The sequence below is a fragment of the Paroedura picta genome, chromosome 16 (assembly GCF_049243985.1).
Source record: "Paroedura picta isolate Pp20150507F chromosome 16, Ppicta_v3.0, whole genome shotgun sequence".
NCBI classification, from domain to species: Eukaryota; Metazoa; Chordata; class Lepidosauria; order Squamata; family Gekkonidae; genus Paroedura; species Paroedura picta.
In genome coordinates this window covers 8,240,324-8,492,500 of record NC_135384.1, presented here as the reverse complement: position 1 = coordinate 8,492,500, position 252,177 = coordinate 8,240,324, and the positions used below count along the sequence as shown (strand labels likewise).

Sequence of the window (252,177 nt, the reverse complement as noted above, 5' to 3'; positions counted from 1 at the left end):
AGCTCAGTGGGAATGCTTCTTCCATCTGTGTCCATCTGTGGACACTCTAGGACGTTGGTTTCCCATACCCTGCAGAGCGGCCATTTTGTCCTGAGCCCTAATAGTAGCCTGGAGAACAAATGTCCTTCAAGGAGATCGCGAGGAAGGCAACCTTAGGAAGAACGATTCCAGTTTCCCTACAACACACTTGCCTGATAAGTTTCGACTTCCTGGAGTACAGCCTCTGGATCCCTAAAACGACGTGCTTCCTTTTCCCATAGGCTTGAAATATTGCCTGGTGAGATGCTGACATTCAAAAGGATTGGAAATTAAAAAAAAAACCAAATAGATCAGAGCTATCATGAGATATCAAGTATTATGTCCCCAAATTTTCAAGTCACGTCTTCTTATTCCTAGAAGGATGTCAATGTCCACAATGATTGTACAATTGAACACACTATATAAGGTATTTCGTCCTATACTCTGGATCAGGGGTAGTCAAACTGCGGCCCTCCAAATGTCCACGGACTACAATTCCCATGAGCCCCTGCCAGCAAACGCTCTGTTGTGCATTGTAGTCCATGGACATCTGGAGGGCCGCAGTTTGACTACCCCTGCTCTGGATTATTCATTTCTATTCTTCAGGAAAAAATGGCACGGAATGCAGCCTCTGCAATCTGAGTCTACAGAGAATGAAGAAATCAGTTCATTTAGACACAAGAAAAAGCAACAGCAAAAATTCCAGGATTCTGTAAACATTTAGGGATGGATTTAAGGAGGCTGGTTTCTCCTCCCCTTTGCCCCATGATTTCTCCTTTAAATGCCTCTCACCTGTTCTTTACAAATCTGGTTATCTTTGAAGCTAGATTTCACCCTCAGTATCATGTTCTTATTTTAGTTAATGGACAAAGCTGTAGTCTGCACACCTGGGGGAGACCTGCTGGTGTGTCAACATTCTCCGTTCTCTTTCTGAAAGTACAGTGGTTTGGTGAAATTCGATATACTGATAGATCACTCACTGCCTGTGTACATCCACAAGGCAAACTAGATTATTCCAGTGGGTTTGAAAATAATATTTATCTCCTAAACTGTAATTTTAGAAGTTAGCACATTTTGCACCTAATCGATTCCTTGTGATGTCCTTCTCCTCTGCAACAATATTTGAAAGGGAAAAGAAATATGTGGACTTTGTGCCAGTTATGCCTTCTCCAGAAAAGTTATCCCCATGCATTTGAGTGGCTGTACAGAGCATTTGTTATATTTAAACTCTTTTAGTACCAATTACCTGTTATCAGTTCTTATGTTTCATCCTCTATTATTTCTTTATTCTTTTCTAAACACAAGACTTTGCCAGTATATCTGGCAACAGAGGTTCATTATAAAGACATTACGGATATTCATTGAATACCTCTGGGCAACAGAGGTTCGGTGTTTCTTTCTTGAGAGTATTCTGCAGAGCACACTGCACATCAAGGGTTCTGTAATGCTAATATTCGCTTTTACCTGTTAACTCGTACTCCGTACTGGCTCTCATCTATGGCCAGGGCTTTGGTCATGGCAATCACAGCGGCCTGCAGGAAAAATGCACAACAAGCAGGGTTGTCAACTGACCAGACATGGCTTGGCCTTGGGGGTTTCTGATGAGGATTTATGGCAGGCTGATTTCTTCCTTAGGAACTCAGTGGCTGAGAATACCAGCTATCCGGTGAATTCTGGCTGATGTTTTCTCTCTGGATAAAAGGGAGATCTTGAGATAACTCACTTGTTCTCTGAATGGCAGCTCCTTTATGGATCAACCACAGAAAAAAGGAGGGTTTTGCAGTTTGCCTGCCTGGGGTGTGCGCATTTATTGCAAACTGGAAACCCCTTATAGACTTTTTGCATGAAAAGTCCATAAATTAACCGATGATTTGTGGTTCTGATTATTAAGGGTGGAAAACTGATAATCGAAAGAAAGGAGCTTTTCACTTCTGCAATTCGCAAGCCATTAATGTTACTTATATTCGTTGTTGATAAAGTTAAAAGTCTTTTCCTTATATTTCTGTCTTTTTCTTCATATCCTTTCTTGTTTTGTTTTGTTTTTGCTTAGTATCCTTTTCTACTTCTGTATTTTATTTCTAAGAGCTCTCTTACTAAATTATTTAGAAATGGCTTGGCCTTTGACTGTCGTCCGATGTGCATTCAGAAAAGGGGTTTTTATGATGTGGACCTAAATTATGCCTGTAATCCAAGTGGCTACTAAGCTTGTATGCAGGGACCAACCATTTTTCATAGCAACGTGGGAAGTGACACGATCTTGTAAGTAACATTCACATGATAACTCTACTTAAGGGACAGGGCATTCCATTTTCTCTGTGGGCAACTCTACTTGGGATTGTCTGGGAAAACTGACACATGCACGATGTTTTCAGCTTTGAAGCTTAAGTGAGATCTTTTCCCGTCTGGTAATGAGAAGAAAACATGGGCATTCCGTGATAACTTTACCGGTTATAAACTGGTTTCAGCCTCATGCATGAGAATTGCCAGTAGGCCTGAAAAAATACCAACCTGGACTCCTGCTGTGCCTGGAGTAGCCGTTTGATTTACAAGAGGAGGTAAGGGTTTTCAAAGCACAGCGAGGGAAGACACTGCCACTGGCTACCTCTATGCTGTGCAATCTTTCATCTGCCAACCAAGCTAGTCTAAATGCTCAAGAGCAGAAGCATTAAAAGAAACCCGGGCAACCGATTCTGTCCGTGGTCTGGATTACCTTGCTCGAGACACCCGGCACCACGTCCTTGACCCCGATAACAGCACCAAGCCTGCCCAAGTTGATGATGTTTCCTTTAGTTTCCCGTAAGTAGGGCAGTGCATACTGTAGACCAAACAGAATGGAGAAATGATGGACATTGTCCGCAAAGAGAATAAGTACAAAGCTGCCGTATGCAGTTACAGGTCATGACATTGATGCACCTAGCTTAAAATTGCCAGTTGGCAGACCCCTTCCTCAGTTTGGCCAGCAGAAATTTCTGCAACTGGGGATGGCAAGGATGAATCCTGAAGGTGCAAAGCAGGTTCTCAGCTGTGGAGCCCTGGACCTTCCTCTCATGTTCATTTGGGCAACAGATGACAGAAGGTCAAGTCCCGAACCTCTAAATTGTAGAGCATTCCAGTTTTTTCCCACCTGGCTCTCAGCTCTGCAGGGTTCCAGCTGACCCCATGATAAGGAAATCTACTTATACAATAGAAGCATTTACCTTGCATAATAACAAACAGCTCATGACATTTAAGTCCAGGTGGTTGCGGAAGTATTGGGAAGTCACGTCATCCAACGCGATTAAATGACCTGTTTGTGGAAGGATAGAAAACGAAAAGGGGGTTTCACAGAGGCAAGATCCTCAAAGAGCAAGGGAGCCACAACCGCCCACCCCTACAATACATTGATGGATTTCATCATTGGTTTTCTTTAAAGTAATACTCATTTGAGTAAAGGAAGAAGACTTGGGGTTTTATACCCCACTTTTCACGACCTGGAGGTGTCTCAAAGCGGTTTACAATTGCCTTGCCTTCCTCTTCACACAACAGACACCCTGTGAGGGAAGTGGGGCTGAAGGAGTTCTGAGAGAACTTGAATGACCCAAGATCACTCAGCTAGCTACAGGTGAAGGAGGAGGGGATTAAACCCGGTTTAAAGTCTGCTGTGCTTTTAAAGTATAGCTTTAATGATTTTAAAGCATAATATAAAAATGAAAGGGAAAAAAAACAGAAAAAATAAAGGAAAATACATAACTAAAGATAAGTACTAACAAAAATGAAGTGATAGAGTAAGGGTATGAGAATTAAGGGGCTTTATAAAAGGGGTTTAATATTTTTGTTGGTATACAAATAGTGGAACAGATGAATCCGTATCTGTCACAGATATAACCAGAAGCCTCTTATTTCTTTCTTCTCCTTTTTATCTTTATACTTATGAATGGATCTGCCATTCTTTACCAGTATGCCACACTGGGCTTTGTAGAATTATACCCCACTGAGGCCCCCCTTTCCCCAAGCCCCCCTCCCCAGTCACCACTCCAAAATTTCCAAGAATTTTCTAGCCCAGAGATGGAAACCCTATACCGTTTTCCAACCACTGATCTCCAGGGAGTTACAGTTCCTGAATTCATCATTGTAACTGATTGGCATTGATGGACCCCCCTCCTCCATGAATCTTTGTAAGCCTCCAGTTAAACTAGCGGCCATCACCACATCCTTGGATAGCAGAGTCCACTAATTGATGCATCTTTAAATGAAGACGTCCTCCCATTAGAATCAGGGCAAGAGACATACAGCCTCAGGGAAGCCAGTCCCAAGCATGTCATCGACATATGATGAATGATTAGGCTACTGTGATTTCTTTTGTTTCTTATTATAGCCATCTGCAAAGTGATCGTTCCTTAACCCTTTTTTGGGCAAGTCCATTCTGGCTTTTGAATAAACAAAGAACACCCATCCAGCCACATACATGCCAAGGATTCTTTTGAGACCCTCAGAATTTGAAAAAATCACTTACCACCTTCAGCAGTGTTCACCAGACAGTCCAGGCACCCATAACACTGTAGCGTGAACTGAATCAACCTCTGCAGGAAAAGGGATGAAGAGAGAAGGCAAGGATAGCATTCTGAATCAAGTACTCTGCAATTCCAGAGCTGCAAGTAACAACCTAGGTTGCATCTGTTCCAGGTGCTCAGAGCACATGTCAGAGATGGGGAAGGATGAATAGCAAAGGAGCCTGGGTAATAGAGGAGAGGAGCCATATTTGAGGCCCAGCGTAGACCCCAAAGAATCTTGAAGGATCCGCATTCCCTTGCCACGGGCCAGCCAAGGCCCTGAGTTGCGCTATGCCTCAGACCACCATGGCCGGCACCGACGTTGTCCATTAGCCCCATGGCTGGTTGAACACTGGCCTGGACTGAATTCCTCATGCACAATTGGTCCTGGAGAGCCCCAGCCTAGCCTGAGTTTATGAAATCTCAGAAGCTAAGCAATGTAGGTACAGAGGCAGACAAACGCAACCACCACTGAATACTTCTTTCCTTGAAAACCCATTTGGGTTACCATGAGTCAGCCCTGAACTGATGGCACTAAAAACATTAGAAGCTAACAGCAAAAAGAAACAAAGAACAAGAGGGATGATAACCACTATGCTCCCTGAGTGCAAAATACTCTCGGTATGCTACTATACAAAGACGGAAGAACATTTTGTGGAGATACTGGAGAAGGACCACTTTTCTCCCAGGTTTTGCTTACCTTAATGTCTGACTCACTGCGCACATCACAGACCTGGAAGGAAGCATCCCCAGGACACCCGGAAGCCTGCAGGTCACTCTGAATCGCTTCCCCCTTTTCCTCTGCAAGGGGGCAGAACAGAACAGTCGTCAGCTGAACAAACCTTCTAGCCCAACCTTTTCTGTGCAGCCTTTGCCTGATTTCTCCACCCTCCTTTCCAACTGCGCCTAACCTCTAAGTACACACAAGCCTGTTTGCTACATGCTTCGGAGACTGCCGTTCTTTTCTCTTGGTGGTTTTCTTCATTGGAAGGCAAGCTAAATAGGTTGCAGAATAAACAGATATATTCAGTTTTAAATGTGGAAAACAATTTTTTGGGGACATAGTTCTTAATTTTTTTAAAAAAATTCACTATTGAGATGCTAAAGAGCCTCTTGTGGCGCAGAGTGGTAAGGCAGCAGACAAGCAGTCTGAAAGCTCTGCCATGAGGCTGGGAGTTCAATCCCAGCAGCCGGCTCAAGGCTGACTCAGCCTTCCATCCTTCTGAGGTCGTTAAAATGAGTACCCAGCTTGCTGGGGGGTAAACGGTAATGACTGGGGAAGGCACTGGCAAACCACCCCGTATTGAGTTTCCCATGAAAACGCTAGAGGGCATCACCCCAAGGGTCAGACATGACCCGGTACTTGCACAGGGGGTACCTTTAACTTTACCTTTTTATTGTGATGCTGTGCTATAATTCTATGAAGTTTTAAGCTTTCACGAGAACGTTCTCTGTTGAGGTGGTGTAGACATTTAAAAAACAAACAAGGGGATCCCATCATGGTGGGACGAGGAGCACGTGCTCTAGACTCACCATCAGAGGACGGTGCACCGAAGACCACGTGGGCTCCCTGGCGAACTGGAGGGCAGGAGAGAAAGGAAGGCACAAAAAGCTCATAGGCTTGGCACACGCAGAGATGACTATCACAAGGTTTACTGATTGGTTTAGTTCAGTTCAAACTTTATTACAGTCGTTCAGACCAAATTGTATGACGTTAATACATAAAAGACCAAAAGAATATGTCCATTTGATATAATGCAATTTAAAACAGATCATAAAATAGAACTTAAAATTATGCTACTTTAAAGCATCGGATTTTTATGGCGGCGGCACGAAACTTAGCCAGCTGAGTTGTCACCTGGGGGGACTCATCACTTAGCAGCCTCTTTGCTCGATTTACATCATGATGTTCTGGCAACTTTTTAAGGAGAGGTTCAATTAAGTTGCTACGAATAAGCAGGGCAGTGGAGCAATATATGTTGTATGAATTTCGCCACTCCCACAAAAACATTGTCTCAGTGTAAGGGGAAAACTGATGGGTTTAAAGGGCTCACCAAGCCATTCCTGCCCCTACCCCCCATGTTGCTCTCCAAGCCACCCTGAGCCAACTTGTTGAGAGGGGCGGGGTATAAGTTTAACAATAAAATAAATAATAATAAAAACTTTCCGAAAACAACCCACAAATACTTGGGGAGGAAATAACTCTTTTTAGTCTCAGTAGGCAGATCTCTTAATCAAGAATAGGCCATCAGACTGTCTGTGATGATGAAGATGAAGAAGAGTTGGTTCTTATATGGCTTACATTCACCTTCCCTTTCCTCTCCCCACAACAGACATCCTGTGAGGGAGGTGAGGCTGAGAGAGCCCTGATATTACTGAAGAAGAAGAGTTGGTTTTTATATTCCGTTTTTTCTACCCAGAGGAGTCTCAAAGCGGATTACATTCACCTTCCCTTCCCTCTCCCCACAACAGACACCCTGTGAGGGAGGTGAGGCTGAGAGAGCCCTGAGATTACTGCTCAGAACAGCTTTATCAGCACTGTTGCTAACCCAAGGTCACCCAGCTGGCTGCATGTGGGGGAGCGCGAAATCAAACCCGGCTTGCCAGATTAGAAGTCCACATTCCTAACCACTAGACCAAGATGGCTATCTCTCCCCAAGCTCTCCATGAAGATAGTTTCAGGTGTGCGCTGTGTTGGTTTGCAGAAGAAGAGCCAGTTTTGAGCCTAGTGGCACCTTCCAAATGACTACAGACACCCAGTGAGGCTTGACCCCAGACCCTGTTGGCAGAAATTGCCCCCTCCTCCATAGCCACTTCTCTCCTTACCGAATTCTCTCACAATGGCCAGCCCAATCCCTGACGTGCCCCAGGTCACGATCACCACCTTGCCCGGGTAACGCAGTAAAGCCGCCATGCCGGCTGTTGGCCTCCGTTTCCCCGAATGACTAAATTCCACATCCAGCTTGGGAATATAAACAGCAGCAGAAATGCTGAATTTGGAAATAGTAACAGCCGGGTGGAGCAACAGAACTGCTGAATGTGCATGTTGGGAGAAGGGTGAGGAACTAGTTTGCTGATTGCCGCCTTGCAAGGTTGTGGAGCATGAGGGCTGGTCACTGAATGCAGGGGGTCAAGAATAGCTTGCACACCCAGTCAAATTGGGGGTCTCTTGCAGCTTTGAGTGGACTGTCCAGGCGTGAGCTATTCCTGCCTTCCTGCGTTCCAGCAGCATTCTGGTTCTAATCTCCAGTGGAGTGCAGCAAGGGAAGAGATGGTGAATGGAATAAGGGGAAGGCTGCAGGGCTAGGTGCCTGGGCCACAGCACCGGGGGGTAGCAAACCTTTTCATTATATTTAAACAGTATTATTGCGTTATTACACAATAACAGTATTTAAAAAATAATACCTGTGGCTTCACAGCTAAGCTCTGGGCCTCACTGACCTGAAGGTGTGCTGTGGAGTTGTGGGAGACTCCAACTGACACAGCTTGAGCACCCTTCAGCCTCAGGAGAAAGCTGGTCTCCATACGGTCTGTCCAGGCATGAGCTATTCCTGCCCTCTGCATTCTGACTCTTCCCCTTCCACAAGGGCCTGCCCTAGGATAGGCTCCATTGATGCCCATGGCAAACAAGGGAAATATCTGTGTTCCCTTGCTGTGGGGCAATGGAGGGCCTAATGCAGGCCATGGATGGGATAAGGCCGAGCTGGTGCTGATGTCGTGTGGAAGTGGGGCTTATCTCCACTGTCATAGGAGTGCTGGTCTGGCTTTTTTCGCCCATGCGGAAACGGTTTTGGTAAGACTGCAAATTTTGTTGTTTGGAATTTGTCATAAGTTGTTTTCTCGTTCCAAAATTAACATCGATGTAATTTAGATAACGTGACTAGATAAGCAGGACTATTTTGTGAACTCAAGAGGTCTGTTGAAGTGCTGCCCTTTTTTCCCCACTGATGATATTAAGGGCAGAACGGAGGTATCTTGCATATCAAAGCAGCTTGAAGAGGCCTCTGCTTTCTGCTCCGGGGCTCAAGGAGGCACATTGACAGCTCTCCACCCAGCAAGATGGCAAAGGAGCAAAGTGCACCATGTGTCAAAACACCTTCAGCTGCTCCTCCCCACAACATTCAGACTCTGCAACATAGTGGTGCTCTGCATTTTCCCCCTCCGGGTAGGGTGTTGATCTCCAGCTATTACAACTGATCTCCAGGTGACAGTAGAAAATGCCCACCAAGGAAGGCAGACTCTATGGCATTATACCCCATGTAAGTCCATCCCCTCCTCTCCCCAAATCCTATCATCCTCACCCCCCCCAAAAAAAAAACTTCAGGTATTTCCCAGAATTGTCAACTGTAGAGCTGCTCCATAAAACTGGACCATTTCAGATTTTATTTCTGCCTTTGATGAAGTAAGATCTGACAGAACGATGAGATAGAATTTGTTATTTTTTCAGGCGCCATGGTAATCGTGGCTCACTTAGCAGCTGCAAATGACCTGAAAAGCCCTTCTTCCTTTCACTGAACCATTTCTTTGTGTCTGTGAGTGGCGATTAACAATTTCTACCCCACCATGGAGAACATTGTTTTCGAATACAAGGAATGCAGCACACTTTTAAGCTAGGAAATTCTATGTCGTATCCTGAAAAAAAAAGAATCCATATTTTTAAACATCCAGCCTCATTCATTCCCACTAGGAAGTGGAAAGTGTTGTGAAGTCCCAGCTGACCTAGTTCTTGTGAACAGCTTTTCAAATCCAGATGTTAAATCTTGCCTGGGTGGGGACAGCCAGGAAGGGAACAAGTGCCAGTTTGATCTGCAGAGGCCCTTTTTGGCAGCCGCAGACTCCCTGAAGTGTTCCTAAGGTGATCATTCAGAGTACCTAAGTTGTTTCCCAAAAGTTCACACTGTGGGCCATTTCACACGGCTTCAAAATAGCACAATGGTTGCTAATTGGAAACGCTACTAATTTGCCATAACCCACGTCGTAGACAATCTGCAACAATCCTGAAACCGACCCGCCAAAAGCGCTTCGTTGTGGCGCTTTCAGGGGAATCCAGAAAAGTGGATTCACCCTCCGGATAGCGATACACTCCTGCAACCAATCTGCAACAATAGCGATAAAGACCTGTGCGTTACCATTGTTGTGGGTTCTTCAAAGTCCCTCCTCCTGAGCCTGTCCTCCAAACTTCCGGCGAAGCGATCGCCATTTTTTTTTCCCCGAGCGAGTGGAGATCAACGCACCGGCGAGCCTCGGTTTAGCCAGTGAGGCTTCCCAGGCTGCAGTCCCTCCTCAGAGCAGTTTAGTCACTAAGCACAAGAAGCCCGCAGAAGCCCGTTTGCTGATGTATTTTCCCTTTATTTTTCACACTGTTTCGGCTGAAAATCGCGCCCGTGGGGGGGGGGGGAGGGGGGATTTTTTTTTTCCACTCGGAGGCAGCATGGCCACAATCAAATGACAGCTCAAACAGAGGCTTCCCCGGCTTCAGTCCCTCCCCTTCAGTCACTAAGTGACCTTCAGTTTCACACATTCCATTCAGCCGAAAATCGGGCCGTGAGAGGGGGGGATTTTTTTTTTCTCACTCGGAGCCAGCGTGTTAACGATCAAACAATCAAACGGAGCCAGCGTGTTAACGATCAAACAATCAAACTACAGCTCAAACACCCCAGGCAGCTGGATGGGTCTCTCCATTGCAACGAATCTACTCAGATTCGTTACAATGGGTGTGTTTTTTTTTAAAAACCTTTCTTAAAGGGAAAGGGGCTGTTTGGGAGCATGCTAACGGCTGCCCATTGGCTGCTTGACGGCCAGGGGCGGGACGAGCTTGGCAATAGCGCTTCCTTTCTAGCGATTTCTGCCGAGACCGGAAGCCTGTGGGAAACGCTAAAAAACGCAACTGATTCCACTACAAAGCCAGGTATGCAAAACAACGAATTCCACTATTTTAAATGGCGATTTTTCATTCAGTGACCAATTTGCAACAAAGATCCCCGTGCGAAATGGCCCTGTATATATTTTGATGGCAGCATCTGAAAAAGCTGGCTCAACACTTTGAATGGCTTGGTGCTATCTCAGGTCAAAGGAATATGCACCGATACCAATCTAGTTAGAAGCCCTCCCTTTGGTGAATGTTCAGCCTTGCTTTTCCTTCACTAGGAAGCAAGCACAATTTGCCCATAAAGCGTTTGAAAGGCAACAAATCCAGGCAGACAGCTGGGAGGAACAGTGCAAGGAAGCCTTAAAGTGGCGGGGGGGGGACACAATCCCAGCTCAACAAGGTAGGGTGCATCCAGAGGCAAAGTCATTTTCAGGTACTCAACCCAAACAGTATCAACATATTAATGGCAACTCTTTTCTTTGAAGCATGTCTTTACTGAATGAGAATATTTGGAATTAGAACAGGTACAGTTTTTGCTCAAGGGGGAATCAGGCAGAAAAGCATAGACAGGAAGCATTGAATGAAGGGTGAATGATGACTTTGAATCCGTGACAGTTGTACTCTTAGCTCTTATCCATAGCTCTCTCTTTGCTGTTTTACTCGTTGCTGGGGGGGTACACCAGATTCCCAACTGAAAGTGCAGAACAGTCGGGACCCATCTGGCTCTTTATTCCAAAGCCAAGTTCGGCTCCGCCAGTGATCAGAAGGTTAAGACCGGTGCAGAAGGTTGCATCAGCAGCAAGGAACAGAATAGCCAATGCCACCTCGTCTGGGGTCCCCATGCGTCCCATTGGCTATAAATGTGCAAAAGAAAACAGATAAATGTAGAATTCTATACCCAGCACATATAAAAACATTTCATTAGGTCTTATAATCTGAATCTGGATGGGGCAGGGTTCACTAGCAATAGAATGCAGGTGGCCTCAGTTTAGAACTCTAATTTTCACTTTTTTCAGTAACTCCTACTTATTATTACCACCTGAGATGTGGTAGAACTAGGGCTCCTAATGCTGGCTTGGGAATTCTATGGTTGGGAAGGACAGAATTTCGGGAGGGCAGAGAGCTCAGTGGGAGTGCTCCTTCCTTCTGTGTCCATCTGTGGACCCGCTAGGACTTTGGTTTCCCGTACCCTGCAAAGCTGCCATTTTGTCCTGATCCCTGATCTCTGTAGCCTGGAGAATAGATTTCCTTCCAGGAGAACCTTGAAGAAGGCAACCTTAGGAAGAACGGTTCCCCTGCAGCAACACCATCCCTGTTTCCCTACAACACACTTGCCTGATAAGTTTCGACTTCCTGGAGTACGGCCTCTGGGTTCCTAAAACGAAGTGCTTCCTTTTCCCATAGACTCGTGATGTGACCTGGTGAGATGCTGACATTCAAAAAGATTGGGGATTTAATAAAAGCAAGATCAAGAAATATGTCCCCAAGTTCTGAAGACCCCTCTTCATATTCCTAGAAAGATAGCAACTTCCACAATTATCTTACCCTTTAACACACTATAGAAAGTGTTTCACCCTATACTCCCAATGGTTAATTTCTACACCCCAGAAAAAACATGGCATGGAATGCAGGCTCTGCGATCTCAGCCCAAAGGGAATTAAGAAATCATATCATTTGGACACAAGATAAAGTCAGAGCAAAAACTCCAGGATTCTGTAAACTTTTAGGGGTGGGTTTAAGGAGGCCGGTTTCTCCTCTCCTCTGCCCCATGTTTTGTCATTTAACTGACTCTTACCTGCTCTTTACATTACACTGACTTACACCTTCTCTTTACATTTACAGGAGCAAATCTGGTTATCTTTGAAGCTAGATTTCACCCTCAGTATCCTGGTCTTATTTCAGTTAATGAACAAAGGCGTACTTTTCTGCATACGTGGGGGAGACCTGCAGGTATGTATTATGCTGTGTATGCATTATGCTGTGGAGGACCTGTGTTTCTTTCTTGAGAATATTCTGCAGAGGATACTAGACATCAAGTGTTCTGTAACGAGAATGATAATTTTTACCTGTTGACTCGTACTCCACATTTGCTCTCGTCTATGGCCAGGGCTTTGGTCATGGCAATCACAGCGCCCTGGAAGAGAAAGGCACAAGAATCAGTGTTTCCAGCTGAACAGAAATGGCTTTGCCTCATGGTTTTATGATGAGAATTGGTAAGGGGTTTGGAGACCAAGACGTATGAAGAAGGGTTGGAAGGTTGGGGGAGCTTGGTCTGTTTAGCCTGGAGAGGAGACGACTGAGAGGGGATCTGATAACCATCTTCAAGTATTTAAAAGGCTGCCACGTAGAGGATGGAGCAGAGTTGTTCTCTCTTGCCCCGGAGAGACAGACCATAACCAGTGAGATGAAAAAAGAAATTCTGTCTAAACATCCAGAAAAAGTTCCTGACACTTAGAGCGGTTTCTCAGTGGAACAGGCTTCCTTGGGAGATGGTGGGTTCTCCATCTTTGGAGATTTTTAGACAGATGCTGGATAGCCATCTTGATGGAGAGGCTGATTCTATGAAGGTTCAAGTGGGTGGCAGGTTACAGGAGATGAGCTATAGGGTTGTGAGTGTCCTGCATAGTGCAGGGGGTTGGACTAGATGACCCACTAGATCCCTTCCAACTCTATGATTCTATGATTGTATGGTGGGCTGATTTCTGAGAGCAGAGAAAGCACAGTGGCTGTGAATACCAGCTTGTATGAAGGAACAAATCATTTTTAATAGCAACGTGGGAAGTGACACGATCTTGTAAATAACATTCACATGAAGGCTGTACTTAAGGGCCAGGCACTTCATTCTCTCTAGGCATTGGGCAACTCTACTTGGGATTCTCAGGGAAAACTGACAGATGTTTGCAACTTTGAGATTTCTTCCAATCTGATAATGAGAAGAAAACAAATGGACATTCCATGAAAACTTTACTGGCTATGGACTGGTTTCCGCCTCATGCATGAGAAATGCCAGGAGGCCTGAAAAAAAATGCCAACCTGGCTTCCTGCTTTGCCTGTGGTAGCCATTTGATTGACAAGAGACCACAAGTGGGGATTTTTAAAGCAAAGACAGGGAAGACACTATCTCTGGCTATCTCCATGCTGTGCAATCTTTCCTCTGCCAACCAAGCTAGTCTAAACGCACAAGAGCAGAAGCATTACAAAGAAAAAGCCACAGATTCTGTCCTCAGTCAGGATTACCTTGCTTGTGACACTGGGGAGTGCATCCTTGATCCCAATAACAGCAGCAAGCCTGCCCAAGTTGACGATGTTTCCTTTCGTCTCCCGTAAGTAGGGCAGCGCATACTGTACACAAAAATTACAAGGGAAAATGATGTGCGTGATCTCAAGGGAGAAACGGTACAAAGCCGCCATGGGCAATTATAGACCATTACATTCCGGCGGCTAACTTAGAATTGTTCATTGGCAGAGCCCCTCCTCAGCATTGTCATTGTGGGTTCTTGCAACTGGGGAATGCAAGAATGAATCCTGAAGGTACAAAGCAGGTTCTCAGCTGTGGGACCCTGGACTTCCCTCGTTCTGTGCATTGGGCAGCAGATGGCTGAAGGTCCCAGGTTAGGGATTGCACCTCTAAATTGTAGAGCATTTCAGCATTTTTTTCTGTTTAACTTTCAACTTTAGAGGATGTCAGCTGCCCCCCTGAACAGGCAATCTGCTTGTTCAATAGAAACACTCACCTTACATACTAAGAAACAGCTCACAACATTGCGATCGACGTTGTTGCTGAATTCTTGGGCAGTCACGTCTTCTAACGGTTCTACATGAGCTATTTGCAGAAGGATATAAAACGAAAAGGGGGTTTCACAGAGGCAGGAGCTTCAAAGAGCAAGAGAGCCACACCTGCCCAATCCTACAATATTCTGATGGATTTCATCGTTGCTTTTCTTTAAAGTAACACTCATTTGAGTAGAAGAAGAAGACTTGGGGTTTTATACCCTGCTTTTCACCACCTGAAGGAGTCTCAAAGCGGTTTACAATTGCCTTCCCTTCCTCTTCCCACAACAACACCCTGTGAGGGAAATGGGGCTGAAGGAGTTCTGAGAGAACTTGAATGGCCCAAGGTCACCCAAGTAGCTACAGGTGAAGCAGGAGGGGGGGATTAAGCCTGGTTCTCCAGATTAGAGTCTGCTGTGCTTTTTAAAAATAATTTTAAAGATTTTGAAGCATAGCATAAAAACAAAAGAAAAAGAGACAGAAAAAAATAAAGGAAAATACATAACTGAAGATAGATACAAACAAAAATTAAGTGACAGAGTAACGGTATGAGAATTAAGGGGTTTTATAAAGGGTTTTAATCATTTTGTTGGTATACACATAGTGGAGCAGATGAATCAGTATCCGTCATAGATATAAGTGGAAGCTTCTTATTTCTTTCTTCTCCATTTTTATCTTTATATGACTAGATCTGCCATTCTTAGCCAGTATACCGCACTGGGCTTTTTGGCATTATACCCCACTGAAACCCCCCTTTCCTGAAGCCCCACCTCCCCAGTTACCACTCCTAAATGTCTAAGAATTTTCCAGCCCAGAGATGGCAACCCTATACCGTTTTCCAACCACTGCTCTCCAGGGAGTTAGAGTTCCCGAATTCACCATCGTAACTGATTGGCATTGATGGACCCCTCCTCCATGAATCTATGTAAGCCTCCAGTTAAACTAGCAGCCATCACTACATCCTCAGATAGCACAGTTCACCAACTGATGCATCTTTAAATGAAGACATACTTGCTTTAGAATTAGTTAAGAGAAGCCAGACCCAAGTATGTCATCGTCATATGCTGAGTAATTAGGCTACTGAAATTTCTTTAGTTTCTTATTAAACAGCCATCTGTTCTGGCTTTTGAATAAACAAAGGACACCCTCACTTACGTGCCATGGATACTTCCCAGACACTCAAAAGTTTGAACAATCACTCACCATGTTCAGCAAGGTTCACCACACAGTCCAGGCATCCGTAACGCTGTAGCGTGACCTGAATCAACCTCTGCAGGAAAACGGATGAAGAATTATCTAAGGCAAGGCAAGGATAACAACCGAACTGAGAGGTCTGCAGTTTCTGAGCTGCAAGTGACCAGAGCTATCCTGGCTCACCTGTTCCAGGTGCTCAGAGCAAGGGCAGGAAATGGGGAAGGATGAAGAGCAGAGGAGCCTGGTTAATAGAGGAAAAGGACCATACTTGAAGTGGAGGACAAGCCCCAGCCAAAGTGGACTATCGGGGGGATGCCTTCTTTCTAAAGGGACTTCTCCTTGTCCACTGGTAGAATGCTATTCTGAAATTTTCCTCCTACAACAGTCTTTTTCTCTCCCTTTCCTTGAACCTAACTCAGCCAGATCTTGCAAGAAAGAAAGAAAGAAAGAAAGAAAGAAAGAAAGAAAGAAAGAAAGAAAGAAAGAAAGAAAGAAAGAAAGAAAAAGAAAAAGAGGAGGGGATGGTAATAATTAGGTAACAATTATCCTCCCAGGGCATGAAATACGCTCAATATGCCACCCTGCAGAGAGGAAAAAACATTTTGTGGAGATGCTGAAGAAGAACTCCGAGAGAAACACCACTTTGCACCACATTCTTCCTTACCTGAATGTCTGACTCCCTGCAAACATCACAGACCTGGAAGAAAGCATCCCCGGCCCACCCACAGGACTGCAGGTCCCTCTGAATCGCTTGTCCCTTTTCCGCTGCGAGAGACAAAACAGAACAGTTGTCAGATGAACAAACCTTCTAACACAGCCTTTTATTTATTTATTTATTGGTGCATCCTCTGTCCTATCCCTGCACCTTCCTTTCCAACTGTGACAGCCTCTAAGTACACACAAGCCTGTTTGCTAAATGCATCAGAGACTGTGGCTCTTCTCTCTGGTTAGTTTTCTCCATGGGGAGAAAGGGAGGCTGAAGGGACTGCAAACTAAACAAAGAAAATCTGTTTTAAATGGGGGAAAAGAACTCCTTGGGGAGGGGATCCCATCTAGTGTCGCCTACTGGCACAGGGAAGAGAAACTCTTGATGGCTGACGGGTAGACAGATCGTGGGCAGCAAAAAGAAGGGCTAATGACCCCCCTTTCCATCATCTCCCTTTTTCTCTGGGGATATTTTCCAACTCGCTACTCAAGGATGAATGTAGCTGAAGTTTCTTACCTTTCTCTTCCCTCTGGAAGGGCTTGAGCAGAAGATGGGAAATGCCCCTTGGGCCCCAATCCACTCATTCCCATTTAATGCCGTCTTCAACTCTTCTACCCTAAACATCATCTTTTCTTTATGCATGCTGACCTGAGATTCTGCCAACAGGGAAGCAAAAGGCTGAACTCTGAGAGCATCTCTCTCCTGAGGGCCAGGAGTTTTGCACTGGCGACAGAATCTTGCTGGGGACAGAATCTGTGCAGAGTTCTGGTTCTGCCCTTCAGTGCTGTCAACCGAGTGAAGCCAGAGTCACTGAAGGGTCTTCTCCTCCCATACCCCCCCCCCCCGCCAAATTGAGATTTTCTTTGGGAGATCTGTTCCCTGGGCCTGCAGAAGTCATGTGGATTGCAGAAAGGAATTTCCAGTGGGAACTGAGCTATGGGCCTCCCCTTGGTTGTTCTTCTAAAACAGTTTTCATAATCTCCTTCTGAGGTCTGTTTCATGGTAATCATTTTCGGCTGCTGAATGTTTTGTTTTTGTAATGCTGGGCTTTTTCATGGCTGGCCTTCTCGTCCTTTTTAAAAATTCACTGCTGTGCTCTAACATTATGCCGTTTTAAGCTTCCACAAGAAGGTTCTCTGTGGAGGGGGCCATATTCATTTTGAAAACCAACCAGGGCTCCCCGACATGGTTGGGTGAGAAGTTCTCTCGACTCACCATTGGAGGCTTTTGCACAGAAGACCACGTTGGCTCCCTGGCGAACTGGAAGGCAAGGAGAGAAACGAAGGCGAGACAAATCTCAGAAGCTTGGCAGACTCAGAGACAGACATCACAAGGTTTAGTGAATGGTTTTAAAAGCTCACTTCATGCTACCTCCCATTTTGGTCTCCAACCATTCCAAAAACAACCCACAGACACTTTGGGGGAAAATAATTGTTTTCAGTCTCAGGAAGGGCAGCCTTCTAGGGCCAGGTCTCTTCCTCAAGAACAAGCCAGATATTCTGGGATGATGAGAACGAAAAGCAGCTCTCCATCAAGATAGTTTCATGCTGGTCTGCAGAAGACGAGCAAGTTTTGAGCCTATGGGCACCTTCCAGGCCAAGAAGGTTTCGAGGGGACCAATAGCTCAGATCTCTCTGACACCTCTGTGAGTCTCAAAAGTGAAGACCCTGGAAATCTTGTTGGTCTTTTCCATCCTTCTGGGCTCAAATCTTGCTCCTCAAATGGCTGCAGACATCCTGCAAGGCTCGATCCCAGGCGCTGTTGGCAGGAACTGCCCCCTCCTCCATACCCGCTTCCCTCCCTTCTTACCGAATTCTCTCACTGTGGCCACACCAATGTCCGAGGTGCCTCTGGTCACGATCACCACCTTGCCTGGGTAACGCAGTAAAGCTGCCATGATAGCTGTAGGCCTTTGTTTCTCCGAATGACTAAAATCCACACCGAGCTTGGGAATATAAATGGCAACAGAAATGCTGAATATGGGGATATTCATCGCTGGGTAGAGCAAGGCAGCTGCTGAATTTGCATGATGGGAGGAGGGTACGGACTTAGTTTGCTGACTGTCACTGTGGCACAACAAAAATTGAGCCCAATAGCACTTTGAAGACCGACAAAGATTTACTCAAGGCGTGACAAAATGGAACCAGAATTATGACAGTACTGATATATAGAAAAGATTAATTAGTGGCAAATTAGTAAACTGTGTCACAGGATCCCAATTATGCCGTTTGATCATCCTTTGCCAAAACAGCGAATCAGTCCTTTTGAGTTCAGTTGTAGTTCTCACAAACATTGGGGAAATAAAACTGTCCATGTTAGTAATTACTTGGAGATACTTTAGCACTTGTGAAAAGAAATAATTAAAAGAGACTAGCTGTTGGCCTCGTCCGTCTCCACCCAAGCGTGGAAGCCTCCCTGAAAATGAAGAGCTGTGCTGGTAAGTTATCTTATCCTGAGACCAGAGAGTTAGATTCAAAATGACATTACATATTACTTACATCACATTACAGTCACATTGTCCCAACTAAAATAAAATAAAATTTAAAAAGAGGGGCTTGTAAGGAATGTGGATATAAGAGTTGGATGAGGTTAGCATACGTAGTGTGATAAGAAACCAATATCCTTGTTGAGTCCTGGGGATTCCGTTGTTTTGAGTGTTGTAATAACTTGCATTTCTGCAATCTCCCTTTTCTAGTCTGTTCTTGAAGTTCCTTTGAAACAAAACAACTACTTTGAGGTCCCTTATTGAATGTCCTGGAAGGTTGAAGTGTTCCCCTACAGGTTTCTCGGTCCTGTGATTTTTGATGTCAGACTTCTGTCCATTAATCCTTTGGCGGTTTGACCTGTTTGTAGAGAACAGAGGGGCATTGTTGGAATTTAAGGACATATACAATGTTAGAAGACGAGCAAGTGAATAAGCCTTTGATGGTGTCGGTGATGTTGTTAGGTCCAGTGATTGTTGTTAGGTCCAGCACTTAATGCCTCATGTTTTAAGTTGAAGTGAACTTGACCCATTCCCTGCACAGGCCCCCTGTTCTCAACTGGAAGGAGAGGTCTGTCTGAATCCAACTTAGTGTAGAAATCTCTCCCACTTTAGAATCATAGAATCATAGAGTTGGAAGGGACCTCATGGACCATCTAGCCCATCCCCCTGCACTATGTAGGACACTCACAACCCTATCGCTCATCCACTGTCACCTGCCACCCCCTTGAACCTTCACAGAATCAGCCTCTCCGTCAGATGGCTCTCCAGCCTCTGTTTTTAAATTTCCAAAGATGGAGAACCCACCACCTCCCGAGGAAGCCTGTTCCACTGAGATTGATGTTTGATGGTTTATTTTTTTACCACCGTTCCTTTCCTTTATGAATTCGCCATATTGATACTGGGATTTTTCTGTTTAACAACATACATTCAAATAATTTCCCTGGCTTATTGTGGGAACACAGATGAGATTACTCTGAACTCAGTTTACTTTCACATGCTTTTAAGTCAGTCTTCGTTGAATGAAGGTCGGTAATATCCCCTGTGAATGGCTGCCGTGGCTCATTTCTAGCCGTGGCAAGGCTGCTACATCTGGTTGTTTCTTTCCTGATAAAAGTATTGTCAGTTTAGCTGGACCCAAAAGGAATGTTTCATTGTTATATTGCAAAGTAAAACTCTTCCCTCTGTTTCCTTCCTCTGCCTAGATCTTCTCCCCAAATATTCTTTGAACGTCTTTATCCAAGAGGCGCAGAGTTCACAAATGCAGGCACTTGAATATGCATCATGTCATATCAGCGCTGCCGCTAAAAAAGACTTCTGGCCATTTGCGACCTGCATCCTTCTTCACCGCAAGAGCATCAAAAAGAAGCACCTTTATTAAGGCACGTTGACAGGCAGGCTTTTGGTCTGAAGGCAGTTCTGCAGATGCTCCACTTTGTGAGCCTGTCCATTTTGTTGTTTGGAATTTGTCGTAAGTTGTTTTCTCGTTCCAAAATTAACATCGATGTCATTTAGATAATTTGACTAGATAAGCACGACTACTCTGTGAACTCGAGAGGTCCTTTGAACAACTCTGCACCCAGCAGGTTGGCAAAGGAGGAAAGAGCATGATGTGCCAAAACACCTTTAGCTGCTCCTCCCTATAACATTCAGACTCTGCAGCACAGTTGTGTTCCACATCCTTCCTCCACATTTGCTTAGGGATTCCAACCCTCCGGGTGGGATGTTGATCTTCAGCTATTACAGCTGTTCTCCAGGTGACAGTAGAAAACAGCCACCATTGAAGGCAGACTCTATGGCATTATACCCCATGGGAGTCCATCCCCTCCTCTCCCTAAATCCCACCATCCTCACACATACACCCTCCAAACTTCAGGTATTGCCCAGAGTTGGCAATTGTAGACTGATTATGCACGAGGCAAGTAATCCGGAGTGGTGGGAGCAGGGCAGCCCTGATTGTGCACGATGCTGCTGCCATCCCAGCGCCATGCATAATTGGCCTGCAGGGACACCGCATGCCCCTGTCAGCTCCATGGAGCCGCAGAGCCAGCCGGGGAATCACCGCACACCCACCTTGGTAGGAGAGCAGCATGCCACTCCCTGCCATTGTTTGGTGGGGGCCCAATGTTCCCTGCTCACCCACCCCGCAGTCGCCTCTAGGCAGCATGCCGGGCTTTCCAGCCCCAGCATTTTGCATAGGCGCGCACCCTACACCAGGGCAGCCCACATACTCCTGGGGATTCCCTCCCCGTACATATGCGGGAAGCACCGGGCCATGCTGCCTCGATGCAATGCCTAGCAGCAGTCTGGTCATGGAGCTGCTCCATAAATCTGGACTGTGAACAGATTTTCTCTTTTTTTGCCTTTTAAATTTTACTTCTGTAAACCTTCGGCAAGATTTGGTGGGATCCCTTCACTGATGCCTTTGAGGGTGTGAGCTGTGACAGATAGATGATGGGATAGAATCTGTGAATTTTCCAGGCGCCCCTGCACTCGTGGCTACAGATGACCTGAGAAGCCCTCCTCTCTTTCAATGAGCTGCCTAGAGATCGTTAACCGATTGTACAATACCATTTCTATGTGTCTGTGAGTGGCAATGGAGAATGTCTACCCAGCCATGGGGAACATTGTTTTTGAACGCAGGGAATACTTTTAAACTTGGAAATTCGATGCCTCATCCTGAAGAAAATTCATATACAAAATTTATATTGAAAAATTCATATTAAAAAATCATGTAAACATTCAGCTTAAGTCATTCCCACTAGGAAGCGGAAAGTCCAGCCAAGTCCCAGTTGACTAGAGGAAGCCTATAGGGTTCTCAAGCTTCCTAGTGCCGCGACCCTTTAATCCAGTTCCTCATGTGGTGGTGACCCCCAACCCTAAAATTATGCAAGGGTTCTTTCACAGAAATTAAACTAAAACTGACCCATGGCATGAAGATCCATTGTTCATGATTGTATATAAATTGGTTTTCTTATGGGGTTTCTCAGTTCAGCTCTGCTTCTTGTCCCACCATGCTGATTTCGCTCTTTTCCGCCACTCCAGACAGATGAACACTCTATCTCGTTCTACCCCGCAAGGCTGTTGTGTAGATGGCGCTCCTCCCTGGCCAAGCTGCTCGCCCTGCTGCAACCCTTGTGAAAGGGTCGTTTGACCCCCAAAGTGGTCCCGACCCCCAGGTTGAAAACCACTGCCCTAGGGTTTTCAGGGCAAGCATCTGCCCTAGGTTTTGCCTTTAAAATTATGGTACCTTGCACACCAGGTGCTGCCTTCACACTGCCCACATAGTGCCCAGCCTATGATGTGATGGGGAGGGAGAGAAGGCTTCCGGGTGCTTGTGCAGTTGTATGCTATGGGGTGGGGGGGAAGAGAGCAGCAGAAGGGACAGGGGTCTGCGGACCAATGAGGACAGGACGGGCAGGATGCACTTAGATAGGAAAACCTACAAAGAGAATTATGCTCTTTGCAATGGAAAAGGCAGGGGCAAGGGGGATCTGCCACCTTTGTCATGCCCTCCGCTGGCCGGAGTGGGTTTGGTTTCATGTTTGCTGCTTGTGGGGCATGTGGGGAGGGGAAGACACAGCAGGGAGGCTTCTTCAGTGTGGAAGGGAGTAATGGCGTGAGTCACTATCACGCTACTGCTGATGGGAGGCATCCCGCCGCTTTGACCTCGGTGCGGAAATGCCCATAGATAGATAGATAAAGGTATTTGCTTTCTGACACGGGCCCATTTGTGACGCAACGGGTTGCCACCTTTTTTTTGGCCGCAAGAAAGATTCAAGCTGCCCTTGTGGCAAATACTGTGAGCAGACGGTATGGGTTAAGTGTAATTTTTATTCTTGTCTAGTGATAACTGTGACAGAACCGTATTGTTGTTGTTGTTTTTTGATCTTGTGATGGCCTATGGTCTAGTGCAGGGGTAGTCAAACTGCGGCCCTCCAGATGTTCATGGACTACAATTCCCATGAGCCCCTGCCAGCATTTGCTGGCAGGGGCTCATGGGAATTGTAGTCCATGGACATCTGGAGGGCTGCAGTTTGAGTACCCCTGGCCTAGTGCAATAAAGTTTGACTTAAGATAGATAAATAAATAAATGCTGCTTTCCATCTTATCCCCTCTCCCAAAATTGAGGGATACCTTTAAAACAGGCTTTCATCCACCACCACCACCCCCATCCCATCTCTCTGCTTGGCAGATGCTCTTGCTCCTCACCCCCCAAATCCCCTCCCTTTTTCTGAAAAGAGATTTTTCACATTCCAAACATTCTTCTCTGTGTTTTCCACATCTCCCCCGTGATGGTGCCTTCTCTATCCCCCTGTTCAATCATCAAAGGACGATCCAGTTCTTGTGAACAGGGTTTTTTTTTTTAATTGAGTTTTTAAATTGTGCCATAAACGTGAGGGCGGGCAGGAAGGAACACGTGCGGTTTTGATCTGCAGATGCCCTTTTTGGCAAACTCAGACTTCCTGGCGTGTTCCTAAGGGAGTTGTTCAGAGTGCCTAGGTTCTTTCATGAACGTTCAGATTGTGTATGTTTTGGTGGCGGCGTCTGAAAAAGCCAGGTAATTTTTTCCAGCTAGGGCTCAACACTTGGAATAGCTTGGTGGTATCTCAGGGTAAGGAGATGCACACCACCACCACCACCCTGTTTTTGGAGAATGCACAACCTTGCTTTTCCTTAGAAGAAGAAGAAGAAGAGTTGGTTCTTATATGTTGCTTTTCTGTATCCATGTTTCAAAGCGGCTTACATTCTCCTTCCCTTTCCTCTCCCCACAACAGACACCCTGTGAGGTGGGTGAGGCTGAGAGAGCCCTGATATCACCGATCGGTCAGAACAGCTTTCTCAGTGCCATGGGGAGCCCAAAGTCACCCAGCTGGCTGCATGTGGGGGAATGCAGATTCGAACCTAGCATGCCAGATTAGAAGTCCGCACTCCTAACCACTACACCAAACTGGCTCTTAACCAGCAAGCCCAATTTGCCCATAAAACATTTGAAAGGGGGTGAAGCAAATGAAGCCAGGCAGTGAGCTGGGAGGAACAAGGAAAGGAAGCCGTAAGGCAGGGAAGAGGGTGCCAAGCCCAGCTCAGCTGAGTAGGTTGGGTACCGATGCAGACTCATTTTCATGTATTAAAGCCAAACAGCAACAATGTATTTATGGCAACTTTTTCCTTTGAACCGTGTCTTTATTGGATGAAGGGATTTAGAATTAGAACAGGCACAGTTTGGGGTCAAAGTAAGGTGACCAGATTGCCCCACTTTTGGAGGGACATCTGGAGGCACCTGACAAATTGTACTTATGTCGAAATTAAATATATATATATTACAATACTATTTTTGCGTTCTATGCATTCTATGAAATTTGTTGTTGCTCCATAGAGACCAAATTTTTAAATCAAGAACTCCCCCGGTCAATGGTGTCCCGATTATCCAGTGTTAAAATCTGGTCACCTCATCAAGGTGAAAACATAGGAAGCATTTAATGAAGTCTGAAGACATGACTTTGATTCAGCTGCAGTTGTGGTCTTAGTTCTTATCTCCAACCCTTCTTTGTGGTTTTATTGGTCGCCGGGAGGGCACAGCAGGTTCCTGGTTGACCTTGGGGAACAGTCAGGACCTATCCTGCTCTTTATTCCAAAGCCAAGTTCGGCTCCACCAGTGAGCAAAAGATTAAGACCGGTGCAGAAGGTCGCATCAGCAGCAAGAAACAGGACACCCAGCGCCACCTCTTCTGGAGTCACAAAGCGTCCCATCAGCTATAAATGTGCAAGAGAAGAGAGATGCTCAGCTCACAAAACAGAAGATCACGAGGTCTCTGGAGCTGAATCTGGATGGGGCAGGATTGACTAGCAGTAGAACTCAAGTTTCCTGAGTGCAGAATTCTAAGGGCCATTCCGCACTAGTTCAAAATTGCACAAGGGTTGCAAATTGTAATCGCTATTAATATGCAGTTACGCACAACGTCGCACACAATCTGCCACACTCCTGAAACAGTCCCGCAAAAAGCGATTCGTTGAAGCGCTTCTACAGAAATCGGGAAAAGTGGATTCACCCTCCGAAAAGCGCTACTCTCTTGCAAGCAATCTGCAACAGTAGCGAAAAAGACCTGTGCGTTAACATTGTTGCGGTTCCAACAAAGTCCCTCCCCCTGGCTCACCAGATTAGAATTTTTGTTCCCCCACCCCTTCCAGTGTATACGGAATAATAAGCCCTTCTTAATGGGATGTAGTAGAAGTGGGGCCACTAATGTTGGCTTGGGAGATTCAAGGCTCTTCCTGGGAAGGGCAGAGTTTGGGGAGGGGACAGAGCTCTGTGGGAATGCTTTTCCCATCACACAGAAGACCAAGAGCATCCTCCATCCATGGTCGCTCAAGGATGTTGGTTTCCCTGACCCCGCAAAGCTGCCATTTTCTCCTGAGCACTGGCCTCTTTAGCCTGGACAGCCGCTGTAATTCCAGGAGAACTTCAGGCCCTACCTTGAGGATGGCAACTTTAGGAAGAACTATTCCTCTGCAGCAACACCACCCCTGTTTCCCCACAACCCACTTGCCTGGAGAGCTTCGCCTTCCTGGAGTACAGCCTCTGGATTCTTAAAACGTTTTGCTTCATATTCCCACACGCTCGAGATATTACCTGGTGAGATGCTAAAATTCAAAACAGTTGGGAATTAAAACAACAACAACAACAACAAAAACATCAGAGGCATCATGAACCATCAAGAAATCTGTCCTCAAGTGAATGATTTCTGAAGACGAGTCTTTCTTGCGATCCCTAGAAAGATCGCAACTTCCACGATGGCCTTATAATTTAACACACTATGTAAGTGTGTTTCACCGTGTACTCTCAGTCCACAAAGAAGGAACAAATAACAATAGCAAAACATCCTGGAAGCTTCTGGGGGTGGACTTCAGGAGGCTGATTTCTCCTCCCCCTGCCCCATTTTTCCTCTTTAACTGAGTCTCTCCTGTTCTCAGCCTCCCCTCCCTCACAGGGTGTCTGTTGTGGGGAGAGGAAAGGGAAGGCGACTGTAAGACACTTGGAGACTCCTTCGGGTAGAGAAAAACAGCATATAAGAACCAACTCTTCTTCTTCTTCAGTAATCTCAGGGCTCTCTCAACCTCACCCACCCCACAGGGTGTCTGTTGTGGGGAGAGGAAAGGGTAGGCAATTGTGAGCCACTTTGAGACTCCTTCAGGTAGAGAAAAGCGGCATATAAGAACCAACTCTTCTTCTTATACCTTCTCCAGAAAAGTTACCTCAGCCCATTTTTCTGGTTGTTCCAGTCTTTCAGTACCAGTTACCTGTTCTCAGGTCTTATATTTACCCCTCTTTTTTTTCTTGATTTGTTCTAGCAAAACATTTTGCCCCTAACTCCTCCTGGTGTTGGGCTATGGGGGGACCTGTCTTTCTTTCCTGAGAGTCTTCTGCCAAGGACACTGCACTGAGGGATCTGTAATGCTAATAATCGCTTTTACCTGTTGACCCGTACTCCGTACTTGCTCTCGTCTATGGCCAGGGCTTTGGTCATGGCAATCACAGCACCCTGCAAGAGAATTGCACAACAAGCAATATTGCCAGCTGACCAGAAATGGCTTGGTCTCCTGTTCTTCCTTTCACTACACTCAGATGTGAATAAAGCAAAGGCTTTTTTATGATACCGGCTTGAATAACGTCTCCATTCCATGTGGGTATTAAGCTTCTCTTAAAGGGAGAGGGTATTTTTTCTTAAGTCTGGTTGGCAACCCTTTTGAGGACAGGATGGAGGGTGGGTGGGCCAGAACGTAATAAGGCATTTGCCCCTCTGTAGCTCATGGCCGTGGTAAGATCAAGCTGTGAAAGTTTCTACATTTAGTCTTTTGTATTTCATGAGGATTATATTGATCCTCATTTATGTTTCTCTTAGATAGAAAGCCTTTAGTTCTCCAGATGAAGTTTAAACGAAAACAAGGTGTCTACCGGAAATTGTTTAAGAACTAAAACTTGAGGCTTCATTCCCTAAACGGTAACATGTTAGGTTTATTTTGAAATAGAAGCTATTTGATTGTACGAGTAAAATTTCTCATTTACATTGTTTTGCCTCATAAGGACTCATTTTTTTGTTTCTCTATAGCAGGGGTGGGCAAACTGTGGTCCTCCAGATGTCCATGGACTACAGTTCCCATGATCCCCTGCCACAGTTTGACCACCCCTGTTCTATAGCATGACAGCACCTCGTAAATAGCATTTCCATGGAGCCTCTACACAAGGATGGGGGCATTTCATTTTCTCTAGGCGGTTGGCAAATCTGCTTGGGATTGCCAGGGAAGGGTGAATGATATAGGATGTTTCCAGCTTTTCTCAAATGAAAAGAAAGCAGAGAGAAGTTCCACGCATTCTTTACTGGTTATGGACTGGTATGTATGAGAATTACCTGCTGGCCTGAATCATACCAACTTGGCTTCCTCCTGTGACGTTAGGAGCAACCTGATCGATGAGATCCTACAGTGGAGTTTTTCAAAGCATGGACCATGGAGATACTATCGCTGACTACCTCCAGGCTGGGCATACCTTCATCTGCTAACCAAGCTCCTGTAAGATGCTCAAGAGCAGAAGAATTTTGAAAAAGGCACCTGGTTCTGTCCTGGGTCAGGATTACCTTGCTCGTGGAAGATGACAGGGCATCCTTGATCCCAATAACACCATAAAGCCTGGCCAGGTTGATGATGTTTCCTTTCGTTTCCCGTAAGTAGGGCAGCGCAAACTGTACACAAAAAAAAATATAAGAAGAAGCGATGCGCCTGATCTCAAAAGAGCATAGACAAACATCGGCTGTGGAAAATATTGCGACATTTTCATATAATTGCATCAAATTAGATGTGGCTCTTGCAGAAAAGAATGATCAGAGGTCAGTGATAATAACAGGGCCCCCGCCGAGAATGGCAAGGCGCATCGATATTTGTGCCATAATGGAATTAAATGGCACTTGCTTTAAACTGTTTAAATGGTTTTGATGTTCCATATATTGTTGTACGCCACCTCAAACTGGCTCCTTGGGATGGCTTGTCGTACAAATTCAGGCATGCATAAATAAATAAATAAATAAATAAATAAATAAATAAATAAATAAATAAATAAATAAATAAATAAATAAATAAATAAATAAATAAATAAATAAAACGAAGAAGAGTTGCTTTTTATAACCTGCTTTTCATTACCAAAAGGAGTTTTCAGAGTGGCTTACAATCGCCTTCCCTTCCTCTCCCCACAAGAAACACCCTTGGAGGCTGTAAGGGCTCGGTGAGAACATCGCTATCAGGACTGTGACTAGCCCCAGGTCACCCAGCTGGCTGCATGGGGAGGGGCGTGGAATCAAACCTGGATCGCCAGATTAGAAGCTGCTGCTCCTAACCGCTACGCCAAGTTGGGTCTCAAATGCTACATAACAGCTTCCCTTTTGAACTGTGCAGAATAACTTCTGGATGAGCATCGAGATTTAAGCCCATTTCTTGTTTGTTCTTCTTCAGAGTTTCTTCTTATATCTTCCTAAAGCAAACCACACCAACTGCAACTTGGAAGCGCCACCCAGCTGAATGGAATGTAAGTGTTTTATAACATCACAAACTCTGCTATTAAAACTTACCTTATGTAAACAGCTCTAAGCTTGTAAAACGAGCATGCCAGTCTTAGATTTTTCTGACCTGTTGCGCCCCCTTCTGTTTAGATATGAACTGGCACAAGCTCTCTAACTTTGCTGATATCATGAGCCATTATATGTTTAAAAAACCATTCCTCTGTTAATTCCATGCTACTTGTATGTGTATCTAACACACTCTGAAAGTTACAATTCACCATATGACCTTAACTGAAATAGCAATTAGTGCATTTTATGTATTTCATTTATACAAAACATTATTATAGGGTCATTAATAGTGATTGGATGGCTTAGTAAAAACCTTAGTGGGGGGAGAAATTGTTATATCAGAAAAACAGTTTTTACAAATGAAACCTTCAATTTAATGTTCTCATGAATTGTATAAAACCAGGGGGGAAATGCTTTCAATTAACCACCATTTGCAAAAACAATAAAAATGCGATCACTATATTTGTAAAGTAATAAGTCCTCAAAGAAAGGCTTTCACACCTGATAACAAATTATTGTCTCTTCCAGAAAAGTCATAAACAAATTGGCAACACTAGTAGTTAAAGGACTACCCATAGCTACTCCTTCAGCTTGATAATAACACTGAACATAATTTTTCTATAGAATGATGTCTACTAATTTCATTAGAAAAAAGTCGGAGGTTTCATCATTGAATCAGAATTAAGAACTTTTTCTAATACAGTCAGCCCCTGCACTCCTAAATCAGATACGATTCCAGTTTTTTTTTTCCAGTTGACTTTCACCTCTGGAGGGCGTCAGCTGCCCACAAGAACAGGGAACATTAAACATTAGGAAGACTCACCTTGGAGGCTAACAAAACGCTCACAACGTTGATATCCATGAGGTTGCTCAAGTCTTGGGCCGTCACACCATCCGTTGCTTCTATATAAGCTGTTTGCAAGACATAAGAGAACTTTCGAAAATGGCTAAACTTACCAGCATAGTAAACAGAACAATGACTTTTTTTTTTTTACGGATTATCTTGCTAAATAAATACTAGATTTGAATTGTAGATGGATTTCAGGGGGGAGGGGATTGGGGGTACAGGGGGAAACAGATATTAAATCATGCAAGTATTCTTATTCTTTTTCTATCCTGTTCCTTTCTGTTTATTCTTATATTCAATCACGTGGATCCAAGAGCAGCCTTACCAACTGATAGTCCGGCAGACTCTGTGAAAAACCAAATTGCTCTAGAAGATCCACTGGTCTTCAGAGAGTTAGGGCTCCAAAATTACCATGGTAGCTCATGGGCACTTATGGACCTGTCCTCCATGAATCTATGAAAGCCTCCAATTAATTAGGGGCCATCACTACATCCTCGGATGGCAGAGTCCACCACCAGTTGGTGTATCTTTAAATGAAGACGTACTTCCTTTAGGCTTGGTTAGTTCAAGAGACGTAGCGCCTCAGGGAAGCCAGTCCCAAGAGCACCATCTACAAATGCTGAGTGATTAAAGGTAAAGGTAAAGGTATCCCCTGGGCAAGCACCGGGTCATGTCTGACCCTTGGGGTGACGCCCTCCAGCGTTTTCATGGCAGACTCAATACGGGGTGGTTTGCCAGTGCCTTCCCCAGTCATTACCGTTTACCCCCCAGCAAGCTGGGTACTCATTTGACCGACCTCGGAAGGATGGAAGGCTGAGTCAACCTTGAGCCGGCTGCTGGGATCAAACCCCCAGCCCTATGGTCAGAGCTTCAGACAGCATGTCGGCTGCTTTACCACTCTGTGCCACAGGAGTGATTAGGCTCCTGTAAGTTCTTTAGCTGCTTTGTAAACCTCAAGGTTCCTTTATTGGACAAGTCCATTCTAGCTTTTGAATAAACAAACACCCCCAGACACACGTATCCCAAGGATTCTGCCCAGACTCCCAAAATCTGGAAATCACTCACTATTTTCAGCAGTGTTCACCAGACAGTCCAGGCATCCATAACGCTGCACAGTGGCCTGAATCAACCTCTGCAGGAAAAGGGATGAACAGAGATATAAGACAACGCAAGGATAGCAGCAGGATTGACAGCCCTACAGGTCCAGAGCTACAAGCGGCAACCTGTAGAATGACCCTGGCCTGCACCTGTTCCAGGTGTTCAGAGCAAGCACAGGAAACAGGGAAGGGTGAGTAGCAAAGGAGCCTGGGAAATAGAGGAAAGGTGACATATTTGAGGGGGGGCATGCCACATCCTGCTTTGGGTAAGAGCAAGCTCCAGGCAGAGGAGACTATAGAGGGGTTACCTTCTTTCTAAAGAGACTAGATGGACTAGATGGCCTGTATGGCCCCTTCCAACTCTATGATTCTATGAGACCTCTTGTCGCTTGGCAGAATACAAATCTGAGATTTGACTCCTGGAAGAGTCTCAGACTGTCTGTCTCTCTCGGGCTATTGGGCTTCAAAATTTAGAACGGAAGCCCTGCCAAGTTCCTGTTTTTTAATTTTAATTTTGCTATGTTAAAAGAACCATCCGCCCTGGGCGCTAAAATGCTCTTGGCACGCCGCTGGACAGAGATGAAAGGAAATTTTGCGGAGCTGCTGAAGAACTCCCAAAAGAAGCACCACATTTCATCAATGTTGAGCCTACCTTAATGTCTGACTCCTTGCGAACATCACAGACCTGGAAGACAGCATCCCCAGCGCACCCAGAAGCCTGCAGGTCGCTCTGAATCGCTTGACCCTTGTCCGCTGCAAGGGGGTAGGACAAAACAGTGGTCAGCCAAACAAACCTTGTAGCTCTGCCTTTTTTTGTCTGTGTCCTTTTCCTGATCCATCCGCCTTCCTTTCCTACTGCACCCAGTCTCTAAGAAAGAGGCATCCCCAAAGAGCTCAAAATGGCGGGCAAAGGAAAAACCCAGATTGTACACATTTCCCCATTGGTTTTTGAATAATTCGGCAGCCCCAAATTAGATTCTGCCTTGACAGTTGACATCTCTGTAACCGGGAATGTCCAAAACGCATGGTAAGTCGGAAGGCAATTAGGGACTGGGCCAGGAAAGGTGGCTTTTAATGCGGAGGTGGACAGAAAAGTCGGCCCTTTAAAAATGCAAATCCGAATGACATTGCCAGTGCAGAAATGGTCCAAAACAGCTGAGGGCAAACAGAGCATCTGGCCAAAGAGAAGGCTCTTCTCTGTTTGCAATTCTGTAATGAGGGTAGGTAGGTAGCTGAAATTAACACCTAGCTAGCTTTATCTGGGGCAAGAAAGTCTGGCGGTTTATTTAGGTCCCCTTGCTGGCCAATCTCTTTAACACGTTCTATGCTGTGCCATCAATTCACGAAGCTGAATTTTGTAAGCTGTCTCAAGAAGGTTCTCTGTTGAGGGGGTGTAGACATTTCCAAAACAATCAAGGGGACCCTGTCATGGTGGGACGAGGTAAAGTGCTGTGGACTCACCCTCGGATTCCGGTGCACAGAAGACCACATGGGCCCCGTGGAGAACTGGAGGGCAAGGAGAGAACAGAAAGTGAAACAAAACTTCACACTCAGACATGGACTTCACAAGGTTCATTTTCTTCCTGCCTTTCCCCACAATTTGGCCTCCAGAACCAACCCACAGATACTTTGAGGGAATGTCTCAGGAGGGGCAGCCATCTGCAGGCAGATCTCTTCGCCAAGAACTGACTGTCAGATTGTCTGTAATGATGAGAACAGGAATTCCCCCTCTTCCCTTGAGCTCCCCATGAAGATAGTTTTGGGTGGGTTGCTCTGCTGGTCCGCTGGAGAATAGCAAGATTTGGGCCTAGTAGCAACTTACAAGAAAACAAGCTTTCTAGGGTATAAGTATTTGCGATTTAGAGCTCCCTTTGTCAAATACGTGAGTCTGTTTCCCATGCAAAGAGACAATTCTGGAAGATAGATAAGGTTCCTGTTACTTTTGACAACATCGTGAAAACCCTTCTGGCACATCAAAAGGAAATGAAAATTCTCCAGTCCACAAGGAATTGTGCCAGAAGAGACGGTTTCATGAGTCCTTTTTGTGTCTGCAGGACAGACAAAAATGCCTCTGAGGATCTAAAGGGCACCTTTCCCTCTTTCCTAATTTCCCTCTGTTGGAATTGCAGTCAGCTGTTTGGTGACGTGAACCCTGAAAGGATGTTGGTAAGTGGTCAAGCGGTTAAACTCCGCCTATGTGCTCACAAGTGACACCAAATGGTCACTAGTGGGATTGCAGGAACCCCGCCATGTGAAGTAGAAATTTCCTAGAACACGTGCCTGGGAGATCCCTTTCTTTAAACTGTCCATCTACCACTTCCTCTTCTTCAGGAAGAGACAGATCTCTGCTAGCTAGGGGGAAAGACCCTCCACCCCTGATTAGAGAGGTAGGGAAAAGGAATGCCAGCCTCCAGGGGGCACCTGGGGATCCCCTGGAATTACAGCTCCTCTCCAGACTACAGATTTTCCTTTGGAGAAAATGGCTGCTTTGAAGGATGAACTCTGTGGCTTTGTACCCCGTTGAGAGCTCTGTCCTTCCCAGGCTCCATCCCCAAACTGGGAGATGGCAACTCTCCCTGCTACCTGACTGGCAGCCCTACAGAGATCAAAACTTCCTGCATCTTCCTGAACCCCAACCCCTGTTGGCAGAAACTGCCCCCTCCTCCACGCCCACTTCTCTCCCTTCTTACCGAATTCTCTCACAATGGCCTGACCGATGCCTGAGGTGCCGTAAGTCACGATCACCACCTTGCCCGGATAACGCAGTAAATTCGCCATTTTGGCTGCTTGCCTCCGTTTCTCTGAATGACTGAAGTCCACAGGAAGCTTGAGCATTTAAGGTGCAGCAAAACTGCTGAATTTGGAAATATAAGTTGCTGGGTGCAGCAATGCATTTGCTGAATTGGCCTGTTGGGAGGAGGGTACGTGGCTCTTTTGCTGACTGACACCTTGGCAGGTGGTGGATCATGAGGGCTGGTCACCAATGGACTGGGAGAAGAAGTCTGGAAGGGGGGAAGGAGGCTTTCTTAGGCTTGCCAGCCTCCAGGTGAGATCTTGGGATCCCCTGGAATTATAGCTCATCTCCAGACCACAGAGGTCGGTTCCCCTGGAGAAATGGGATACCTGGGAGTGTGGACATTGTGACATCATACCCAACTGTGGTCCCTTTCTTCCACAAATCTTTAAGCTCCGTCCTCAAATCTTTAAGAGTTTTCCAACCTGGATTTGGAAACCCAGCAACCCTCTGACCCTGCCAGGGGGAAGGGGGCACTTGGTAACCCTGGGCTTTTTTTTACAGCTTTTTCCTTGAAAGGTCTGAAGGGAAGGTGCTGTAGGGCTGGGGCAGGCCCCCCCTGCCCCCCCTGCAGTTAAATTAAGATAAGAGTAGTTATCTCTGGCCTCCAACTACCACCACATCTGACAAGGCTTGGTCAGGAAGGAGCATATGACTCCACTTTTCACCCATCATTTGCCATTTGGGGAGGGGTGGGTGGGTCAGCATGACTATATATGGTCATATCACCCAATATTTTTTTAATTTAAAAAATATATTAAAAATTATTTATCCCACCCAATCGGCAAAACCCTTCTGGGGCTGTCGCAAACACCCAGGGGACCGGGAAACCCTGGTTGAGAACCCCTGCTTTATGTGTCTCTTCTTCATAAATAAATTTTATTCTTAGAATATCTTAGGAGGGGTGGGAATCTCATTTGGGCCTGTTTTGATTCCACAGCCTCAAAGATCCCAAACACAAGTCAGGTGAAGGCACACACCTGTGTATCCCTTATCATGTCATGACGATGTTGCCGCTACACAGCCCTCCTGACCACAAGGGCTTAATTAAATAACTTTAGCTGACGGGAAGTTTTACGGTCTGGGGAAAGTGGATTTTTGCCAACGCTCGGCTTGGTTAGGCTGCAAAATTTTCATTTTCTGGCATTTTTCATAAGTAGCTTTGTAGCTCCAAAATAAACATGGCTGTAATTTAAACGAGGTGGCTATATACACTTGACTAATTCGGTAACCCAAGGAGTCCTTTGAAGTGGCGTTCATTTTGTCCCACTGATGATCTTAGGGGCAGATCGGAGGTATCTTGCAAGATTAAAGCAGCTGGAGGAGGCCTCTGCCTATGGCCCCCGGAGATCAAGGTGCTTTGATAGCTTTGCACCCAACAGGATGGTAAAAGAGAAAAGCGCCTGATGTTGCAAGACACCTTCAGCTGCTCCTCCGCATCACGTTCAGACTCTGCAGCATGGTTGTGTTCTACGTTCTTCCTTCGCATCTCCTTAGGGGTGCCAACCCCTCCAGGTGGTAGATGGTGCTCTTCTGCTATGAGCTCAAGATGATAGAGATCAGCTCACCCAGAGAACATGGCTACCTTAGAAGCTGGACTCTATGACATTATACCCCATGATTGGCCCTCCTCTCCTCTCCTCTCCTCTCCTCTCCTCTCCTCTCCTCTCCTCTCCTCTCCTCTCCTCTCCTCTCCTCTCCTCTCCTCTCCTCTCCTCTCCTCTCCTCTCCTCTCCTCTCCTCTCTCCCCTCCCCTCCCCTCCCCTCTCGTCTCCTCAAAGACTGCCCTCTTTAGCCTCTACCCCGCCCTCAAATCTCCTGGTAGTTATTTATGTTATTTGGCTTTTAGGTCGCCCCTCTCCAGGGGCGATCTAGGGGTGGCTTACAACAATGTCATAAAAACAGGTCTCAGAACCCAAACACGTATGAAATCCAAAATCTAAAAATCTGGCTGTTAAATGTTTAATACCGATCTTTATTTTTATGTTTAATATCCATCTTTATTTAAACAGGCATAGACCTGAACATTAAAAACACAAACGAAAAAACGGGTAAGATAAGGGTTTTAAGAAATCCATAAAACCGGAGGGGAAAACAATCCAACATCCAGAGAGCCAGAATAAAATAGGAGAGGTCCCAATTGAAAAGGTTCAAATTTCATGGAAAAATCACCCAAAGACGATGGATTTTACAGGCGGCAGCTCCCAATTTTGCAGTTGACACGGACACCTGAGGGTTCTTGCCATCCAATAACATTTTTGCCAACACAGAGACAGAACGACCAGGGAAGATATCCATTGGACACAGATATCATTGTAAAAAAGACAGCCTAATAGGACACGTTCGACAGTTTCTAGTCGCCTATTGCTGTATCGACAGAATCTCTCTGAGAAAGAGAGCCTTCAAGAATGGCTGAAGGCAATACCAAACATCTAGCAAATGTAAAAGGTCTTCTGAGACTTTAAATCTCTAGAGTAGAGAGTTATGATCACATAGAGAGACACCCAGAATTTGCCTCAGGCATTGCATTTGAAAGGTCTCAATTTTGTTTACATCAGGTTTTAGTAAAGCCCATGTTTCTGATCCATATAGGAGGATGGGAAACCTGACTACTAATTACCTGATTCAGCTCTGTAGTAACAAATGGGGCTGCCTACAGGCGCCTTCCCTTATCCCTCCCTTCCCTCTTAGCTCCACATCTGATCCTTGACTGCGGTCAAGTCACCCTGATCCTTCCACAAAGGGGAACCTCATAGGGATCTAATTCCTACAAGAGGCCAACACAAATGGACGATAACAACAGAGGGACTTTTCTGCCCTAAGGAGGAGTTTCTCGAAGACATTAAACTTTTGAGTAGAGATGGCTGAGTCTCTGGACTGACAGAATCTCACATAAGAGATTTCTGATGACTCCAGGTGTTATCATTGCAGATGGACACCAGATGGAGTGACATTTCTGTAGACCGAGTGTAGCGAGCCACAGGTATTGCTCTTTGTTGTGGGTCATCCTTGATCTTCTGCTGTGACTTGGCTCCTTGAAGTCACAGGGGAGTCCTGCATCCAATAAGAGTGCCTGGGCCTAACACTTGTAATAGCTTTGCCATATGGGCAATAAGTACCATGGTCCATCTCCCAATTGGTAAGGGTAACTCATTCTGACAGAATGCTTCCCAAAATTGAAGGATACTCTCAAAGCAGACATTTGCCCACCCCTCTTTCACTTTTTTAATTAATTAATTAATTAATTGATTGATTTGATTTCTATACCGCCCTTCCATATGGCTCAGGGCGGTTTTCACTTTCCAAATATTCTTGTCTGCTTTCACCACATCTTTGCTGCCATGCCATCTTTCCCATCCCTCTGCTACAATTTCATGGAAAAAGGGTGATTTTGTTGGTGTGGGCAGGTTTTTAAATTAACGTTTTGCATTCTCTTTGTGGGATTTAAGGTGATCGGGGACCTGAGCTGGCTAAGTCTGCCAAGGTGGGGACAGGCAGGAGCGAATGAGGGTGGTTTTGATGGGCAGATGCCCTTTTTGGCAACCTCAAGCTTCTTGAAGTGTTCCTAAGGGAGTCCTTCAGAGTGACTTAAGTTCTTTTGTGAAAGTTCAGACTGTGTATATTTATTTATTTATTTATTTATTTATTTATTTATTTGATTTATAGACCGCTGCTCCCAAGAAACTGGCTCAGGTCGGATCACAAAGTATATTTTGCTGGCGGCATTTGAAAAAGGTGGAAGATTCTTTTCAGCCATGGTCCAAAACTTTGAATTGCATGGTGGTATGTGTTTATATAGGAGCCTCTTGTGGCGCAGAGTGGTAAGGCAGCTGACATGCAGTCTGAAGCTGTGCCCATGAGGCTGGAAGTTTGATCCCAGCAGCTGGCTCAAGGTTGACTCAGCCTTCCATCCTTCCGAGGTCGGTAAAATGAGTACCCAGCTTGCTGGGGGGTAAATGGTAATGACTGGGGAAGGCACTGGCAAACCACCCCGTACTGAGTCTGCCATGAAAAGAGGGCATCACCCCAAGGGTCAGACATGACTCAGTGCTTGCAGAGGGGGATACCTTTACCTTTACCTCATCTGTTTATTTATTGCATGGCATGTGTAGTGTAGCCAGGAGATCACAGGACTGTCCGCAGACAGGCAAGGGACTTTCAGAGGTAGGTTGCCATTTCCCTCCTCCGCATCGTGACCTCTAATGTTCCTTGGAAGAACTCCATCCCAATCCACGGAGGTCTCTCACCCAAATACTAGCTCGGGTCAGCCCTCCTCAGGCTCCAAGATCTGACAAGGTCATGGCTGCTTGTTGGTATACCAGGGTTTGGAGATATACACCACCACGATAAAGCTGGTTAGAAGCCCTGCTTTTGGAGAATGTCCAACCTTGCTTGTACTTGATTGGCACGCAAGCACAATTTGCCCATCGAACATTGGAAAGGGGGAGAAACAAACAAATCCAGGCAGAGACCTGGGAGGGGTAGGTAGAGGAAGCTGTAAGGCAGGGGAAGAAGGTGCCGAACACAGCTCAGGTAGGTAGGGCGAGTCCTGACGCAAACTCAATTTCATGTGTTAAAACCAAACATGTCTACGACAACTCTTTTCTTTGAAGCGTGTCTTTATTGAATGAAGATATTTGGAATTAGACCAGAGGGGCCAAGCAGAAAACATAGACAGGAAGCGTAGAAGGAAAGCTGACTAATGAGTTTGAATCCATGACAGTTGTACTCTTCGTTCTTTTCCCCAACTCCTCTTTGTGGTTCCATTATTTGGTGGGGGAGGACACCAGATTACCAATTGAAAGTGGGGAGCAGTCGGGACCTATCTGGCTCTTTATCCCAAAGCCAAGTTCAGCTCCCCCAGTGAGCAGAAGGTCCAGTCCGGTGCAGAAGGTCGCATCAGCAGCAAGGAACAGGATGCCCAATGCCACCTCTTCGGGGGTCCCCAAGCGTCCCATTGGCTATAAATGTGCAAAAGAAGAGACACAAATGTAGAATTCCATACAAGATAATGAGGTCTCGGGAAGCGAATCTGGGCGGGGCAGGATTGACTGGCAGTAGAACTTCGAGTTTCCTGAGTGCAGAATTCGTTTTCACTTTTTTCCTGCCAGTGTATACACAGCCCTACTTATTATTACCAACTGAGATGTGGTACAAGAAGGGCCACTAAGGCTGCCTTGGGAAGTCTGAAGGCTATACCTGGGAATGGCAGAATTTGGGGAGGGGACAGGGCTCAGTGGGCTGTGTCTTCCATCGGAGGCACAGAAGACCAAAAGCATCTATGGACACTCTAAGCAGGGGTAGTCAAATTGCGGCCCTCCAGATGTCCATGGACTACAATTCCCAGGAGCCCCCTGCCAGCAAATGCTGGCAGGGGGCTCCTGGGAATTGTAGTCCATGGACATCTGGAGGGCCGCAGTTTGACTACCCCTGCTCTAGAACTTCAGTTTCCTATACCCTGCAGAACTGCTGCTTTCTCCTGAGTCCTGGGCTCGGTAGCCTGGACAGCAGCGGTCACTCCTGGAGAACTTCAGGCCCCGCCTTGAATATGGCAACCTCAGGAAGAGCTATTCCTCTGCAGCAACACCGCCCCTGTTTCCCCATAACACACACTTACCTGGAAAGTTGCAACTTGCTGTATTACGGCCTCTGGATTCTTAAACTGCCTTGCGACCTTATCCCAAACGCTGGTGATATGACCTGGGGCGATGCTAAAATTTGAAACGGTTGGGAATTAAATAAGAAAAGAAAAGGTCAGAGGCATCATGTAACATGAAGAAAGACATCCCCAAGCCAGTGAGTTTTGAAGACCCATCTTATTACTCCTAGAAAGGTAGCAACGTCCACAAAGACTTTCCTATTGATCATACTGGATAGAATCTTTCATCCTGTACTCCTGATTATTCATTTCTACACCCCAGAAAAATATGGCATGGGATGCATCCTCTGCCATCTCAGTCCCCAGGGAATGGACAAATCATTTGTTTTAGATACATACAAAAAAAGCAACAGCAAAAACATCCGTAAACTTCTGGGGGTGGGTTGAAGGAGGCTGAGATCTCTTCCTGACTGCCTTGTTTTTCTCTCCTTTCTGCTATCTACATTCCAGGTTGTCTGGAGCAGATTTAGTTCTTGTTGAAGCTGGATTCCATCCCTACCCTCTGAGTATCTTGTTCTTAGTTTAATTAATTGACGATGGTGTACTTTTCTGCACACCTGGGTAAGACCCCCTAGTATATAGACCGGGGTAGTCAAACTGCGGCCCTCCAGATGTCCATGGACTACAATTCCCAGGAGCCCCTGCCAGCGAATGCTGGCAGGGGCTCCTGGGAATTGTAGTCCATGGACATCTGGAGGGCCGCAGTTTGACTACCCCTGATATAGACCTTCGCCATCTGGAAGTGCAGTGGTTTGGGTACTTGACATCAGGTATACATAAATATAGATATAGATATATTGTTATATTGTTATATTTCGTTCATTATGTTTATTCGGTCACTTGACCCATGCAATATTGTTATATTTAAAGACACTGCCTATGTACATCCTTAAATCAAAGCAGAGGTTTCCAGGGGAATTGAAAATAATGGGATTCTTTCCCTAAACTGTAGTTTCAGAAGTTACCATGTTTGGATCCCTAATACATTCCTTGTGATTGTCTTCTCATCAGCAGCTCATCAGAAAAGAGAAATAGCGAGGATTCTGTCATGAGAATCATCTCTTTTACCTGTTGACTCGCACTCCGTACTTGCTCTCGTCTATGGCCAGGGACTTGGTCAGTGCCGAGACAGCGCCCTGGAAGAGAAAGGCCCAACGAACATGGCTATCAACTGAGTTGGCCACCTGTTATGCCTTTGACTACACTCCGATGCGAATAAAGAGGTTTTTAATGATCAGGGCTTCAATAATTCGTACAATCTGAGTGGCTACTAAGCTCCTCTTAAAGGGAGGCAACATTGTTCTTAAGTCCCGTAGGCCAGGGGTAGTCAACCTGTGGTCCTCCAGATGTTCATGGACTACAATTGCCATGAGCCCCTGCCAGCATGCTGGCAGGGGCTCATAGGAATTGTAGTCCATGAACATCTGGAGGACCACAGGTTGACTACCCCTGCTGTGGGCAACTGTATTGAGGGCAGGATGGAGGTTGGTGGGCCAAACCTTCTCATCCTTCTACAATGACTTTTAGCAATTGGGTAATCAAGACCCCCCTCCACACACACAAAGCCTGTTCCTTCTGGGTAAAAGAAATAGGGGGTTATTTACATACATCATGGGGGCAATTTGTCCCTAGATGTCCAAGCCTCTTCCCCAGTTGCAGACTCAATAAAGCAAACTATTGTAGAAAAGTCCAAACAACGTGACTCATAATTTTGTTGTAGACATTCTCGTAGAAATAATGTTGTTTATGATAAACTGTATCCTTGGGGGACTGAGCTTTCGCCGGTGGAACTTTCGTTCCTTAATGCTTGTTGGACAAAAAAAAGTTTGAACTTTTTGTACTTCTAAAATGCTTAAGAGCAGAAGCATGGCGGGGCGGGGCAACTGATTCTGTCCGGGCTCGGGATTACCTTGCTCACGGTTGATGACACGGCGTCCTTCAACCCAATAAGACCATAAAGTCTGCCCAGGTTGATGATGTTTCCTTTCGTTTCCCGTAAGTAGGGCAGCGCATGCTGTACACAAAACAGAACGGAGAAATGAGGTGCCTGATCTCCATAGAGGACATGTACAAAGCTGCCTTTGGCAAGGACAGACCGTTACATTCATCCAAATATCTTAGAATTGGCCACTGGCAGAGAGCCTCCCCAGTACAGCTAGCAGAAATCCTTAAACTGGAGATGGAAAGGTTGAGTCCTTACGGTCCTCAGCTGGGGAGCCCTAGACCTTCCTCCTCACGTTGACTTGGACACCAGATGGCTGAAGGACCCAGGTCAAGCTCTGCACCTCTAAATCTTATACCATTCCAAGTTTTTCCTGCTTGACTTTCAACTCTGGAGGGTGCCAGCTGCCCTCAGGAGCAGGGAATCTGCTTCTGCGTTAGAAACACTCACCTTGCAGGCTAACAAAACGCTCACGACGTTGAGGTCCAATAAGTTGCTGAAGTCTTCGGGAGTTACGCTATCCAGTGCTTCAAAATAAGCTGTTTGCAAGAGGATATAAAAAGGAAAGAGGGTTTCATGGAGGCAAGACCCACACTGAGCGAGTCTGATGGATTCCATCCCCTCCCCTTTTAAATAATACTCATGTGAGTAAAACCACAAGTCAGACATAATAATCAGATCGTCTGGATGTCAAAGTAGCCCTGCTGGATGGCCCAGCTGACCATGTAACTCTGTGGAAGAGGATATCCCCCAGAAGGCCAAACCCTCTGGATATCTCCCAGAAGGCCAAACCCTGTGACTGTGGCTGGGTTGCCAACCAGGCTACAGAAATCCGTCCCCCTGGAGAACATGGCAGCTGTGAAAAAGGAGTTGGGTTTTATACCCTGCTTTTCTCTATCCAAAGGAGTCTCAAAGTGGCTTACAATTGTCTTCCCTCCCTCTCCCTACCACAGGCCCCCAGTGAGGTAAGTGGGGCTGAGAGAACTCTGAGAGAACCGTGACTGGCCCAAGGTCATCCAGCTGGCTGCATGTGGAGGACGAATGGGGGATCAAACCCTATTCTCCAGATTAGAGTTCACCATTCTTAACAGGGCAACTAGCTCTGAGTTTTGAAAAACCTGGAGATGTTTTGGGTAGAGCCTGTAGTGGGTAGAAGGGAGGAGAGGGGAGGGGCTTCAGTGGGGCTAAAAAGCTACACAGTCCACCTTCTGAGCAGGCATTTTCTCCAGGGGAACAGATCTCTGTTGTGTGGAGATGAGCTGTAATTCCAGGAGCTCCCCTTGGAGGCTGGCATCCCTAGCTCTTAACCACTATTCCACACTTTGCTTTATTATATTATACCCCACTATGTTCCTCCTTTCCTCCCTCCCCAACGTCCACCCCTAATTTCCCCAGCCCTGAGATAGAAACCCTATACAGTCTTTCAAGAGTTACGGGCTTTGCATATGGAGGTTTCATTTGTAGCTCTTTGGCATTGATGGACCTCTTCTCCATGAAGCCATGTGATCCTTCAGCTAACATAGTGGCCACCACTACATCTTCAAACAGTGAAGTCCACCAGATGGTTCATCTTTCATTGAAGAGGAACTTCCTTTAGAAGCAGTTAGGGTGAAAGATGTGGAGCCCCAGGGAAGCCAGTCCCAAGAATATCATCTACATATGCTGTGTTATTAGGCTAGTGTAATTTCTTTAGTTGCTTTGTCAACAGCTGCCTGCAAAGCTATAGTTCCTCGAAGACTATTGGGCAAGTCCGTCCATCCATCCATCCATCCATCCATCCATCCATCCATTCATTCATTCATATACCGCCCTCCCGGAAGTCTCAGGACGGTTTACAGGAAACAGGAAAAAGATACAGATAACATACGGTAACAACAGGTGATAACAGTAATAAAATTATAACAACAATAAACTTAACATGATCACAGCAGTTAAATTAGAGAGTGATGGAGCTGCAAAAGAGCCTCAGCTCAACTCTTACTGGGACCCAGTGGGTTAGGCTAAGCAAGGGATTTTTGTGTAAACAAGGGATGCTCTCATGCCCAGACACATGTATCTCAGGCATTTTTTCCAGATCCCCAAAGACTGAAAATCACTCACTGTTTTCACCAAGGTTCACCAGGCAGTCCAGGCATCCATAACGCTGTATAGTGGCCTGAATCAACCTCTGCAGGAAAAGGGATGAAGAGAGATCTAAGGCAAGGCAAGCATAACAACAGAATCTAGAGTCCTGCAGGTCAAGGGCTAGAACTACCCTGGGCTGCACCTGTTCCAGGTGTTCAAAGCAAGCGCAAGAGACAGGGAAGGATGAGTAGCAACAGAGCCCAGACTGGGTCAGCTTTGCCATCAGTTTCTGAGGCCTGCCCATTGTTGGGATCCAGCACGTCACTGGACAGAGAGGATGGCATCTTGCGGAGATGCTGAAGAAGACTCCCTAGAGAAGGACCACTTCTCTCCCACTTTTTTGCTTACCTTGATGTCTGACTCCTTGCGAACGTCACACACCTGGAAGAAAGCCTCCCCGGCCAGCCCACAGGACTGCAGGTCGCTCTGAATTGCTTGTCCCTCATTCGCTGCAAGGGGGCAGAGCAGAACAGTGGTCAGCAGGACAAACCTTCTCGCCCAGCATTTTTGTGCCGCCTTTTCTTTATCCCCTCTACCTTCCTCCCCAACTGTGCCCGGTCTCTAACTACACACAAGCCTGTTTGCTAAACGCATTGAAGGCTGTTGCGCTTCTCCCTTGGTGGCTTTCTTCATGTGAAGGTAAGCTAAAAGGGCTGCAAACTGAAACAAATATATTCTGTTTCAAATAAATGGGGACATAAGATCCTTGGGGAGGGGGTCCTGCCTAGTGTCGCCTTCTGGAGCAGTGGAAGAGAAGCTCTTGATGACTGATGGGTAGACAGATCATGTGCAGCAGAATAATGAACCCCTTTTCCCTGATCTTCGTCTTTCTCTGGGGATATTTTCCCACGCTCTCCTCAGGGATGAATACAACTTTAGTTCTCACCTGTCTTCTCCCTCTGGAAGGACTTGAGCAGAAGATGGAAAATGCCACTTGGATTCTCATCCCTACCCACTTTCATCTCTGCTACCCTCAACCTCGTCTTTTCTTTGCATGTGCTGACCTGAGATGCCGCCAACAGGGAAGTAAAGGGCTGGATCCTGAGACCAAATCTTTCCTGGGCAGAAGTCCTGCACCGGTCACTCATCTTTTCTTTGGGACAGTCAACATGGACTTCTGGTTCTGACTTTCCGTGGTGTCAGTGGTATGGAGCCAGGGTCACTGAAGGGCCTCCTTCTCCCGTAATGCCCTCCCCCCCAGTTATGATCTCACCACCTACGGAGGTGAACTTGGTGCCAATTACAGAAAGGGACTTTGCAGTGGAACCTGAGCTATGGATCTCTTCCTCGCCCCCATGCGTCTCACCTGGCCAAAAGTTTGTTTTCTTAACCTCAACTTTGAATTAAGGAATTGTTATTCTAATAGGGCTTAATTTCCATAATGCTTTGGCTGGGCTGCTGAGTGGCTGGCCTCTGCATCTTTTTAAAAAATTCACAATTTCTACGCTGCGCTTTAATTTTATGACTTTGTAAGCTGCCTCAAGAAGGTCCTGTTAAGTTGCCATTGGCGTTTTTTAATCAACGGAGGGGACCCTGTCATGGTGGATTGAGGAGAAGTGCAGTAGATTTACCTTCAGATGCTGGTGCACCGAAGACCACGTTGGCTCCCTGGTGAACTGGAGGGCAAGGAGAGAAAAGAAGGCAAGAGAAAACTCAGAGATGGACATCACAAGATCCTTCATGCCCTTCCCCACATTTTGGTCTCCTAGAACAACCCAGAAAAACTTGGAGGAGGGCGAATAATTCTTTTTAGTCTTAGGAGGGGCAGCCTTCTATGGGTAGATCTTCTCACCAGGAATAGACCTTCAGATATTCTGTGATGATGAGAGCAGAAGGCATCTCTCCATGAAGGTAGTTTCAGGTGGGTAGTGCAGAAGAAGACCAAGATTTGAACCCAGTGGCACTTTGCAGGTCAACAAGATTTCAAGGGCATAAGGATTCGAGAATCAAAGCTCCCTTTGTCCAATATGTGAGTCTCGAAAGCTTAGACCCTGGAAATCTTGTGGGCTTCTTAGGTGCTTCTAGGCTCCACAAAACCCTATTTCTTGTGCATGGGGTCCATTCAGTTTCCTCATGACTTCTTTCAACACTGCAGGGCAACAAGTTGCTCCAAGTCTAAGAATGGAGACTAGAAACAGACCCTGAAACTCTGCCTTGAAGGCATGCTTGAAGGCCTCTGTCCTTCCCGGAATCCATTCCCAAATCTCCAGGTGGTTCACAACCTGAAATTGTCAGCCTTCCCCCGTACCCAATTGGTGATCAGTCTTCGAGAGGATCAACCCCAACCCCTGTTGGCAGAAATTGCCCACTCCCCCATACCCACTCCTCCCCATCCTTACCAAATTCTCTCACAGCAGCCAGACCGATGCCTGAGGTGCCGTAAGTCACAATCACCACCTTGCCTGGGTAACGCAGTAAATTCGCCATTTCAGCTGCTTGCCTTCGTTTCTCCGAATGACTGAAATCCACAGGGAACTGTGGTATATAAAGTGCAACAAAACTGCTGAATCTGGAAATGTAAGCTACTGGGTGGAGCAACAGAACTGCTGAATTAGTTTCTTGGGAGGAGGAGATGGGGCTAATTTGTTGACTGTCACCTTGAAAGGTTGTGGAGCACGAGGGCTGGTCCTGGTGGAACTTGGAGAAGTCTAGTGTGTGTGTGTGGGGAGGGGGAGGGGGAGGGGTAGGGTTACCTCCAGACCTGATCTGGAGATCCACTGGAATTACAGCTCATTTCCAGAAGTGTATTCCCCTGTAGAAAATGGATGCCTGAGAGGGTGGACATTGTGGCATTGTATCCCACTGAGGCCACTTTTCTGCGCTCCCCCACCTGCAACCAGCTGGGTGACCTTGGGCTCACCACAGCACTGATAAAGCTGTTCTGACCGAGCAGTGATATCAGGGCTCTCTCACCCTCACCCACCTCACAGGGTGTCTGTTGTGGGGAGAGGGAAGGGAAGGCGATTGTAAGCCGCTTTGAGACTCCTTCGGGTAGAGAAAAGCGGCATATAAAAACCAACTCTTCTTCTTCTTCTTCTTCTTCTTCTTCTTCTTCTTCTTCATGAGGCTCCATCCTCAAATCTCTGTTTCCCAACCTGTATCTGGTGACCCAACAACACTCCTGCCAGTGGCTCATCTTTTTTGACGTATAATTGGGGCAAAAAACGCTCGCAGGGTATGGAGAGCCAAGGCTGTAAGGCGCTTACAAAATAAGCAAGACGATAGAATACGTTGAGATCGGATACATTGAATTTATTAATACTATACTTTGTGGAGGACTCATTACTGCCACTGATGAAAGATACTGAATTGAAAATGGAAAAAAAATCATCTAAACACCGTTTTGGCTGAGTTCTCAGATAATTATTTCTAATATTTCTAATATTATTTGATTAAGCCATTGGATAGATTCTTTTTTTCTATGGTTGACTTCTAGGGCTGATACTACTATGTTTTCCCCCCTGAGAAAGTATTAAAGTATTAAAGGATATCTGTTCCACATGATACATTTCTGGTAAGGCCTTGGAGGAGGAGCATGTCTCATGGCTTAAGTGCCACTCAGTGCTTAACACCCACTCAGGGCAGCTGAGTGCCTCCTCCTCCAACCGGCTTGCCTGTCTGTCCAGCGACCAGCCAATCACCTTCCATCCCCCACTCCTGACCACCCCTCCTCCTTCCACTTCCCTCCGAGGCTTGGAGGCTGCAGATCCCTGCTGTGTGAGAGCTGCCCCTGCTGGTGAGTTCCCTAACAGCTGCCTGCAGCCTTTCCTGGTCCTGGGGAGAGGGGGGGCATCCACAGAGTTCTTCCACCCCACCCCAATCTAACACCCCTTATATTCCTGAATGCAATGGGCTTGGCCTCTAGTTTTGTTATATTGCAGGGTAAAACTCTTCCCTGTTTCCTTTCTCTCTTTTTCTTCTTCATAAATACAGTTCATTCTTTGCAGGTCTTTTTTTTTGGGGGGGGGGAATCTTATTTCCGTTTCCTTATCCGCGCTTGTGTCCCTATGAGGGACAAGACAGGTGAAGGCACACACCTGCAAATCCCTTATAGCGCAATAACAGCACAGCCACTAATAAGGCCCTCCTGGCCAATTGTGACCCGCTCCCTCCTTCTAGACAGCAAAAACTTCAAAAGAAGTGTTTAATTAAACAGCCTCAGTTAGCAGGATGGCTTGCGGTGTTGGTGGCTTTGTAGACGCTCTGCTTTGTGAGGCTGTAAGGTTTTCTTGCCTAGAATGCCTCTTAAATGGTTTTCTCGCTCCAAAATTAGCATTGATGTAATTCAAGCAACATGTCTAGATAAGCATGACTGTGAACTCAGGAGGTCCTTTGAAGCGCTGCTCATTTTGTCCCACGGTTGATGTTAAGGGCAGATTGGACATATCTTGCGAGATTAAAGGCGCTTGAAGAAGCCTCTGCCTTCTGCCCGGGGGCCCAAGGAGGTGTTTTGACAGCTTTGCACCCAGCAGGACTGCAAACGGGGAAAGAAGAAGAGGAAGAAGAAGAGTTGGTTCTTATGTGCTGCTTTTCTCTTCCCGAAGGGGTCTCAAAGTGGCTCACAGTCACCTTCCCTTTCCTCTCCCCACAACAGACACCCTGTGAGGGATGTGAGGCTGAGAGAGCCCTGATATTACTGAAGAAGAAGAGTTGGCTCTTATATGCCGCTTTTCTCTACCTGAAGGAGTCTCAAAGCGGCTTACAGCCGCCTTCCCTTTCCTCTCCCCACAACAGACACCCTGTGAGGGAGGTGAGGCTGGGAGAGCCCTGATATTCCTGCTCCGTCAGAACAGCTTTACCAGGGCTGTGGTGAGCCCAAAGTCACCCAGCTGGCTGCATGTGGGGGAGCGGGGAATCAAACCTACATCTGCTCCACAAAGATGGACCTGTTCAGATTTTTGTTGTTGCTGTTGTAGTTGTTCCTTTTTTATTTTTGTCTCTCTAAACCTTGGGAAAGATTTTACAGTATCACTTCATGGAGAATATTGATCTTGAGGGGCCAGCGATATAATACAACATAGGGCAACATTGACCATTTCCACACGAGCGATAGCATTCGGATTTGCCTTTTAAAAGGACTGACTTTTCCGTCTGTTTCTGCCATAAAATTGGCCTTTCCAGGCACAACTGAATTGCCCTCGGACTAACCACACATTTTGGAAATTCACTGCAAGCTAAACAGACCAAGGGCCCTCAGAAGCTCTGGAAGGCAAGAGAAACATTAGTCCTAGAGTGGCTACAGAAGGTGAATGTCTGACGAATTCCATTCCTGCTATGGAAGAGGCATCTCTGCTGGGCTCCATCCCCTCCCCAAAATTTGCTCTCCCCAGGGACTGCTTCTTCTTCTCCCAATCTGGAATTCGCAGCCTGACTCCTTCCACTTCTAAGATGGTAACAATAAGAAGGGTGGTGCATACACAAATGGGAAGTTAGAATTCTGCACCCAGGAAGCCTGAATTCTACTGCTAGCCAATCCTACCCCACCCAGATTAAACCTCTGAGACTTCACGATCTTATCTCACACGCAATGAGTCTAGAATTCTGCATTTATCTCTCTTGTTTTGCACATTTATTAGCTTCTGGAACTTGAAGGCCTTGGCTGAACTACACCTTGCTGGAGATCAGTGGTTCTCAACCTTCCTGATGCCGCGACCCTTTAATCCAGTTCCTTATGTTGTGGTGACCCCCAATCATAAAACTATGCAAGGGTTCTTTCACAGAAATTAAACCGAAACTGACCAATGGCATGAAGATCCATTGTTCCTGATGGTATATAAATTGGGTTTTTTTCAGGGTTTCTCAGATCAGTTCTGCCTCTTGTCCCACCATGCCGATCTTGCTCTTTTCCTCTGCTCCAGACAGATGAATGCTCTATCTCGATCTACCCCACAAGGCTGTTGTGTGGATGCCCCCCCCCCCCCCCCGCCAAGCTGCTTGCCCTGCTGCAACCCATGAAAGGGTCGTTTGAGCCTTAAAGGGATCCTGACCCCCAGGTTGAGAACCACTGCTCTAGATGGTACTTTTCTGCATTGGTTTCAATCTTGTGCTCAGGGGAAAAGCTAAAAGGTTTGGGAAGAAGAACTAACTGGTTATAGTAGGATTTCCCAATCAGGGTTTTGTGAAACTTCTGGGGTGATGGCCCTGGAAGGGTTTCCCAAATGGATGGGAGGTAATTCATTTTAATATATTTTTTAGATTAGTTAAACATTTACTGGGTGTTAGGACCATATGGCTTTTGAACTCTGGTGCTGGAGAAGACTCTTGCGAGTCCCTTGGACTGCAAGGCGAACAAACCGGTCAGTCCTAGAGGAGATCAACCCTGACTGCTCTTTAGAAGGCCAGATCCTGAAGATGAAATTCAAATACTTTGGCCACCTCATGAGAAGGAAGGACTCCCTGGAGAAGAGCCTAATGCTGGGAGTGATCGAGGGCAAAAGAAGAAGGGGACGACAGAGAATGAGGTGGCTGGATGGAGTCAATGAAGCAGTCCTAGAGGAGATCAGCCCTGCCTGCTCCTTAGAAGGCCAGGTCCTGAAGATGAAACTCAAATACTTTGGCCACCTCATGAGAAGGAAGGACTCCCTGGAGAAGAGCCTAATGCTGGGAGTGATCGAGGGCAAAAGAAGAAGGGGACGACAGAGAATGAGGTGGCTGGATGGAGTCAATGAAGCAGTCGGTGCAAACTTAAATGGACTCCGGGGAATGGTAGAGAACAGGAAGGCCTGGAGGATCATTGTCCATGGGGTCGCGATGGGTCGGACACGACTTCGCACATAACAACAACAAGGACCATATGTGGTCATGCTGATGTCCCCCCCTCCCAAAATGGCCAAGGATGTGCTTGGAAGGGTAGGGGGCCCTAGATGGGCATGTCCACAGCTCTGTTTCCCAACCATATTCTGCATGATCACACCACTTCTGGGGTTTCTCGATCCACATCATATATCAAGATTTGTGCATACGATTCTTTTCGATGCCATTAAAAGTTTGGGCTGCCCATTTCCACACATGAAGCCTCTATTAAAGGGACAAGACATTCTTCCCTGGGCTTGTTGGCTATCCTGCTTACCAGGTTTCTAGGGGCAAGTAGACCTTTAGCAGGTCTACCTGTCCCAGTCACTGCATTTCCATGGTGAGCGACTGGGAAGCCAAAGGGAATGAAAGACAGCCAACCCCATCTTGGATTCGGCCTCACCTGACCCAGACCATGGGTGGAATTCCCCTTCTCTAATTAGCCTTACGCAAAGCGAGATCAAGAAATCGTTGAACTTCATGAAACATTTCATGTTGACATTTTCTGTTTAATTCTTCTTGACTCACGCCCGTACCTGTTCTTATCCCAACTCTCATCATCCAATAAGGAGGCATTTCCACGAAAAGCAGGAACGCTAATGTGTTGTTGTTGTTTGTCTTTAATATGCCAAAATGAGTTTGCAGCCGGACTCACCCGAACTAGTCGAGCTGGGTTGGGTGCCCTCTTCCCCTGCCTTGCAGTTTCTGCACCCTTCCCTCCCACCAAGGTCTCTGTCTGGGTGACTTTGCTTCTCCCCCTTAGCTTCCTTTCCGTTTGTTGATGGGCAAACTGGGCTTGCTCTCACGGTGAAAGAAAAGCATTTCTGCACATAGAATCATAAAGTTGGAAGGGACCACCTACGTCATCTAGTCCAACCTGCTGCATTGCAGGACACTCACAACCCTATTGCTCATTTACTGCGACTTGCCACCCCCTTGAACCTTCACAGGATCAGCCTCTCCGTCAGGTGGCTATCCAGCCTCTGCTTAAAAATCCCCAAAGATAGAAAACCCACCACCTCCCGAGGAAGCTTGTTCCACTGAGAAACCGCTCTAACTGTCAGGAACTTCTTCCGGATGTTTAGATGGAATTTCTTTTGAATTAATTTCATCCCATTCATTCTGGCCTGTCCCTCTGGGGCAAGAGAGAACAACTCTGCTCCATCCTCTACATGGCAGCCTTTTAAATACTTGAAGATGGTTATCAGATCCCCTTTCAGTTGTCTCCTCTCCAGGCTAAACAGATCAAACTCCCCCAACCTTTCCTCATACGTCTTGGTCTCCAAACCCCTCACCATCTTTGTTGCCGTCATGTGGGGGAGCGTGGAATCGAACTCGGCTTGCCATATTAGAAGTCCGCACTCCTAACCACGACACCAAGCCTGTGACTTCAGTGGGGTTCCTTGCCATAAACTCCACCCTCCAAAGCATACAATTTATCCAGGGGAACATATCTTTGTGGTCTGGATAGGAGCTCTAATTCCCACCTACAGACTGGCATTCCTTGTGCCTTGCCTCCAAGATGGGCACCACAGCCATAATCTGAAAGCCATATTCCCCCATCTGAAGTGGAACATTGTCTACGTTATCAACCACTCTGGATTCGAGGTAGATTTGACATTCGCTAAGGCATCCCTGGCTGATAAGCCGATCCTCTACAAAAGCTGCCTAGAATAGACCCAGATTGCTCAAAGGAGCCAGAGAAAGAGGCCTGTTTAATCTTTGCATAAAGTTTTATTTCCAAACTATTTCCGGTTTTATACAGCAGGGAAGGTGGGTTTTGTGGATTCAGTCTGTCGTATCAAAATGGCTGCCATTCTCCCCCAGCATGGTTGCTCCTTCCCTTGTTATGGACACACAAAGCTGGTAGACAGAGTTGTTTCTTCAGTGACAGAGCTGTGTCCTACGCCAGGCAAGGCCGTCTGTCTCCTGCGTCGGTGGGGTTGTCTTCGAGAACGTTTTGGAGAAACCGAGTCGAGGCCCGTGAAGCCTGAACCAAAGTGATGATGTTCAACAACAGAGTGGCACAAATAGATCTCCGATTGCCAAAGCAAATTGTAAAAGGGAGGTCGGGGAAGGGGCCAACAAACTGGGAGAGCTGGATAAGAATGTTCTTGTCAAATGGGAGAGACCGAGGGGAAGACCGTCCTGAAGTTACAGGTTGGGTGGAGGTCCACCTTGATGAAAGATCGTGGTGTCTCCCATGCCTGGTAAGTAGGAGTAAGTCAGAAGTCAAAGGTGAGTGAGAAGGAAAACAAAACGGGGCAATGTCCAGTTTTATGAGGCAGCAGGAAACAATCTGGAGCAAAGCCATGGGGGATCGGTGGTCGGGAACTGGGCCGAGCCTCTACTCGCAAGCAAGCTTCCCATCGAAGCTGGACAGACAGATGGCAAAGGCCTGAAGAGCACAGAGCGGGTAGCGGAAGTCCATGGTGAACACATCGGTTGCCACGCGGCCAAACTGCAGGACAATGTACTGGGCTGTGGGTTGGAGAAAAAAACAGACAAATGCGATGAAGGGTGTGGTTGGATTGCAAACTTTGACCCTCTACCTACTTCTTTAGCCAATTTTTTTTTTTTTTTGCATAACTCAAGACAGCAAATACCTGACATCGCTAGTGCAATCTGTGCCAAACCCTTGATCTATCTAGGGCAGCCTCTCTCCACCTTTGTTACCCCTGAAACCCCCCTGAAACTTTCTTCAGGCTTTGAAGTGGCACAATCAGGCAGAAGATGGTTGGGAAGCAGAACTGTGGACATGTCCACTTGAGGCCCCTCCCCTTCCCACCCCCTCCAGGCCAGTTTGGGAGGCGGGTTTTTTGACCATATACGGTCATAGCACCCGATAAACATTTAACACATTTAAAAAACATATTAAAAATTAACTAACTCTCACTCAGGAAACCCTTCCGGGGCTGTCAAGAAACCTCAGGGTTTCACAAGACCCTGGCTGAGAAAGCCTGATTTAGGACAACTGCTTATGCAGAGAGCTTTTGTCTTCTTGCATGGGAGCAAACCTGACAAGATGGACATCTCCGGGGTCTTTTAAAGGTAAATTTCTGATGTGCTCAGCCCTGATTCAAGTCAGCGCCAGGGGATGGGAAAAGAGCTTTAAACATCTCCCTCCATGTGCTGGCATCAATCAGAAATGCCCCTCATTGAGCATGCAAAAGGAAAAACATGGGCAACTGTCTTTCTCCTGATTTTTTGGGCCCTTCCTCCTGGGCCCCTTTATCAGCATGCTGCCTATTTACTTGGAAGTAAGTCCTACTGAAAGCAATAGAGTTTACTTCCAAATAAAGCTGGGCTCACTCCGCACATGTTGGATAATGTATTTATTTTGTCACATTTGTGTTGCGCCCTCCCCTGGGGCTCAGGGCGGTTTACATGGAACACAAGGAATTATATATTGAATTCAATTTTGCCAATGAACTAGAATGCCCTTTCTGTGCGCTTTTGCAGCTGGACTGTCTTGTGCAAAACCGGAACAGCTGCTTCTAAAGCCCATCGGAAGTGCGTTGTCCAGCGTGTGCGAAAGGAGCCCTGGCTAGGACCAGCCATAAGCCTCCCCCTGGAAACGGCATCCTCATGACCTGCCCACCACTCACGGTCATCATCGGAGATGATCTGGAAGTTCTTGACGGAGGCCTGGGTGACGCGTCCGTGGAAGTTGAGGACATACGACTGGGTCTCCTCGTTCCAGGCGGGCATCTTGTTGTGGAGCTTGATCAGGTTATGCATGTTCCGGTTCTGGTACCGGATCAGTAGGGTCTCGTGTTCCTGTGGGCACAAACGGGCACGTCGAGGGTCTTACGTTGGGCAACTTTGCCCCCAAAAGCACGCCAAGGGCGGAGACCCACTTACATTTTTCGGACGGATACAAATCCTTTCGTTGTCCGTGGTCATGCCAGGGAGGATCACTGTCATTTTCCGTGGGCCCCTGAAGCCCAAGACGTTTGTCTCCTAGGAGATGGGCAAGAAATGTGTTAAACTCTGCATCTCATCCAAGGTGCTCTTGATAGACTCAAAGGAGTAGCCGTGTTGGTCTGAAGTGGCACAATGAAATCAGACTGCAGTGGCACCTTTAAGACCAATCAAGATTTATTCAAGGCGTGAGCTTTCGTCAGACTAAGAACTGACCATCATAACAGTAGGAATATATAAGCAAAAGTGAATTTTGTTACATTAGTAAACTGTGTCACAGCATCCAAACTACTGTTACGATGGTCAATTCTTAGTCTGACAAAGAGTGCTTGCCCTTGAAAGCTCACACCTTGAATAAATCTTGGTTGATCTTAAAGGTGCTACTGGACTCTGATTTTAAGGTGCTCTTGAGTTGCTCCCGATACCTGATCATCGATTTACCCCCCACTCTGCAAAAGAGCTTTCTGTCCCCGGTGGTGGCCATGTGGGTAACTTCCCAGACTTTAAAAAAAAAAAAAAATCAGATGTACCAATATGGTGCGGTGGTTAGAGTGTCCAACTAAGACTGGCGAGACCTGGATTCGAATCCCCACTCAGCCACAGAGCTCGCTGGTAGACCTCGAGCCCAGCGCGTTCCTTCCCTCCCTCCCAGCCTCACATCCAGCACAAGATTGCAGCGAGGCTGAAATGGCAGAGAGGAGAAGCCTGGATGCTGTTCTGAGCTCTGAGAGGGCAGGTGAGGTGGAACGGTGATGCAGAGGCAGAAGGCACTGTTTTGATCCAAAAACTTTGTTTCTGAGGGCCAACCCCAGGCCACAGAGGCCTTCCCCTGATGTTGCCTCCTGGCATAGGCTACTGAAGTGGTGACATTTCACGTTGGCACCAGTGGCTTCTCCCTGCTAATGCAGGCCTGGGTGGCATCACACACACGAGACAAAGCCCATGCACAGTGCCCCCACCAGCATCCTTCGAGGGAAACTCACGTAGCAAATGCCAACCAGCTCTTGCCGCAGCTCGGCTGATTCTGGGACAAAAGGCTTCTTGTCTGGGTTGATTCCGTTGTCAAACACCGTGAACTTGGTCCCCAGCACGTTAGATCTAGAAACAGGGGGAGGGGGGAAGTCATGCTTGCCTAGTTCAACGTTCAGATAGTTTTACTGTGTTTGTCTCCAAAGAAAGCAAACAAAGGACCCCAAGAGGCTTACGATGAGGCTGCAGGCACCTTTGGAATTCTGACATGTTAGGGTGGGCGTGGCCACAAAATGGCGGCCGCGGGAGGTGGTGCCAGCCACAAAATGATGGCTGCAATTTATCTCCAGTCGCACGGTGAAGATGCCCACGGGTGCCATGTTGGACCCCTGCCCTACAGAATTACTGTAACAGCCTTTTTGTCCATGTTAAAAAACAAAATGCTACTTAAACTTGAAACTAAAAACAAACAAAGGAGTGTCTCATGCTGTTGAGGAGAAAGCGGGTTTCCTAAATCTTCAGGGGGGGAAACAGCTGTAAACGCATTTGAGGTTTGAGAATCATTTCCTGCAGCATGTGAACATTCGGTTTTGGCGAGGGAGAGCGGCAGAGTTCGGTGCAACTCCAAAGACTGCTTCCAGCATTCACTGGTCCAAGAAAGACTGGCAGCTTCTAATCTGGAGCGCCGGATTTGATTCCCCGCTCCCCCACATGCAGCCAGCCGGGTGACCTTGGGCTCATCACAGCCCTGATAGTGCGGTTCTCACAGAGCTCTCTCAGTCTCACCCACCTCACGGGGTGTCAGTTGTGAGGAGAGGAAAGGGAAGACGATTGTAAGCTGCTTTGAGACTCCTTCTGGCAGAGAAAAGCGGCATATAAGAACCAACTCTTCTTCTAATACTGTTATAATATCGTTACTCAAGTTGGTTCCCACTGTTATGGTGGTTGTTATAATGATCGCAATGTATATCGCTATCCTTATGGGAGGGTGGTATAGAAATACAATCAATCAATGGCTTAATTTGGGCGGTGGGGGTGTGTTTCCCCCTTCCCTTTCTATGAGATCCAAGATGGCCCCTAGGCGGCAGCAGAGGCTGGCTAAGGCACTAGGTGACCTACGCTGGGAGAGCTGCTTGCAAGAGGAAAGGGGCCGAGAGATCCCACTGCCCCTGGGACATCAAGGAGAAAACAGACACACCTGACTTTTCCAATGTAATTGTCCCCGCCCCGCGACAGATCAATGGGGTCCAGAGAAATGAGGTAGTTGGAAGTCTTGCTTTTCTTCCTCTTCCGTCCGGACATGAGGAAACGCTGAAGGAGAAAGCCCAGACCTCAGTGAGACGAATGCCTGATCAGAATCCCTTCCTGACTACCAGCATCTCCCAACGGAGGCTTACATTACCTGCCGGTTTTCGTAAATCCCTCTCATTCTTACAGGTATCCCACCCCAGAGCCAGCTAGCCCATCCGGACTAATCACAGGAGAATCCGGGCTTCCTTAAATCATACCATTAGCCACAGAATCCCAGCAGTGGACTGCCAAATAATGTCTGAAGACAGTAGCTGGCTTTCTTGAGTCAGGTGGGCGGCCATGTTGGCCTGAAGCAACAGAACAAAGTTGGAATCTGGTGGCACCTTTAAGACGGGCAACATTTTATTCAAGGTGTAAGCTTTCTGTGCGCGGCACACTTCTGCAGGAAGGCTCATGCCCAGAATTAAAATTTGTTGGTATTTAAGGTGCCGCTAGGCCCCAAATTTGTACCAGTTGACAGCCAGCACGGTGTCATGGTTAAGAGCGGCGGCTTCTAATCTGGCGAGCCGGGTTTGATTCCCCGCTCCCCTTCCACAGGCAGCCTGCTAGGTGACCTTGGGTGAGTCACAGTCCTGATACACAGTCCAGTTCTCGCAGAGCAGTAACATGAGGGCTCTCTCAGCCTCACCTCCCTCATAGGGACACAAGCGCGGATAAGGAAACGGAAATAGCCGATCCCGGCTGCAGAACCCGGTTCGCTGGGAATTAGCAACCAGCCACAACAGAATCCTTTTCCGCCAGCCGATACCTTCTTTCCATTTTCCATCTCGAGATGCAGGTAGTAGAAGGGGAAGATGCCCTTGTCCATCCCCTTCCGGTTCCGGGTGATGCGGCACTGGATCATGCTCCCCTGAGGACAAGGCTTCATAACAAATGCTTCGATGTCGTCCACCTTGAGCGACAGCGGGATGCTCGATTCCCCGCTCGGAGTCTGTCGGGGCGAGAATAAAAGGCGGGTGGGCCGTGATGGAATGAGGTGTGGAGCCTCGCTTGAGAAAGGTCACACTCCCTGCGGTGACTGGTGTAGCTGCAGCATCCAGAAAACCAAATACAGACAAAAGGGGCGGTTTGTAGGGTCTACGCAAAAAGAGGAAAAAAACCCTATCCCTATAGGCTTTTTTTCCTCTTTTTGCGCATCCAGAAAACCAGCAAGAAACTTGGAAAGCAACATACACTCTTGTGGGTTTCTTTTATGTTCTTGTAAACAATTTTCACAGTTCCGGAGCTAAAATTAAATTCAGGCAGCTAGGCAGAAAGGTGTGAGCAGGTGTGTGTGTGTGGGGGGGGCAGTGGCAAGAAGAAGAGTGGTCCCTGGACACTCTCAGCCCACCAAAACTTGGAACTAGCCCTGGACTGATGTGTCTCTTGTATGGACATAAGGGCACCGCTTATGAGCGTGCAGATGTCTGAAGAAAACAAAGGAAAGTAAAGCAAAACAGCCCACCTGAGGGCACCTGGGGAGGGAAGCAAGAGGCCACCTGTACATCTTTACGGAACCTAAGTCAGGAGAGGCAGCAGTGCTTGCCTCATGACCCAAAAATATCCCCCCCAAGGACACCCACAGGCAGCCACCCACGGATGTATGATTTCCAGCCTCTCACGTTAGACACGCCGATCTCCTCGCGAGTGTACATGATCCTGCTCAGCATGTCGTCCTGATCCTCCTGGAATTCGGCATCCTCCGCTTCGTCTTCGTCATCCTCACTCACACTCCTCGTCCCGTTGGTGAGGGACCCTGGGAAGAGGGGGGTGGGTGACTAAGGGCCAGGTGGACATGGCAAAGCATCTACACCCTCTTCTGCCCAGCGGCTTGCAAGATCCTTATCCCCTCCCATTCCCAAAGAGCATTAAGATCAAGCAGCCAAAATCTGCTTCAGGTCCCTAACCCAAAGTGTTAAATAAAGCCAACCTCGCCCAGGGCCTTATTGGCCCTGGCCCCAGCTTGGTGGAAGGCTGTGCTTAGAGAGATCAGGGCCTTCCGGGATCTTAAAAAGTTCCGGAGGACCTTCAAAACGGAGCTGTTCCGCCAGGAAACAATGCCAGGCCTCCCTGGCTGAAAAACCCTCCACAGACAGGACCCCCCCCCCTTGGCAAACTCTGCTCAACCCTTATAGGGTAAGAAGAAGAAGAAGAAGAGTTGGTTCTTATATGCCGCTTTTCCCTACCCGAAGGAGGCTCAAAGCGGCTTACAGTCGCCTTCCCATTCCTCTCCCCACAACAGACACCCTGTGGGGTGGGTGAGGCTGAGAGAGCACTGATATCACTGCCCGGTCAGAACAGTTTTATCAGTGCCGTGGCGAGCCCAAGGTCACCCAGCTGGTTGCATGTGGGGGAGCGCAGAATCGAACCTGGCATGCCAGATTACAAGTCCGCACTCCTAACCACTACACCAAACTGGCTCTCTAAAGACAGGAGGAGGCAATGCATAGACGTAAAATGTTTTATAGTTCATAACTGTTTTTAATTTGGTTGTTGTCTGCTCTGTTGTCTGCTCTGACTTATGCAGGAGACGACAATACACAAATGACCTATTTATTATTTATCCTGCCAGCCAATCAAGCTGTGAACTCAGGCTTCTCGACCCCCTTGTCCGGCTTTATTTTTACATTGATGAGAAATTAATAACTAAATTTATCCAGCTGCCTGGTCAAGAGCCAGCTTGGCATCATGGTTAAGAGCGGCAGCTTCTAATCGGGAGAGTCGGGTTTGATTCCTGAGCGCAGCCGGCTGGAGAAAAGACCGGCTGAGGGCCCTTTTTGAACTGGAAGACTAATGTACCTCTTTGTACAAGCATCCTGTCACGGGGTCTCTTCATGGGCGAGGGCGGTACAGTCAGCTCCTGCGATGACTCTTCCTCGCTTCCGGAGTTGCTTTGGAGAGAACAGGTGTTATACAGCTCGCTACGAGCTTCCTCGGAGTCTGCGGATTCCGGGTCTTCTTTCTGGGGGCTGTCCTTGGAATCTAAACGAGATGAGGCACAGAATCAGTCACTTCTTGGTTATTGTGATGGCCATGGCCTGGCCTGCTCGAACGCTCTCCTGGGGGAGATCAGGGCCCTGAGGGGCCTTCAGATCATCTATGTCTGGGACCAGTGCGAAAGTTTACTGGGAGCTCCCAAAAATATTTAACTAATTAAAAAAATATACACATATAAATTAATTAACTCCCATCCATTTGGGGAAACCCTTTCAGGGCCATCAAACCCTGGTTGAGAAAGCCTAGGCTAATAATAAGAAGAGAGAGCCTTGAGATTACTGAAGAAGAAGAGTTGGTTCTTATATGCCGCTTTTCTCTACCCGAAGGAGTCCCAAAGCATCTTACATTCGCCTTCCCTTTCCTCTCCCCACAACAGACACCCTGTGAGGCGGGTGAGGCTGAGAGAGCCCTGATATCACTGAAGAAGAAGAGTCTGTTCTTATATGTCACTTTTCTCTACCTGAAGGAGTCTCAAAGCGGCTTCCATTCGCCTTCCCTTTCCTCTCCCCACAACAGACACCCTGTGAGGTGGGTGAGGCTGAGAGAGCCCTGAGATTCCTGCTTGGTCAGAACAGCTTTATCAATGCTGTGGCAAGCCCAAGGTCACCCAGTGAGCTGGCAGAGCAGTTACAGCCCGATACTAGCAACTACACCATACTGGCTCTAGTACAGTTGTACACAGCCCATAAAACCCCCTGTGGCTGTTATCCACACCCCGAAATCTCACCCTTGACATCCATGATGACAGACAGTATATCCTGGCTTGGGGATAAGACCTCTTCCACAGAGTTGGAAGACAGCTCACTCCTCTGGGCACCAGATCGCCCTGCAGACGGTAAAAGACGGAACGATGCTTGTTGCCGGGGCAACGGATGCCTGGCAGCTCAGGGTTAAAGTTCAAGGCGGCACAGAACCCACCCATCCACATCCCCGTCCCCAAAAGGCAAATTCCATACCTGGGATAAATTAGGCAAACCAACCCCATTGGATTATTTTGCTTGATCTCTGTTCTTTCTGCCTGATTTGGAGGAGACGGGAACCTCTCTGGTTTCTTTTGGGGGCATCAGGCTTTGGCCAGACATTTTACAACTCATCTGCCCATAAGGACTAGAATCTTGGTTTTTTTCCCCCTCCCTCCCACAACAGGCGATGGGATTGCAGGAGCCCAGAACGCACATGGCCTTGCCAAGAGGAGATCATGTAGCCTTTCGCTGCCACTTATGCACAGAGCCAGTTAGATCATAGCAGCAACGCCAGGGCCAGAGTGCATGGGACTGAGGCTTCTGTGTAATGAGTAATTTGTCCTGGGAGGAGCCCTCTCAGCACTTGAGATCTCAAACCAGAATTGGCCCTTTAAAAGTCAATTCTTTTAAGGTCCAAATTAAATGAGATGCAATGGATTTGGGGGGAAAAGCTGCAAGGGTGCCCCAAGTCAGAATAGGCTAATGTGTTAGTGCCTGTATTCGCCCTATGGAGCAGATTGCTTTTGGGTGTACTTATCAGGAAAATGTTGCGGGGGGGGGGTTAATTGCCCACACCCCTAGCCCCAATCTGAGGTAACCCTCCCCCCTCAGCTCCTTTTAAGCTTCAAAAGCCACATGGGATAGCCGTTAATGGCTTCCTTGCTATCTCCATTAGCAATTATTTCAAAATAATAAAGAATTGGTACTTTGCAAGGCCCACTTTACAGGGGAGGCAGTTTCTGGAGCACTATATCCAACTTTTGTCGCTTTGGGATCCAAAGGAGAAATTCATCCATCCAATGGGTTGGAATTAATTCAAAAGAATTTTTGGTTAAACATCCGGAAGAAGTTCCTGAAAGTTATGAGCAGTTCCTCAGTGGAACAGGCTTCCTCAGGAGGTGGTGGGTTCTCCTTCTTTGGAAGCTTTTCAGCAGATGGTCATCTCTCAGAAATGCTGATTTTTAAACTTAGGGTGGGCAGGAAGGGATGTGTCAGTGTTTGACTCTCGTGGTCTTTCCTTGCATACCCAAGGAATTGCTTATCACCACTGGCAGGTGAATTTCCTCCAGGCCAGGCTGGATTCTGTAAATTTTTGGAGGGCAGGGGATCATTTAGGCATGGAATTGGGGTCATCATGGGTGGGCAAGTAGTTGTGAGTTCCTGCATTGAGCAGGGTGTTGGATTAGATTACCCTGGAGATCCTTTCCAACTCTATGATTCTAAAAGAAAGAAAACCTGGCTGACTGGGGTGGGTCACCTGACAGGAGCCTCAAGATGGAGAAACCCAGAGATGCCGTCTGCCTAGCAACCATGGCCGTCCCCAGACTCACCTTCTCGCTGCTTGGCCTGCCAGCCCTTCTTGGGCTCCAACTCCTTCTTGCCGATAGGCTGGGTTTCTTCCAAGATGGCCTCTTCGAGCTCCACCTCATCCAAGAGATCTGTTCAAGCCGGACAAAAAAAGACAGACAAGTACTGAAGGGCTGCAGGACTGAGGAGAGGGTGCCGGTGGTAGGGATCATGACCAGTCATTAAATTTCCAGAGAAAGAAACACCAGGGCTCAAAGCACCTCATCCCCTGATGGGAAAATCCTGCTCCTGGTGTGAATTTGAGCTGCAATGACTCAGTGGGGAGGAGAATGTATTCCGTTCATGCTCAAAGATACGCTGTTGCTAGTTCCCTTTTCATAATGGCTAGTCTTACGAGCTCCGAGTGGGGAAATCCTGGAAGTTTGGGGTGTGAATCCTGGGGAAGGAGCTAACCCGGGTTTAACACCACAGAGCTCACCCTCCAAAAGTAACCATTTTCTCCAGGGAAATTGATCTCTCTTGCCTGGAGATTCCAGGAGGGTAGCCACCGGCCAGGCCCCTCAGCAGCAGAATGAAACACTTACAAAAAATTACTAACCACTGTAAGATCTCATCATAAATCACCCATTTAAAAATAATCGACAGTTTAGGGGTTAGAATCTGAGTAGATTATATGTACGGCATTAACCCAGCTCGTGTTTTCCTTCCTGAAAGGAGAAACAGCCACAGAAACTCCACAGCTCTTGGGTCAACCCTGGCCAGTGACCGTTTTGAGAGCCTGAACAAATTCTGAGTCCAGGGGCACCTTTAAGACCAGCAAGGTTTTATTTCAAGGTATGAGCTTTCGTGGGCACGCACACTTGCTCAGAGACGATGTCAGTGTGAGAGTCTGCTACTACTTCTTTTAGGATTGTCAGGGTCAAAACTACATGCTATGTCTGTTGGCAGAGTTTCAATATGCAAAGCATCCTGGTGCTCGGCTCCTTGTTGCACATTGACGCTCCGCCAGCATGATTCAATAGGAGGCAGGTCTGTGTGTTCCTGTCACTCTGAACGTAGCCAAGGGAGCTACATGTGATACCTGAGGAGCAAGCGGAAGACCACTGGGTTGGATTTCCATGAGCAAGAGATTGTGGAAGACTCTGTAGAGCAGGGGTAGTCAACCTGTGGTCCTCTAGATGTCCATGGACTACAATTCCCTTGAGCCCCTGCCAGCATTTGCTGGCAGGGGCTCATGGGAATTGTAGTCCATGGACATCTGGAGGACCACAGGTTGACTACCCCTGCTGTAGAGTATGTGTGTGTGTGAGAGAGACAGAGAGGGAAGGAGAGAGGGAGGGAGAGAAGGTCTTGCCGGTTTAGGACTTTCTGTTACCTGCGCTTTCTCCTTGGCCATTGTGGATCCGATCCACTTTGCCAGAGCTGCCCTGTAGGTGAGGATCCGGGACAGGTTCCACAAGGAAAGGGTTGTTTGTGCCTTCGGAAGGAGGGGTGGAAAGATAGTTAGACGTGCTGTGGGTATGATCTACCCAACCTCTCCTGTTTAAGCTGAAGTGAGGGGGGGGAGGGAGGGTGCCCTAGTCCGATACACAAGGGCCTTGAGCGATCTGAGTTCAAATCCCAGCTTACCCCCCACCCCCACCCCCCTTCAGCTCATGCAAGCCTACTGTAGGGGAGAAGTTATAGTGCAATCTCATGGAGTGAGACGTGGCCGTCCCTCGCCATGGTAGCAATTCTTTGCCACGACGGTGCTACGTCCTTTTACGGAATGCCGTTGTGCCCATGGCACTGCCCATGCGAAGGGAGGGAAGAGATATTACCAAATCAGACGGTGTCCGCCTAAGCTGGCAACGCCATGAGATTTTCCCGGGGATTTGGGGGCGGAGGCCGAGAAAGACGGGGTTCGAAAGGACTTCAGGAGAGTCTAATGCCGTAGGGCAGGGGTGGCCAAACTGTGGGTGCCCAGATGTCCGTGGACTACAATTCCCATGAGCCCCTGCCAGCATGCGTGGGCATCTGGGATCCGGAGAGTGGGCAAGCCGTTTTACCATTGCACAAGCTGTGCTCACTGCACGACTCCATCAGGGGGACGCGTTCCTCCGGCTTGCGCCCCCCGCGCCGCCCCTTCGCCTTGGCGTCCATGTTGGCCTGCACCATAAGGGGTTCCTGGCGCTTGCGCCTCTGCTTCTTCTCGATGATACGGAGCTGAAGGGCACACGGAGGGGAGGTCAGGAGCGAGAAGGCAAGGGATGCACGGAGCTGATCTTTCCCTCCCTCCCTCCGACAGGGAAATGGTGGTCCAGGTTACACAAGGATGGGGAAGGATCCGTACTTTGGGGCAGAGCTGAGAGTGGGCAGGATTCCAGGCAGGGCTGGAGCTCAATGGAGCATGATGTTACGGCACCCGCTCTCCAAAGCAGCCCTTTTCTCCAGGGGAACTGATCTCTGCCACCTGGAGATGAGCTATCGTGCCAGGGGGTCTCCAGATCCAGCCCGGGGACTGGCATCCCTATCCCCAACTGGTTTTGAAACTGAAGGTTGGTGTGCAGATGTAGACAAGGGCAAACCCCGTCTGGACAATTCTTGTCCTGATAACTCTACAGCAGGGGTGGCCAAAGGGTGGATCTCCAGGTGTCCATGGACTACAATTCCCATGAGCCCCCGCCAGCATGTTGCTCATGGGAATTGTAGTCCATGGGTATCTGGAGAGCTGCCGTTTGGCCACCCTTGCTCTACCGGGTTCTCCAAAGGCACTTTTTACTTGACAGCACTTTCCACCATCAGAGAGGTCTTTAAGGCAGGGGAGGGTTGTGTTGGAATTTCCCCCCCTCAGTCTGCATTTTCTTCCCATTCTTTTCCTCACTCAGAACAAAGGCTCTTGGACAGGTTTTACAAAATCCTAAACAGGAGAGAAGCTGGGTCCCCGTGCCACATTTAGGAAACCATGAGGTGGACATCACAGGGGCGAGTCACGTCCCTCAAAGCTTCTCTTTCTCGAAAATACAGCCCGGAACGCCTTTCCTCCCACAGTACCTGGAATTCCAATTTCTGCTGCCGGAAGGATGCCGCTTCCTCGTTGCCATTTCTAGAATGAGAGGTGACAACGTAAGGCGATGAATTGTGGAGAAACCGGAGGCGGCCAAACAGATTCCAGTACATTTTGAGACTCGGGGTCAGCTCCCCTGCTCTGGGGCAGCCGTATGCACAAGCAGCTGGCCCCCCACGCTCTCTCCTTCCTGGGAGTTCCGAATGCCATAGCGCCAAAGCGACTATGTGACCTCACAAAAGCCCCCAAGAGGCAGCCACTGCTTGGGCAGGAAGGGGCCTAGACTGGCTTCCCTAAACCAGAGGTCCTCAACCGTTTGGAAACTGCGGGCACTGTAGGAATTCGGGCCCGGCGTGGTGAGCGCCGCTCCAAAATGGCTGCCAAGGGAGGCGGAGACAACCACAAAATGGCCACCTCAGCGGGCTTTCAGTCACTCAGTGAACATTCCTCTCTTTCGCAACCAGGGCTTGGACAATCTTACCAGCATCTCCCTTCATCCTAGTTTAGCTGGATAATTTAGAACCCTGACTGGTCTCCAGCCTGTTTAGAACGGTGTTGCTTATAATAAAGAATTCATATTAGTCAGCTGCGATAAAAAGGCCGTGTCTGAACTTTAGAAGAAAGAGCTGTTTTTTATGCCCCATTTTTCACTACCCAAAGAAACCTTAAAGCACCTTACAATCACTTTCCTTTCCTTCCCCTCACAACAGGCACCCTGTGAGGCAAGTGGGGCTGAGAGAGCTCTGTGGGAATAGCCCTATCAGGGCTGTGAGTAGCCCAAGGTCACCCAGCTGGTTGCATGCGGAGGAGGAGTGGGGAATCAAACCCGGCTCATCAGATAGGAGGCTGCTGCTCTTAACTACCATACCAATTTCTTCAAGGAATAGCCCAAGGCAATTTCACTCTGCCCTCTAACTACTGCAGCCCGTTGGTCTTCCCTTACCTGGCAGGTGCAGAGGAGGGCTTTTCCCTCGACGTCGCTGTGGGGCTGCAAAGAAACGGCACAGGTGGGTCGCCCCGTCAAAACACAAAGGCTCTCAAAATGCCCTGCAAGCCCTAAAGTTCTGCTGGCCAAGCAGCCAGGAGAAGCAATTCTGTTCTTGCAGCCAAACGCTCTATGCTCTCAAGATCCACCATCCTACTAGTACAAACAGCAGACCTATCAATAATCTTTTTTTTTGGGGGGGGGGGGGGAGGTATGTGGCATTGTATCCCATTGTGGTCCTTGTCCTCCTCAGACTCCTTCCCCAAATCGCTAGGATTTTCCCACCCCTTCTCCCTCCATCCTCCACTAGTGTGGCAACCATACAGCTCCCCCCTCCAAAAAAAAGCATCCAATGATGAGCCTGGTAGGTGGGAAGGGGACGGGCCCAGATGCTTCCCAACCATATTCTGCACGATCACGTCACTTTTGGGATTCCTCGCAACCTGAAGAATATCCCAGGGTTTTCTCAACGGTACAAAAATTGAGAAAGGCTGATCTAGAGCTTGGCTGGAGAGGGAGGACTGCAGTATAACACAAGGCCACAGAGTCTGCCCTCCCAAGCTGCCCCTTTCTCTGGGCCCTGTAGTCTAGCAGTCCCTTCTAATTCTGGAAGATCTCCAGTCCCCACCTGGAGGCTGGCAACCTTACATCTGAGTGGTCTTCACTTAGGTGTGTCCTCCTTCTAAGCACACAGTGGTAAGAACCTCTCCGTGCTGCCGGCAACCAATTTGCACTTGTTCCTCCTGGGGGGCTCCAGCACGGAGGTCTACTGAGACAGCCTTGCAAGTACGTTATTCAGCACCGCTGACCTCAAGGCATGGATTAAAAGCACAAAGGCCTCTGCTCCTCGGAGACATTTCTTCTTCTTCCAGGAGGGACGGGACAGAATTAGCTCGGCAGGGATTAAGAGAGCTCTCTCTCTCTCTCCTGCACACAAAAAACTCCTGCACAAACGCGCATGCACAGGCGCACACCACGGCGGCCCCCAAACTTACACATCAGGTCCCGGAGACGGTGATACCGGAACAGAATCCGACTGCATCTGGCAAGCAGAAAGGAGAAGGAAAAGAAGGCCTCATGGGATTCTGCATGAATTTTATTTTGACACTTCTGGAAGGAACGGCGCTGTCAGATCAAGCTCCCCACCTGGAGGAAAAAAGTCTCCCCGGCCCCCTTTCCCTTGCCACAAATCGATCAAGCCGGCTCCCCTTTGTGGAGACTTCAGACGTCCCTCTTTCCAGAATCATTTTAAAAACACATACTTTGGTCCGAAACGCTGATCTATCCTTGCTTTTCCATTAAGACTCAGAGGCAGGGCAGCTAACCATCGATACAAGAAAAACGAGATTCTGATTTCTGTTTTCCACCTTCCTTTACTCACCCTCTTCCCCGGGAGCACAGGAGTTCGAGGTCCTCCACAAACAGCAAGTCTAGCTTGGAACCCGGATCCGGCTTTCCCTCCCCAGTTTGGCCGGTGCCTTCGCGTTGCTGCCGGGGAGGCGATTCAGGGTTCCTCTTCCCCCACCTCCCAGAGAGCATCAGTGACTCTCTTGCGTTAATCAGCTTTGCCCGTCTTAAGACTCTGCTCTGAAAGCGGTGTTATGTCCAGAGGCCTGGGTGGGGGGCTGAGAGCAGCTATTCCCGGGGTTATTCCCGGCGCCCAGAGCGTATTTACAATTGCAGGCGACCAAGAGGGAAAGTGCACCTTTGCGAACGCACACAGAGATATCGGTAGGCTTGCAAATGGGAAGGCGCATGAATCCAGGGGTGCAAGACGCATGTTGCTGTTTGTGTACGTGGAGGAGTCTGGCATGCCAGCCTCCAGGCGGGACTTGGGGACCTGTGGAATTACGGCTCATCTTCAAACTACGGAGATCAGTTCCCTTGGAGGGTGGGGTCTAGGGCTTTGTACATAACTGGGGTCCCTGTCCTTCCCAGGCTCCATCCCCAATTCTCCAGGAGTTTCCCCAAACTGAATCTGGCAAACCTTACCCACCCATCCCCTGCTGGTGGCCAGGGGGGAGCCGTAGCAGCCGTGAACACAGGAATACAGACATTAAAGGACTCAACAGGTTGTTTGTTTAAGGGCCTGTGCATGGATTTCTCTTAAGTTCATGTTGTGTCAAGGAATTCCTTTTCTCGGATCCATATCTTAACAACCAGCCCATGTTATTAGGTGATGCTGGTTTGTAGATGAGAAAACTGGAGGAACAAATTGCCCCCTAACCCCTTTTTCCCCAACCCTGCTTGTAACTTGATAAATCTTGGCCCACACTAAGTCCCCTCCCTCCCTGTAAATAAAAAAGTGAACTAAAAACCCACAGGCTGCATTTGCCTTTCTCTGTTGGGTGGCCAAACTCCAGGCGACAGCCCAAAATCACAAAACGGGATACACAGGGTGTAACAGTTTTCCAAAAGAACAAAACCCACCGTGCAAAGGAAACACAATAAGAAACGGGGACAATCGGAAGGAAAGCTGTTACCCAGGGCTTTGGAAGCACAAACAATGCCTAGAGACACTGCAAAGATATTAACCAGCTGGAGGAACGGCAGTGCAAATTCCAAATCCCATTGAGGAACCAGTGAATCCTGCGTTTTGCTTGTGGTGTGAATGCTTCCTCTGGGGACCCCGACCCAAACGTCGCTGCACAAGTGCCTGGAGGCCTCAAGATAATTGTCACATCCTAATGAGTTTCTTCATAGTTTAATTGCAGAGTGACAACTCCTAAACATATAAAGGACTGCTCTTGTGTGTAAACTCCAGGGGACGGCTGACAGTCTCCTGGGATTACAACCGATCTCCCAGCGGCGTCAGAGATCAGTTCCTCTGGAGGCAATGTGAACCAGGTGAACTAGATGTCATTACACCCCACTGAAGTCTCTCCCCTCTCCTCAGGCTCCACCCCCAAAATCTCCAGGTCTCCCTCAACCTATTTCTCTCGTTCGCTTTCCTCTTTGGGGGACCATGCACACTCTCTGTCCTCTCTAGGGATCTACTCTTTTGCTGCTGAGAGAGTTAGATTCAGGCAGCTGGGTCATGTTTTGATAGGACAACACAGTACCTTAGACAGCATTGCTTTCGGCAAAGAGCAAATTCTTGCCAGGAGCGGAGGTTGGCAGATCCACAGGAGAAGGAAAGGCCGGAATGCCTTTGTTTCCCTTCAGAAACGAAACTCTGCAGAAAGGAACTCCCTGCAGATGCTCGACAATCCTAAATTCTTCGGTGCTCCAAAGAGAAGCTGCCTTTTTTGAATGGACAATAGCAAACCATGGCAGTGCCGAACCACAAAGTGTCAAAGTGTTCCATTCCGGAATGTACGAACAATGGGGCAGACAAGGGCCCTTCTATCTCGTGGGCACCAAGTTCTGAAACCACAATGGTGGTTCGAGAGGGTTGAGAAATGAGACCCAGGGGCTTCTACATTAAGTGGGCAGCAGGGAAACATTTCAGATCTGGGTTAAGTTTCTTTCTTTCCTTCTTTCCTTCCTTTCCCATCCCATCTTCCAAAAACTCAGGGCAGTTTAGGAAATTTATAAAATACACATAAAATCCATCTCATCGGTAACAAACGTTAAGGATTCAACTCAACTGAGCATCTAAGGTTTCAAACATTAACATTCGAATTTAAATATTAAATGTTGAAATATTAAAATTGCCCATGAAGCTCTCTCCCTCTCTCTCATGAGCGCAGGAGGAGGTTCGTATAGAAGTAAAAGTCTCAGCCTGGTAGAATTGGACAGAGAAACCAGCAGTTTATGATGTTACTTCTGGCCTCAACCGTGGGCCTGTCGAAACGGCTCTGTCTCACAAGCCCTGTGGAACTGCCAAAGATCCCGCAGGGCTCTGTGCTCATTCTGCAGAGCGTTCCGCCAGACCAGGGCGGAAAAAGCACAGGCTCTGATTGAGGCCAGTTTAATCTCCTTGGGGTTGGGGACCATAAGCAGATTTTTCTCACTCGTTCGTAGTGTTCTATGGAGGATGTCGTGAGAGAGGTGGTCCCAGGTCATTTACCCCACCTGTCCCACTGTCGCTAACAACGCAGTCACATCCCTGCCTTTTATGTGACAAAGGTTTCTAACTGGATGGAGTTGCAAACATAAGCTGCTGTGGCATGGTTGTTTTGAGGCCGCGCTGTCATGTGAGAGATCCCAGGTGCAAATCTCTCCTCCGGTACAAACCCAAGCACACTGTTTTTTTTCTTTCTAACCCTGCCCCACAATATACTGGGATAATAATAGGGGTTTACCTTTTAGGGCTGTAGTAGCAAGTTAATGCAAGTGAAGCTGCCAAGGACAACAGAGGAGGGGAAAGCAACCTGTAAATATTTGAAAGGTGTGCCCTGAACACTGAGAATACTTATCATACACTAAGTATTATTATACGTTAAAATAAATGTTTAATGTTATTTAAACACATTAATTTCCACACTTCCCTCTCCCAGAAACAAGCAGAGTCATAACTGTGTACCTTACGGATGATGCAGCTCAATGGTACTTTTCTTTGAGGTGCTCTAGAGGTTAAATTCCCACATCTTGGTTAAGCAGGTATTTCTTGTATCCATTTACCCTCTGTTGCACTGTTCGCTAGACTTTGTTTCCGCAGACAAAGTTCTTGCTGTGCTAGGGAAATCCGAGCGTTGAAGACTGCGCCTATCCAAATTATTGCCTTTCTACATACAATCTATATATTAACTTTGCATCCCAGCGTCAAGAAGCCAATTACTGAATTTCTAAAAACAAAAGCCACATTGCATCTTTTATGCATTAAAGCAATTGTGTGCTAACCCACATAATAAAGACCAACCCCAACGATTCATAGAGCTGTGTTTTTATCCCCTGCTTTTTACTACCTAGTGGAGTCCCAAAGCAGCTTACAAACCCCTTTCCCTTCCTCTCCCCACTACAGCCAGCCTAAGAGGTAAAGATCTGAGAGAGCTCTGAGAGAACTGCTCTGCGAGAACCACTCTAAGAAAACTGACTGGCTCAAGAGCACCCAGCTGACTTCAAGTGGAGAAGCGGGGAATCAAACCCGGTTCTCCAGATTAGAAAGTGCCACTCTTCCCCACTAGACCACGCTGGTTCTCTTATCTTACAATAAAAAGTGCATCATGCAGCTTTTCCCTTGGAGCAACGTGGCTCCCTGCAGCCTCATTCTCTGAATTTCTCCCATGCAAGCTCCTTTACCACATGACTCCTCGGTAACAAGAATGCACTTTTCCCATGCTCAGAAACACGCGTGCCCTATTCCCCGCGCGTGCGCACATTGCGCATTCCCGCGTTCCAAACGGGCTCGAGGGGGCGGCGCCAAGCCCCGCCTCCCCCGCGCCTGCTCTCCCAATGGCGGCGCGAAGCACCTGGGAAAGGGGCGTTCCTCCCGCTCTGGAGCGGCGGCGGGGAAGGAGGCGTGGCCTCTCATGCAAAAGACGCCGTGACGCGCCCAGCAGCGCCGGGCGTGACAGGATGCGGGAGGAAAGGGGCGTGGCCTACGGAGAGGAAGTGGCGAAGGTGGGGGAACCTTCGGGTCTTCTACTGCCTAGAAAGGTAAGCCAGCAAGGCTGCGCGGGGTGGCTGGAGTGCCCGGATGATGACCCCCTGGGTTGTTTTGCTGAGTCATGGCACAGCCTTGTGGCTGCAGGGAGAAGGGAGAGGGGTTTTCTGAGCATGGAAAAAGTGCAATTTTTGTTTGACAGTAAACCATGCCAATCTTGGGTGATGGAGGGATAAGGTTTCTAGGGTAATGCGGCTCTGGGCTGTCACTTCTTCTGTTTCTAGACTATCTTGGGGCCTGCGGTTGGGTTTGGGAGAGGATACCTGCAGGGGCTCAGAGCCTTGAGATTTCTGGGGACTGGCTTTTGGGAGGGGAGCCCCTTTATGCTTTCTCAAAGCCGCCTGGCCTTGGGATTTTGGAAAGAGTCTGGACTTGACCCGGGTTGGTGGGAAGCTGGCCTGCTTTGTTCAGTTACCTTTTTTCCCCTGTAGAGGTATGTTTCTATGATAATGTGGGAGAGCCTCTTCTCCCCCCCCCCAATCCTGTTTTTGCCCTAAATAAATGCATCTCAAATGTAACACTCATGTTTTCCACAGAATTTCCACTGCTGACGTTACTCACCGTGGGGTTTCCTTCCTCCTCATTTTCTGTGATGTTCTGCATGCGTTCTGTGGTTTTGGTAGCGGGTATTCTGATGTAGATGCTGTTTTGAATGTTGGTTTATTCCAGTATTCGCACCAAGGGGCAGATGGCTTTCACCTCTCCTTTCTGTTAGCCTCCTAACCCTATGAGGTAGTTTTAGTTGAGAGAGGACTGACCCGGGGTCCTCCAGCGAACAATAACAGAATGGGGAATTCAAGCCTGCCTCTGGAATGGTAGTCTGATGCAAGTAAACCTCTACTGCAATCTTTCTCAACTTTTTTAACATTGAGAAACCCCTGAAACGTTCCTCAGGCTTTGAGAAACCCCAGAAGTGGTGCAATCGAGCTGAATACGGTTGGGAAGCAGAGCTGTGGGCATGCCCACCACTGGCTGTTTTTGGAGGAGGGAAACAGGACGCCGCTACTATATATGGTCATATCACCTGATAAATGTTTAACAAATTTAAAAAAAACATTCGCATGTAATTAACTCCCACCCATTCGGGAAGCTTTCCAAGGGTCATCAAGAAGCCCCAGGGTTTCATGAAACCCTGGTTGAAAAAGCCTGCACTAGGGTGAGCGTCTGGCCCAATCGCCTTCCTTCTGTGCCAGTCTTAGAAAGGTTCCTTTGATACGTGGAAGTGGTAAAGGCATGGTTTCTCCCTTACTCTTTGCTGTGCATGCGCAGTCTAGTCACTGGGGGCTGCTCTTAAGTGTCAGTCTGTTCCGGCAGCTCTGGAACTCTTTCTCCACCTTCTTGCAGGTGACGTGCGCACGAGGCAATGTATCTGACGTGGCTTGTAAAAGCTGCCCTTCTGGGACTGGCAACCTGCGTGCCCATTGAACGGCCCAAGGAGAAGCAAGAGGCGGAACCTCCCCCAGACCCAGCGGTAAGTGCTGGCCTCTCTACTTTCCGCACCAGCAGCTTTTAGATGCTTATGCGCATACCGACGAAGTGTGTTGGCCTGTGGGTTTGACTACTGGTGCCTGTTTTTTAAAGAGCAGCCTGATATTGGCTGGGAACTACCCTGTTGCAAGGGGAAATGGTATATAAATGCAATAAATAAATAGCAGTTATTTATTTATAAACCAGGGGCCAAGTTTGTTGCATTCAGGAATACAATGGGTGCTAGATTAGGGGGGTGGAGTGGAAGAACTCTGGATGGCCTCCCCTTCCCCCCCAAATACAGCCAGATTATAATTCTTCGCTGTATCTGGATGTGTGACACAATTTACTAATGTAACAGAATTAATTTTTGCTATATATTCTCACTTTCATGTAGGGAGTTTATAGTCTGACGAAGAGTGCTTGCCCTCGAAAGCTCACGCCTTGAATAAGTCTTGGTTGGTCTTAAAGGTGCTACTGGACTCTGATTTTATTGTGCTACTTCCGACCAACAAGGCTACCCATTTCAATCTATCCTGTCTCCTTTGTTTTCCATGCAGGACACGGGCCTGTTTTACCACCGCTACCTGCAGGAAGTCATCAACGTGCTGGAAACGGACGGGCACTTCCGAGAGAAGCTCCAATCGGCAAACGCCGAGGACATCAAGGTGACCTTTCCGTGTAGGACTTGGTGGTGTAAGCAAAATGTTGGGTGGTCAGCAAAAGGCAGCATTTCCTATAATGAAGATTTTGGGGGGAGTAGGGGGAGTGCTTGATCTTTGGTAAGGGACTCTTCTTGCCGATGCTTACATGGGGATTGGTTAGCGGCAAGCAAAACTCCCGGGAAAAACTGCAGGCTTAAAATAACTGCAGGCTTAAAATAACGTCTATCTTTTGCTCTTCCTCTCCTTTATTTCAGAGCGGGAAACTCAGCAAAGAGCTGGATTTCGTCAGCCACCACGTCCGCACCAAACTCGATGAACTGAAGCGCCAGGAAGTGTCCCGGCTAAGGATGCTTTTGAAAGCCAAGATGGAAGCCACCATGGAACACGGTGAGCCAAGAGGGGAGACTGACGTTGCTGTGTCCGATGTAACTTGCTTGTGTAAGTTACAGGTGCCGAATTGCACCTGTAGCTAGCTTTCCCGTCTCTTTTCGTTCTCAGATGGGCAGGTCGATCACCGGACTTTACTCAAGCAGTTTGAACATCTAGACCCCCAAAACCAACACACGTTTGAAGCCCGGGACTTGGAGTTGCTCATTCAGACTGTACGTCACTTCATTTCTTTCACAACAAAGTCAGCTGGGCTGTTTTGGTCTATTGTTGGCTTGCTTTAGTGCCTTGAAGGTGCAAAGGGTCAGGCTGTTTGGTCAGGCTGAAATGCACGTCTGGTTTTTCGGGAACGCCCCCCGTGTTGTGCCCTTTCTCCCATCCCTCCGTTCAGCACACCTTGAGGGGAAGGGGGGTTGGTTCCTGTGGCTGCAGAGGTGTGGAATTGTGCTGAGTGCGAGATTCCAAGCTTTGCAAGAGGAGGTGTGAGATGGCCACGGCAGATGGGATTGCTAGCTCGTCTCCTGGCTTCTCCTTGTGTTGATAGGCATGCTTGAGGAGAATTGAGCGAGGGGAGACCCCTCCTAGGCCCATGAACAATGAGAGTGCTTGTGCTCAGGAGGAGAAGCAATTTAAATGGGAAGTTCCCTTACTTCTGGCAAAATCCGTTAAGTCCAGGAGGGGAAAGGCCACGGACCCCCATCTGGAGTTCCCGCAGACCCTTGGGAGCCCTCGGGCCCCTGTTTGGGAATTCCTGATAGACAGTGGAATTGAACATGTTTTTTAAATAGAAGTTCAGAGGCTAAAGCAGGTTCAGTTTTCACTTGTTTATTTCCAGTTCTCCGAATTCGGACCAGTCATCCGGATTGCAATCCTTGTTTTGAATGACAATCTTCAGATTCTAAGAATAATAAAATGCCTCAGGAGTACAAACACAATGTTCATACTAACACCATTGCAAATAAAACTTATGCAATAATAATATTTGAGAACATGACAATGGAGTTTCCTAAGGGAACCTAAACAAAAAATCCAACATCCGCCTGTTACAATCTTGAGAGCTGCATAAACAGAATGCAATCATTACTACAAAATATGATTCATGTCGAAACCTATCAAAGTAATTTCCCGCTGACTAACAGCCTCAAATATTTCCTTAATAGTGTTTGGGGCAGTCTGTGCCGTTCTCAAGGTTGTAACAGCCAGAAGTTGTTTTTTGTTTTAGGTTATCAATCCTTTAGGAAATTCAATTGAAATATTATTACTGGGTATAAGTGTTACTTGCCACGGTATTTGCAATTATGTTTGTATGAAGGTCGGTGTTTGTACTCATTGCGTTTTTATGGTTAGAATCTGAAGAATGTTGTGATTCGAAACAAGGATTACAAACCTGATCGTCTTGCAGCTTGAGCTTCTAAGTAGATATGCAAGAGCTGCACAGAAAGCAGGGATCTGGCTAAGAGCAGCTATTCCCGTTTCTGGGGTGAGGGCAGCCATACTTGGTGGGATGTTCCCTCCTGCTCCACTTTTCTAAAAGTACAGGGGCACACAAGAATGGGGCAGGTAGGGCAGTGATCAGATTCTTCAGGATTCTCCGGGAGAGGGGAATAGGAATTTGTAGCCTAGAACAGAAGATACGGGAGCACCAAGACCTCCCCCCACCATGTCCCGTGGCCTTTGTCTCCACCCCCCAGGCTACTAAGCACCTGGAAAACTTCGATGCGGACCACCACAATGAGTTTAAGCGCTACGAGATGATGAAGGAGCACGAACGCCGGGAGTATCTGAAGTCTCTGGATGAGGAGAAGCGGCGCGAGGAGGAGGCCCGTTTCGAGGAGCTCAAGAAGAAGCACAAGGAGCACCCCAAAGTCAATGCCCCAGTAGGGAGAAACCTCTGAGTTGGTTCTTAGATTTTAGACTGGGAAATGTGGCCGATTCTTTTGCCTTGACCGCTGTGCATGTAATCTCATGCAGGGAAGTGAAGACCAGCTCAAGGAAGTCTGGCAGGAGACCGACGGCTTAGACCCCAACGAGTTCAACCCCAAGACCTTCTTCAACTTGCACGGTAATTAGGGGGTGGCCGGTGGCACAGTTTAACCGTGTCTGGCTCATGCCTTTCAGTTCACTTGTGTTTCCTGCAAGGCACTCTAGGTGGCATGAATGCTCTCTCCTCTTCCTGTGTGCAATCCTGTGAGGAGCTGGGATTTGAATGCAGCTCTTGCCAGTTCTCCTATAGCTTCTCACTGCTATGCCACCCTGAGAGGAATTTTTCAAGGCTTATGATAACCTGGTTGCCTGTAATGAATGACCTCTAGGAGATAAGGGAAGTTTCTTGTTAAATTTTCCACGGGGCCCCTAGATGGGTCACGGAAGTGGTGGCCAAACTATGGCTCTCCAGAGGTCCATAAACTACAGTTCCCATGAGCCCCTGCCAACCATGGCAATCCCTGGTGGGGTTTTCAAGGCAAGAGGCTCAAGGTTGGCCTGCCGTTGCCTACCTCCATGTCATGACTCTGAATCACATTCTAGGGAGTTGTCAGATGGGCCTGCATCTCCATCTGCTGGTCAGAGAAAGAAAATTTTGTTCGTCGCAGCCTCCAAACATCTCTTTCCTCAACAATACTTGTTTGACGCTGGCCACAGAACGGCCTTTCCTACAAAGTTCAACCCTTCCATCAGGCTTTCTCAGCCTGATGGGTTTCTTGATGGCCTTGGAGAGGTTTCCCGAATGGGTGGGAGTTATCGATTTTTTAATATATTTTAAAAGTTTGTTAAACGTTTTTCAGGCCACCATCTATGGTCATGTTGACCTGCCCACCACCTTCCAAAATGGCCAATGATGGGCCTGGAGGGGGTGGGAGGGGAGGGGCCCCGTGTGGGTGTGTCCGCAACTCGGCTTTTGAATCATATTCTGCACAATTGGCCAGTTCTGGGGTTTCTCAAAGCCTGAAGAATGTTTCAGGGGTTTCTCAATGGTGAAAAAAGTTCTCATCCTTGAGTCAGAGTCTGGAGGCCAGTGCTTACCCCCCTTCTGTTGCATATTGGGGAATTGAGGCATGGAAAGCCTACGGCTTGCCTGAAGTTGCCTGGGCTGTTCCTGTAACTCAGGTCTCCCTCGTTTTATTTCCTCCTCCTGTTTCCAGACACCAACAGCGATGGGGTTTTAGACGAGCAGGAGTTGGAGGCTCTTTTCACCAAGGAGGTGAGTTCTTGGCCAAGTCTTCACTGGCATGTTTAACTGCTCTTCCATCCCAAAACACTGCAGGAAAAAATCACAGAATCATAGAGTTGGAAGGGGGCCACATAGGCCAATCTAGCCCAACCCCCTGCTCAATGCAGGATCAGCCCAAAGCATCCTAAAGCATCCAAGAAAAGTGTGTATCCAACCTTTGCTTGAAGACTGCCAGTGAGGGGGAGCTCACCACCTCCTTAGGCAGCCTATTCCACTGCTGAACTACTCTGACTGTGAAAAATTGTTTCCTGATTTTAAAAAATCAGCTTGGCAGAGAGGAGGCCAGGGCGATGGAAGCTCTGGAACTTTCTCTCCAGGGCGATTCTTCCGTTGCCATCTTTCGCCAAGCAGCGAAGACCGTTCTGCTTCACTTGACATTCCCTCAGTGATCCCTCCTCCCTGACCAGTCTTTTAATTGCCAGGTTTTTTTTGTCTTCGTATGTATTTTAACTCAGTTTTTAATTTGTTTTAATAGCGTGTGTGGTTGTGATGGCCCATGGCTAATGCAATAAAACTTTTTACAATTAATAATGCGCGTCAAAAGGGGAGGAGGACTGATTGGAATAATTTTAAACTGTGTTTTATTTTAATATGTGCTTTGTATGGTTAGCCATCTTTGTGGCCCTCCTGAGGGCAGAAAGGCAGGATATAAACTTCTGAAAATAACTTCTCGATGGAACAAGTTCCAGTGTGTAGCCAGTGCTTTGGATTGAGGAGACTTTAGGCGTACACGTGCTCCCTGTGCTATGGCGTGGTTCAGCTTGAGACAGAGGCCCTTGGTGCTACAGGTCATGTTTGGCTGCATTCCGATACTACATGAAGCTCAAGTGACACAGCTTCTTGACAGACCCTGCCTTGAGCCGAGGCAGATGCAGGAATCTCGATTTCAAACCAACTCCAGTGGTGATGTACAAACTGCAAGTGTGTGGGGGCTAACTGGAGATGATTTTTCCTTCTGCAACTCTGGATTAAACCCTGCTAGCTAGTTGTTTTAAACCAGGGTGTATCTTTTTTTGTCTTCATTGTGCTCTGGATCAAAAGGAGATGAGAGGAGCAGAGCACTAATTTCATGGATGCAAGAGGCCTTGTGCGTGGGCTTGGCCATGAGCATCAGCCCTGCCTTGGTCATCTTTCCTCAAGCCACGAAGCGCCGTTTCCCCATTAACAGGAGTGGCCCTCTGCCCTTGCAATGGCTTTGAGATAGCAAAGGGCTGTATGTCTTGGGATCTGACCCCCTGTCTCCTCCTTCCCGCCTTGCAGCTGGAGAAAGTATACGATCCCCGTAACGAGGAAGATGACATGCTGGAAATGGAAGAAGAGAGGCTGCGCATGCGTGAGCATGTCATGAGAAACGTAAGCCAAGGGGACTGTCAGTGGTGGTGGTGGGGAACGGCACAGCTTCTCTTTGCGCGATTGGCTTAGGAGGGGTAGATGCAGGTGGGGGCTCTGTGTTTACTTTTGAGCGGTGGTGACAGCAGCGGCCCAAGAGCTGGTGTTTTGTCCTGGGCTTTGCGTCTGCCTGAACTTAGAATTAATAGAGTTGGAATGGACCTCCTTGGTCATCTAGTCCAACCCCCTGCACTATGCAGGACACTTCCAACCCTATCGCTCCTCCACTGTCACCTGCCACTCCCTTGAGCCTTCACAGAATCAGCCTCTCCAGCCTCTGTTTAAAAATTTCCCCAGAGAGCTCCCCAGGGGCAATGAGACCTTTCCCAGAAGTTTGGATGGCTGCTGATATTGCTAGGTGTCACTGGAGCCTGCTTCCCCTGTTGTTCTGCAGTCCTAATTTCTTTCGCCACAATCGAAATGGTAAACAATTGATTTTTTTTGTTTTACAAAATATCATATGTATAATTTAATAATACAATATTAAGTGGTAAAATATAATGTAGATCTATGATTCAGCATATAAATACCTAAGCCTGATATAAAGGCAAATATCCAATCATATAAATACAGATTAAGGGGTACAAATTATCTCCATATGCACGAACCAATACAGAATCATAGAGTTGGAAGGGACCTCCAGAACGATCAAATGCCTTTTGGCACAGAGGCAAATTGCAGAATTACAAGTTAATACAATGCTCGGAACAGAATAGCCCCCCCCCCCCGGACTTAATAGAGATATTGGTTTCTTTTTTAAAATAATAAATGTATTTAAAATTCAAGCATGCATACCAAAGTTCATGCATAGGTGAACGATCGATTGATTGATGGGCTGGCTCCCGTATCTTAGTTCTGCGTCCACTTCTCTGAAGGGGTGTGTCACCACTTCCAGGTTTCTTAGAAGCCTGAAAAATGTCAGGGTTTTTCCATGGCCAAAAGGTTGAAAAAGGCTGGCATAAGCTTTCGAAGAGTCAAAGCTTAGTTTGTCAGACACGAGCCAGAAGGAGCTTTTGGCAGGTGGGGGCATCACGTGACTTCTCTCCCTTGCAGGTGGATCTAAACCGGGACAGGCTGGTGAACCTGGACGAGTTTCTAAAATCTACACAGAAGAAGGAATTTAACGAAGCCGATGGCTGGAAGGTGCGTGAAGGGCTCAAAGGCACAGTTCACGGGTGGAGAAAGCACATGGCTGGCAGCTGCCAGTTCCCTGCTTGAGTCCTGCCACAAGCTCGCCACTAGGCCACAGGGATAAGAGGAACTACTTATTTTATTTATTCTTCGGCTTATATAACCTCCTTCCCCCACTGTCCTCAGGCAGGCTTGGGGTGGTTTGCAGCCATGGATTGAAACAATTCATCAGCAATTTAAAACATCATAAAAAGCTCAAAACCACCCCTCCACTCTCCAGCCAGCTTCAGTCTGGCCTGCAGAATTCGTTGTAGGCAACTAACACGTAGGAAGCAAAAATAGGAGGGGGAGGGAAAGAACCATTACTGGCGACGTGTTTTCTCTGGCGCCTCAGTGAGTCATTAGAGCAGAGTGTATCTTTCTTGGACACCAGAGGTTGGGCGTGGTCAGCCAAATTTAATCCAATTTGGCTTAAATATTCCAGGACTTGGGGATTCAAGCACGTGTTCCTGCCTCTGGGCGATTTTTTTTTTCTCACCCTGGTCTGACTTCTCTGCTACAATGCAGGAGTTCTTGTGTTGTCTGGGTCTTGCAATTCACCCTGGTTCAAGGGTAAATCGCAGTATCCCAAGCAAATGATGGGTTAATGTTCATCTAAAGCAGGGGTAGTCAAACTGCGGCCCTCCAGATGTCCATGGACTACAATTCCCAGAAGCCCCTGCCAGCAAATGCTGGCAGGGGCTTCTGGGAATTGTAGTCCATGGACATCTGGAGGGCCGCAGTTTGACTACCCCTGATCAAAAGCTTCAGGGGTCGAACCTTACACAATTACTATGGAGGTTTCTGACACCTAAGCCATTGGTACCTTGCCAGTGCTTTTGGGGTCCCTTTAGAAACAACATCTTTGGGGAAAAAAATAGCCAAATTAGCAGAAGACGAGTAGGAGTTCAACATTGCTCAGCCATTAATGTTTCTGTTCAGCTCTTGCATTTCCGTTAAGCTCTTGCATTTCCCTAAGCGTTGGGCTAGGAATATGTGATACGTATCTGGATGAAATACTAGAGGAAAGATGGATGAACGGTCATGAGCCTCTGGCCCATCCGGCTCCTTTTCCGTCTCCTCCGTCCAGACGGTGGAAGAAACGCAGGTCTATTCCGAGGCGGAGCTCCAGCGCTTTGAGGCGGAGCTAGCGGCCCAGGAGGCGGAGCTCGGCCGGCGTGCCGAGCAGCTCCGGCGACAGCACGAAGAACTTCAGCAGCGGCAGGTGCAGCTGGACGCTCAAAAGAAGGAGTATCAACAGGTAAGGCGCATCAGGCAGGATACTCTCCTCTAGTGGTGAGTGCCAGAAGGGAAGCATTTATTTATTTATTATATTTCTATGCCATCCTCCCCTGAGGCTCAGGGCGCTCTAGTGTGCTTTTTACGCCTGGCCGTCTGATTCTCCTGAAACGGGTGAGGGATAATGGATTGTTGAAGACCACAGACAGGGCTGGATGATTTATTTAGTTATTTATTTGGATTTTTAGACCGCCTTTCCCTACGGCTCTGGGCGGTTTACATCAAACGTATAGAACAGGGGTAGTCAAACTGCGGCCCTCCAGATGTCCATGGACTACAATTCCCAGGAGCCCCTGCCAGCGAATGCTGGCAGGGGCTCCTGGGAATTGTAGTCCATGGACATCTGGAGGGCCGCAGTTTGACTACCCCTGGTATAGAACATTTACATAGAACATTTACACAATCTTTTGTCGGCAGTCACTTCTGGATATTGCCATCCTGGCATGTCGAATCTCTGGCATCGTCATGCATTCAGACTCTTACAGATGTGAGGTTTGCTAGACACACACAGCCCCCCAACCCAAAAATCGTTAATCGATAGACACACAAAAGCCCTGATCCCGGTAGTCCATTCCGGTCAGATCTCAGAAGCTAAGCAGGCTAGTATTTGGATGGGAGACCTCCAAGGAAGCCCAGGGACATGATGCAGAGCCAGGCAGTGGCGAACCACCCCTGAATGTCTCTTGACTTCAATCTCCGTCTCCCTCCCCCAGCGTTGCCATAAATCAGCTATGCCTTAATGGCACCTGGTTGGGTCGTATTTTCCTGCAGCAATTTTACGCCAAGGTGCCAGGGATTGAAGCCGGAGCCACCGGCATGCCCCGCGGGCGCTCTGCCATCGTCCCACAGCCTCTCAAGGAGTTCCCAGGGTGAAATTCGAAGGCGCCACCATATCAGGCGGCTGGGAAGCGAGATGGGGAGAGCTTCTGGTTTCCTGTCCTTTTCGGCATTTTAACGTGATATTTCTTCCAGGCCGTGCTCCAAATGGAACAGAGGAAATCCCAGCCGCAGGCGGAGCAGGGGCACCCCGCAGGGCCGGGGGGTGAGCTGAAGTTTCAGGCCCAGCCTCCCCACGCGGCCCCAGCAGGTGAGAGCCAGAAAGAGCCTTCTTTTCGGTAGATTTCAGCCTCAGCCCAAAGAGTTGGGCAAACGCCTGTGCTCTGCCAATGTGGAAGCAACGCTTTCACATATACTTTCTTTAAGTGTGACCTTTATGAGGATGCAAACTACCCCAGCTCTTCTAGAGCTTGGTGTAGTGCCTAAGAATGGCAGCCTCTAATCTGGAGAGGGCTTGGCTCCCCACTCTTCCACATGCAGCCCTCTGGGTGACCTTGGGCGACTTCGGGTCAGTCACGATCCTCTTGGAGCTGTTCTCGCAGAGCAGTCGTGTCAGAACTCCCTCAGCCCCACCTGCCTCACAGGGTGTTTGTTGCGGGGAGAGGAAGGGAAAGGGATTGTATGCCGCTTTGAGACTCCTCTGTGTAGTGCAAAGCGGAGTATAAAAGCCACTTGGCAGGAGGGTGGCTGCTGCATTGGGGGTGCGAGCCAGTTCAAATGCCCCGTTAGGGGCAGAGTGGAGTTCCTGGATCAGATTGCGTGAATGTGAACACTAGACATATAGTACTGCAGCAGCAACATGAACCCTTTTGCCTTCTTTTTGCAGACCAAGCCGTTCACCCCGATGCCCACCCAGGAGTGCCGGAACACGCTGCTCCTCAGAACCAAGCAGAGCCTCCTCAGGCCCCACAACAGCCTCAGGCCCCACAACAGCCTCAGGCCCCACAACATAAAGTCGAGGTCCAATAGAACCACTGGGGCAGGAAGGGAGCAGAGCCCTTGCTGTTTACGGAGTGCAGGCTTGGGGAGGAATTAAAAACGTGCCTCTCCCTTCCCTCCCCGCACCTGCAGTCTGAAGTGGTACAGTCCGTTTTGACTCCTCGGAATTCCGTCACCTTGTTTTTCTGCAATACGCAGCTGAGGAAGGGAGAGTGATGGGAGGAGCTTATTTAAAAATCCCCCACCCCTTTTGCTCGTCAGAGTTCTCGGTTCCTCCAGCCGAAGTAGACTGATGGAGCCTGGAAAGGGGGCTCTAATGAGGGGGGTGGGGGTGGAGGGGCTTGCTGTTTAGGAGGGAGAGGCCCGTGGGAGATGGGATGAGGAGCTGAAGACTGTGCCCTAAACACTGACTTTGGGTTCTGATGCCTCTTAGGAAATACAATTGGGAGGGGGGTTTCATGATGTTACTATTCAGTGTTCACGGCTGTGCCCCTTCCTCCTCCCCTGACTTCGGCTGCTGTATAACGGAATTGCAGTGTTGCGCCTTTGAAAAAGCAGAGCTGCGGAAGCTCTGGAATTTGGCTGTGGTTTTTGAAATGACTAGTTTCTTTGATTTAATAAAGCTGTTGTGACACCCCCCCCCCTCCACACACTTGGTGTCCTTTTCTGTATGGTTTCCCACTAGCTTCCCTTCTGTGATGGAGTGACCGTCATGGTCTCCCTCTGTGAGGGGTGGTCAAACTGGCTCTCCAGATGTCCATGGACTACAATTCCCATGAGCCCCTGCCTGCATAATGCATGGGAATTGTAGTCCATGGACATCTGTAGAAGTCACAATTTGGCCATCCCTTAGAGAAAAGGAGATTGTTTCAGGCTGACCTTTGTACAGAGTAAGAGACAGAAGTGCATGCCTGAGATGGGGGACATGAGACTGGCCATCGACCCCATCCCACCCCCTCCTAATTTAAATGCTAAAAATCATACCTATTTCTGGTTTCCCTCCCCTGAGGGGGCCGGGATGAAATAAGAGAATGTTCTGAAACACAATCTGCCAGGTAGGAAACGGGTCACATTTTGTAGTAAAAACCCCACAAATCCAACTTGTTCTGGCAGGCATCTCAGTGTTTCAGATAATTGCAAATTTCAGATAAGACCAATATACTATTAACCAGTTCAATTTAGGGGAGGGGGAAAATATTGGGGCCAGTTTTACATGCAAGCTTCTAAATTTCACAGCTTCTTTGGTATCGGTAATATTTGCGGATGGGGACTGGGGAAGGGGATCTTGTTGGCATTGGTGTCATAATAGTGTCCTAGGTGTTTTCACTCGTCACCCGTGCTTTTTTGTAGTGTTGTGTCTTGACCTTAAAATTGACACACAGCAGGCCCTAAAGCCTAACACCCAGTCTAAATGGAGACTGCTTGAGAACCTTTTGAGGTACACGAGATTCCTTGACCAAGGCATTTCAGTGTCCCTGTGGACAGGAGGTTTGGGCACTAGTTTCTGTCTATTTCCGTCTCCAAAACGACGGCCTGTGTTTTGAATCTCCAGCGCTACACTCCTATTTTCCTACATCCTGGGCCTCGCGGGGCATTCTCACAGAACACTATTGGTTCATTGTTTACTTAATGAAAGCTTCAATTGTAACTCCTGTCATGTTTTATTCTCCCTCCCCCCAACTCCATCCGTGAGGACAGATGCTCAAGGCTATCCATAAATGGCTCTTGGCTTAATTGCGCCATATTTTTTTTTTAGAACTTGTGAGTCAGTTGTTTTAAGTACAGACCACATTCCTGACTCATGAGCAACGGGCAGTACGAGCAGCACGTTTTTGCCCATTCACCATCACAAGGTTATTTGTACGCTGCTGACGTGACTCTCGACGATATGATTTAAGATTGTCTCTGTGCTCTCCTTCCTGCCTTCGGGATTAAAACCGAAGCACTGTCCACATGAAGTCTGACGTGTCTTCCACGAGATAAAATCAGAAGGGAGGAAGAGGAGCTGCCCCAAATGCGGAGATTTCCTTTCCCCTCGCCTTTCTTAGGCCAGTGAGCACCGTAGGGCGTGTGGAATTGATTTATGGTGATTTTCAGTTTGCTTTTCTCCGGGGATGCTTAAGATAGTGCGATGAGGTCCCCACACATCCCCTGCTGTGCTGTTTTATCCTCAATATATATACACAGCTGTGATGCAAGTTCAAGGTCACGACAGCAACTGGCTCAAGGTCATTTGGGAAGAGTTTTAATTCGAACCCCGGTTGGACTTCCTTAACTAGTTGCCCAGGCTGCTTCTCAGCTTTTAAGCAGATTTCGTTCTCCTTCATTGAGATGACTTACTTGAATATTTTAGGGGCAATTCAGCAAACATGCTCATAAGTGCTTCAGAGCTGGCATAGCAGAGATATTGAGCCAGAGTTTCAGGCTGAAGCCAGCTGGGAATACATTAGCTGGCGCCAGGCAACTTGATGTGTTCCAGTCTCAGTAGCCCCCCGCCTCCCTGTAACATGAAGGGACTTAGCAGCAGAGGATGAATTAGGTCCTTCCTAGGAAGAAGAATGGGGGGGACAGGTAACTGAGTGGCCCTGTTTCCTTCTCAGGAAAGGGTAACTGAGGCTTAGGGCCAGCTTGGTGTAGTGGTTAGGAGTGCGGACTTCTAATCTGGCAAGCTGGGTTCAATTCTGCACTCCCCCAGCTGAGTGACCTTGGGCTCTCCACAGCACTGATAAAGCTGTTCTGACTGAGCAGTGATATCAGGGCTCTCTCAGCCCCACCTCCCTCACAAGGGTATTTGTTGTGGGGAGAGGAAAGGGAAGGCGACTGTAAGCCACTTTGAGACTCCTTCGGGGAGAGAAAAGCAGCATATAAGAACCAACTCTTCTTCTTCTAAATGCTACCCATGGGAAAATGCATCATTCATATTCTCAGTAGGTCGCAAACACCAAAACGCCAAAGGGCTGAAACAACACCAATTTATTTATACATCAATATCAAAAATAGAAAACGGTCAGGTAGTTATAACATGCAGAAAGATTAATCACACATCCCGGATAGCAAATTCACATCATGTAAATAATTTAAATTTTAAAAAACATCTTGAAACGAGGCAGCTTCAACCACTGTCCCAAAGACAGAATCCCAATTTAAAAAGAGATGGATTTAAGCCAGCCCGTGAGATGCCAGATAAGCCCCAGTGGTCAGGCCTATACACAGAATGCCAATGCGGTCACTACAACAGCTAAAATCCTACTTCAACATAAATACTACAGAATGGTATGTGAATGAGGCATGTTAGCTTGCCCAGCTATGCTTAAATCCAGCATTATCCTGCAACAAGATTCAAGGCTAGAAGGAGCTGGGACCAAAGCTCCATCCAGCCCATGATTCCCTGAACACCCTTCAATCTCTGTCCCCCTGCCCATACAGCGTTGATACCAATACACCAACTCACTGTTTCAAATGCATTTCACAAGCCTTGCTCCCTGTTGCGAGAGCATTACATCAGAGACCTTGCTTGTGTACACAGTGGAGTTACTCACAACTGTGGTTCTGGGAGCGGGGAACTGAGGTAGCTACAATTTGGGATCAGTGCATTTATTGAGAAAAAGGGGAATCCAGGAGGAGAACCCTTGGTCCTGGCCCCGCTGGAGAGGGTAAAAGGAAGATGAGGCCAGATGGGTAATCCTGCTACACTGGAGGCTAAAGGGCTACGAATAAACATGCCCCGTGTTGATGGGTGGAGTTTTGAGTTCAGAAGCTTTCGGCTATCAAAATCCCAGCATCCTCCATCTCTGTTTTCGGCCCAGGTAGAAGGCTTTGCAGCCACCGCTGTGAACACCCTTTTTTATTTGTGGCTTCGTTTAGACAGACAGCTGCTTCCACCCTGCTGTACTCTGGAGTGCAGCATCAGGGTTTTCCGGCCGAACAAGATCCAGAGCCCCGTGGATCTTCCTCCAAGCCTCGGCACGGTGTTCCGCCTCTAGGCAGGGCCCCACGATGGCTCCCACCTCTCCAATTCTGCGTTGGAAGCGGCAGCGGTCGCGGGCCATTTCCTCCCAGGGACCCCGGCGTGCTGCTCGGGAGGCGTAATCCCAGACCACCAGCGTGTGGACGGTGACCTCGGGAGAGAATCGAACCTACGGATGAGGGGAGAGGACAAAAAGGTTATAATGGGGGTTTCTTAGAAGGGGAGCAGTTATGGGGTGGGGATAGGCACGTGGGAAAGAGAACAAGAAACCCTGCCTGGAAGCTTTTCTCCAGTTTTTGGGCGATGCTCTGCTCATCTTTTGCCTGAAAACCCCATAGTCTTGGGGTTGCTGTTAGTCGGTTATTAGGATGCTGCGCCATCCCTCTCAGTGGGATGCTGAAAACCAGGGCCTCGCTTCAGCAAAGGCCCTGGAGTACAGATTCATTTGGGCTGATTGGCATACCAAGCAGAAAGGCAGGGGAACATTGCAATGAAGAGCCTGTTCAAACCAAGTTCTTGTTATTGTGGTTAGTCGCAAAGTCGTGTCCGACCCATCGCGACCCCCTGGACAATGATCCTCTAGGCCTTCCTGTCCTCTACCATTCCCCAGAGTCCATTTAAGTTCGCACCGACTGCTTCAGTGACTCCATCCAGCCACCTCATTCTATGTCGTCCCCTTCTTCTTTTGCCCTCAATCGCTCCCAGCATTAGGCTCTTCTCCAGGGAGTCCTTCCTTCTCATGAGGTGGCCAAAGTATTTGAGTTTCATCTTCAGGATCTGGCCTTCTAAGGAGCAGGCAGGGCTGATCTCCTCTAGGACTGACCGGTTTGTTCACCTTGCAGTCCAAGGGACTCGCAAGAGTCTTCTCCAGCACCAGAGTTCAAACCAAGACCCGCTCCCAAAAGTGACGATCGTTCCGCACGGGGGCGAGGCGCTCTCCTCTCCTGTATCTTCTTATCTCGTTTCATCCTGCACTCAGCTTGCTTATCTAAAGAAAGTGAGGAGGAGGAGCACCCCACACCCATGCTGAGCAAACAGGTTATTCTCTGGACTGGATCTTGTTTTGAACTTGGTCTCTCCTCGTAGTGTTCGCCCACTGCCTTTGTTTGTGAATACAAATCAGCCTGATGGATTTGCACACACTCCCATGCAGCTGCGGTGGAAAGGTGCGATTCCACTTTGAGCCCACCCTTCATGGCTAGAAATCCTTTCTTTCCCCCTAGCTGGCCCTGATCTGGATTGCCCAGGCTAGCTTGATCTCACTGGATCTCAGAAACGAAGCGGAGGTAGGCTAGTATTTGGCTGGGAACGCCTCTTGCCTCGCCAACCCTACAGGTGTACCGAAAGACAGCTGTGTTTTGATAGCAGCAACAACAGGTGGGTGTGTGGACTGGCTGTGGCAACTCAGGCACACGGAAAAGGCATTCCTTCTATGCTCAGAGGCACCGTCTTTGTGTGTGTGTGTGTGTGTGTGTGATTGTCCCCTCCACTGCAATTCAATTAAAATCCCAAGGGCCCCCAGCATGAGTCCACTGTTTGCTCTGGGGAAGGCTGGAGGATATTTCCGTAGTTCTCTGAGCTTGTCACCGGAAATGTACTCAGGCAGATTTTAGCCTCCTTGTTGCGGGAGTTTTGTGTTTTATGGGGCAGGGTAGTTTATTGGGTTCTATGTCTGATGTAACCCGCCTCTAGTCGTTCAGAAGAGGCGGGCTAAAAATCAAATCAACTGATTGATTGATCAGTCAATCAGGGATGCTCCCAAACTGGGCAGCCCCACTGGTTCAGCCAGTCCCCACTTCAGTCTCTGAGCTCCTCAAACCGATGCAACCCACTGGTTTCTCTTTCCTGGCCTGTTCTCTCCTCCCTGGCACGCGCAAACAAAGAAATCCAGAACGCCGAGTGATGAAAGGAGGTGAAACCAAACGGCCCACGAGGGCATTGTACAAAAATCAACTCCAACACATGCCTTCATCCCCAATGGCCATGTTAGCGCCTATGTAGTAATTTCAGGTAATTGACAGCGGTGTTTAGAAGTCCACGCTCCTAACCACCCCACCAATCTGGCTAGGATACCCACCCTTTTCCCATCTGTCAAAAGTATACGGTTGCCTTGCTGTCCACCAATACCACCACAGTGGTTAGGGGAGAAAAGACCATCTCAAGAATGCTAAAAAAAAAAAATTCATGACTAGTGTCACACCTTTTCCATTATTGTGGACGAAGCAGGCAAGTCTCACCCCATTATTGAGGGTGAGAGGCAAAGCCAGGGGTGGTACTACTAATTATAGCATGACACTGCCGCACGCCAAACGCAAGAACTGGTTTATTCCATAAACATTTTGCAACGTGACTCACCTTCTTAGCCTTCTGGCTTTCCTTCCGGGAACCTAAGGATGTTTCCGCAGTAGCGAAGTCATGGTTTCTTCCGATTTCCGGCCGGCAGCATTGGCGAGGTGGATGCCCGGTGGCAGATCTTTGGTCCTTTGGGGAAGGCCGTTTGGGAGGGTTACAAAACGCCTCCGGCTTAGAATCCGGCTTTCTTAAGGAGGCTGTGATTTCCGTGTGCTTCCTAGGTTGAGGTGGGGTGACGGAGGCTGGCTGAGTGGACTTGGAAGCACAGCGTGAATGCAAAGAGTCCATGTTGGTGGAGAAGGATCTGTGGAAGTTCTCCGGAAAATCCTGATGTTGAGAGTTACCTTCTGCTGCGGAAGAACGGTCTCTGTTTTCCGAAACAGTGCCAGGTAAACACGATTGACCGGTCTCTTCCACCTCATCTTCACTTGACCAGTCTTCTGAATCATCTTCTTCTTCTTCATCATCATCATCATCTTCCTCTGATGGGCTGTAGAACAAAGACAGCACAAGGGAGCTCGTGAAGCCACAAGAGATCGGAGGTGTTCCTGTGTTCTCCTTAGCCTTCTCATACTGCAACAAGTGTTCCCCGTCTTCTGAAGAATCAGACGAACTTTCCAAACTTTGCTCTTCAAACATCACAAAATCCCTGCTACGTTCGACACTCTCCCTGCGTTCCTTGGAAACCCCTTCAGGATCCTTCTCAAAATCCCCAAACTCTTCATCGAGGCTACAGGAATCGTCAAAATATCCCTTGACGCTCAATGCATTCCGGGGTAAACCCCCAGGACAATCTGCCGTCTCCAGGCCCATCTCTTCGTCTGATGAGCTTTCCGAATAATCTCCAAACTCAATGGAGAGGGAATGACTGATCAGGCACAGCGCAGTGCCGTTCCCCAAATCCATCTTATCCATTTTAGCAGCACTGAAAAATGATTCTGGGTGCTGTCCATCTTCAATCAACCGTTCTACGGCCTCTTGAGACCAGCTTTCGAGGAGAAGATGCTCTTGACAATCCTTGTCGTGGTTGGGCTTCTCTCTGCCATGTATTTTGCTTCCATTTCTCTCGAGTTCTTCTCTTTCTCCCAAGGGCCTCCTTACTTTGCCCAAAGGGGCGGCTGCAGCTAGTCGGCATGCCCCCTTGGCGATGCCCACCCGTACGGCCTTCATCAGTGCTCCAGAGAAATTCCGGCAAAGGCGGAACCATTTCTGAACCCAGCCCATCGCTAGGCTGGCCAGGCGTCCTAGCAGGATAGCTGTTTTGTCAAGCTGGCCAGCCGGAGGGGACCGGCTGGATTCCAGAGGTAGTCGTGTGGATATCGCGTGTCCAAAGTGATCACGGCCAACAGAGGACACGTTCATGCTTCTTGGCTGTAAAGCCAACGCCCCGGACAAGTGAGGAGGCATCTTGGACCTGAAAGTAAACAGAAATGAGAATAAGCCATAAGCTTTATCAGACTCTTGGGCAGCCTTTTTCAAGTGTTTTACCGTTCAGAAAGCCCTGAAATGTGATTCAGAGTTCGAGAAACCCCAGAAGTGGTGCATTTGTGCACCACATGTGGTTGGGAAGCAGAGCTGCGAACACCTGGGGTCCCTCCCCTTCTCACCCCCTCTAGACTCATCATTGGCCATTGGGGGTAGGTTGACCTGATCGTATACGGTCATATTATGACAAATGTTTAACAAATTTAAAATATATGTTAAAAATTAACTCCCACCCGTTCAGGAAACCCTTCCAGGGCTGTGCAGAAACCCCAGGGTTTCATGAAATTGGGAAATTCTGATCTAGGGGCTCTAGGATGGGAAACTTGTAGATGATAATTCTGGAAGATTGGTTTTTTCCAAAATCCTGTCGTTTGTTGCAAAATACCTGCCCCGACAACACATTAGAAGCGAGAAGTTCCCAGGTTCCAGCCAGCCAGGAGAGCCACTGTCCAATCAGAGCTGATCCCAGTGACTTAGCCAGAATGGCATTCTGCACATGCTCAGAGGTGCTGCTAAGAACGGCTACCCTCCAGGGCCGAGCTCTGCTAATGACGCTAGATCTCAGCCCTGTTTTTGAGGGATGTTATGCCACTTCTCCGAGGAGTTCGCCTGAACCCTGGGGCAAAATAAGCCAGGAGTCTCGTGTTCTTTGGGGGTTCCCGGCAGATTGGACTCTGGTTAAAGGCATCTTATTCCTTTGTGAAGGAAGGGAAATGGGCTTAAGGAAGGTGAGTCAGATCTTTCAAAGTGGCCAGTCAGAGGAAGACCTTAGAAGCCTGCATCCCAGCGTTCCTTCCTTCCTTCTTTCCCTGTTCTGCGCTCCAGTTTCTCTCCCTTGGCTCGGAATCGTTTCCCTGACTGAGAGGTGTAGGTTGAGTTAATCCTGGGCGCGCCCCGAACAAGCTCCGGCAAGTGTCCCTGGAACGCTGGCAACACCCCAGTCCGGAAGCAGAAGTTGGGGGGGGGGGAAGAAATCATTCACATCCACACACAACAACCAGCAGGCTCCCGTGTGCTGCTGGCTGCCGGGGAGAGAGGCAGAAAAGCCGAAATTTTGACCACAACAGGTTAGAGCTGGAAGGGGGGGGAGGAAGAGAAGGGAGGGGAGTATCGCATTTCTGAATTGCAGCAGGGGAAAGGATGGGCGGAAGCTAAATTTACAGGAGGGGCCTGATTGGATAACACCTGGATTTTGAAAGACGGGGGACCCTGACCATCACCCTCTTCTCCCCAAAATAAGACCGGGCTCCCTGGAGAAATAGATCATCCCTAAACCTCTGTAGACACTCCAGGGCTAAATCTGAGAAAGCTCTTAATGGTGGGCAGACAAATACTTGGGAAAGATGGGGGCGGGGAAGTGGAGAAACTTGGGAATGACACTTTGTGAACAAGAGATGCACCTAGGGTTGTTGGTCCCCCCCAACCACTGGCAGGGGATGGGGGGCTAGGGTTGCCACATCTGGGTTAGGAGACTCCTGGAGACTTTGGGGGGTGGAGTCTTGGGGGTACAGGGACCTCAGTGGGTAAAATACACCTTCCGAATGATCCACTTTCTCCAGGGGAGGGGACCTCTGTAGTCTGTAGGTGAGCTGTAAATCCAGGGGATCCCCTGGTTTATAACTAGCGATCGGCCTCCCGAGACAGACCCGAAACCAGCAACTGTGATTCTTTTCCCAAGCCAGGCTGGGGGTGGGGGAGCCGAGAGAAAACTAGGGCCTTCTCCAGGAGAGAAGCCAAAACATGGCAAAAGGAGGGTGTTGTCATTGGTGAGGGTCACCCAAGGTCAAAGAAGAAGACGGAGGTAACCAGAAAAGGGCAATAGGGAATTAAGGACAGGGAAACGCAAGGGGGGATACAGGGATACAGGAGGCAGAGATAAAGTCCAGACCTACAAAGGGAAAAGGGCCAGAATTTTTTTTGGGGGGGGGGGGGAGAAGATGGTTGGATGGATAAAAAAGGATCTCTGCGGGACTGGGCCAGTTCCACCAGATTCCAGGAAAGGCCTATTCCAGGTTCTGTCCTCTTTCCCGGGAAGCTGGCCCTGTGGGGTGCATTTGGAGCAAGCCGAAGGACCGAAACCGACTGGCAATGAGGCCAGGCAAGCAGGCAGGGCTGCGGGGGTGCGCTGTGGGGCGCTGGCCAGGAGGGCCCGGGCTCCCCGAGGGAGGGACCCAGGCAAGCAGGAGCCGGGCGTTGCTCCTGGGAACCTGGAGCTGGGCGTGGGATGAGGTCAAGGCAATCTGGGAGGCAGGATTCCTGGGCAGGGAGGAGGAGAGACCAGAGGGAAATTGGGCAGCAGCAGCAGCAGCAGCACCGGGAGAGGGTTTTGGAAAGGGGCCAGGAGATCCCGATCCAGGGGGGCTCAGCCTTACCTCTGGGGTCTTAACCCGGGGCCAGCTCGCTCCAGCAAAGGGCTCGGGGGCAGGCGCGGGGGATGCAGCGCGGGGCGGCCGTGGCGAGGCTCATCTCTCTCTCTCTCTCTCTCCCGGATCGACCGACGCGGCGTCCGCTTTATTTGCAACGAGTGGGTTTGATTAGAAGACTGGCATGCCTGGACGGCCGCCGGCGTCACTCCCCGCCTATATAGCCGCGCGCTCGGAACCGCTGCGTCACGGGCCGCTGACGTCACGGTTCTCCAGGTGGGCGCGGCCCGGGCGAAGGACGGGAAGGCTCGAGAGCGCTCGCGGAGGGAAGGGGGGGGGGGGAGTGGAAAGCGGGGCGTCACGTGACGCGCCTGGCGGAAGGCTGGCTGGCTAGGGGGAAAGCCCCGAGCTAGTGATTTCCAGTTCCACTTTTTGATCCTCAAGGGAAGTTTTTCTTTTTTGTTAGAGGTTTGGATGGTGGAAGTGGAAATTGCTTACTCGCGCAATGCGTCCGTTTCCCCGCAGTCAGGTGATATGCATGCCGCCTGTGTGTGCGCGCATGTATATTAACAACAAATATTTAAGTAAAATGAAATAAAGGCATGCCATTTATTATGTAAATATATATGTATTGATATGTTATATAATTATATGGTTTAAAATTATATAACACTTATGGCCCCATACAAGCTGCCACCCCAGGCCAGATGTTAAATCGATAAATGATATATAATATTTATGGGACCGTGGCTGGGCGTGCCCCTCTCCGATTAGCAACAAGGGAGCTGTAGCAAGAGAGCTGTTTTTATTGCAACAAGAGGAGGCTCCAGCCAAAGGTATGTGTCTGGTCCAAAACACTGAGGCTGGCTGGTGATAAATTGATTGGTTGATTGATTGATTTTTAAGCCTCCCCGCTCCAAAAAGGCCACCCAGCGGCTTACCGCGTAAAACTTTACAATACAACCTTAAAATCTTAACATTTCCTTTTGAAACACTTCAGTGGCCCTGACATATAAGCTATCACCCAGAGCCAGAGGTTAAATCAATAAAATTAAATAATAGCTTTTATAGTCTGCAGCAATTCATCTTCTCAAGTACGCACACATAACTTTTTGGTTATTCAAATGGGTTTTTTACTTATACACCTCAAGTCCCTAAAAAAAACATTGGCCATTCTGCAAATTCGGACCACCCACAACATGCACAATCGCTTATTATTATTATACTGGTTTTATGTGCAAACTTGCAAACTTAAATGGACTCCGGGGAATGGTAGAGGACAGGAAGGCCTGGAGGATCACTGTCCATGGTGTCGCGATGGGTCAGACACGACTTCGCACCTAACAACAACATGTGTGAACTGCCCCAAGACGATTAGAAGGGCAGTATAAAAGTATGAACACAAATAAATAAATAAATAAAAATAACGCCCCGGAATCAACCTCCCAAGTCAGCCATTTCCTCCGGGAGGATGGATCTCTCTCACCTAGAGATGAATTGGCAACTTTATTTTTTTAAGCACAGCTTTTTAGCTTTTTAGCACAGCATTGCGAAAAGGAGACAACAAAAGAACCGCCGATAGCATCATAAACAGCACAGGTGCCAGGAGAGCTCCAGGAGGCAATAAAACGAAATCCATCCCCTGAGAGCAGCTGTCCCGGAGGCCCAGACCTGCTGCCCTAATCTAACCTAACCCGGAATGGGTTTAGCCCTGAAACTCAGGTTTCGGGGCTCATTAGCAGGGCGTGTCTGACTGACATTTTGGGGCTGCCAGTCAGCCCACACATGGTGGTGGCGGCTGCTTCTCTGCTTGTATGCTTGGGGCGACTGTTGCAGATACGTGCTTGAAATGGGAGGCCGACGTCCGACCGGCACGGGCAGTTCAGCTACAGGTTATGTCTCACGCCCGTGTGTATGCTATTAGCTCAACTCGTGAAGGCCACATGGCGGTCACTCCACAGGTGTGTGGATGCCCCATGATTCAATTTTCCATGACCTGTGCAGATTCCAATGTTGTGGGTAGCTATTATTTGGCGTGACCTCACTAGGCCTCGTCCTACGATGAGTCTTAGGCCAGGGGCGTTGAGGACCCGTCCACCTTTTCGTTGAGGCCTAAAGTCGCGGTTGAAGGTTAACTGGGATGGGCAGGCTTCCCAATTGCAGGCGGGGGAATTCCTGGGGGTTGGGGGTAGATCTTGGGGAGGGCAGAGTTTGGGGCGGAGCAACTGAGCATGAAATGGTGCTTGTTTGAGGACCCAGAGATGGTGCTGATTTTAATACTTTAAAAAAACAAACAAGGTTTATCCAAAGGATGTAAACAGCCCATCCCAAACTACAGCTTTTGCACAGGGCATTCTGACAGCTGGCCCTGAGGCTTAACCACATGACGTTTTGTACCTGGTTACAACTATTTGGTCCAGGCAGTGATGGCTCATACCCTCTGGAATTGAGTTACTAGCGTTGGTCACCTTTCCAATGGTTTGCATCATACGTACTGAGACACAGTTTGACTTTAGTGGCATTTTGAACACCAACAAAGTTTTGTTCCAGGTTGCAGTTTCTGTCTACACATGGACTTCCTCAGTTACGAGATGGAAGTTTCATATAGGTAGAGGGTGAGTAGCAAGTCAGCCTACAACGTAATACACGCTGAATCTCTCATACTGCTTTCTGTTTAGCTGATGCCTTTCCTAACGTGGTTTTGTGGTAGCTCTATTTCTCTCTAACCCGCAATATCTCTTTAGTCCTCTGAGGGGGAGTTTTGATGGTCTCATCCGTTTGTTTCTTTGCTTGTATTGTCAGTTGGCAAATATGTTAGCCAGACTGTTGGTTTCACTGCTGGGATCAAAGAGGGATCCGGGATCCAGGATCTCTGGGCAGCGTGGACTGGGGAACTCTTGTCCTCTTCCTCCCCGTCCGATCCTACTAAGGTTGCCATTCATCAGGGCCGGTTCCACAGTTGTTATTTGCCGGTGCCTTGACTTTTGGACAACGAGCCTGATTTTGTGCCTACATTTGAGGTCTCATCCGGTGCCGTCCAGGAGTCCGTTTGCGGCTTGTGTTTTACATTTCCGTCGAGCGTTCCTGGCTCCCACCTTGCCACCCTTCCTTAAAAAAAAAATCCAAGCATGCCCAATAATGGAATGGCGTCTATATGCTGTGCAGCTCATCCTCCCCTCCCCAGCCTTCTCGAGAGCAATGCAAATTCAAAGGCCGCTTAAGAAAAATGGCACCTGCTTGTACCTTTGTTTGAAGTGTGCTACTTCAGGAAAGCATTCTGTGTTGTCAACTGCCTCCCCCCCCCCTATAGTGCATGTTATTTTTCTTTTTAAAAACCCCTCCGTTTTTTGGTTTATGGTTGAGGCCAGCGTGCTAAGGTGCTGGACCCACCCCCTTGGGTTATTCTGACGGCAAATTAGGTGACACGGACCCCCCTTTTTCTGCCCCGTTGGGAGGTTATATTAGGGGAATGGACTAGTTATATCGAGATTCCACCACATTTTGTGTAGTTTGTTTATTTTGTGCATTTTATTTGATTGTAACTTCTGGTTGTGTTTTAAGGGATACTTTTTATTGGAGATTTTATGCACTTTTTGTAACCTGCCATGATCCTTACTGGGAGTGGTGAGTAAGAAATGTAATAATAATAATAATAATAATAATAATAATAATAATAATAATAATAATAATAATAATAATAATAATTTGTTAGGACGTTCTACATACGAACACAAAGACAGTGCTGCTGAATGAAATTAACAAGGTTCCTAGCCTCCCTGCACGAAACTGACCAGGGCTCCATTTCCCTGCATGAAATTTACAAAACGTTTTCTGTTGAATATATTTTTTGCTGCAGGGGGAGATGGTAAGGTGGTGTGTGTGCGCGTTGTCCTTGTGCTACTTTAGAGCTGCGTTTTAACATAATCCTGTTCACAATTTTTAAAAAACTGCGGGTAGTGGAGGAGGGTGGGCAGAGGCACAGCATTGGTCAGGTCTCAAACGTCATCAGTGGAGAAAGCCAGTGCAGCTTTTGAGCTTCCACTTGGTTACTGTGATTTCCCTCCCAAGGGAGGGGGGAGGGATGTATTTCCTCAGGGTTCACAAAACACCTGGAAAACAGGGAACGCATTTGGCGCTGTGCCTGAATCGTGAGATTTTAATGTGAAAGTGATGAAATTCCGCAGAGCTTTATGAATGCTGCCGCAACGTCTTTAGTGACTGCGGAAAACCGTTTAGGTGTCTCCAGGAATTTCCCAACCCAAAGCTGGCAACCCTAGATTATAAAGAGCGATGACGTAGGTTGTGTATATGGGCCATTAGAGGCCCAGAGCTTGAGATCCGGGCTGGGATCTTAAAGCACCCAATTGGGAGCTTGAGAATCCCAACTAGCATCATAAAAATAGCCAATGGGAAACAAGGATTACGGACGTTCTGTATCTTGTGAGATGCCATCCAACGAGAGATCTCTGCTTAGGATCAATGAGGTTACAGGGTGGAGAGATCCTTTTATTCAGGATCTGGGTATGTTGGGTAAGGTTGGGGAACTCAGTTCAGTGTAGATTCAAATGGGTAGCCGTCTTGGTCTGATGTAGCACAATAAAATCAGTCCAGTAGCACCTTTAAGACCAGCAAAGATTGATTCAAGCCATTGATCACTGACATAGACAGTTTTATTTCACCTATATGTTTTTGTAAACGGCAACCGAATTCGTGGGGACTGATTGGTTGTTTTTGCAAAGAAATATCCGATGGCTGTATTTGGATGTGTGACACAGTTTACTAATTGAACAGAATTAATTTTTGCTTTATATTCCCACTGTCACGATGGAAGTTCATAGTCTGAGGAAGAGTGCTTGCACTTGAAAGCTCACGCCTGGGATAAATCTTTAAGGTCCTGCTGGACTCTCAGCTCAGCGTGTTTTGCTTGGGTCAATAAAGAGCTGAAACGAACGACCAGTGTCCTCGTCTCGGAACCCATGGATTTCACAACTTTTAAAGTTTTATTTTACAGTTGTGTTTCCGTTTCTTTTGGAAGTGGAATCTGGGTGAGTCCCAGATATCTGGGGGAATCCAGCCGTCGGGGGGCACCAGACATCAGCAAAGCACCAAGCCCGGCAGGATTTCTTTCTGCCTTGTCAGCCTCCCAAATCACTGTTTTTCTAACGCTTTGTAGCCACTCCTCTCCCCGGAGTTAAGGTCAGGAATTCTGTCTCCCCTCTCCCCCCACGCTAGCCCACTGCCCTATCCTGTCTCCGTCTCTTCCTCTCTGCCCTCCCTCCTTCCCTGGCCAAGCCCCCTAAAAGGTGGAGTAGGGGTCAGGGTTGAAATTCAATATCATTGCCTGCTTCATTCCTTCTTTCTGGGAGCTGCAGGGAAACCAGGAGAAGAGCAAGAGGGAGAAAGGATCGATAAAAGGATCACGGAGGGAGAAGGGTACGACAACAAAGTAGCCGAGCAGGCAGGTTGTCTGGAATGGAGCAGAGAGGAGGAGGAGGAGGCAGATGAGATGAGGGCTGCACGGGGTGGGGAGATAGATGAGGCAGGCAGATAAGGAAGGCGGGATGCCGGATGGAGAGGCTGAAGCGTAAAGTCAGAAAAGACGGCAAAAGATGAGTTTCTGTAGACTCGACGGGTAGGGATCCAGAACAAAAAAAGACAAACAAAGGAAGGAAAGACTTTAAGATTTCAGTGTTTAGCTGCTCAAGAGCCTCTCCGCCTTGCAGTAGCAGCTCCGCCTGGACCTCCGGAGGTAGTTGGCAGGAACCAGGTAAGGTCTCTTCTCCCTCGAGTCACCTTAACCCCCTTCCCCTCTGGTTGGGCAGGGCTCTGTCTCAGAGTTCAAGGGAGAGGAGCAGGTGCGCTCGCTGCATGTTGCTCCTGCATAGTTCAGATTCTCTGGGGGTCCAGCGGTCCAGTTGGGTGGGCATCAAGGGAGCCAGGGACGGCTGCAGGTACAGTGGACAAGGAGCGTCCATGGTGCTCCTGCCTCTTCTCTTTGAATTGTGTCCTTTCCCTGCCTCACAATGGCCAATAGGTCCATGCCAAGAAGGAAGGGAGAGTGGGATGGCATTTATTTTCCAGAGTAAACACAGGCAGCAGGAGTGCTCCTTAATGCCTCAGGGGCTCAACTGTCCCACCCTCCAATACTGACCAGGCTGAGAACAGGGATCTTCTGCTGCATCCGTGTTCTTAAGATCTACCTGATGGAGAACTAGTGTGGCATAGAGGTTAGGGACAGGCCAGGGGAGGAGCATCCGCATGGCATGCAGAAGGTCCCGGGTTCAATCCCTGGCCTCTCCAGCTTAATTGATGCCATAATAGGCAGTGTGGAAGCCCATGACAGGTGATGTGAAACGGCCAATGTGAGAAGACCGTATTGATTTGAATGGACCAAGGTTCTGATTTAGTTAGGGAAATACCTGGAGGTTTAGTGGCAGAACCTGAAGAGGTTGGGGCTTGGGTAAAGGAGGAATTGTAGTGAGGTATAATGCCGTCCCTTCCGCCATTTTCTTCAGGCGAACCGATCTCTGTCGCCTGGAGCTTAATTTTAATAGTGGGAGATGTCCAGTCACGACCTGGAGGTTCGCAAACCTATATTTTGTATATGTGGTTGGGTTAAAGCCCTTGCTCCACAGTAGAAGCAACCTTAGGCCTGACGCCATCTTTCAACCGAGCCTACCCAACAGGGCTGTGGTGAGGCTGAGGTAAAAGAAGGACGACTGAGACGACAAGTCATTTTTGAGCAAGGCGTCCATTCCCCCCCCCCCAAAATAAGAAGTTCTTTGCAGGAGCCCCCTGGCTTTGAGATTTTTCTCACAGGAATGCGTTCGCTCCACCTCAGTGGCCTTCTGCCAGGCCCTCTGGGCACGGCGAGTTTTTCTCAGGCCTCTGAGGTGAGGCCGGCCAGCCTTTCTCCGCAGGCCTCATGCTTCGAAACATGGCGAAGAGGGCACCGAGGAAACAAGGGAAGCTTTTTTTCTTCCTGGCTGGGAGAGAGCAGCTCGGATTCACCTGCTTGGATTTTGCACAAGGGAGCCAGGCTGATTTGTGTGGGTTTTTTTTTGTGGAGGGGGAGGATAACTCTGCACGGAGAGCTTCCCTAGAACAGTGCCTCTCTGCTGAGTTCGAACGGGTTAAAGCGCTCGAAGGGAAGTTCTCCGGCTCCTGGGTGGGGACAGGGTTATGCGGACACACGAACCCCTGTGACTGATGCCGAAAAATGCTCTTCACCCCCGCAGCCAGCTGCCCCGCTCCTTTTGTTCAGCTGCCGCGTTCAAATGCCAGCGGATGAATACATAAATGGATCTGACGGCTGGGAAAGTTTCGCCAGCTATTTCCCCCCCCCCTGCCCCCAACCGCACCCCACCCAGGCCTGGGATAAGATAGGCACACACTGCAAAGTGCCAGGGACCGGCCACCGTAATCCCACGGGAGAGAACGAAGCTGGAAGTAAGAGGGTTTGGACTTTTATAGGGGCTGCATCTAGCTCAGCCCCTGGTGTGGGGCGTTCCTCGGCGTGCCGGCGTGGTTCAGTGGTGAAGAGCAGCGGCCTCTGATCTGGAGAGCTGGGTTTGATTCCCCACTTCTCCTCCTCCTCCAAGTGCAGCCGGTTGGGCGACCTGCGGCCAGTTGCAGTCCTGCTAGAGCTGTTCTCACAGAGCAGTTCTTCCAGAGCTCTCTCAGCCCCACCTGCCTCGCGGGGTGTCTTTTGTGGGGAGAGGAAGGGAAGGTGATTTGTAAGCCGCTTTGGGTAGTGAAAAGCGGGGTATAAAAAGAAGAGCTGCTTCTGCTACTTTAGCTGACTTGCTTTTGTGGTCCAGGCTTAGTGGAGTGACGTTGTTTTTGCCTTCACTGGCTTAACCTGAAGCGGGACTGTCAGGGTTCAAGAGGGAATCCGTACTGCAGAGTAGGCCAGGATTGCAGAGTAGGCCAGGATCCTTGACTCATCGGGGCAGTTGACAGGTTTCTGCAAAGAAGCCAAGCAGATACTGGGGATTTCGTCAGACTGGGTGAAGTGAAACAGCTCAAGCGACATATTTAGGGTGCTGAATAAAGTCCAGTGACAGCCGTAGGGCCAACAAATTCTTAAAGGTGCCCTGGGACTCAAACCTCATTCTAGTATTCCAGACAGATTTGGCTATCTACCTGCATCTATCCAATTTGGGGAGACTGCACGGAGCAGAAGGGCGTTGCTTGGATTCTCTGACTCAGGAACTGACGTACCTAGGGGCATCGCTGGTTAGCTTTATCATCCCTGTGCCAGATTTGATGAAGCAACAACATTATGGTCGCCGACGATGGGTTAGGTTATTCCTCGAGATTTGGGGCGGGGCTTGGGGCTCGGTTTCAGGAGAGGAGGGACTTTCAGCAGAGCATAACTTCATAGAAACTGCCTTCCAAAGAAGCACCTTCTTCAGGGGAACTGATCCCTGTCCACTGAAGCCCTGTTGTAATCCCAGGAGAGCTCCAGAACCCACCTGGAGGTCGGTGACCCTAAGGAACGTGCAGGTGGGTTTGGTTTTTGATCTAGGGACAAATCTGGCAGGCCGTCGGAAAGCGTAACACGGTTTTGCACTTTTCTTCTGGTCTAGACGCCAGGCTTGCAGATGCTCGGTCTGTAGTGAAGGGCCAAGCCCTTTGAGGGTGGGGAAGTGTGTTAAAATCGGCTCTTGTATGTTACGACTTCGATGCTTTTGAAAGGACTATGGTGCTAATAAGCTTTCCTTCAGGTCTTGGGTCTGATTCTCAGTTACAGGAGAATGAAGCGGAAAAGGCGGCAGGATTCTCTAGCAGTGGAGTAGATTCCACCACTTCAGACTCCACCTGTTGGGTTTTAGCTTTGAATACACCTTTGCCCCCCAAAAGGAGCTCCAGGCAAACAGAAAATCGGCATCGCATTGTCCCTTGTGTTTCCTGGGTTCTCTACTTGGGCGGAGTGTGTTTTTGCCATGAATGATCCTCCCAAACCTCAGTTCTCGGTCTGTGGTTTATTCTACCCCCTTGTTGACACCTGGCTCTTCTGCAGAGATAAAACAGGCCTTTTAAACTCAAGCGTAGGTTGAATTCTGACATAATGGTACTTTTCGGCGCTTCTGTTGTGGTTGGCATTCACGTGTGCTGAGCCAAAGCACCTGCACCAGGTGAAGACTAACAAGGCTGTTTTAAATGTCCTTGTGCTATGAATTGTTCCCATGGCCATGCAAGGGGTACACAGTGGAATCTCTGTCTTCCTGCCTATTCTTCTCTTGTTTATCTGGATTTCTCTTATCATTTGTTCTCTCCCTTATGTTAAATTTTACAATTGTAATCTCCTTGAGGCGGGGCCTCATAGGCCTGTACCGTGTACTTCGATGTATGCAAATGCAGTGTTGGAAGTGCCGTGTACTTCGATGTATGCAAATAACAACAATAAGGGCGATTTTATGGAATCAGGAATGACTTTCATGGTAATTATGAATAATTGCCTGCAAGAGCAATTATCTGCTTCAACCGAGGTACTATTTTGGAGGGTTTCACACTGCATAAGCATCTAGGCAATTAAAGGATTAAGAACGCCATCCTCCTCCTAAGCCATATGCAAAGCTAGCGATTTAATTTTGAAAATCTCTTTGTGCAAGAATCAGCTTCGAGTTCTGCCTTTTGTGCAGTCCGACATCGCCTTAGGGCCTTTAAAAAAAGGCCCAAATTATTCTCGTTTTAAAGAGAAACGGCCTCCTGGTCTAAAATCCCCGCACCAAGAGATCCTCTTAAATCCTGTTTTCACTGGAGAGTTTTTGGAATGATTCCTGTGGAGGAGTCCATGCGGAAAGCATTACAGAACTGATCTGGTGGATTTTTCAGGAATGAGTTGATGAGTCAGGGCCAGTGGAATGTAAGCAGACTTTTCTGGTTTACAATCTTTTTGAATGATTGATTCTGATGTAATGTTTTCCACATGCTCTTATCTATGGGAGTATTGCTAGAGGCCTCCCACCGTAACCTTTACGTTGACTCAAGCCGGGACAGTCTTTGTAGTAATTTCTTGAATAATATTGCCGAACAAGGGAGATAAGCTTTGCAAGACCTGAACTGCTAGGCCCAAGTCAAAACTTGGCTCTCCCACAGCTTAATGGTGCTTCATCACTAGAAGCAAGATAAGCTTTGCATATGTCTTTGAGTTGGGGCCTATTTCACACTGGAGTTTAATCAAATTCTTGCATGGTAACCGCTTATGGGGGGGGGGGGACAAATGCCACTGAGTAAGCAAGATAAGCTTTGCAAGAGCTGAGTTGCTAGATCAGAGCGAAACTCTTAGCCAAAACTCAACTCTTTGGTGGCTTCACTAAGTAGTTTAGGAAAGTTATGATTCCCACGTTTGGTTTCTCAGACATGAATATTTGCACGGATCAAATATTTATCGGATCAGAGCAACGGAACAGATTACCACTGGTCCCTTCTCTATTGGGGTTTTCCAGGTGTCTATAAGGTGTAGGATGTTGTGTCTTCTTACATGTTTATTTCTTTAATGATGTCTTTTCTCGCTTGCTGTCCTTCCAGAAACAGCTGTGGAAGGGTTAAAGCAGACAGCTGCAAAAACGAACTCAGCCATGAAAATCATACCTTTTATTTCACTCTGACCTTGGGCCAAACTGCAAAGTGCCACAGCTAAGCCCTGGCGTAGGGGGGCACGTCAGTGTTTCTGCTGGGGCCTCACTGTGGGGGGAACTTGAATTAGTATCCTGGTTTGAGAAGGGCACTTCTATAGGGAGGTTCACAGCGCCCAATTCCATCCTCATGAATATGGAACTAGGCCATCTTCTCCCTTCCCTCAGGGGTAGTCAAACTGCGGCCCTCCAGATGTCCATGGACATCTGGAGGGCCACAGTTTGACTACCCTGCCTCAATTGCAGGACTGTTTGTCCTTCAACAACTCTTCTCGCTAATCCATAATACTAACTCTTAGCCTCCCTCTAGTGCTTTCTGTTACCTCAGAAATCCTCACTATGACCCTTCAGGTAGGCCACTGTTATCGGGTTTATTGTGGCACGACCCAGGGAGCATACATGTGAGGGATTAAAGTCAGGTTTGAGAGGCGTTAGCTGAACCCTTCTCTTAAAGAATTTATCTCAGACAATTCACTTTCAGTTACAAAGCCCCAAGAAAAGGAAAGCATAATTCAAAAGCATTTATTTATATATTCGATTTCGTACTGGACCTTTCTCCCCAGAGGGCATTCGAAGTAATTTCTACGGTTGGCCTTTTCTCTGTTTTATCATCCCAACAACCTGGTGAGGTATGTTAGGCCAAGAGAGAATGAATGACCCAGGGTCACCCAACAAACTCCCATGGGGATTCAAAGGAAAGTGTCCCAGATCCAGCAGAAGGACACAATTCCTTAGTCAATTCTCTTTAAATCCGGCTTTCGAAGGGTTTCCCAAATGGGTGGAAGTTAGTTAATTTTTACTATATCACCCAGCTGGCTGCATGTGGGGAATCAAACCCAGTTCTCCACTCTTAACCACAATGCCAAGCTGGCTTTCTAGGCAGGAAAAAATTCAGAGGTGCAGAATTTTTTTGGTGGGGGGCACAGGCTGTGTCCTTCTTCTTTAGCCCCGACAGCTTATTTCACCCCTGCGCCGGAATTCTCAAACCCAGCCTGAATTTCCCCTCTTTCTTTGTGGGTCTTCGCAAATAGCATGACGTTGAACCTTGTGTGGGTGGTTGAATAAGGACCTTCACAAACAGATGCTGCAATGTTCCCCCTGGCCATTCAACATAGGGGGGAGAGGGCATCCTGGCAGCATCAATGGCCCATTTATCCTTTGGCGTCATCGCGAGGGTGAGAGGTGGGAGGAATGGAACGCAAGAGGCATAATGTACCAGGGGATTATGGAGGTGCCCTTATGGCGGGGATCATGGGACAAAATAGCATTCCTCAATGCCAGAGGAAAGGGAATTCTCCTACATCAACAAATAAATTTGAACAGAGCGTGTATTGGGCACATAGTCTCTCCATCCCCTTGCGAATTGCATCGTTACGCGAGATGATGCTTGTTTTAATCTCCGGTCGTTGATGGGGGTCAGCGGACTGCAGTGTCTCAAATCATCCCAGTTCTAGGACAGGAGGAGGTTAACTGTGCCACCCTAAGAGCACTTCCCTGGGAGTAAGCCCCATTGGGTCGACTTGAGTGGGGTTCTCTGAGAGCCAGCATGGTACGCTTGAAAGAGGTGACTTCCCATCTGGAGAGCTGGGTTTGATTCCCCACTCCTCCTCCACATGCAGCCAGCTGGGTGACCTTCGGCCAGTCCCAGTTCTCTCGGAGCTCTCTCAGCCCCACCTACCTCACAGGGTGCCTGTTGTGGGGGAAAGAAGAGAAGGTGACTATAAGCTGCTTTGAGACTCCTTTGAGTAGTAAAAAGCAAGGTACAAAAAAAAACACAGCTCTTCTTCATCTACAGAAGATTGCTCTGAGGATAGAGACAGTTACGGAGAGCCAAAAACAGCAGTTTAAATTTGGCCGGCTGAGAGACGGTTCGGGTTTCAGGATGTTAGTCTGAGGTTGCTTGGTGACTAGTATCTCCACTCGTTTTTGCTTGTGAGCCCCAGTAACGCTTTCTTTAACAGGTCCACCTGTCAACAAAGGCTTGTAGCCACACCAAGGGCTCTGTTTTTCCTTGGCTTCCAGGTTACAGCAGCGTGAATTCAGAGGAATGAGTAGATTGTGATGATAGATTATCAGAATGTTACTGTGATGCAGTGGTGGTTACGGGTAAAAGCTCTCCAGGGGCACGAGGGGGGGGGGAATTGCAGGGAAAAGGGCAGTGTATGGCTTTGTCCAAAACTCGCGTGCAAACACTTAGCCTCCACATTTGAGGCAATGATGGAAGGACAACAGCCAGCCACATGATCCCAATTTCAGTATTCTGTCTCTCAAGGCTATAAAGGTTTCCCTGGAATTCCACATGGGAGAGGCGTGGTGTGTGAGCATGTATGAAAGCTGATGCTAGAAATGTAGTCTCCTGGCACAAGGTTAACGTGGAATTCACTGCCGAAGGGGGCCATTGGCACCGGTTTGCATGGTTTTCAAAGGAATCATCACATTTCATCTGTTCCACATAATTTATTTCTGGTAAGGCCTTGGAGGAGGAGCTGGTCTCATGACTTAAGTGCCACTCAGCGCTTAACACCCACTCAAGGCAGCTGTTCCACCCCTGAGTCCCTCCTCCTCCAACTGGCTTGCTTGTCTGTCCAGCAGCCAGCCAATTGTCTTTTGTCCCCCACCCCGACCACCCCCTCCTTCCACTTCTATCCGAGGCTTGGAGGCTGCAGATCCCTGCTGCGTGAGAGCTGCCCTTGCTGGGGAGTTCCCCAACAGCTGCCTGCAGCCTTTCCAGGTCCTGGAGGGAGGGGGAGGCCGTCCACAGAGTTCTTTTACTCTCCCCCCCCCCCTAATCTAGCACCCGTTGTATTCCTGAATGCAACAGGCTTGGCCCCTAGTAGAATCATAGAGTTGGGAGGGGTCTTCAGGGTAATCTAGCCTTGCAGGATGCAGGAAATTCACAACTACATTCTCCCAGTGACCCCAGATGATGCCCCCCCCCCAAAAAAAAAACAGAATTCCTGGCCAATCTGGCCTGGTAAAAATTTGCCTCCCAACCCCAAAGTGGCAGTCGGCATTTCCCTGGGCATGCAAGAAGGGGCCACAAGAGCCAAGCGCTGACACAACCCCTTCTGCCCACCCACTCACAATCTGCCTGAGTCCACAAAGGACAGATCTAGCCATGGTGGTTACGGTAGCTAAACAGAACTTCCATGTTTGAAGAAAACAGGAGTTGTAGACTTGGCGGAGGGACTATTCCCTTCATCCCCTGCTTGTGAGCCCCGCAGAGAGAGACTGCCCGGTCACCACGAAACACCGAATGTTGTACTACAAGAAGCTTTGATCTGACCCAGCAGGTCTAAATGTATGTCCTAGCTAGGATCTCTGTGTTCTCTCCAAAACGAATGGGATTTGGAATGCTTGAGAAGGGGGAAATGTTGAGTCAGGACCAGCAGATGTCTCCCGATGCGCATTCTAAACAAATGTGTGGCTGTAAATTGGATTTGTGCACTTTGGATGGGAATTGTGCAGTTCCCAGTCGGAAGTGGAACAAAGAATTCAGTAAGCACGCTGCTGTTTTTTTTCTCGCGCTACCCTAAGGCAGGGGTAGTCAACCTGTGGTCCTCCAGATGTTCATGGACTACAATTCCCATGAGCCCCCTGCCAGAAAACTCTGGCAGGGGCTCATGGGAATTGTAGTCCATGAACATCTGGAGGACCACACGTCACCCCTGGTGTAGTGGTTAAGAATGGTGGCCCTTAATCTGGAGAACCGGGGTTGATTCCCCGCTTCTCCACATGCAGCCAGCTGGGTGACCTTGGGCCAGTCACGGTTCTCTCAGAGCTCTCTCAGCCTCACCTGCCTCACAGGGCGTTTTGGGGAGAGGAAGGGAAGGTAATTGTAAGCCGCTTCGAGACTCTTTTGGGCAGTGAAAAGTGGGGTTTAAAAACCAACTCTTCTTCTTCGTGTCTATATGGCTGTCCTCAGAGAGCCCTGAATTCTACGCGCTTGTTTCAGAGAGAATGAGAATTCGCCTGTGGGAGCTGAACAAACCTGGGATGTTAAGAAACAAGTTCTGGTGCTTTGGAACAAAGGGATGATGAATGCTGATGTCCTGGTGCCAAGTGAGGGGGCGTAACTTCCCATCCAAACAAGCCTTTGACACTGTAAAATGGAGCTTTTGCCAGGGGGGTTTGGTCCACTAATAGAGGAAAGTCATTGCTTGGGACTGAACAAGTGAGTTCGTTTGCTGGTTTGGGCCCTGCCAGTTTTTCTGCTTGATCTCCCCTCACTTCCGCACCCATTTCAGCTCCTGTCCCATGTGGCTTTTGTCCATCCTAGTCCCATAATCCCCGGACGTCAAACCAAGGGCCCCCGCCTCCCCCTCTTGTGCTGCCGGATCCACCCGGTTATTTTAACAAAGCCCCCTTCTGAAGCTCAACATAAAAACAGAGGTTAATAGGGAACAATGCAACATGCATGAGCAACAAGTTATGTCCACTGGAATATCCTAAAAAGGTTTAACTGGAGCCAGTTATGTTCTGTGTCTCTTTCCACCTTTGGAAAACTTATTTTTTTTTGCTTGTATTCAGAACTCTTAGGGAAAGCAATGAAAAATATGATGACTTGTGTATATAGCATAGAGCTTCTTTCTTCTACGTTTTATGGGAGAGTTTTGGGGAGCGGTGCGTTTCGCCAGGATTGGTAGGAAGACAAAAATAATGCTAAAACAAAAATTGAGACCAGCTACCACGTGACAATAGGCCAGGGGTAATCAACGTGTGGTCCTCCAGATGTTCATGGACTGCAATTCCCATGAGCCCCTGCCAGCGTTTGCTGGCAGGGGCTCATGGGAATTGTAGTCCATGAACATCTGGAGGACCACAGGTTGACTACCCCTGTTCTAGGCTCTTGCTTTGCCTTTCTCTCAAGCACAAATTAGGGTTTCGGGTGCTGCCACCTCCTCTGAAACATCGCTTGAATGCCCAGCTTCCTATGCTGTTTTTCAGATTGGCCTTTGATTAGGCGGGGGCCATGTCAGAAGGGGACCGGCCGAGGAGCGGCCTAAGCCAAGCCAGCAGCACAGCTACCATCACTTCCGTCTCCATGGGAACAAAGGTGAGGCATCGGAGCAACGAACGCGTCTCTCAAAGATGGCAGCTGAGGACAGATAAAGGCCCTACGTCCCACCCTCTTGATCTTTACACCCTGTTTTGTACACCTCCCAGGTGTACAGCAAATTGCATATTGCACAGACATCTGTGAATTCTGTCTTCTCTGAAACAGAAAAAATTCTGGGCTCTGGAAACCAGAATTCTGCAGTGATTGTGCAAATAACTCCATCAAAGAGCCTCTTGTGGCGCAGAGTGGTAAGGCAGCAGACATGCAGTCTGAAAGCTTTGACCATGAGGCTGGGAGTTCAATCCTAGCAGCCGGCTCAAGGTTGACTCAGCCTTCCATCCTTCCGAGGTCGGTAAAATGAGTACCCAGCTTGCTGGGGGGTAAAGGGTAATGACTGGGGAAGGCACTGGCAAACCACCCCGTATTGAGCCTGCCATGAAAACCCTAGAGGGCGTCACCCCAAGGGCCAGACATGACTCGGTGCTTGCACAGGGGATACCTTTACCTTTTTAACTCCATCAAAGAGTTGTGTCATCGTGAATTTCCTGCATTCTGCAGGGGGTTGGACTCGATGCCCTTGAAAGTCCCTTCTGACTCTATGATTCTACGAAAGACACTAGTCCAGAAATGTTTCCCCAAGCATCCCAAACCCTGCGTACATCTGTTAATCATCTAGCATTAGCGGCCATAGTGGCGGGGAGGGTGGGTGGGTGTCTGAGCTAACCACCCAACTGTGCCTTTGCTTAGATAAGCTTGAGTCCCATGTTGCCTGCAGATGAATTTTTAAAAATTCACCTCTGGTTATTGAACATATGTTTATAGGCTTGAGTGCTGTTCAGCTTTGCTGATTATTTACATGTTCTCCTTGCAGCTTTACAATGCAACGAAGCTATATAAAAACTCATTTAAAAACAGAACCGACTAAGATCCATAAGAGAATGTAAAGAGCTGAAATGGTAACAAAAAGAGAGCCGCTAGAGACCGTTCCACAATCTCAAAAAGTTAGGATTCAAGTCAGCCTTTCTCAACTTTTTAACCATTGAGAAACCCCTGAAACCTTCTTCAGGCTTCGAGAAACCCCAGAAGTCATACCCCAGCCTGAAGGGGATCTGATCTAACAATCTCAGTAAGCGGGTACAATTAAGTACCAATGATGTTCCTTCAGAGAAAAATAACTTCAGGTCTTGGTTATATTGTGTACCTGCGATTTAGGATGCTTAGGGCTGATCCTGTGTTGAGCAGGGTGTTGGACTAGATGGCCTGTATGGCCCCTTCCAACTCTATGATTCTGTGATTCTGATCCTGCGTTGAGCAGGGGGGTTGGACTAGATGGCCTGTATGGCCCCTTCCAACTCTATGATTCTGTGATTCTGATCCTGCGTTGAGCAGGGGGTTGGACTAGATGGCCTGTGTGGCCCCTTCCAACTCTATGATTCTATGATTCTGATCCTGCGTTGAGCAGGGGGTTGGACTAGATGGCCTGTATGGCCTCTTCCAACTCTATGATTCTGTGATTCTGATCCTGCGTTGAGCAGGGGGTTGGACTAGATGGCCTGTATGGCCCCTTCCAACTCTATGATTCTATGATTCTGATCCTGCGTTGAGCAGGTGGTTGGACTAGATGGCCTGTATGGCCTCTTCCAACTCTATGATTCTGTGATTCTGATCCTGCGTTGAGCAGGGGGTTGGACTAGATGGCCCGTATGGCCCCTTCCAACTCTATGATTCTATGATCTAAACTTACCCAAAGGAAGGGAGAGGAAGAAAGCGCCACACCCCCTTGGATCCACAACTTCCCAAATATTTTAACAAACTTTCAGCATTGATTCTTTTGCCTCTCATAGCCACACGCAACCCGGCCTGTCCGGAAAGTACACGCTTTTGGAAAGAGGGCGAATTCCATCAAGAGAGACCCTAACCAGCCGGTCATCATGCGGGGATGGCTTTACAAAAAGGTAAGTGAGGGTGAGAAATGAAGAGAGCACCTTAATCTGTAAGATAAGGCGTCAAGACTGGGGGAAGGATCCCTTCATGGGGAGAAGGGCTTCGATCCAGTGACTTTCTGTGCTTCAGCCATTGCTTCACGTTGCTTTGGAAGTTTTTAAGCAGGGGCTAGGTAGCCATCAGTCAGAAATGCGGATTCTGTGAACGTAGGCAGATTGTAAGTGGGAAGGTGAGAAAGTTGGTGTCAGTGCTTGACTCTGTGTCCCTTTCTTGCAGATCTCTGTTTTGCCCCCTATGCTGTTCCTGAGGGCCCACTGACCTCCTGGAATAAAATATGGAGGATTCAGTAAAAGAAGGGGGGATTTGAAAAGTCCTGCCTCGCCAAATCTGTGAACGGCTGGATTGTTGCTGTTGGATTGTTGTTGGTGTCGCAGCTAATTTATAGCGACCCTGTAGGGTTTTCATGCCAAGGAACATTTAGGGATGCAACAAAAATTGAGTCCAGTTTTTTGAGACCAACCAAGATTTATTCAAGGCGTGAGCTTTCGAGTGCAGGCGCTTAAAAGCTCACGCGTTGAATAAACCTTTGTTGGTCTTAAAGGTGCTATTGGACTCAAGTTTTATTGTGCTACTTCAGACCAACATGGCTACCCACTTGAATCTACATTTAGAGGTGGTTTCCCATTGCCTGCCTCTGCACCATGGCCCTGATCTCCCATTCAAATACTTGTCAGGGCTGACCTGTCTTTGTTTCCAAGATCTGATGAGATCAGGCTAACCTGAGCTTCCCAGGATATATGCCAGTAAAAGAAAAATGGGCAGGGAGGACTTTTGCGGAGGTCTAGGAGCAGATTAGGGGCTGGGAGCCAGGTCACCCAGGTCTCTTTGCCCAAGTGATGGCCTCTTTTGCCATACGCTTAAATCTTGTTTTTCAATTTCTCCCAGGACAGTTCTGGACTTAAACTCTGGAAACGGCGCTGGTTTGTCCTTTCGAATTACTGCCTCTTCTATTATCGAGGTAACTTAGGATCCTGCCGACCCTTGTAGCTTTTTTTAAAGCTTCTCGCAGAAAGATGGACTATAAGGAAGGAATACAGTTTTGCGAAGCCAGAGTGTCTCCCCTGACATCACTGATGTCACTTCCGGGTTACGTCAGCACACTGCATTAATTTTCAACCCTGCTCTCAGAAAATGCCCCTTATCCCATACCAGCAGATCTGAGGAACATGGCAACCATATTTTTGGAATAACCTTCCCTAGAATGTGGAAGAACAGCCTGAGAAAAGATACCTCCTATTGTCCAAGCCGACCTTCGTATGCCCTTGAGTTGTCATAGTGGGCTGTGGGCTGACATCTGAGCACAGAGAGCCCTAAACAGTTGGGTCCTGACCTCTGGTTCAGGACGGAGACCCCCCCCCCCCCCACACACACACACACTCACCCCATTCCTTTGTTTTCTGAGAAGGCTGCAGGGAGAAGCACTGGCAGAACACTAAGCTAATTCCTGTATGTGTCGGGTGCAATTTGTGTCTTCTAGACAGCCGAGAAGAGATGGTCCTGGGCAGCATCCCTCTCCCTAGTTATGAAATCCGGACAGCGTTCTCCAAGGAAAAGAAGAACCGGCGCTTTGTGTTCAAGGTCAGCCGTTGCTTTGGGTGTCTCTGCTTTCGCCTCTGGGCCCAGTCCCTGCCTGTGGTTAGAGATGCCAGTCCCCAGATGGGACCTGGGCATCCCTGGGAATTCTAGCTCATCTCCTGGTGACCAAGACCAGTTCCTCTGAAGAAAATGGCAGCTTTGGAGGGTGGACAGCCTAGCATTATATTCCACTGAGCTCTTGCCCACTCCTGGCTCCACCCCCAATATCTCCAGGGATTTCTCAACCCCAAGCTGGCAACCCCACCTGTGGTCTGGAATACCAGTGGTCTGTGGTTTGGGCACTAGTTTAGCTGCACTTGTGTTGAATGTAAGATGTGCACAATACATGGATTGTATCTGCATTTGCTGTAATTTGCCGACAGGGCTAATATTTCCGGTCTTCTGGCATTGTTGGCCAACATTATGATTTCTCTACTGCCCTCTTGGGGTGGTTGAGGGCATAGCAGGCTCTCACTTCTTCACCCTCTTTTTCAGGCGGAACATCCTGGCATGAGGACGTATTATTTCAGTGCGGAAACGCAGTTGGACATGAATAGCTGGATCCGTGCGATGAACCAGTCAGCTGCTGCTGAGTGCGATTATGGGAACTAGTAAGTGGAAGGGAGTGAACAGACCACACTAGACTAGACAAAGTCCCAGGTTTTGGTGACGGCGCCTCGGCTTAGTTGCGGAGACTGGGGGGATTAGGACTTTGAGGATGTCTAATGAATGAGAGGGAAGAATAACAGTTGGGTTTTTGTCCCTCACTTTTTTACTACCCGAAGGAGTTTCAAAGCGGCTTACAATTGCCTACCTTCCCTCTCCCCCCAAAAAAGACATCTGCGCTTATAACTCCTTAACCCATACAGTAGCCCCACAACATGGACTAATATTCTCATCGTCCTCATATTACAGAAAGGGAAGCCGAGAGAGGGTAGCAGGCCTAAGCCCTCCTTAGGCTCCTTTGTGCTACCAGGTTTGAATTTGGGAACCTCCCGTACCAGAGCTCTTCCTCTTAGCTGCTACCAGCTCTTGGGCATTTGTGTTTTCTGAAACAGCAAGTGCCACAATTCATGTGGCTCGCAGCTGCGGGCAGTGTTTTGTACTGTGTAACAGTGGCTCGGAAACTGGATGTCTAGACAGACCGATATTCCCTTCTCCTTCTGTTCAGCAACCGAGGCCTCCATGACCAGTCCGTGTCCGCCCACACCAGCTATGAGGATTGCACCCTCACAAAAGACGATTTCGCCAAAAGTGCCGAATCCCTAGAAATTGCCCATATTTCGGAAGCGCAGGAAGCTGAAGCATCGTCGCCTGAGGTTGACCGGAAAGAATCTCTGTACCCCAGGAGGTCTCCCTTATCGGCCTCTTTCAATGGGGGATACCCTCAAGAACTAAGAGATCAGCCAGATTTAAGGTAAGAGTTTTCTGCAGAAGTGCAGTAGGGCGGACAGAAAGGAAGCAACCAGTAAAGGGTGCTGTCGAGGTGAGGAAGACTTCTTCTCACGATTAACCTTTTCTTGTGTGGTTCCATTGGCAGCTCCCTCTCTTCCCAGACGGATGGATGTGCCTCCCCTCTCATCCACTCAAAGCTTTCTCCACGGCCACAGTCCCCACCCCCACGCCACTCTGACAGCCCCTCTCCAACTTCCTCCTTTCGGACCCTTCAGCCTTCCCCTCTGGTTTCTATTCGTGCCTCACGTTCCTACTCCCTCCCCTTGACCCCGGCGGAATCCCCTCGTACCCCAGACGCTCATTCGTCGCCCCCGAGGGCCCGCCGGAAGCCCCCGCGGAGCGCATCTGTGCAGGCTGCGTCTTGTGAAGACCTGTATGCTTACCGGACTCTCGTACGCCCCAACACGCCCATGGGGAGGGTAGACATTGCCCCCAGCGAGTGCCTTCCCCACAACCCCTATGCTGTGGTGTCCCCTGGCACCAGGGGGCACCCCCTCACACCTACCGACCGGTATGATGTCTTCCCTTCCTCGGAGGACCCCTATTGCCGACGCTACACTCGAAGTCCTCACCCCACCAGAACCCGGCCTGTGGGTGAAGAAGGCCTAGGGAGGCAGACACAGAGCAGGGTAAGTCGATGATATCACCATAATGGTAGCGACTGGGGTCTGGGGTTTGGTGCTTGTCCACCCTTGGCCCTTGCATGAATCTTTCTTTTTTTTCCCAGTTTGGAGACCGTGGTTACATCTCACCCTCCACTGGACCAGCTCGTACTTTGGTCATGTCTCGGCTTCACAGCCGATTGGTGAGTACACGGTTTCCTTTGTTTTCCGTCAGTCTTTCTGCCCTCTTCCCTTTGCTCTGGCCCCTCACCCTCCTGTGCCTGTCTTGAAAAACCTAAAAACATTGCAATCCTGTCCTGAGTCAAGTAACACCCTTGAAGTCGATGGCTTCAGAAGAGTGTCATTCTGCTTTGTATTACGTTCTGTTCTTCTAGAACATTCAGTATGCCAGCTGGAAGGTCTGCCTCCTCACTTATGTCCAGGGCTATGTGTATTCCGCCCATAAAAAAAATATTTCAAGATATTTCCAGAAGACCACCACCCAGAATTAATATTGGCGTTTCAGGGTCACAGGGAGCTGTGGTGGTAGTGACTCTCTGGGTTTTGGGCAAAGCTCTATGGTTTAAGGACCATTTTCTTAACATAGAGTTTCCCCAAAAGCCAGAGCATCGTCCCTGATGTCTCCAATATACAACCATCACTTCTGGATGATGTTGACATGTCAGAACGTTCTTCCTGGTCTCAGGGAGTGTGGTGGGGAGTGTGGGGTGGAGTGCAGGGAGGTAATGATCACTGCAAAAGTGGCAAAAGTGGGGTGGGGGTGGATTTCCCCTGTTTTCTGAAACCCCCAAAGTAGGGGGAGCAACACCGAAACAGGGGTCCCCCTGGCCCCAGCAGGTTCCTGACATCCTTAATCGTGCTGCATATACACAGCCCTGCCCTGTTCCTATATTACTTAACACTGTCTTCCCTTTCCCGGCAGATTTCCCCTCACTCCGCTTCATCCAGTTACCTCCACCTGCCACCCCTACCTCCCATGCCTAATCGTTCCAACCCTGGGAAAAGGACTACGGTATGTGATTTTGTGCCTAAACCTCCTGGCTTTCAGTTCCTGGGTCAGGGCTGTCCCCTTATGCAAGAAACAAACAAACTCCCCTCCTGATTAGTAGGAGGGTAATTCAGATAATGAATCCATCTACTCTGCATCTGTAATCATTTGGGGGGGGCGAGAAACTGGAGTTTTTTAATGATGCCCCCATGTCTTACTCGAGGGGCTCTCCTCAGAAAGTGTCATAGACAAGACAGTGTTTGCTAGCTTCTGTTTTTGTGCTGCATTTTTATTAATTTTTAAAAATCCGCTGTTTGATTCATCGGGAACAACGTTTGATCTAAAGTAAAACCGGCTCTTCTTCTATGGCAGTAGTGAAATTTGAACTTTCCTGCTTGTAGCTATGGCTCTTCGCCTCCTCTCCTGCTGCTTAGTGGAAATTACTTGTTGGTTTTAAAACAAGTGATTTGGGGGCGTACTGTTTTGGGATGCAAATAGTCATTGCATCTTTGAATGTTTCCCCTACTCATGGGAAACTATTTTAGGCAAAGAAGTTGTAGCTGCCTAAAGTGTTAGTTTTCTACTTGCAGGGACTAGTTTGAGGATTTTTTGGGGGGAAAAGACATGGGAGGAGCACATGCTCTCTTTACCTGCATGGATTCTGGAACAGTTCCCTTTTCTAAATGCTCTGACTTTTACACTGCTGGGATACAGAATCTCCCCTAAGGGATTATACGAACCTTTGGGGTTCATGGATGAGTTCCACGTTTATCTCGCCTTCTTTCCTGTTCTTCTAGTACCGGACTCTGGCTCGAGAAAGGAACCTCCATGGTGCCGGTGGGCAGCGATTCGAAAGTGACACCGACGTAAGCATCTTGTGCTGCCGTTCGCTCGTCCGTGGGAACCACTTGTCTTGTTCCTGTGCCTTCAAGAATAGTTTGCAGAAACCAGCCAGGAAAACTGATAGCAACAATAAAAAGGGGGCAAGGCTACTCTCATTTCCATGGTTCATATAGAACTAGAGAGCCAGTGTATTGTAGTGATTGGGTGGAAGAAATGCAGACGGCACATTCATTTTCTGTCTTCTGTGGTCCATCCAGAGCTGTCCTGCTTCAGAGCGTTTTTGTCATGGTGGATAACGAATTCAGATTTTAGATGGTTTGTTTTGATATTGCTTGATCGGGGCGGTTTTAAGTGTTGTAATGGTTATTTAAACCTGTGCTTGCATTTATAAACTGCCTGGGATCTTTGGGAAAAGGCAAGGTATAAATGCTTTGAATACAAATAAAGAAATATGGTTATCCCGCTTTTCTCGCAGTGTCCAAAAGAGGGAATGTGAAGGTCTTAAAAAGTTGAGGGTGGCTGTGCCATAGCGCCATCTGATGGTTCCTCCTGGAATTGCAGTTCTCTCTCACACAACCATTCTGATTCTAGGCTCTCCTGACAAAATTGTGTGGCCAAGACAAAATTCTTCGTGGCCTGGAAGAGGAGATAAGCCAGTTCCGGGCTGAAAAGGTAATTCGTTGCCTCTTCCTCTTCCTCTTCCTTTCCTTTCCTCTCCCCAATACCTTTCTTTCCCCCAAGGAAAATAACCCCTTGGTTTATTAAATAGAGATCTCACCGGGCTTTAAAGGCCAGCCAAGTTCTTTCCAGAGCCAAGTTTGTGTCCAGTGAGTTGAGTGGCGACTTTAAGACCAACAAATAAGTTTATTCAAAACTTAGTTGGTCTGGACTCCAGCTTTGTTCTGCTGCTTCAGACCGTCATTGTGAACTGAACTGAAAGAACTGAATCCAAGTTTTTTCCAGCATCAGCTTTCATGAGATAGAGCCTACATCTCTAGATGCACTGGACTGTACATCCATTAGATAGATGCACTGATATTCAAAACTATAGTGTCGCCAACCAACTTAGCAGATAGGGGTTCTCCATCAGCAGATGGAGAAAACTGGAGAGAGCTGGGCCTAACATTGGCTGCTCCCTGCTTCAGCAAAGCATTAAAGGAACTTCTCTTCCTAAAGAAAGAGGAAGTGGGCGGGAGCCCACCTTAAACAAAGGAATCCCCGGGACATGTGTGCAGAGTTTTTCCACTGCAACCTCACCAGTGACCACTTGATGCCGCTAGTGAGCACTCAGGTATAGCTCAGCTGCTTAAGCAGCTTACCAACATCCTTTCAGAGTTGACTACCCCAAATTACTTGCTGATTGCAATTCCAACAATTCCGCTTCTACAGGAACGACTGGAAAAGGCCCTGGAGGTGACGCGTTTGCAGCTTGAGGAGTTCAAAGGCCAGGATGCAACAGTGGAGAAGATATGTTGCCAGCGGCGGCAGCTGCAGGATGAGCTGGTGCAAGTCCGAGCACGCCTGTGTGATCTGGCACTGGTAAGCGTCTCTCTACCCTGCCAGGCGGGCAGCTGCCAACGAGAAGTAGGCAAGAAATCCCTGAGTGAACAGCCGTCACTGCCCACATGGCAACTGAGGTCAGGCCGAAAGATCTTGTTACAAAAAGCTGACTTCATCCTATAATCTGCTGAACTGATCCCTGTAAGAGCAGCTTATTTATTTATTATTTGATTTATTGCCTGCCTCTTCCAGACTGGCTGACTCGGTGGTGGGTTGCTTTCCCCCCGCAGTTATCTGGATTGGAAAAACAAACAAACTGCTGGTTTGCTTGGTCACCTAGGGTGAAATGAAATCTCTCCCAAGCAACCCATCAGGGAAACTTTAGAATAGCTCTCTCTCTTTCCCCTTCCCCATTTTAAGCCACCAATAACTGATGTGGGCAATCTGTGGGCTAGTGACAGTTTCCATAGTTTGGTAAATGGTGTGGATTTCCTTATAAAGTGTGCTCACTTCGCATGCTGTGCCAGCAGGGTGTGGTGGTTGAGGGGCAGCCTCTGATCTGAGAACTGGGTTTGATTCCTCACTCCTCCTCCACATGCAGCCGGGTGGGTGACCTTGGGTCAGTCATAGTTCTCTTAGCTGTTCTTGCAAAGCAGCTCTCTTAGAGTCAACCTTACAGGGTGTCTGTTGTGGGGAGAGGAAAGGGAAGGTGATCGTAAGCCGCTTTGCATAGCGAAAAGCGGGGTATAAAAACCAGCTCTTCTTCTTCTAGTTGTTAGGACTTGCTGAGGAATCTCGGAATAAGTATCTGCGGATCTTCTTTCCCCATTCAGGACAGTGACCGAGCTTGGGAGGATTATGCAGGGTTGGAAAGGGAGGTGCAGCTGCTGAAGGGCTCCTTGGAGCACATCCGGAATGTGGGGCACCCCCAGGTAAGCACTTCCCTGGTTCCCCCCCTCCCCCCAAAAAAACTTTGGTCTACCCTTTTTGCAGGCCATGTTAGAATTTGAGCTGAGGACATTTCACCCTGGGAGATGAAACCACTCTGAACTTTCCAATGTCATGATCAGAATGAAGGATGGCGACGAAGCAATTTTTCTGTTTATTCATCCTGTGGAAAGGATTTGGTTTTTGGTGCCCTTTTTTCCTCTGCATAATTAAACATACAAAGTTGCTGGTATGCCAGATCTGACTCTTGGACCAGACTGGCTCCCTCATTCCGATCCAATCTTCTTTTTTTTTTTAAGGATCAAGCATCCGCTCAGCAAGATCTGTGGAGGATCCATGACATCCTGGCTGGCTTGAGGGCCAGCCCGGCAAACTGCCTCACCATGGAAAGCAGAAGGACAGGTACTGGTTTAAGATATTTATATCCTGCTTTTGTTCCCAACTGGGGACCCAAAGTAGCTCATAGCACTGGTCTCTCCTCATCCCTTTTGTCCTCCCAGCAACAGCCCTGTCGGGTAAACAGAGGCTGGATAGCCATCTGATGGAGAGGCTGATTCTGTGAAGGCTCAAGGAGGTGGCAGGTCACAGTGGATGAGCAATAGGGATGTGAGTGTCCTGCAGAGTGCAGAGTGCAGGACTAGATGACCCAGGAGGTCCATTCCAACTCTATGATTCTATGATTCTAGGTAAGGGAAGCTGAGAGAAAGAGAGGCCAGAATTCAACAAGGGAGGGTATTTGAACCTGGGACTCCTGGATGCAGTTCTAGATAGCACTAGGCTGCAAGTGACAGGAAAGGGAGGGTCTCTGATAAATAGGGAGGGGGACCATGTGTGTATGTGTATGATCTGGGTTGTGGGCTATAGGAAATGGCTGGGTCAGATACTCCATCCTTACTAGCAGTTCTTGCTGCATGGTGGAAGAGAGACAGGGAATGCTGATGGGACTGTTGATTCTAATGCCAGCAAGAGGGGGGGTTGCTTCAGTTCCATGGGGACCTTTAGGATTGTCGGTGTCAGTTAAAGATCTTGTGTGCCGCTTTTCCAAGGGTCAATGTGTGGTACGTGAAGGGCCTTCAGATGTCTGTAATTGGCACTTGGCTATAGCTGGTCCTGTTATAGTCCCAAGGCCAGCTCTCTACCCCCGCTAATTACCGATCTGAAAAAAAGTTGTGTGTTTGTGCTGGGATGAGCAAAGGAAGAAGTCATAGCCTCGGAGTTTCCAGCCAGTATGGCATCTGATGGGTCCCATGTAGCAAGGGGATACGTTTGCAGCTGCAGGCTCAGGAGCCCCGGTGAATGCCTTTTGCTTTCCCCATGCAGGAGCGCCTCCAGCCTCCACTCCGACTCTGGATCCTCATCTGGGAATGAACCACAATCCCACGCTGCCCTGCTCTGGAGATGAGGTATTGCTGGTTTCTCATCCCCCCGGTTTTGTCTCCAAAGCCCAGCCCAGTTAAGTGGAAGCATTAGGCCTGAAACCACATCGGTCTCTCCGTTTTTGCTTTTCTATTGCCTCTTCTATTCTTTATCCCGGTGTGGAGGCTGACCCCTGCCCTTCTTCGGTGCATGGCACAGAATCACGTTGCAGAATTTTCTGCTACGGGAGGGCCAACGGCTTTCGTGGCTTTAAAAAGAGCCTGGGCCGATTAGCGGAAGAAGGATTGGTCTATCAAGGAGAACAGGGCGTATTCTGCACACGTAGGATAATGCACTTTCGATGCACTTCAGAAGTAGATTATCCCGTTCCGCACAGCAAAATCCGGCTGCCAAAGCACATTGAAAGTGCATTACGCTATGTGTGCGGAATGGGCCCAGGTTTTTCAGCTAGTATTCTAATGGATAAACGGAACCTTCATGCTCTCAGCTAGTATGTCCTTAAATCCCAGATGGCTGCGAGAAGCAATGGGACAGTCACCACTTGGCTGGCCTGAGCATGGGCATCCTTGAGGTATAAACCTGGCCGTGGTTGGAAACACGACACTGGGTTAGTCAGACTCGTGGTCTGATCCATTGGTTGACGGGATTCTTACATTTATATGAACTGGAGCATCTTTTTCCAACTTCCACAAGAGGAACAAGGATCCCCCCCCCACACACACACACATCCATTTGGAGGCTGCTTTGAGCATTTTCTTTTCCGAAAAAGCTGTAAATGCATCCCTAAACATTTTCTTTCTCTTGCTGGGAAACCAGAAGGAATCCGAAGCTGCTGCTTCTCCAGGTCCCTCCCCTTTCTACCTTGAAGCTGCATCTAGCCATGTGATAGTCACACAGGAGCCTGGGAGGACCGTGGGCCAACCAGAAGACAGGCAGCAGGCCAATCCCAGTGCAGGAGAACAGCATGTAAGTGTGTGTGTGTGTGTGTGTGTGTATGTGTGTGTGTTTGTGTATTAAAGGCAGTTTGGTGTAGTGGCTAGGAGTGCGGACTTCTAATCTGGCAAGCTGGGTTCGATTCCCTGCTCCCCCACATGCAACCAGTTGGTTGACCTTGGTCTCATCACAGCCCCAATAAAGCTGTTCTGACCGAGTAGTGATATCAGGGCTCTCTCAGCCTCACCTCCCTCACAGGGTGTCTGTTGTGGGGAGAGGAAAGGGAAGGCAATTGTAAGCCGCTTTGAGCCTCCTTCGGGTAGGGAAAAGTGGCATATAAGAACCAACTCTCTTCTTCTTCAAAGCTTCTCTGTTGGTTCCCTTCTGCAGCTGTGCCTACTTCCCTTTGGGCCCAACTAGACATTATAATTTTCCACCAAATGAACCTGGGGCTTCCTCACACTGATGCTGTTGTATTCTTTGCTCTCAGAATCCATCTTCTTCGGGCAGAGGGCAGCCAGGGGCAAAATGGCATTCTGATGGGATTCGTTGGTCGCCAGTCAATTCCTCTGGCGAGCCCCCGAAAACGGAGAAAAGTAGTCCTGTGCGGGAAGCAGAAGCTCTTGGTTCAGGTGGGTAAGATGAGAAAACATATCTTTTGGGCTCAATGGCTGGGTTAAATCAAAATCTGGATTCACCGGGATGTTTTAGGGCCCATCGGCGCATTGCAAAATCCTTGTTTGTTAGTGGAAGAATCGCTTAACAAATGCAAAGGCTTTGAAATGTGTAGACTGGCCATAGTTCCTTCAAAATCCTTCAAGTAAGGGAAAAATGCATTCCAATTGAGGAAGAAATTCAGGCGTAATTAACATCATGAGGAGTAATTGACATCATGATGAGTAATTTACATCGTGAGGAGTGAGGAGTAATTGACACCATGAGGAGTGAGGAGTAATTGACACCATGAGGAGTAATTGACATCAGCAGTTTGGGAGTTTTTTGAGAACAGACGCAAGACAACATAAGGACAATATCACAAACCTAACTTTGGCTTCATACTAACAGATAATGGATTTCATCACGAGGCCCTGTATCTCCTCCTCTTCTGTCTCCCCTCCTGGGAGAAGGAAGTTCTTACACCATAGCATCATATAAGGTGCTTTCCTTCTCTAAGAATTGCCCTTGCTCCACTCCTTCAGAATCCATCCTTAGTTTGCCATGCAGGCTGGGATGTCTAAGCATCGCCCATAGAGTGCCTCGGAGGCTCGTCCCTATGAGAGTAGAAGTAAAAGCTGGTAGAGGCAGCCAAATTGGCATTCTAGTGAAGGGCCTGTTTTGGTTTTCTCTCTGCACAGGCCGTGGAAGTCGCAGCAACCTATTCTGTGAAGATGGTGGCCGCAGCAGAGCTAAGGTAGGAGAGACCTGTCAGGATCAGGGTAGCAGAGTCTAGATTTCTGGTGTTTGGGAGGCTGGCGGTGGGGGGACTCCTAAGGTAGAGCTGGAATGAATCTAATGGAGTTAAATGAAGGTCTCAAGGACCGGAGGAAGGTAAATTCACAATTCCAACTCTAGCCGAGATGGCAGGGAGCTGTTGCAGAATGCCAGCATGGCTGAGCAGCGGTGTAAACAGCAGCTGACAAACAGGAAAACGCCAATTCTGTCGGGAGAGTGGGATGTGGAGTCTGACCCTGGTGACAACTTCTTCCTCGCCCCCGATCCTCTTAGGTGGTCTCCCCCGATACAGCTGCCCCTCGCCGTTCACGCATGAGCGCCCAGGAACAGCTCGACAGAATGCAGCGGAACCAGGAAGCTCAGAGGAAATCAGAAGCTGCACAGATCAGCCACTGGCGAGACTCTCTCAAGCGTGGGTCTAGGAAGGAGGGGGACTCTGGACTTCGGAGAGAGGCAAAGGACAGCAGAGAGGTCTCTGCCAAGTTTTATGTTGGGACGCCAAGCCCTTGAGTCGCATGATGGGGCTGAGGGAGGGAGGGAGGGAGGGGAAGCTTGGGAGGGGAGTGGCTTCTAGTGGACAGTGCTGGGGTGGGCGGGGAAGTCTACAGGGCAATGGGGCAGATTAAGACTGGGAAACGGGACTGTTCTCTGAAAGGGGTTAGGGAAGTCTCACGGTTTACCACGGGGAAAGCAGTGCTTGTAATCTTGGGTCTTCGGGAACAAGAATGCGGCTGGTGGGATCACGGGGGTCATGGATCAGGTCATCACGGTTTCCTGCCTAGAGGGTCTGGAGGCTAGGGATCCCTCCGATGTCATCCAGCCAATGGGATGGTGCCGTGGAAAGAACAATCCCGACCTGTTGACGAAAACCAACCGGGGAGGAACTTTGGTTTGCAACGAGGGTCACGGTGCAGGGGTAGAGCTGTCTTCGCCGGCCGTTCCCCTTCCCCCCTCCGAGTGACCTGCTCTCTCCTTCAGCCCCTCCCCAATAACCCCCCCGAGCCGTCACCCAAAGAGGGCCTTCAAAATGTGGGACCCAAGCCTCGGTGCCCCCCAACCCCTGAGTGGGAGCGACAGAGAGTTATCCAGCTTTCCTATGCGTTGGCGGCAGAGGCTTCGCAGCGAGGGAAACACATCACAGGTAGCATTATTATTATTATTATTATTATTATTATTATTATTATTATTATTATTAAATTTCTGAACTGCCTCTCTCCCGTAGGGTTTGAGAGAGAGGCAAGCGGGAAGCCGGGGGGGGGGGGGGAATCTCCAAGGGCGGGGGGGGGGTCGGGCACTTAGGGGCACCATGGTTCTCTGCAGGGGGTGGGAACCAAGGGGGTAAGAGCTGGGGTAGAGCTGGGCAGAGGCCTGGAGGTAGGCAACTTTTATCGATGGTGTCTCAGCCGCTGGGAACCAATTTCCCAAGTGCCACAGGAGTCTGATTTGGATTGAGGCTGCAGGGCTGGGGGGTAGGGGTGGGGCAGGGGGGAGAAATCTATCCATCACTGTGCAGTTTTCCTGACCTGAAATGGCCTGGAGAGTTTGGGGCAATATGAATAGGATTCTGCTTGGAATTTTAAAGCTGAAGGAAGTCTCTTGCACAAGGAATATGAACAAATGAACAAGTGAATATCGATTCAGCCCTGGGTGGGCCTATCGAACGACAGTTCAGGGTTTGGGCTAGGGTCCTTAGAGGCCCTCGTGGATCAGCCATCGGTTTGCAAGCCTTTTGTGAAGCTATCCCATGCGTTCGCCACAAACTCAGGTGCCTGGGTAAGCAGACAGAGCTTTCTAATCCCCTTCCCTTCTCCGCAGGAAGGACCAGTTCTCGCTCCTCTTTAGACAACATCCCCGGCTCCCGTGATAGCCTGGACCATCACCACCTCTCCAGTGACAGTAACTCGGATGAATTAGAGCTCAACGGAGTGGCATCCAAGCACAACCAAACCATCACTCAGAACCTAAGCCACCATGGCGACTCCAGAGCAGCCAATCACCCACTGCCTTCATCCCAGACATCCAACCACGTGCCCTGTGCCTCGGAAGCTTCCAATTGGTCAGCGCCTCTCCCAGAGGAGACCAGTCAGGCGTCATCCCAGCCCAAGTTTCCAAAGCCCACATCGTACCACCTAGAATCAACCAACGAGGAGCCCTCTCGAAAGAGCCCACCTTGGGCGGCGCCGTTGCCGCCCTCGGCCAATCGGAACTTCTCTATCTCCAGAACAGCCAATTGGGATTCGCCTCCGCGTTGGGACTGTGAGGTGTGGGCATCTGAGCAAGGCCTCGTGAGTAATCAGGGCCCGAGCAATGGCAGGTGCCGCGGGTGGAAATGTGAGAATAAGGCTCATCAGGTGGTATACGTGCACGACACCGCACAACCTATCAAAGTCACACTGGTGAAATCAAGTTTTTAGCTCTGGCGGGAGCATGGCAGGAACACAGGAATGGGCCCTGGCACCTTGGGCATCTCCCCGTGTCTGTTAGGAACATGGGAAAGGAACAGATACGATGCCCATCTCAGAGAGTGCTCCAACCCACCAGAAGGGTTCGCCACCAGGTAGCCTTACTTCAAAGCTCTTGGTTTAAATACCCAAGGATCCGGAGACAATCGCAGAAACCCAGCAATATTCTCATGTACACTCATACTCATGTTCAAGCACACATGCGCGCACGCAACCTCCCCCCCCCTCATTTATTAATGAATGTGCATTTACCCACACGGACACAAGACTAGCCTATTGCTTTTGTATTAATTTGCCCACGCAAGTTGAGCACCATGTTTTAGCAGGCAGAGAGGTTTCACGCGGCCCTCACTGTGCTCACACTCTCCTGAGAGGCGCCCAGAAGTCCGCGGCCAAGATCTGCCAGCGGTGGGAGAGCTGGGAATCTCGAACCCGGATCTCAGCTACAGCATTAAAGCTCACCGCTTGCCATTCTGTTATTTCTGCTTTTTCCCAGAAACAAGGACACTGGCCACATGGAGGGAACCCTCTGGTTCCTCGTCCCCTTCCTATTATGAGCATTTCGTCCTTGTTCGGGGAGATGGTCCGGGGAAGTTTTCGCTTCCGTTTCTCAGGAACTAGGCGTCCCCTGCAAATATTCTCAACTCGGGGCCTAAATTTAGACCAGCCTTTCCCCGACTTTTTTGACCGTTGAGAAACTCCTGAAACCTTCTTCAGGCTTTGAAAAACCACAGATGTGGCATGATCCTGCAGAGTATGGTTGGGAAGCAGAGCTGTGGACACGCCCACCTGAGGCCCCTCCCCTCCAGGCCCATCATTGGCCGTTTGGAGAGGAGGCTGGTCAGTTTGACATGGCCATATATGGTCACATCACCCAATAAACGTTTAACAAATTTATAAAATCTATTAAAAATGAATTAACTTCCACCCGTTCAGGAAACCCTTCCAGGGCTGTCAAGAAACCCCGGGGTTTTCACGAAACCCTGGTTGAGGAAGCCTGAGTTAGACAGGGATATTCCTCCCACCTTCACATCCACGTTGGCCTTTTCCTGAGGTACGCATCACTGCTTGAGTGATGGTAATAATCGTGTATTTATGTAGTGCTTTAAGTCTCCCAGATGCTTGATGTGCATTGCCTTGTCCAGAAACCTTACAACGTTCCTGTAAGGTAGGCCAGTATTATTATTATTATCCCCCATATTGCTGATGGGAAGAAGCTGAGGAAGAGCGGCCTGATTCAGGTCACCATCGGAGGTATAATAGAATCATAGAATTGGAAGGGTCCTCCAGGGTCATCTAGTCCAACCCCCTGCTCAATGCAGGAACTCACAATTACCTGCCCACCCACAGTGACACCAATTTCATGCCAATTTCACGTCTTAAAAGAGGCATCCCTTGAACTAGAGACCTCCTAGCTCCTCCTCCTAGTTCTTGCTTAACATGCCAATTCTGCTAGGCAAGTTATTAAGACCACGGATCTTTTTAAATAGTCCTCCTAGGGTTGCTAGCTTTGGACTGGGAAAAACCAGGAGATTTGGGGGAAATATCTAGAGGGAGGGGCTTCAATGCAGCATGACACCATAGAGTCCACCTTCTGAAGCACTCATTTTCTCCAGGTGAGCAGATCTCTGTCACGTAAAATAACAGTAGGAGGTCTCCAGCAAGCACCTGGAGGTTGGCAGCCCTGAGTTCTTCCCATCCACGAATGCTGATATTCTTCATATGTAGCGGGTGAATAACCTGCAAAGGGGCAGGGGAGGAACAACCAAATAACACTCACTTTCCCCACACAACCCCGCTCTTGCTTGGACACCCCTTGGTCACAAGCCACTAGGTGAGCGGCTATCAGGAAATTAAACTTAGGAGGCAAAGCAGAGTGTAAGAAAACAAAGCGTATTGTATTGGGGTGGGTCTGCCCAATGCCAGCCTGCAGCTGTATTTCTATGCTGGGGAGGGGTTTAATTTATTTTTTGTCTTGGCTCCCCCTGCTAAGGCATTCGGAGTCCTCCCAAGAGTGTTCAATTGATCATGTAAATTATTTTTACAACAACAACAAGCCTTTAATAGCATATAAAAGTACAAGAAGAGAAAGGATCCACTGCCAGTGAGAACAAATGCAAAGATCATGCTTTAGACATAATACATTCACGATTTCTCATGGGAAGATGTAAAAACTTTGCTACTGGTTCAATTATATCAGGGTTCTGGGATGTCAAAAGAAATTTAAATTTTTAAAATTTGAATTTGTGTACATCGTGAATGAATGATTCTTGGCCCTCACCAACGCTAGAGGGAACGCAAGCTCTCCTTCCGGCTGACTTAGAAGTCACTGAGGTTACGTTATTCCTGGGGGGGAAATAAACCGGTTGTCTTTTTTTACTGCAAGAAGGGTGGATAGGAGGATTGCTAGAATGCCTGTCCAGGCATAGCTTGGAGGTCAGGGCCTGCCAAAATGAAGTAGCCCCTTCTGGCTTAATCAGATCCAGAGTATTGGCAGATGTTTTGAAGTAAGTCACAGGAAAACTGCTGGAGCGCAGAGCTGCAGACAAAAGAGGAGGGGAAACAGGTGGAAGGAAAGAGAATCGGAGGAGGTGACAGAGGGAAGAAAAACGCGTGTAAGTCAAGGGTTTGGGTTTGGTGGAGGAGAAATGAAGGCAACAAGGCCAGCAGCTGGAGAAATTCAGAAAGGAGTGGTGGGACAGGCCAGATGCGGGTGGCAGATGTTAGAAAATAAGGCAGGAGTTTCTCCTTCAGGCATCTCTAGGGACGCTGAGTAGCTCTGGGGGCTGATAGGTCTGAGGGGCCCGTCCTCCTACCTGACCGCCCCGGTTTCATTAAGGCAGCTCCTGTCCCCCTTTCCCGGTGAGGGAGAAGAGACTTGGATTTAGCAACCGATGCAGGGAAACCAAAACTGTAAAAGGAAAAACAAAAATTATCCCAAGAGAAAAATAGTTCAGGGACACCATAACCATGCTGGCAGAAGGGGTGTGGGTGTGTGTGTGTGTGTGGAGGATCTTGGAGAGCAGTTTGCACAGAGCTTCATCCAACTTGGGGGGAGACCTCTGTATGAGTTCCTGTACGCGCAGGGGGGCAGCTGCCACCTTCCCTTGCCTTTTGACAATCGCTACTGCCGCTTTCCCTTGTACAATGGGTTCCAAGTTGTTGTATACTCAATAAAACCTTCATGTTATCCCTATCCTGGTCTTGGCCTTTCGACTTTCTGGAGCCATGTCTTGCCTGCCTTATTTCGCCCTGTTGTCATTTACTTTCGGTGAGAGACATTTCCAGAAAAGTGTCAGGAGCAGCGGTTAATGGGGCACAATTAATGCTCAGGCTCCCTGGGACACAACTATCTGCACCCAGGAGACTCTTGACCAAGATCGGGTCACTCTGAATAGGGTTACCAGTCCCCTCCCTACCCGACCTCTCCCCCCGGCCACTTGCAGGGGATGGGGGGGATAGGCTGCTTGCCAGATCCAGATTGGGAAACCCCTGGAGGCTAGCATCCCTAGACAGCAGCCGCCCAGTGCCCTCCCACACTCCTGACTCTGCCCAGATTTCTCACTTTTCTCTAGATTCAAATGAGTTGCCGTGTTGGTCTGAAGTAGCACAATAGAAGAATCAGAGTCCAGTAGCACCTTTAAGACCAACAAAGATTTATTCAGGGCATGAGCTTTCGAGTGCAAGCACTCTTCGTCAGACTAAGAACTCCTTACATGACAGGGAATATATAGCAAAAATTAATTCTGTTACGTTAGTAAACTGTGTCACGCATCTCTGGCCTTGGGATAAGATAGTTACCGGCAATTACCTTGTAAGAATGCTTCACGCTGGTATGGGAACAGATGGGGCAAGCAACATATGGTGATATTATAGCCTTTGATCACTTTCCCAGTTTCATTTCTCCCATGTTTGTGTGAACAACAACTGAATATCAAGGGGATTGATTGGCTGTTTTGGCAAAGAATTATCACTGGCTGTATTTGGATGTGTGTGACACAGTTTACTGATGTAACAGAATTAATTTTTGCTATATATTCCCACTGTCATGTAAGGAGTTCTTAGTCTGACGAAGAGTGCTTGCACTCGAAAGCTCACGCCCTGAATAAATCTTTGTTGGTCTTAAAGGTGCACTTTTCTCTGGTGTTTCTCTTGCCACCAGCCGTTCGACTTGAGTATTTCCTGCTACGACGGCCCATGCTTCTAGCACACCATCTACTCAGACTCTCAGTAGATCTTCAGGGTTTACCTTTTTCTTCAAACTGGAAATGCCTGGGATTGAACCTCGGTCCCCGGAGGCCACTATCCACGTCTAAATCTATTTCCCAGCTAATGTTCCTGCTAGGTCCCTGACTGATTCTGCAGTCGTAATTTGCCAATGCATTTCCGCCACGTTGATTTCTGGATTTAGGCTCCGAATTTGCACATGGCATTCTGCTTTTGTGCTGCCCCCTGCACTGGCCAGGGGTCCATTTGGGCTTGGATTTTGCACTTCCGTCAGGAGAGTGGGCGCTTCCGCCCCCCGCCCTCTCTCCCCCACCCTTTTTGGAACGGAGTATGTGCAATAACACAATCGTGTCCTAATGCCATCGAAACAGGAATGTGTCTCTCATCATTCTTTGAGGTGGGAAACACGAGGAAGCTGACTCGACTCCTTTCAGCTTCCACTTTAGGTAGGTGCAAATTCCTTCCCAGGGGATGGTGATCTGGTTTTACCAGCATTCACACACCACGGGGCAAATAGGGAGTGCATTTGGAGTTATGCGTGCACTGTGAGATATTTATGTGAAATGCTTGTAACTCCACAGAGCATTAAGATGAACATGCCGCCTTTTTTTGAGGGTGCGGAACCAGTCTCTGTGACAGACCCCCACAGATAGGAGCCCAAAGGGAGCTATATAAGACCTAGGGATCCCTAGTGGGAGGGGTCACTCCTGAAGGAGAAGGTGGGAGAGTCCTGGGAGGGTTTTTAGGGAGATAATTTGAAGGGCAGTTAGAAAGTGAGAGAGAGAGGAAGAGGAGGAGGAGGAGGAGGAGAAGAAGAGTTGGTTATTATATGCAGCAGCTTTTGTCTATCCAAAGGAGTCTCAAAGTGGCTTCCAATCGCCTTCCCTTTCCTCTCCCCACAACAGACACCCTGTGAGGTGGGTGAGGCTGAGAGAGCCCTGATATCACTGCTCAGTCAGAACAGCTTTATCAGGGCTGTGAGGACCCCAAGGCACCCAGCTGGCTGCATGTGGAGGAGCAGAGAATCAAACCCGGCTCGCCAGATTAGAAGTGTACACTCCTAACCGCTACACCAAGCTGGCTAAATAGAGCTTCCTAAATAAAGGAACCATTACAGTCCCCGTCACGGATCACTCCAAAACAGACCAATTTGATTGGAATAAAAACCTTCAGATGCGGTGTGACTGGAAGGGGTGTGGGACAGGGATTTTTGCTGCTGCTTCTGTGGGGCAAGAAAAGTGGGCTCTATTTAGAAAATGATCCATGGACACCAGCTACAAAAGCCAACACCAATGAAATCAGTCCTGTAGCCGGCAATTAAAACGCCTGACACGAAACACGCAGGTGAAGGCAGAGGCTGAAAGGGAGAATTTTTAAAAAATAACAATAAAGGGGCAAACATTTTCCTGAAAGTTTTACTGAAGATGGGGGCCAAGGGGACCCATCCCTCCCCTATTTCAAGGGATACCCTCAGCAGCAAGATTATGACGAGGATTCCAATAAGACTCCCTTCCTTCAGAGCTTCTCGCTGGGCTTCTTCCGAAAAGGCCTTTCAGCAACGTCGACAAACGCAGGAGTTTCGGGAAAGTTCTCCCGCTTCATCATTCTCGCCGTTCAGAAAGGACCAACCCTCATATTTGGCAACCTCCAGTGAGAAAACTAGTCACGGACACACCTCCCAACAAATTAAGAAGTTGCATCGCTCCTCCCAAGAGCCTATATACCCCCATGGCTCTAGGTGGATCGTAGTCCTCAGGAGAAACGGAGGCAGTCCGCTGATATGGCAACCTGGCTGCGTTACCCGGGCAAAGTGGTGATCGTGACTGGGGGCACCTCAGGCATCGGTCTGGCCATCGTGAGGGAATTTGGTGAGAATGGAGAGAAGGGGGTATGGAGGAGGGGGTCTTTTCTCCCATCGGGGACCCAGGTCAAGGGAGGTTTAGGCACCCTCTCTCCCTACATTACTAATCTAGGATGGAGGTATTTTTGTCTGTCACCAAAAGAGCTCATGGAATAGTATCTTCTGACATAAGGTCTAGAGCAGGGGTAGTCAAACTGTGGCCCTCCAGATGTCCATGGACTACAATTCCCTGGGAATTGTAGTCCATGGACATCTGGAGGGCTGCAGTTTGACTACCCCTGCTCTAGAGACTTGTCATTTGCTTTCAACGTGCTGCAGGGTTCTTTCTTTTATTGCTGAAAGTAATAAGAAATTATAGCCTATAGCTGCGCGTGACATAAGAACTGCCCCTATTAGTTGTGGTTCTGCAAAGGGGTGGACAGTTCCAGTCTTCATAGCAGGTTCAGGGTCCAGTAGCAGCTAGAAGACCAACAAAGATTTATTCAAGGCGTGAATGAGTTTTATAGAGTCAGATACCTGACACCAGAGGGAGCTTTGACATTCGAAAACCTCTCCTGGAGTTCTTCTGGGTCTTTCAGATGCTTGGATTCAAGTCTTGCTCTTCTACGGCAGACCACCAGGGCTACCCACCGGAATGTGTCTTGGGGGAGGGCTTGTAGGGAAGGGGGCTTCTGCTTCCTTCATCAGGGGGACTGTGATCAGGACAGGGCGATCTGCCTGCAGAAGGGTGCCTCTCCTGAGACAGAAACCAACTCACCTCCCCCCTCCTCAAAATGCTCTGAGGTTCTTTGAGGACCCAGATGGGGGATGAGGAAGGCAGGGATGGAGTCTATTAAGCAAGCAAATAAATCTACTGCTGTACATCCGTGCGTGAACCAACCTCTGAGTGTTGCCTTGCATGCCTCTCTCTCTCTCCACCCTCCAGTTCACCAAGGAGCCAAGGTGGTCTTTTGTGCACCATCCTCTGAAGGTGAGTCTAGAGCACCTTTCCCCATCCCCCATGACCTTCTTTCCACCACCCCCTTCTTTGTTTTAAACATATATTTCCTTCTTGAGGCAGCTTGGAAAGTAAAACTTAATAACATCATAAAGCCGCTTAAATGGTTAATGAAAAGCCCAGCCAGGGTAGTCAACCTGTGGTCCTCCAGGTGTTCATGGACTACAATTCCCATGAGTCCCTGCCATGAGTCCCGCTCTATCTCGATCTACCCCGCAAGGCTGTTGTGTGGATGGCGCCCCCCCCCCACGGCCAAGCTCCTTGCCCTGCCGCGACCCCTGTGAAAGGGTCGTTTGACCCCCGAAGGGGTCCCGAACCCCAGGTTGAGAACCACTGGTTTACAGACAAACATGGTTCATCATGTTTGTATGAAGTATCCCCTGGAGTTGGGAGAACGTAAAGGCTTTATGCTCTCCAGGGGCACCCTGCCTCTGTGGTTGAATTTACCTTGGTCACAAGTCCCCACTATGCTTAGGGTTTCCAAACAGGCAAGAGTAGATGTGACTGAGGGGGTCTCAGAAGAAGGAGGGTTCAGGGGCCTCCCAAGCATCCACATCACCTCTGTAGGCACACAGAGAAGGTACGATGTACGTTTGCGGTAGTTGAGCCAGAGATGGAAGTGATAAGAATGGAGCCAGGGCTGCTACAAGCCCTGCAAGAGAGAATGCAGGCAAGAAATGTTAGTTCTATCCGCCCTTGAGCTGAATGCGGCAAATGCAGTGAGAGGAATGCGCACATGATAGAAAGAAGGACCTTGAGATTGCCAGCCATCGAGTTCTTTGCTTTCTCCTTTCCCCGTGGGCAACACTAGACTTGGCCAAGGAGTTTGTTTGTTTCCCCCCCCCCATTGAAAACAGAATATATTTGTTTAGTTGGCTGCCCTTTCTGCCTCCCTCTCTCCAAACGGAGAAGGCAACCAAGAGAGAGGAGCCACAATCTCCTATGCATTTAGCAAAAAGGCTTGTGTCTACTTAGAGACTGGAAAGGAAAGTGGAAAGATCAGGCAAAGGCTGCATAACAGAGGCAGAGCTAGGAGGGTTGTTCCACTTACAACGGTTCTCTTCTATCCTCTTTCAGTGGAAAAGGGGCAAGCAATTCAGAGGGAGCTGCAGGATTCTGGGTGCCCAGGGGAGGCTTTCTTCCAGGTGTGTGATGTTCTCAAGGAGTCAGAAATCAAGGTAGGCTAAAAATTGATGAAATGTGGTACTTTTTTTGGGGGGGGGGGTCCCCCTACAGCGTTTCCAAGAAATGTCCTTTGAACTCATCACTTCTTTGGTTGCTCCTCTCCTTTCTTCCCCAAAGGCTCCTTTGCCACCCATCCTTCTCAGAGTTGCCCCCAACACCTGGAGCAGGTGCAGTCCTGAGTCACTTGCAGCTCTGGAATCGCAGGATTCTTGATTCTGTTGCTCTCCTTGCCCTCCTGAGAGGTCTCTTCCTCTTTCTTCTTGCAGAGGCTGATTTTGGTAGCTGTAGAACATTATGGATGCCTGGACTGCCTGGTGAACAATGCTGGAACTGGTGAGTGACGTTCACGGTTTTGGGGCCAGGGAAGAATCCCTGGGATTGTCTGCGTCTCGAAGCAAGGCTATTTCCTGTTTATTCAAAATCCAGACTGGACCTGTTCAATAAAGAGTTCAACAAATCATGACTTTGCTGGTGGCTGTTTAAAAAGGAACAGAAATTGTGAGACTAATAACACAAGAAGTTTATTCCCCCCCCCCCAAATCATTATTTTAATACAAACATGGATATACTCATACACAAACACACACACACAACAAGCTTTTGGAACTCCCTCCCTTGAGATGATGCATCTCCCACCCTTTCTCAAGGAAGTGCCTTGTTTTCTAAACAGTAATTAATTTATGGACCTCATTGTCCCAGGACGGCCTCTTGTTTAATTGCAGGTTTAGAAGGAATCATGGGAAACATGGTGAAAGGAAGCCTCCATACTCTGGGCCCATAACCCTCTGAGGACATGTGGTAGGAGGACTCTGGGCTGGGGAATTCCTGGAGATTTAGGGGTGGAGGCTGTAATAGAGCAGCATTTGGGGGAGGAGAGGGACTTCAGTGGCCACAGGCCCCAATTTCCATAGCAGGCATTTCTCTAGAAGAACTGATCTTTGTAGCCTGGGAGATCCTCAGGCCTCGGTTGAGTTTGGGCCTTCCAGAGCGTGTGGTTTGCCTCTGTGTTTAGGGGTTACTGGGTGGATCTAATAAGGTTACTCTTACGTCCAGAAGATCCTGTGGTTATGTGCATCCTGTGGTTGTATTCCAGTCAGTCTTAAAAAACCAAACGAGTGTGAAATCCATCCGCTCTCTTTTGCCATTTGTGTGTCTTGCCTCTGTGAAACTAATTCCCATTTTGAATCCTCTCACAATCAGCATATAGGAAGACCATTGAAGACATCTATGCCCAAGACTTCAGCAGCCTCATGGAACTCAACACTGTGAGCTGCTTCTTAGCATCCAAGGTGAGTTTTCCCAACTTCTAAGGAGTTTCCCTCTCCCCTGAGGATAGTTGGCCTCATATGGAGCTTCGTCCTGAATCTACCATGCCAGAAAGCCAGCTTGGTGTCGTGGTTAGGAGTGCGGACTTCTAATCTGGCGAGCTGGGTTTGATTCCCCGCTCCCCTGCATGCAGCCAGCTGGGTGACCTTGGGCTCGCCACAGCGCTGAGAAAGCTGTTCTGACGGAGCAGTAATGTCAGGGCTCTCAGCCTCATCCACCTCACAGGGTGTCTGTTGTGGGGAGAGGAACGGGAAGGCGAATGTAAGCTGCTTTGAGACTCCTTCAGGTAGAGAAAAGCAGCATATAAGAACCAACTCTTCTTCTTCTTCAGTAATATCAGGGCTCTCTCAGCCTCACCCACCTCACAGGGTGTCTGTTGTGGGGAGAGGAAAGGGAAGGCTACTGTAAGCTGCTTTGAGACTCCTTTGGGTTAGAGAAAAGCGGCATATAAGAAACAACTCTTCTTCTTCTTCTTCTACAGTATGCGCTGCCCTACTTACGAGAAACAAAGGGAAACATCATCAACATGGCCAGTATTAGTGGTGTCCTCGCAACAAAGCATGCTGTGTCATATTCCACAAGCAAGGTAATCCGGACCCTACAAAGGCGTCCTTAAAAAAATGCATCAGCTCTTGAGTCTATAATTTTTAATTTAATTTAATTAATTAATTTAGATTTTTATACCGCCCTTCCATACAGCTCTGGGTGGTTTGCATAGGACATCACGGGGTAACTACATAGAACATTGTAACAAATATAATAAGTATCACAATCATAATGTCACCTGTCAACCAGAACAGTATTTTAACAGGAATACTGACCCAGCCTTGGGTAGGACGGATTATTCAGTCATGGAAGGGGAGGGGAGTCTCTGGAGGGGGCAGCAGGTGTTTTGGGGGTCGGTCGGCCCAAGCAAATGCCTGGTGGAGGAGCTCCCTTTTGCAGGCCCTGCAAAATTGTGAGAGTTCGGCCAGGGCCCTACTGTAAGGCAGTACATATTGGTCCCCTCCCTATTCTGTGTCTTCATTGAGAATTGCTATCAGCCCCTTGAGAAAAATGGCTTGTCCATGAACAAAAGCTGAATTGTAGGCATTATTGATGTCCATAACATACGAACTCTTCATCTTCATGTGCATCAGACTGTAAGAGGAGGCGGCCAAGCCGTGTCTGGCAACCCTGTTCTTTGTGCATTTCTCTTACAGGGTGCCCTGATTGCCATGACCAAAGCCCTGGCCATAGACGAGAGCAAGTACGGAGTGCGAGTCAACAGGTAAAAGTGATGACTGTAAAAGTGATGACCATACAAAATCCTCAATTCGCGGTGTCCTCTGCTGAATACCGCCAGGAAACCCATAGCTTACACGCAGCGTTTTTGCTAAAACCAATAAAGAGATAATATAGGGAGAACCTAATCACAGAATCATAGAGTTGGAAAGGGCCATGCAGGCCATCTATTCCAATCCCCTGCTCCATGCAGGATCAGCCTAAAGCATCCAGGTTAAGGATCTGTCCAGTTACTGCTTGAAGACCGCCAATGAGGGGGAGCTCACCATCTCCTTAGGCAGCCAGTTTCACTGCAAAGCTACTCTGATTGTGAACATTTTTTTCCTGATAGCTAGCTGGTACCATTCTACACATAGTTTAAACCCATGACTGTGGGTCCTATCCTCTGCTACCAATAGGAATCTTTTCCTGCCCTTAGAATCATAGAGTTGGAAGGGGCCATACAGGCCATCTAGTCCAACCCCCTGCTCAACGCAGGCTCAGTACAAAGAGAGCAATCCTGTCCCTTCTCAACCTCCTCTTCTCCAGGCTGAATATTCCCAAGTCTCCCAGTCTTTTCTCCTAGGGGTTGGTCCCCAGGCCTCGGATCATTCCCATCACTCTCCTCTAAACCCTCTCAATTTTGTTCACATCCTTTTTGCAGCGAGGCCTCCAGAGCTGCACACAGCACTCCCAAGTGGGGTCTGACCAATGTGGTATACAGTGGGACGATGACATCTTCTGATTTTAATGTGATGTCTCTGCTGATACAGCCCAAGACTATATTTGTCTTCTTTACCACCGCGTCACCCTGCCTGCATATTTAGCTTACAGTCCACAAGTACCCTAAGATCGGGCACACACACCCTGCTTCTTAGATGTGTATCTCCCATTCAGTATGTCTACGTTTCATTTTTGTGACCCAGATGTACAACTCTGCTCTTATCCTTATGGAATTGCCCACTTTTCCAGTGTGTTCAGAGCTTGTTGAACTCTTTCTCTGTCTTCTGGGGTGTTTGCTACTCCTCCCAATTTGGTGTCATCTACAAATTTAATGAGGAATCCCTCCACCCCGTCCTCCAGATCAGGGGTAGTCAACCTGTGGTCCTCCAGATGTCCATGGACTACATTTCCCATGAGCCCCTGCCAGCGTTTTCTGGCAGGGGCTCATGGGAATTGTAGTCCATGGACATCTGGAGGACCACAGGTTGACTACCCCTGCTCCAGATCACTGATAAACATGTTGAAAAGCACTGAGCAACTGCCATTGTAAAAGTCTAATCTCCAAATAATGTCTAATTTTTATATCCTGATCTGTGACTGTATATATCAATCAATCAAATGTTTTTATCCTAGCATCTCACCAACTGTTATCTGGACACCGTTGTTGAAAAAGCTGGCAGATGATACACCAGATCCAAAGGCAGCAATGCAGGAATTCAAGGACAGTCAGGCAAGTGTGTTGTGGGGAAACAGGAATGGTTCTGCTGAAGATGACTGGTTCGCCTTAAGACTGCCATCCTCAGGGAGGGGCCTCAAGTTCTCCCAGAAGGACAACTCTTCCTGCAGAGGGTGCACAGTTATAGCTTCTCCTCTGTACAAAGAAGCATATCTGCTGGGCTCCATCCCTTCCTCTTCCAAAACTTTGCCCATCTTGGGCATTTCCTCTATACCTCCAAAGCTGGGTTGACAACCACATCTTGGATGGTAACAATAAGAAGGACTGTTTATACCAAAATTGAAAGTTAGAATTCTGCACCCAGAAAAATCTGAATTCTACTGCTAGTAAATTCAGATTCAGCTCCTAAAATCCCATCGTTTTACTTGACATGTAATGAGTATAGAATTCTCTTTTTACACATTTATAGCTTATGGGACGTCTTGGGACCCCGAAAGAAGTGGCGTTGGCTACCCTGTTCCTTGCCGCAGATGGTACTTTCTGTACTGGTTTCAACCTTTTGCTCAGTGGCGGAGCTGAAATTGGCTTTGGGAAGAAGAACGAGGTGGACCCTGAGCCTGACCCAAGTGCAGGCGGGAACTCACAGGCTTTCTTAATTTCCAGCACACTGGCTGACCAAAACTGACATTGAAAGAGATGTCAAATGTGCCTGATGTGTAAAAATGTAGCCTGTCCCCAACAAGATGCAATGTCAATCAGATGTTAATCCCCAGGACACACCTGAACACTTAATTTAGACTCTGTGCAAATGCAGGGGCTGACTCCACGCCAGTGAGATGCATACTTTAGGACAATAGGCACTCGAGGAACTGGTAACTAATCTTGTCAGTTTCTCATTCTCTCCTTTCCCTCACATCCATTATACCTAAATTAGCAGTTTCTACCACCTTGCCCCAATTTGGTAGCTTCCCATCTGGTATTCAAGTGGTCATCAAGAAACATTAACATCTAAAGTTCTCCTTAGGCAGAGCAATCATATTTCCTGGGGACTCATCATGGTTTCTCCTGTAGTATTGTCTTCACGGTGACAAACCCATCACATGTTTCCTATGTTCAGTGTCAAATACAGAGAATCACAACAGCACATTGTTTTATGGGCTATCACATCAGCATTCCAAGGTAACATTTTCCCTTTAAAATAAAGCATCCAGACACCAGGTTGTGTGTGTTTTTCTGGGACTCTCTGCACACACCCCTTGCATGTGGGCTTTCCTTCCTCCTGTGTGTGTTTGTGTGTGTGTATTTTGGGTGCCTTGTACACATTCACAAGTGTAGGTCTTTCTTCTTCTTTTCTCCTCTGTGATACAGTGGCTTTATTTGTGAACCTCCCTTCATGTTCTGAATAGTTAATATTGCCTTTCCCCCAAATGTTATCACTTTTAACCGCTTTTTTCTTGGATAATCCTGGGTGTGGGCATTTTACCTGTTTTTGTGTGCTTTTTTGTGTCTCTTTAAATTCTCTTTAATAAGAATTTAATAAGAATTAACAGGCCTGATAGAGGTGGACTATACATCCAATAATAAATAAATAAACAAACAATTTTCAGTTTACTTCTGACTAGCTTATTTAAAGTTTCTTAAGAAAAATGGCACTGGAGATCCTATCTTTACGCCCTCTCATTAAAAAGTCTCCAATTAAAAAGCTAATTGCTGTAACCAAATTAAGAAGACCTCCTATTTGGGTAACAACATGAATGAGAAAATTTCAAAAGAGCAGAATGATATTAGAATGACATCAGCTGCACTTAAGTTTTTCAGTGCTAAAGTAAGCACACCACTGCTGTATGGTGTACTAATTTGGTTTAATACAGTCAACTGTTCATCGGAATGTATTCAGTCTGGATTCCTCCATAAAATCTTCAGTATTCTTGATTGTGCACCATATACTGCTCTGTCTTTAGAAGCTGGACAAAGATTATTTTTAACCAAGGCATGTCTTATAACCATTCAATACTGGCTCATGGAATCCCAATCTTCCAATGGGCTAGACTATATTGAGCACAAAATTAAAAACTATGGGTTTATTCTTGGACTCGATGTATATGCTATTGACAGCAGATGCATTTTGAGTAATAAAGTGTGGATTTTTTGGATATCAAGTTTCGAAACTTAGCACTGCGGCAAATAAAACATTTATCTTTTATTGAGACAAATTATTTTATTGAATCAGCTAGACAGAAGGAAATATAGGCATGGCAGAGTTAATCCTACAATTACCCTAAGAATAAATGCTAAACGTGTCAGAGCACTTTTTACCAAGCAGTAATTTCAAAAGCAGATCAGGTTTCAGCTCACTGCTTTTATGGATAATCAACAAGCCCAAGTTACCCACCAAGAAACTTCCCCTATTCTTCATCTGAGACTTCCACCCAGAGAAATCTGATTTGCTTATAACAGGAGTGCATATTTATACAGAAATGCCAGCTCTTATGCCCTGAGTTCCCTCTTTATTTCTGTAAAAAGAAATTTCACTTTTGAAACATTCTTGTCCAATTTTCCCACACCTTAGCTGTTATGGTGCATTCTCTGTCTCCTTGCTAAATCATCATTGACAGATCATAGAATCATAGAATCATAGAATCATAGAGTTGGAAGGAGCCATACAGGCCATCTAGTCCAACCCCCTGCTCAGCGCAGGATCAGCCCTAAGCATCCTAAAGCATCCAAGAAAAGTGTGCATCCAACCTTTGCTTGAAGACTGCCAGTGATCTAATTGTTTTGAACAAGTTTTAAAATTCTATCAAGATGAGGACAGGTAGGAGAGAATGAATGCAGTTTTGATTGGCAGATCCCCTTTTTGGCAACCTCAGAATACCTGAGAATTCATAATTCAAAAATCATTCAGACTGCCTCTTTCCTCAAAATTCAGACTGTATATATTTTGGTGATGGTATCTGAAAAAGTGGGGTAATCTTTTTCAGCCATGGTTCAATGGTTTGAATTGCTTGATGGTGTCTCAAGGTAAGGAGATATACACCACCACCACATCCGCCGCTCTGGATAGAAGCTGTACTTTTGGAAAATGTACAGATTTGCTTTCCTTCTAGCAAGGAAGCACAATTTGCCCCTAAAACATTTGAAAGGGCGAGAAGCAAACAAATCCAGGCAGAGAACTGGGAGGAACAGGGAAAGGAAGCTGTAAGGCAGGGGAAAGGGTAGCAAACCCAACTCCGACAGGCATTGTGGGTCCTGATGCAAACTCATATCCATGTATTTAAGCCAAACAAGCGACAATATATTCGTGGCAACTCTTTTCTTTCAACCTTGTCTTCTTTGGATGATGGGATTTGGAATAAGAACAGGTACGGGTTTTGGTCAAGAGGTATTGAGCAGAAAACATAGGCAGGAAGCACTGAATGAAGGTTGAATAATGAATTTGAATCCATGACAGGTATACGCTCTGTTCTTATCCCCAACCAGCCCTTGCGATTCTATTATTTTCTGGAGGAGTCCTGCAGATTCCCAATTGCACTTGGGGAATAGTCGGGACCTATCTTGCTCTTTATTCCAAAGCCAAGTTCGGCTCCACCAGTGATCAGAAGGTTAAGACCGGTGCAGAAGGTTGCATCAGCGGCGAGGAACAGAATAGCCAATGCCACCTCTTCTGGGGTCCCGAAGCGTCCCATTAGCTATAAGTGTGCAAAAGAAGAGAAATAAATGCAGAATTCTATTCTCAGTTCACATGGGAGAAGATCACGAGAACTCAGAAGCTGATTCTGGGCGGGGCAGGTTTTACTGGCAGTAGAACTCAGGTTTCCTGGTGCAGAATTCTAAATTTCACTTTTTCCCATCAGGGTATTCACACCCCTAATTATTATCACCACCTGAGACACGGTAGAACTACAGCTGCCAATGGAGGCCTCAGAGGACTACAGTTTCTGGGGAGGATAGAGTTCGGGAAGCAGACAGGACTCAGTAGGGATGCTTCTTCCACAGGAGATACAGAAGATGAAGAGCATACAACATCTATGGACAATCTAGGACAGGGGTAGTCAAACTGCGGCCCTCCAGATGTCCATGGACTACAATTCCCACGAGCCCCTGCCAGCTCTAGGACTTCAGTTTCCCATACCCTTCAGAGCTGCCATTTTCTCCTGAGCACTAGTCTCTGTAGCTTGGAGAATATTCCAGGAGAACTTTAGGCCCCACCTTGAGAATGGCCCTTAGGAAGAACTACTCTTGGCAACACCATCCCTGTTTCCCTACAGCACACTTGCCTGGAAAGACTGGTGCACCTGGAGTACGGCCTCTGGATTCCTAAAACGGTTTATTTCTCTTTCCCACAAAGGATTCCATATAATACCCGGTGAAATGCTAAAATTCAAAATGATTGGGAATTACAAAACATCAAGAAATAGGTCCCCACATGAATGAGTTTTGAAGATGTGTCATTATTCCTAGCAAGAGAGCAACTTCCACAACAAGCTTACACTTTAACACACCATACGATCGAGTCGTTATACTCCCAAATTATTCATTTCTATACCCCAGAAAAATATGGCCTGGAATGCAGGCTCTGCAATCTCAGGCCACATGGAATAAACTAATCATTTGCTTAAGACTCTTTGGGGTGGATTTAAGGAGGCTGGTTTCTCCTTCCCCCTGCTCTGTTTTTTCCTCTCTCTCTCTTTACATTCTGGGCTCCCTGGAGCAGATTCAGCTCTCTTTGAAGCTGGACCCCTCGCCCCTTCTGAGTATCTTATTCTTGTTGTAGTTAATTGACAAAGCTGAAATTTTCAGTGCACCTGGGGGGATACCTGCTAGTATGTAGGCACCTCCCACCTTCTCTATCTGTAGGTGCAGTGGTTTCGGTACTTTGGTGACATCAGCTATACCGATATACATTTAAAGACACGGCCTATGCACATCCTTAAGACAAAACAGTTTATCCCAATGGCATTGAAAATAACAGCATTCATTCCCTAAACTGTATTTTTAGAAGTTGCCGTGTTCTGTCCCTTATCTATTCCTTGTGATTCTTGGCTCATACACAATTTTAAAAAGTGAAAAGAACTACCACTTATAGCTGCTCCAGAAATGTTATTCAAGCCCATTGGTTTGGGTGTTACACTCTTTCAGTACCAATTACCTGTTTTCTCCTCTATTATCTCTTTATTTGTTTTACTAAAATCTTTCCCTGTAGCTCATGGCCTTGGGATCTGGAGGACCTGTCTTTCTTTCCTGAGAGTCTGTGCATTGAGGATTCTCTAATGATAACCATCGTTTTTTACCTGTTGACTCGAACGCCGTACTTGCTCTCGTCTATGGCCAGGGCTTTGGTCATGGCAACCACTGCGCCCTGGAAGAGAAATGCACAACAGGCAGGGTTGCCAACTGAGCATAAATCGCATTTTCCCTAGGCATTTGATAGCTCTACTTGGAGTTCTTCAGGGTGTTTTCGGTTTTGAGGCTTAAGCGAGATTTTTTCAGTCGGATAACAAGTAGAAAACAAACGAAGATTCCATGAAACCCTTACCGCTTATGGACTGGTTTTAGCCTCATGCATGAGAATGGCCAGCTGGCATCAAAAATACCAGCCTGGCCTCCTCCTGTGCCTTTCGTAGCAATTTGATTCACAAGAGCCTGCAGGGGTAGTTTTTCAAAGCACACGAGTGGCAGATACTATCACTGGTTATCTACATGCTGCGCAATCCTTCCTCTTCCGGTCAAGTGACTCTAAAATGCTCAAGAGCAGAATGATTTATTTATTTATTTAAGCAACTGATCAGGGTTACCTTGCTCGTGACAGTTGACAAACCATCCTCGATCCCAATAACACCATAAAGCCTTCCTGAGTTGATGATGTTTCCTTTCGTTTCCCGTAAGTAGGGCAGCGCATACTGTACACAAGAAGAAGAAGAAAAGGTGGTTCTTATATGCCGCTTTTCTCTAACCGAAAGGGTCTCAAAGCGGCTTACAGTCTCCTTCCCTTTCCTCTCCCCACAACAGACACCCTGTGAGGTGAGTGAGGCTGAGAGAGCCCTGAGATTCCTGCTCGGTCAGAACAGCTTGGTCAGTGTTGTGGTGAGCCCAAGGTCACCCAGCTGACTGCATGTGGGGGAGCGGGGAATCAAACCCAGCTCGCTAGATTAGAAGTCTGCACTCCTAAATTAGGAGTCCTAACCACTACACCAAATTGGCTCTCACGGGGGAAAAGATGTGCCTGATCTCTTAATTTTCAACTAATCAGTATCCATTAATTTCCAAACATCGTCAACCAAAACCCAGGTATTCTTATCCTGCTTTCTGTATCTTCAGCAGTACTTGCCGGTCAATATCTAAATAGAGTCTCACGGTCATCACATTTCACTTGGAATTTGAGCCAATAACAAGTATCACTTAGGCAAGAGCTCTGTTTTGGATGGGGCCATTTCACCTCACGTAATGAAATATATTCATTAAATAAGAAAAAAGGAGTTTCAGACATTTGTGCCATTTTGATTTCGATTTCCGACTTCTTGTTCACGAGAAATCTACGCTATTCCTCTGATCTCAAAAGAGGACATGCACAAAGCCGTTATATGCAATCACAGACCATGAAGTCCGTGTGGCTTAGAACTGACCACTGGCAGAGTCCCTCCCCAGCATGGCTAGAGCAAGTTCTTGCAACTCGGGAGGGCAGGGACTATCCCTGAGGGTACAAAGTGGGTCCTCAGCTGTGAAGCCCTGGACCTTCCTCCTCATGTTGGGTGATAGCTGACTGAAGGACCCAGGTCAGGCCCTGCACCCCCTAAGTTGTATGCCATTCCAGGTTTTTTTCTGCCGGACTTTCAACTCTGGAGGGTGTCAGCTGCCCTCAGGAGCAGGGAATCAGCTTCTGCGTTAGAAATACTCACCTTGGATATTAACAAACAGCTCACAACGTTGAGATCCATTAAGTTGGAGAAACTTTGGACCGTCACATCATCAGTCGCTTCTTTATAAGCTGTTTGCAGGAGAATATAAAAGGGAAACAGGGGCAGAGTCTGCACTTACTTTGTTTATTCCATTGTCAATCCTGTTGAATCCAGATTGTTTTGAACTTGGATCTTCCTCTCCCCCCCCCTCCCCATTGAAACAGGAAAGTGTTCTGCACGTGATTAGGGCAGTTCAGAAGGGGAGGAGCCAAGCCTCTTTCTTTCTTTTCTTGAAGGGGGGGAGAGGAGCGAAGCAGGGAGCCTCTTTCTTTTCTTGGGGGGGGGGAGGATCGAAAAAGGCAGAGAAGGGAGAAAAAATCCAGGACCGACAGAAGTTGAGAGAAATTAGGGGCTTCTCCTTTAAGGCAAGCTTGTCACATGCACACAATATGTTGGATTTCATCTTTGTGTTTTTTTCCTTTAAAGTAATTTCAACTTGCCAGTGATCCCTGGCCCTAGAGAGATCTGGCTGGCCTGGACCAGAGCCTTCTCAGCCTTGGATCCTGCCTGGCAGAATGAGCTTCCAGTAGATATCTGGCCCCTGATGGAGCTGTTGAGGTTCAACGGGGCCTGTTAAATGCTGCTCTTCCTGCTCTTCCACCAAGCTTACGGTTGAGGCCAGGTGGTCCAGAAACATATTGGGCCTCCCCTATTCCATATTCACCAACCTTAGGTTCCTCTGCCACCCACTTCCACTGAAATCACTTCAAAATCGCCAGTGAGATCATGGTGGTTGAGGAAACGGCAAAGCACTTTATACCTTTTAGGAATTTTATTGTATTTTAGAATGTTTCACTGACCTGTGGTTCAAAATGTTTAAATTACTGTTGTAAACCAGTGAGTGGCCTAGAAATTCAATTGTAAATAAAATAAACAAATAGGGAGATTTCATTTACCATTGCAGCTTGTTGTTATTGATGGAACCATCTTTGCAAGCCTCCAATTAAATGTGTGGCCATCGCTGCATCCTAGGACAGCAGACTCTACCAGTTGGTTTAATTGATCCTGCACTTCCTTTAGAAGCATTTAGTGTGAAAGATGTGGAGCCTCAGGGAAGTCCCAAGAACATCATCTACATATGCTGTGTTATTAAACTACTGCAATTTCCTTAGTTGCTTTATCAACAGCTGCCTGCAAATCTATAGTTCCTCAAAGCCTTTATTGGACAAGTCAATTCTGAATTTTGACTAAACAAGAAATGCCCACATGCATCCTAGCGATTCTTTCCAGACCTACAAAAGACTAAAAATCACTCACCATCTTCAGCAAGGTTCACCAGGCAGTCCAGGCATCCATAACGCTGTACAGTGGCCTGAATCAACCTCTGCAGGAAAAGGGATGGAGAGAGATCTAAGGCAAGGCAAGCATGACAACAGAACCTAAAGCCCTGCAGGTCCAGAGCTGCAAGCAAACAAGGAAGGATGAGTAGCAAAGGAGCCTGGGAAATCGTGGAACCCCCAAGAAGCACTACTTTTCACCTACCTTAATGTCTGACTCCCTTAGAACATCACAGATCTGGAAGAAAGCATCGCCTGCACAACCAGAAGCCTGCAGCTCCCTCTGAATTTCTTGTCCCCTGTCCGCTGCAAAGGGGTAGAACAGAATAGTTTCCAGCAGAACCAACCTTCTTGCCCTGCCTCTTTTTTGTGTGGCCTTTGGCTTATCCTTCCACCTTCCTTTCTAGGTGTGCTCAGTCTTTACTTACAGACTAACATGTTTACTAAATGCATTGGAGACTGTTGCTCTGGATGCTTTTCTCCTTTTGGGCGGAAAAATAAATAACTATCTTATAGTTTCCATGGGGAAAAGAACTTGAGGATGGGTCCCATCTAGTGTTGACTTCTGGAACCAGGAAAGAGAAGATCTTGATGACAGGCGGGGGAGACAGATAATCCCACTTTCCCTCATCTCCCTCTTTCTCGACTCTACTCAAGGATGAAGATAAGTTTCTTCCGTGTTTTCTCCCTCTGGGAGGGCCTGAGCAGAAGATGGGAAAGGCCACTTTGACCAGCATCTTCTCATTCGCATTGACTTTCATCTCTAACTCTGCGACCATAAGCCTCATCTCTTCTTGATATGTGCTGACCTGAGATACTGCTGGCAAAGAAGTAAAGAAATGGATCCTGAGATTATATCTTTCACGGACCAGGAGTTCAGCACCGGTCACCCATCTGTTCCTGGGTCACAATCCATGCCGAGTTCTGGTTCTAACTTTCAGCCCTGTGGATGTGGGATGGATGGCCACTGAAGGGCCTCTTCCTCCCCATATGTCCAGACAGTTATGATCTTTGGAAGCCCTGCAGAAATTATCTGGGTGACGATAACAAAAAGGGGGTTTGCCGTGGAACCTGAGCGATGGAAATCTCCCCCCGCCCTGTCAGCCTCACCTGGCCCCCCAAAGATTTCTTTTTTTAACCTCAGCTTTTAATTAAAGAATTGTTCTAAAATGGCTTTCACAGCCTGCTTCTAGCCTGAGATCTGTTTAATTAAAATTATTTTAGGATGCTGAATGTTTTATTTCTGTAATTCTGTGGCTGGGCTTTTAAATGGCTGGGGTTTTAATCCTTTTTTAATTCATAATACTTATGCTGTGCTATAATTGTATTAAGGGCCTCTTGTGGCACAGGGTGGTAAGGCAGTAGACATGCAGTCTGAAGCTCTGCCTATGAGGCTGGGAGTTCAATCCCAGCAGCCGGCTCAAGGTTGACCCAGCCTTCCATCCTTCCAAGGTTGGTAAAATGAGTACCCAGCTTGCTGGGGGGTAAACGGTAATGACTGGGGAAGGCACTGGCAAACCACCCCATATTGAGTCTGTCATGAAAACGCTAGAGATCGTCACCCCAAGGGTCAGACATGACCCAGTGCTTGCACAGGGGATACCTTTACCTTTTATAATTGTATTAAGTTATTAAGCTCCCACCTCTGTTGAGATGGCATATGATTTTTTTTTTAAACAAATAAGCGAATTCCGTCATGGTGGGGTCAGAAGTACCAGACTCACCTTCGGAGGGTCCTGAACTGAAGACCACATTGGCTCCCTGGTGAACTGGAAGGCAAGAGAAAAGAAGGTGAGAGAAAGCTCAGGGGTGCGGCATCCCCAGAGATGTACATCACAAGGTTTGATGGGTTTAAAAGGCTTGCTTCTTGCCTCTCCCCGTTACCGTTCCGCTTTAAAGAAAACAATTATTCCCCATCTCGAAAGGGGCAGTTTTCTGCAGGAAGATTTTCTCACCAAGAACAGACCATCAGACTGTTTGTGGCAGCCCTCCACCCTACCAAACTGGTGTTCACTGGGGACCATGGCAATCCTAGCAGAGAGCAAGACTTCCTGAATCTTCCTGGCAGCCCCTGTTGGTAGAAATTGCCCCCCTCCTCCATGGCCGCTTCCCTCCCTTCTTACCAAATTCTCTCACAGTGGCCAGGCCAATTCCTCGGGTGCCCCCGGTCACGATCACCACCTTGCCTGGGTAACGCAGTAAAGACGCCATGCCAGCTGTCGGCCTCCGTTTCTCCGAAAGACTAAAACCCACACCGAGCTTGGCTTGTTAATATAAACTGCAACAGAATTGCTGAATTTGGGAATATCAGCAGCTGGGTGGGGCAACACAACTGCTGGATTTGCAGGTTGAGAGGAACGGTGTGTAGCTAATATTCTGACTCACTTTGTGGAGCATGGTCAGTGTTGAGCTGGCAGAAAAAGACTGCGCACACACACACACACACACACACACACCTCCACTCTCTACCCTGATCTTTGTCTCCATCCATCTCCATCTCTATCCATCGGAATAGGCTGCCTAAGGAGGTGGTGAGCTTCCCCCCCCCCCTCATTGGCAGTCTTCAAGCAAAGGTTGGATACACACTTTTCTTGGATGCTTTAGGATGCTCTGGTCTGATCCTGCGTTGAGCAGGGGGTTGGACTAGATGGCCTGCATGGCCCCTTCCAACTCTATGATTCTGTGATTCTGATCCTGCGTTGAGCAGGGGGTTGGACTAGATGGCCTGCATGGCCCATTCCAACTCTATGGTTCTATGAATTCCCACCCAGTCCTCTGCCAGCTGCTACCTGGGAAGGCTGTTTCAATGGTGCTTTTCCCTGAGATAGTATTGTCAATTTGGATAATATTACACAGTCAAATTCTTCCCCCATTTCCTTCCTTTGTCTACATCTTCTCCATAAAGAAAGTTGATTCTTTGGATGTCTTTGGGGGTATGCTTTTATCCAGTGCTACTTTTATCCAGTGCCACGGGCCCTAACGTGTCCCCCCTTATCACGGCCGCTGCTGCTAAAAAGGTCTTCTGGCCATTTGCGATCCGTTTCTTCCCACTTGACAGCAGGAGCATCAAACAAAGGGCTTTATTAAACAGCCTGAGTTGACAGGCAGGTTTGTGCTGCAGGGGGAAGGCGGTTCTGCAGTTGCGACACTTTGTCGACTGTAAAATTTTGTTGCCTGGCATTTGGCATAAGTAGTTTTGTTATCTTCAAAATTAGCATCCGTGTGATTTCAGTAACGTGACTAGATAAGCACAACTGTGAACCCCAAAAGTCCTTTGAAGCGCTGCTCGTTGTGTCCCACTGATCCTATGAAGGGCAGATCAGACAGATCTTGCAACATTAAAACAGCTTGATGTGACCAAATACCTTCAGCTGCGCCTCCCCATAGCATTCAGTCTCTGAGTTTCACATTTTCAGCACAGAAATCAGATTTATTTTCGGGCATTCAGGCCAAACTTTAAACATACATTTAAAATATTGGTAAATACCGGGAGGAGGGAAGAAGAATACAAAATAATATTTAAATTTATAGGTGTAAAATATAATCACGATTAAAATTCATCGTTAAAACACTGTTTCCACTGTATCAAATCGATATAATGTTGTGATCTACACTTCTGTGATGGCCAAGCCTTTGAGTTTTGCCCTGTATTCCTTTCTGAGTCAGCTTGGTTGGGAGTGTGGACTTCTAATCTGGCAAGCTGGGTTTGATTCCACGCTCCCCCACATGCAGCCAGCTGGGTGCCTTGGGGTCCTCACAGCACTGAGAAAGCTGTTCTAACCAAGCAGTAACATCAGGGCTCTCTCAGCCTCACCTCCCTCCCAGGGTGTCTCTTGTGGGGAGAGGAAAGGGAAGGCGATTGTAAGTCACTTTGAGACTCCTTTGGGCCGAGAACAGTAGCATATAAGAACAAACTCTTCTTCTTTTCCTTCTTCTTCAGTAATCTCAGAGCTCTCTCAGCCTCACCAACCTCACAGGGTGTCTGTTGTGAGGAGAGGAAAGGGAAGGTGGTTGTAAGCCTCTCTGAGACTCCTTCGGGTAGATAAAAGCTCTTCTTCTCCTCCTCCTCCTCCTCTCTTTGCTTTCCCGTCTACCAAGGAGCTAACATGGTCTTCTGTCCAAAAACATCGAACAGTGAGTGTGTCTAGAGCACTTTCCCTCATCCCCTCATAACAGACCCCCCCCCGTTTCTTAAAAAAATGTCTATTCCATCTCAACAGGGAACCTTCTTAAGGCAGCTTACAAAGTTCAACTTCACAAAATGACAGCGCAGCACAAAAACTTTGAATTAAAAATGGATCAAAAGCCCTGGCATTAAAAAGCCCAGCCCAGAGAATTACAAAAACAAAACATTTAGCACCCTAAAATGACTTTCATAAAACAAGCCTCCGGCTAGAAGCAAGCTGTGAAAACCATGTTAAGAAGAACAGCTCCTTAATTAAATGCCAACAGCCTCTGTAATCTGCACTCCCTCCTTCTGATCACGTTATACATTTTTTTTCTGTACGGGGCATCCCTGTTCTTGCCTCTCCTAAATTTGCACAATGCCCAGCTACCATTCCCCTGGCCACGGCAGGCTTCAATGAAGTCATTCAGGGCTCTTTCCAGGTTTTTGTGGGATCTGGACAGACAGATCCCCCTTCCCTTCTTCTGCCCATCACCAAGCACTCAAGACCTTCCACCCACCTGAAGGTCTACCGCCTGCTGCTACCACCGTCCCACCATGCCTGCTCGCAGCTGCCTTCAGAACTATCCTCAGGGGCAATGACAGGGCAAACAGCAGGCCCATGGGAGCTACAGTGCTAGCCAGTGGATGTGCAGAGTGCCTGTCAACTAGCAGCAATAGGCCCTATAAGAAACCATTGGCCCCACCAGTGAGTATGCTGACACCAGACCTAATGGCATCCTTCTCTTTTAAAATATCTCTCAGTTGCCTTTTCTTGCAAGTAGTCCTTGGATTTCCTTGCGTCTTGTTGCGTGTGTTTCCTTTACATCTGTTTTCCACACAGATATTTCCTACTTAGAGGGCAGTTGCTTTTTCCATTTTTGTGCTGTTGCGCTTTCTTAATAGCTTATTTTGAAGGTGGTGGATGAAAAAGATGATTTTTTCCCCCAGCTTTGTTACAACTCTTCAATTGCTGGCTCAAGTGGCATTTCAGGATGAGAGGTCGATTACCACCGCTGCCACCACTGTGATTAGAAACCTGGCTTTTGCGTTTCCTTTTTCAGGAAGCAAGCGTGATTTGCCCATAAATAAATGAAAAGGGAGCGGAGGGGGATGGTAGCCAAATGGGCTTTTTCTTGGGCCTATTCCGCACACATAGGATAATGCACTTTCAATGTGCCTTGACAGCTGGATTTTCCTGTGCGGAACAGGAAAATCTACTTCTAAAGCGTATTGAAAGTGCATTATCTTTTGTGTGCAGAATGGGCCCTGTTTTCCAAAGCCAAATTATGAGCACAGCCAGTGAGATTCCACAAGGACACTTTTTGGGTGCAATGGAGTCCCTGACAGCAAAACCAAGGAATCCACCCAAATAGCATTAACATCAATAGTTTATACCATTAAGTCAAGTTTTAGTCTGTTATGTTATAGAACTTTTGCCTTCCCTTATACCTGTCATATATAAGTATATTTGCTGAAGCATACATTTCTTTTTTCTTACAGCCACATTTGTCCTATTATTTGTCCTCTTTCCCTCCCAATAGCTGTTTTTCCTGATCAACTATGTTCTGAGACAGCTTGTCCAATTTGCCACATGGCATTTTGCACATTTATGGACATTTGTTTCCTGAAGCAGAACACAATAACAACTTGCTACGAATGCATAGATCTTCAACTGAGCCCTGACCTTCTTGGAATGTCCTTAATTTTGACCTTCACTTTATCTCTGTTTCACATCATCGGAGTCACTTTTTGCTTCTGTTTGCACTAGCAAAGCTTCCTAATAATATTTGCTATCAGGGAGAAGCAAACTGATTCAGGTGTAGAACTTGGAAGTGCAGGAAGCCGAAAGGCATAAAAGAGGTAACCAAACTCCACTCAACTAGGAAGGAGAGGTCCTGATGCAAACTCGTTTTCCTCTATTAAAGTCAAACTGCAACAACACCTCTTTTCTTGACATCCTTTCTTTATTGGATGATGGGAATTGGGATAAGAAAAGGCACAGTTGTCTATCAAGAGGAACTAGACAGAAACCCATAAGAATAAAGAACATGGATCTTCTTTATCAGCGTGGCATATCTGGCATGTCTTAAAGGAACGTTTTGACCTAGTTCAACACTAAACTTCTGTTTTGCTACAATGTCATAAGACCACACCTTTGTGGATCTCTTTCTTGGAAGGAATGGCTTTGAATCAATGAAGCACGGAGAGAAGAAATGGAGCAGTATGTAATGAGATGGTCTAGGGCGGCATTCATTTCCTTGAGGAAGTGGTTTGAGTGAAGAGGGAATGGGTTGGAATGGAACCATCCCTCCCATATTACAAGAAGTATCTTCAGCGGGAAGGCCAGGAATGGGTGATCCAATGAGATTTTCTTCCTTCATAGCTCTGGTCTACGCTTCTTCAGCTATGAAGCCACCACCCAAGATCTCCTGGAAAGGTCCTTCCCCCATTATTCTTACCCTAGTTCAGAGAGGACCAACCCTCATGCACCAGCAAATTAAGTAGTTACATTGCTCCACCCAAGAGCCTATATACCCAAAGCTCTAGGTGGATTTTAGCCATGAAGAGGAACGGAGGCCAACAGCTGGCATGGCAACTTCACTGCGTTACCCGGGGAAGGTGGTGATTGTGACAGGAAGCACCCAAGGGATTGGTCTGGCCATTGTGAAAGAATTTGGTGAGAATGGAGAGAAGGAGGAATGGAGGAGTGGGGATTTTGTCCCAACAGGGCCAAGGTCAAGGGACTGCTGGGAAGACTTTGGGAATCTTGCTTCCTTCATCTCTAGTCTGCGATGAAGAGAAACTGTGAGGGAGTCCTTTTTGCCCATCCTGCAAACACAAAAAGGACTTGTGTAGGAGTGCCTTCTGGCATAAGGTCTTGCAGACTAGAGACTTTTCCTTTATCTTTGATGTGCTACAAGACTTTTTTGATGTCTTAGTAAGATTTGAGTTCAGGAGCGCCTAAAGAGTAACGATATCTCCACGAGATATGCTTTACCAAGTCGGATATCTGACGATTCAAGGAGCTTTGACTCTCGAAAGCTTCTGCCCTGGAGATCTTGTTCTTTGGAGCTCAAGAGTTGCTTTCCCACTACAGATCACCATTCCTAGGCTATTCTTAGGCTATCTGGGGTCCCAAATGTCAGATGGAGGAGCCTGGAATTGTATCTTTTAAATGAACCAATGAATCTAGGGACGTAGACCTGTGAGTGAGCCAAGCCTGCAAACGTTTTCTGTTCCTCTCTCTCTTTCTTCACCCTCCAGTCCGCCAAGGAGCCAAAGTGGTCTTTTGTGCACCGTCCTCTGAAGGTGAGTCTACAGCCCGTCCTCTTCCCACCCACCCCATGACACAGTCCCCTGGCTTGTTGAAAATAGGTACCCATAAAATCAGAAGCGGCACAAATTGTTAATTAAAGAAAACCCAGATGGTACATGAGGCAACCTAAAGACTGTGTGTGCCCCCAAATTATTCTCATCACCACCACTAAGGGATCCCCTGATCATCAGACCTTTTTTGGACTGCACATGATCAACAAAAGGACCTGCCCAAGGAGTTTGTTCCTCCAATTAAAACAAGATTGTGTTTGTCGGGTTTGCAGGCTCTTTTGTCTGCCTTTCTTCAAAGGGAGAAGGCAACCAAGAGAAAGGAGCCGCAGACTCTAACGCTTTTAGCAAACGGGCTTAGAATCATAGAATCATAGAATCATAGAGTTGGAAGGGGCCATACAGGCCATCTAGTCCAACCCCCTGCTCAACGCAGGATCAGCCCTAAGCATCCTAAAGCATCCAAGAAAAGTTTGTATCCAACCTTTGCTTGAAGACTGCCAGAAGTCTAGCTGCACCAAAAAGGCAGGGCTAGAAGGTTTGTCTTGCTGACAGCTGTCCTGTTCTGCCCCCACACAGTGAAAAAGGGGCAAGCGATTCAGAAGGAGCTGCAGGCTTCTGGGAGCCCCGGGGATGCCTTCTTCCAGATCTGTGATGTCCGCAAGGAGTCAGACATTAAGGTAGGCTGAAAATGGGTGATGCATGGATGGTGCTTCTTTGGGGCTTGCCACGGCGCTGGCAAAACTGTTCTGACCAAGCAGTGACATCAGGGCTCTCTCAGCCTCACCCACCCCACAGGGTGTCTGTGGAGGGGAGAGGAAAGGAAAGAGAGTTGGAAGCCGCTTTGAGCCTCCTTCGGGTAAAGAAAAGCAGCATATAAGAACCAACTCTTCTGCTCAACACCTGGAACAGGTGCAGCCCCGAGTGGGTAATGGAACTGCAGCACTCTGGGTTACGTGGCTCTTCTTGCCTTGCCAGAGATGTCTCTTCATTTTTGTCCCTGCAGAAGTTGATTTTGGTAACTGTTGAACGTTACGGATGCCTGGACTGCCTTGTGAACAACGTTGGAACTGGTGAGTGATGTTCAAAATTTGGGGCCTGGGAAGAATCATTGGAATGTTTGTGTCTAGGTGTGAGGGTGTTTCCTGTTTATTCCAAACCAGAATGGACTTCTTCAATAAAGCGTTTGAGGAAGTATAATTTTCCTGGCACCTTTTTGCATAGAATCTAAATCACACAAGTTTTTTCAAAATATGATTTTAGTACGAACTTATGTAAACATATACATATGCACATATACCTCGTTTTTCCAACCAAAGTTTCTTGACAGCCCTGGAATTATCTTTCAAGTATCCAAGTTATGATTTCTCCAGGTTTGGAGATTACCTAAGTAAGATAGATCTTATAGCTGTTCACAAAATAATATTGATTTGGTGACAATCCCAGGCTAAAACTACCCCTTTTGCTCATACCAAAATTGCCAGTACTGAAGATATAATGGGATTATCCCCAGTCAATTTTCTCTTATTGCACTAAAGCGGATCTTTCAATTTTAAACCATCTTTAAGACAAGTGTCCAAAGATTCGTTATTCATCACATCTGTACCATTCTTTTATTTCAGCTAATCTAACTGCACTCTAATATGGAGTAATATCAGGTACCCCAGTCTTCCTTTAACTCCTGGTCTTATTAGATTTTGCATAGCTACCTTAGGATGTTTTCCTAAGCAAATGGATTCTTTAAACACACAACAAGTTTTTAGAACTCCCTCCCCTGAGGCCTTGCATCTCCCACACTAACCCTTTCTGAAGGAAGCATTTCATCTAAATACTAATTAACAAATGGACCTTGTTGTCCCAGGATGGCCTTTAATTTAATTGCAAGCTTCAATAAAACCATGGGGAACAGGTCCACCAATGCCCATTCACTGCAATGGGGAAAGGAAACTTCCATGTTCAAGGCCCATAACCCTCGGAGGAACAGAAGTAGAGGCAATGTATAGGGTAGGCAACTCTAGGCTAGGGAATTTATGGGTGGCAACTGGACAGAGCATTTGAGGAGGAGAGGGATCCAAGTGGGGAATAATGACACCGATTCCATATTAACAAAGAAGCATTTATCTAGAAGAAATGACCTTCGTATTCCGGAAGATCTCCACGCCCCACTTGCAGGTTGGAAATCCATGGCAGTAACGAGGATTGAGCCTTCTGACGTGTATGGTTGGCCTCTGTGTTAGAGGCTCTCTGGGATTATTGGGCAGACCCAGTAGAGCTACTCTTATCTCCAGATGACCTGATAATTATCCCTGGCTTGTGGTTGTACTCCAAGCAGTATTGCTTTAACCATAAAACAAATTTAAAATCCGTCATCGTGGGGGCTCTCTCGCTGTTTGCGTGTTTTGCCTCCGTGGACCCTACTTCCGTTGTATGTCCTCTTGCACACAGCTTACTTAGAAAAAATAGAGGACGTGACTTCCCAAGGCCTACACAGCCTCTTGGAACTCAACACCGTGAGCCATTTCTTAGCATCCAAGGTGAGTGTTCCTAACTCCTAAGGGATATCCCTCTTCCTTGAGGACAGCTGGCTTCATCCAGAGTTGGAGGTCCAGTAGGAAAAACCTGGAATGATACTCAGAGGCATAGCGCTATATCTGTGTTCATCCGTCTTCTCCTGCCCAGATCAGAGCTGAGGGCCCTGGCGGAACTATCACAGTTCCATAGGGCCTGCAAGACGGAGCTCTTCCACCAGGCATTTGGTTGAAGCCAGGCTAGGAAGATCAGGTTCCTCCCTATATAAACCCTATATGCTGGACAACTGGGCAGGGGTTACCCCCAAAATGGTGGGGGAGCGCTGTAGGTGACTGTGGTCGGGTGCATAAGGAGGGGAGGATTAGTTTAGTTTATCACCAGTTGTGTGGGATTATACATTGTATGGGTTTTTATGTGGCTTCATCATTTTGCCGTGAGCCGGCAGGGTCCGGGAGTGGTGGTCAATAAATATAATAATAAATAAATAGAACAAGGGGGATAGGCTATAGCTCCACAGCTGGGAACCAGTTTTGCACCCAAAGGGTTCATCTCTTCCATCTCCAGTTGCAAAGATTTCTGCTAGGGGTGCTGGGAAGGGTCTTTGCCGGTGGTCAATTGACGCCAGGAACGCTGTTAATACTTGCTTTGTGTGTGTGTGTACAGTATGCGCTGCCCTACCTGCGGGAAACAAAAGGAAACATCATCAGCATATCCAGTATTTTTGCTGTCATCGGGGTGAAGCATACCTCGCCGTATTGCGCCAGCAAGGTAATCCTAACCCCAGAAAGGAATCTTTAAAATATATAAATATATTCTTGTGCTGTTGAGCCTTTAATAGCAACTTGACAGGCAGATGAAGGTTTGCACAGCAGGGAGAGGACAGGGAGAGTGCTTTGAAAAACCCTACCGGTGGGCTCTTGGAGATCAAGCTGCTCCTAAAGGCACAGGAGGAAGCCAGGTTGGGATTTTGTTCAGGTCAGTTGTCAATTCTCATACATGATGCTAAAACTGTTTAATAACTGGTAAAGGTGACTTCTGGTTGGCCTTGGTGTAGTCCTGGTTACTCTCCTTCATTTCTCCCCACTGAGCTTTTAAGTTAAGTTCTTTTAACCCCTCTAAAAACCTTGCTTGATTTAATGCTTTCATCTCAGTGAGCGTGGGAGGGAAATTTAAAGCAATGTAATTAGTAGTAACCAGGGTCTATTCTGCACACAATGGATAATGCACTTTCAATGCACTTTAGAAGTAGATTTTCCTGTTCTGCACAGGAAAATCCAGCTGCCAAAGCACATTGAAAGTGCATTATCCTGTGTGTGCAGAATGGGCCCAGTAATCAGCATTTTTCTTACAGGGCGCTGTGATTGCCATGACCAAAGCCCTGGCCATAGATGAGAGCAAGTACGGAGTACGAGTCAACAGGTAAAAGCGATTCTTACCTATACAGACCTCTCAATGGCCTTTGCAGAATACTCTCAGGAAAGAAAGACAGGCCAGGAGCTTACAGGCAGAATTGTGGCTAAAGCAAATAGGGCTAGAGGGAGGACATAAGAACAGGAGGAAGCTGGCATTGTAAGAGTCTACTATCAAGACAACTGGGCTGGTTTTATTTTTCTGGAGAAGTTACAAGTGGTACAACGTCTCCCTGTTTCTTTTCCTTTGCCAGTCACTTACAAGCACAGAAACACAAAACAACGAGCAGGCATAATATGCAATAGCTTCTAGAATGAAAACTTAGGGAACGAATCCCAGTATTTTCACATCTATGGTACCCTTGCCCCCTTTTTAATTTCCGAACCTTTTCAATCCTAGCATCTCACCGACTTATATATGGACTGCTTTGACGAAAAACTATATAAATCAGTCACAGAACCCAGAAGCGACCCTGAAGGAAGTCAAAGATGGTCAGGCAAGTGGGTTTAGGAGGTCGCTGAAGTTTTACTTGCATTTGATTACATTACTTGCAGTCCTAAGCTGTGATTTTGTGGCTGTTGTTTTGTATTTTTGCTTTTCTGGTATTCTCTTTATGGCCTATTATGCACGGAGTGGAAGGTCCGCATTCGGGGTGGAATGGTGGTGGCTAAAATCACCAGTTATGCACACTGCAGGCGGCAACCGGGCGCAGAGTCAACGTATGCCGCCGAAAAAGCTGCTTTAGCAAGATGCGGAAGAAAGTGGAGCTTCCCGGGACCAGGGCACAACCAGAAGTGGCTCCGGAGTAGCCGTGTGCATAATCGGATACTCTGGGTTTTGCCACCGTTGTGTTTCATCCCGTGCATAAGCGGTTTGCTTCACTTCTTCCTCCTCCACATTCTCCATGCCACCATTTCAGCGGCTGTGCATAATAGGCCTGTGTTTTACCTGTATCATAAGCCATTCAGCACCTTAAGAAAGAAAGATGAGTAATAAACTAATATTCTCCAGGCAACACGGCCCACGTGAACTCAGCAGTCCCAGTACATAGGAGAAATTGAAGTCCTAGGCCCATTCCACACACATGGGATAATGCACTTTCAGTGTGCTTTGGCTGCTGGATTTTCCTGTACAGAACAGGAAAATCTAAAGAGCATTGAAAGTGCATTATCTATTGTGTGCAGAATAGGTCCTAGAGTTGTTGCCAAGGGTGGATGCTCATAGACTTCAGGTTCTGAAATGGAAGAACCATCTCCACTGAGCTCCCCCTCCTGTCCAAATTTTGCCCTTCCTGAGTACTTCTACATCTCTCCAGCTGGAATTGGCAACCCAATTTCGATTACCTCTAGAATAATAACAATAAGAAGGGCTGCTAATACCAAAATGGGAAGTTAGAATTCTGCACCCAGAAAATCTGAGTCCTCCTGCTAGTAAATCCTGCCCCGATTCAGCTTCTGAGACCTCATGATTTGACCTCACGCAATGAATATACAATTCTACATCGATCTACCTCGTTTTGCATTTTTACAGCTTATGGGACGTACCGGGACGCCAGAAGAAGTGGCCTTGGCTGCCCTGTTCCTTGCTGCAGATGCTACTTTCTGCACTGGTTTAAACCTCGTGCTCAGCGGCGGAGCCGAACTTGGCTTTGGGAAGAAGAATGAGGTGGATCCTGCATCCAGTGTGGGTAGGAAGTCACAGGGTTTCTCCAGCAAGCACTAAAGCTGCAACGAGGAGTGGGGAGAAGCGCTAAGAGTACAAATATTACTTCTTCAGAACCATCCTTCCAAGAAGAAGAGCTCTACAAAGGTGTCATATCATGACGTTGTAGCAAAAGAGAACAAAACAAGAGATGTTTCGTGTTCAATGTAATGTAATGACTTAAACTCCGGAAACTGGGTTTCATATGTCAGGGAGCTGAGGGGAAGAGCCGTAAGGATGCAGCTGGAGTTTGGTCCCCCGGACAAGGTGGACATTCCTCTTGACTGACAACTGTGCCTTTTCTGATCCCAAATCCCATCCTCCAATAAAGAGACAATTCAAAGGAAAGTGGCTGTGGTTTTGATCTTTTTAAATCAACAATTTATGCTGCTTTTTGATGCGATTAAGAGAGGAACACAAGACAACGTTGGGATTGGCTCTTCTGACAGAACTACAGCACCAGAGTTGTTTAGAACAGGGGTAGCCAACCTGTGGTCCTCCAGATGTTCATGGACTACAGTTCCCACGAGCCCCTGCCAGCAAGTGCGGCAACGCTGGCAGGGGCTCATGGGAATTGTAGTCCATGAACATCTGGAGGACCACAGGTTGACTACCCCTGGTTTAGAATTCCTTCCTCCCTCTTCCCCCATTAAGGTCCTCAAACAACCCTAGAAAACTTAGATGTTTTCCATCTAAGGAAAGGCAGTTTTCTGCAGGCAGATCGTCCTGTCCAGAACAGACTCCCTCTGATGAGGGGAGCAGGAGCCCCCTCCCCTCCCAAACCCTCCTTGAAGTCTCTTTCAGGCAGGGAGCTGTGATAATCTGCCACAAAAGAGCCAACCTGAGTTCAGGAGCACTTTGAAAACCAGCAAGATCCCCAGAGAAGCTTTGGAGAGACCAACCCCCCCCCCCCCCCCCCGAATTGTTGGCTGTGGGTTCAGATGCTGGGAAGCGGTGGGCAGCTCCAATATTTGATAACAAAAGAAACAGATTTTTCTGGCATGTCAAAGGCAAATTAAAAAGTCTGTAGTCCACAAGACCTCGTGCTAAAAGATGCTGCTATATGGACTCCTTTGGAAGTTGGCAGGACAGAGAAAATTGCCTCTGAGGACATCAAGAAGACATTCCCCTCCTGATTTCTCTCCATCCCAGATTTGAGAGGTTGGGAGCAAGACTTCCGAAATCTCCTTGGCAGTCGCCCTTGTTGGGACAAAATGGCCGCCGCTTTCTCTCCTTTCTCACCAAATTCTCTCACCATGGCCAGGCCAATCCCTTGGGTGCCCCCCGTCACGATCACCACCTTGCCCGGGTAATGTAGTCATGTTGCCATGCCTGCTGTTGGCCTCCGTTTCTCCTAATGACTAAAATCCACGCTGAGCTGTGGGTATATAGGCCCTTGGGTGGAGCAATGCAATTACTTAATTTTTTGGCACCCGTGTTTGTGGCTCATTTGCTACTATAGGCTGTGGAGCACGAGGTTGGTCCTTTTTGAACTAGGAGAAGAAGAATGATTTTTGTTTTTTTGTATTTTTGATATCACAATAAAATATTACAACTGCCACAAAAAAAAAATCTTCAGTCTTTGAGAAACCCCAGAAGTGACATGATTGTACAGAATAAGATTGGGAAGCAGAGCTGTGGACACGCCCACCTGGGGCCCCTCCTCTTCCCACCCTCTCCAGGCCCATCATTGGCCATTTTGGGAGGTGGGGGAGCAGGTCAACATGATCATATATGGTCATAAAGGTAAAGGTATCCCCTGTGCAAGGACTGGGTCGTTTCTGACCCTTGGGGTGACGCCCTCTAGCGTTTTCATGGCAGACTCAATACGGGGTGGTTTGCCAGTGCCTTCCCCAGTCATCTATATGGTCATAATACCAGGTAAATGTTTAACAAATTTTAAAAATATCTACAAATTAATTCACTCTGACCCATTCAGAAAACCCTTCCAGGGCTGTCAAGAAACCCCAGGGTTTCATAAAACCCAGTTTGAGAAAGCCAGATCTAAGCTACCTCCCTCCCTTCAGTCTTTCATGACGACGGAAATATTACACAATTTGTGTTTTTATGGCCTTTTCTTCCACCTTCTGGTTCAACAGAGCTATTGCATATGGAATGCAACACAATTGCCCACTCTCTGTGTGTGTTTTAAATGGGTTTCCATTTTTTACACCTAGAAAAAAACCACATAACTTGCTAAAGTTAAGTTGCATTTGTTTGAAGCAAATGAATCCAGGCTGGGGGAGCTGGGAGGTGCAGGGAAAGGAAGCTGCACGGCAGGGGAGAGGCCAATAAACCGAACTCAGCTAGGCATGGAGGGGCCTGGTGCAAACTCGATTCCATGCATGAAAGCCGAACAGCAGCCACACATCCAAGGTTCGGCTTTTCTTTGAAACATTTCTTTATTGAGTGATGGGATTTGGGGTCAGAAAAGGCACAGATGTTAGTCGAGAGGAAGCAAACAGTAAACATCAACAGGAAATAAAATCAGAGTCCAGCAGCACCTTTAAGACCAACAAAGATTTATTCAAGGCGTGAGCTTTCAAGGACAACCACTCTTCCCCGTTTGAATCAACAGGAAATGTTTAATGAAGTTCAACCCCTCTTTCCTCTTGCCATCCTGGTGACCTTTGGCTACCACGCCATCACACCACTCCTTTTGGAAGCTCTTCTTCTTAGAAAGATGAATCCAGAACGTTTGTACTCTTGGACCTTCTCCCCTCTCCTCTATTGCCTGCTGGATAAACCCTGTGAGTTCCCGCCTGCACTTGGGTCAGGCTCGGGGTCCACCTCGTTCTTCTTCCCAAAGCCAACTTCAGCTCCACCACTGAGCAAAAGGTTGAAACCAGTGCAGAATGTGGCGTCCGCAGCAAGGAACAGGGCAGCCAAAGCCACTTCCTCTGGGGTCCCAGAACGTCCCATTAGCTGTAGAATCACAGAATAGTAGAGTTGGATGGGACCTCTTGGGTCACCTAGTCCAACCCCCTGCACTAGGCAGGACACTCACAACCCTCTCGCTCATCCACTGCAACCTGCCACCCCCTTGAGCCTTCACAGAATCAGCCTCTCCGTCAGATGGCTCTCCAGCCTTTGTTTAAAAATTTCCAAAGATGGAGAACCCACCACCTCCCGAGGAAGCCTGTTCCACTGAGGAACCGCTCTGACTGTCAGGAACTTCTTCCGGCTGCAAAAGTGCAAAACAAGATAGATAAGTGTAGAATTCTATTCTCATCACATCAGAGGTCTCAGAGGCTGCATCTGACTGGGGCAGTAGGGTTCAGATCTTCTGGGTGTAGAATTCTAACTTTTGTATACGCAGCCCTTCTTACTGTGAGCATCCTAGAGGGGGTAGAAGTCAGTTTGCCAGTTCTAGACTGGGAGATTTGCCCAGGAAGGGCAAAGCTTGGAAATCAGGGGGAGCCCAGCGGAGTTACTTCTTCCAGAGGAAAAGTTGAAGTCGATGACTGCCCTTGGCAGCCATTCTCATTGGACTTCAGCACCACCAACCTTCCAGTGCTGCTGTTTTCCCCTGGGCCCTTTTGCCTGGGTAATATTTATTTATTTAAAACACTTATTAGCCACCTTTTGAGCCAGTTTGGTGTAGTGGTTAGGAGTGCGGACTTCTAATCTGGCATGCCGGGTTTGATTCTGCGCTCCCCCACATGCAGCCAGCTGGGTGACCTTGGGCTCGCCACAACACTGATAAAACTGTTCTAACCGGGCAGTGATATCAGGGCTCTCTCAGCCTCACCCACCCCACAGGGTGTCTGTTGTGGGGAGAGGAATGGGAAGGCGACTATAAGCCGCTTTGAGCCTCCTTCGGGTAGGGAAAAGCGGCATATAAGAACCAACTCTTCTTCTTCTTCTTCTTCTTCTTCTTCTTCTTCTTCTTCTTCTTCTTCTTCTTCTTCTTCTTCTTTTCATTATGGTGCTTATGATAAAGGTAAAATACAAATAAAAAAGGAGTACATAAAATCTAAAAAAAACTTACAAAAAGGACAATTGAGGACAGCAAGTAACATGATCAAAGGCAGTCTAAATAAAACCGTCTTCAATTACTTCCTACAGATCAAAAGCAAGGGGGGGCCAGGCACACCTGCCTGGGGAGGAGGCTGGTCTCTGATTATGGGGCTGATACCGGTCTTGTGTCCCCGCCAAATGAGATTCTTTGATTGATGGGACAGTAAAGAGAGCTACTCCAAGGAATCTTAATTTCTGGGCAGGAACATACAGAAGAAGCAACCCAAGCCAGGAGGGCTTTAAAGGTGAAAAACAAGACTTTGAATTGGGTTTGGGGGGAGGAGGAGGAGGTTCTTATGTGCCGCTTTTCTCTACCCGAAGGGGTCTCAAAGCGGCTTCCAATTGCCTTCCCTTTCCTCTCCCCACAACAGACACCCTGTGAGGTGGGTGAGGCTGAGAGAGCCTTGATATCACTGCTCGGTCAGAACAGCTTTATCAGTGCCCTGGCGAGCCAAAGGTCACCCAGCTGGCTGCATGTGGGGGATGAGCGGGAAATCAAACCCGGCTCACGAGATTAGAAGTCAATGCTCCTAACCACTACACCAGCAATCTAGCCACTTTGATCTGCAGTACATGAAGAACCTTGCCCAACCATGGAAGATTAGAGACTGGCCAGAAATTCTCCAGTGCAGTGAAGAAGAGTTGTCCTTCTGGGAGAACTTGAGGCCCCTCCCTGAAGATGGCAGCCTTAAGTCATCTGCAGCAGAATCATTCCTGTTTCCCCACAACCCACTTGCCTGGTAATCCTTCATTTCTTGGATCGCTGCCTTTGGATTCGGTGCCTGATCTGTAAGTTTTTTCGTCAGTGGAGTCCAGATATAACTTGGAGAGATGCTAGGATTCAAAATGTTTTGGGATTTTAAAAGGGCAGGGGAACCACGAAGCATCAAGAGATATGTCCCCTAGTAGTGAATGAGTTTTGTAGACGTGTCTTTCTGATTATCACTAGATAATGCAAGACGGGCTCTTCCGCCAGGTGTATGGTTGAGGCCGGGCTGAGGTCCCGGAGTTATCGTCAGTGGATCCGCTAGAATTAGAACAAGACCCTCCCTCCTAAGGAATGAACTCTGGGTAAGGGAGGAGAGATAGGGAATCAACTACAAAGAACAGCCATCTTTTAACGTATTGGGGACTTTGTGGGCTGGGTAGTTTTATTCTTCTTCTGTTTTATTCTATTATTGTAAACCGCTGCAAGTCTTTGAGAGATATGCTAAGGTACACTATGATATTTAAAGACCCTTCCAACGCATGGCCTTAAGAAAAACCAGTTTGTTCAACTAGTTTGGAAAATAATGGAATTAATGTCCTAAGTTTTGGATCTAGAAGATGTCATATATTATGTCTTTTTGTGTTTCTTTGCCCGTAAGTAAAAACATTGCAAAAGGGAAAGAAATATGGGGACTTTGTACCACTTATAACTTCTCCAGAAAAAGTAACCCAGCCCACCTATATAGCTATTAGACTCTTACAAGGCTAGTTCTTATTCTGTTCTCCCTCTGTTATCTCTTGTCTTTGTTTGAGCAAGACCCTTGCATATAAGACCCTAGCCTTGGGGTACGGAGGACCTGTCTTTCTTTCCTGATAGTCCCCTACAAAGGTTTCTATGCTTCGAGAGTTCTTTACGGATCATCGTCACTTTTACCTGTTGACTCGAACTCCGTACTTGCTCTCGTCTATGGCCATGGCTTTGGTCATGGCAATCACAGCGCCCTGCAAGAGAAATGCACAATGAGCAGGGTTGCCAACTGACCAGACCTTCTCTTACAGTCCAATGTGCATTAAGATGAGACATATTTTGGTCATTGACATAAATATTGCCTACAATAAACCATTATTATCCATCCATTTCTATTAAAGGATAAGCCATTTCTTCTCAGGGCCTGTTGGCCACCCTTGGTACCTTACAGTTGTCTAGTCTTGATCTTGGCATCCCTAGTGAAGACAGGACCAAGGGTGATGGGCCAGACCTTCTCACCTCTGAAGGTTGACCTCCAGCACCTGAGTTGTCACCATCCACCCAACAGATCTTTTCCCTCCGGACAAGAGAAACGGGCAGAGGGGCACATTCCTCAAGGGATCCATTTGGACCCGGATATCCTAGTTCGATCCCTTGAAACTAACCTCTATGAAGCCTCTACTGAAGGTCTTACTTGGGGTTCTCTCATAAGGGTGAAAGCTTCAGGCTGTATCTGCCTTTGAGGCTAAAGTGAGCTTTTTTCTCATTCTGATGAGAAGAAGTGATATGTAAAATCTTTAATGGCTACAAGCTGGTTTTAGAATCTGCATTTCCAATTGACAACCGATCAGAAAAAACAAAACAGCCTGACCTCCTCCTGTGGCTTTAGGAGCAACATGATTTACAAGATCCCGCCGGAGCAGTTTCTCAAAGCACAGAGAATAGAAACAGTTCCGTATCCCTGGCTGTCTCCATCCCGTCACCTGCCAGTCAAGCTGCTATTAAAGGCTCAAGACTAGAAACATTCCAAAAAAACCCAGCCTTGGGTCAGGATTACCTTGCTTGCGGAATACGACACAGCATGCTTCATCCCGATGACACCGCTAAGGCTAGCCATGTTGATGATGTTTCCTTTTGTTTCCCTTAAGTAGGGCAGCGCATACTGTAAGCAAGCAACAAATAAGGAATAGAAACAGTGAGTCTGACCTCAAAACAGAAGCTTATGAAACTGCTGGCAGAGATCCTTCCAAGCATGGCTTGCAGAAATCCTCACAACCGGAGATAGCAGAGATGAACTCCCTTTTCTGCAATGCTGGTTTTCAGCTGTGGAGCCATGATTCATTCCCATTGTTCTGATTTGGGCAGGCGAGGACTGATGGACACAGATACGGCCCGATACCTCTGAGGACCTCTGAGTTTTTGGGAAGGGACTTTCAATCCCAGAAGAAGCCAGCTGCCCTTGGAGCAGAAGCTCCTTAGATGTTAGAAATGCTCACCTTGGACGCTAAGAAACAGCTCACGGTGTTGAGCTCCATGAGGTCACGGAACTCTTGGGCCATCGTGTCATCGGTCGCTTTTATATAACCTGTTTGCGAGAGGATTCAGCGTGGCGGTGGGTTTCACAGAGGCAAAAAGAACAACCCGCAAGAGAGCCCCATCCCCTGGAACACGATGATGGGCTTCACACTTGTTTTGTTGGTGAAACTGTAATGTTTGGAGCGCGACCACAAGTCACGCGTAATCATCAGATCGTCTGGAAGTGAGAGTAGCCCTACTGGGTCCGTCCCAAGGTCCCGGAATCTCCCGGGCTGCAAAGATCTGTAGAAATGCCAGCTTTGGAAGTTGGGGTCTCAGCCATTATAGCTCACTAAGGCCCCTCTCCTCCCCAAATGCTGCTCTCCCTGGTGCCAAATCTCCAGGAATTCCCTAACCCAAAGTTGGTATTGGTAACCCTGTTAAATCTTCTTACCTCAGAGGCCCCTAGATATGGTGGTTTCCTTTCCCAATTGTAGCTAATTGGTACTGGTGGACCCATTCGCCATGATTCCTTCTAAACCTGCAATTAAGCTAGAGGCCATCCTGGGACAGCTGGGTCCATTACTTAATTACTATTTAGATGAAGAATCGCTTCCTTTAGGCAGAACTGGAGGGCCTTGGGGGAGGGAGTTTCGTAAGCTTGTTGTGTATCGAAAGAATTCATTTGGTTAGGAGAACATCCTAGGGTGACTATTAAAAAGATCAGGAGTTAGACGAGGACTGGGGGCAGCTCGTATTACTGCATATTATAAGGCAGGCTGGCTGAAATGGCAGAATGGTACAGATGTGACAAAGAAAATGAATATTTCAAAACGTTTCTTAAAGGTGGTTTAAAATGGAAAGGGCCACTTTGGTATGCTAATAGAAAATTGACTTGGGATGACGCCATTCTATATTCAATACTGGCAACTTATACCAATACTCGGTATAAGTTAAAGGGTAGTTTTAATCCTGGTTTATCACTGGGTGGAGGATATTTAATGAACAGATACAAGATCTATCTAATTTAGATCCATCTCCGAATCTGGGGAAATAATAACTTGGATACTGGAGAGGTATTAACTATAAGTCAATATATATTATCATAGGAAGAATTTGTTATAAAGATGGGGGGGATAAAGCCCCCATTATTTCATTTTCTTCCCCAAAGAAGATATTTTGTACACGTACTTTTAATGAAATATGAAGGTGTAAAACCTAAAACATGTTTTGCATTACTGTTATCAGAGGTGCGATTGCTTTGTTGAATTCTTGGCTAATTAATATGGACAGTAGTCCACTGAGATGTACTAGAAAATGGGGAAAGGATTTTATTTATTTATATTTATTATATTTGCAAATTATGACCACATGATTGCGGTTAGTTTTGGGGGAAAGCTGTTCCTAGACATTTGAACCAAAATTAATTATTCTGTTTTTTTTTTTAAGAGGTTATGTTGATGATTCACATTTGGAATTAATACTAAGTTTATTTACAACAGCAAGAACGATTATTGCCATAAACTCAGAAAAATAAGAATGACCAATGAGATTTAGCTCATTTCACTATTATCTAAATTCACATACTGTCAAAGGAGTAGTAGGTGTAACTCTGTGGGACCTAATTTGTTTACTAAATATTAGAGAATATTTCTTTTTAGAGTGCAAAAAGACATGCTCATTGACTTATTACAATTTCTTGTGACATTGCTGGAATTTGGTTGTATGCATGTGTATGATTACTGCCATAAGTGTCTGTTTGCATTAGTAATGAATAAAAACTTGCGTCAATAGGCAACGATAATTTTTTTCATTTCATCTTAAAGAGCTACCTGGATAATTATACCTCCTTGAAACTCTTATTGAAGAAGTCTGTTCCGGCTCTTGAATATACAGGAAACACCCTCACATCCTGACAGAAACATCCTGAGATCCTTCCCAAGTCCCGAAAAAATTGAATGTTGCTTACCAGTTCCAGCATTGTTCACCAGGCAGTCCAGGCATCCGTAGCGCTCTACAGTTACCAAAATCAGCCTCTGCAGGAACAAAGGCAAACAGACATCTCAGGCAGGGCATGGATAACAATGTAAATTCCAGAGCTGCAAATGCCCATTACCTACTCGGGGCTACAACTATTCCAGGAGTTGGGAGCATGTCAGGAAGCAAAGGAGACTGTGGGGAGAGAGGAGAGAAGCAACCAAAGAAGAGGGTTCCTATGTTGTTTTGGGGGAAGGCCTTATCCTACCTGGGGGGACATTTGACTGCTGAGGTTCTTTGGACCATGAGCTGCCTCCTGTTGGAATATATTAATGTCTTGGGTACCAAGGAATGGGGAAAATATCCTGCAGGGGGGAGCAAGTTCTAGCTAGAGAGAACAGTAGAAGCAAGTATCTTCTTTCTAAAGAACCTTTTTAATGTTGATCTGCAGAATGGTATTCTAAGGCTTTCCTTCCCTTAGCAAGGCAGCTAGCTTTATAGCTTCTGTTTACGATCCACTTTGTTAGTTCCACAAATACATCTCTTTTCTTTTTTTCTTTTTTTTACTCTTAATCAGTTTAGTGTCCTGACTTCTGCATGGACACTCTGCTATAACACCTCCAGCCTGATTGAGCTAAAGAAGAAGCACCACTCTTTACCCAGTTTTAACCTACCTTGATGTCTGACTCCTTGCGGACATCACAGACCTGGAAGTAAGCATCCAGGGGGCACCAAGAAGCCTGCAGCTCCCTCTGAATCGCTTACCCCCAGCTGGGTGACCTTGGGCTTGCCATGGCTCTGATAAAACTGTTCTGACCGGGCAGTGATATCAGCGCTCTCTCAGCCTCACCCACCCCACAGGGCATCTGTTGTGGGGAGAGGAAATAGAAGGCGACTGTAAGCCGCTTTGAGCCTCCTTCGGGTAGGGAAAAACGGCATATAAGAACCAACTCTTCTTCTTCTTCTTCTTCTTCTTCTTCTTCTTCTTTTTCTCTTCTTCTTCTTCTTCTTTTTCTCTTCTTCTTCTTCTTTTTCTCTTCTTCTTCTTCTTCTTCTTCTTCTTTTTCTCTTCTTCTTCTTTTTCTCTTCTTCTTCTTCTTCTTCTTCTTCAGTAATCTCAGGGCTCTCTCAGCCTCACCCACCCCACAGGGCGTCTGTTGTGGGGAGAGGAAAGGGAAGGGGATTGTAAGCCGCTTTGAGCCTCCTTCGGGTAGGGAAAAGCAGCATATAAGAACCAACTCTTCTTCTTCTTCTTCTTCTTCTTCTTCTTCTTCTTCTTCTTCTTCTTCTTCTAAAATAATCTGTCAGCTTCCAATTAACTAGCAACCATCGCTACACTCCCAAACATCAGACTCCACCGTTTAAGGATTCCTCCCTAAATTACAAACTTTAGAAGTGCTTACTGCGAGAGACACAGAGCCTCAGGGAAACAGGCCTCAAGAGCGTCATCTGTGTATGCTGGGTTATTAAGCAATTATAATTTATTTCGTTGTTTTGTAAACAGCCTCCTGCAAAGCTATCATTCCTCCCAGCTTTTATTACACAAGTACATTCTGGCTTTTGAATAAACAAGGTTGATTCACGCCCAGACGCAGGCATCCCAGGCGTTCCTCTCGGACCCCCGAAATCTGAAATACGCTCACCGATTCCAGCATTGTTCACCAGACAGTCCAGGCATCCGTAACACTCTAGCGTGAACTGAATCAACCTCTGTGGGAACAGGGATGGAGATCTAGGGCAACAACAGACTCGAGAATCCTGCAGTTCCAGCGCTGCAAGCATGCCCCAGGAACACACCCCTGGATGAAGTGATGTCTGAACTGAACTGGAATACTAGGAATCAGTTTTCCAGCTGTCCATTCATCTTTTTGTGGTAAAAGATTACCACCAGCTGGCCAGAAATAGAATCTGTTTTTGGCTTAGAAATACTGCAAAAAAATACCAGTGTCTTTTCTTGGCGTTTGGTTTGGTGAATGGAATGCCAATGTCTGCTTCAGACCAACTTGGCTAATCCCCTGAATCTATTCTTTGTTGATTATGATTGTTTGCTTTGCTTTATGATTGTTATTGAAAATAATGCTGTTGTATAAAGGAAGGGCCCTGATCCGGAGAACCCAGCCAGCCTGAGCTGATCAAAGCACAGGGCCAACAAACAGGGCCAATACAGAGGTAGGAGAAGTGTTGGTTCAAATATGCTGCTTTTTTCTCTACCCGAAGGAGTCTCAAAGCGGCTTACATTCTCCTTCCCTTTCCTCTCCCCACAACAGACACCCTGTGAGGCGGGTGAGGCTGAGAGAGCCCTGATAATACTGCTTGGTCCGAAGAGCTTTCTCAGTGCTGTGGCGAGCCCAAGGTCACCCAGCTGGCTGCACGTCGGGGAGTGGGGAATCAATCCCGGCTCGCCAGATTAAAAGTCCACCCTCCTAACCGCTACACCAAGCTGGCTCTTGAAGAGGTAGGCCATGGCAAACCACCTCTTAGTCCCTTGCTTTCAAACCCCTTTGAGATTACCACAAATCAACCATGGCTTGCTGGGAATGATAAAAGAGGAAAGGTGTTGAACCATTATCCACCCTGGATAATGGATCCAACCATTATCCACCTTTCGTCCAGAGACAAAGGAACATTTTGTGGAGATGCTGAAGAAGAACCCCAGTGAAGCACTACCTTCCCCTTCCCCCCAGTTTTTGCTTACCTTAATGTCTGACTCCCTGCGAACATCACAGACTTGGTAGCAAGCGTCCCCAGGACACCCCGAAGCCTGCAGCTCCCTCTGGATCGTTTGTCCCTTTTCCGCTGCAAGGGGGTAGAAGAGGAGAGCGGTCAGCCAAAGAAACCTTCTAGACCAACCTGTTTGGGGCAGCCATAGCCTGATTTCTCCACCGTCTTCCTTTCCAACTGTGCCCAAATTCTAAGAGCACACACCAGCGTGTGGACTAAATGCACTGGACATTGCTGTCCTTCTCCGTTGGTGGTCTTCTCCGTGGGGAGAACGGCAGGCTAAAGAGCCTGCAGATTAAATAAGAATTTGATGACAGGCAAGTAGACAGATCCCGTGCAGTGGCTGTTGATCCTGTTTCCCATCATCTTCTTTCTCTGGGGGTGTTTGCCAACACTCTCCTCAAAGCATAACTTCAGCTTCTTACCTGTGTTCTCCCTCTGGAAGGACTGGAGCAGAAGATGGGGAATGCCACTTTGACCAGTCTTCTAATTTTTATTAACGGCCAAGGGGACCCTGTCATGGTCAGGCAAGGAGGACTGCTATAGACTCACCTCCACATGCTCTCGAACAGAAGACCACGTTAGCTCCTTGGCGAACTGGAAGGCAAGGAGAGAAACAAAGGCGAGATGGACCTATCAGGGCTTATTGACTGGTTGAAAAGGCTCCCTTCCTGCCCTTTCCTCCATTTTTGGTCAGACTAAAATGCCTCTGAGTGTGTAAAGGACACATTTCCCTCCCTGCTAATTTCCCCCAGATTAGAGCTGTAAGGAGCAGGGATACCAACCTCCAGGGGGCACCAGGAGTTACAGACTACAGAGATCGGCTCCCCTGGAGAACGTGGCTGCTTTGGAGGGTGCAAAAGCAATAAATAGAGAGGGGTGGGACCCAGTGAAGGATCAGATACAAAACAAGAACTGAGGCACTGGGATACCAAGGTGGCAAATAAAATATCCAAAACAGACTTCTATGGAGATCTTGTTATAGCGGGCTTGCACTCTGTTTGAGAGATATATTTACAAAAGTGAAGTTGGTCTGAAAACAATAAAATTCATGTCCCTTGACAAAGCTAGTGGGCGAAACACGTTGGGACTGTTTTGAATATAAAAGAATATAAAACCGCCCAGAGCTGCAAAGAAATGGGCGGTATAGAAATCGAAAGAAAGAAAGAAAGAAAGAAAGAAAGAAAGAAAGAAAGAAAGAAAGAAAGAAAGAAAGAAAGAAAGAAAGAAAGAAAGAAAGAAAGAAAGAAAGAAAGAAAGAAAGAAAGAAAGAAAGAACAGAAGACTGAAGACTCCACAGATGTCTATTTTGGATATTTTATTGGCCACCTTGGTATCCCAGTGCCTCAATACTTGTTTTAGGCACTATGGTCTTGTAGCCCACTGAGGTCTCCCCAAGATCCATCCCCAAATCTCTTGGGAGTTTCCCAACCTGGAGGTTGCCGCCCCCCCTCCCAATTAGTGGTCATCGGGAACCTGGCAAACCTAACAGGGAACAGAACTTTCAAAGTCTTCCTGCAAGGTTCAACCCCAGCCCCTGTTGGCATAAACTGCCCACTCCTCCATACCCGCTTCTCTCCCTTCTTACCAAATTCTCTCACAGTGGCCAGACCGATGCCTGAGGTGCCCCCGGTCACGATCACCACTTTGCCCGGGTAACGCAGTAAAGCTGCCATGATAGCTGTAGGCCTTTGTTTCTCCGAATGAGTAAAATCTTTGTAGAGGTTGGGCATATAAACTGCGACAGAACTGCTGAATTTGGAAATATGAACGGCTGGGTTGAGCAAGACAACCACTGGGAGGAGGAGGAGGAGGAGGTACGGAGCTAGTTTGCTGACTGTCACCTTGGCAGGTTATGGAGCACGAGGGCTGGTCATGGTTGGACTGGGAGAAGAAGACTACGACTGGGGAGGCTTTCTAGAAGCTTCAGTGTTCTGGAAGCACGGGGCCTGTCGCATGTGCTGCACATGTTAAAATATATCTTCTCCATAACTAACGTTGATTATTTGCATGTCTTTGGGGGTATCTCATTTGAGTAGCCTTTGACAATCTTTTGACCGGGGAGGAGCCCCTGAAATATTTTTTCAGGCTTTGAGGAACCCAGGAAGTGATGTCATCTGTCCTCGCCTCCCTGCCGTGCCCCCGGAAGTGACATCACCACTGATGCTAATAGGCAGGCTCAAGGAGGACTGAGGGGGAAGAGACAGGAGAGGGTTAAAGCCGGGAGTAGGTGTACAGGCTCCGCCCCCTTCCAGGAGGAGAAACCACGAGTCGGGAGGAGGAGCAACAGAAGCAGCAAGTCCCCTAGCTTAAGTCAGGATGGGAAAGACCACGGACCCCCCTCCAGAGTTCTCCTAGACCCCTGGTTGGGAATCCCTGCATTTATAACATGCTTGTACTCAACAGCCTCAAAGATCTCAAACACAGGCACTCACTCCCCTGTGTACTTCTTATCGCATCGTAACAGTGCTGCCAATAAAAAGGCCTTCTGGTTATATGTGACCTGCTTCTTCGTTCTCTACAGCAAGAGCTTCAAAAGAAGGGCTTTATTAAGCAACCTGAGTTGACAGGCAGGTTTGTGGTCTCGGGGGAGGTGGCTCTGAAGACGCTCCGCTTTGTTAGGCTGTAAGGTTTTCTTGCCCGGAATGCGTCTTCAGTTGTTTTCTCGTTCCAAAATTAATATTGGTGCAATTTAGAGAATGTGACTAGAAGAGCAATACTCCTTTGTGAACACAAAAGGTCACCTTCAGCTCCCCACCCCCCGAAAAGACAGGATTAAAAAAAACCATCCCTCTAAGATATGCAGAATCTTTAAAGAAGACTCACCTGTTTTATTCTGCAGGTAGAGTTGCGACTTTTCAGACGGGTCTCTAGCTATCAGTTGGCTCCTTGTCTAATAGCAGGAGGAGGGGGGTATGAGTCACATCCATGCCATGAACAGCTTCAGTTGTGCATTTCCACACATGAAGCCTCTATCAAAGGGACAGGACATGCTCCCCAGGTCTGTTGGTTACCTTGCTTCCCAAATTTCCAGTCTTGCAATGTCTGAGGGGCACGTAGAACTTCAGCAGATCTACCTGTCCCGGTCTCTGCATCTCCATGGTGAGCAACTGTGACACCGAAGGGACAGAAGCTTTGGCAGAATGAAAAATGCTTGCCCCACCCTGGATTCGGCTCACCTGGGCCAGGTGATGATAGCATAAGCAGGAGCGAAGCCCTGGATTTTCCCTTCTCTAATTAGTTTATCATGTGCATAACAAGATCACGAAATTGCTGACATTCATAAAACATTTCATGTTGATGTTTTCTGTTTAATTTTTGATTAATTCCTCTTGACTCACACCATTGCCTGTTCTTATCCCAAGTCCCATCATTCAATAAGGAGGCATTTCCACGAAAAGCAGGGCCGCTAATGTGTTGTTGACATTTGGTTTTAATATGTGAAAATGAGTTTTCAGCAGGGCTCATGTTACAGGAAGAATGGACCAGAACCCACCCACCCCCAGAAACTCCCAATTTATATCTACAAGCCAGCAGTGGATCTTCCTGCCATTGGACGCTCTTGGTCAGTTTCAGTTTAAATTGACTGGATTTGGCAGGTGGGATCTAGCCGGGTATTGGTCAATTTCATTGCAAGCTAGGATCCTGCCTTGGACCTCAAGAGGTCTCTACAGAGACAAAACAACCAATGTTTTCAAATGCTGGAAGACAGCAGTCATGTCCTTGTCTCCAAGCTGAACATGCCCAAATCCGAGTGGTCTGAAGTTGCACCACAAAACGTTGAGTCCAACAGCACCTTTAAGATTGGACTCAACATGTCGTGACTCTCAAGGCTTTCCTCCGAGGACTTGGTCTCCAGCCTCCGGATCCTCCTCGTGGCTCTCCTTTGCGTCCTCTCCGTTTTGTCCGCGCCCTTTTGGAAATGAGCCCTCCAGAACTGCAAAGTGGGGTTGCTTCACGGTGAAGGGAAAGCGCTTTTGCACATTAAATCTATGCGCTCACAAGGGTTGCAAAACACGACTTCCTCATTGCAACCCAACTCCGACAAACATCGGAAGTGAAAGTTTGGGGGAAAGAACAAACTCGGAGGGCAGAGTTTCTCTCCAGTCCTTAGATCTAGTTAACTCTTGACTCTCCCAAGTCCAGAGGCACCGTTAAGGCCCACCCAGTTTGCTCCGAGGAATGAGCTTTCCTGTGCATGCACCCTTCCCCAGAGCAGCAAGCCATCCAGCAGCTAGTAAAGACTTTGCCCAGATGCCAGCTCCCGGCAAGATTTCCGAGAGGGGAAAAAAAGTCTGAGCGTCCCAAAGCAGAAGTTTGACCACAGCCCCGGGCCAACTCCAGGACTACATCTCCCAGCATGCTGCGGGGTGGGGGCAAACCACGTGACGCGGGAGGGGGTCCCCGGGCTTCCCTGCCAGCGATCAGCTGTGCGTCGGTCCCCGAGGGCGAGCGGTGGAGATGGCAGCCGGGCTCCGCTACCCGGGCAAGGTGGTGGTCGTGACGGGGGGCACCAGCGGCATCGGCCTGGCCGTCGTGCGAGAATTTGGTGAGGGGAGGGGAGGAACTGGGGAGGATTGCCGCGGAGAGAGTTCACGCCTTGCCCGGGGAGCCCCTTTGCCTTGGCCCGCTGGCTCCTTTGTGGTCAGCTGGGAGAAACTGGGAGAAACTGGACAGGGCAGCTGGTTCCTGGCCGCTTAAGGTGGTCTTAACCCTCCTGATCAGAGGGAAAGGTGCACTAGGACAGGCAGGAGCACCGTCAAGATCAGCCCAGGTTTATTCGAGGTAGAAGTTTCCACCTGGAATCCAACTTGGTGGTTTTATTTTATTTATTTATAATTTGATTTGATTTCTAGACCGCCGCTCCCAGCGAACTGGCTCGCGGCGGTTTGCAACATATATAAAAACACAATTGCATAAAATCCTATAACAATAACATCCCCCAAACTCGGTTGGTCTTCCAGGCACCTCTGGACTCAGACTGTGTTCTGCTGCTTCAGACGAACACAGCGACCTGCCCGAGACTCATCAGAGGCATTATTCCAAATTCCTGCCTGTTCTAGTGCTTCAGGGCCCCTCTGGATTTGAGGGGAAGGACCTTCTGGCTACTGCCCTGCCGGCCAGCGGTCCAAGGGTCACCAGGCAGTCGTGCTCCCTTTCCTCTCAGGGAGGGCCCTGGGGTTGCCACTTGCCAATTCAGGGTTGGGAAATAATCTGGAGATTTTGGGGGGTGGAGGTGGGAGTGGGCAGGATTTGGGGCAGGGAGGGACCTTGGTGGAAAGTAATGCTTGGGAGACCACCTTCCAAAGCAGGCCTTCTCTCTGGGAATGGAGCTCAGGTTCCTTGTGGTTCCACCATTCCATAATGTTGCTGTTATTATGTTATTGTCGTTGTTATTCATCTTGTTGTTCGAGAAATGGTGTTACCTGTATTGTTTTTCTTGTTCCATGTAAACCGCCCTGAGCCTTCGGGGAGGGAGGTATACGAATGAATGATTGATTGATTAATTGATTCCAGGGGATTCCCAGGACCCTCCTGGAGACTCACCAAACCAAGAAGCGGCTGTGTATATAGCCAAATTGTTCCTTTATTTTTACATCATAGCTAGAACGAGGTCCGGACTTACAGGTGTTTTCAGCCCCTTTCCTCAGTCGCTGCCCCCTTTTCAATAAATCTCCTACAATCCTCTGTGTTTTGTTTTCTTATATGAGCCTTACAGTGCTTTTAATATCAACCAGACCGCAGGTTCTGCTGTACAGTGAAAGCACTTCCTTTTGCAAAGTCAGCATCTTACCGAGATCCTCCAAACTGGACTTTAACTTTGCAAACAGAGCTGGCTGATACATTCTCCAGGCTTCCAGAAACCCCACAAGGGGTGTGATTGTGCAGAATAAGGTTGGGAAGCAGAGCTGTGCGCATGCCCACCCAGCACCTATCCCCTTCCCCTCCACCACTGCGGGAGGGGGTTGACATGACCATGTGGTCATATCACCTGATGGATGTTTAACAAATTTAAATGGATTCCCTCCCACCCAGTCAGGAAACCATTCCAGCGCCATCAAGAAATGGCAGGGTTTCACAAAGCCCTGATTAAGAAAGCCTGCTTTAAATATTAAGATGAAGAGTTGGTTCTTATATGTTGTTTTTCTCTACCCGAAGGAGTCTCAAAGTGGCTTATGGTTGCCTTCCCTTTCCTCTCCCCACAACAGACCCCCCCTGTGAGGTGGGTGAGGCTGAGAGAGCCCTGATATCACTGCTCAGTCAGAACAGTTTTATCAGTGCCGTGGCGAGCCCAAGGTCACTCAGCTGGCTGCATGTGCAGAATCGAACCCAGCTTGCCAGATTAGAAGTCTGCACTCCTAACCACTACACCAAGCTGGATGCAGTTCTTCCTAAAGTATCTCCCTGGTGCCCACCCTCCCACTCCCATCACCCACTACTCAATAGCACTGGGGCAGTATCCAGTGACATAATGCAAAACTTTGGCCATCTGGCAATAAAAGCAATGACCAGATTCCAGCCCATGGGCCGTATGTGTGACACGCCTGGCTCAATGTGTTATACGTATACTTGTGCTGTGCTCAGGTTCTTTGTGCTGGGTTCAGATTTCTAAAATCCCATTGTACTGGTTCACTGTATGTCATGTGCCTTGAGAAAAATGAGCTACAACGAATGTAAATAGAATGAAATAAGTTTGTTCGAAAGGGGAGGGGGGGCGTGTTTTGAAAGATATAACAAATTGTCCGGCCTTTCAGATGTGTGAGCCAGATTTTTAAGTTCTCTTTTGCGTTTGTTTCCTCTTTCCCTCCCTGCAGTTCGCCAAGGAGCCAAAGTGGTCTTTTGTGCCCCGGGATCTGAAGGTAAGCCTAGAGAACTTCTCTCCCACCTGTTCGCCGACTATCCGAATTGTCTAATAAGGTTTGAGCCCAGTGGCACCTTTAAGTCCAACAAAATCTGTATTCACCTCTTCAGGCCCAGTGAATTGGGAATGACAAGCCTACCCTTAGAGCCAGAGGGTGGGCCATGAATCACTACACAGCATAACCAAGATGTTTACTAGATACAAGGGCCTTACAGGAATAACAAGTTAAGTCATCTTCTGTTTGGGTTCAGCTCTGGGGAGGGCCTCCAGGCTTGGGTGATGACAGATGGAACGTAGTGGCTCTCCCCGTTCCAAAATTGGGAATGTATCGAGCCATTCGTCTCTTCATCTTGACATTTTTATTTCCTTTACTGTGTTTTCCCCCCAGACTTGAACCCAATCAAAAGATAAGCTTATCAACTTAGCTTGTTATTCCTGTTAGGAATCTGGTAAACTTCTTCATTATGTAGGGTTGCCAGCTCTGGGCCGGGGGAAACCTGGAGCCTTTGGGGTGGAGCCTGCAGAGGTAAGGATTTGGGGAGGGGTGGGTCTTCAGTAGGGCATAATGTAATACCGTTCCCCTTCTAACTGTCCATTTTCTGCAGGGGATTTGACCTCTGTTGTCTGGAAATGAGCTGTAACTCAGGGGACCCTTAATTCATAGCCTTTTTCATTGTGTCTGGGAACATGTGCACACTTACACCATGGATAAAAATGTGCATGATCTTAAAAGTGATCTTGAATTCAAGCTTTGTTTGACTGCTTTGGCCCAACCCGGCTACCCGCCCAAATCAATCAAATTGTTTAATGTAAAGGAAATATGAGGTTTGGACAGTAGGGGGCAGCACACGCACACCTGGAAAAAGAACGGTAGGGCTGAGACAGGTGACCAGCCAAAAACCTGAAAAGGGTTGAAGGTAGCCAGGAGATGCTGGAGGGGGAAACTGCAGCTGATTAATTGCTAGGCCTACTAGAAAAAGGAGCAAGTCCCTGGATTCGTCTGCCCGCTTCTCTCTTGGTTTCTGTTTCGTTTTCTCTCATTGATTCCCCCCCCCCCCCCGTCTGTGTGTTTATTTGTTCTGTGGAGTTCAGCGTGGCTTGGTGCAGTTCGTGGAAGCAAGCAGGTCCCTGCCCCCACAGAGCTTACAGTCTAACCCCTACCATAAGGGAAACAACCAAGGATGGCATAGAAATCTAAATAAACAAAATAAATAAAATAAAATAAATGCAGGCAAAGGCTGCTGTGAACGCTTAGGGCCTGGGTAAAGTCGGAAAGCAAGGTTCAGGGATAAGCCAAAGGTGAGCGCGGAGGTTTTGTTCCACTTGCAACCTCCTCCGTTCTGTCCCTTGCAGAAGAAAAGGGAAGAGCGATTCAGAAGGAGCTGCAAGATTCGGGAAGCCCCGGGGAAGGTTACTTCCAGGTCTGTGATGTCCGCAGTGAGACGGACATTAAGGTAGGCTGGACCTAGAGGCACAGCTCTGCTACTCTGGGGGTGCTTCGTCAGCCTCTCTGATGTACATTGTTCCCTTTCAGTCTTCATTTTCTGTATTTGGATTCTTTCTTCTCTAGACTGTTTCTACCAGCAGCTGCTGAGTAGATTGACCATCTGTCTTAGCCTTGTTTTTGGTCACTCCTGCGCTTTGGTTTCTGCGTCTGCTTCAAAATTCTAGTCCTCATTGTCAAAATGGCCGGAGTTGTGAAATTGTTGCCAGTTTAACGCTGGACTTAACCAGATTGGAGATAGCCTCCCAGCCAGTTAAGGGGTCTCCTAAAGAAGGTGGCCAAGCCCCATCCACCCATACGCTAAATTTCTTCTGGCCAGGAATTCTAGTTTGGGGGAGGGGCCTCATCTGGGCACAGAATTGGGGTCACTGTAGGTGGGCAGGTAGTTGTGAATTTCCTGCATTCTGCAGGGGGTTGGACTAGGTGACCCTGGAGGTCCCTTCTGACTCTATGATTCCAGAAAAAAACATTCCTTGTTCCACACCAACTATCTCTTTCTGTAGAACTAAGTTTTGAGTCCAGTGGCACTTTTTAAGACCAGCAAAGTTTTATTTTACTTGTTGGTCTTAACAATGCCACTGGACTCAAACTGTTCTGCTGCTTCAGACCACCACAGAGGCCCACTTTAACTTATTTCTTTCTGTGTCCCTCTCTTCTCTTCTGTCTCTCCTACTGCTCTCAATGAAAGGCCCCAGCCCAGGTCATTCTGACGGTGGCTCCTTTGCAGGATTCTCGGTTCTGTCATTATTCTTGCCCTGCTCTTGATTTGTGTGCCTGCAGGTGCTGATTTCGGTGACCGTAGAGCGCTATGGACACCTGGACTGCCTAGTGAACAATGCTGGAGGGCGTGAGTTGTGCCCAAAATGATTCAGCTTTGGGAAGAGCCTACAGGAAGTTTGCGGCTCGTGGCGGGTTGGGGGTTTCTTCCATATTCAACAGTGAACGAAGAAAAGCTGATCTTATGAACTTAGGCAGATGGTGAGTGGGTGGGAAGGAAGGGATGTGCCAGTGTTTGTCTCTTGTGGCCTTTCCTTAAACACCCATGGAATTGCTGATCACCACAGTGGGATTGTAGGTGAATTTCCTTCAGTCCAGGCTGAATTCAGAGATTTTTGGTGTGGGGGGGGGGATCAGTTGGGCATGAAATTGGGAGTCACTGTGGGTGGGCAGGGAATTGTGAGTTTCTGCATTGTGCAGAGGGTTGGGCTAGATCAGGGGTAGTCAACCTGTGGTCCTCCAGATGTCCATGGACTACAATTCCCATGAGCCCCTGCCAGCATTTGCTGGCAGGGGCTCATGGGAATTGTAGTCCATGAACGTCTGGAGGACCACAGGTTGACTACCCCTGGGGGTCCCTCCCAACTCTTTGATTCTTTGATTCAATTTATAGATTTATTTTATTACGTTTGTATGCCAGCCTCCCCTAATGATTCAGGGCGGTTCCCAAGATTAAAATGCAGACTAGAATAATAGAATCATAGAGTTGGAAGGGACCTCATGGGTCATCTAGTCCAACCCCCTGCGCTATGCAGGATGCTCACAACCATTGTAATATAAATAATATTTAAAATGACTGTGCTGATTCCATGAGGAATCCTCTCGCAAACAGACCCTCCCGACCAGACCATAGACGAAGTGAGTGCCCAGGAGTTCCGTAGCCTCATGGATCTCAACGTGGTCAGCTATTTCCTAGCCGCCAAGGTGAGAGACCCCACTGTTAAGAGCAGCTCTTCTTGGAGTTAGCAGGGAAGAGGACCGAGCCCTTTTGCTGTGGCAGAGGTCCAGAGAAACAGGAATGTTGCCAGCAGAGGAAGACTGTTAGGTTTGGATGTCACTAGCTGCAGACTTTAGAAGACCGACCTAAAACGGTGCAGAATTGGGCAGCAGACCTTTGGCTGGCTTTGAAGGGCACAGCCCCTAGATTGAGGATTGGCCCCTCTGAGATTGACACACCTGTGAGGAGAAGAATTAGACTAGCCAGCTCGTCTGGAGCCAAAGGGAGGGACCAGGGCATCTTCAGCCCTTCGAGCAACAAAAGAGGGGGGAACAAACTCAGCCCAAAATAGTCCAGTTTTGTCAAGAGGGTTAAATATCAGGTGTCTGAATATCAGGCTGTACAATTTACAAACATTCCTAGGGGAGAACCGACTCTTCGATTTGGCGGAAGAGGCATTTGGGCAGCAGGAAGTATGCAGGGGCTACAGTACCCTTGAGCAAGAAGCCGGGCATCTGTGGAAGGGATAGTCCTCGCTAGGAAAGGAGGACAATTGGCCCGGAAGAGGCCACTTCATCTGTTTCCAAGTGTGCTTTCCCCCTTCCTCTATCAACAGTTTGCACTGCCCCACCTTCGGGAAACCAAAGGGAACATCATCAATATCGCCAGCCTGGTGGTTGCCATGGGGCAGAAGTGGGGAGTGCCGTATGTGGCCTCCAAGGTAAGTCTGGGCCAGAGCCTCCCCCCCCTCCCCAGACCCCTTTTCACTCTACTCTCGAGGTTTAGACCAAGTGTGGGCAAACTGTGGCCCTCCAGGGGTCCATGGACTACATTTCCCATGAGCCCCTGCCAGCGGATGCTGGCAGGGGCTCATGGGAATTGTAGTCCATGGACATCTGGAGGGCCACAGTTAGCCCACCCCTGGTTTAGACACTTCTGTTCCTCTGCTTGGTGTTTAAAAGTGAGGGGAGAGTGGGTGGGCATTAGTGATGTGTGGTCAAGGAGCAGTCTAATCTTAACCCGCTCAGGATGTTTTATTATTATTATTATTAATTTATTTTTATACTGCCACAAAGATGAACCTGGTCCATGGCAAACTGACCTGTCACCCATTCATCTTTGCAGGGGGCTATTGCTGCAATGACCAAAGCCATGGCCATAGATGAGAGCAAATATGGAGTAAGAGTCAACAGGTACAGATAATTTATTATCCACACGGAACCAGCAGGGGCACATGCTACTTTCCCAAGGAATGTTAGGAAATGGGAACTTACAACCTGAATTTCAAATGGAAGAGATAAGGGGGGCGGAGTGAAAGAAAGGGTGCCAGGTAATTGCTGTTTAGCTCCAGAACACTCTGTTGTGTGGTTAAGAGTAGCAGTCTCTAATCTGGAGAACTGGGCTTGATTTTCCACTCTCTTCCACACGCAGCCAGCTCAGTGACCTTGGCCTAGTCTCAGTTCTTTCAGAGCTCCCTCATCCTCTTCCTCTCTCACTGGTTGTCTGTTGTGGGGAGAGAAAGGGAGAGCAATTTTAAGCCTATTTGGGACTCCGGGTAGTGAAAAGCAGGGTACAGAAAAACAGTTGTTGTTCTGAAGTCCCTGCGGTGAAAAGACGTCTCCAGCCCGGCTGTTTTTTCCCCTTTCAAGTTTTGCTTCTTTGATGAGAAACAAACATTATGGATCAGCCCAGCCAGAACATTTATATATTGTTCTATTCCCTGGCCCCCATCTGCGGGTAGCTAAATCTTTGGATTGGGGCTATATGGAGGATTAAACTGTTTCTGCAAAATCAGGGGACTCCCCCCCCCCCCCAAGTTAGCAGAAAAATCTGATTTAAAAACAAATAGTGTGAAATTTAGATTTCCTCCCATATTTTACAGTATATAATGAGATTTGCTTGATCCTTTGTCATTCCCCTTCCCCTCCTCCTCCCCTTATTTAATCTCTCTGCCAACTTGAATTCCAGCATCTCACCTGGGAATATCTGGACTCCCATGTGGGAATACCTAGCTAGCCACAAAGCCAGCCCAGAAGCAGCGATCCAGGAAGCCAGCGATGCTCAGGCAAGTCCTTTGAGGCAGGTGACCGGGGGTGGGGGGAGGCGGAGGGTCCACTGCATTCAAGGTGATAATGTGTAGAACTGCATTAAGAAAACTTGACTTCTGGTATCTGTTGTGCAAAGGGGACCTGTATGCATAAAAGTGCTTTGTTCATACATTTATGGTAAACACGGGGAAGATGAAACAATAGACTGTGCTTGCTACAGACCTTCCTAGAACTCAGCCACATTGCTCACACTCTTAAGGACTAGAAACGTAATCTGATTTTTAAACAAATTCAGACTGCTCCAGGAAATTGTGCCGGATAAGAGCAGTTTCAGCTACCTGTGTGAAATGAGTAGACGCAGCGTGGTGTTGAGGTTAATAGAGGTGTCCCTTAATCTGGGGAACCAGATTTGATTCCTCATCCCTCCTCGTGCAGCAAGCTGGGTCACAGTCCTGTTAGAGGTGTTCTCCTAGAGCTCTCTCGGCCCCACCTACCTTACAGGGTGTCTGTTGTGGGGAAAGGCAGGGACTCTTATGGGTAGTGAAAAGTGGGGTATAAAAACAGCTTTCCTCCTCCTCAAACTATATCTCTTGTCTTGCACTTTTATAGCTCCTGGGACGGTTTGGGACCCCTGCGGAGGTGGCAGCGGCTGTCCTGTACTTTGCTGCTGACGGCACGTTTTGCACGGGGATCGACCTTGTGCTTAGTGGAGGAGCTGAACTTGGTTATGGAAAGAAGAACCCAATTGCTTGCAAAAGCTAGCAGCTCAGGGCTTCCGTGGTCTGGGCCCTGCGTATCTGAGGGCTGCCTCTCTGAATATGTTCCCCAGAGAGAGCTTTGATTGAGCAGTGCCAATCAGCTAAGGATCCCTGGCCCCAAGGAAATCCACCCGGCCTCAACCAGAGCCAGGCCCTGTCAGCCTGATGGATTGAGCTCCTCAGAGAGAGCAGGGCCCTGTCGGAACGCGCCAGTCCTATGGTTGAGGCTGGCTGGATAATAAATAAACATTAGATTCAAATCTCAGGCCTCCCTCTCACTTCTGCCTTCCTTTTTCCTCCAAGTTAATATCTCACTGGCTAAGAGTCATTACTGTCTGCTGATTCGACAGTGATAACTGTGCGTCTAAATTGTTTTAAACTGTTTTAATATTTTTACTTTGATTGCTGATTGTATTGATTTATTGAATTTTACATTGTGTAACCCCCCCCCTGGGACAGTAACACTGACAGGATATAAATGCCCAAATATATACATAAACCCACCACCTCCCGAGGAAGCCTGTTCCACTGAGGAAGCATTCTGTCAGGGACTTCTTTCAAATGTTTAGCCGAAATTTGAATTGATTTCAACCCATTGGTTCTGGTCCAACCTGCTGGGGCAACAGAAAACATCTCCTCTATATGATGGCCCTTCAAGTCGTCTTCTCACCAGGCTAAAGAGAACAAGCTCCCTCAACCTCTTCTCATACTTGATCTCTACATCCCTCACGATTTTCATTGCCCTCCTCTTTTTTGTTGAGCAGCCCTTGGCTGGCCACCCTGCCCCAACCATGTCTTCTTCATCTTGTGCCCCTTGATTGATGGACAGTTCAGTATTTTGAGAATGTTTATTAACTTTTTCCACTTGTATATAAAAAAAAGACAAGAATGCATCAATAGTACTGCATCATTTAATAAATGAGCAATTATTCATAAAGCATTTTTGGGTATTTTTGGGTGTTTGGGATCTTTGCCATCCTTTTTCTGCTCATCCTCCAACTAGCGCTGTGACAGGCAGGCAGGTAGGTGAAGTCAGGATCCTGGACTCATTACACCAAGGCTAGCAGAGTAACTAATGATAATTACTATTTAATAGGCACACTACATTTCCTAAATGCTCAAAGCTCTTTTTTTAAAATGACTGGTCTTATTCTTGTATGGGTATTTTCTTTAATTTTATGTTTCATATATTTTTCTTTCTTTGCTGCCTCGAGAGCTCTCACAAAATACAGCCTTTGTGTAGATTATTTCAATAATCCTTACAGCTACAACCTCCCTTCAGGGTTACGTCAGAAAGATAGTTAACAGCATGGTTTTCACGGCTGGCGAAGGAGAGTGTTGAGACTCAATAATACCAGGCTGAAAGTCGATTTATAACTGTGTAATGACTCAACCAAGAAACTTTGTACTTATTCTTTGAGTATTCTACTATACCAATGCCAGCTTTGAACTGGGATCAAGGCTTGAGAGACTGATTCATGTGCTGATTTGGTGCAACATGCATGTCGGTGAAGATCTTTGACCAAGGCCCTTCTTAGTGTTTCTTCATCTATGAAGATCTTTGCTGCTGATGGCACATCGCAGAGTTAGGCAGTGGCCGACCTCCTTAGTGGTGGCTGCTGATGGTTGAACTCCATCCCTGCTAAGATCTTCAAGCATCTGGTGAAACTCATCCCATTTATCTAGCCTTTGGATCACACACAAGGACTACCACTTTCTAAAATGCATTTATTTTGTGATATATTTATATGCTTTGCTTAGCTGTTCTTTGAAAACCACTCAATACAGTTAGAAGAAGCAGGGTTAAATTCATTTTAGTCAATAAACTCAGTTTGGCAGGGGATCCCAAAACTGGGACATCTGAGCAGTCCTCTCTCTCTCTCTCTCTCTCTCTCTCTCTCTCTCTCTCGGACAATTTTGAGATTTGTTTGTATTAGTTTGTATTAGTTTGGATAAACAAAGGGAAATAGGCTGGCGCTTGAGAGAGTGCCAAAATATATTCCAGCCTGAACTTTCACAAGCCAAAGCTCTGGCAGGAAAGCTGATTATGCTGTAGCAAATTTTATTAGCCTCTAAGGTACCAGCAAATTCCTGATTTATCTTCAGTTGGAGGAGTCTTTCTGCCAACCAGGCACTAATGTTTGCAGGCACAAACACAAAAGTTCTTTTATGTGCTTTACCTTCTGTTGGAGCTGATTTTAACTGAGCTCTTTAGTTTTACATTAGTTCTTCCTCCCCTGCCCCCCCCCCTTTACATGTCCCAATAAACAGCACACAACTCGATGACGTGGACAATGTTTGTGCATGTTCTTGTACACGGTCCCTATTGGCTTGCCTTTCTATACCCCCTTCTGCATGTTTCCTGTGAGTAAGCCAGATACATGTGCTGTAAGAGACTATATCCTGCTTGCTCCAGCTGTGCCATTGGCTGTATCAGAAGGCGTGTATGGGGAAAGGCAGATGTGATTGGCTGCATATTCCCTCCCCCCCAACACGGGGGGGGGGGGGGGAGGAATTACCAGCTAGGCTGCTGAGAAAACACCCTCCACCCACACCCCTCAAGCACTCCCCTTTGCTGTTTTCCTCCCTGTGCATCCAACAAGGTCCTTCTAGTCTTGCTCTCCCTTGTGGCTAGGGTTGCCAGCTCTCCCCTGGCGGGAGATGGGGGAGTGGGGATTGCCAGATTTAAGACGGGAGATTCCTGGAGATCTGGTGATGGGACCTGGGGAGGACAGGGACCTCCGTGGGGTACAATACTTATAGAATCCACCCTCCAAAGCATTCATTTTTTGCAGGGAAACTGCTCTCCGTAGTCTGGGGATGAACTGTAACTCCGTGTGGGGGGGGGGTCCCCAGGTCCCAGCTGGAAGGTGGCAACCCTAGGTGGCCCTTAAGAGGGCCAGCCTCCTGTCCTATCTGCCTTCCCCTTCTCCCTGCAAAGAGGCGCTTTTCACCTGACCCACCCAAAGTGGAAGGGCTTAATGCCAGGGGGTGAGTGGTGCCCTAAGTCAGGGGTAGTCAACCTGTGGTCCTCCAGATGTCCATGGACTACAATTCCCACGAGCCCCTGCCAGCATTTGCTGGCAGGGGCTCATGGGAATTGTAGTCCATGGACATCTGGAGGACCACAGGTTGACTACCCCTGGCCTAGAGGGCAGCAACACTGGAGTCCAATAGCACCTTTCAAGAGTCCAATAGCACCTTTAAGATTGATCTTTGTCGGTCTTAAAGGATGCTCTTGGACTGCGGGTTTGCTGGGCTGCTTCTGAGCCACCCTATAGAGACCCCCCAAAAGCCCCAATTCTCCACCAGCGGAGGGAGAGCGCCCGTCCCCCCCTTTGCAAGCACGCTCCAAGGCATTGCATTTGCTTTACATAATAAGAATCACAGTCCAGGATGGCGGACAAGCCGGATTTGAATATCAGGGGTATTTTTTTTTGGGATGGGGGAAAACAGCGGGGGGAGGAGGGGGAGGAGGAGGAGGAGCGGGGGGAGGCGGGCCGGGGGCGGAACTCTTCTCTCGGGCCCGGCCCGGCCCCGCCCGGCCCCATTAGACAGGCGCACCATCCCGGGCATGGCAGCGACGGCGGGAGTCCCGCGGGCCTTCAGGCGGGTGAGTGGGGGGCGAGGGGGGGGAGGGGTCTGCGCGCGGGGAAAAGGGGAGGGGGCGCCCCGTCCGGGGGGGGGGAGAGGATGGTGGGCTCGGTCCCTCCGCAAAGGGCTCCGGGCGGAAACGTGACTCCTCTTTCGAAAACGGTCCCCCTGCCCCAGTAGTTGTTTAAGGATTGTGGATTGGGTTTCTAGACCGCCACTCTCGGCCAGGCCGGCTCGCGGCGGTTTACAATAATAAAGATTTAAAAAAAAAATCATTTTAAAATCCCCATGCCATTGAGGGCAGTACACATTGGGACAACAGCCTCCTGGTTGCTGGGCACGTTGCACAGAATTGACATTCGTGGGTCTCCTGTGCTTCTGGTTAATGGGGTGTTTGTCACCTTCTGGTTTGAAGAAGAAGAAGAGTTGGTTCTTATATGCCGCTTTTCCCTACCCGAAGGAGGCTCAAAGCGGCTTACAGTCGCCTTCCCTGTCCTCTCCCTTCCCTCCCCCAGGTCGGGGGTCCCTAGGGAAGTCTCCCAGCTGTCTGCCATCCCTGAGGTTCCTCTCCGCCCCTTCCTTAAAGCTCTTTAAAGCAGGGGTAGTCAACCTGTGGTCCTCCAGATGTCCATGGACTACAATTCCCATGAGCCCCTGCCAGCAAACGCTGGCAGGGGCTCATGGGAATTGGAGTCCATGGACATCTGGAGGACCACAGGTTGACTTATCCCTGCTTTAAAGGGCTGCCAATAATTACACCATCATGCTGTTCCTGCCTCTCCAAGCAACAAACAAAAACAGCAAACAAATACCCAACCTGGAATAGAGAAGAGACCCTCAAAAAACTGCTACTGAATTTAATAAAAGCCCTGCTTTCGGAAAGAGGCATGGCCAAGCTTCCTGCCTCCCTTTGCTAAGGAAGGTTCCACCAGCTTCTTTCACTTGGTACCTATAGGAACAGCATCCCTCAAAGGGACATTCCTGACAATCTGCGAAACCATCCTTGCCTCAAAACATATCTCTTCCTTCCTAGAAATCCTTCAGTTTTGATAATTCATATCCCGAGGGACTTTCCCTGGAATCGGGGAGATTCAGGGTTTGAATCCCTGCTCAACCCTGGAAACTACTGAGTGACCTTGGGCCAGGTGCAGACATGTGACCTAGCCTACCTTGCAGGGTTGTTGTGAGGACCAAAGCAGAGGAGAGGAGAATGATATAAACAACACTGGGTGCCCGTTGGGGAGAAGGGAAGTCAACAAATCTGGATTTTAAAATTAATACAGCCGCTATAGTTGTTCCTTATCCAGAAATCATTTCTTGTTTCTTCTCCTTCTCCCCAGTCCCCAAAGAAATGCTCACAGCAAAGGGAAATAGACATCTCAGAAACCCTAACTAGAGAGCTCTCATCTGGGAATACTGAAGTTAACCCTCTAGTGCTAAACCTTTTCCTAAGGAATGAGCATACAGGACATCTACTTTACAGGGGACAAGAATAAAATGCCTTTTGTTAGACACACCCAAAGCACCTTGCATTGAAACCTCCCTCTGAGCTTGTGGAATTCCTCCCCACCCACACACCCCCGCATCATTGGTGAATTTTCTGAGTGGCTGTCTTAATTGCCAGCCTGCCTCTTGCTTTTCTGCCCCAGCCTCTTGGCAATCTACCTCTGCCTTACTTTATTTACATTGGCCAGTTAGTCTCACCTTGAACACGGTGTTCTTTTCCACTTCTTTTCCCCCTCCCTTTGACTTTCTGACATGCATCTTGCAAGAACTGCAACTTACTGATAAACTGAGCTGACTGCGTTGAGAGGCCTGGGTTGGATTTCTGCCAGAGAACAGACGTTCAAAGCATTACTGTTTGTCAAAGAGGAGAAGGGGAAGGCCATTGAGGCATTCAAAATCATTCTCATTTCATGCCAGCAGCAAGAAATAGCTGCTTCTGGTTACTACGAGTTTCAGATGGAGTTTGGCTTTTCTCCCAACGTTTTGCTTTCCAAACCCAGAAAGCATAAATCCTCTGTAAAGGAACCTGGAAAATTGTGTTCTGGATTGCTAAATTTCTACTGGTGGATTGTGAGCTACAGTGGGGTCATGGCCTGGCCACAATTTGTTTAGAAAAAAATATATAACAATGTACCAAGGATCGATCTATCCATCTATCTCATTCATTCATTCATTCATTCATTCATTCATTCATTCATTCATTCATTCATTCATTCATTCATTCATTCATATACCACCCTCCCCTGAGGCTCCATCTTAGATGGAGGGCGGTACCAATTTGTGATGGTATAGCTTTCCTCAAAATCCCTTTCTCCAGAATAGTTTTCTGTTTCATTGCAATTATCTTTGGGTCTCAGTTCCAGTGATCTCCTTTGGGAACTGTGTGTGTGTGTGTGTAAAGTGTCCCTGAGTAGTCACAGATAACTTATGACAAGAGATGTTCAGAGGTGGTTTGCCGCTTGCCTGCCTCTGCACAGCAACCTCGAAATTCCTTGGCAGTCTTTCATCCAGACACTGACCCTGCTTGGTTTGCAAGACCTGACAAGATTGTGCTAGCCTGGACCATCAGAGTCAGAGAGCTAGTTAAAGGGATAAAAATGGAACAAGACACCCTCGAAATGCAAGTATGCCAAATAATAGTTGCAGCCTGCAGCTAGAAATAGATCAGCGCAGCATAAAACCTGAGAGCTGCAGGCGCGTTTCAGGACTTGCAGTGCAATCCTACACATGCTTTCCTTGGAGTAAGCCCCACTGACCAGGCCTGAGTTGGATTCTAAGTAGACCTGCTTAGAATCGCTGTCCTTGAGAGGTCCTTCCTTTCATCTCACCGTGTCCCCCCCTTTTTTTTTTAATGGAACAAATATTTGGCATCTGAATTTTATCTGGCAGGGTGATGTGATAAAACTTCAAGACTTCAGAAGAGAAAGATAAAATGATCACTGGGTTTGCATGTTAAGCAGGGTGCCTGTTGCGGGGAGAGGAAGGGAAGGCGATTTGTAAGCCGCTTTGAGACTCCTTCGGGCAGTGGAAAGCGGGGTATAAAAACCAACTCTTCTTCTTCTTCTAGGTGGCCCAGGACGGAGGCCCTCCATTGTCCCCCCTTTTTAAAACGATCCCAAATGAGAGACCTGCCTGTTAATCAGTTCCCAATTATTCTAAGGAAGCCTTGCTCTACCAGCGTCCTGTGCACTGTCCCTTTAAACGGCCGCTGCAAATGCCCTTGTTATCCAAAAAAGAAAAGCAAATTCAAAAACAAATTAAGAACAGAGAATCAAAAACAAGGCTCTCTTTGACTGAGCTTTTGCCCTGCCAGGTTGATACCGGGGATCTTTCCTCGGAGGAGTCATTAAACGCTCCCTCTAGTGCCGGCTGCTAATCCCTCCCTAATCCTTCTAATTAGTGGTTAACTCAATGCCCAAAGGTTTGGATTTGGGCCTGGGCTGCCTGTACACCCTTGCTGCCACGTGTCCGCTGAGGCCTACACAGGCGGCTCGCGGGGCTGCCTAACTGCTCCCTGGCATCAGTCCAGCAAGTCTTGGCTGCTTCTTCCCTCCCATTTGTCCTCTTGCCTCGGGGACGGAGCACCGCTTGCTCTCTGGTTTACATTCTAGGCAGAGGTGAAAGGTGCCAAGGAGGCCCGAGACCCTGGGAGGCTGGTTCAAGGGCGAGAAAACAAGGCCGAGAGCTCCAGCTGGGTGTTCATGCCTGGATTTCGGTCCGGGTCCCCCCCCCCCACCCACAGGTGCTTTGCATGTTGTCTGCGCTGCTTATATAAGCTGGACCACACCTATGGCATCTGGGCTTGCGCGAGCACACCCTTCGATGTAAGAGCTGGTCCCTGCTTGTCCCTTGTGCTTTATTTTTTGGAAGAACGCAGCAGTCTCTTTCAAATTCCTGGCATATCTTTTTGTTTTGGTTCTTTGCTCGCTGCTGGAGAGCCGAGCGGTGCCTTAGGCAATCAGGGGGAGGGGCGTTTCAGCCTGCTTGGGCATTTGTCCCAGACTCTCATTTACGAGGGAACGAGGGAGGGGGCAGGGTATATACCAGCCACGATCAAGTTTGCAGTGCAAATGTGGAATCAGTCCTGGAATGGGAGCATCACAAGTCTTGTTTTTTTTTTAATTTAAAAACCAATTTTCTGGTTCTTACGGATAACAAGCCTGAAAGTCTACCCCCCTCCCTTTCTGTACGGTTACCTGTGCTGAAAATACTTCTTCCCATGCTAGAATTCCAGATGGTCTGAAAGATCTTTTGGATGGAAACGGCTTGTATCCCCACCCTTAAAGCCACCTAGGTGAATATATAAAACTGTCCCCTATCAAGGCCCGTCACTGGTTCATCTAGCTCATTATCGACTACCGCAGGGGTCCCTAGCCTGTGGGCCTCTTTGGGATTCTGACACAGGGCGGCAAGTGCAGCAACAGAATGGCTACCCCGGGAGGCGAAGTCAGCCACAAAATGTCAACGAATAAGTTATAAAGATGTAAATATTTTCAGGCAGAAGCTTTGTTTAACAGGATGTCTTTGGATCTGCACAGATCTCCAGGGGCCAATCAGAAGCCCCACTGTTCTAAAGCCCCATCCACTTTTTAAAAAACACTTGGGTGTCACGAAAAGTCCATTGGGCACCATGGCACCTACGGACCCCATGTTGGCGACCCCCAGTCTGCTGCTTGGTAGCAGCTTTCCAGTCCCCTGTGGAGACGGGTCTTTCATGGAGGTTTCAGCCACTGATGTTGGATCCAGAAATGATCCAAGGCAGCCACCGTATTCAGAGAAAACCAATTTCTGAATACCAACCCAAGGAGGCAATATTAAGAGCAAGATCTTGGTTTCTCAGATCTGTTTGTTGACCCTCTGGGGCAACTCGTTGGCCACTGATTGAAACAGGACGCTGGACTAGGTGGGCCCTCTATATTGCACTTGTGTTTCACAACAGCGGCCTCCCAAAATCCTTTAAGTAGAAATACCTAGAATCAAGTGCAAAACCTTCCCCATCCAAAACGTGTGTTCTAATGTCAAGCAATGACTGTTCTTTCCATGGTGCCCAAACCAGAAGTGGGGACCTCTTAATCTGCAGCCAAATGCCCCACCTCTGACCATTCCTGGTTTTGTATTCACAAACCTAAATCCGAGCCAGAATGCCTGTTCTGCCCATGAACAAGAATTGCCCAGTAAAAGGCATATGATCTTATCCTTCTCTATCTGATTTGCTAGAATGATAAAACCAATCTTTGTAAAGGGATCTTGAATTTCTTCCCTCCCACACATACATCCTTTGAAATTTTTAAACAGAGGCTGGAGAGCCATCTGACAGAGAGGCTGATTCTGTGAAGGCTTAAGGGGGTGGCAGGTGACAGTGGATGAGCGAGAGGGTTGTGAGTGTCCTGCACAGTGCAGGGGGTTGGACTAGATGACCCAGGAGGTCCCTTTCAACTCTATGATTCTAAGACCTGATCTGTAATCCTAGAATAGGCCTTAGTGCTGGAAGCCTGGCACCCTCTCCCTTGTGGTATCCACTGAAACAGCCGTCACCCATCTCACTTTCCTGATAGGGTCACATGTGCCTCATGCGTTGGAAAATTTACTGGTGTTCTTTAGCCTCTTGCTGCCCCCTGTTGTTCAAAGAGAGTTCTGCATCCAGGGGGGGGGAGTCTGTAACTAGATTGCAAAACAGACTGAGCTTAACAACGAACGCATGAAGCTGCCAGTTTGGAATCTGACCTTTGGTTGGTCCAGCACATAGCCCTCTAATGGGTGAGGGCTGGCCGAGATCTCGGATGCCTTTCCTCAGAGGGAACGTGCTCTGAGTCCTCGATCAGTTTGGTTGCTCCTTTTCTGCAACTTTCCCCATCTGTGCAATAGGACAGAGGCTGAAAGAATGTTGGTCTTAAACCCTGTTCCTTGATCTTACCACTCCCCACCCCAGTCATAAAATCATAGAGCTGGAAGGGACCTCCAGGGTCATCTAGTCCAACCCCCTGCAGAATGCAGGTAACTCACAACTACCTGCCCACCCAGAGCGACCCCATTTCTACACCTAGATGATGCCCCCCCCGCCCCCCAAAAGCAACAACTGAGAATCTCTGGCCAGTCTGGTCTGGAGGAAATTCACCCTTTGACCCCAAATGCAATCAGCATTTCCCTGGGCCTGCAAGAAAGAGCCACAAGAGCCAAGCTCAGACACAATCCCTTCTGCCCACCCACTCACCATCTGCCTAAGTTCACAGAATCAGCATTTCTGTCAGGTGGCAATCCAGCCTCTTCTTCAAAACTCCCAAAGGAGAACCCACCGCTTCATGATGTGACTTTTTCTGGATGGGGAAGGACAGGATACCAGCGTGAGGCTGAGCTCTCAAGCTCACCCAGCTCTTTGGAATTCAGTTCTGGCTTAACTGCATGAAGAAGAATGCGGTGCAGCCTTAAAGCTGGCACGTCTTCTGCAGAGAGAAGATTCTGTCTAACTTGACATACCTGAGATTGAATCTCCCCCCCTCTCCCCACTTTGCAGCATTTGGCCAAGGAGGAGGGAAAGTGAACCCTCTTGCTGCCAAAATCCATGCCGGCTTACCTTCTCGAATCTCCCCTCTCGGTTTCGCCGGCCGGAGCTGCAGTCTCTCTGCCGCAAGGACCCAAATCCCCCCAGCCGGAGCAGTTCCTCTTAGTAGCTGCTTGTTCCTTCTCTTTCCCATCCCAGTCTGCTGCTGCGTGTAACTCAACAGGGGCTGAAGTTCACCCGCCCAGGGAGATTACAAAAAAAAAGGAGGGGGTGGGGGTCAGAGGTTGGTCCGCGTCTGAGGAGACAATGACCACCTCGGCAAAACAAGGACGGACGGGCGTTCCCACGCTTGGCTCCTCAATGGGCAGCTTTGTGTCACTCTTGCGGGAAGCTCATTCAGCCTGGGAGCTGGTCGCCAGCTTAGGCGAGGCCCAAAGAAGGCAAAGAAGAAGGCCGGATTCTTCCCCCACATGCATATAATGGGATGTCCCCCATGCTCCCAGGAGGCCCCAGCCGTGCTTGCAGATTACACATTAACAGAGGCTGTTTGCTGAAGGGCAGTGGATGACACAAACGGGAGATTAGAGGTCCCTCCTTCCCTCCCTGTTTGCTTTTTTAGTTATTCTCGCCCCTGAAGAGACTCCGCTGCACCCGCCGGGTAAGGCAGACTTGCAAACCGAGGAACGTTTATTAGCCCCCAGGCATTTTCATAGAATCATAGAGACGGGAGGGGGCCTCCAGGGTCATCTAGTCTCACCCCCTGCAGAACGCAGGAGACTCACAGCTACCTGCCCACCCACAGTGGCTCCAGTTCCATGCCCAGATGAGGCCACTCCCCAAGTGGTCAGTGAAATTATTTGATTCCTGAAAGTACGGTCACGAGGCCTGTGCAGATGGGGAAGGGAGTCATGGCAAGAAGGTGTAATGGAATGCCTGAGACTGCAGAAGAAGAAATCCCGGAATGTGAAATGGGTTCTTCAGAACATACCCTGCACTTCAGACCCCTTGGCTGCCTTCTGATGGGTTTCTAGCCTGGTCTTTAGCCCTTCAGACCTCCAAAACATCTAGGCCTGGGGAACCACCTTTTCCCAAATATTAATCAACTGGGAAAGAAGGAAATTATTTGGGGGCCAAACTCTGCATGGCAAGGCTCCCTTCCCAAAAGCACCCAGGCCTCGAAGGTCCCTCTCTGGGGAGGTCCACCCTGTTCTGTCCCTTTTTGGCATTGAGGTAGCCGGCTGGGGCAGTTCCCTGTCAGAAAAGCTGTGGGGGGGGGGGGTTGTTGGCTGCCTCAGAATTTGGGACGGTTTTTCATTGGACTTCTGCTGCTCGTGTGAACGTTCTCCTGTCTTTGTTTGCTTGGAAACCTATTTCTTTTTTTAAATTATAGGTGTTTTTGGGAACCTGATGAGTGGCTTTAAGGGATTCAGTCCCTTGAAATGTGGCCTGCTTTATCTGTGACATTACCATTGATCTCCCCACCCATTACCATTGATCTCCCCACCCATTGTTGAGCTGACCCGGGAGGGCCAGAATCAAAGGATTCTTCTCCCTTTGTGGCGATGAGAGTTTCTTTTCGTAATTCTTCCCTCTCTTGCTGCTTCAGGTTTTGAAAGGAAGGGCATGCGCCACTGCGATTTTGCTTCTCGGGCCTCAGAGATGTCTCAGTTCCTCATTCAAGGTAAGGAAATGTGATTCTCTGATCAATTCTGGACATCTAAAACCCGCCATAAAATAAGAACCTAACTACAGTCCCAAATAAAATTGTCCAACTGCTTCTCGGAGACTGACAGCACTGGACCCTGCCACATCTGCCTGGGGAGGCTACTGGCAGGGGCTCATGGTCATTGTAGTCCATGGACATTTGGAGAGCCACGGTTTGGCCACCCTGGCTTCAGATCATCCAGCTTTTGAGATCTTCAGAAGCCTTCTCTGTGGTGGCCCTGCATAGATGGCTTTTATTAACAGTCCGTGCCAGGTGCTGAGATGCAGAGAGGGCACTCCGTGAGGGCGTTGATTTCAGAATCTGGAAAGGTTTTTATGGGAGGAGGTGATCCTTCTGAAGCACCCACCCCAAACAAGATTGACTTCACATTTTAATTTCAAATATTTATCTCTAAAATATACCTTTGAACCAGGAAAAAATTTGTCCCTGGGATGGTGATGGGAAATGACAGCCACTGAAAGTGTTTTACTAGTAGCGGAATACGTCCGTCTCTTTGATAAACCGAGAGGGGCTTAACGGTTGCTGTGTCATTTCCTAGGCCTCCGATCTCCAGATCGAATTGACCAGCCGGCCAAAGCCCAAGCCAGACTCTGGGAAGTTGGTCTTCGGCAAACATTTCACCGATCACATGCTCACGGTGGAATGGACGCAGGAAAACGGTTGGGGCAAACCCCACATCAAGCCTTTCCAAAACCTCACTCTACACCCGGCCTCTTCAGCCCTGCACTACTCAGTCCAGGTAACAGCTTCAAGGAACATTCTGCAGTGACTAAAAATTTCACAGCAACACCCATAAAGCCCCGTGGAAATTCCTTAAAGGTAAAGGTATCCCCTGTGCAAGCACCGGGTCATGTCTGACCCTTGGGGTGACACCCTCTAGCGTTTTCATGGCAGACTCAATACGGGGTGGTTTGCCAGTGCCTTCCCCAGTCATGACCGTTTACCCCCCAGCAAGCTGGGTACTCATTTTACCGACCTCGGAAGGATGGAAGGCTGAGTCGACCTTGAGCCGGCTGCTGGGATTGAACTCCCAGCCTCATGGGCAGAGCTTTCAGACTGCATGTCTGCTGCCTCACCACTCTGCGCCACAGGAGGCTCTTGGAATTTCCTTACTTTCATGCTAAAATCTCCTGATTCAGGCGCAGCCCTGACTGCACTCTCTGTTCGCCGCATGTTTTGTGAATCCCGAGAAAAAGGGTGTTCCCCCTCAACCCCGGGAGGGAATTCACGGTAACCTAAAGTGGAAGCTCAGAAATCACATTGGCTCCCTCCGCTGTTTCCCGCCTCGAAATGATGGCGTTTGAGATCCGACCCGTGCTGTGTCTCTGCCCGCCCTCCTCCACTCCCCACTGGATTTGTTAACAAATATATGAACAGGATTATGTTACATCGTAGTTCCAGAGTAGCACAAGCAGGACACACAAACACACACACACACACACTGCCTCCCCATCTCCCCTTCCAGCAAGATTGAAGGTTCTTTGTCAATTTCTTGGGGAGAATTCCAGCCATGGTCAGTTTCAGGCAGGGATACTACCAATGTGGTTAATTTCATCCAGAAGTTATATTTTTAAAAGCTTCTTTGTTTTACAACATAGGAACAACCTAAGGTGATGACTGAGTTTTTTAAATAACAATAATAATAACATGCACTATATGGGGGCGGGGAGGGAAGTGATGACCCAGGATGCTTGTCTGAAATGGCACACTTAAAGGGGCAAGCAGGCACCGTTTTTCCGAAGCAGATTTTTAATTTGCATGGCTCCCGAGAAGGCTGGGGGAGAAGGGGGAATGAGCAGCACAGCATAGGGAGAAGGGAAGCCTTTGGGCACTTTCCCCACAAGAGCGGGAGGGAGGGGGGCGATGAGAGCAAACAAAAAAGCAAGGAAGGGGGTGGGATCAGCTGACTGTGCCCCCGAAGTAAATGTAAAGGCCATGACACAAAACCAGCCCTCGGTTATTGGCATTCAGAGATGACGTGTGTGGAGAATCAGGCGCAAATTCGATGTAAACTTCCAGAGACCAATACAAAGGAAACCCAGAGTGTACAGATAACTGCAGACGAACCTCGGGTGAAACAGGCTCAGGCTGCTGGAGGGAATATGGTTCTAAAGCTGTAGGAGTGTCTTAGAGCTGCTGACCCCGAGGGAGAAAGTTTCAGAAGCAGTTTATCCCTTCTGGCGGCAACAGCAGAGAGGGACTGCTTCTTTCCTGCCTGGCTTGTAGGCTGCCCAGAGTGACTTTGGGAAACAGGATGGCGGATCAGATAGATCTTGGATCTGGTCCACCTGGGTTCCTTCGAATGCGGTAACGGTATAAACTATTCCCCTTTTCCCCTCCGTTTAGCTCTTTGAGGGGATGAAGGCTTTCCGGGGCCTGGACAAGCATGTCCGTCTTTTCCGTCCCGCGCTGAACATGGAGCGCATGCTCCGCTCTGCTCTCCGTGCTTGCCTGCCTGTGAGTATTTCCCGTGACTTCCTCCTCCTGCCTCCCTCTGGCCTGATGGCCAAGCTGGGGTTTAAATCTGTCACCCTGCCCAAGAGGGGTTTAGATGTGTTTTGTTCAAAGACACTAGGAGGAGCATTCTCATGGGTCCTTTTTCTCTGCGCAACGTCCGGGCTGATTTGACTGATTCCTGCAGGGAGAGGGGAGTGGGAGGGAGTCTGGGGAAGAGAAAGGACAGTAAAAAGCCAGCTTGGTATAGTGGTTATGAGCGGTGGTCTCTAATCTGGAGAACCGGGTTTGATTCCCCGCTCCTCCTCAACATGAAGGCCAGCTGGGTGGCCTTGGGCTAGTCACAGTCCTCTTAGAGCTGTTCTTGCAGAGCAGTTCTCCTAGGGCTCGCTCAGTCCCAACTGCCTCACAGGGTGGGTGGGTGTCTGTTGTGAGGAATGGTGTTCATAAGCCGCTTTGGAACTCCTTTGGTAGAAGAAAGCAGAGTATAAAAATACAGTTCCTCTTCTTCTTTGTGCTTGGGAGCCAGGCCTCCAAGGCTCCTTGGGATAGTAGAGAATTTTTTAATGGAGTTAGGAGATAGCCTGGGAGACTCTCTCTTTGGGGGGATTTTAGGTGGGGAGCAGGGGGGGGGAAGAATTCTGGCTTTTGAGGCCTACGGTGCCTTGAGGAGCACCACTGATCTCTCCGGGCCTCTGCCTCTGTCTCCCACGCAGCCCTTTGACAAGGCTGAGCTACTCGAATGCATCCGGCAGCTCATCCGCGTGGACCAAGACTGGGTGCCCCAATCGGACTCCGCCAGCCTCTACATTCGCCCCACCTTCATCGGCACCGAGGTGGGTCCTTCCTCAGGCTTCCGCTCTTCTGGGCTGCCGTTCCGGTAGCCACCATGGACCGGCCCTAGGCCAGAACAGGGGAGACCCCAGGTTCTGATTCGATCTCAACCACAAAACCTTTTGTTTGGACTGGCCTACTTCCTAGGGTTGTTGTGAAGCTCAATTTGAAGGCCATCTAAGAAGTTAAAGCCGCAGAGAGTGGCTCTGTCCTGTGTTTCTGAACCGACCACTGGGTTACCGACCACCAGGGACCAAGCTTTGCAAGCTATTGTAGCCAATAAAATCTCTGTGCCTCCTCCCGTTCATCTCCAGGGTACTCCCACCAGTAAGCTGATAAGTTAGTTTATTCAGTGACTTGATTCATGTCAATAGTATTTATACAAGGACTAAGAGCAGTCAAGTGTTTAAGTGCCTTCGATTCCACTGTGGTTTGATCTGATGTGTCACTTTTCTCCCTCCGCAGCCTTCTTTGGGGGTGGCCAAGCCAAACCATGCCTTGCTGTACGTGATCCTGGGGCCCGTGGGCCCATACTTCACCACCGGCAGCTTCAGCCCCGTCTCTCTCCTAGCTGATCCCCGCTTTGTCCGGGCCTGGATAGGCGGGGTCGGGGACTGCAAGGTGGGGGGGTGAGTAAGAATCCCATCCCCTCCTCCTGCCCACCCCGAGCAGGTTGTCTCTGCTCCTTAGGGGCGATTGGCGTCTGACCGGTATCTGTCCCCTTCAGCAACTATGGCCCCACCATCTACGTGCAGAGCGAGGCCGCCAAAGAGGGCTTCCAGCAAGTCCTGTGGCTTTATGGGGATGACCACCAGCTGACCGAAGTGGGCACGATGAACATCTTCATGTTCTGGGAGGACCAGCAGGGAGGTGAGAGGATCGACCCTTGGGGGTTATTCTCAGGTCTGGCCACTTTGAAGCTAGGAAACATGCTGGCGAAATGCATGTTTTCAAGTCAAAACAGGCAGCGGCTTCATTCGATGAACTTAAAACAGGAAACTGAAGTCCTCGGGATTGTTAAATCCACACTCAAAGGCTGTGCCGACACTGCACTCCCCTGGAATTGCAGACTATGCACACTGCTGCTTTCACGTAACAGCTGCCGTTCCTTCTTCCAGATCCGGAGCTGGTCACCCCTCCGCTGAACGGGATCATCTTGCCCGGCGTGACCCGGCAGAGCCTTCTAGATCTTGCACGCAAATGGGTGAGCATAGAAGAATGAGAGCTTGGTTTTTATACCCCGCTTTTTAGTACTGGAAGGCGTTCCAAAGTGGCTTACAATGCCTTTTCCCTTCCTCTCCCCACAACAGACGTCCTATAAAGTAAGTGGGGCTGAGGGAGCTCTAAGAGAACTGTACTGCAAGAGCAGCTCTAAGACAACTGGAACTGGCCCGAGGTTCCCCCCAGCTGGCTGCATGTGAGGAGGAGTGGGGAATCAGATTCTCCAGGTTAGAGTCTGCCAGGTTAGAGTCTGCCACAACACCGTTCTGGATTTCTAGAGTGGATTGAAACAGAAGTCCCCAACCTCTGTTAGCCTGTGGGCACCTTTGGAATTCTGACACATGAGAGGGTGGAGAGACACACACAAAGGGAGTCCAACTGCAGGGGAGAAGAAGAGTGATTTTTTAAAAATGCAGTGGGAAAGGAGTGAGAGCGAAAGACTAGAACCAACACCGTCATGGCAGCTCCTGCCAGGATAACGTTATTAATTTGTTTTATTTATTTGATTTTTATACCGCCTTCCTGATCAACGGGCTCAGAAGGAGAAGAGTTGGTTTTTAAAGCCTGCTTTTCACTGCCCGAAGGTGTCCCAAAGCAGCTTACAATCGCCTTCCCTTTCCTCTCCCCACAACAGACATCCTGTGAGGTAGGTGGGGCTGAGAGAGCTTTGAGAGAACTGATTTATGAGCACAGCCCTATCAGGACTGTGACAAGCCCAAAGTTACGCAACTGAGACATATATTTGTTGTGTGATCTTAGGCACATTAATATTAGGGGGAAGGGGTCGGCGTAACCCCTGGTGGAACTGTGAAGGGCTTGAACAGGAGCACGCTATCAGATAAACCAAGCCAGGCAGGAGGATCTTTAAATGCCCTATGCTATCGCCGCCCCCAGATACTCAGCCCCCTGGCAGTAAATTGTTCCCCCACATCTCTCCATTAACCCAGAGTTTTTCTCATCCTTAAAATCTCTTATCTGCTCAGGGGGAATTCAAGGTATCGGAGAGGGTGATCACCATGTCCAGCTTCATCAAAGCCCTGGAGAAGAACAGGGTGAAGGAGGTGTTTGGATCGGGCACAGCCTGCGTCGTTTGTCCCGTGAACAAGATCTTCTACCAGGGCAAAGTGAGTTGTCACCCAAAGCCGATTCCGGCCTGTCGGTTCTCCCCTGAATGCCCCGTTTCTTTCCCAATTTGCAACGTGTTTCTCTGCCCTCCCCTCAGCACTACCACATCCCCACAATGGAAAACGGGCCGGAGATCGCTAAACGGTTCCTGAAGGAGCTGACAGACATTCAGGTAACTCTGGCAGGGACAAAAAGTGGGTTTTAAGGGCTTCCTCTTAGGCTGGGTTTAGCCGTAATGTGTATGGGGGGGGGGGGGATCGGTATTTATGTATTCTCTTCTTCCCCGGGTGAGGATCGTCGATTCCTCCCAATGAACGGGCTTCCTTTATAAAAAAGAAAACTTTTTATTGGAAAACATAACAAACTAGACATCACGGAACTTTGCTAAGACTGAAGATCCTAATCAAACTACTCTCTTTATTGACTCTTTGCCCCCCGATCCCTCCTTGCATCCAGTGGTTTGGGCGTAACCACAGGCTTTGTGTAAAGGCACCCACTTGGATTTAGTGTCCTGGGAAAGAAGGCTGTTCCCAGGTCCTTCCCAGTAGGGAAGCAGGAAGCTCTAGTCAGTAACGAAAGATCAAAAATGGAGGGCATGAGGATGAAGATGAAAGGGCCCCACGTAACCCGATGGGGTGTGATCAGAGGTGCTGCTGCAGACCTGAGCATTGACGGGAATTAAACCACAGAGCAGAAGTACACAGACCAAATGACAGAACAAATATATATAATGGAAAACATCACGGCGTGTAGCATGGCAAGGTGTAGCACAGGTGTAACAAGACCAAACATGGGCAAAGCATAACCTGATTTTGACGCCCCGCAGGGGTCCCAAAAGCAGCCTAGGGATGGATCAATTGGAAAGGGAGATTTAGAACATCCACAACACTAGTAACATTAAACCCCACCTTGGCCGCGGCTGCTTTTTGCAGTCCAATTACATTTTCAGGGCATGTGGAGTTTGGCCACAGGGGACAGCTGAGGGTTGTGGGTTTCCTTTTCGGCCACCAGAAGGCAGCATGGCCCTGGACGGCAGCTTGGATTTCCTATTTCCACGCCTGCAGATTTCAGTTTTGTCTTTTGATTTCTCCCGGAAGAAAGCAAAGTAGACAGAATCGTGGCTACCCTCAAGGAAGGGGTCCATCTCAGATCAGGGACTGGCTGCCTGGGTGGGAGGGGGGGGGGAGTGTCTCTCTTTTAACTTTATTGCTTCTTTCTCCAGGACTGTCTTGGTGCAGACTTGCATGGTGTCCTCAGTCATTGCCTTTCACTTGCACGTATGAGCTGCCAATATTGGAAAGCACGGAGGGGATTGGAGGGGTCACGGAAGTTCTGTCTTTGGTAGTACTTTGCGACGCAGGGAATAATACGACGAAGCCCAAAGCATCAAGCGTTCTCTCTGACTGTCTCTTCCTCTTCCCCCACAGTACGGCCGCATTGCCAGCGACTGGGCCCAGCCCATCTGACCCAGGCTGAGCAGACTCCACCGGACGCCCTCTTCCTCTGCAGCCTCTCTCTGCAGCCAGTTTTATTTATACTGCAGCCTGATACCTTCGCCTCCTCTGCCTCGCACCTCCTCGGAGTCCGGACCGGCCGGCTGCTTCTTTAAAAGAACCGTTTTGTTCTGTCACATGACGCACGGAGGCCGGTTGCGGTTCCGAAAACACTCCACACGGGGGAGCTCTGGGGGTTTGAAAAGACTTCGAGGCCGGCCTTCAGGGAGGGAACGGAAGATCTTTGTGGACTGAGATGCACTCTCCGTTTTGTGTCCTTCTCTCGGGTTCCAAATTCAGCTGCTTCCTTCTTTCAAAGTGCAATATGGAGAGAGTGTCGAGTGAGAAAAAGTGTGTGCATTTAAAGAGTCTGGAAGTCGCAGACACCCCCCCCCCCAGAACCATGTTTAGATATTTTCGATCTAAACAAAATTGTTCTTTAAAATGTTCGTTTAGGTGCCAAAACTCTTGGTGCTAACCTTTGAACTTTTCTACCTGTTTCCTTATGCCCGGGGCACTGGATTTTGCCATCCTGAATTCAGAGAGGGCCTGCCAAACTTCTCATTCTGCACCGCGGATTTCCAGAAGGCTAAAGTTACTGTTTAAACTTTCTGTCTCAGAACTGTATCAATGCTAGCTTAGTTAATGAAGTGTTGCGTCTGCTGCAGGTTCAGAAGAGGTTTGGAGTCTGGTTTTGTTTGCTTTTTTCAATGCCAGCAATGTTTTCTTTGTTTTGTTTTTTAAACTCCAGAAAGTATTTAAAATTGCAGGCCACTTCCCGCCACCCGCCTCTGAACCCCCCACATGGCTCTGCGAGCGATGCATTATGGGATTCCTCTGAGATAACAATCCAGCGATTCCTTGGCGTATCGCTTCCGGAGGCTGACGTGACTTAGGGGGAAAAATCGCTACGCTTCCACCATAGCCGCCATTCACATCTCCCATAATGCAGTGCAGTCTGAACCGGTGCTCTGTGGGAGTTTATGCTACTGTGGATTCTTTGTAGAGTCCATAAATGGAGTTGCCTTATAGGGAGTCACATGGTTGGCCCATCAAGCTCAGTACTGGCTGCTCTGCCTCGGTGTGGCTCACTGCAGTGTCCCCACCCTCCCATCATCTGCAACCACAGGTCCTTCAACCATAGATGAATTCTGCCTGCCAAGCGAATGCTCGATAGGAACGTTAAGAAGAGCCCTGCTGAATCAGGCCAGAGGTCCATCTAGTCCAGCATCCTGTCACACACAGTGGCCAACCAGCTCCTCTGGGGGGCCAATGACAGGGCAGAGGGGCCCTTGGTGTTGCCTCCTGATTCCAGGATTCAGAGGTTTAGTTCCTCTGAAATTTGGAGGTTCCCCTCAGTCACCAGGGCTAGACGCACGTGCACAGACTCGTTGCCCATCTAGAATGTAGGCTGGTTTTCCATATGCACACCCCACTAAACGCAAGGGGGAGGCATTGTCCGTGCCTGGGTGCACCTCTTCCTCAGGGGCACAGAAGTAAACTCCTTCTTCACACCACGTGTGTAAGTGATTTGTGGAGCTCAACCACCATGTGATCTAGTGACGGCTGCTTGTGGAATTCATCCCTGGGATGCACATTGACGGCCGCTAGCTAAAACAGCTTCAAAAGGGGGTGTCGGTAAATAGTTGTGTCCATGTTTGTTGGCCATACTGGTTGAATGGAGCCTCCATGCTCAGTGGAATCTAAATGGCTGGAAGCAAGGGGGTGTAATAGCCAGGCAAGGCCTTGGCCTCCAGGTCCCTTCTGGGGCATGTAGTTGTCCACATGTGAGATGATGCTGGGCTCAATGGACCCTCGGTCCAATCCCACAGGATTGTTCTTACGTGGACATGCATCTGTGGATTTATTTCTGCGGCTCCTACTTCAAGTGTGTTAATAAACCTGCAAAGGGTGCGGATCTCCTTTGCTGGAATCCGAGAGCATTGGTGCTCTCGATTCAGCCACTGCCAAAAAAGGCCGCTCTCTTGAGTTCTAAGACACCTTGTAAGTTATTGGTGGCCTGATATTAGAAGAGCAACATTTTGGGAGAGAGAGAAATGGCCAAGCGTGGACACATCGAAAGTTAGGGTTTGTTTACGGGGGATCTTTTGCGTCTCTCTGTTTTTACCAAGATAGACTGCCCTTTTGGACTTGCCTTCTGAAAAAAATGGGGACACGCCACAGTTATTTCGGACGCTTGCTGGAAAATGGTAGAATCTCAATGGCCAGCAGCTCTGCCCAACTTTTGCTTCTTTGAAATGGACACTGGGTTGCTCAAAACTGTTCATGGGGCAAGATTAAGGTGAGAAATGTTGCTTGTGCAATGCAAACCATTTGGTTGGTTGTTCCCAGATGACTGGAGTGAACTTTTTTCCTGAAATAAAATGGAAGGGGTTGCGTTACTCTAAAACCCGGAATGTTTCGAGTTTTTGAATGTGCAAACTTTACCTGTCCTCCCATGTGCCAGTTGTAGACTGCAAGAAACTCCTTCAGAGATGCAATGGGTAACCTCTTCTGACTAAAAGTACTTGGATAAAGAGGAGACCTGTGTCATTTGAAAGCCTGCAACTTTGTTCCATTTTGCCCATTTGGACTGGCAGGAGAAATTCATGACCGTTGCATCTTGGGAACTTTATCTGACAGCTGGATTTTCGTGCACTGGAGCAGGGGTAGTCAACCTGTGGTCCTCCAGATGTCCATGGACTACAATTCCCAAATGCTGGCAGGGGCTCATGGGAATTGTAATGCATGAACATCTGGAGGACCACAGGTTGACTACCACTGCACTGGAGTACATGGTGCAGGGGAGCAAAATCTCTCTCTAAAATCTATACAACATTTTGAGGTAGCTTGAAGGGGGATCAAATTAGGCTCAAGACTATATTTTCACATCCAGAACGCCTCTGAGCCTGTGTTTCTCTAATATCCGCTCCCGGCGTCTTTCGGAAAACCTCTTTTATTATCTGGGGGAGTTCGGAATTTACCAGTCATAGTGAGAAACTACCTCTCTGCTCAAATTGCACCTGGGTTGTTAATTATGAGCTTCCTCGGCGAACAATTAAATATTTTTTGTTGTCGTCGTAGCATTCTAAATTGGCTCCGAGTTTAGTGCGCGCCTGGTCCCTTGCCAGCGCTTGGAAATTATCGCACGGGGCCGAGTTTCTAAGCAACTGACCGATGCTTCCACGTCGAGCAGCCGGACTGCGGGATTGCCAAAAGAGGCCCGGCTGCTGTGAATCGCAGCACCAGTTCAAAAACAAACCAAATTGGTTTCAGCTGTCAAGAAGGAAAGATCCTTTCCGGTCATGGCCCAGGAAGGGAGCAAAGGAGATGAGTTCTGAAATAGGCTGCAGGGGTGGCCAAACTGCGGCTCTCCAGAGGTCCATGGACTACAGTTCCCATGAGCCCCTGCCATGCTGGCAGGGGCTCATGGGAACTGTAGTCCATGGACCTCTGGAGAGCCGCAGTTTGGCCACCCCTGGGCTGATGGCTCCCAGTCTGAGCTGATGAAGCCTGCTGTGAAGGGACCATCCCAATAATCCTGTTCTCAGTTATAAGGGGAGGCAGAATTTCAGGAGCCAAGAGCCCAGCTCCTAACAGCCACGAGTTTAATGAGTTGTGGTCATTTGTATCATGAACGCAGAGTTACTCTTCTAGTGAAACGTCAGCTCTCGATTAAGATCGCACCAACTCAGCTAACGATCCGGTGCTGGTTCCCCACCGAAGCCTGTGATTCACCCTGCTCGAGTTCGAAACAATCGAGCCGTTTAAAGGATCCGGTAGCAGGATCATCCCTGGCCAAGTTCAGTTGTGTGCAAATGCCAAAACCCCCCTGTAAATAATTGGCGATCAGGCCTAGGAAGTCAAACCTTTTAAGAGAGGGAGAGGGGAAAAGATGCCAAGAATGGACGTGTTAAAGGTTAACATTTGTGTACAGGGAAAGCTTTGTGTACCAAAGCAAATCCAATAATGGCCATGGCTGAATGAAGGATTTATGTGTAAAGCTTCCAAACCCCTAAAGGTGCTCAAGGCCAGTTATTTGTCCTCTGGCGAAGGCGCTCTACCCTTCCCTCGAAAGTAACTCTTGGCTTAGCAAAGGCAGGATCGGCGATGTCTCCGGGTAAAGATACAGGAAACTCATTTTGAAAGATAATGAACATCAAGGCAGTCTTTTATTTAGAAGCTGATTGCAACATTCTCAGGAAACAGTAGTTTATATTCCCTTCAAAAGCCAAACTCCTTTTCCTGAAAGCTATGCCGTGATCCTTTTTTGGTATGTTTCCAGAACCTGGGCTAATAGGTAGTCGCTTAATAAACTGAATCAATAGCAGACAGCTCAGGATTATTCTTGGCATGATTCTGGCTTTTTTGCTCTATAAAATTCGGGCGAAACCATTGAGTGTTTTTTAGGCTGAAGGGGAACGGGGCAGAGAGGGGGATTTGGGGGTGGTCACTTTGCAATCATGCTATAACACAATCATTAAGTTAAAAAAAGGGGGCCACAGTGGAAACGTGTGAGGAAGTGAGTGAGTTGTAGAGCGCTTTGGATAGGCGTGAGGCTGTGTGGAAAATGGCAGGTGAAGGCAAGGCGATGTGTTTTTTTACAATGGCAAAAGGGGGAGGTCTTCTTGGTAGCCAAGGGACCAAGCCCTGTGAAGATAGGTTGAGGGACTTGGGAATGTTCAGCCTGGAGAAAAGGAGGTTGAGAGGGGACATGATAGCCCTCTTTAAGTATTTGAAAGGTTGTCACTTGGAGGAGGGCAGGATGCTGTTTCTGCTGGCTGCAGAGGAAAGGACACGCAGTAATGGGTTTAAACTTCAAGTACGATATAGGCTAGATATCAGGAAAAAGTTTTTCTCAGTCAGAGTCGTTCAGCAGTGGAATAGGCTGCCTAAGGAGGTGGTGAGCTCCCCCTCACTGGAAGTCTTCAAGCAAAGGTTGGATACACACTTTTCTTGGATGCTTTAGGATGCTTTGGGCTGATCCTGCGTTGAGCAGGGGGTTGGACTAGATGGCCTGTATGGCCCCTTCCAACTCTATGATTCTGTGATTCTAGCCCAATAACGCAACACACATGCTAAAAAAAAAGCATGCCAGGATGTAACCTGCTTCAGAGTCAATTGCTGAAATCCTGCGACATGTTCCAACAGGAATAATGTCGGGAGAAAAGCCCTGTTGCTGAATGCCTGATGCAAACTCATGGCATTCAAAGGGAAACCAGCCGGCGGAAAACAGCAAGTTAATCATTACGTGCAGAAATGGCCTGCAATAGCTGGCTAGATACAACCCAGTCATTAAGTACAGTATTCTCATGAAATGTGCATCTGTCTGAGTGGAGCGCTCTCAAGTTGCAGCTGACTTATGTTGACCCCAGTTCAAGGCAAGTGAGAACCAGCCCTCCTGTTGAGACTTTTGGCTTGGTCCCAAGTCCCTCCAGAGAAGAAGAGCTGCAGAGTAACAGGGTGTTTGAGAGTATGCAGTTATTAGATGCCTTTTCTGGCTAATGCACAGATCCAGACTCGCAGCGCTTTGAGGTTTAAAAGAGAGTAATCTTTACTGGAAAGATTATTTACAAATACATCTTATATTCATCTGCTTCAGTCTCCTTACTGAAAAAAAAACACAAAAGCTTTGGAGGGTGGACTCCATAGCATCATACTCCACTGAGGTCCCTCCCCAGTCCAAATCCCACCCACTTCCAGCTCCATCCCCAAAGTCTCCAAGTATTTCCCAGCCTAGAGCTGGCACCCTTATCCTAGCACCTTCTCAGAGTTAGCTACCTACAGATATGGAGGTGCCCCTGAATATGAAGGCCATGAACCTCTCCTCCATGAATCTGTCTAACTCCCCTCAAATTCATGGAGGAAAGAAGTGCTTTCTTTCATTTGTCCTGAACCTGTTTACCATCCAATGCTTTAGGTACCTCCAAGTTATGGTATTATGGGAGACAGAGAAAAATGTCTCTCTAAGTTATCGATCTCTATCATATCCCCACACGCATCACACTCGTTCAGCCTCACCTAACTCACAGGGTTGTTGTGAGGGGGAAAGAACAAGGGAAAGGAGAACCACTTCAACCCAACTGAGCTGAGAAGAAAACTTGACAACAGATAAATGTCTTCAGAAACAAGTTTCTCACGGCCCCTGTTTAAGGACAGCTACCAGCATCTTTGGCACAGATGAAGCCACAGGGACTGCTAAGGGCAGAGTTGGGGGCATCACACAAGTAAAATGTAACTAAACTAGTCAAACAGCAACTGGACAGGGCTGGTTTTAGGAGTGCCACAAGGTCACCTCCGACAGTAGACTGTAGGCAGGATGGGAGACTGGTGGTTGTTCAATGTATTACTAGATTTTGACTGTCTCCGTATCTTCTTCTTGGCTTTAATAAAATGCTACCTCCTGAAATAGTAACCTTTTAAAAATTAAACTAAATTGAACTTTTCCCCCCAAGTGGGTCTTTGTGTTATGATGTTTGTGTGTGTGGGAAAAAATCACTGGTTCAGAGCAGACCTCTGAGGCCTGAGGTTAGGGGTCACCCCCATGCCCCAGTGTTTATGCTGCTTTTATCTGAGTGAGGGGACCTAGGATAGGGGTCCCCACGCTTTTTGAGGCTGTGGGCGCCTTTTGGAATCCTGACACCAGCTCCTGGTGAGGGCCACAAAATGGCTGCCACAGGAGGCGTGGCCAAATACAAAATGGCTGCCACAGGAGGCGGAGCTGGCAAAAAATATCAGGGAGTGAGCAGAATGGTTAGCAGAATGGTAAATGTATTGTTAACAAATATTCTCTTCATACACACAACGTACCTTCAGTCACACAGTGACAATCCTTGTGTGGTGGTGGCAGATGCTGCCAAAACAACTTTAAAAAAAAGAAAAGAATCTGCACAACTAATTAAGAAGCCTTAGTGGGCAAAGGCCCCATCTGGCATAGACACTATATATATAACTATATATATATAACCTTGTTGGATAATGGGGAAGATGTCAGGAGGAACCATAGTGCCCATGGGTGCCACGTTGAGGAACCCTCCCTTAGAAAACCTGAGACTGAGTCTTGGTATTTCCCAGATGTATACAGAATTGTAACCCTACACACTGGCTGAAACGTGCAAGAGTTTATCTTAGAGTGTCTAGCTTTGAATCATTGTGCCCTAAAAGTTGAGTGGTTCGGGGCCAGGGGTGGGGGCCCCACCCAAACGGCCCTTCTTTTTGTTAAGATCCATGTATACACACCAGACACTTGCTTGCTTTGTGTCACTCGTACATCCTCTTTGGGATAAATCTTTCTTCGCCGCAGCTGCCTTCTTCCTGTTTGTTCAAGAACAGGAGTGGGATGGAAACGGTATTCCGGAAGGAAATGCTCATATTTGGCCTTACGGACATTGACGTTCTAGTGAGATCTCACGTTAAGTTTTGTGTATGTGTAAGACAGAAAGACAGAGGAGGTGGGGGTGGGGGACCCTCTTGGATTCCTTGTGAGGGGAGTTAGCTAGCCAAAACGATGCTAAGAAAGAACCAGTTTCCTGCGAAGAGCCAGATTGTAAATCCTGGGCTGTGTTTAGATTCAGAACGCCTGGGGAGGAATTCTGGGGAATTTGGGTCAGCGTCTCACAGTCCAAAAATGGAAAGGCCAGGAAGCTCTGGTCCCCAAAAGGATAGGAGCTGAGCCCCATTCTTGTTGCCTTGCTTCCACAAAATAGGCTTGCCAACCTCCAGGTGCTGACTGGAGATCTCCTGGGATTACAGCTCGTTTCCAGGCAGCAGAGATCAGTTCACTTGGGACAGAATGGCTGTTTTGGAATGTGGGCACTATGGGGCATCCTGACCCCTTCCCAAACCCTGCCCTTCTTAGGCTCCACCCCCAAAATCTCCAGCTTTTTCCCGATCCAGAGCTGGCAACCATACCACAGGAGATAACCTAGAATGAAGTCCCTGGAAAGTCCTCACCCCTTGTCTGCCTCATTTTTTAAATCATGATTTGCTTCCAAAGAACTCACACAAAGTTCTCTCTGTCACCAGTTTATAGCATCTCCAAAAACATGTAAAGGAGGTTCACATCAAGGCGACGTGAGAATCAAGGTGACGTGAAGGTTTGTGCCCACGGTTCCCCGGACAGATTCCTACACCCTAAGTCTGCCTTTCTCAACCATATAAAAACCCCTAAAACATTCTCCAGGCTTCGAGAAACCACAGAAGTGGCCCAATTATGCAGAATATAGTTGGGTGGCAGAACTGTGGACACGCCCACCCAAGGCTCCTCCCCTTCCCACCCACTCCAGGCCTATCATTGGCCATTTGGGGAGGGGTGGGTCAACACAATCATATATGGTCATATTGTCCGATAAACGTTTAACAATTTTTAAAGATCTATGAAAAATGAATCAACTCCCATCCATTCGGGAAACCCTTCCAGGACCATCAAGAAAACCCTGGATTTCACGAAACCCTGGTTGAGAAAGCCTGCCCTAGCTGCTCGACAACATGGCTCCCTTAGATCAGGGGTAGTCAACCTGTGGTCCTCCAGATGTTCATGGACGACAATTCCCATGAGCCCCTGCCAGCGTTTGCTGGCAGGGGCTCATGGGAATTGTCGTCCATGAACATCTGGAGGACCACAGGTTGACTACCCCTGCCTTAGTTCTTACCCCGGTCCGCACATGCTGCAGCGTGGTCGGAAATCCTTTTAAAGAGTTCGGCCCTCTTCTGCTTCCAAAGAGCAGAAACGTCAGTCAGAAACATTCTAAAAATAAAGCAAATCGAATTCCAACTTCAGGCCACAGAGGCATCGAATGAGATGCTGTTGAAATAGTTTTATGTCTTCCTGCCAACGGCCCTCCCAATTGCTCTGAGCTCATTTGAACTGGAGGGCCGTAGTTTCTTGGGGATGAGGCTCTTCTCTTGAGCACGGAGCCTGGCCTCGAAAGCCCCCCTTCTAAGCATTCGGAAGAATCGTAGATCATAGAGGATGGGTGGGATGCTGGAAACTGCTCCCTGGCTCTTTTAGGAATTTGGAGGAGCGCTGGGTGGGAGTTGAGGGAGGGAGTCCAATTAAAAAAATCCTTATTGGATGCATCACTATCCATGTTTAATAAGAAGGTGTTTGTCTAAGATGATTGCAGAGTCGTTGGGAGACTGGGTGGGTGCCTTGTTGCCTGGTTACCGTGCCCCGGCTGGTTACCATGTCATCGCTGCCAGACCGGTCCAAGCTGGAAAAAGGCACTCTGGAGATTTGCAGGGACTTGGCTCCAGCAGTTGGGGAACGAGGCCAATGCAAGCACTGGTGTTGACGGGGTATCTTACTTTCACTAACGCCTTCCCCCGTCCTGTTGCAATCCTCCTTCGGTTCACGGGGGTTCACCCGCATTTCCTGCAGTGTATTTTATCTGGAAGTCCTACTTCGGGGAAAAATGACTTGCAATTTTTCCTCTCCCCAGATCTCATCCATAAGGAATTTGCTGAGTCGGGATGAAAAACACAGGCCTTTCCCAGGGGGCAGGTGAAGCTTTAAAACCCCAAAGTGACCCAGCTGCAACCGTGACTTTATAGCCAGAGAGGTCAGGCAGAGGGCTTCAAGCATGCTGGAGGAGGAGGAGAAGAAGAAGAAGAAGAAGAAGAAGAAGAAGAAGAAGAAGAAGAAGAAGAAGAAGAAGAAGAAGAAGAAGAAGAAGAAGTATTTAAAAGGCTGCCATATGAAGGATGGAGCAGAATTGTTCTCTCTTGCCCCAGAGGGACAGACCAGAACGAATGGGATGAAATTAATTCAAAAGAAATTCCATCTAAACATCCGGAAGAAGTTCCTGACAGTCAGAGCGGTTTCTCAGTGGAACAGGCTTCCTCGGGAGGGGGTGGGTTCTCCATCTTTGGAGATTTTTAGACAGAGGCTATATAGCCATCTGACAGAGAAGCTGATTCTGTGAAGGCTCAAGGGGGTGGCAGGTGACAGTGGATGAGCGAGAGGGTTGTGAGTGTCCTGCATGGTGCAGGGGGTTGGACTAGATGACCCAGGAGGTCCCTTCCAACTCTATGATTCTATGATTTGAAGAAGAAGTTGTTGTTGTTGTTGATGATGATGATGATGATGTCCCCAGGCTGTGTTGAAGTCATGGAAGTCAGCTCTTGGTTCACCTTCATTTACACTTTCACCCACTGCCTGTTATTTGGAGAAGGTGTTCCTGGGGCAGAAATCCCTGCGTCAGGACCGTGGTGACGGCTTCGGTATTTATTTCTTAGAAGCTCTGGTGTGTTTTTGTGGGATGATGAATGGTGACAGCTCTGTCCTCCCCCTTGGGCTTCGAGGCATAAATATTTAGAAGGAGGGTGACGCTGCAGAGGAAAAGGAATGACCTCCTGGCCCCAAACAAACACTGGGCCTATAGACTGGCTCACAAGGAGAAGACTGGTTGCGAGGAAAAGAGGCAGAGAAGGGCTGTGTTTAAGAAACTTTGGGAGATGATCACCAGTCAGGTTGCCAGCTTTGGGTTGGGGAAGACCTGGAGGTTTTGGGAGTGGGGCATGGGAAGGTTGGAGTTTGGGGAGAGAGGGACTTCAGCTGTAGAATCCATCCAAATCTGCTTTTTTCTCCAGGGGAACTGAACCTGGCCCTCTGGAGATCAATAGCAGGAAAGCTCCAGGAGGCACCTGGAGACTGGCAGTGGTTCAGAGGCAGTGAGGTGGGAAAGGGTGTTTGGACTTTGTGGACTTGGCTTGGTCCTGAGTCCCTCCAGAGAATTAGAGCTGCAGAGTTACAGAGTGTTTTGAAAATATGCAGTTATTAGTTACCTTTGTGGATGAGGTACAGATCCAGATTCACTGTGCTTTGAGGTTTAAAAGAGAGAAATCTTTACTGGAAAAGATTATTTACAAATATAAATCATATTCATCCGCCACTCGTATCTTTTGATCAGAAAATACAATGGAGTCGGGTGATCCCAGACTGTATGGCCGAGGGTAAAAGAATGTGAACCCACACTCAGAGACAGCCCTGCTGCTCTCCCACCAAGTCCTTTGCCTGCCCCAAACCGAAATCCAACAGGCATAGTTTGCCTCATCACTGCAGGCAGGTTGCAGTACAACAGGTATAGTTTTCTTCAGACCCTGGTTACCCATGCCATATGCTGATGCTTTGCTCTCTTTTCCAGACTCCAGAACACATCTTTCCCATTGTTTTGTTTTTAGTGCTGTCTCCTAGTCCAGCCACCCCTAATTACAATAGCCTCTCCCTATATCTCAGCCAGGCCATTCCCAATCATCATCACATCTTTTCTATCAGAGTCTTGGCTCCTACCAGTCATGGGAAAGGGGGGGATGATAAGGCTATTTCCACATGCATTATTTGCCCTGGGTTAAATCCTTTTTGGGATCTTGCTTCCTTCACATACCTCCTGGGGTTTCCCCATTTTCCAACCAGTCTTTCCCAAACTAGCTTTGCTGAGAAGTTTTGGGGGAAGATTGCAGTAAAGCTTGGATGGTTGCCATGTGGGTGGGAAAATTTGGATTTTCCCACAAACACACGCCCTCCATTTCTCCCTCCACTTGACTTAAATCCTAAGGAAGTTCTATCTGAGACCATCTCCTTTAATCGTCTTTCAAAAGATACCCATTTCGATAAAGCTGCCAAGTATCTGATTGAATTGGTCTTTTTTGCTTCGTTCTCCAATCTCCGAGTGCGGCTGGACATTACTTTGACAGCTGACCTGGATTTTCACATATTGCAATACAGCAATGATGATCTATACGGCTGATTCTGTACCTGGTCCTAGAGCAAGGATTAAAAAATCCACACAATGGGGCCCAGTACAGACAGGCGGGATACTTCTTGTAAGAAGGAGGTAAAAGGACATTTCAAAAGTTTTAAAATGCTGAGATCTCATGAGCTTCTCCCATGGGGGCTCAGCAACCGTTACTGGGTGCCTCAATAATCCAAAATGGTTGACAGTGACCCAGTTTCATTTGGAAACTGAGAGGTAAACTGAGGGGAAAGAAGGGGGATCGAGGAGGGGAGGATGGAGAGTGAAGTTCTGAGATATGGAAGAAGGAGAAATGGAGCAAAAGTGTTGACACCAGGACTGAAGGGGGGGGGGAGGAAACAGAAAGGAGAGAAGCTGTAAGTGGGAAGGAAAGAAGAAACAGAGGAAAGACTGGGAGTGACTGATAAGAGCAAGTGGGAGAGAAGGAAGGAAGGAAAGAGGAGAGTTCTTGAGGGCCCCGAGTGTCAGAGAATCCTGAAAGCTGAGAGGCAGATATAGATAAAATTAGATATTTGGGTTGGAGAAAAGGAAGCTGGGAAAAGAGGGAAGCCATAAGGACCAGGTGATGGATGGAAGGAAGGAAACCAGTACTTTCTGGCTCTTATATAGCTCACATTTCTTAGTTATTGGCTACTGATTAAGAGCTTTCCCCTCCAATTCCTCCCTTCTCGGTCCAAAAATGAACCAAGTCATGCTGGGTTAGAAGATTGCCAGAATGGAAATCCTCCTTCAAGCATCTCATTTCTTGAGGTGCTCCTGGGTCAGATGACTCCTGCAGATGAGTAAGTGGCACATCCTCGAATTCTGAAACCATATCACAAGACCACCAGGTCCCTGGTCTGGCTGGGATGTTGCCACCAACGCAAATAGTTCATCTCCAGCGTGGTGTTTGCATACTCTCCAAGGTGAAAGCATAACACAGCACCCAACGTGACGCCGACGTCTCTCTCTCTCTCTCTCTCTCTGTCTCTCTCTCTGAGATCACCAGGATGCCAAGGGTGCGAGATCAGCCCATTCCCCAACATGCAGGACAAGTGAGATCAGAGATTTTCCATGGAAGAGCAACCTCCTGGAACAAAGGAAGCACAGTCCATTGCTTAGGGGGGATGTGAGCTGTCGGAACTCAAGGTTGGGTGCCAACCTTTTTCTGAACTAAGGAAGGAGCATTCATGACAATCGAAAGGGCCCTACTCCCAGAATCCTCTAGTCCCACCCAACAGTCTTTCTTCCAATTCCTGTTGTCTGCAGTTGACCCTCTCTGGAGGCCCAGCATGAAGAGCGGTAGACTCTAATCTGGAGTACCGAGTTTGATTCCCTACTCCTCCATATGCAGCCCACTGGGTGACCTTGGGCTAGTTACAGTTCTTTCAAGGCTCTCTCATCCCCACCTACCTCACAGGGTGTCTGTTGAGGGGAGAGGAAAGAAAGACGATTGTAAGCTGCTTTGAGACTCCGTTGGGTATTCAAAAGCAGTGTTCAAGAAACCAGCTCTTCTTCTCTTCTGTGTACCTGCCCCTTACCAGAAACCCAACAATCCTTCCAATCACCTCAATTTTTGTACACCTCAGCTTCCATTTTCTTCTCAGAGAGACCTGGTTCTCAGCAGGACATGGGCAATGGATGTTCTGTATCATACTACATCACCAAAATGTTGGTTCTTCCATTGATAGGCATTTTAAAAACAACAACAAAAAACAGGCCTATAAAATTTTGACACGGCAACCTCCTTTTGAAGAATCATAGAATCATAGAGTTGGAAGGGGCCCTACAGGCCATCTAGTCCAACCCCCTGCTCAATGCAGGTTCAGAATCACAGAATCATAGAGTTGGAAGGGGCCATACAGGCCATCTAGTCCAACCCCCGGCTCAACGCAGGATCAGCCCAAAGCATACGAAAGAAGAAGACATGTAGTTGTCAAACTGGGTATCTTCCTGTCCTTGAAAACAAAAGAGCCACAAATTGGTCCCCAAAAAGTGGGAATACTTCAAACTGCACCCACCCAACGTGCCCAGCCCTCCAAGGGTACCAGCTGGACTATTCCATTATTTATTTAGCAGGTGAGCAGGGGGATCTGGGGGAAGAGAGGAGAAGGGAGGGAATCTGAAAATGGCCCCAATTCCACATAGGATGGGTTTTGCAATCCTGGCTCTCTGACTATTTATTGATTGATCGCACGGGTTGTGTAGTGTAGCCAGGAAACCCAAAGACTGTCTTGCAGCCAAGCAAGGGATGACAGGAGGTGGTTTCCAATCTCCTGCCTCTGCATCATGACCCCTAGTGCTCCTTGGAGGAACTGCCACCCAAATCCTTGGTGGTCTCCCATCCAAATACTAGGCAAGGCTCACCTTGCCTGGCTCCTGAGGTATGATGGGATCAAGGCCTTTAAAAAGGTAAAGGTAAAGGTATCCCCTGTGCAAGCACCGAGTCATGTCTGACCCTTGGGGTGACGCCCTCTAGCGTTTTCATGGCAGACTCAATACGGGGTGGTTTGCCAGTGCCTTCCCCAGTCATTACCGTTTACCCCCCAGCAAGCTGGGTACTCATTTTACCGACCTCGGAAGGATGGAAGGCTGCGTCAACCTTGAGCCAGCTGCTGGGATTGAACTCCCAGCCTCATGGGCAAAGCTTTCAGATGGCTGCCTTACCACTCTGCGCCACAAGAGGCTCTTACTTGGCATAAATTGGTGCATCTAAAAGAAATCAGAGCCCAGGACAAAAGGAGGGGTGATATTTCTTCATGATTATTGCTGCGTCCTTCAACGGTCCTCAATGGCTCTGATCACGCAACGCATCAAGATTGGGGAGAGTGGGCAGGTGTGGTTAGGTGTGCATGAACAGGTGGGATTCCGCGGGAGTGTCTTTTTTTGGCTATATGTTTGTCAACCAGACCAATAAAACACCAGCGCCAAAGGCCTCCGGTGCTCTCTTCTCCAAAGAGAACCAAAATAGAGACTCTGTCTCTGGAAGTTCTCACCGCCGGGTGATGTAGGGTGCCTGTAGGTGACACGAAAGATCCCGTCATTTCGTCCTGGTTGTTTGTAATTAATTTTCCGTTTGACTCAGCCTGCCTACCAGTTGTATAAACGCTTCCTCGAGGCTTTCGCTGTTTGCTTATTTAAGGGAGCTGTACATTCTGAGTAGGTACAGGCTTCTGCCCTTGAAAAAGAAATAACCGCTCTTCTTTGACATGTACGTTTCCGAGGCTAGCGGAGACACAACACACACAGACGCTCAGCCATGCCAAGAAAGGGATGCAAGCTTCTCTCAGTACTGAGGATGTCGCCACATCTCCCCTTCCTTCTTCCCTGTTTTTGCATTCGAGGGGTGCCTTGTTAAAACGTTTGCACGAATACCTGCCATTGTTGTTCTTTAGGGTTGGGTTCTATAAAATGAAACCTGGTTGGGGCGGGCGCATCATGTCTTGACGGGCCCGATGTGCGGCTGGCAACACCTGTGCATTAAAAGGAAGCCATCCCCCTGGCCCTAACCTTCCAGTTCACACGCTGAAATTATTGTGGTCCGTTTGACAATGGCTTTTCCAAGCAGAGAGAAGACAATGCGAGGTTTCTAGGGGAGGGGAGGTTGTTTTTTTTTTGCTGTCCAGTTGCAGATGATTTACAATGACCCCGTAGGACAGGGTGGGCCAAACAGTGGCTCTCCAGATGTCCCTGGACTACAGTACCCATGAGCCCCTGCCAGCATAGTGGAATTGTGGCCCATGGACATCTGGAGAGCCACCGTTTGGTCAACCCTGCCCATAGGGCCTTCAAGCTGCCTTATGACACCCCAGTGGAGTTTTAATGACCTCCAGAGGTCATTAAACGGTCATTTAATGACCATTGCCTGCCTGCATGTCATGACTCACAGCCCTGGTATTCCTTCCAGGTCTCCCATCCAAGCACTAGTCAGGGCCGACCCTGCTCAGCTTCCGAGATCTCATGAGCTCGGGCTAGCCCGGGCAAGTCCGATCTACGGACGGCAAATTGAATTCACGGTCCACTTCCCCCCCCCCCCCCCCCGCTGGGGATCTCAGCCCAGCGTCCCGTTTCCTTCTCGCCGCTCTCCCGGCAATCTCGGAGGCTTCCCGAGTGCCGATGCGGGAATGTTTGCGTCCTGCGGAAGCTGCTAAGTGGGTGAACTGTCAGCCGCCTCCTCGATCCCAATAAAAATAAGGCTTGGATTACATCAGGGCACACGAGGCCAGGCCGGAACAGGGACTGTGCCGTCAATAGGCAGGCCGATGCACCCTGGCAGGCCGATGCACCCCGGGTGGCTATGCGGGGGCTGGTTTATCCTGAGATTGCACCAGAAAAGTCCCCGGGGAACGGCATGTCCTGCTAAGGGTGTGGGGAACTACCCGGCCAACCCTACTGTTAGGCTGCATATCACAGAGTGACTCCTTGACTTCCGCTGCTTTTTTCAAAAGGCGGATTCCGGGAAACCAAGCCCGACCGGCCTGGGTACTGTAACTCTTCAAGACATTGCTTTCATCCCCTCCATCATGAGACAGAAGCAAATGTTAATCATGCCCACTCACGCAAGCTGGTTTTGGTTTCCATTCCTTTCCTTTCCGTCACTCCTTGGGGAGAGGTTACAAAGTTCTCCTGGAGTCTTGTCGGGTCTGGCGGAAGACTTGGAGTGACGGAATGCTTTCAGTGTCCAGCCAGGACTGGGGAGGCCCGGGTTCGAATCCTCACAGCCACGGGAGCTTGCTGGGTGACCGTGGGACAGTTGTGCGCTCTCGGCCTCGGCTACTTCGCAGGGCTGTTGTGCGGGGGAGGCTGAAGTTGGCCGTTTTTTCCTTATTCCCTGTTCCTGATTGGTTCTTATTTGTGCCATCGTTCGGCCAACAATATTTCAAAGAGTTCTGAACCCCCCAAAATAAGGTTTGGACCTCCACATGTCATGCACCCCCACATTCTGGGGACTTCCCTCTTACTAAGAGAGTTGGTTATGTGTCGCTGGGAGAAGAGGAGGACCAGGGGTGATAGGAGAACGGTGTTCAACTATGCAAAAGGTGAACATGTTGAAGAGAAGGCCAGCTTTATTGGCCAATTTCCTACTCACCTGATTGACGCTTTTATCAGCTGGTCTTGTGTGCTAAATGGTTATGGCTGCAATCACAACTGCAGACAACCTCAGGAGGCAGGGCCAAGCACAAATTGTCCAGGTCTGAGGTACTGCATAACAGTAAACCTTCAGCATTTATGGTTTATTTCATGTGTATCCTGACTTTCTTCTCAAAGGGGACCCAAGGCAGCTGACTAAAGTCTCCCAAAGTGGCCTATAAACACTTTTCCTTTCTTCTCCCCACAACAGACACCTTGGGAGGTAGGTGGGCCTGAGAGAGCTCTGAGAGAACTGCTCTTGGAGAACAGCTCTAAGAGAACCAGGACTGGCCCAAGGTCACCCAGCTGGCTGTACATGGAGGAGGAGAGGGGAATCAAACCTAGTTCTCCAAATTAGAGTCTGTTGCTCTTAACCATTACCCCCCTTGGGGACCTCTGTCCTAAAGACAAGTTTATACTGTTCATTTAATAGATATAGATCGGACTGGGGTTTGTTGCAGTGGGGGACATTTGTCTTACCGGGTTGCTTGTTATTCTTTTGGTTAGGTTTCAATTTGTCTAAATTTCCCTTTGCATTAGCTGCCTCGAGGAGGTGTTTGGAGAGGCGGGAGATAAGTGTGCTTCCTAAATAAATAAACAGGTAGACCAAGACAGGGCTGCTATCCCTGGGGAAAGGGACGGTGAACAGGAGGGTGCCCAGTGGAGAGGGAAAGGGAGGAGGCCTGCCTGGTCACCTCCACTGGACAGGAGAAAAGAGAGAGGAAAAGAGCTGACATGATGGACAAGAGGACACATGGAGGGCGCAAGAGTCTAGATCAGGTTTCCTTAACCAGGGTTTTGTGAGTTTCTTGGCATCCTCCTCCTCCTCCTCCTCCTCCTCCTCCTCCTCCTTCTTCTTCTTCCTGGATCTGTTGGGTTTCTTAACAGAGATAAACTTGAGCATGTGAAGCAGGAGGCAAACAGGCATTTGACGCGTGACTCCCTCATTCAGGTGCCCCGATCAGAGCGTCTGGGTAGCCCAGGCCAGCCTGATCCTGTCAGATGTTGGGAAATGAATTGTGTCACTTACGGGCACCCTACATCACCCAGGGGTGAGAACCTCGGGGGGTTAAGACTTACTGTTTTGGTTCCCCCGCAGAGAAGAGAATGCCAGGGAACAGCCCCAGAAGACACTCCTACAGGATTCCACCTGTTCATGCACAGCGAACAACACCTGCCCTTTGTCCTGGGCTCTGCCACTTCCTGCCAAGTAAGCCCACCTGGTGCCCCCTGACCCGGACAGCCCAGGCAAGCTGCATCATGGTCGATCTAGCACGGTATGGTTCATATTCTGCGAGTTCAAGCCTTAGCCCCCAGGCTCTGTGCACGCTTTTAACTTTGCCAGTTGTGTCCAATAAACGCTCGTTTGATTTGTACATTTGCATTTGGGGGATATCTAATCCTCCGCTTCCTAACTCTTCCAACCGTGGTTGGCTTCTGGCTTCACGTGCTCCAGTTTGCATCTTTGTAAAGTAAAGCCGACCCAGGAAGGAGGAAGCAGAGGTTGGGGGCAGTAGCCCTCATCAGCATAGCTCACGTAAGAAGCAGGCTTGTCCGGGCAGATCAGGGCTGTTGTCCGAGTGGGAGAGGTCGACAGATGTTGGGGGATGGTGCTCGACAGATGTTCTGGGTTGAGATGCCGGCCGGCTTGCTGGGGCCAGCCTCCCTCCCCCTCTCTCCCTCTGTCCTGTATTTCCTGAGTTGCATCACCCTTTTCTGTCGGCAGCATGAAAGCAGCCATGGAACGCTAATATTTAGACTTTGGCCCCTACATGAGGGGCAACCGTTTTGGGAGGGCACCACAATGACTCATCCTCAGGGCCCAGGGGGAGGGAGGAGGGCTTGGGGCTGAGCAAAATCCAAGGGGGAAGGACATCCACCCCTGGAGGGATGTATAAATATCACCCTGCCTGCTGCTTGGGAGCAGACCAGAAGACAACCAGCAACAAGGGAAAGGCCTTCTCCTCCTCTTCTTCCTCCTGCTTTGCTCGGAGCCTTCCCACTGATTTCATCTTGGGCCGTTCTTGCCTCAAAACTCTTTGCCCCAAGACTCTTGAACTGAAGAGTTGTCCTTGGATTGGGGTTCTTCTGGGCCTCGGGGCACCTGAGTTCCCCAGTGTTGATTGGCAGGCAAAAAAGAGCAGTCATACCTTCTAGGTCGGAGCTGGTGGGGCAGGTGTTTCCAACAAGTGACAAGGTTGAGGAGCAAAGCTCACCAGGTCTCCCTTTGGCCAATACGATCATCTTGCCATCTTACGGTCCCTCAGCTGGGCCTCCACGAGCCACGCTGGCCCTTTCTGCACCTCTCCAAAGCATGCAGGGCCTCCTCGTCCTGAGCTTGGTTTTCTGGGCTGCCTCGGCCCCCGCGGCCTCAGCCTTCCCCCTGCCCAATTCCAACCCCCTTTATCAGTTCGACGGACAAGTCCGCCTTCGCCACCTCTACACGGCGGACGAGCAGACGCATCTCTTTCTGGAGATCTTGCTGGACGGCAGAGTAGGCGGCACCAAACACCAGAACGCCTTCAGTGAGTATTTGGAAGAGGAAAGGGTTGTGGGGATTGGGGTGCAGGATCGCTGGGTTCCTTGGACGGGGACTGGAGATTAGCAGGGTTGTCTCTATCCCTGGTTTAACAGAAGACCGAGATTTGGGTTCTGGAGAAAAACAATGAGATCTGGTGGGCTAGAAAGTAAACCCGGGAGCCAAAATTACTGAGTTCAGGGCAGTTTGGGGCAGCCAGAACTTCCAGGAGCCTGGAAGGAAACCAGGATCTCTTGGATTTATGAGAGAATATTGACCTGGAGCAGCACGTGCAGTTGGGAGAAGACCTTGGGCCATTCCGCACAAACTTAAAAGTTTGCTCCAGCGACCTGCTGGATAGAACCGGGTTGTAAGCACAGCGTGTGCTTGGTCCGGAGCATGGATGCTGCCAGCGAGAGCCGCCACAAGAGCAATGAGCCGGGCGCGTGTCCGCGTGTGAACTCTTGGGTGCTTTGAATCAGAGATATGTTCTCACAGGTCACCGGGGTTTGTAGGTGCTGCTGAATTGCCAAACACAGGAATCAGCTTGTCGATCAGACACGCAAACACACACACACACATGGAGCCATGTTGTTTGTGATAATAGTGCCTCCCTTTTGCTTTCGGACTCCGTTCTTCTTTTGCAAGAGGGGAGAGAGAAAAAAAGATGGGTGACAGATTGAACAAAGGCCTGGTGCCTGGCAGTGATCATCTAGGGAAAGATTCAAAGGAGTAGCCGGGTTGGTCTGAAGGAGCACAATAAAATCAGAGTCCGGTAGCACCTTTAAGACCGACAAAGATTTATTCAGGGTGCGAGCTTTCCAGTGCAAGTCTGACAAAGGGTGCTTGCACTTGATAGCTCACACCTTGAATAAATCTTGGTTGGTCTTAAAGGGGCCACTGGACTCTGATTTTATCATCTAGGGAAAGAGTTGACTCCTGATATCCTGTTCCCTCTTCCTGGTTCTTCTTTCCTCATCTTGTTCTCTGATGTTCTCTTCCCCCGCCCCAGGTTTGTTGGAGATCAAAGCTGTGAAGCCAGGAGTGATTCGCATGCAGGGCACGAAAACCTCTCGGTTCCTTTGCATGACCTCCAGTGGACACCTCTATGGTTCGGTAAGTTTGACCTCTCCAGTGATGTGTGGGCTGGGGACGGAGGGGCAGAGATTGGCAGTCTTGGGCCAAAAAAAGGGACATTAACTTGCCTCATCATATCATAAAAGGGAAGTTATCCCTGTTCTCATAACTATGTATTCCTCAGCACAAGACACTGGGCATTTCATTGCTTTAGGATGCTTTGGGCTGATCCTGCGTTGAGCAGGGGGTTGGACTAGATGGCCTGTATGGCCCCTTCCAAGTCTATGATTCTATGATTCTATGGCCTGTATGGCCCCTTCCAACTCTATGATTCTATGATTCTATGGCCTGTATGGCCCCTTCCAACTCTATGATTCTATGATTCTATGGCCTGTATGGCCCCTTCCAACTCTATGATTCTGTGATTCTATGGCCTGTATGGCCCCTTCCAACTCTATGATTCTGTGATTCTATGATTCTTGGTATTCCTGGGAGCCCAGTTAGGGTTGCCAACTCTGGACTGAGAAATTCCTGGAGATTCGGAAGCTGGATCCTGAGTAGGGCAGTTTCATTTGGGGAAGGGACCTTAGCAGGGCTTAATACCATAGAGTCCCCCTTCCTGAGTGGCATCTCCGTCTCACTTGTCGTTCTTCCTCCACAGGAGCACTACTCCGAGGAGGCATGCAACTTCCGCGAGAGGGTCCTCCACGACGGCTACAACCTCTACTACTCCGAGCACTACGATATCCCCCTCAGCCTCAGTTCCACGGGGGCCCTCGCGCGGAATCGCCAGCTACCCCCTTTCTCCCAGTTCCTGCCTCTGGTCAACCGGATCCCCCTGGACCCCGTATTTGTGGACTACGACTTCTACGAACATGAGCTCGACGTCGAGTCTGCGGACCCCTTGAGCATGATGGGCCAAGCCCCTGGCTTCATGAGCCCCAGTTACGTCTTCTGACTTTCCCAGAGCTTGGATGCTTAAACTGGTTCTGCAGTAAGAAAAGTGGGAAGGAAGCTGTTCAGAGTCAGGGCAGGGGTGCAGTAGGAGAGAAAGAGGATTTTAGTTACTGCACTTGACATTAATGATCGATGCCGTTGCTGAATTTGGCCGACTCCTGATTCCCCCAAACGGTCAGATGATACGTATAAATGGAACAATTGAAGGAGATGCAAGGAACATTCCCCCTCTATGGAGGCAAAATTCTCATTTTGTCGGACTGCAACTTTTCAGCTTGATGTTTGTTGGGCTGGCTTTTTTATTTTTATTTTCTATTTAAAATAACTTATTTATTTTGTGCTTATTTATTGAATGGGGTTAGAGACAGTGGGAAGGGATGGGAGGATGAATGAGGAAACTTGACGCCAGAAAATAATTTATTTGTGGTTATTTATATAGAAATGTGTGTTGTTGTTGTTGTTATTATTATTATTATTGCATATTTATGTCTTGTTCCGGAAAGGAAAATATTATTAAACCTGTTTCAAGCCTGCTGTGTAGTTATACTTTTTGCCTGGAGCTATATTTTAAATACTTTTAGCCCTCCAAGAAGGTCAGGGCAGCATATGTAATTTCCCTCTCTTCCATTTTACATGCCCCTGAGGTAAATTAGGCTGAGGGGATGGAGAATTACTGCTCATAGAATCATAGAATCATAGAATCATAGAGTTGGAAGGGGCCATACAGGCCATAGAATCATAGAATCATAGAGTTGGAAGGGGCCATAGAGGCCATCTAGTCCAACCCCCTGCTCAACGCAGGATCAGCCCTAAGCATCCTAAAGCATCCAAGAAAAGTGTGCATCCAACCTTTGCTGGTCTGCAGTCAGCTCATAGGCATAACGTCTGTGGGGACTTGAACATGGGTCTACTACATCCTTTCTCAACTTTTGCCCTGAAACATCCGTCAGACTACGAGAAAACCCCAAAGTAGCACGACCATGCAGAATTTGGTTGGGAAGAAAAGACCCAGAAAAGACCCCCCTCCCTCGGTTTGAATGAACACCGGATTTGTGTTTAAAGACTTTATTTCACCGTTTGATGCTCGTCTTTTCCAACTTAGCAGGTTTTAAACATCATTTGTTAATGAGAGGAGTAGAACTATATCGTTCCAAGAGGTTCTTGTTGCTCTCACTAAGTAGCATTCAGAGACTAAATATTTTGGTACCAAGTGGAATAACGATCACTATATATTTCCAAGACACAATTGTTTTTACAGCAACTGGCATTCATTGCATGGGAGTCAATTGCACAGTTCCACTTGGTAAATAACAAATGATTTTTGCAGATCTTCCCGCAGATGGACATGATCTTCTGCAGGTCTTCCGCAGATGGACATGATAGAATCTATGTAGGTCCAAAATGGGAGCCACTAAGAACCCAAACATGAGGCATGTGATAGATAGGTTACCGCTTTAAACCAGCCTTTCTCAACTTTTTTATCACTGAGAGCCCCTGAAACCTTCTTCAGGCTTTGAGAAACCCAAGAAGTTATTCAATTGTGCAGAATATGGCTGGGAAGCAGAGCTCTGGACACGCCCACCTGGGGCCCCTCCCCTTCCCACCCCCTCCAGGCCCCTCATTGGCCATTGAGGGTGGGGAAGGGGAGTCAACGTGACCACTGATGGTCAAATCACCTGATAAATGTTTAGCAAGTTTTCAAAAACATATTCCAAATTAATTAACTCCCACCCATTGGAGAACCCTGGGGTTTCATGAAACTCTCGTAGAGAAAGCCTGATTTAAACTTTGAAGTTAACTTTATTTATGGTGAATATTTTTCAGACTTTGGAGAATTCCCCCCCCCCTTACAGACAATAGCTATTCTCCTCAGCCGTTTCAACCCACTTTCCGACTAGTATAGTACCCTCCATCTAAAATTCACACAGGATGGCCTCAGGGCTCAGGCTTGCCCTGCGGTTGAGGCCTCAAATTTCTTCTTGCGCCCCTGCATGCCACTCAGCGCATCGATGTTCTTCCTCCAGTCACCCACCTCCCGATTCTCCTGCGGGAACAACGGAGAGAAAGTGGGGTGAGAGCCACAGCTGGAGTCGGCCCACAATGGGAAAGCGGCGTCCGATCCTCTCCCAACACCATGGGAAGAGGGAAATCTCAGAATGGCCGATGGACTGTGTGGGCCTTGCCATGGAAGAAGTCTTTGGGCTCCACAGTCCAGATGAGCCAGGGGTGCATACAGGTCAGTGACATCTTCAGATAAAAAGGTAAAGGTAAAGGTATCCCCTGTGCAAGCACCGGGTCATGTCTGACCCTTGGGGTGACGCCCTCCAGCGTTTTCATGGCAGACTCAAAACGGGGTGGTAAATGTAAATAATAACGAAATACAAGACGATATATTAAAACCACTTATTAACGTTAATCATTCAGCCAGCAGAAGAGCTCCTCAGATGTCACCCTGAATAAAACTGACTTCAGCTGCCAACTAAGACAGGGGGCCAGATGCACCTCTCTGGGGAGGCTGTTCCCAAATTGTGGGGCCACCACAGAAAAGGCCCTGTCTTGTGTATCCTCTAGGCCAGGGGTAGTCAACCTGTGGTCCTCCAGATGTTCATGGACTATAATTCCCATGAGCCACTGCCAGCAAAAACTGGCAGGGGCTCATGGGAATTGCAGTCCATGGACATCTGGAGGACCACAGGTTGATTACCCCTGCTCTAGGCCCAAGGAGCAGTCAAGGGGGCCTCTCCCTGCGATCTTAGTTCCTGGGCCGAAATGCACAGGAGAAGATGGTCCTTCCATCTCCCCCCCTTTCCCTCTTTCCCCCTCCCCCCTCCAGTCTCACCTTCTCGGTGTCGTCTTTCTTGACCTGTTTCAGGTTGGCCCGCAGGTCCATGGAGACCTTGTGCTTGGCGCCCAGCAGGGCCTGCATCATGGCGTCCGCAGAGAGACGCACGCGGCGGAGATTGGGGCGTTTGAACTTGCCTCGCAGGTCGAAGATCTTTTGGTTCAAATCTTCTATCTGGAAGGAGAACAGAGAGCCTGTTCAAAGGCAGGGAGGGAGGCTGTTGTGTCGGGAGCCCTACTCACCTTTGAAGATCCAAACCCAGGGGTAGTCAAACGGCGGCCCTCCAGATGTCCATGGACTACAATTCCCAGGAGCCCCTGCCAGCATTCGCTGGCAGGGGCTTCTGGGAATTGTAGTTCATGGACATCTGGAGGGCCGCAGTTTGACTACCCCTGTCCAAACCCTTTTCCCACCACTATCGGGTGTTGTGTATGTGGACCTGCCAAGGACCAGGAGTTTAAGGTCCGGGGCAGGATCGGAATTCCGCAATCGTAATCGGCCTACACACGGCCAGATCCCATCTGCCGGATCCCGTCAGTTTAAAGTGAAACTAACCAATGCCGCACACTGGCAGGTATCTCCGATTGTTCTACATTGTATATAATTGGGTATTTCAGCGAGGGGGCGGATTCTCAGTTCGGTTGTACCTTTGAGCTGGGGTCCATGAAGAGCTGAAATGCAATCGCAGCGTCCAGGTCTCAGAACCCACAAACTTAATATCAGTCATGTTATGAAAGTAGTAAAATGACCCCCCCCCCAGCTTTACAAAATGTTAATAACAGAACAGGGGCCTGAGTTTTGATTGACAAAACTGAATGGAGGTAGAGGGTGAATTTCCTTCCTCCTTTCCCACTTGGGGCTGCTCTGAATCACAGTGTGGTTCATGCCCAATTTGTCCTCGTGGAATGGTGGTCAGGGGTACAAGTGATCATTCTGCCATGACTGGGAATGTGTAACGGTCTCAGGGAGAAACTCCCACATTCGGTTCAAGAATCCTTCAGTGAATGAGGAAAATGCACCCTGAAGCATACAATTTTGGAAGAAGGACTGTAGTCCTACCTAGTGGGATAAAGTGAAAACTGGTCCTGCACTGCCACCTTGAGGTCCTCAGTAGCTCTGCACCCTCTTTGCACAAGGGACTGAGATTTAAATCGTGCGATGTGGCTTTTCACTACCCAGAGAAGTCCCACAACACAGAAGGTTCTGCAGCCTCCAAGCCTCAGAGGGTAGTGGAAGGAGAGGGTGGTCAAGGTGGGGGACAGAAGGTGATTGGCTGGCTGCTGGACAGACAGGCAAGCCGGTTGGAGGAGGCGGCCCTCAGGGACGGGACAACTGCCCTGAGTGGGTGTTAAGCGCTGAGTGGCACTTAAGCCATGAGACCAGCTCCTCCTCCTCCAAGGTCTCACCAGAAATATATTATGTGGAACAGATACAGGTACAAGAGCTCTTTGGGGGATCCGCCACCTGTGTGTAACGGCAGGGCAGCCTGGCTTCCAACATTGGGACTCCTGCCCCTTTCACAAACAATGGTGCTGCCACAGAGGGGGTCAAAGAACAAACCCTTTTGTACTTTAACAAATCCCACCCACTGCCATCACCATCAGTTTGGGTCTGTTTCAAGGCTACGGGATCAACGGACAGGAAGGAGAAGCTGGGAGTGTCCGCCAAGCCCACCTCGTTGACACTCTTGTTGACCCGGGCCTCCATGTCGTAGCGCTCCTCGTCCACCTTGTCGATCCGCGCATGGAGCTCTCGGCACATCTCCTGCACATAAGAAGGCGAATGCTTAAAGTGCGCCAGGGTCCCATGTTCTTAGAAGCAGCAATAAGGAAGAGTGTCCCCTGAGCATGTGCAAAGGGTCTCTTGCTGCAGAATACAGACTCCAGCGAGGCTTCCTGATCAAAAGGATGTGATGTGGGGGAAGACTCAACCCCTGACAATTGGCTTTTCCCCCCAAATGCATGACAAGCAGATTGGCTCCAACCTGTCCCAGGGAATGTGGCAGGGGAGTTACTTTGCATTTCCACTCTGTTTGCCTTCTGTTATAACTCGGTGGATTTGCAAAATTTCAGAAGTGGAGAACTCGTAGCTGCATGCACTTTTCAACTTGTTTCTCCCCCCCCCCCCAAACTTTACAGGTCGCCTAAATTCACCAGCGCATAGACACACTGATTAAATCACATCGCAAGAAGAAATCTTGGTGCTGCCGTGAGATCACATTCCCCGCCCCCAATCATACTTTTGGCCCTTCACCAGACGTCACTTCGTAATATTAACTCTGTCTTCACCAATTAATTCTTTTCCTGGCTAACGCATGTCCCTGGATACAGCACACAGTTCAAGTTCTCGTTTTATATTACATCTGTCTTCCTGCATTGTTACACTCTTCTTTTGCTTCTGTCTTCGCCTGCAGCCACTCCTTTTATGTTTGATCTGTCTTCATCCTGACCCCCCTTTCTGGCCCCAGCCCCATCTTTCAGTCGCCCACCCACAATTACCTGCAGCCCTGAAAGGTCCAGGCCTGCCCAGTCCAGGGGAGTGCAGTGGTCCTCCAGGTATCTCTCCTTTTCCCGCACCCGCTCCTCCTCTTCCTTTTCCATTTCTTGCTTTGCCACCTGGAGCATCAGTGTCTGTTGCAAGGGAAGAATATATTAGACCAGAATATATTCAGACCAGAATATATCAGACCAGGGTTCTCCAGGGCAGTACCCGATGTTGCCCCAGCACCCGTAGGCACTTGCTTCAGATGCCCGTCTTGTGTTTTGGGGAAATAGGCAGGACCCTTGTGAGTGGAGCACCATGGGATGGCTACCTTCTTACATGTAAAGGGATTTTCACCTCGGTAGTCTTTGGTTTTCATGTGTTATCCCCACCCCCCTTGATCTTCTATGCGTGAGTCATTCTTCCTTTTCCTATGTCATGCTCATGTGCCTGTTACTTGTGTTTGCGTGTGTGCTTGGCTCTGCCTCCCCTGGCAGAAGGGATGCCAGATGGGACTTAGGAATTCCCCACCATTACATCTGCAGGCAACAGAGATCAGTTCCCTTGGAGAAACCGCTGCTTGGAGGGTGGACGTCATATCATGGTGCTCCAATGGGGCGCCTCTCCACCCCAAATCCCACCCACTCCTGGCTCCGCCCCCAAAACCTCCAGGCATTTCCCAACCAAGAGCGGCCAACTCAAGTGGCCGCCATTTTGTGTCCCTACCTGTCTCCCAGCCTTCAAAGCCCGGAGGTGTTCACAGGCTCAGAATGCTGGGGGATCTAGTCCCTTGCTCTCCTCCAAGCCAAGGCCCTCACCTGGCACCTGCTCCCTGCCCCGTCAAACAGACATTTCCCTGCACGCTCATCCCCCCCCACCTCCACGCATCATTTCCCCACCATTACCTTGAGCTGCAGTTTCCGCGACGCCGTTATCTTGGATTTTCTCTGTGGTGGAACAAAAGAAAACAGATGTTGGTCCTCCCCGCATCAGGCGAGTAATAGCCCTTCCAGCTACAGCTACTTGGGGGTCTCTGGCAGTGAGTGGTGGTCCCCATGCCTGCTTTCTGAGATTCTCTGAAGAGCCCTCTGGGGCCACCTGCATGCAAAGGATGTGTTCTGCCACTGAGCCATGCCCACCTCCAATGGAGGCCATCCCCAGAGAAGCTCACAGGCAAAGCATCATGGAGACATCCTCATCCCATCAGTTGCCCCCAGCGTTTAGTAACCAGGGGTAGATTTCCTCTGAACGTGGAGGTTCCATTGTTAGCTAGGGTTGCCAACCTGCCAATGTGGCCCAGAGATCACCTGGAACTACACCAGGTCTCCAGACTAACGGATCTCCACTAGGGCTGCCAGCCTTCAGGTGGGACCCGGGGATCCCCTGGAGTTGCAGCTCATCTCCGTGCAACAGAGATCTGTTCCCATGGAGAAAATGGCCACTTAGAAGGACTGTATGGTATTATGCCCCCTTGAAATCCCTCCCCTCTCCCAAACCTGCCCTCGGCATGCCACGCCCCCAACGTCTCCAGGTTTTCCCCACCCCAGAGCTGGCAATCCAGCAGAAATAGGCCGTTTGGAAGGATGGACTGAATGACATCACATCCCACCTGTGCTCCCAAATCAGACAATGGGGGGTCATTTGGGAAGGAGGCGGGAGCGTTTCAGAGAAACACATCCCAGTCTCCACAGCCACGAGAAACTGGGACATCTCGAAAACGGGAAAGAAGCCGTTGAATCTGAAGAATGTGGGGGCTATGTCTGATTCCCACCTCCCCAAACAATGGGAGACGTGGCCGTCCTGCCCCGTGTGGGCTTATCAAATCTTTCCAAGGGCACCAGAGCCCCACCTTATCATGTGGCTCGACCGCATAGGCCCGATAGTTAGCTGAAGATTTTCGGCGGAGTGGAGGAGGGTGGGCGGCCGGGGGAGGAGGCCGTGTGGCTGGCTTGGGAGGTTCCGGGGCGGGAGGTTTCGGTTCTGGTTCTGGTTCCGCCTCAGCTGCAGTATCTTCCATTTCCTCCTCCACATATTCTTCTTCCTCCTCTTCCTCGTACTGCACATAGAAAGAACTTGTCAATGGCGTGGCAGTCACAATACTGTCTTTTAAGAGCTACTCGGTTTAAGCCTCTCTCTCTTAACAGGTCCAGCCGCATACGCTCAGCCTAAACTACCTCGCAGGGCTGTTGTGGAGGACAGAATGACGGCAGCCACTTTAGAGGTGGGGTACGAAGGGCGTAAAGAAACTCCAGACTTTTTCAAAGCGTGCCACAGCTACAAACAATGGTTATGTTTTTGAAAGCGCTCGTTTCAATTTTAACCTGAATTTACACAGCTGATCTCTGGCAAAGCACATCTGAACCCATTTTTCTAAGGCACTGGCAGGAGAAGCTCTTGCAAAGCATGTCTGGAGTGAGCGCGAAGAGTGGAACATGAAAAAGGGGAGCCCGGCGAGATCCCAGAGTCATGAGATGATATTCTCCAAAGAGATCGTAACTGGGAATACCGCAGATGGGTATTTGGTTCCAGTGGCAGATGATTAAAAATGACTTAAGACGGATGATCTTGGTGTGTCACTTCGATTCGGCACGGCAATTATCCCATTTAACGGTCTTTAAAACCCGTAAGGCGCGGGCGGGGGGGAATAGAAACTAAGGCCCGATATTCTCCTGGCACAGGAAATAAGAACTGAACTGAACTGACTGTCGAAGGAGGAGGAAAAGCTGGCAACTGAAAAGACTTTCTTTTCCATAAGTTTGGGAAAATGCCCCTTTGTTGGTACTTACAGTCACCTCTTCCCTGCAAAAGACAGAAGAGAAAGGCATGTGTCAGTCAGAATGAATACAATCCATCTCAATTTACTTGTCTTTCCGCTATGGCTCGAGGGTTGCCACCCTCCAGGCAGTCCCTGGAGAGCTCCTATGATCACATTTCATCTCCAGAGGACCATCATCAGCTCCCCAGGAGAAAATGGATGTTTTGAAGGGGGGAACTCTGCGACATTGACATTATATCCTGATTCCACCTGTAGCAACTCCAGGTATTTCCCATCCCAGAGATGGCAACCCTATAAGGCCCCTAAGATGCTGTTTAAAGAAATCTCACCCCGGATTTTCAAATGCCAGCACTATTCATAATGGGGGGGGGGGCGGTTGGCCCTGCCACCCTCCCAACCCACTATTTCTCCTTCCTGAGAATCTTAAGGGTCCAGGATTTCTTCTCCCTTTTCTCCCCAACTCTATTTCAAGTTCATTTTCCTTCCAGAGAATAAAGAAGGTCCCAAAATATGTTTCCTTGTCCTTTAAGGACTGGTTCACACACGCAGGAGAGGTGGCAAAACGGACTGTACAACTTCACACGACAAGCACAAGAAAGATTGTTTGGAAAGCTGCACCCTCTGGGGGGGGGGGAAGAATTCCCTTTAAACATGATTTTAAGATGTTGATTCAAAAGTTGCATATCATTTCATTATTATATGTGTGTTTTATGTTATAATAATTTCATTATTATTGTATGTGTTTTACGTAGCAAAGTTGCAAGCCGCCTGGAGCCGGCATGCTGGGAGGGCCGGTGTATAAATCAAAGAATGAATGAATGAATGAATGAATGAATGAATGAATGAATGAATGAATGAATGAATGAATGAATGAATGAATGAATGAATGAATGAATGAATAAACAGTGCCGTTCATTCTTCCCCCTCAGCCTCTCTTGGCTCATCTGGATTCTTCATCATCTTTCTTCCGATTTACTCTAACAAATAGATCTGTTTAAAAAAAACAACAACAACTCACTCTTCTGCCATGTCGGGAAACAAAACTTCAATCCACTCTGAGAAGGGAGGAAAGAGAAAAAGAAATATTATTCTTTTATATGTGCACAGCTTCACTTATGCTCCAGGGAGCGCACATTTCTTTCGGCTTCCTCAGGGACCCCAAGGATGAAGCTTGAGGAGTTGCTCATTCCGGTTATTCTTGGAGAAGTAGAAATCAGAAAATGTGATTGAGAAAGTCAGCCCTTCCTTCCTTCCTTCCTTCCTTCCTTCCTTCCTTCCTTCCTTCCTTCCTTCCTTCCTTCCTTCCTTCCTTCCTTCCTTCCTTCCTTCCTTCCTTCCCAGATTATGAGATTTCTAATCCTTAATCCCACAAATTGTGGTTATCTCTCCATTGTCAATGACCCTGTCAAGTTAATACAGGTTTGCGCTGAATAAGTTGCAGATTTCCGTGTGGTTTCCGTCTACCCGATAATTAATCTCCTGTCAAAAGCTGCACCAGCATAGAACTCCTTAGCCCCTCGAGGGTGTAACACAGCAATAATCTCCGTGCCCATTTCCCTTTAATTAACAGTGTTATACAATACCTGCAGCTTACGCACCCTTAAAACAATACCAAGTATTAGTTGTACACAGACCGTTCAAAGTAAGAAAGAGCGTTGGCATTTGTCCAAAAATTGGCTTACGCACAAGAAAATTCGCGGACAAAATTAGCTTCCAACAGAAGGGCTTTAGAGAAAGAAGCTGCCTTGGATCCCCAAGTTCTCATTGTTCTGCCTTTTCAAGCGATCACTTCTTATTAAAATAATCTCTCTCTGTCCCACTTTCTTGGAGCTCCCCATCTTAGAAAAATGAAAAACCCAGAAGATTATTTTTCCTTACCCGTATATTCTTAGACAGCATCAGCTATAGCCATGCAGCTGTCTCTTTGGAGAACATTAGCTCATTGTTACTGCTCTTAATTGGGACAGAAATATATTGGTTTTAATTACTAAGCATTCCACAAGTACCAAGTTTGAGTCCAATGGGTCCTTTAAGACTCCGTTATGGGAAGGAACGAAAAAGCAGCGGAATTTAAATTCCCCCAACAAAACAGCACACGAAACACATAGGGGTTATTCCATCATTAAAATGTTTTTTTTTTCCTTTCCCACCCTGATTATGGTCTTTGCAGGGTATTTAGGGATTTGTGCAACATTTGCAAAAAAAAAAAAGTCTGCTTTCATTTTGCCACTTCCCACAATACTCTGGGACTTCCATCCTACTCTCTTTCCTATTTGATGGCGCCATATTCTCCTCTTCACCGCAGAATCCACGTCCTGCAGCTTTTGTCTAAGCTGGTCCCGTGATCCCCTTTTTCAGTAATCAAGAGGAACCTGACCTCTGTCTACTGCTGCCTTTCTCAACTTCTTTACTGTTGAGAAACCCCTGAAACATTCTTCAGGTTTCGAGAAACTCCGGAAGTGAAACGATCATGCGGAATAGGGTTGGGAAGCAGAGCTGTGGACACGCCCACCTGAGGCTCCTCCCCTTCCCACCCCCTCCAGGCCTCTCATTGGCTATTTGAGGAGGAGGGGAAGGTCAACACGACCCCATACGGTCCTGTAACCTGATAAATGTTTGACACATTTATATATACGCGCACTTGTACACACACACACATATATGCACACACATATATAAATATATGAACTAATTAATTCCCACTCATTTGGGAAACCCTTCCAGGACTGACAAGAAACCCCAGGGTTTCACGGAAACCTGTTTGAGAAAGCCGGATCTATTGTCACTGGTAAGATCCAACCCGTAGAGTTTTTGGTGGACATCGAGAAACGTTGGGCAAACTGGGTATGTGAGAATTGCACACCTGCAGGTGGACTAATTTTGTGAGCTGCGATCAGCCAGCTCCCCCCTGTGACACTTACCTGCTGGGGTGGCAGACCTGTACTTGCCACCATGCATTAGATCAGAATTGAGTTACTGTGAGCTGTGGATGCAGAGACATTAAAAAGAAACCACACGATTTCTCTGGAAACCAGCATGATCGTTTCCACCCAGAAGCAAACACACACACAAAATGCTTCATGCTGTTTTTTTTTTAATTCAGAAAAGGGCTTTTGTTCTCCCTGGCTTCAGCCCACGACAGAGCCATCTCTGCCCTTGGCCTACACTTGTCTGAAGTGTGTACCAGATTCCCCTCTTATCGCCAGAGCCTCTTCAGGGGCAGCTAAATTTGTGCTGCCTTATCGCTTCTGAGCAGGGCCAGGCCGTTCCACGAGGAGGCAGCAGCCCTCGGCAGAACCAGCAAAGCGAGCCGGAGACAGATGGGGAAGGCCAACCGGGTCACCATTGCCATGGCCCATTCTCTGCCCTCTCCGTTTTCTTTCGCCCGGGTCAGGAGGGAGGGGTCGCTCCTCCGCACGGATCAATAAAGAAACGCAACTTGTCTTTTTAGAGCCAGGACCAGGATGGGGCTGGATTCCTGATACACTCAGGGGGGGATCAATATCGAAGCAGTTTGAAATGGTTTCCTTCCACCTCAGAAACAGGAGGTTCATGGACGGGGGGGGGGGGGAGATCACAGGCTGCGAGCCAAAATATAGAAAGTTCCCCTCCTTCCCCCAAGAGAACTGTGAAGGGACGCTTTTATTCTTAGCCCCTAGGTGTGAAATCAACCATTCAGCACCCTTTGCTGGAGACATCTGCTACCGGGAACAGACAGAAATGCTTGCTTGGGCTGCGGTTCGAAGAAGCACAGCAGACAATCGGCTCCCCCCTCTTTCCACGCAAAAGATCATCACTGTCGATAACTTTTGAGACTGACTCAGTTCACTCTACACCAGGGGTAGTCAAACGGCGGCCCTCCAGATGTCCACGGACTGCAATTCCCATGAGCCCCTGCCAGCGAATGCTGGCAGGGGCTCATGGGAATTGCAGTCCATGGACATCTGGAGGGCCGCAGTTTGACTACCCCTGCTCTATGCCTATCTGAGTGAGGAGAGAGCGTCAGGCAGGGCCGGTTCATCCATGTAGCACATGGGGTCCCGCACTGTGCTTTCCCCCCATGAAAAAGGGCCATAGCCACTCTCCTCCCCCTTTTCCCCTCTTTAAGGACCCTGGGAGTGGTACCCCTTCCCACTGTATGGGTGCTCCTTCACCCCCAGTCTGGCTGCTCCCGCCACAACAGTACTCAGCTAGGGTCCCGCAGATCCTTAAACTGGCTCTGGTGTTACTGGCTCCAAATCCTTTAACCACTCCTAGCTTCAGGCCCTGTGTTCCCCCTTCCAGCGAAGGCCCATCCCCGCCCTCTGGATTAATGGCCTCCCTCCAGCTGATAAATTGATCGCCCGATTCAAAGCCCTGAACGGCAATTTAATTCCATGTTAAGGTCACGGCGGCATGAGTAATCAGCGCCAATCCACTCCGGGGGAAAGGGGGGAGAGCCATTCAAGAGGGCGCAACTTCTGTGCCGCTCCTGCACATTAGGAACTTAAGTACATTCGGGCCGAACAAACGCACTCACGTAAGCGCCGTCTCTCAACCTCTTGGTGCCATACAGGGTACACGGGAGCCGTACCGCCCGTGGCTGTGACAGCACCACGGCCGAGTTCTCAAAACCATCTTTGGGCAGGCAACGAGGAAATTGTTATTACTGATAGAGAGGCACTAGCGGGGTGTTTGTTTCTGCCTCCTAAGTAATGCCTACTTGGAAAATAATCACACACACACAAACATGCACACAGAGACCCCGCAGCCTCGGTATTCTAGAGAATGAGGACAACCTCGATCCTCAATTTATTGCGCCCGGCAAGGGTTCTCCCACATGTTGCCCCTGCTTAGCTCGACAAGGGCTTTTCAAAATACAGAAAACAGACAGGGCTGTTCTCCGAATCATTCTCCATTATCCTGCCTATTAATCCCAGAGCAGAGGGTTTATGATCTGCCCCGTGCACAGGGGGGGCATTGGCTACTTCTTGGCACCCACCCACCGCTGACAGCCTCCCCCGAGGGGAAAAAAAATTAAAAGGTACCCTCTTTCCCATTACCTGATGCCTTCGGGAATCGGAGTGGTATACGGTTAGGGGGAATGAATTTTCTCCCTGGGATTATCAGGGCACCGATGTGATTGGTGGCCTTTTATGAAGAGCGGAGCTCAGCCCTCACGGAGCCTTTTAGGGAAGAAGGGGAATGGAATGCGTCCCTCTGATAAGGACGGCCACCGGACGCTGCTGGGAGGAGGGGGGCAAGGACAGGGGTCTGGTGAGACAGCCCCAAGGGAAAGCTACAGAGCTCCCAAGGCACGGCTGGAGAGAAAAGGGTCACAAGCGTTCCTGGCCGAAGCAGGCAACCTTCATTTCAGCTCCCAGATTCCCCCATGAAAAGCTGGACTGCACTATACGCACCGTGGAGATTTGACATTCCGGGAGCAGAAGCCTTCTGATTTTAAGAGAACACTCCAGGCTCTCGCCTGTGTGCTGAAAAGCATGGGGAAGATGGAGGTCTTGGGCATGGAAGGGAAAGGGGGGGGGGGTTAACCCTTTCCCCTCCTCATCCGTCCCCAAGTTGACCTCCCTCCTACTCCTTGGCACAGTTCTACCCTTCGAAGAAAAAAAAAAGCCAGTGAAAAAACAGCAACGAGTCTTTTTACCCCCTCCGTGGAGAGGGGAGAGCCTCCGGGGAGAGGCGAGTAACAAATCTAAATCTAAATCTAAATCTAAATCTAAATCTAAATCTAAATAATAATAATAATAATAATAGCATGAGGGGGGAACTGGAAGCGAGTTTTCAAAAAGCAAAACCATCCAGGTGCAAAAGAGTTGCCACTCCGTGGTTGTAGTCGGTGCTTAAACAGACACCGGGAGAATGGAGAATCGTGCGCTCCCATCCCATTTCTCTGTGTGGCTGCGGCTGAGAGGACTCTGGCGGTGAACTCACAAGAAAAATCTGCTCCACAGAGAGGCAGCCCCTGACCCCTCCCTCCACTGTGCCTCGGTGACCTCGACAGACTGAAAAGGGCCTGGGCATGTTATGCAAGAAGCAGCCTTTTTTATTATTATTATTAAGAGGAACTGCGTTTTTTACAAAAATAAAAGATTCTAAAGAAGCCTAAAAGAAGTGGGGAGAGGGCCTCAGAGGCCTGGTTCTGCCGTCTTGGGAGGATCCCCCAGCTGGAACAAGGAGAAGGCGTCTCTGCCGGGTGCTTCAACGGGCACGAATCCCGCTTCCCACGCCAGGTTGTTCACTCGGGAGGAGAACTCGGACACCTGCTCCTTGCGGAGGTCGGGCAGAAAGCTGAAAGGAGAACGGATTAATCCATTGGTGGGGTGAGGCTAGCTCGGTGGATCGGCTGGGCACCGCTCGCCTCCCTTGGCTAAAATACCAATCCTCTCAGCTGAACAGTGACAAGCAGGGGAAGAAGGCGGGGAGTGTCTTTACAGCTGTTGAACGAGATCTGAGCAGGGCTCCTGCTCCTCTTCTGTTTGCTTGTCTTTAGGCTGGGCCTGCAGTGTGAGCCAAAGGGCGGGAGCCAAACGGGTTCCAGCGTGTGGCTCTTAAGCCTGTGATTTGCAGCCAGAGGCCCTACGTGAGCTAGGCCGTGGGGGGCAGTTTTGTGCTGCTCGTTTCTTTAAAATGCATTACGGTATTTTGTTTCTTTAAAATGCATTACGGTATTTCGTAAACAGCTTTAGGCCCCCGTGGGCAGAAAAGTGGGATGAAAACACTGCAATAAACAAACAAGGGGGCTCAGGAAGGAGGTCAAGGAGGGGCACACAGGCAGGACAGCCCTGCCTCTTCCTTCTCTGCTCTCAGCCAGCAGCTTGCAATTGCCTTCCCTTTCCTCTCTGGATGCTTCAGGCTGATCCTGCACTAAGCAGGGAGTTGGACTAGATGGCCTGTCTGGCCCCTTCCCGCTCTATGGCCCTATGAAAACCCATCTAGCCAAGAGAAAAACATTAGTGTTTGGTTCTCATTGAAATGGTGGCAAAGCAAACTGACCTCTACCAGCTTCAAAGAAATTTTGACAATTGGAGTGCTGCAAGGTTGCCATAGCCAGACGGCAGAGGGCCCAAGAGAAACAGACACAAACCTCGCAAGGTCGGTCAGGTTGCTTGTGACTAAACGAGGATCTGGATGTGGGTCTTGTTGGCCCCAATCCAGCGTCTCCTCTGACTGTGCTGCCAGCTTCTTGGGGGCGAGGTGAGATGTGTTTGCCAACGCGGGGCGAAGAAAGGGACACTTACTTTGTCAGCTCGACGACAAGAGTAGCTTTGGGGGCAGATACAAGGCACAGCTCGGGTTTCAGGAGGTGCACCATGCTAGGAAAGGCAAACAAAGAGGCAGTGGGGTGGAGAGAAAAGAAAGAGCTGGGTTTTCCGTGCCCCACTTTTCACAGCCCGGAGGCGCCTCCAAGTGGCTGACGGCCGCCCACCCTTCCTCTCCCCGCAACAGGCACCCTGCGTGGTGGGTGGGGCCGAGAGAGCTCTGAGAGAACTGGTCTGAGAACAGGACTGTGACTAGCCCAAGGTCACTCGGCTGGAATTAAACCCAGCACTCCAGATCAGAAGATGCCACTCTTAACCGCTAGGCTGAGGCAGGCAAGAGCTCTCCAAAATCAGCCAAGAGCCCTGCCTCCCAGCACAGCTGTCTCCCAGGGACTCAAGGGGGCGCTGCTGCCCCCAGTCCCCATCCTTACCTGCATGAAAAGAAGACGAGGTTGAAGAGCCTTTGGTATCTGCCCTTCTGATGGAGCCGAGGGAGGAAGTTGAGAGGCAGGAAGTGGACTCGGATGTCTTCTGTGCAGGGAGAGCCTTGGCCTCGGAAAAAACACACAGCGGGACACCGTGGCAGGCAAAGGGTGGAAGGAGAGACCGGGGGTGGGGGTGGGAGCAAAGCTAGAGAGAAACAACTTGGGGGATACAAGGTAAGCAAGAGCATCAGGGATAGTCCCGAAGCCAGAAAGCAATCAGAAACCTATTTTCCTGCAACTAATAAAAGGGGGGGGGGGAGAGAGACCCCAAAGTTTCCCCCAAATCCTGAGGGAAGCAAAGAGCCCCCGAACCAGCAAACGATGAGACGAAACCCACAGCTTTGCTATCATTAGTCTAGAGCTCTGTAGTGTGAACGAGGGGACAGATGTTCTCATCCCACTGCTAGGAGAAGCCGGCCTGTATCCCCCGGGGAGGAGAGCCGTAAAAAAACAGACTTCTGAAACCTCCCAGGCAGGGCAGGAATGGACCAGGATCTCCTCCCACAGAAGGAAGGATGATTTTTACAGCTCCTCCTGTAGAGCAAGCCAGAGGCAGAAGCCTGCCCAGGGTGCTACTAACAGAAAAAATATATATTACTCAATGGGTCATTTTCGCTGACTTTTCTAATCCGCCCCGAATTCCTGGGATAAAGGAGTAAAACTCAACCCAATTAACCAGCAGCTGGCAGTGCATTCTGGGAGCCTCTGCTGCAGGGAGCATTAGCAGAAGAGACCTCTCAAGCCCCAAGAGCAGAGAACATCAGCTACTCACTGTCGACAGCATCCGGCGGGGCACGGTTCCCTTCCCCTTGCGGGCGGCCCCCCTCTCCCTCTTGGTCCGAGGCCGTGGGTGGGTCATAGCGGGAGCGATAGCTCAGCTCATAGAACAGGGCGGTGACATTGTGCAAGGAGATTTCCTGGGCGCTCTGGGGAGGAGGGGGGAAAAGGACGGTCCAGCCTTGAGTTGCATTCATGCAACCTTTTGGGGGAGTCTCTCCTTTCGCACAGAATGTTTTGACCAGGGGCGTCAAGGATATTCTGTCGCTCAGGACTGAACCAGGTACGATGCTGGGAGTCAGGAAGAGAATTTCCGGGGAGGGGGGGGGAGGGAGGGTTAAAGAGAAACACAGCAGCTCCCTGGGAACCTTCATTCGGACGAGGGCTGCAGTCCAGATAACTGGATTTCCCCTTCAACAGTTACGACGACTGACCCCCACCCTCACTTTCTCATGCAGAGATTCTCTGGGACATTCTGCTGGGCTCGTAAAACTTCTTAGCCGTTTCCCCCCACTGGAATCAACGGAGGATGGGGGCACCTTCGTTGGGTGCCCACGGAATTGCACCCCCGGGTCCGATCTTTTTGAAACTTTCGAGGAGCGGCTCCAGCAGCTCCACGGAAAAGGTGGTGCCCCCACCTCAACTCCTCCCTTCCCTACCGGAACACTGGATAGACAAAAGCTAGATTTGCCATTGACTTTAATGCTCCATAGGGTACAATGGAACCGAAAGTATTCGGTTTTCCACGAACATTGATGCATCCGTATTTGGGATGTACATGTATTTGGGAAGATTGGGAAATACTGGTATTTCAGGGGTCCAATATACCCGAATCCGAAACTGCCAGTTCTTTTTCTTGCACATGCCCAGTTGCGACTGCCTTATGGGCTTCTCGAGGCAAGAGACGAGCAGAGGTGGTTGGCCATGGCCTTCCTCTGCATGGCAGCCCTGCGCTTCCCTGGAGGTCTCCCGTCCAAGGACTAATCAGGGCTGACCCAGCTGAACTGATGAGTCCTGACCGGGCCGTCCAGTTAAGGCTGCCTCTTTCAACATTATGGGAGTTCGGTCCAGAGATTGGAGAGAAATCCGGTCCACGGCAGCAGCGCCCTCCTCCCTCTGGAAAGTTGGCAAGAGCCAATCAGGACCCACCTTGCTAGGAAGGCCGTTGACGGTTTTCAGAAGGCTGGGCTCTTCCGTCTCGATGCCGAAGCTGATGAAGGGGCCGGTGGCAATGTCCCCCCAGTATCCCCGGGCTGGCATCTGCTCCCCCTTCTGGAAGGCAAGACATCTGCAATTAGCTACTGTGGCTCTCCAGAGGTCCGTGGACTACAACTCCCATAAGCCCCGCCAGCATGGCCAATTGGCAGGGCCTCGTGGGAATTGTAGGCCATGGACATCTGGAGGACCACAGATTGTCCACCCCTGCGCAAAGCTCACGGTAGCTTTTTTGACCAGGCAGTCCAAAACCCGCCCTGAGCTTCCGGAGATAAATGTCAAAAATCGATCGATCTAAGCTCTCAACGCCAGGGTAGTGTTGTGAGCAAAATTAGAGCAAACACTCAAAGGGACAGCGCTGCCGCTATCAACTCAACTCCAAAGTACAAATCCGGCACGGCACTGAAAAGGAGAATAGAAATCCCCAGAAAATACCTTTTAGCCGTGAGATGAGCAAAACTGAACGGGATTAAGAATGGCATGTCCTGACCATATGCTCGTTTCGTAAACACGCGTCCGCTGGCTAGCATGCAGAGAGGGGGCGGGGTCTGGGGGAGGGAATTGGCTGTGCCAGGCGGTGACGCACCCCTAATACTTGGCCATTTTGAGGGAGAGGCTGATTCTGTGAAGGCTCAAGGGGGTGGCAGGCGACAGTGGATGAGTGATAGGGTTGTGAGTGTCCTGCATAGTGCAGGGGGTTGGACTAGATGATCCATGAAGTCCCTTCCAACTCTATGATTCTATGATTCTAGGGGGCTCACGTGTCTGAGGAGGCGGCCGGACGCCAGCGTCTTGTTGGGGGTGTCGTAAGCAGCCTCTCGCATCTCAAAGGCCACGCCCGTATTGCGCCACCGGAAAAACTCGCGGGAATTGATGACTTTGGCCTAGGAAGGAGGGAGGGAGGTCACCATGGTCAGAACGCAGCACATTCCTAGGTCTTTGCCCCCTATCGGTTTGACAGCACAGCGGTCTCCAACTGAGCCAGTGGGATGGGCCTGGGGTGCAAGAGTCATGCCCTCTGTTTCGTACCCCGCGTTCATGCAACTTCATGGTGAGATCCCAGTCGCAAACCCCACGGCGGGCGTCGTAGCGGGTGCCCAGGAACTGCCGGAGCCGCAGGTCCCAGAGCTGCTCCATCTGGAAAGCCCGCGGATCGGGGTTTTTCCAGAACCGAAAGATCCCCTCCAACTGGTCCCGCTCCTTGAACTGTTGAGGAAAGAGCAACCAAGAATTAGTGGTTGGAGTCAGGATTTCTGAGTCTGAGGTTTAAAAAAAATCTCTTGTCTTTCTAACAGTAGTGGTAGTAGATAAGATTTTATTGCATTGAGCAAAGGCCAATTCAAAGGCCGTGGACCAGTTTTCTCTATACAAAGGAGACTCAAAAGTGGCTTACAGTCGCCTTCCCTTCCCTCTCCCCACAACAGACACCCTGTGAGGGAGGGGAGGCTGAGAGAGCCCTGAGATTACTGAAGTAGAAGAGTTGGTTCTTATATGCTGCTTTTCTCTACCCGAAGGAGGCTCAAAGCGGCTTACAGTCACCTTCCCTTTCCTCTCCCCACAACAGACACCCTGTGGGGTGGGGTGAGGCTGCGAGAGCCCTGATATCACTGCTCAGTCAGAACGGCTTTATCAGTGCCGTGGCGAGCTCAGGGTCACCCAGCTGGCTGCATGTTGGGGACCAGGGAATCAAACCCGGCTCGCCAGATCAGAAGTCCCCGCTCCTAACCACTACACCAAACTGGAGGCTGCAGGACCCTCTGGAAGGGGAACGGCAGCTGGGCAAGAACGGAGAAGGTCCGTGTACATTTCACCTTGAGGGCAGACAGGTCCAAAGCGGGTAGGTCGGCCTGCTGAAGATAGGGATCGGTGACGTAACGGGCGAAAAGGCCGGCCTTCTCCTGCAAGTAAGCGGCTGTCTGGGTTCGGAGCAGAGAATTCCCCATCAGCTCCAGAAATGTCTCACTCTTCTCTGGAATGGGAAGAAGCGACACAGCGATAGCTCAGCAGGCTAGACCAGGGGTAGTCAAACTGCGGCCCTCCAGATGTCCATGGACTACAATTCCCAGGAGCGAATACTGGCAGGGGGCTCCTGGGAATTGTAGTCCATGGACATCTGGAGGGCCGCAGTTTGACTACCCCTGGGCTAGACCCTACTGGTCAGGCACACCAAGGGGGCCAAAGTTGGTTCCAAACCCTCCTCGCTGCTTTCAGTTGACTTTTCAAGTCATGGAGTCGGGAACGAATACGGAACCGACTTCTGCCTCCTCGGACACGAACAAGGAACGGACTCTGACGAGGCTTTGGCATCAGGGTGGGAAGAACGCTGATCGACGTTCACCTTGCAGACCCATCTTCTCCAGAGGCTCCAGCGCCAGGCTCAGGAACAGCAGCTGCCGACCCAGCGCTTCCAGGTTATTCTCCAGCACGTAAAACTGAGCACGGGAGAGAAAGAACGACGGAGCTGAGCCAGGTTGAAAGCGCTCCCTCCAGTCGCAGAGAACGCGCAAGCATCCTCTCAAGTTGTAGAGGAAGATGGCATCGGGGGCTGGGGGAGTTGGGCAACTAGCGCCGAGAGGTGCTGGCGGCGGTGCAGAAGGTGGAAAGGATGGCTTCCTTCCAATCTCTCTGTTTCTTTCCATCATTAGACCATCCCTGTGACATTTCAGCCTGAGCAAGGGATGACTGGGTCAGGAAAAGGCTATCGAAGGAGAGGGGGGAAGGCTTCGTGGCCTGCTCGTGGCAGGAAGTGTATTTATTTATTTCTTACATTTATCTGCCGCCCTCCCTCTCAGCTCAGGGCAGTTTGCAGGGAGCATGAACACCACGTGATTTAAGTTCAATAAACGGAAGGCAAGACAGGCCCTGGCTCGGAACCAGCAGAGCTCTCCTGACATTTGCGAACTGCAAACAAGCGTCTGCAAATATCACACGGCGAGGCACGGCCGCCGAGGAAAAGATCAGACACGCCGCGCAGAATCCCAAATACGTTCCCCAAGGCCTGCCCGAGAAGCTCCAGGGAGAGAAGCCGGAGTGAAATCCCAGTTCCCAAGAGAAACCATCGCTCCTGTCCAGCACCTTCCCACCTCTTCCCTTGTAGAACCTAAGAATCTTGTACGGAAGGAAAAAAACTGCTGTAGGTGGGTTTATCGCTATAGGTTGCCTTTGGGTATATCACCCCATTAGAGTCCAGGGTTTGCTTAAAGGGGGTTTATGTTTTCGTTAATGGCCGTCGACGGTCCCAAACATTACTTGCCAGAGGGTAATTTGCATGTTTTTGGGAGGGGTGGGAGTCTGAGACAAGTGCTAGGGGAATGGTTGGCGAGAAAAAAAATCTTCCAGGCTTTGAGTTGCCCTGGAAGGGATGTCAGCTGGCCATACACATACACACACCATGCTCCTCGAAGTGACACTATCACCCACGTTAACAGACAGACACGAGGATGGTGGGCAGGGGGGATAGAAACGGTTTAAGGCAAGAGTAGGCATGCAGGCTCCACCCCCTCCCAGGCACAGAAACTATTAAATGGACTCACGCTCAGGAGGGGGAACAATGGAAGCAGCTGGTTCCCTAGCTCAGGGGTAGTCAACCTGTGGTCCTCCAGATGTTCATGGACTACAATTCCCATGAGTCCCTGCCAGCATTTGCTGGCAGGGGCTCATGGGAATTGGAGACCATGAACATCTGGAGGACCACAGGTTGACTACCCCTGCCCTAGCTTGTGGGTAAGACAAGAGGGGAAGGGCCGCGAACACCATCCAGAGCCCACAAGATTGGGAATCCCTGCTCTGGGGAACTGATGCAACTCATAAGATCTGCTCCCTTGTAGAAGTACCTGTTTGCCTCTTGGATCCTCCGTCTGTCATCCAGTGGACCACGTTTCCCCCCCTTGGCCTCCTCCCATCTGCCCTGGTTGGATGCATTCCCCACTGGACAGATCCACACTTCCTGGCTTCCTGTCAGTTCGTCGGTTTCGAATGCCCTTCCCTCCTAAAGAACCCACGACTTGTGGCACCCACCCAGTCCGCCACAGCCCGCAAGAAGAAAAGCTGTTGTTTTATACCCCGCTTTGCCCTACCAGGAGGAGTCCAAAAGTGGCTTGCAAACACCTTTCCCTTCCCCTCCCCGCAAGAGGCACCCTGCGAGGTAGGTGGGGCCGAGAGGGCTCTGACAGAACTGCTTTGAGAGAACAGCCCTAAGAGAACGGCGGCTGGCCCAAGGTCGCCCGGCAGGCTGCACCACGCTGGGCCTCTCTCTTGTCGCAAAGGTCCCTAGAGCCAGGGATCCTCCAAGATCTAGGCACGGATGCTCTCCCCCGTCAGCCCGCTCCCGTGCCTCCTTCCCCCACATCTGATGCTCACGTCTCCTGAACACGAAGAGATGCTCCAAAAAAGGAGACTTGCAGGGCTGGCTCTGCTGAGTCATCGCCGCGTGATGAAGGAAGGTCGCAAGGGGCTGAGTCGGTGACACGTTGTCTGAGAGAGGAGCTGCTGCTGCTGCGGGGGAAGAGACCCCAGCCCGCCCGGCCTCCGTGACCCTTGTCCCTTTGCTCTCCGCAAGCTTCTCACCATCCTCCCACGTGTCAGCTCGGGGCCTCCGAGGGACACTGTGGCCAGGCTGAGCCTAGGTGCCCACAGCCATGGACGGCCGCCAAAGTATCCCTGCCAGACGCCTCATGTGGACGGGAATTAATTAATGTCAACGTGCATTTGGAGAAAGGGAAGGTCGGGCCGGGTACCAGCATCCCTTCTTCACATGGATGCAGCCGGAAAGAGAGCGCCAAAGAGCTGGTTTCTCCAGCCCAATTTGACAAAAATGACCTTTCCCTTCATAGAAAATAAGGGCCTGCATTCCTAGTCCGTCCGTCCGTCCGTCCGTCCTCCCTCCCTCCCTCCCTCCCTCCCTTCCTTCCTTTCTTCCTTCTTCCACCCATTTCCCTCCTTCCTTCCTTCCTTCCTTCCTTCCTTTACTTACTCACTCGTTGGTTCATTTAAGCTCCTCCCCCCTGGGGCCATCCGAAGCATTCTAGAAATGAGGGCACAGTCTTGTAGGCTCACTCCTGGTGCAAAATGAGTTTTATCTGGTTTTATTATTGTTTTGGGGCGGTGGTTATTGCGGGGCATTGTTGTTACCCACCGTGATCCACTGCGTGGGATTGGTGGGCTATAAAATGAATCATAAAGAAAGAAATAAAATTAAAAGTTCGCATTCATTTTCCCCCCTAACTTGGCCTTACAGTTCCTAACCATTTCCTATATTATTCATACCCACCAATGGTCACCCAGCTGGCTGCATGTGGAGGAGCTGGGAAGCAACCCAGCCTGCCAAATTAGAAGCCAACGCTCTTAGGCAGGACGCCACCCTGGTTCTCCAGGAGAGGAGAGGGAAGGGGAGAGAAGAGCTGTTTTTTGTACCTGGCTTCTTTCCTACCCAAAGGAGTGTCAAAGCGGCTTATGATCACCTTTCCTTTCCTCTCCCCAAAACAGAGGGGTGGAACTGAGAGAGCTCGGAGAGTGCGACAGGCCCATAGCCACCCAGCTGGCAGCATGTAGGGAGCAGGGAATCCAATCAGGTTCTCCAGATTAGAGGCTGTCGCTCTTCACCACTACACCATACCGCCACTTCCGAATGTCTCTCAATCGTACGATCTCCTGGCTAAACTACACACATGCCAGACAATAAATATCGTGTTGATCAGTTCTGCCACTCTCTCCCCCTCCACCACTACCACGACTGTGTCCCCAACAATACAGAAATTGGCTGGCATCTCGCTACAGGGAGAAGAGAAAACAAAGCCCAGACGCTCAAGATGCCGAGTTAGACATTGGAGTCTGTGTTTGCACAGTCGCGCTGCCAGTCCCAGGAAGGCACACGGCCCTGCTCACCATCTGCCTGGCAGCCCCTTGTCCTCTTCGGCTGTTCTGGCAGGAAGCGTGTGCAAGAACTCTCAAGGAAAACAGCAGACCTGCAACACTCACCTCACCTCTACCCAACACGCCAGAATCTACTCGGGAACAACAGAGGAGAAGCAAACCAACCAACCCTGCAGACCCTTGAACTGCCTCCTGAGAGCGCCTCCAGGATGTCTCCGTGCTCCCCCGTGAGATTCCACCTCTGAAACCAACTTCTGAATTCATCTCTCGGAGCACGGCTCCTTCAGGCTGAACCGTACGAGATATTTCTCCACTTTCAGGGCATAGGCAGCCTCTGCAGTGGGGCAGATAATGTGCCGCCCCCTTGCCCCCAGGGGGCTGTTTTGGGTCAGGAAAATGGCGTGCAGAGGAGCCTGAAACCCCTTCTCCTTCTGTGCCATGGTCCCGATCCATATTGGACACTGCAGTGCTTGGGGGAAGTCGCTGTGAGGCTGCAGGAAAACAATGACTCGGTTCATGGAGCAACATCTTGCGCACTTAATTCACACCCCACCAAATATATATAGCCAAGCCAAATGCATATTCCTCCACTGTACCTTCTACTTTGTTTTCCTTCCCCAGTTGCATTCCTTCTGTGGCGCTGGATCCGTAACCAGAGCACACCAACGCAGCTCAAGACAAAACAGAAACCGGAGAAAGGAGTTACATACGCTGATTTTCCTCCGAGGCCATCGGTGCGCCTGACACATGGTCCGGAGGATGTGACGACCATCGATCGATCCCACGAGCAGGATATTCAGTTCGGGAATACCATCCTGGGTCACGTGCAGGTGCTCTGTAGAGCTATCCAGATCTGGGGAGAAAGGGAAATAACCAGTGCCCAGTGTTTGTCTCTTGTGGCCCTCCCTTGCATACCCAGGAAACTGCAGATTGCTACTGTGGGACGGCAGGTGAATTTCATAGAATCATAGAGTTGGAAGGGGCCATACAGGCCACCTAGTCCAACCCCCTGCTCAACACAGGATCAGCCCAAAGCATCCTAAAGCAATTTCCTCCATGCCAGGCTGGATTCGGGAGATTTTTGGTGGAGGGAATCACTAGGGCATGAAATGGGGGTCACTGTGGGTGAGCAGGGAGTTGTGAGTTCCTATACTGTACCCTGGAGGTCCTTTCCAAGTCTATGATCCTATGACTGTCTCTGGAGGGACTGTTCCCATTCCCATTCCACTCTAAGATAAAACCCAATTTTCAAGGAAATATATCTGCTAAAAAAAAAAAAAATCTCGCATGAGTCAGCAGAGTCAGAAGACAGCTCGTGCTGGATAAAGATGAATAAATCACAAGTTTCTTTCTAGATGACTACTGCAGTTACAGCACCTGTAGTTTGAGGTACAGCAGGAGGAAATGAAAGATAAAAAGGCAGAACTACATCTGGAAACCACAAGCATGGAGTCTGCAGAGGTCCCTGGAGGCATCAGCCAACATCCTCTAAACCAGGGGTAGTCAAACTGCGGCCCTCCCGATGTCCATGGACTACAATTCCCATGAGCTGGCAGGGGCTCATGGGAATTGTAGTCCACGGACATCTGGAGGACCACAGGTTGACTACCCCTGATCTAGACCGATGTAACCCACCACGAGCCGTTTGGGAGTGGCGGGTAATCAACTGAAATATAATAACAACAACAATATGTTCTTAATGAAGCAGATGGGTCCAGGGTCATACGCAGCAGGCAGGCAAAGAGAAACAGGTCCCTAGTGAACACAAAGTTACCTACGTGTTGCTTGCAGGTCGAGCGCTGGAGAAAACCCCCACCACGCCGTGGTACCAAATCCGTTGCCACTCCCCGCTGCCGTCATGGCTGTGGAGAAAGCACGCGAGAATCACCGAAGGAGAGACACCTGGGCCACAGAGGGATCCCAGCGGGCCTCCTTTATAAGCTCACCTGCTTTTCCAAGATCCTCCTACACACCTCGGCCTTCATGCCATTGTCCTATTTATTTGCCGAAGAATTGGATTTCTGCCTTGCACAAGGCACTTTGCAATCAATCAGAGAGTTTAAAAAACATTTTTAAAAAGGCAATCGGTCTTTAAAACACACACACACATACACACACATCCTGATGAGACCGCTGACATTTAAGCAGAAGAATATTCCCCGGGAAAAGCCTGACAAGAAAGGACAGCTTTATAAGCACCGCAAAATGCCAGCAATGGCCACGATTTCCTCACGCCTCATCGGCCTGCCTGTCCCAAAACGTTGGAGCAGCTTTGGAAGAGTCACATGGTTTTTGCTGCAGGCAGTCGCACCTGGGAAGTTGGAGACAAAGCCGGAGAGCCAGCACGGCCTGCTGGCCAGCCCTAAGGTGGCACACAGGCTGAAATCCGGTCCCTCGTAGAGCCGTCAAAGCTCCACAGGGCCTGCAAAGTGGCATTTCCCCCCCTGAGTTTATGGCTGGGATCATGGCTAAACTGACATCTATACTGGCCTCTCTCCTTTTTTTCCTTTCTCCCCCCCATTTTATATTCTATGCCGCCCTCAATTAGGATAGCTGGCAGATGGCATTCAGGCAAGTGGGAGGGAGGGATGGAAATTGAGTTTCAAATGGTTTTATGATTAATTTGATGACTGCGTTTTATTGTTGCAAACCACCCCAAGCTCGCCTGTAGGGAGAGACGGTGGAGAAATTAAATTTTATTCTTATTGTTTCAAGATTACAATTCTATCGTGTTTCTTTAGCAGAAGACCAGAAGGTTATTAGAATCATAGATTTGGAAGGGGACATAGAGGCCATCTAGTCCAGCCCCCTACTCAATGCAGGATCAGCCCAAAGCATCCAGGATAAGTCTCTGTCCAGCCGCTGCCTGAAGACTGCCAGTGAGGGGGAGCTCACCCCCTTCTTAGGCAGCCCATTCCATTGCTGAACTACTCTACGAATTTTTCCCCCCTGACCTCTAGCTGGCATAGTTCTACATGTAGTTTAAACCCATGACTAATGCAAAAAAGTCAGCTAAAAAATGAAGCGACGTGCAGAATGGCTGGTTAATATTGGAGATATTTAGGCTCCAACCTTAAGCGCTCCGTTACCTGGAAATAAGCCCCACTGAACACAGCTGCTGAAGGATCATAGCGATTGCCTGTTTTGGCACAACCAAGCACGAGTCTTGTGGAAGACTAATGAGTTTTTACTCTAGCATAAGCTTGCCCTAGAATTTAAAAATATCCAACATCGTAAGCACTACAAGATACAACTCTGTTTATCTTGAATATCCTATGGGGCTTGCTTCCAAGTTCCCTTGCATAGGATTGTTCTGTTATTCATTATAACAGGGCAATTCAGTGATATTTCATTTACAAGAAAGCAAAGTGAATGTTATTTAGGGAGGCCATTTTTTTCTTAAGCAGAACGATCCGTTTGAGTTATTTATTTATTATGGCAGGAGGAGAAACTGGGGAAGATCCACTGATCCACACAACAGCAGCTAAAGAACGTTTTGCTCAGTTTGTTATCATCTCTGCACACAGGTATATAAGGCCTCGATGTGGCCAGGGAAGGCAAGCCTCAGTGCTTTTGTTCTGCAGTTCTCTGCTTAAGGGCTGAGCAGGAGATCAGCAAGAGGAGAGAGAAGATCCTCTTGAATAAGGTGACCAGATTTTGACTTTGGTAAAGCGGGACACCATTGACCGGGGGGGGGGTGGTCTTGATTACAATTTGGTCTATATGGTGCAACAAAAATTGTCATAGAACGCATAGAATACAAAAATAGTATTGAAATATATATATATTTTTTACTTTCAACATAAGTACAATTTGCCAGGTGCCCCCAGATGTCCCTCCAAAAGTGGGACAATCTCGTTACCTTACTCTTGAGCACAGAAAGCCTCCCCTCCCGTTTCTCGTTTAGCTAATTTTTTTCCTCTGCGTGTATTGTAAGCAGCTTTGTCTCCCCATCAGAGAGAAAAATAAACTATAGCTCTGCTAAATAAATTCATTTTTTAAAGACTCCATCCATAATGATTCACAAGGCAGCTTACAATACGCCATAAATACTTTTAAAAAGAAAACAGACAGCAGACAAAATACCAAGTCGCAGCGAGCAAAAACAAAACAGAAAAGTACAAGGAACTCACAGCAGACAAAATTGACAACAGAACCCAAACGTTCAGAAAGGAAAAGCCCTCCTGTGCAGAAGGTTTTCACAGATGGTGGCTGGAACACTAGTAAACACAGACCACTCTACAGAGGACATCACGCTGAAAAAGACCACTTCTCCTAAACTGTACTTCTATCTATCTTGGTTTTAATTTTCTCTCCAAATTATCAGCCTTCCATTTTGCACTGTGCACTATTCTAAAAACGCAAGGAACATTCAAGAGCAGGCAAAAAGGCAACAGAATGAATGGAGGAGGTTCATTCCACCAAGCGCAGGGTATTTCTCTGGATTGTGGCCTGTTCTCCTCAAAACGCTCTGAGACAAGCAATCAAAAAAAAGGCTAACAGTGGCTTACGGGGAAAAGCATCTTCATAACCGGACCTGGGGCACAAGTACTTAATTTGGCATAAATGTCAGCGGCTCGAATAAAGTGGGTCTCACTTCCGCAGCAACCTAAACAAACCTCAGGGGTTTGGTCCGTTAAGGACCGAATCCTGTTCTCATTTGTTCTATTAAAGGACCGGATCCTGTTGCCGCACAGTTGACCCTGCTGAAGGCGATCTTGACAATTTCAGCTTTCTGTGCGTGGGGGATGCTAAGCCGTGGCTTGCAAAAGACTTCACAAATAAACACACATACATACACACACAAAGGCATCGCAGAAATTCAGGAACAGCCACACGCACCCCGATTGCTGTCTGGAGTACAAGAAGAGAACAATCCCTTCTGCCTAGAAGCACTCCCACACGCGTCTCCTGCGGTGCCTACGATGCATGCCACTCTAATATTGATGCAAGACTATTCCTTGGGAGCAGCAACAAAGCACCCAAATCCAGATGTCAGATACAGATGTCAGACCCAAATTCTTCCTGAGTGCATGCTGCCCTTTCTATCAGTGGCCTTACTCCAAGTTCCCACCCAACCACCCCCCAAAAACACAATCCCACCTCGGATTTCCCCCCTCCCTTGTTCTATTCTCACATTGCACCCTCTGGTTTCATGAAAATTGCATTTGCCCTGCCTCCATTCTCCTCCCCCCGCGCCTAATGCACAACTCACACCACTTTATCCCTAATTCCCCTCCCGCCCCGTCTTCCCCATAGCCAAAAATCAAGCAATCCCCGCACCCAAAAAAACACACACACCCCTTTAGCAAAGTCTCCCTCCCCGCGCCTCCGTCGCTCCAGCAACCCCTGCCTCCGAAGTCCCGCCTTTATGGGCGTGACAGACGGGCCCGCTGTTCAATCGGGCCCTGCAAGAGGCTGCGGGAACCAATCAGGCCGCAGGGAAGGGACGGGTGGAAGGGAGGCTCCGGCTGTTCCGCGACGCTGTTTCCATGGGAACGGGGCCTGCAGGGATGCGGGCGCGATGCCAGCCCTGGGTTTGCTGGCTCGGTGCCTCGTCCAGGGATGCACAAGGCTCTCCAGACGTCCGTGGACTACAATTCCCATGAGCCCCTGCCAGTACGTGCTGGCAGGGGCTCATGGGAATTGCAGTCCATGGACATCTGGAGAGCCCCAATTTGCCTCCCTCCAGGTAAAGGATGGTATTCCAAACCCCAGCTATATTAAACCCTGCTGCAACCTGCTTAAGGCAGTCCAGCACTTTATGCACAAAGCTGCTATCTCTATGGATACTTACTCTTCCATCGTCCTGTTATTTCCAGTTTTGGCAAGAATTTCCAGCTTTTGGTTGGGGGATACCTGGAGGTTTTGGGGATAGAGCAAGGAGTGGGTGCAATTTGGACCAGGGGGAAACCTTGGTGTTGTATAATGCTATGGAGTCCACCTTCCAAAACATCCAATTTCCCCAGGGGAACGGATCTCTTTGGTCTGAAGATGAGCTGTAATCCCAGGGGATCCCCAGGTCC

At 48.4% G+C, this 252,177-nt stretch overlaps 17 protein-coding genes and 1 long non-coding RNA gene across 37 annotated transcripts; 7 read left to right on the top strand and 11 right to left on the bottom strand.

Moving 5' to 3' along the window:
- Positions 1–1,457: 1,457 nt before the first annotated feature.
- LOC143826479 (L-fucose dehydrogenase-like) lies at positions 1,458–7,474 on the bottom strand. The gene is made up of 7 exons (XM_077315305.1): positions 7,374–7,474; positions 6,081–6,125; positions 5,248–5,348; positions 4,511–4,577; positions 3,216–3,304; positions 2,729–2,833; positions 1,458–1,550 (listed from the first exon to the last, which is right to left on the bottom strand). Exons 1-7 carry the CDS (start codon positions 7,459–7,461, stop codon positions 1,479–1,481), a joined length of 567 nt encoding a protein of 188 aa, XP_077171420.1. The 5' UTR covers positions 7,462–7,474; the 3' UTR covers positions 1,458–1,478.
- A 3,598-nt stretch (positions 7,475–11,072) lies between these two features.
- LOC143826635 (L-fucose dehydrogenase-like) lies at positions 11,073–17,984 on the bottom strand. The gene is made up of 10 exons (XM_077315477.1): positions 17,897–17,984; positions 17,303–17,347; positions 16,604–16,743; positions 16,046–16,186; positions 15,391–15,457; positions 14,151–14,239; positions 13,654–13,758; positions 12,483–12,550; positions 11,752–11,845; positions 11,073–11,270 (listed from the first exon to the last, which is right to left on the bottom strand). Exons 1-10 carry the CDS (start codon positions 17,982–17,984, stop codon positions 11,073–11,075), a joined length of 1,035 nt encoding a protein of 344 aa, XP_077171592.1.
- Positions 17,985–23,803: 5,819 nt separating this feature from the next.
- On the bottom strand, positions 23,804–32,908 carry LOC143826004 (L-fucose dehydrogenase-like). Its single transcript, XM_077314489.1, has 9 exons — positions 32,821–32,908; positions 31,592–31,636; positions 30,783–30,883; positions 30,099–30,165; positions 29,010–29,098; positions 27,203–27,307; positions 26,043–26,110; positions 25,118–25,211; positions 23,804–24,323 (listed from the first exon to the last, which is right to left on the bottom strand). The coding sequence occupies exons 1-9, from the start codon at positions 32,906–32,908 to the stop codon at positions 24,126–24,128; spliced, it is 855 nt and encodes a 284-aa protein (XP_077170604.1). The 3' UTR covers positions 23,804–24,125.
- A 4,776-nt stretch (positions 32,909–37,684) lies between these two features.
- On the bottom strand, positions 37,685–45,090 carry LOC143826003 (L-fucose dehydrogenase-like). The gene is made up of 9 exons (XM_077314488.1): positions 44,989–45,090; positions 44,221–44,265; positions 42,998–43,098; positions 42,626–42,692; positions 40,976–41,064; positions 40,493–40,597; positions 39,652–39,719; positions 38,542–38,635; positions 37,685–37,885 (listed from the first exon to the last, which is right to left on the bottom strand). The coding sequence occupies exons 1-9, from the start codon at positions 45,074–45,076 to the stop codon at positions 37,691–37,693; spliced, it is 852 nt and encodes a 283-aa protein (XP_077170603.1). The 5' UTR covers positions 45,077–45,090; the 3' UTR covers positions 37,685–37,690.
- Positions 45,091–51,155: 6,065 nt separating this feature from the next.
- TULP2 (TUB like protein 2) lies at positions 51,156–70,177 on the bottom strand. 3 transcript variants are annotated; one of them, XM_077313072.1, is made up of 16 exons: positions 69,391–70,177; positions 65,918–65,964; positions 64,881–64,925; positions 63,925–63,976; positions 62,940–63,096; positions 62,267–62,368; positions 60,915–61,022; positions 59,349–59,447; positions 58,424–58,606; positions 57,247–57,380; positions 56,394–56,576; positions 55,533–55,645; positions 54,349–54,463; positions 53,306–53,404; positions 53,050–53,221; positions 51,156–51,922 (listed from the first exon to the last, which is right to left on the bottom strand). In XM_077313072.1, exons 2-16 carry the CDS (start codon positions 65,962–65,964, stop codon positions 51,789–51,791), a joined length of 1,743 nt encoding a protein of 580 aa, XP_077169187.1. In that variant the 5' UTR covers positions 69,391–70,177; the 3' UTR covers positions 51,156–51,788. The 3 variants fall into 3 exon arrangements, with proteins under 3 accessions (XP_077169187.1, XP_077169186.1, XP_077169188.1); XM_077313071.1 differs by lacking the exon at positions 69,391–70,177 and adding an exon at positions 67,985–68,218; XM_077313073.1 differs by lacking the exon at positions 69,391–70,177 and adding an exon at positions 66,304–66,430.
- Positions 70,178–70,314: 137 nt separating this feature from the next.
- NUCB1 (nucleobindin 1) lies at positions 70,315–82,500 on the top strand. Of its 2 annotated transcripts, none has more exons than XM_077313074.1 (13): positions 70,315–70,463; positions 71,815–71,941; positions 72,498–72,605; positions 72,857–72,989; positions 73,101–73,204; positions 74,681–74,866; positions 74,961–75,051; positions 76,130–76,188; positions 77,479–77,571; positions 78,661–78,750; positions 79,868–80,038; positions 81,049–81,163; positions 81,740–82,500. In XM_077313074.1, exons 2-13 carry the CDS (start codon positions 71,834–71,836, stop codon positions 81,880–81,882), a joined length of 1,401 nt encoding a protein of 466 aa, XP_077169189.1. In that variant the 5' UTR covers positions 70,315–70,463; positions 71,815–71,833; the 3' UTR covers positions 81,883–82,500. The 2 variants fall into 2 exon arrangements, with proteins under 2 accessions (XP_077169189.1, XP_077169190.1); XM_077313075.1 differs by lacking the exon at positions 70,315–70,463 and adding an exon at positions 70,727–70,903.
- A 2,310-nt stretch (positions 82,501–84,810) lies between these two features.
- Positions 84,811–92,286, bottom strand: PPP1R15A (protein phosphatase 1 regulatory subunit 15A). The gene is made up of 3 exons (XM_077313593.1): positions 92,029–92,286; positions 88,175–89,585; positions 84,811–85,988 (listed from the first exon to the last, which is right to left on the bottom strand). The coding sequence occupies exons 2-3, from the start codon at positions 89,576–89,578 to the stop codon at positions 85,713–85,715; spliced, it is 1,680 nt and encodes a 559-aa protein (XP_077169708.1). The 5' UTR covers positions 89,579–89,585; positions 92,029–92,286; the 3' UTR covers positions 84,811–85,712.
- Positions 90,481–127,076, top strand: PLEKHA4 (pleckstrin homology domain containing A4). 5 transcript variants are annotated; one of them, XM_077313590.1, is made up of 22 exons: positions 90,481–90,723; positions 107,610–107,718; positions 109,566–109,676; positions 110,611–110,683; positions 111,203–111,303; positions 111,796–111,911; positions 112,472–112,717; positions 112,841–113,384; positions 113,483–113,560; positions 114,301–114,390; positions 115,164–115,232; positions 115,801–115,881; positions 116,599–116,748; positions 117,543–117,641; positions 117,957–118,059; positions 118,978–119,060; positions 119,851–120,000; positions 120,458–120,599; positions 121,323–121,378; positions 121,693–121,890; positions 122,398–122,560; positions 123,235–127,076. In XM_077313590.1, the coding sequence occupies exons 2-22, from the start codon at positions 107,635–107,637 to the stop codon at positions 123,831–123,833; spliced, it is 3,336 nt and encodes a 1,111-aa protein (XP_077169705.1). In that variant the 5' UTR covers positions 90,481–90,723; positions 107,610–107,634; the 3' UTR covers positions 123,834–127,076. The 5 variants fall into 5 exon arrangements, with proteins under 5 accessions (XP_077169705.1, XP_077169707.1, XP_077169703.1 ...); XM_077313592.1 differs by lacking the exon at positions 90,481–90,723 and adding an exon at positions 97,268–97,452; XM_077313588.1 differs by lacking the exon at positions 90,481–90,723 and adding an exon at positions 97,268–97,786.
- A 2,812-nt stretch (positions 127,077–129,888) lies between these two features.
- Positions 129,889–138,316, top strand: LOC143826634 (L-fucose dehydrogenase-like). Its single transcript, XM_077315476.1, has 9 exons — positions 129,889–129,976; positions 130,895–130,939; positions 132,044–132,144; positions 132,418–132,484; positions 133,352–133,440; positions 133,959–134,063; positions 134,680–134,747; positions 136,097–136,193; positions 136,609–138,316. The coding sequence occupies exons 1-9, from the start codon at positions 129,889–129,891 to the stop codon at positions 136,822–136,824; spliced, it is 876 nt and encodes a 291-aa protein (XP_077171591.1). The 3' UTR covers positions 136,825–138,316.
- Positions 138,317–138,376: 60 nt separating this feature from the next.
- Positions 138,377–146,965, bottom strand: LOC143825667 (L-fucose dehydrogenase-like). Its single transcript, XM_077313874.1, has 9 exons — positions 146,496–146,965; positions 146,097–146,141; positions 144,578–144,678; positions 144,353–144,419; positions 143,036–143,124; positions 141,935–142,039; positions 141,431–141,498; positions 140,417–140,513; positions 138,377–139,828 (listed from the first exon to the last, which is right to left on the bottom strand). Exons 1-9 carry the CDS (start codon positions 146,581–146,583, stop codon positions 139,634–139,636), a joined length of 855 nt encoding a protein of 284 aa, XP_077169989.1. The 5' UTR covers positions 146,584–146,965; the 3' UTR covers positions 138,377–139,633.
- A 4,164-nt stretch (positions 146,966–151,129) lies between these two features.
- LOC143826008 (L-fucose dehydrogenase-like) lies at positions 151,130–157,947 on the top strand. The gene is made up of 9 exons (XM_077314496.1): positions 151,130–151,217; positions 151,805–151,849; positions 152,444–152,544; positions 152,871–152,937; positions 154,310–154,398; positions 155,057–155,161; positions 155,745–155,812; positions 156,203–156,299; positions 157,334–157,947. Exons 1-9 carry the CDS (start codon positions 151,130–151,132, stop codon positions 157,523–157,525), a joined length of 852 nt encoding a protein of 283 aa, XP_077170611.1. The 3' UTR covers positions 157,526–157,947.
- Positions 157,948–159,956: 2,009 nt separating this feature from the next.
- LOC143826705 (L-fucose dehydrogenase-like) lies at positions 159,957–192,677 on the bottom strand. 7 transcript variants are annotated; one of them, XM_077315608.1, is made up of 9 exons: positions 170,782–171,752; positions 169,746–169,790; positions 169,168–169,268; positions 166,465–166,531; positions 164,477–164,565; positions 164,038–164,142; positions 163,167–163,234; positions 162,262–162,358; positions 159,957–160,429 (listed from the first exon to the last, which is right to left on the bottom strand). In XM_077315608.1, exons 1-9 carry the CDS (start codon positions 170,924–170,926, stop codon positions 160,232–160,234), a joined length of 915 nt encoding a protein of 304 aa, XP_077171723.1. In that variant the 5' UTR covers positions 170,927–171,752; the 3' UTR covers positions 159,957–160,231. The 7 variants fall into 7 exon arrangements, 3 of the variants coding, with proteins under 3 accessions (XP_077171723.1, XP_077171724.1, XP_077171722.1); XM_077315609.1 differs by lacking the exons at positions 159,957–160,429; positions 170,782–171,752 and adding an exon at positions 192,251–192,677 and having other exon boundaries at positions 161,990–162,358; XM_077315607.1 differs by lacking the exon at positions 159,957–160,429 and having other exon boundaries at positions 161,990–162,358; positions 170,782–171,991.
- On the top strand, positions 173,575–183,016 carry LOC143826706 (L-fucose dehydrogenase-like). Its single transcript, XM_077315611.1, has 9 exons — positions 173,575–173,742; positions 176,009–176,053; positions 177,409–177,509; positions 178,340–178,406; positions 179,169–179,260; positions 179,890–179,994; positions 180,399–180,466; positions 181,242–181,338; positions 181,931–183,016. The coding sequence occupies exons 1-9, from the start codon at positions 173,655–173,657 to the stop codon at positions 182,081–182,083; spliced, it is 816 nt and encodes a 271-aa protein (XP_077171726.1). The 5' UTR covers positions 173,575–173,654; the 3' UTR covers positions 182,084–183,016.
- On the bottom strand, positions 182,973–185,592 carry LOC143826707 (uncharacterized). Its single transcript, XR_013227106.1, has 2 exons — positions 185,220–185,592; positions 182,973–185,102 (listed from the first exon to the last, which is right to left on the bottom strand). It is a non-coding gene; the product is annotated as an uncharacterized LOC143826707 (long non-coding RNA).
- On the top strand, positions 185,555–203,441 carry BCAT2 (branched chain amino acid transaminase 2). Of its 2 annotated transcripts, none has more exons than XM_077315605.1 (11): positions 185,555–185,692; positions 193,785–193,859; positions 194,443–194,643; positions 196,251–196,361; positions 197,075–197,194; positions 197,658–197,821; positions 197,920–198,062; positions 198,311–198,396; positions 199,397–199,537; positions 199,636–199,710; positions 200,966–203,441. In XM_077315605.1, the coding sequence occupies exons 1-11, from the start codon at positions 185,654–185,656 to the stop codon at positions 201,002–201,004; spliced, it is 1,194 nt and encodes a 397-aa protein (XP_077171720.1). In that variant the 5' UTR covers positions 185,555–185,653; the 3' UTR covers positions 201,005–203,441. The 2 variants fall into 2 exon arrangements, with proteins under 2 accessions (XP_077171720.1, XP_077171721.1); XM_077315606.1 differs by lacking the exon at positions 185,555–185,692 and adding an exon at positions 193,030–193,048.
- Positions 203,442–219,613: 16,172 nt separating this feature from the next.
- Positions 219,614–222,941, top strand: FGF21 (fibroblast growth factor 21). The gene is made up of 3 exons (XM_077313626.1): positions 219,614–220,418; positions 221,424–221,527; positions 222,150–222,941. The coding sequence occupies exons 1-3, from the start codon at positions 220,208–220,210 to the stop codon at positions 222,444–222,446; spliced, it is 612 nt and encodes a 203-aa protein (XP_077169741.1). The 5' UTR covers positions 219,614–220,207; the 3' UTR covers positions 222,447–222,941.
- Positions 222,942–223,494: 553 nt separating this feature from the next.
- Positions 223,495–229,860, bottom strand: TNNI3 (troponin I3, cardiac type). Its single transcript, XM_077313625.1, has 6 exons — positions 229,618–229,860; positions 228,674–228,715; positions 227,786–227,917; positions 226,962–227,051; positions 225,285–225,461; positions 223,495–224,489 (listed from the first exon to the last, which is right to left on the bottom strand). Exons 1-6 carry the CDS (start codon positions 229,783–229,785, stop codon positions 224,388–224,390), a joined length of 711 nt encoding a protein of 236 aa, XP_077169740.1. The 5' UTR covers positions 229,786–229,860; the 3' UTR covers positions 223,495–224,387.
- Positions 229,861–236,156: 6,296 nt separating this feature from the next.
- On the bottom strand, positions 236,157–251,539 carry DNAAF3 (dynein axonemal assembly factor 3). 6 transcript variants are annotated; one of them, XM_077313619.1, is made up of 13 exons: positions 251,453–251,495; positions 248,098–248,189; positions 247,930–248,013; positions 246,862–247,004; positions 242,619–242,712; positions 242,092–242,249; positions 241,310–241,486; positions 241,042–241,164; positions 240,215–240,337; positions 239,061–239,214; positions 238,235–238,355; positions 237,783–237,857; positions 236,157–236,832 (listed from the first exon to the last, which is right to left on the bottom strand). In XM_077313619.1, the coding sequence occupies exons 3-13, from the start codon at positions 248,009–248,011 to the stop codon at positions 236,670–236,672; spliced, it is 1,413 nt and encodes a 470-aa protein (XP_077169734.1). In that variant the 5' UTR covers positions 248,012–248,013; positions 248,098–248,189; positions 251,453–251,495; the 3' UTR covers positions 236,157–236,669. The 6 variants fall into 6 exon arrangements, with proteins under 6 accessions (XP_077169734.1, XP_077169737.1, XP_077169738.1 ...); XM_077313622.1 differs by lacking the exon at positions 251,453–251,495 and adding an exon at positions 250,994–251,193; XM_077313623.1 differs by lacking the exon at positions 251,453–251,495 and adding an exon at positions 250,771–250,789.
- Positions 251,540–252,177: the final 638 nt, after the last annotated feature.

Coding starts and splice junctions, on each gene's coding strand:
- LOC143826706 (XM_077315611.1), top strand. CDS start 173,655: ATGGCAGCCGGGCTCCGCTACCCGGGCAAGGTGGTGGTCGTGACGGGG. Junction 179,261..179,889: donor GCTATTTCCTAGCCGCCAAG/GTGAGAGACCCC, acceptor CTCTATCAACAG/TTTGCACTGCCCCACCTTCG. Junction 181,339..181,930: donor AGGAAGCCAGCGATGCTCAG/GCAAGTCCTTTG, acceptor GCACTTTTATAG/CTCCTGGGACGGTTTGGGAC.
- LOC143826479 (XM_077315305.1), bottom strand. CDS start 7,461: ATGGCGGCTTTACTGCGTTACCCGGGCAAGGTGGTGATCGTGACCTGG. Junction 6,126..7,373: donor GGCCATTGTGAGAGAATTCG/GTAAGGAGAGAA, acceptor CCTGCCCTCCAG/TTCGCCAGGGAGCCCACGTG. Junction 3,305..4,510: donor GGTGAACACTGCTGAAGGTG/GTAAGTGATTTT, acceptor TTCCACAAACAG/GTCATTTAATCGCGTTGGAT.
- PPP1R15A (XM_077313593.1), bottom strand. CDS start 89,578: ATGCCTCCTCACTTGTCCGGGGCGTTGGCTTTACAGCCAAGAAGCATG. Junction 85,989..88,174: donor AAAGCCAGAAGGCTAAGAAG/GTGAGTCACGTT, acceptor CCTCATCCGTAG/GTTCGATTCTCTCCCGAGGT.
- TULP2 (XM_077313071.1), bottom strand. Junction 63,977..64,880: donor CCCTCCTCTGCACCTGCCAG/GTAAGGGAAGAC, acceptor CTCTCATTCTAG/AAATGGCAACGAGGAAGCGG. Junction 55,646..56,393: donor AGATGGAAAATGGAAAGAAG/GTATCGGCTGGC, acceptor TTTCTCCTTCAG/CGTTTCCTCATGTCCGGACG.
- LOC143826634 (XM_077315476.1), top strand. CDS start 129,889: ATGGCAACCTGGCTGCGTTACCCGGGCAAAGTGGTGATCGTGACTGGG. Junction 129,977..130,894: donor GGCCATCGTGAGGGAATTTG/GTGAGAATGGAG, acceptor TCCACCCTCCAG/TTCACCAAGGAGCCAAGGTG. Junction 132,145..132,417: donor TCAAGGAGTCAGAAATCAAG/GTAGGCTAAAAA, acceptor TTCTTCTTGCAG/AGGCTGATTTTGGTAGCTGT.
- BCAT2 (XM_077315605.1), top strand. CDS start 185,654: ATGGCAGCGACGGCGGGAGTCCCGCGGGCCTTCAGGCGG. Junction 193,860..194,442: donor GTCTCAGTTCCTCATTCAAG/GTAAGGAAATGT, acceptor GTCATTTCCTAG/GCCTCCGATCTCCAGATCGA. Junction 198,063..198,310: donor CTGGGAGGACCAGCAGGGAG/GTGAGAGGATCG, acceptor TCCTTCTTCCAG/ATCCGGAGCTGGTCACCCCT.
- NUCB1 (XM_077313074.1), top strand. CDS start 71,834: ATGTATCTGACGTGGCTTGTAAAAGCTGCCCTTCTGGGACTGGCAACC. Junction 75,052..76,129: donor GACCTTCTTCAACTTGCACG/GTAATTAGGGGG, acceptor TCCTGTTTCCAG/ACACCAACAGCGATGGGGTT. Junction 77,572..78,660: donor GTGAGCATGTCATGAGAAAC/GTAAGCCAAGGG, acceptor TCTCCCTTGCAG/GTGGATCTAAACCGGGACAG.
- LOC143826635 (XM_077315477.1), bottom strand. CDS start 17,984: ATGGCAGCTTTACTGCGTTACCCAGGCAAGGTGGTGATCGTGACCAGA. Junction 13,759..14,150: donor GCTGTTTCTTAGTATGTAAG/GTGAGTGTTTCT, acceptor TTTTGTGTACAG/TATGCGCTGCCCTACTTACG. Junction 12,551..13,653: donor TCCCCAGTGTCACAAGCAAG/GTAATCCTGACT, acceptor TTTCTCTTCCAG/GGCGCTGTGATTGCCATGAC.
- DNAAF3 (XM_077313620.1), bottom strand. CDS start 248,011: ATGACGGCAGCGGGGAGTGGCAACGGATTTGGTACCACGGCGTGGTGG. Junction 247,005..247,929: donor GCTCGACCTGCAAGCAACAC/GTAGGTAACTTT, acceptor CTTTCTCCCCAG/ATCTGGATAGCTCTACAGAG. Junction 241,165..241,309: donor TGAAGTTGCATGAACGCGGG/GTACGAAACAGA, acceptor CCTCCTTCCTAG/GCCAAAGTCATCAATTCCCG.
- TNNI3 (XM_077313625.1), bottom strand. CDS start 229,785: ATGGAAGATACTGCAGCTGAGGCGGAACCAGAACCAGAACCGAAACCT. Junction 228,716..229,617: donor CGGTCGAGCCACATGATAAG/GTGGGGCTCTGG, acceptor GTTCCACCACAG/AGAAAATCCAAGATAACGGC. Junction 224,490..225,284: donor AGAAAGACGACACCGAGAAG/GTGAGACTGGAG, acceptor TTGTTCCCGCAG/GAGAATCGGGAGGTGGGTGA.
- LOC143826004 (XM_077314489.1), bottom strand. CDS start 32,908: ATGGCGAATTTACTGCGTTATCCGGGCAAGGTGGTGATCGTGACTTAC. Junction 27,308..29,009: donor GCGTTTTGTTAGCCTCCAAG/GTGAGTCTTCCT, acceptor TTTTGTGTACAG/TTTGCGCTGCCCTACTTACG. Junction 26,111..27,202: donor TGTCATCTTCCACGAGCAAG/GTAATCCTGACC, acceptor ATTCTCTTGCAG/GGTGCTGTGATTGCCATGAC.
- LOC143826003 (XM_077314488.1), bottom strand. CDS start 45,076: ATGGCGAATTTACTGCGTTACCCAGGCAAGGTGGTGATTGTGACTTAC. Junction 42,693..42,997: donor GCAAGGAGTCAGACATCAAG/GTAAGCAAAAAA, acceptor CTTTTCCTGCAG/AGGTTGATTCAGGCCACTAT. Junction 38,636..39,651: donor TACGGAGTGCGAGTCAACAG/GTAAAAGAGATG, acceptor TTCAAATTTTAG/CATCGCCCCAGGTCATATCA.
- LOC143826008 (XM_077314496.1), top strand. CDS start 151,130: ATGGCAACTTCACTGCGTTACCCGGGGAAGGTGGTGATTGTGACAGGA. Junction 155,162..155,744: donor CGCCGTATTGCGCCAGCAAG/GTAATCCTAACC, acceptor TTTTTCTTACAG/GGCGCTGTGATTGCCATGAC. Junction 155,813..156,202: donor TACGGAGTACGAGTCAACAG/GTAAAAGCGATT, acceptor TTTCAATCCTAG/CATCTCACCGACTTATATAT.
- LOC143826705 (XM_077315607.1), bottom strand. CDS start 170,926: ATGCCCAACCTCTACAAAGATTTTACTCATTCGGAGAAACAAAGGCCT. Junction 164,143..164,476: donor GCTGTTTCTTAGCGTCCAAG/GTGAGCATTTCT, acceptor GCTTGCTTACAG/TATGCGCTGCCCTACTTAAG. Junction 162,359..163,166: donor TACGGAGTTCGAGTCAACAG/GTAAAAGTGACG, acceptor TTTGAATCCTAG/CATCTCTCCAAGTTATATCT.
- FGF21 (XM_077313626.1), top strand. CDS start 220,208: ATGCAGGGCCTCCTCGTCCTGAGCTTGGTTTTCTGGGCTGCCTCGGCC. Junction 220,419..221,423: donor CAAACACCAGAACGCCTTCA/GTGAGTATTTGG, acceptor CCCCCGCCCCAG/GTTTGTTGGAGATCAAAGCT. Junction 221,528..222,149: donor GTGGACACCTCTATGGTTCG/GTAAGTTTGACC, acceptor CTTCCTCCACAG/GAGCACTACTCCGAGGAGGC.
- LOC143825667 (XM_077313874.1), bottom strand. CDS start 146,583: ATGGCGTCTTTACTGCGTTACCCAGGCAAGGTGGTGATCGTGACCGGG. Junction 144,420..144,577: donor TAAGGGAGTCAGACATTAAG/GTAGGTGAAAAG, acceptor CTTTTCCTGCAG/AGGTTGATTCAGGCCACTGT. Junction 140,514..141,430: donor TACGGCGTTCGAGTCAACAG/GTAAAAAACGAT, acceptor TTTGAATTTTAG/CATTTCACCGGGTATTATAT.
- PLEKHA4 (XM_077313590.1), top strand. CDS start 107,635: ATGTCAGAAGGGGACCGGCCGAGGAGCGGCCTAAGCCAAGCCAGCAGC. Junction 109,677..110,610: donor GGGGATGGCTTTACAAAAAG/GTAAGTGAGGGT, acceptor AATTTCTCCCAG/GACAGTTCTGGACTTAAACT. Junction 113,561..114,300: donor CTCGGCTTCACAGCCGATTG/GTGAGTACACGG, acceptor CTTTCCCGGCAG/ATTTCCCCTCACTCCGCTTC.